The 282,534-nt window shown below is 42.4% G+C and overlaps 1 protein-coding gene and 1 pseudogene across 6 annotated transcripts; one reads left to right on the forward strand and one right to left on the reverse strand.

Annotated features, from left to right (window-relative positions):
• HIVEP1 (human immunodeficiency virus type I enhancer binding protein 1) lies at positions 105,116-241,569 on the forward strand. 6 transcript variants are annotated; one of them, XM_018039099.1, is made up of 9 exons: positions 105,116-105,397; positions 112,272-112,414; positions 182,222-182,275; positions 203,837-209,751; positions 213,012-213,145; positions 213,857-214,032; positions 218,572-218,673; positions 237,832-238,325; positions 239,880-241,569. In XM_018039099.1, the coding sequence occupies exons 2-9, from the start codon at positions 112,375-112,377 to the stop codon at positions 240,990-240,992; spliced, it is 8,028 nt and encodes a 2,675-aa protein (XP_017894588.1). In that variant the 5' UTR covers positions 105,116-105,397; positions 112,272-112,374; the 3' UTR covers positions 240,993-241,569. The 6 variants fall into 6 exon arrangements, with proteins under 6 accessions (XP_017894588.1, XP_017894587.1, XP_017894586.1 ...); XM_018039098.1 differs by lacking the exon at positions 105,116-105,397 and adding an exon at positions 108,459-108,603; XM_018039097.1 differs by lacking the exon at positions 105,116-105,397 and adding an exon at positions 109,033-109,182.
• On the reverse strand, positions 279,344-280,489 carry LOC102187177 (annotated as a pseudogene).

Consider the following 282,534-nt stretch of genomic DNA (forward strand, 5'->3'; position numbering starts at 1 on the left):
AAATAGCACTAAGGAAGCAACATGAAGGCATAGCAGAAAAGAATAGCCTTCTAGCTTTTTCAATGCTTCTTTTAATCCAACAAGGAATCTTTGCAGGGTGTTGGCTGAAAAATGTCAAGCCTCCATTCAATCTTACCTTTATACCTGTCACTACAGGTAACCTGTAATCCTATGAGTGCTCAGGATTTGGAAATCACTTACTCCAGCTTTCAGAAGATCAATATAGGTTGGTTTTGCAACAATAAGTACATATATGACAAGATGGGGTCTGATCTGGTGGCAGCATCTCTGGAATAAGAATCAGCAGATCTGTGCCCCAACCTCCACTCTGCTAAGAAGTAGAATCCATCTTCCCTCCAAGGAAAGAGAGTATGATTGACCACTCCCCATCCAAGTCCTCAAAAATATGGTCCAGTCATTTGCCCTGGATAGTCTAAGCTTCTGGGCTTCCCTGGCAGCTCAGCTGGTAAAGAATCTGCCTGCAATTTAGGAGACCCTGGTTTGACCCCTGGGTAGGGAAGATCCCCTGGAGAAGGGAGAAGCTACCCACTCCAGTATCACTGGGCTTCCCCAGTGGCTCAGACGGTAAAGAATCCACCTTCAGTGTGGAAGACCTGGGTCCGATGCTTGGGTTGGGAAGACCCCCTGGAAGAGAGCCCGGCAACCCACTCCAGTATTCTTGCCTGGAGAATCCCCCCATGGACAGAGGAGCCTGGTGGGCTGCAGTCCATGGGGTCGCAGAGTCAGACACGACTGAGTGGCAAGCACAATCTAAGCTTCTAACCATGCACTCCCAGGGCAAGAGCTGGCTCTGAAACATTCCTGAGAGAGAGGTTATTTGTAAGGTGCTTCTTCGTAAGGACATATATGGAAACTAGAGCAGAGTGGTGATTAATAGCCAAGAGACTCTCCAACCCCTCTCTGGGCAGCATAGAGGTTAGCGTAAGGCAGGCTGGTCTTGGCTGGTGTCCAGGAAGCTCATTCCCACGAATCCTGAGAAAGACCTTGTTACAATAAAGTTATGGTACAGCAGACCCACTATGAAGGGTGAATTCAAGCCTTCTTTTACAAGGAAAAGAGTTTTGAGAAATTTGCCAATCGTGAAATGCCTCAAAAAGGAGTGTGCCCAGCAAAATATTTTGCAGTTCTTGCATTTTAGAAATAATGGGATTCTCTAAGGCAGCCCATAATAGAATTCACTGAACAAGAGTTGCCCTGCTCCCTAGGGCTTAGCTGGACTGGACAGAACAATTTAACTCAGGAATTACACTTTGCAATTCAGCAGAAAAACATAGAAACACACATCCTAAGAAATAAAGGAAGGGCATGAGGAAACGCTCTGGTTCTCTCTTGTCTGTCTTCAATGGTTTAGATATTTGGAGGGTTTTAGCAATAGTTTAATTTCATAAACAGCAGCCTAGGCAGGTTTGCCCAACCGTTCAAGAAGACTACCTACTGTGTCTCTTTCCAGTTACGACGCATTTCACATTAAACGTTTGATTGGATTACTAATTGTAAAACTCACCACTTCAGAATCACCTAAAGCTTTCATTTCCTATCTAAAAGCCCTGAAAAAAAAAAAAGTCATAATTACCTCTGAACTGAGGCAGCAGGCTATGTCAGAGAATTTTGAAAGTGTTGGTTTTTTTTTTTCTCTGAACACAGGCAGCTCGGAAAGCAGAGCACCTGCAAACAGGTTAATGAAGCTCAGAACTGCTGGAGTTGTCAAGACCAACTGTTGCGAATTCCCATGGAGTTAAGTAGGGTATGAATCCGGCTCTGAGTAAATATCATTACCCATGCGTTCTGACTTCCTGCTCTCGGGTTTTGCAGCGCGCGTGGGTTTTTCCCCTTCAGTGCAACCGTTGGGTAGCAGTTGGGGTGGCTGGCAGTAATCTTTAAAATGGCTCTCGGGGTGGGCAGAGGCCCTGGTGTTTATTCCTGGAGCTTCCTGAGCCGTAGAAAATTCATTACATTTTATTCATGAATATGTACCGGTGAGGCTAGTGTTTTCAGAAAAACAAGTGTGGCTGGTCACTTTGAGTGTCTCGTTTTGGTGTTTAACACTTATGAGATATGGTAGAGAGGAAAAAGGGCAAGAACGATCCGTGTTCTAAAGGTAGGTCCTCTTAGATCCAAACGCTCAAGTACTAACACTTACTGTTCTGATGACCTGTATGAAGAAGATTTTTAGCAGATTTTTACTGTGGTTTAGTGTAAATGTCAGCCTCTGGTTGAAATGTATCATAGAAAGTGCACATAATCTAAGTGTACAGCTCAATGCATCTTCAGAGTGACCGCACCCGTGGAACCATAAATTCAGATCAAGAAACAGGATGTTCTCAACACCAGAAGCCCCTCATGCCCTCTCCCAGTCTAGACCCTAGGAGTAACCACTACTCTGAGCTCTAATACTGGGTTTGTTTGGGGGGATTTTTTGGTAGCTTTTTGTTGTTGTTGGGTTTTGTTTTGTTTTTTGCTTGTTTTCAACTCTGTACAACAGGAAACAGACAGTATATATTCTTTTATATCTGGCTTATTTCACATATGCAGAGATTTTACAAATATGTCATTGCAGCCTTTTACGCTGCCGTCCCATTGACAAGGAAGTCATCAATCTGCCTCAGTGCAACAGTTTGCTCTCCTCAAAATGTGTCAAGTGAAAATACTCACGTCGGAAATAAATGTATACATGGCTGTGTTATATGCTCTAGCCTGCCAATGAGCACATCCGGTTTCTAACAGATGGGGAAAGGAACATCCACTGGGCCTTTTTAAAGAAGGAGGATAATACGAGCTTGGCTATGAAGCTACAACAAAAAGTTGGAGGAGGGTGGGAGGTCAAGTTGGGGAATTCCGAGTTCTGAACTGAAGCATGAAGCTGGTGAAATGCACAAGAAAGTGAGACTTATTGGTTGAATGTTGATGTGCTGAGATGGAAAATGAGAGCTTGATGTATAATTGCAGAGAGTGCTGTTTCCTCCTGCTTTACCTTGGTGTGTTCCCAATAAACAGGCCCCTGCAGGTCATATTTTGCTTCCTGCCATTTGTAGTTTGCCTTACTAGGCAAGTGACTTCCGTAGCCTCCAGTCAAGGAGAGGATAATAATAGTAATAATAACAATAAAATCATTGCTCATGCCTGAGCTGAATTAAAACAGTACAACTTTGTCACTAATGATAATGCGAGGCAAAGGATTTAGAATAGAGTCATAATTGCAAGTTACAAAATAATTAAACGTTATTGCTGTGCAAAAATACTTAGGAGCCGACTTTACAGCTAGTGTTATGGGATTCTCGAGTCACACACACGTGAACCACATGTACGGTTGCAGACTTATTTGACCATGCGTCAAGGCTTCCAAGAAAATCATGCACTTGTTTGAAAAGTAATCAAATACGGATTATTTCAATAACAGCCAAAGAGTTTCTTCCTGAGATCCCTGCCAGTGAAAGGCAGGGGATTTATGCCACTAGTTTTTGAGCAAGCCATATTTGTCTAATATGGCTGATCCCTCCCAGTCTAAACATTTTCTTTGAAAACCTGAAACCCTGCAATTAAATATTTCTCCCTGAAACAGGAGAGTTCACTGAACTGAGAACCAAGTAAATCCCCCATAGAGAAGACTGTGATTGGAGGGAGGCAATGTTGTTTGGTGGGAAGACCCATTGATGGAATGAAAACAGGAAGATGCTGGAGCAGAGGAGGAGAAAAACAGGAAGATGTTGGAGGGGTGGAGTAGAGGATAAAACCATGTGCCCATTCTGAGGACCTTCTCTACTCAGACGTTAAGGCTGGTTGCACATGTACTTGTCCCTGAGCCATAGAGATACAGCTAATACTCAAAATATTTTTTTATGTTTTTTGGCAAAGATCACATTTAAATTAATCAAGCATTGCTACTGACAATGTTCCTTTGAATTATGTTTTGCCTTGTGAAGAAGGGGGGAAATCTTTAATAAGGGAAATAAAAGCTTTGGTGTCGAATGTTTTGCAGATGTGATTTTCCCTTCCCATGAATCTTATTTCCTTAGCATTTATCCATGGTGATGTTTCACACAGGGTCATTTCTGAGAGGGATGCAGAAATGCATTTCTTCCCATGACCACTGCGTCAGTAATTCCCTGGGAAGGATGCTTGGAAACAGGGTCTACTCAACAGCATGTAATAAGTCTCACATAGATTGTGTATTAAGGAGTGGAGGTTGAGGAGTTGGGAGTAGATACTTGTTTAGATCGCCTTCCCAAAGTACTCTTTCAGCACCTTAACACAAGTCCTTGGGACTTCCCAGGTGACCCTGGTGGTAAATATAAGAGATGCAGGGTTGATCCCTGGGCTTGGAAGATCCCCTGGAGAAGGGCATGGCAACCCACTCCAGCATTCTCGCCTGGAGAATCCCATGGACAAAGGAGGGGCTGGTGGACTACAGTCCATGGGGTCACAAAGAGCCAAACATGACTGAGTGATTTAGCATGCGTGCACACCAGCCGCATTATCCCACCCTCTTCTCCAGAATTTCCGTATCAGTGAAACTGGTAGTTGTCAAATTGTTCTGCACAACACAGACAGGCACTCATATACATACTTTTATCTATTATACAGTATTATGGATTATATATTTATAGAACATCTAGATCTAGATTATATAAAACACTTGATAATTGTATTAGCGTGGGTCCTCCGGAAAGTATGCATTAAGGTGAGGCTAGCTGTGCATGAGACTGCCTCTGAGGAAGAAAGGGCAGAACCAGAGTGGGCAGCTAAGCCTTCAGGCTGCAGGGCAGGTTTGGTGCCTGTAGAGGACGAAGGCAGGAAGGCAGGTGGAGTAGGAAGAGTCTTGGGATGAAGTAAATTTCCAAGAAAGATTCAGTTTAGACTGTTGAAGAGTCTTTGAATCAATGTCACCAATCAGAGGGCTCCCAAGGATCTCAGGGATGGGCCTGCATTAAATCCACCTTGTGCTCAGTCACTGGCTGGGAGTGGCCCACGGGAAGCATGAACTTGATGTGAACTGTGGTGGTGGATCTGGAGGACGGCAGCTGGAGCCATCCCCCGTTATGCTCCCCACGGCAAGAGACCTCAGCGGCACCCCATGCCGCCATGACTCTTTGCAACCCCATGGACTATACACTCCATGGAATTCTCCAGGCTAGAATACTGGAGTGGGTAGCCTTTCCCTTCTCCAAGGGATCTTCCCAACCCAGGGATCAAAGCCAGGTCTCCCGCATTGCAGGTGCATTCTTTACCAGCTGAGCCACCAGGGAAGCCCAAGAATACTGGAGTGGGTAGCCTATCCCTTCTCAAACAGATCTTCTGACCCAGGAATCAAACCAGGGTCTCCTGCATTGCGGGCAGATTCTTTACTAACTGAGCTATGAGGGAAGCCCATATTTTGTATATATAATACATAATAATATAAAATATGTTGAAAGCATATTTTGTAGTACACTATTTTTTAATTATGTGTTCAAGAATTAAAGACTTCTTACATGGGAGCCCAATGTTCATGAAAATCAAGGATTTCTTCTAATTAGGTAGTAGAATCAAAAGGACTTGATATGGACACTTCTACTCACAGGAAGATAGAGTAGACATATATTTCCCTATTCCTCCCACTAAGTACAACTAAAATCCCTGTACCTTATATGTGAAACAAACTTAAGAAGTATCTAAAAGGTGAGAGAAAAGGGCAGTCCAACTAGGAACCTCGCACTCAAGGATTGATGTTGCATTAAATTCCCTGCCTTCCCCCATATTTCCCAAACTGGGTGCTATAGAAATTAACAACCCAGAGATGTCAACAAACACAGATTTTTTTAAAAGCCCTTACAAAGGCCTAATCTCTTGAGCCAAAGGACCAGAAAAGGGACAATCTAGCAAGAAAAAACAAAAAACTAATAGAGACAAACATCACGAGGCAGAGAAAAATCTGTAGCCACATCCCACCCACACCAGCAAGGGCTAAGTTGAAAACCTAGATTTCCCTCCTTTTTACATGTGGTAATGTATATGTTTCCATGCGCCATATGTATACCTGTGGCTGATTTATGTTGATATATGGCAGAAACCAGAAAATATCTTTCAATAAAATTTTTTTAATGAATTTAAAAAGTTCCAGAAGAGAAATAATATTTACTGGGGCTTGCCTGCAGTTTGTTCTGTCCTATAAGTAACTTAACTGTTCTCCAGGATTAAGCTGGATCATCAGAAGGTTGAACTCTACTCTTGTTACTTTTCCCATTTAGCATCAGAGAACTTCTTTTAATAGATTGATTTTTGGGGATTATGGCATCAACCTGCTCGTATGTGCATTGTGAGAAACAAACCTGTGAAATTTGCTGTTGGGTGTGCTTTCTTGATCTTACTGAGGGCTCCAGTCACTGAATCATCACACAAAATCTCAGTGAAGACCCTTGGGAAGAAATCCTTTCAGGACACACTAGCAGGAAAAGTTGTGTCTTGATATTTTAAGTATTTTATAAAGTGGGTATGTAATCATACCTTCTCTCTTTCTGATGGCTACTGGAAAGTTCAGTTGTATCTATGGTCTTCTAAAAACTTTACCAGTCTTGAAAGTGAAAGTCACTCACTCGTGTCTAACTCTTTGTAACCCCATGGACCATACAGTCCATGGAATTCTCCAGGCCAGAATATTGGAATAGGTAGCCTTTCCCTTCTCCAGGGGATCTTCTCAAGCCAGAGATTGAACCCAGGTCTCCCACATTGCAGGTGGATTCTTTACCAGCTGAGCCACAGGGAAGCCCAAGAATCCTGGAGTGGGAGTGGCCACCCTACTGTAGACCGACCTCTCCTTTATTTGTTTTGCTTTCCTGATGCTTGCGTATTCCTATTTTACTAGATCACTCTCATTTATTTTTTTATCTTGCTGTATCTTAATGTATTAGTGAATATAAATAATGACATATTCTGTAAGTCTCTATAAATCATTTTTAGAACCAGTAATAACAGAATTCAACAAATAGCTGCTAACTGTAGAGGTTGTCAGCAAAAGGAAAATTTTAAAACCAACCAGAAGTAATTCAGACAAGATGAAGATAAAGGACCTGAAATGACAGCCAGGGTAGATGAAGAAATCCATAAAAATGTGATTTGAGCTGTAACCACTATTTAAAGTGATTCATTGAAAATAAATGAGGAAGATGCATTGTTTTGAATTGTCTTCTGGAGATACTTTGGAATTTGGGAGATTGAGGGAGCAGGAAACGTATGGGAATTCTGTAAACTGCTCTGACACAATAATCACTTCTCACTCTTCTGCGCACACGTCGTGCTTCAAAATGTCAACAGAAATGCCAGTTTATATTTTCTGGATTTTGAGAAACAGGAAACCTTTAGTTATTGTAAGTTCTATCTTTTGTTGAATTTAAATTAATCCCACATTTGCTCAGTGATAGACTGTCAGCCCATAGCCCTTTACTTCAGAACTCGCCCCTTATTGCGCAGGGAAAAACTTGTGGGAGTTCCTGTTCCTTAAGTTCTCAGAGATGGTTCGATGTGTTCTAAAGTACACCGACTGCCCTGTGGGAAATGACCTCCAGTGAACATTACGTCCAATGGACAGTCTAGGGTTTTGGTCACTGAGTAGACCACATACCTTGCCTTCTGTTTGCTAAACAAACTGTCATGTAGACAAATCACTCTCCTTCCCTGTAAGTTCATGTACTTCCAAATGGAATTGAGTCCTCTGCCAGCTCCAGCGATGGAATCTCACTGGCCTTTAGGCAAATAAGTAAATCCCATGGCTGGTCACTGATGGGTTCATAACCACAGCCAGTAGTACATTTAGAGGAGTCTACTGGGAAAGATAGAAAGCCAAACCCTTTTCCACTAGGTTTAATGACATGAAGATTTAATGCTTGTAGTTGTTTCAGCCATCTGGAGAAAGCCTGGGTCTGCTGAGAGCGGCACACACTGCCTGGGTTAGGACTAATTCAAAGATGAGAGCACCATGAAAGTGAAAGTGAAAGTCACTCAGAAGTGTCCGACTCTTTGCGACCCTTTGGACTACACAGTCCCTTCTCCAGGGGATCTTCCCAACCCAGGGATGGAACCCAGGTCTCCCACATTACAGTTAGATTCTTTATCAGCTGAGCCATCAGGTAAGCCCGTGGGAGGGAGCAAAGTAACATCCTTAAAGCCTGAAGCAGGTAATGCCCGAGGCAACGTTTGCCCATTAGGCTTTCTAATTGAGTCAATATACTTAGTTTTGCATAAGCCAGTTTCATCAATTTTGTGCTCCCTGAAACATCATGAACTGTATTTAATTTTACCTTCCTGGCTGCCATTGGTAAATAGAACAAAAATGTTTGTTTTCTTTTTTCTGTAACCCTTCTAATCAATTTACATGCCCCATATTTATTCGCACTATTTTCTTTGTTCTCATATTCTCTACCCTTCTAAGCTTTGTACTACCTCTGATTTTCTTCCCCATCTTTATGTGAACTTGAGCCAGACATCTTGGAATGTGAAGTCAAGTGGGTCTTAGGAAGCATCACTATGAACAAAGGTAGTGGAGGTGATGGAATTCCAGTTGAGCTGTTTCAAATCCTGAAAGATGATGCTGTGAAAGTGCTGCACTCAATATGCCAGCAAGTTTGGAAAACTCAGCAGTGGCCACAGGACTGGAAAAGGTCAGTTTTCATTCCAATTCCAAAGAAAGGCAATGCCAAAGAATGCTCAAACTACTGCACAATTGCACTCATCTCACATGCTAGTAAAGTAATGCTCAAAATTCTCCAAGCCAGACTTCAGCAATACATGAACCGTGAACTCCCTGATGTTCAAGCTGGTTTTAGAAAAGGCAGAGGAACCAGAGATCAAATTGCCAACATCCGCTGGATCATGGAAAAAGCAAGAGAGTTCCAGAAAAACATCTATCTCTGCTTTATTGACTATGCCAAAGCCTTTGACTGTGTGGATCACAATAAACTGTGGAAAATTCCGAAAGAGATGGGAATATCAGAACATGTCCTGCAACAGTTAGAACTGGACATGGAACAACAGACTGGTTCCAAATAGGAAAAGGTGTATGTCAAAACTGTATATTGTCACCCTGCTTATTTAACTTATATGCAGAGTACATCATGAGAAACGCTGGACTGGAAGAAACACAAGCTGGAATCAAGATTGCCGGGAGAAATATCAGTCACCTCAGATATGCAGATGACACCACCCTTATGGCAGAAAGTGAAGAGGAGAGTGAAAAAGTTGGCCTAAAGCTCAACATTCAGAAAACGAAGATCATGGCATCTGGCCCCATCGCTTCATGGGAAATAGGGAAACAGTGGAAACAGTGTCAGACTTTATTTTGGGGGGCTCCAAAATCACTGCAGATGGTGATTGCAGCCATGAAAATAAAAGACGCTTACTCCTTGGAAGAAAAGTTATGACCAACCTAGATAGCATATTCAAAAGCAGGGACATTACTTTGCCGACTAAGGTCCGTCTAGTCAAGGCTATGGTTTTTCCTGTGGTCATGTATGGATGTGAGAGTTGGACTGTGAAGAAGGCTGAGCACTGAAGAATTGATGCTTTTGAACTGGTGTTGGAGAAGACTCTTGAGAGTCCCTTGGACTGCAAGGAGATCCAACCAGTCCATTCTGAAGGAGATCAACCCTGGGATTTCTTTGGAAGGAATGATGCTAAAGCTGAAACTTCAGTACTTTGGCCACCTCATGCGAAGAGTTGACTCATTGGAAAAGACTCTGATGCTGGGAAGGATTGGGGGCAGGAGGAGAAGGGGACAACCCAGGATGAGATGGCTGGATGGCATCAGGGACTCAATGGACGTGAGTCTGGGTGAACTCTGGGAGTTGGTGATGGACAGGGAGGCCTGGCATGCTGCGATTCATGGGGTCGCAAAGAGTTGGACACGACTGAGCAACTGAAATGAACTGAACTGAACTGAGGCAGCTATCTGAAGGCTATTAAAAATAGGTGAGAATGTATATATAAGCTTGTTTGCTGGAAATGAAATGAAGTGAAATGAAGTCCTTTTCACATTTCCACATTTCTTATATTGCTCTCCCAAGTCTACAGGAAGTCTGCAAAATGGGGAACCATGATCCAGTTTGTAACAGGTCTTTTTCATTGTTGTTCAGTTGCCAAGTCATGTCCGACTCTTCGCAACTCAACGGACTGCAGCATGCCAGGCTTCCCTGTCCCTCACCTCATCATTCTTTACCAACTGAGCCACCTGAAAAGCCCCTATATGTTCATGTGCATATATGTGCATGCAAAGTCGCTTCAGTTGTGTCTGACTCTTTGTGACCCTATGGGCTGTAGCTCCTCTGCCTACGGGATTCTCCAGGCAAGAATACTGGAGTAGGTTGCCATGCCCTTCTTCACGGGATCTTCCCAACCCAGGGATCGAACCCAGGTCTCCTGCATTGCAGGCAGATTCTTTCCAAGGTGAGCCACATGGGAAGCCCTCATGTGCATATACACATATATTTAAATTCACCATACCCACTCTAGCAGGTCTAAACCCTACAATTTAGTGTTTGCAAAGTGTGGTTCAGGATCCTTTAAATTCAGAATTGCTAGGGTACAGACTACAAAAGCAGATTACTGGACTCCTTCTCAGCCTCAAATCCTAACTTTTAGGAACTTGATTTGGTAATCTCAGTTTTATCGATAATAAACTCCCCAGGTGATTCATATGCATATGACGTTTGAGAACTCATACCCTGGATTTGTCCTGTCAGCAGTTGCAACAGGAACTGCTGATATTAGTTATGGAATAGTTTCATATCACTGTAAGTTCTCGTCTCTTAATTTATGGGTAATGTTCAGTTCAGTTTAGTTCAGTTGCTCAGTCGTGTCCAACTCTTTGCGACCCCATGAATCGCAGCACACCAGGCCTCCCTGTCCATCACCAACTCCCGGAGTTCACTCAGACTCACGTCCATTGAGTCAGTGATGTCATCTAGCCATCTCATCCTCTGTCGTCCCCTTCTCCTCCTGCCCCCAATCCCTCCCAGCATCAGAGTCTTTTCCAATGAGTCAACTCTTCGCATGAGGTGGCCAAAGTACTGGACTTTCAGCTTTAGCATCATTCCTTCCAAAGAATACCCAGGGCTGATCTCCTTCAGAATGGACTGGTTGGATCTCCTTGCAGTCCAAAGGACTCTCAAGAGTCTTCTCCAACACCACAGTTCACCACAGTACATGGGTAATATAGCTGTTTTTAAACATAAAAAGTATGTAAGCAATGGGAGGATTTTTAACTGGTGGGACTGAATGAAATACAGACAAAAACTGAAGGAATTTCAAAAATAGTTTTCATCTAATCATTCATATTGAGTGTCTTTCTTCATCTAAATCAATTTTTCTTAATTTTAATGTTGTCGCCTTTTAAAAATGCTGCTACCTAGGCCTCACTCCAGAACAAGGAATTTAGAGTCTCTGAGGAAGGTACCCAGGTATAAGTACTGGCACTGTGAATGGTCCATAGGTATGAGTTGGCTAGACTAAGATCATAAAGATTATTTTCAAGGTTGTATAGGCAAAGCCAGTGTAAGAGGACACTGGATCTGACAAAAAAGGGAAGAAGAATCCATTGAATTGTGAGACCCTACACTGTGTCTTTTACTATAATCCCTACCATCATTTCTAAAAACATAGCTCTTTACTCCTTTTATCTGAGACTTTCATGGCAGATTTCATACCTGATTAACATATCCTAATTTTCTGAGGTCATTATTAATTAACACCAGAAAAAGATTTTTTTTTAATTTTCATGCATTACTATTACCCTCATTCAATTATATTTTTATCACAGAAATGTGTGTGTGTGTGTGTGTGTGTGTGTGTACTCAGTCACTTCAGTTATGTTCATCTCTTTGTGACCACATGGACTGTAGCCGACCAGTCTCCTCTGTCCCTGAATTCTCCAGGCAAGAATACTGGACTGGGTTTCCATACCCTGTTCCAGGGGATCTTCCTGACCCAGGAATCAAACTCACCTCTCCTGTGTTTCCTTACCCACTGCGGGTAAAGGCAGATTCTTTACCCACTGAGCCACCTGGGGAGCCGCTATATGTGTATCTGTGTATAGTGACTGCAGCCATGAAATTAAAAGACGCCTGCTCCTTGGAAGAAAAGCTATTACCAACCTAGACAGCACATTAAAAAGCAGAACATTACTTTGCCAACAAAGATCTGTCTAGTCAAAGCTATTGTTTTTCCAGTGGTCATATACGGATGTGAGAGTTGGACCATAAAGAAAACTGAGCGCTGAAGAATTGATGCTTTTGAACTGTGGTGTTGGAGAAGACTCTTGAGGGTCCCTTGGACTGCAAGGAGATACAACCAGTCCATACTAAAGGAGATCAGTCCTGAATATTCATTGGAGGGACTGATGCTGAAGCTGAATCTCCAATACTCTGGCCACCTGATGCAAAGAACTGACTCATTTGTAAAGGCCCTGATGCTGGGAAAGATTGAAGGCAGGAGGAGAAGGGGATGACAGAGGATCAGAAGGTTGAATGGCATCACTGACACGATGGACATGAATTTGGGTAAAGTCCAGGAGTTGGTGATGGACAGGGAAGCCTGGTGTGCAGCAGTCCATGGGGTTGCAAAGAGTCAGACACGACTGGGCGACTGAACTGAACACCCACTCTAGCAGATAAAAATCAAAGGAAAGAGCCAGCTTTTCCCAAATCCACCATGAGAGGCCAAGGGCGTTAGGTGGATGAGATTCCTGTCCAGGCCCTAGTGGCCTTAATGAGCTCAGCAGTGTAAGACCGCATGGTCCAAGGTGTGGCACAGAATATTCAAATAGTTCCCTTTTCCTGGTGATGGAACGTCATAGCATTAACAGCTGAGCTGTGACTCGATTAATTGATTCAGAACAAGTTCTGTTGAGCAATTGTCTTCTCTAAAGGAATGCCGGTGCAATCTGCGAGCATCTGTCACTTTCTATCAAGTATGAATTATGCTGAATAATGGGTTCAGGTGCTCACATAAATTGACTGTCATAAAATCCTTGTGTGTGACAATTCAGTGAAATCATTTCATTCAGAAGATGAAAACACAGAGCAGAAGAGTGACAAGAGAAGTGAAGGTGATCACCTCCACGCTGCTGACAAGACGAGCAATGTCTAAAGTCTGCTGCTAATTTCTTGTTCACTAAGCTCAGTAATCAGCAGCTCTCCCAAAATATTCTCAGGCATGGTGATATTACTAGAAAAGAGAAGGTAGAAAATGGTCACGAGCTGTGGATGTGAATTGATTAGAACCACTTGTCAATGAGAATCAAAATACGTATCAGGATTACTGGCTTATCAAGATACAGTAATTACTGGATTACTGTACACACTCTTTCTCCCCAGTAATTTTCATGTCTCAGAGTTTACCCCAAGGAGATATAGCACAAGCGCAGGAAGTTACACGCACAACATTCTTCACTATAGCATCATTGAGATTAGAAAAAAATTGCAAAATTATAGAAATTTACAATTGCAAAATTACAGCAAAAGGTTATATAGAGGACATGTGTATAAGGATCTATGAAAACATTAGAAATGATGACTATAACTGTATTGACATGGGAAGATGTTCAATACTGACTGCAAATACAATTTATAAAGAGTATGAATTATTATGCTCTGTTGATATGATATGCATACATATGTGTATGTAAAACAGAGAAATGTCTAAAAGAATATTTATTAAAAATCTTAATCACAGTTTCCTCTGAACGGTGGACTCCAGGGTGATTTTTACTTTCCTTGTATGTTTCCTGAAGGAGATCAGCCCTGGGATTTCTTTGGAAGGAATGATGCTAAAGCTGAAACTCCAGTACTTTGGCCACCTCATGAGAAGAGTTGACTCATTGGAAAAGACTCTGATGCTGGGAGGGATTGAGGGCAGGAGGAGAAGGGGACGACAGAGGATGAGATGGATGGATGGCATCACGGACTCAATGGACATGAGTCTGAGTGAACTCCGGGAACTGGTGATGGACAGGGAGGCCTGGCGTGCTGCGATTCATGGGGTCGCAAAGAGTTGGACACGACTGAGAGACTGAACTGAACTGAACTGTATGTTTCCATGTTGCTTTAATTTTAACAATGCACATTCAGCAGTTTTAAAAAAACAATAAAGCTTTTAAAAAGCAAAGAATACCATAAAATACAGTATGTGAGCACAAAAGAGGCTGAGGAATTTCAAAGGGTTCTTCTGATTACACCTCCATTCAGAGATGATGATAATGATGATGGGTGAGTTGCATAATAATCATTTGTGATAGCAAAAACATTAATTTACAATTTATTGAGAGTAGCAATATGCGTTCAGCGCCATAAGAAACAATAGTAATAAGTGAACTAGAAACTGAAATTAAATATACAAGCACAAAAACACCTGCGAGCAGATCGTAGTGGGGAGATGAAGGCCATTTGTGGGGAAAATAACATATGACATCTGAGAACTGTTAGAGGAATGAGCATGGTTTAACACAATTCAGGAGAGTTTATCTTGGCCTCAGAAAAGCTTTCGAGAGGAAATGGATCTGAGAGGTGAGTTTAAAAGTGTGAGTTAGACAGCTTGCAGGAGAGGAAGTCAAATAGGATATTTCATAGAGCCCAAAGGAAGGGAGAGGAATATTTTTGCCTCGGGATTTCCAAAGAATAAACGTGAAATGTCTCTCTAGCCCATGGATGCTGCCAAAGTCTGCAGCCAAGCTCTGTCAGGCAGGCACGCTTCCCTCAAGATGCCTTGGCAGGTTCATTGTATAGAAACTACTGCGGAGCGAGTTCACCCTCAGAAAAATCACGTCCTCAAATCCTCTGGGAAGCCTGTGTTGTCTCTTTTCAGACTGCAAAGATATTACTGAAGGCACAGCAGAAGCACTAAATGTTTCGTGTTACCACGTAAGCCTTACAGGTAGGCTTGAGTCCACATCGACTCGAAGGATGTTATTTCAAGGGTGTGAGACAGTTCTTTTCTTCCCAAAATAACCTCTGGCTGGTCCTCAGCTAGAGACTGAAATTCCTTTAAATATTTACTTCTTTTTGTGGATGTCGTTGCTTTTCTGGACAAGGGTCCACAAAATAGCTCTTCATCAGCTGGTAGTAACTTATCATAGTTTCCATCATCACAGTATAGGAGACCCAGGGACTGGGATGTAGTAAGGATATTTTGAGGAAGTTGAATGAAATATCCAATCTTTTGGGTGCTACCTGGCTAGGCCTCTCTGGGAAATATAATGGCACATAGGGAGGTACAGCCAGGACTTAAAAAAATATATATATAAATAAATAAATATATATATAATGCTTTAATAATAAAGCATAGTTTTAAATTTACGGTATATATATATATATATATATATATATATATATATATATATATACACATATATATAGTACAAGCTTACTCAAATTTTGAAACTAGGCAAATGACTTTTGCAACTCCTAACTAGGCACAATATTTATTGCAGTTCATAAGTATTTATTTGCATAGTTGTGATTATTCTTCCCTTCCCGTTTGTAAGTTCCACGGGGGTTCAGTTCAGTTCAGTCGCTTAGTCATGTCCAACTCTTTGTGACCCCATGAATTGCAGCATGCCAGGCCTCCCTGTCCATCACCAACTCCCGGAGTTTACTCAGACTCACGTCCATTGAGTCAGTGATGCCATCCAGCCATCTCATCCTCGGTCGTCCCCTTCTCCTCCTGCCCCCAATCCCTCCCAGCATCAAAGTCTTTTCCAATGAGTCAACTCTTCTCATGAGGTAGCCAAAGTATTGGAGCTTCAACTTTAGCATCATTCCTTCCAAAGAAATTCCAGGGTTGATCTCCTTCAGAATGGACTGGTTGGATCTCCTCGAAGTCCAAGGGACTCTCAAGAGTCTTCTCCAACACCACAGTTCAAAAGCATCAATTCTTCAGTGCTCAGCCTTCTTCACAGTCCAACTCTCACATACATACATGACTACTGGAAAAACCATAGCCTTGACTAGATGGACCTTAGTCGGCAAAGTAATGTCTCTGCTTTTGAATATGCTATCTAGGTTGGTCATAACTTTTCTTCCAAGGAGTAAGCGTCTTTTAATTTCATGGCTGCAATCACCATCTGCAGTGATTTTGGAGCCCCCCAAAATAAAGTCTGACACTGTTTCCACTGTTTCTCCATCTATTTCCCATGGAGTGATGGGACCGGATGCCATGATCTTCGTTTTCTGAACGTTGAGCTTTAGGCCAACTTTTTCACTCTCCTCTTTTGCTTTCATCAAGAAGCTTTTTAGTTCCTCTTCACTTTCTGCCATAAGGGTGGTGTCATCTGCATATCTGAGGTGATTGATATTTCTCCCGGCAATCTTGATTCCAGTTTGTGCTTCTTCCAGCCCAGTGTTTCTCATGATGTACTCTGCATATAAGTTAAATAAGCAGGGTGACAATATACAGCCTTGATGTACTCCTTTTCCTATTTGGAGCCAGTCTGTTTTTCCATGTCCGGTTCTAACTGTTGCTTCCTGGCCTGCATACAGATTTCTCAAAAGGCAGGTTAGGTGGTCTGGTATTCCCATCTCTTTCAGAATTTTCCACAGTTTATTGTGATCCACACAGTCAAAGGCTTTGGCATAGTCAATAAAGCAGAGATAGATGTTTTTCTGGAACTCTCTTGCTTTCTCCATGATCCAGCGGATGTTGGCAATTTGATCTCTGATTCCTCTGCCTTTTCTAAAACCAGCTTGAACATCAGGAAGTTCACGGTGCACATATTGCTGAAGCCTGGCTTGGAGAGGTTAGATCGCTTCTATTTGGCCCACCTCATACTCCCAGCAGCCCTTGGCCCACTGCCTGGCACATAGCAAGTGTTCAGTAGCATTTAATGAATCAGAATAGAATAAATGAACCCTCGACAAAGGCCAAATACTCAAGGAGTAAGAAGAGTCAAGAGAAAGCACTGGGTGAAAAGAAAGGCCTCAAATTGGAATAATCTACTTTGCAAACTGTCTTGGGTTTGAACGGGTTTTCTGTGCTCAGTCACTCAGTTGTGTCCGAGTCTTTGTGATCTCATGGCCTGTAGCCCTCTGTCCTTGGGATTTCCCAAGCAAGAATATTGGAGCAGGTTGCCATTTCCTACTTCAGATGCTCTTCCTGACCCAGGGATCGAACTCATGTCTCTTGCGTCTCCTGCAGGCAGATTCTTGACCACTGCGCCACCTGGGAAGCCCAAGCTTCTTGAGAGGAATATATATCATTGTGATTTTTTAAAGATCACTGTCACTTTTTCTTGCTGTATTACTTCTAGTTTTTCCTGTTATGCAACTTCAGCATAATTACCTTTCTCCTACCAAAAAAAAAAAAAAGAAGAAGAAGAATTAAGCTTACAGAGTGGAATTCTAAGTGATCAAGGGCAAAGAAATCATGAATCTGTTCCGCAGCGGTGGTTCTTAACTTTCCTTTTAGATTTGTGTTTGTCGTCGTTGTTCAGTCCCTAAGTCATGTCCAACTCTGCGACCCCATGGACTGCAACACACCAGGTTCCCCTGTCCTTCACCATCTCCAAGAGCTTGCTCAAACTCATGTCCATTGAGTTGGTGATGCCATGCAACCATCTCATCCTCTGCTGCCCTCTTCTCCTTTTCCTTTCAATTTTTCCCAGCATCAGAGTCTTTTCCAAAGTGTTAACTATGTATAATTTTTGTAAATATCCCTCTTCCTGTCTTTTCTAATTTTTACCTTCAAATTTTTGTATTAAATATTTAATAGTTTATTTCCTGTATCTCAATAACATAGATGTCAGTTTTTTCTATACTTCAAGTCATCCATCAATGCCAGAGACCAATTATTCCTATTTAGCATACTTGTATTCCCTGCTATATTATCTGGAAAATGATAAGGGGAGTGATAAGGAACTACAGAAGTGTTATCTGTGCCATGCGTCACCCCTCCCCAAAATACAGGGATTCTTTCATCTAACAAGTACTTACTGAGTGCCCACTACATCCTGGAACCTGGTTGGCAGCGCAGACAACACAGCTGGGGACTGAACAAAGTCCCTGAGAGCTAACATCCAAATTCACTCACAGCTACTTTTCTCAACATTGAGGTTCACGTCTTGTAAAAAAAAGTTCGTTCAAATATCGAAAAATGCACCAACTTCTTAAGCATAGTACAACCAGGTTTTATTTACATTTCCAAATTCATAGATTAACCACAATAAATGAAGCCCCTGTCAGAAGCATCACACATCTAAGTTGTTAGTCATCGTGCTCTGGACGGGAGACACCTTTTTGAACCCCACGATGGAGCAGGGCAGGGCTTGTAGTGAATCTACACAGCCTCTTAGAGTGACTCACGGAGCTATTTTCCAAGCCGGTTGTGGACAGGATGCTGCCAGAGTTCCAGGGCTCAGGGCACTGTCACAGGGAGACAAGGAGACAGTGGCTATGTTTCTTCTCTTAAATTCCTCCCCCTTATCCGCTGGGTTTATCCTGAGGGCTGTAAAACGGGGAAAGAGGACATTGTTCGAAGTTTCTCTTATCTGCCTCCCCTTCCAGCTCAGTTTCCAGTTCGAAATAGGAGTCCTTGGTGTTTATGCTTTTCCATCCCCAGTGCCTAGGTTTGAGTTTCCCCAGAAGCAGACAAGGCATTGCCTTTGAGCGGTGTATTTGGGAGGTGATCCCAGGAAACACAGGGAGGCGGTGTAAGTTCCCGCACTCCGGCTCAGCCTGTGGAATCCCCTGCCAGCGACCCAGCCTGGGGACCTGAGGCTCAGACCTCAGACCTGGGGAAGATGGCCTCCCAGGCCCGCGGGCCTCCCCTTCCCTCACAAGGAAAAGTGCCGTCTCTGTTTCCTTCCCCCAGATGGGCTGGCTGATGACTCACTCTTGAGTGAAAGGTGGTGGAAGTGAGGCTGGGCAAGCTCTGCGCCAGTAAGAGACCCAGAAACCTCAGTGCTCCTGGTCTCTGTGGAAGGCAGCTGCCATCCTGTGAAAAATCTACTAAATAACGAGATGTGTATGGAGAGAAAGAAGCCACTTAAGAAGTCTCTAAGTGCCAGACCCATGAAGGAGGCCTTGGCCTGGCAGCCCTCCGGCTGGGCCCTAAGGCCATTGAAATGTGAAGGCTGCCCAAAGGGGCTTCACCCCAGTTTCTCACCTACAGAGTCATGAGAAATAATAATAAATACTGTGGGTCTACAAAGTGGCCGGGGACAATTTTTAAGGAAGCTTGGCTACTTGGTACGTGCACCGACTCTGCTCGGTCACTGGCTGGGACTGGCTCTCGGGGGTGTTCATTTCTTGGCACTTCTGGCCTGTCTCATAGGTGGGCAAAGCAGGCTTCGCCTCCTTAGAGGTCATTTCACAAAAAGAGAGGCAAGTTCCCTTGGCCTGTGGATGTCGGGCCAGTGAGAGCTGTGGAGGCCAGGGCAGGGGCTGGGGGCGGGGCAGGGGCAGCCTGCCCCGGGGACGCCCACTCACCAGACATCTGAGGCCTTGTGACCAGCAGAGGCTTCCCCCTTTCCTCTGAAGGCAGAGCTCTCTACTGCTTCTGTGGTCAAAACTTAGCCCTTCCCTTCAACTGGCCAGCTGTGATCTCAGCTTTCCAAGCCAGATCCTTGCCTCCCTAGAGATTAAAACCTACACCTGATCTATGGAAGCTTCTAAGTTGTCTGTTTCTTTCCTGAAGCATTTGCAATTTCTATGTCAGTGGGTTCAAGGAAGAAGAAATCCTTATTCAGCACAGTGTATTAGGTAGTGTGGAATGTGAGTGTGTGTATGTGTGTGTATGTGTGTTTGTGTGTTGTGCGAGTTCGTGTTAGCAGAGCAAAGAATTCCAGGGAGGAGAATTTCATCTTTTCTCAAGTAGTTCAAAGTCTGAAAAGAGACAGGAGCCATTTAGGAAACAGTCTCCATCCGGCAACAGTATTTAAAAAAGTCATTCTCTAAATGTGCTGTCCTCCTGGATAAAAGTAATACTCCATCTAAGATGGAATGCCTGTTATGTTCCTTGTTTTTCCATTGGTGGCGATGAGGTCACCCAGAGGACCCAGTCTCTCCCCTCGTTGCCCTGGTAATCAAAAGCATGTAATTAGAAGCTGGCTGGTGACAGCGGAGAATGTGGTTCTGTGACCCAAGAACAGTTTTTTCCTAAGCAAAGCTCATTAGACCACATTAAACTCACAGTAGGTTTCAATTCACACAGTGTACACTGGAGTGATCATAAGCAAAGGGTTTTAACCAGCGAATTCCCCAAACGACAGAGGAGGATTAAAATTTGTGTGTGTTTTTTTTTTTTTAAATGTGAGCTGCTCCGTGTAGAGGTTGGGTTTTTCTGTTGCTTACACAAGGCAGGAATCCTTGCAGAGGACCCTGGTAGAGGAGGAGCAAATTACGTGAGGGAGTTGCCTGGGAGGAGAAAGATGAGAACTGGGTTAGCTCAGTGAGGTCGGATTGGAAGGGCCTTACTGCTGGATCACATTCTCGTCCACATCATCAAGCCAAGTCACAGTTTATTTAGAATTTTCTATCTCCTAAACAGCTGCCTTAGGTCACTGCTTCAAACGATGGGATATATGTGATTTTTGTTTAAGTCCTGAAATGTTAGGGCATGTTTGTTCATATCTGTCAGTGAAGCGGTCACCCACATCTCTCTCTCTCTCTCTTTTTTTTTTTTTTTAATTTAAAGAAAGTTATGGAGAAAAAGAAACTGTAAATTCCACATACCTTTTAAGAAGTAGACTCAAACTCTTCTGCTGTGACCAGGCTTTGGAGCATCTCCCTAAAGCTCCCCCCGGATGCTCTGAGAGCTAAGCTCTAAAGCAGCCTCTGGAGTTTCCCCCGTCGGACGTTTGCCGAGAGGACGTGAGTGGGCAGAGCAGACATGGCAGCCTGCTGTCCAAAAACCCAGTCAGCTGGAACCAAACCTCCGAGAATGACGGGCTGTGGCTTGTGGAAGCAGGCGCATGGTGAGAAGACTTCTATTCCCTCCCAAGAAACAGCCTGCTGGACTTTGAGCAAGTTGCTTAAACTCTCAGCCTCCACTGCCCCACGTGAATAAAGAAGATGACAGCAGCGCCTGCCTCGCAGAGGTGAGGGCAGAGTGCGTTGCCCTTGGCCTGTGGAGCGCGCACTGAATGCCTGTCATCCCCACTGTTAGCAGCTGCATTCAAGGGCGTTCCCAGCGTGATGTGCTTTTAGCCATACGGGGAAATTTCTCCATACGCAGAGATTCTTCCCAGTCAGCCCTTCTTGATGCCTGCAATTGCTCATTAGAGAGCTTCTCTGGTTTCTTAAGGATTGCCCCTTATTAAAAATGCAACTGGGCAACTCCAGAAGTGCCTTGTCGTGCTTCCCCACCCCTGAGAATGTGTTGTGTGCCAAGGCGTACCCCATCCTGGGGACACAAATACATCCCTGAGTTGGTAGGGCAGTGCCCTCCCTGTATATACAAGTGTCAGCACGGCATAATGCAAAGGGGCTTAACCTGTGTGTCCAAAACAGGCTTCAGAGGTGCTGATGCACCTGAAGTTAGCTGCAGAATTGTCTTGCTGCATTTGTGAGTTTGGGGCGGGAAAATCCAGAGCTTTCACTGGGTTCTCCAAGGGCTCTATAACTGAAGAGCTGCTGGAGTGGAAACAGCAGCCCGAACCAGCCCTCCACAGCTTCTTTCAAGCCTAGTGGATTTGCAGGGGCCTGGAGAGATCCCGGAGGGAGAGGGTGGATCATCAGACAGGGCCGGGAGCGCTCCGTGAGCAGTGAGGGTGCACAGGGCGAGAACCCACCCCACCCCTGTTGCCTCGGCTTGCTCTTGGAAGCTGCCTTGCAGGGAGCACACAGATAGAGGTGCCAGTAACCTTCTCAGCCTTGGAAGGGCTTGGCCAGGGGTGAGAATGAAGCCTCAAGGACTCCCAGCCTTGGTAGAACACTGGGCCTCAGGGATGCTGAGTTCCAGATGAAGGGATTACACTCGAGATTCCTTAAGGTTTCCTTCTTTTTAAATAAAACCATTCTAATGATTCCTTAGATTTTTCTCATTAAACATTTCTTCTTCACGGAATACTTTTCCCTGTGTGTGTGTGTGTGTGTGTGTCTGTATATGCTCAGTCATGTCCAACTCTTTGCGACCCCATGGACTGTAGCCCTCCAGGCTCCTCTGTCCCTGGGATTTCCTAGGCAAGAATACTGGAGTGGGTAGCCATTCCCTTCTCCAGGGTCCCTTCCTGACCTAGGGACCGAACTCGCATCTCCTGTATTGACAAGGCGGATTCTTTACCACTGTGCCACCTAAGAATTTCTCTCCCTATGGAAGCCTATGTAATTTGGATAGAGCTGCTGAAGTAAAACACAGGATTCCTAACCAAATGTGAATTTCAGAAAAATAATGAATAGTTTTATTTTATATGTCCCAAATACTGCATGGGACATACAAATACTAAAAAAACAAAAACCAAAAAAAACCATTCACTATTCACCTGAAATTCACATTTAAATGGGAGTCTTGTTTGCTGAATCTAGTGCTACGGCCTGAATTGTGTGCCCCTCCATGTAAATTCATATATTGAAGTCTTAACCCCTAGTACCTCAGATGTGACCTGAAGAGCTAATTAAGTTCCAATGAGGTCATTGGGATGGGCCCTGATCCAAATGACTGGTCCTTTAAGAAGAGGACATGTGGATGCAGCCAAGTGCAGAGGGAGGACCATGTGAAGACCCGGGAGAAGAGGGCCACGTACAAGCCAAGGAGAGCTAATGCTGGTCTTAGACTTCCGGCCTCCAGAGCTGTAAAGAAACAAATCTTCGCTGTTTAAGCCACCAGGTCTGTGGTATTTGTTATGGAATCTGTGGACAAAGCGTGTTGTCTGCCATTTCCGTAAACAGCGTTGCCCGCCATCAAGCCATCAACTGCTGCAGCCACCCGCTACATTTTGGCCTGCGGGGAATTGAGGATGGAGAAAACCAGGACACCGGCCCTAGGTAGTTAAGATTCGTATCAAAGGAATAATGTCCGTGAGCCCAGACTCTTGCATCTTCCCCTTCACAGGAAAGCACTAAAGTCATTAACTTGAGTCTGATTTTTGTGATTAGCAGTAATCTTTTTATGCTCGACTAAGTGTTGTTTTTATTTTTTTTATTTTTCCCCCCAGAAAAAACTCCTGTGTATCCTGGCTCCTCCTTTATCTCTTGGGAGCAGTTCCTTAGAGCCGTTTGAGAGGCTGTCTCCCCAGCTGCAGTCCTCAGTATGGTCCCGAAATGAAACTCAATTTTCAGGTTCTGTGATGTGTGATTTTTTTTTTTTTCTATATCTACAGTTCTCTAGCAGTCTAATACATCTAGCAACTGCATTTGGCAAGCACCACTAAGTAAAAGGACACAAAATTATGAGTACAGAATTAAGAAAAAATGCGAAGATTTACTAGAATCACAGATCACAGCAAGTTACTTGCTTGGAGACTTGACTCCCCTTTTCAGAGACCCATTTAGGCAATGGAAACACTGTGCAACTCTGGAACTCACAGAGATCCCAGCAAGTGGAGGCTCTCAAGCTTAAGCTTTATTAATACTGTAGTCAGTTGAAATCTGCTGGGATGTTAACATCTTTTTAAAGTTTTCTCTGTTTATTTTCCTGGTTTCACTTGATTTTCATGGCAGTCTCTCAAATTACACAATTGGGTATTTTTGGAACTCTGTCTCTTTATCTTTTAGGTTTTAGTCTTCTTTTCCTCTTCTAGGGGTCAGTTCTTTAGCTCTTCTATTTCATGTAAGAACAAATGTTAAAGTTTATAAAACAGTGTAAGTTTTTCAAATTAGAATTATTTTAGAAATATTATTTTAATGATATGCAACACTTTGATATCTTTTTATTTTGTACATTGTACAAAGTCTAAAAGAGAAACAAAGAATAACACAATTTTCTTCTATATAAGGAACTCTTACAGGTAACATTTTCTTTTGGTGATAGCCTGCAAATTTATAAAAATATGTACATATATAAATGCATATGTGTATATTTAATATATTTCTGATGCTACATGGAATTATTCCAAAGCACATCTAATTATGCCAATGTGATTGACCAGTGGGATGTTGGTTACATTAGACAAAATTGTCATAACCATATATAAAAATTCTCTGTGGATAAATATATGTATATTCAAATATCATACGTAAACAGTCCACAGAAGACATTTCTTTTTCATTTTGAATTTAAACCACTAGTTTCAACATTTTTAATTGAAGGAAGGTGTTTTTGAGCATTATTGCATAGATTTCACATTAGCATACCAGGAAATATTTTTGACCTTCAAAATACTAAATCTCTTCCTAATAGGGTTAGAAACGACTTAAATGTAGTATGATAGAAAATTGAAAGTATAGCATTATAAAAGTATAGTGATTATTTTTAAAAAATGATTTAAGACGGATGATACAAGCTGGAGAGAGGATGGAGTGGAGAGCAGGATAAGCAGATTGAAATGTGGATGAAATATCAAGAAATGAAACTTAATTACAATACTTGGAAAATCGTCTGAACTAAGTTGTACAATGTATTAATGGATACACAATGGAAAACGAATAAACTACCATTCTAGCTACTTCAGTCTTATAATGTCAGAATTTGTGCGACTATTTCCTTGCATTTTCCCTCCAAAATATTATAGCACATTGCTTTGTGTGTGTGTGTGCGCACAGGCTTGTGTGTAGCAATGTTGGTTTATTAGATTATGTATTTGCATATGTGTGAATTATGATGGCAGAGGGCTGGTGGTGAATAACACAGAAGTGCTGTAACTACTTCAGTATGTTCCTCTTGCTTTTTATTTATAAATTATACTTATAGTTAAGAATCACTAAGGCTTTCTCTCACTGAAATATTTAACAACGAATAGAATTACCTTACTGTTTAATCTTTAAATTCTGCCTTTCTTTTTGAAAAGGCAATTAATTAAATGCCCAGTAGGTCTTTTTACTACTTTAAGATTTTTACTTTTTCTTTTTGCTTTAAATCAGTTTATTTCCTGAGCAGATAATTATGCAGGTATCTTCCGCATGTACATTTAATGCTTGAGATTTTCCCCCCCAATTAAGCATGTAACTGCTGATAAACTGTTACTCACAAACACAACTTTAGCTTGGGGGAAGCGAACAGCAAATACTGCCTCAGCAAAGGTCCTTTTCCTTATTGTCTGACTTAAAGATATTTTTTTACAGCCCAAAGTTACCAAAAATAGCCCCCTCTTCTTTTAGGAATATTTACTTGGTATGCTGCTGATGTATTTATATCTGTTTTTACTCTCAATGTAGCTGCCTTAGGTTTTTTAAGTTATTGTTCAGTAGCCATTTTTTGTGCTTTGAGGTCATTATATTTTCAAATTTTTTCTTAGTTACAGTTATTCAACTTACTATAAAACAGATTCCTGAATATTTCATTGTTTTCCTACTTTGCACAATGTGGTGGTATTGGTTTAGTTGCTAAGTCATGTTCGACTCTTGTGACCCCATGGACTGTAACCCACCAGGCTCCCCCATCCATGAGATTTCCCAGGCAAGCATACTAGAGTGGGTTGCCATTTCCTAGGAGATCTTCCCAATCCAGGGATTGAATCCCAGTCTCCTGTACTGCAAATAGATTCTTTACTGCTGAGCCACCAGGGAAGCCCTCGCACAATATATCCTGGCTTTAGTTAGTTGCACTAAATGATGCCTCAAGAAAGACTCATACACATATTTAGCTGAAGGCAGGAGCTGCAGATTACATTTTCCCATATTTTGAAAGTATGCAAAGGCCTCATTGGAAGGTAGCTATTTGCACCCACAAAGACATATTATTTTCTGTAATTGGTCATAAAAAGAATGGATTGTATAGCAATTTGAACACTAAAATGAACACTGTATTTAGCAGTAAGAGAAAATATCAATCTTAAAAACATACTAGCCTGGAGTTTTTGTTATGTGTTTTGTTTTGTTTTTTTCTTCCAGATGTAAAAATCTTTTTTTGAAAGTATAAAAGCTGCTTAAAGGAGCAGGAAAGAATAGGTGAAAAATCTGTATGCTTTCCTGCCCATCAGACTGGTAAAATGTTCATAGTTGACCATCCTAAATGTAAGAGGACTCTCATACATTTCTGGTGGGAATATAACTAGGGCAACCATGTTAGAGATAATGTGATTATACTGAATCAGCTTGAGGGTGCTCTTATCCTGAGCTCAGCAATAATGCTTCTGGTATAACGCCCTAAAGAAATGATAGCCCACCTGTGCAAAGAAATGAAGCACAGTGCTCATTAAAGCTATTTACAATTTTGTAACATTTAAAATAGTAAAAATTGGAATGAGTACTGAAATTAGATGTCTAAAGACATTTTAGTATAGCCACATAATGGCATAGTGGAATATTATACAGCAGTAAACGTGACTAAGCTACACGGGTTAATACTGACCAACATCAGAAATATGTTTGAGAAGGAAAAGCAACTTGCTGAAGGGTAAGCCCAATGCCATAGGATTTATATAAAGCAAAAAAAAAAAAAAAAAAAGATTGTGCATACAAGGGCTTGCTGTTAAAGTAAAATATATAAGACAAACGAAACCATGAGCTTAAGGCTAGTGGTTATCTCAGGAAGAAAAAGGAGGGAAATGAGATTAGGTACATAGAGGATGTTACCTATTTGTATATAAATATACATATTAATATACAAGATATAATTTGGTTTTTTAAAAGAATACCTAAGCAAGACAGTGTTCAGAAAGAAAAAAATTAAGTAGTCACCTTACTGCAAATGAAAGAATAATAAAGAAAATTTTAAATAAATACAGATGAAAATAGATACCATTGATAGTGACACATAACAGCTCTCATATACTTAATACAACAGAGATGAGGATGAAGACTGCCAAACCTGCTAAAAATCTGATTCTTTATTCCCTAGATTTTAACCTTGACTGACTGCATTCTGCTGTGAAAGAGAAAAATAGAATAAGAATGATAGCTTGGAAATATATTATCAAGCACTGCATCTCAAAAGGAAGTAGTATTAAATATTTCTTTTAGAAATTTAATCCTCTGGGAATAAGGCTACCTTACTAACAGAGGAGCCTCTGGTTTGACTTTATCATATTTGATTTTCAGATCTCGTTTTTGGTAACCCTTATGTAAGGAATAAAAAGATTTATCACAAATTTTAGTAAATATACCAAAAAATAATCACACTCCCCTGTTTCTCTTCCCTTTTCCCTGCCTCATCCAGTCACATTATCACTATTCACCCGGGTGCACAAGCTAGAATCCCCAGCCCCCCAGCCCCTTCCTACCTGCCCTCCAGCCCCCTGTCACAGTCATCCTGCCCATCTTGCTCCCACCCCTCCACTCCGTCTACCACCTCCTACCTTAGGCACCATCAGCACTCACTTACCCGCAGTAAAAGCCCCAGCAGGCTGGCCACACCCTGGTTGACTGCACTGACGGTCCCTCGGTTTGGCCACCCTTCTTCCAGTTCTCCCCATTGGTCTGCCAGCCTAATCCAAGTTGAACCCTGGGCCTCCTTTACCTTCGGGCCTCCTGAGCCCTTCCCACTGCAGCCCTGTGCTGCCTGGGGCCCCTCCTCTCTACTGCGCCTGCACATCCTGAGGGCAAGAGGGATGTCTGATGCACCTTCAGCCCCCATGTCTAACGCACTACATGAGCCAGGTAGCGTGTACGCACTAAACTGAAAGGAAACGAATCACGACTGTTAACCCACTTTTAGTACAAACAGTTAAACTAAAAGTATATTGACCTATGCCATTGGCAAACAAGGACGATTTAAGCCTCCAGCTGGGTCCTCACCTCATCCTCACTTTCTGTTGTCGTTTTATCTCCTGGGATTCTCTCCCCCACCAACCACTCTCTCTCCTCCGGTCTCCCCTCTACACTCTTCTGCACTGAAGCCGTCATTTCCTTGGGCAGTTAACTCAGTGGATACAGAGATTTTTCACACAGTTAACTCATCGGGTGCACTTTGAGTATTGTGCTGGGTTTTCCAGAGCTGCATGTAGTGCTATTTCTAATCTGCAACTATACAAATCTATGGCGAGCTGGAATTTACGGAGGTTCATTATCCTGCAGTGTTTGCTCTATAAAGTGTTTATTGTAATTAAAAATATAACCTCCCCAGCTTGACAAAGACCACTGGACTCCCTTTATGTTGCTTTAGGATGATATCATCTGATTAATATATTCCCCCACTTTCAGTAAGGAAACCTGGAATTTAGGTTGTGTAATCCTTTCCGGACATTTATGGGTGACAGACGTAAATGTGAATGGAAGGCTGCTCGGAGATGTAACTTGTATGTCCCACTTGGGAAGGTCTTGTCTGTGAATATCTCATAGCACTGTGTACCATTGCATCACCACCCTTCAACACACACACACATGCACACACGTGTGTTCTCACACAATCTTTGTATTACTCACAAGGTCAATGACAGGCTTCTGTTACCTTTATATACTTTATCTTCAGTGCACACTCCGTAAGGGACATTCATCAATATCTGATCTTTACTTGACAAGCTAAATCCAGCTGCTCTTCCACAACACACCAGCCTCAATGACTCATCAAAACTGCTCATTTCCCAAATCGAATCATGTCCCCAGGAAGTCAACGTGTCACACATTCTGCTACCACCACGCTTACCAGTTTCTAGCTTCCTTTTCTTATTCCCACAGGGTGCAGGCTTTCTGAAATAAAATGCTGCCTTGAAAGAAGAAAACAAGACACTAACTTCAACTGATAAAGATTACTTTACCCATGAACTTTTGCAAAAGAAGACTATTCACATGCAGCTTCAACAACACATTTCCTTCAAAACATCCTCAAAAGCTGTATTAAGAACCACTCTGGTACATTTTGTTCACAAAGAATAATATTCCAGCATGCATGTTTTTCAGTCACTAAGTCAGGTCAGACCCTTTGTGAGCCCACGAACTGCAGCATGCCAGGCTCCTCTGTCCTTCACTGTCTCCCGGAGTTTGCTCAGATTCAAGTCCATTGAGTCAGTGATGCTATATAACCATCTCATCCTCTGCTGCCCATTCTTTTGCCTTGCATCTTTCCCAGCATCTGGTTCTTTTCCAGCGAGTCAGCACTTTGTATCAGGTGGCCAAATCCCAGTGTATCTCTACATAGAAACCCTGTCTGTGTGAGACCCAAGAATCAAGATGGAAAGAGAAGGACAGACTATCCAGTGGTTCTCAAAGTGTGTGCCAAGCATCCTTGCAAGCTTTCAAGGGGCCCACAGATGTTATTTACTTTTGTAAATTTCACTGTCCCGTGTGTGCGTGTGTGTGTGTGTGTGTGTGTGTGTGGTGATATTTCCCAAAGCCTATGTGACCCGCAATATCCCAGTCATCTCATTTGACTGAATGCAGAAGCAGATATGAGCATCCAGCTCTCTGCTCTTAGGCCAGACATGAAAGAGATTTGTGAAAACATAAAACATTGCTATTCTTCTCCCATGTTGTTTTGTTTTGGAAAATACAGTTATTTTCCATAAAATATATTATTTATATTGATGAAACGGTTTATTATTGTCTTAAATGAATTTACAAATATTGAAAAATTTTCTCCATTTTAATTTTTAATACAGGAAATATTGGTAGATACAACCTGCCCTGGATAAAGCTCTTTGAGGTCACCGGTCATTTTCAGGCCACTGAGCATAAAGTTTCTGAGACCAAAACGTTGGAGAAGGGCTGAGCTACACAAATAGGTGGGTACATTATTGTCAGCTTGGAAACATTTTTTTTCCCCTAAAATAAAAAACATTTTTCAAAACAATGTTTCAAAAAGATGTGTTCAGTGACTCAGAGAGGAGTTTTCCATGCAGAGGCCGCCTCTTGATTGGCTATCGGCAGGCTGCACGTGGGCTAGTTTCCACCTGACCTTATCTCTCCCACCCTCTAGAGCTCCCTTTAGATAAACAAAGCAGAAGGGGAATGGGGGCCTTCAGGCCCCACAGCAAGTTATTCCTGGAAGAGATTTGTTTGCCCCCAGGTCCTGGGCCTCCTGAAAGCTTTAGCTATTTAAGCAAATACCACCAGAGGGGTTTCACCTTCTCGGCTTGTCTAGCTAAACCCTATCCCGCTTGAGCTCTCCTGGGAGTACAAGCAGCCATATAAAATACATATTTGATTTCTGATCACATAAGAATGACTAGGACGCATTTTCAATGTAAAGGTTCCAGCCCCCTATCCAGAACCTAAGAAATCAAAAGCTCAGGGCTGAGAGGAGCGAGTCATTCTCTTTGATAAGCTCTCTCCAAGACCCTTGGTCTACAGTCTCCAGGAGGCCACTGTCGAGGTGCAGTCACCCAGGAGAGAAAGGAGAATCCCCGATGAGGGCATGTCCCTCCACACAGGGGCGCAAAGCAGGCATCATGGGCCTTGTTGTTACTGCTCAATTGCTCAGTCATGTCCAACTCTTTGAACTGCAGCATGCCAGGCTTCCCTGTCCATCACCATCTTCCTGAGTTTGCTCAGACTCATGTCCATTGAGTCAGTGATGCCATCCAACCATCTCTTTCCTCTGTCGTCCCCTTCTCCTCCTGCCCTCAGTCTTTCCCAGCACCAGTATCTTTTCTAATTAGTTAGCTCTACCCATCAGATGGCCAAAGTACTGGAGTTTCAGCTTCAGCATCAGTCCTTCTGAATATTCAGGGGACTGATTTCCTTTAGGATGGACTGAGATACAAAGAAGTCTCTAATGGGAGCAGATCCTAACTTCTGCCATGAAGTCAGGGCAGGGTAGGGTACCCAGGAACCAGGGGAGGCGTCAAGGAGAGGAAAGCTGGGTATCACAGGGCCTTGTGGGGGGTATTTGGGTTCCGAATGGTGACTGATGGAGGAGAGAAAGAAAGGGAAATCAAGAAGGGGAAATATCATGGCAAGAAAAGAGAGGTTCCAGAAATGAGGACCCAAGAGTGCCAAATTATCCTTTTCCACCTAAAATTTTGCTTAGAGCTCTGGTGTAGTCAAGAGCCAACACAGGCTTGATAAGTTCCCCAATGTCTGGCTCTGATGAAGACTCGGAAAATATAAACAGAGAATTTCAAAAGCCAGAAGGAATGATCACATAAATAAAACCTAAAAAAATCAGACCAATATGCACTACAGTGGGCGTGGAAAAACAATCAGATCTAAGAGAGAGCTTTTTCACCTACATAGGGTGTTTGAGGGCAGAAAGCCTGTGTCTGCATCTTCCTCCAGCCCCGGGGCTTAGGAAGCAGGAGACAGAGGAAGAAGAGGCTCGGCCTGGCTGTTTACCATTCCCTTTTGCTGGGTGCATTGTAAAAAACCCATTCAGAAACAACCCAAGAGAATTTATGGCTTTTATTTATCTTTTCTGGGCTGTTCTTTAGTGCCTCAGACTAGAGTCAGTGAAGCTTCAGAGCACAGTGGTCTGAGGTATAGCTAGGGGCTAAATCCTAACCCTCTGGATCTTTTCTATTGCTCCCAGTTCGAGTTCCTTTCAAAGAAGTGTTCAACACGGCATCTCTTTCCTTGGTTCTTTCCACCTCCATGCCTTATGAACACATTAGGCCATTCACATATTGATGGTTTTTAAAAGAAACTATTGCATTTCAGCAAAGGCCTACTGGGACTTCCCTGGTGGCTCAGAAGGTAAAGAATCTGCCTGCAGTACAGCTAGAGAAGACTGTTGAGAGTCCCTTGGACTGCAAGGAGATCAAACCAGTTAGTCCTGAAGGAAATCATTAGAAAGACTGATGCTGAAGCTCCAATACTCTGATCACCTGATGTGAAGAGCTAACTCATTGGAAAAGACCCTGATGCCGGGAAAGATGGAAGACAAAAGGAGAAGGGGGCCACAGAGGATGAGATGGTTAGATAGCATCACCAACTTAATGGATATGAATTTGAGCAAACTCCAGGCAATAGTGAAGGACAGAGAAGCTTGGTGTGCTACTGTCTATGGGGTAGCAAAGAGTTGGACATGACTTAATGATTGAACAGCAACAACAAAAGGCCTAAAGAATTTGGGAGAGAAAAAAAAAAATTTGGGAGAGATGGTGAACAGGGTAAAGTTGGGTTTATTGGGATGATTTTTGGTTGCCCAGATATTTTCAACCTTCACTTATTTTTATTGTGCAAACAAGATTAGATTGTTCTACCAAGTCTTACCCAAGTTTTACAACACATTCGCAAGTTGAAATCAGTGTGGCAAAGAGCACTCTTACCACTGGCAGCATTGATAACTAGCAGGGGTAGGAGGAGCTCAGTTTAGCCCACTCTGTAGTGCCTTTGAAAACCTCTTTGCTTTATTTGCCTCAACTTTCCCCATTCTCAAGATAAGATAGCCAAATAAAGAAAAAACTTTACCTCATACAGGTCTTTCAGAAGACCGACTGCAGGCTTATAGAATGCCTAATGAAAGGCACAGTTCCTTCTTCATTGGCTTGCTGCTGAGAAAGAACTCCCTTTCCAGGAGATAGGAGATGCTTTCAATGACATCAGTTCTGTTTAATAAATAGCCTCCTCTGTGCTTTCAGCAGTCAATGCTCTGAAAGTGTTCAGAGCATCCATAAACACTCTTCTTTTTCTTTCCAAATCAATTCTTAGCATGGCTTCACATATCTGGAAGACATCACCACTTTTGTAAAAGTATGCAACACTACTGATCCAGGTGGTCAGAACCATCAATGCCCACTTGAGGCTGAATTGCTTTTTATCTGTTCTTGTCTTTCCCCCCACCTACCCCATCTCAAAGGATCTTTCGTAGGGTAGGTCCTCATAGAATAGCAGATAAAGGATTGTGTACTGCCGGGAGCCAGTGTGAGGAATTCCACCCGTGACAAGGTCATGCGGCAGAGCTCTGATGGCAAGGCTAATCAGACCTCAGGTTTTCCCCCCGGAATTTCCTGAGCATCCACCCCCCAAAAAATAAGAATCTGCCTGCTTTTCCACTCTTCAGACATTCTCTGGAAAATGCCAATTCAGGGCTTTAGTCTTCTGCATTTGAAAGAGTGTTTCAATCCAAAAACCCCTCTGATGGCTTACTAGCCTGCCTGCAGGACTCGTACAGCTGTGCGTGTGATTGTTTGAGGCCTCCTGACTCAGGAGGCACAGGAAGCTTAAAACATCCTAGGAATGTAGGGGCTTCCGAGGAGTCAAAATCATTAGAATAGGACTGATTAAAAGTTTCATTTGTTGAGCCAATACTTGCTGCCAAATTTTCATACCCTTTATTTTTAGATATAGCTGGTATATAGAAAAACAAGTAGTAGACCTGGTATTAGCAACATTAGATCTTTGAGTTAAGTACCTTCTTTGTTATAACCCACTGCACCTTTGTTCTACAGAGATGTAAGTTTAATGCTTTAAGGAGATGCAGATTAAAGAAAAACACTTCAGGGGAAACTAAATTAACATTCATTAAGGAAGAGAGCCAAAAAGTGTTAACAAGCCTCTAGGCCAGAAGATAATGTAAATCACCTGAGACCTTTTGTATACAAAAAGATAAACAGAAAGAGTCTGGGCGGCAAACGCTACATAATTTTGTATTACCCATTGATCTCTATGTATAATCAAAAGTATAAAAGGCCTTGAAGGACAATAGAAGGAGAGCCAGTCACTGGACTGGTTTCCTCCGTGTCTCCTCTTTACTGTAATTTCAGGCTGAATTCCCATCTGGGGCGTGGAGGCTCACTATGTCTACTTACTTGACCCAGCTTTAAGATCCTCTCCGATATTCGAATGGGCGCCGGCGGCGTAGATGGTGCAAGCTCCTTGTCTGGAACTTTATTGGTTTTCCACATAACCCAAGTTAATCAGCCTCTTCTCTCCACTTAATTTTCCGACTACATTATTTCTTCCTAATCTAATCTTATATTAATAAATAAATAAGTCTTTCCTCGCCAACGCCGTCCCTGCTTCAAATTCCCTGGATCCACCGGGGCTGGACCCCGGCAGTGTACCAATGCCCTATGTTGTGTCCTAGTTGAATGTGACCTGAGAATGAGATCTTTGGGGTTTTTTAGAGAGTTCTCTCCAGATTTCACATTGCATGCTCAAGGTGAGTGAGGTCCACAGGGACCCTGGGCCATGTCTACTGCAGGGAGGTATGGAGGGATCCTGGGACACCATGAACTGATCTGCACCCCAAGGGTTCATTCACACAGACACAGTGGGGCAAGGAGCATGTGAGAACTCTATGTTCTGTCTCTTGAGATCACCCTTCCAATTAGCTACATCTTCTCCCAGATTTCAAACGTCTAACAGCTTTTCTCTGAAATTTTATTTTTATTTCTGTATATTTTATCATTTTTCTAGCTAAGCATTAACTTATTCACTCGCTCAGCAAATAAATATCTATTGAGTACATACCCTGTTAAGAGACAGGGAATCTGTTACTTGTTTCTTACAACTAGTGTGTATCTGACACATGCAGGATTCTGAACCTTATGTTTGTATTTATGCATGTGCTATTTGTGTGTATATTTACTTATTTGTCTGATTGTGAGTTGCATACTACATGTATAATTTTCTTGAGGGAAAAAGCTATGTTTTACTTATCTTTGTACCCACAGATCTCAACAGACAGTAAGTGCTCAATAAACATTGAAATAATGTTAAATCATATCACCTTCTATAATGGGATTGAGGCAAATTATAATTAAAGCATGTATCTCATCAACACAAAGCTCAAAATATCAGTAAAATCTTGTCGAAGAAATGGAGAAGAGCATTAACCTATAGCTGATGCAAATTACGCTATAAATTAGACTCTAAGCTTCGCGATGGGTCGTTTGTTGTTGTTCAGTTGCTAAGTCATGTCTGATTCTTTGCAACCCCACAGACTGTAGCCCTCCAGGCTGCTCTGTCCATGGGATTTTCCAGGCAAGAACACTGGAGTGGGGTGCCATTTCCTCCTCTGGGGGATCTTCCCAGACCAGGAATTGAAACCATGTCACCTGCATTGGCGGGCAGATTCTTGACTGCTGAGCCACCAGGGCAGCAAGCTTCTTGACAGCCAAGGTTAAAATTTTCCCAAGATACATCAAAAATAAGGATTATAGATTCAAAGATGTTGAGTTCTAGATTTTTATATATTTTAGATGCTAATAAACATTTTATTATTATTTTATTACATTTCTGAAAATTTCCAATTATAATTACACATTTATCTTGAGATAATACTGATTCCATAGAAAAATTACTTTTTGGTTTTTACGTATACAAGGTACTCGGAGAAGGCAATGGCACCCCACTCCAGCACTCTTGTCTGGAAAATCCCATGGATGGAGGAGCCTTGTAGGCTGCAGTCCATGGGGTCGCCAAGAGCCGGACATTACTGAGCGACTTCACTTTCACTTTTCACTTTCATGCATTGGAGAAGGAAATGGCAACCCACTCCAGTGTTCTTGCCTGGAGAATCCCAGGTATGGCAGAGCCTGGTGGGCTACCGTCTATGGGGTCGCACAGGGTCGGACATGACTGAAGCGACTTAGCAGCAGCCGCAGCAGCATACAAGATACTTGAAAAAATGGAAAACATCAAATAATCTTATGACATAATAAACGTTAATCTTTTCCAAAATGAAACTTCCATAGCCTTTTTCATTAGAAGTGAGCAGATGAGTTGCTTCACTATTTTTGAGACGATAAAGTTTATACATAAAATGTGCCCAAAGTACATCAAAAGCCTACCCTATTCTGTTCCAGTGAAACCAACCTAAGTCAAGATCAGGATACTTGGAGCAGTCAGGTGGACGAGTGCCTAAGAGTCAATTGGGCGTCAGGCAGGCGGCGGCGTCAGCAAGCAGTGCTGTAGAGTAATTCCTCTGTAGAGAGAGCCATTTATGAAGACTCTGATGGGGAAAATAACCTGAACATTTCGATGAACTGAGAACTCTGATTGCTAATTAAGAACAGACAGTCCTGTTGCTTTTCTTATTCTTTGAGCCTCTTGAGCTCTTAGAGTCAGAGACAAGCTCCAGGACCACCCACTTCCTGTGCCCCCAGGGGACCACTAACTCTGCGAAGCCTCAGTTTCTTATTCTGCAAAACGGGGATCATAATACCTCCCTCCTGGGACTATTGTAGGATCAGTGCAAACAGATGAGATTATGTGAACAGACTGCAAACTGTGTTGCTGTTGTTTAGTCGCTGCTGTGTCCAACTCTTTTGCGACCCCAAGGACAGCAGCCCACCAGGCTCCTCTGTGCATGGGATTTCCCAGGCGAGAATAGTGGAGTGGGTTGCCATTGCCTTCTCCAGGGGATCTTCCCAATCTAGGGATCGAACCCACATCTCTTGCATTATCAGGCAGATTCTTTACCGCTGAGCCACCAGGGAAGCTACAAACTGTAGAAATGAAATTTTGGTCCTATAGATTCCAAGACTGACGTGAGTTAATTTGTGAGTTGGGAAACGGTTGATTTCTTATAATGGTGCAAATGTGATTAGTCAGATTCCTGTAAGTGTAACTAATTTTATCCACTGCTGAAAATAGTTATTATTATTATTATTATTTGCTCCATAAATGTATGCAACTTTTTTTAAAAAGCTGTTGAGTTCAGTGGTTCAAATCTATATTGCAGTACTGATTACAGGATTTGATTTTATATTTTAAAAGCCCTCTGTAGCTATAGACTTAATACTTACTTATGTGGTATCATCACACAGGATCGTCCTACATGTGATGAAGTTCTGCTTCTTTTTTCCAGAACGTTTTTTTCTTGGCTTTATTTACATTTTGCCATGATAAGCACATTTAAATCATTTAATAATTCAAGTGATTCTACCATGTTTGTGAGGCCTTTATGAAAAAAATTGAAGTATCAACTTAAGTTTTAAGTGAATTGATTTGACTATCTTCAAAACAAGATGAAACAAAAACCCTGACTCTCACTAACGTTTTAAATAGCCCCATTGACTTCTCTAGAAGTAATCAATCAGCAACAATCACATTTCAGATAAACCTCAGGGCTAAGATGTCATCAAGGTGACTGGAAGAAAATAACCAGGCCCCAGTGGGTAAAAAACAAACCTGTTACCCGAAGGCAGAGATCACAAGGCAGTCCATCTGTCCCCCTGGGCTACACAGCAAAGGGATGTTGGTGAGGGTGGGAGAAATACGGCAGGAGGTACCTTGCTGTCTTTTCCAGATCTGCGGTGCAGGTTGGCCCTCGAGGAGAACGAGAGCGCAGTCCCAGCCTGGTAGAGGCACAGCCTGGGACAGGGCATGAAGGGCTGGGGTACCAGCCTGGGAGGGCCAAAGGATTCATCTAGTCCCTGGAACCCCTGGACAGACCCCGCCACCACAAGGCAACAAGCTCAGCATGCACAGTATCGGGACACCAAGGGCATCAACTCTGTTCAAGACCCTTCCCTTCCAAGCACCTGCTGCCGTCTTTTCTTGATGACTTTCTACGGGGCAAGGGGTAGAAGGATCAGCGCTCTCCTGACCCCTCATGTCACATCCTGATGCTGCTCCAGTGAGGGGGGAACAGCTGGGATTAGACAGATTTATCTTTTTGTGATGTTTTATTTTCTTTAATCAACTTGCTGGTGTCCCACAAAAACCCTACACACCCATATGGAAAAAAACTACACAACAGTGTAGCCCAGGTGTCCAGGCTGCATATACTCAGATGTCTATGTTTCTTCACTGAGTTGTTAATTTTAATGCACTGGAAATTGCACAAGGTATTTCTCTGACAAGAGCAAAAGAAAAAAATACACATTATTTATGATGTTTCATAAACTCTCAGTCCTACCATTTTGAAAGATCACAAGTTTATGAATGGTACCTAGTGATTCCTACGGAATTACCTTATTATAAGTAGAACTCATCTGTTAAGGAGAGAATATATTTAAGGAGAGAATACATTTTTGGTGCCGGGAGTCACTGAAGCGCTGATATTATGCAATTAATACACTATCAAAGCATTAGCATGATGGAGACAGGAGTGTGTATAAATATCCTATTTGTTCTACATTTCTAGTTAGACAGGGCCAGGTAATGAATGTGTTGCTTCTAGCCAGAGGCATGAAAAGATCTTGAGCAATTCTCCAGCCTCTCTAAATCTGCAGGGTTGGCTCAAGAGTATCAGGTGGTGAAAACTTGACACAGAAGTGGCCCGCACTGTGAATTGGGGCTTCCCTGGTGGCTCAGTTGGTAAGGAGACCGCTTGCAATGCAGGAGACCTGGGCTTGATCCCTGGGTCAGGAAGATCCCCTGGAGAAGGGAATAGCAACCCACTCCAGTATTCTTGCCTGGAGAATCCCATGGACAGAGGAGCCTGGTAGGCTTGTAGCACAAAGAGTCAGCAGCTAAATCACACACACTCTGAACTGCTGCGGTGAGCCATCTCCAAGACCCAAGTGGAAATTATTTGAATGAAAAATAAACCTTTACCATGTTAAAATGATGAGATTTGGGAGATGCTTGTTACTGCACACAGCATGCCCTGCCTAATATAGAGAATAAGAATGGATTTCAGTCTTGAGGGTTAAATAAAAATCTAGAGCTAGACTGTTACACATGTGCAGTCTTTTCATTGAAGACTTAGTAGGAAAAAGCAAGAACTGGCAAACGTTTTCTGTAAAGGACCAAGCAGTAAATATTTTAAGCTTTGAGAGAAAGTCTCTCTGCAGCTGCTCAGCTCTGCCTTTAGAGCACACAAGCAGCCGTGACCAAGTGTGATGTGCATTGCTGTGTGTTTCAATAATTCTTTATTTATAAAAACGGAAAAGGGACAGGATTTGGTGCATAGTTGATAGCACATCCCTTGACAATGATGCAAGTGAGTTTGAAATAAGTTTATACGTCTTGACTTTGCTCAGAGATACCAATTCATGAATTGTTTTGATAAGTTTGAAATTTCAGGTACCTAACAGAACAATTAAAAGGAAAACCATGCTCCTAACTAAAATAATAAATAGAATGTTGCAATGAACATTTATAATTCAGTACTTTTTTATAGGCACCTACCTTTTCCAAAATACCGATTGATGCTTAAGATGAGAAAATTAGATTCGATTTACATACTTTATTTCTTGAGACTGTTATTAAAGCAGAGGATTGATGAAATGATTATTCTTTAGAATCTGAATACAGACATCTGCAGGGAATTATTAAAGACAAAAACCACTATTTCCTTGGCAAGTTTTGGAGCCCTAAAATGCAAAAGAAGCAGCACACAGGTAATAATCAGGTATAAGTGCTTTAGAAGTCCACAGGCCGGGTTCAGAAGAAGGAGGGACCCTCAAGGCCTAGTAAGGGGATGCCCTCTGGAGAAGAGGGGTTTGCATCGACTGAATGGGGAGCACCTACTATGCACAAAGGCATAAAATTACATGGCTTACGAGGGAGGTTCAGCCTGACATGAGGCAGCAGGGACACATAGGGGAAATAACAACTGAATAACATATAGTTGTAACTGCAAAGATGTTATATCATGATGTTATATCATCAATACTGATGTAACAGACCCTGAATGTCAGCCTAAGGAGAGTTCAGAGTACATTCATGCGTAACAGGTCTCTGAGAACAATAGGTTTCTGAGCCAACAGTCAAAGCAGTGTGGTGTGGTCCACAAGATAAGGCCATGGGTCGATGAGGAGTTAGCTCGGCATTATCCAGGAGCATCCAGGCATTATGGAAAAGATGGCAAATACTGTGGCAGGGTCATCAAGAGTGGCATGTAAAAGTTTTGATGGACCTTGAAGACTAGAGTTCTGAGAGAAAACCACAAAGGAAGGGAAGATGAGTCAATGCAATCCCAAGAGCAAGGAAGGAAGAGAAAAAAACAGGAGGCAGCTGATGTAAACACAAGGAAGGAAAACAGGCCAAATTCTAGCTAAGTGCTATTGGAATGAAGGCCAATTCACTAGTTCTACTCAAATAAGTCAAGATAGACTAGGATATCCACAGTTACAATAAACCCTCATACTTCAGTAGTTTCCTTAGCACAATAGACGCATTTCCTGTTCATATTACACATCCAGGGCTAACTGAAAGGGAACCCTGTCTCACAGATTCATTCAGATGAAGAATAATGAGATGCTGCTGTCTCACCATGGAGCTGCATGAGTGAGAAAGAACCAGGACAGTTTCCACCACATTTAACTATCTTCAGTCCATTTGCTGGAACCAGTCACACAGCCCCAGCGCAATCGCAAGAGAGAGTGAAACAGCGGAGAAGCCCAGGGAAGCCCAATGTATGATAAGTATTACTCCTGGTGGCTCAGATGGTAAAGTGTCTGCCTACAATGTGGGAGACCCGGGTTCAATCCCTGGGTCGGGAAGATCCCCTGGAGAAGGGAATAGCAACCCACTCCAGTACTCTTGTCTGGAAAATCCCATGAACCAAGGAGCCTGGTAGGCTACAGTCCATGGGGTTGCAAAGAGTCAGACACGACTGACCAACTTCACTTCACTATCTCTACTATATTATCATTTTTCCTTCTATTTCAAAAATAAATTGTTGTCTATGAGTTTCTGTTCTGATTTTGCTTTTGGTGATTTGCCTGAAGTGAATCTATTTCTTTCCACATTTCCACTAGCTAACCACCAGGATATCTCATGTGTTCTCAACCAAAACCATAACAAAGGACTTCCCTTCACAATCATTCGGAGCTATATATTTATGGACAAAAGCAGAATGTTAAGATCTGCAAGCTGTTTCCCCCAACTCTTGAAAGAGAAGCACATGAAGAGCTCAGTTACCCTGGAGTTCGGTAGTTTGTGTGTGTGTCTGTGTATGTGCGTGTTTTGACACACACAAAAAGACACATTTTGCTCAGTTGTGTCTGATTTTGCGACCCCATGGACTGTAGCCTGTCAGGTTTCTCTGTCCATGTGATTTCCCGGCAAGAATACGGGGTGGGTTGCCATTTCCTTCTCCAGGGGATCTTCCTGACCCAGGGATCGAACCTGGGTCTCCCTCATTGGCAGGCGGATCTTTACCATCTGAGTTACAGGTAAGCCCAGAGTTTGGTAGAGTCAGAGAGTAACATTTGACTCTTCAGAGACTGACTTGGCTCATTCCCTAGAAAAGAGGCTGTGGCTAGAGGAGAGCACCGGGCTGTCAGGGTACAGAGGATGGCCACAGGAACGGCTGCTATTGAGAGAAAGCTGTCTGTGTGCCTTCCATAGACAGAAGTGGACCTACAGAGGGTCAAGCCATGGGTTATCTTTAAAAGGACTCTGCCTAAGAGCATGTCTTGCCACAGAAAAATCATCAGATCTGGGGGCCTGGGTGCAAGCGGTTAGAAAAACCATCTCCAGGCTGGCAACCTGGTGAGGGATCACGCTGTCTCTTTTTAGAAGCATGATGAGGGATCTTCAGACAGGTGGGGATTGGCAGGGAGGGAAGGAGAGGTCTCCAGCAAACCCCAGAGAACAATATGTAAGTGAAAAAGTCAGCGTTCAGGGTCTGTTCGACCTAGAAGTCACTAACGAAGATGACCAGAGTGCTAAGCCAGTACGACTTTTACGCCCCATCTCTCCTGGTGCTGACCTCGGAGGGACCTCAAACAGCTGCCAGGAGAGAGGCCAAAAGAAAATGAGAGGAACCTGGCAACACATTTACACGGCATATTGTAGGCAATCCTAGTCAATTCATCTTTGTGAATTGTTTCTGTTGACGATGCGTTTGACAGGGAATTATGTTTTTAGAAATTTAAAGCATGTGTGATCAGTAATCCATTAATTCAGAACTGCTTAATTAAGTTTCTATAACAACACCTTCAGAACCTTCAAGCTGCTGTAGACATTTGGAAGACCTTCATTGTACTTTTTCAAATCTTTTACATGCTAGTGAAAAGAGCAGAGAAAGAAGTAATCTTCAGACAACGTGATTAGTGCTGTAAAATAAGAGGAAAGACTGTAATATTACAGCCAAGACTAAGGGCATTTATCTATCTGAAAGAATCTAGAAAGCTTTCCGAGAAGGTGATACTTAATCGGATGTTTAATGTGTTTATTTAACCATTAACCAGAAGATTGAAAGAGTGGAAGTTATTCTTGGAGGCAAAAGAGACTAACACAAAGGCATGAATCAAGAGAACCTGACTTGCTCAGAGAACTGGAGATTTATCAGCAAAATTGTAGAACTAAGTACCATTGAATAGTGGTGGGTACCTCATGTGGAGGTTATTCAGAACCAGTGTGATGTGTTAACGAATTTGGAGATATCATTTAAGCCATTGAAAATTTCTTAAAAGATTTTGGTCTTGCTCTTATGTTTATATTTGTTCTTATTCAGTCACTAAGTTGTGTCCAACCCTTTGCGATCCCATGGACTGCAGCGCGCCAGGCTTCCCTGTCCTTCACTATCACCCGGAGTTTGCTCAAAGTCATATTCATTGAGTTGGTGATGCCGTCCAACCATTTCATCCTCTGTCACCCCCTTCTCCTCTTGCTCTAAATCTTTCCCAGCATCAGGGTCTTTTCCAATGATTCAACTCTTTGAATTAGGTGGCCAAAGTATTGCTTTGAAAAACAGACAGTGTTATATAAGACTTTTTAAAATTATCTATAATTTTGTTATCCAGAAAGGACTACTAACTATATTATGGAGTGTCTTCTTCTTTTATTTATTAATACATATTTAAATATTTTAATCCTATTTTAATTTCATAGCCTATAGTTTTTATTTACTATTACACCGTGATTATCTTCCAGGATCATTGAACAATTTTTGACAACATGATCTCTAATGAGTGACCAATATTACGAGAAATGAATCCATTGTTATTTATCTCACCATTCCTTTACTGTTACCAGTTGGGTTGTCTCAAACAATTTGCAATTAACATCCAGGCATATAAATATTTCAGTGCATTTTTTATGCTTTCCAGTACATTGAATTGCTAGATCAAAAAAGATAAAATCTTTTGAAGCTGTTTTTTGTACACATTTCTAGATTAATTTCCACAAAATTTTTGCTAATTTATACTCTCATCCCTTATTCAGTAGTGGTGTAAAATAATTTCTGCTTCTTTATAGGTTTGTCTTGGGACAAGTTATTTGCTTTTATAAACAATATTTGCTAGATTTTTTAATAAAATAAAATTTTAATAGACTGTTTATAAATGATTTTTGGTAACTAAACTTTGTTTGATTTTTTAAAAAATAAAAGTTCACTGAAGAAATGTTGGAAAGTATAGAAAAATGCAAAGAAGAAAGGTTATATAATTTAAATTCTATTTCTTATAATTGAAGACAGTAACATCTTGGTATATAGCCTTTCAGTTCCTTAAATTTTGTCTCCCTCTAAGTATATTTAATAAAATTGAGATCTTCATTATTTGGACTTATATTTTGTCTCTTTCACTGTATACTGTAGAGCAAGTGGTATAGAAGATCATTAATTAGGCTTGACTTGCAAGACCTGCATAATACTCCCTTATATGAATCAGTTCAGTTCAGTTCAGTCACTCAGTCGTGTCCGACTCCCATGAATCGCAGGATGCCAGGCCTTCCTGTCCATCACCAACTCCCGGAGTTCACTCAGATTCACGTCCATCCAGTCAGTGATGCCATCCAGCCATCTCATCCTCTGTCATCCCCTTCTCCTCCTGCCCCCAATCCCTCCCAGCATGAGTCTTTTCCAATGAGTCAACTCTTTGTATGAGGTGGCCAAAGTACTGGAGTTTCAGCTTTAGCATCATTCCTTCCAAAAAACACCCAGGACTGATCTCCTTTAGAATGGACTGGTTGGATCTCCTTGCAGTCCAAGGGACTCTCAAGAGTCTTCTCCAACACCACAGTTCAAAAGCATCAATTCTTCGGCACTCAGCTTTCTTCACAGTCCAACTCTCACATCCATACACAACCACAGGAAAAACCATAGCCTTGACTAGATGGACCTTTGTTGGCAAAGTAATGTCTCTGCTTTTCAATACGCTATCTAGGTTGGTCATAACTCTTCTTCCAAGGAGAAAGCGTCTTTTAATTTCATGGCTGCAGTCGCCATCTGCAGTGATTTTGGAGCCCAAAAAGATAAAGTCTGACAGTGTTTCCACTGTTTCCCCATCTATTTCCCATGAAGTGATGGGACCACATGCCATGATCTTCATTTTCTGAATGATGAGCTTTTTTTTTTCTTTTTGACTGTTGAGCTTTAAGCCAACTTTTTCACTCTCCTCTTTTACTTTCATCAAGAGGCTTTTTAGTTCTTCTTCACTTTCTGCCATAAGGGTGGTATTATCTGCATATCTGAGGTGATTGATATTTCTCTGCCAATCTTGATTCCAGCTTGTGCTTCTTCTAGGCCAGCATTTCTCATGATGTACTTTGCATAGAAGTTAAATAAGCAGGGTGACAATATACAGCCTTGATGTTCTCCTTTTCCTATTTGGAACCAGTCTGTTGTTCCATGTTCAGTTCTAACTATTGCTTCCTGACCTGCATATAGGTTTCTCAAGAGGCAGGTCAGATGGTCTGGTATTCCCATCTCTTTCAGAATTTTCTACAGTTTATTGTGATCCACACAGTCAAAGGCTTTGGCATAGTCAATAAAGCAGAAATAGATGTTTTTCTGGAACTCTCTTGCTTTTTCCATGATCCAGCGGATGCTGGCAACTTGATCTCTGGTTCCTCTGCGTTTTCTAAAACCAGCTTGAACATCTGGAAGTTCACAGTTCACATATTGCTGAAGCTTGTCTGGGAGAATTTTGAGCATCACTTTACTAGCGTGTGAGATGAGTGCAATTGTGTGGTAGTTTGAGCATTCTTTGGCATTGCCTTTCTTTGGGATTGGAATGAAAACTGACCTTTTCCAGTCCTGTGGCCACTGCTGAGTTTTCCAAATTTGCTGGCATATTGAGTGCAGCACTTTCACAGCATCATCTGGCCCTTATAAATCATCGTGCTTGTATTGGAAGTTAGGTCGGTTCTAATCTTTCCTCCCCCTATAGTATTCTTATATGTACATCTCTGTGCATACCTTGAATTATTTTATTGAGACCAATCGCTAAAAATGGAAATGTTGAGTAAAATGATTGGAACATTTTTAATGATTTTTAATTCATTTGGCAGTTTCTTTCAAAAAATGATATTCCCATCATAATGAATGAGAGGTCTTGCTTCACAATATTTGAGGGTTATCAACATTTTAATTGTTCCTATTTGACAAGTAAAGATTTTTTAATTTTAATTTGGCTTTCTTTGATTATTTACAGCATTAAATATCATTTTAGTCTTCATGGGAAATGTTTTTTTCTTATTTTGAGGATTTGATGCCATTCTTATGGATGTTCAAAGTCTTTTCCTGTACTTTTAAGAACATTAATCATTTATCTGCAGTGTCTTTTCATATAGTTCTCTTTTTTTGCCCTGTATTTCATATTGATGAGTCTGGGATTTTATTTGTAACTTTCTTGGCCGGAATGAATAGATTTGAGTAGATTTATCAGGACATTTACAGGGTTACTTTCTGAGCCTTTGCATAGCTAAAATATCCTTTCTGTTTCTATCACATGTGAGTGACATCTTGTCAGGATATAGAATTCTTGGGTCACAACTTTTTCCCTCACAAATCTAGTTACTGTATTCTCATGCGTAGCATAGTGGAGAAAAAGCATGAGGTTGGCCTTTGCGTATATGATGGTTAATTTTATATGTCAACTAAATTGGGCGGTGGAGCACCCAGATATCTGGACAAACATCATTCTGGGTGTTTTCATGAGGATACACTTAGGTTAGACTAACATTTAAATCAGTAGCCTGGGTAAAGCACCCTCATGTATGTGACCCCATCCTCATGCAGTTCTGAATAGAACAAAAAGGCAGACTTTTTCCTGAGTAAGAGAGGATTCTTCTGCCTGACTGCCTTAAAAGTGAAACATCAGCCATCACAGGGACTCGCCACCACCCTAATCATGTGAACCACTTCCTTAGAGTAAGTCTATCTCTTTCTCTCCGTATGCATATATATGCATCCTATTGGTTCAGCTTCTCTGAAGATTGCTAATTAACATGATATGTTACCTGGAATTTTTTCTTGTATTTTCATACTGATAACATCGGTCTGATTTTTTTTTCCTGTGAAATTTGAAAAATGTTATCATTATACAGCTCAGTGTGAGTCTTCTTCGGTCATTGTTTGGAACACGAAGTGATCCTAATAGACAAGAAGGTGAAAGTGAAAGTTGCTTAGTGGTGTCCACCAGGTTCCTCTGTCCATGGAATTCTCCAGGCAAGAATAGTGGAGTGGGTAGCTGTTCCCTTCTCCAGGGGATCTTCCCAACCCAGGGATTGAAGCTAGGTCTCCCACATTGCAGGCAGATTCTTTACTATCAGAGCCACCAAAAGGGTGAAGGTACTTCCGTGTAATAGTTGTTCTTTGTGGCATAGAGTACAAGGAAGGTCATCTGCTCAGAGAGAGGAGGCAGATGGTGAGGATGTTGAGTCCTGTGATTCAGTGTTGTGCCTGTAAGGCTCCCTTCCTGCTCTCAGTGCTGGTCAGGCCATCCATGCTGGCTGTTCTCTATTCTTCTAAGCTTAGTGTGAACCTTTCACTGCTGTGATTCAGATTCGACCTAGGTCCAGCTCTCCAATCTGAACCTCCAGCCCTTCACATATTATTATTTTTATGTATTTAAGTCTCTTTACCCAGATAAGCACAGGAATTATCTGAATATATGCACCTTTCATTTAACAGGCTTTTGATAATATTTATTTTCTGATTTAAATTGAGAAGACCAACAAATATCACACACACTGCAAAAATAGGCAGTTGAGTATTTCTAAAATCTCCACCCTTTTTAGACCACTGTTGACAATAGTCAAAATAAACTTCTGCTTTAGGCTGATCATCAAGCTTTGTCTTTTGAAAATGTATACGTACAAATACTCATACGGATTTATTATCAACAGGAAGAACACAAAAATACAAATCTTACTGCAAAGTGTATCTATTCTAATATAAATGTTTCCAAAGTGATTTTGTTAGGGATGTAAAAGAACATGTAATTAGTTCATTGATACTAAAATTCCTCTGTTGAAGATTTCTGCACGATTACCTACAACTTTAACAATAAGCAATTAGACTGATTCTGTGTCAGGCATTGTGATAAGTGAAATTTATCAACAGTTTTATTCCTATAGATTTTTTAATTTATGGCACAAAACTATGTTACTTATGTGATCCATAGTAAAAATCTCATATCCCTGAATTTAACTTAGTGTTCTATCAATTAAAAGAAAATTGCTAACTTACATTAATGATATTGCGCTTCAAGATTAGTAGATGTGTAAGTGACTGCCTCATGAGAAGAGCTGACTCATTGGAAAAGACTCTGATGCTGGGAGGGATTGGGGGCAGGAGGAGAAGGGGACGACAGAGGATGAGATGGCTGGATGGCATCACTAACTCGATGGATGCGAGTCTGAGTGAACTCCGGGAGTTGGACAGGGAGGCCTGGCGTGCTGTGATTCATGGGGTCACAAAGAGCTGGACATGACTGAGCGACTGAACTGAACTGAACTGAACTGAACTGAAGTGACTGCCATCAGTATAGTCTCTGAAACCTGAGGCTGGGACTAGAAAATAGATGAAACAGCAAATAACACCTCGACATTCCACTCATCCCTGTTAATAGGTTTTCAGTAAATCCAGGTGGACCAGACCCAAGATTACTCTTCTTGGGGTAGCAAAGGCAGAGCTGCTTATGAAAATAAGCACCGCTTCTTCCAACACCCCAGTATCACTGTAAATCCAGCCCATGGATTAATCCTAAGTCCTCCCTGTAAATAAGAGTGATATTTCAAGGATAACAAATAGTAAGGCGACCCAGCTTGTGGGAAAAAAAATCTTTTCCACCCACCGTTTCATTATCCTAATATTATTATATATTGGAAAAGCCTTTCATTATAAATTTGGAGTTAAGAGACTTAAAGAAAGCTCAGTGTTAGGAAGCTGCTTGTACTCAAGTGGAAATTGTTAGTAGCAGAGCCCTGCTTGTTTTCATGGGACGTGGGAATGAGACACAATGGAAGCATCTGTGAATTGCACATGGATGTGTAGAAGCTGAGGCTGAAGTATTTTAAATCTAGTACTAGACGCTTATTGCAAATGTGTTTGAAGAAGGTGTGTTACTCTGCTCAGCCTACAATACCAAAACTCCATAGAATAGCTGGCTTAAACAGCAGAGATGTATGTCTTACACCACTATAGGCTAGGAGTCCAAGATCAAGACCAACGTGGTTTCTGGTGAGAACTCCCTTCCTGGCTTGGAAATGGTCACCTGCCCCATGAGTCCTCACATGGCTGAGGGAGAGAGAAGAGACACGTTCCTTTTCCTTGAGACCACCAGTGCCATCCAATTAGGACCCCGCGTTATGTTCTCATTTAGCATTAACCACCTCCTTAAAGCCCCCTCTCCAAATCCTGTCACACTGGGGGGTAGATCTTCAACATAAGAATTTTAAGAGAAATTCAGTCCATAGCAGGTTGTATAATTCTTTTCCATAATTTTGTTTCTGTAACTACATTACTCTTAATTTTTTAAAAATAGCTTCTGTTTTGCAGGAGAATGAATGTGTGACTACTTAAATAGTACCTAGCAGTCAAAATAACACCAAGTGGTATAAGCTCCCAGCCACACAGATTTTACTGAGCAGCCACCCACTTACCCTAATTCATTGAAATCCTGAACCTAAAAATATGCCTTGTATCCTGAAGATCACAGGCAGTATATCAATAGATTTTATTGGTTTTTTTTTTTTAACTTCAAAAATGTTCTTTGATGAAGTTTTCGTTGCCATGATTGATGGATTCGAAACCATCACACTGGCTTTTTTTGTTTGCTTTACACTGTTGTATCGCTACGGGGACACAACAAACTCACAGCGGGGATGAGAGCGATTTTCCTGCCCTCATTCCATCAACCTTGCCCTGAATACGTGGGATAAAATGTAGCACACAGACTGATTGGTTTCCTGGACTGGGGCATCTGTTGAGACTCTCTAGGAAAACTCATATTTGAGGACGTGTGCACACTTGTGACCTGTGGTCCAGGGTTGAATAGTTTTTTGAACCAACATAAACTATGGGATGTCCATCCACATTAGGTGATAAAAGAAGACGCTGCTTGTCTCACTCCTGTGTTATCTCTTGGGTATATTTGGTGATTGATGGCCAAACATTGCATAGTCTGGGCTAAGAAACTTCAAATCTGATTTATTTAATAAGGACTTGTGATGTGACCTGCAGTACAGTCCCATTGCAAGAAACAAACTGCTATTCTATTACACAGGTGGGTGCTGAAGTTCAGCCTAACGTGAGACAAAAATGCTAGAAAACTAAATGAGATCAGGTTCAGTGGAGTCAAGCTGTCAGGCTGTCTAAACAAAGAAAGGAAAAAAGTCAGCAGTATACAAGCTCCCTTAAAAAAGAAACTCACATATTTCAGTATACACTAAGTCCTTTTCTAACATTATTTAAATATTTACAGTATATATTTAAGTATAAATATGTGGTGGCTTAGATGGTAAAGAATCTGTCTTCAGTGCGGGAGACGCAGGTTCAATCCGTGGGTTGAGAAGATCCCCTGGAGAAGGAACTCCAGTATTCTTGCCTGGAGAATCCCATGGACAGAGGAGCCTGGTAGGCTACAGGCCATGAGGTTACAAAAAGAGTCAGACACAACTGAGCGACTAAACAACTAACCAAAAATGTACATAAAAGTACATATAAGTCCCTAAGATATATTTTGAATCTATCTATAAAATTAGAAAACTGTAGTAATTAAGCACAAATGAAAAATACATACATGAAATTAAAATTGAAATACTTTTGCTAAGCTGCACATGCTGTTGTTAAATCACTGCTTTAACATGATTACTAACGGCTATAACATAAAATTGTTTTTTTTTCCCCTGATTTTGAAGGTTTTAATGGCTTTATATTTTATAATTGCATATTTATAAGTTTTTTATTGAATTTATATAATAAATATATGTATTTTGTAGATAATAAAATTATACATAAATATTTATATAGTATTATAAAAACTAAAGTACAATTTATATCATAAGATCTATATCTTACAACTAGTTTTTTAAAAAATTATAAATTACCACAGGATATAAAGCTAGTTAAAATTATCCAAACATCTAAAACTCAGAGACCAACCCTGTTTAGTGTATTTCTTTTTTCTCTTTCAATGCACAGTTCTGGAGGGAGGAAGTGGGAAAGCAGGTCAGTCTATATGGGAATTTTATGTAACACCCTATGCTTTCAGTTAGAGTGATCTGTCCCAGTTTGCCTGGAACTGAGAGGTTTCCTGGGATATAGGACTTTCAGCTCTAGAATCAAGAGAGTCCCAAGCACATGGGACAGCTGTTCTCTCTACTTTCAGCCTTATACCTTCCCTGTTCCTTACCTTCTTCACACCTCAATCTGCCTGTGTTTTAGATTGTAGCTTCTCTTGCCTTCCATCATCAGTCAACACTCTTCATACAATTTTTCAAATTTTGTTGAAACAACGTAGCTTCAGTGTTGCCCCTTTATTCTCTCCATTTTTGAATGTTGAGAACGGTGGTTTATCCAAACTCCAATACTTGCTATTCTAATAGGTTCTCAAGTGTGCTCTAATCACCATCTTGAACCAGAAGGTGCTAGATTCCTTTTGAGTTTTACAGCGTAGGTTTTTGACGACTCTGACTCAACCCACTTCTCAAGAAACCTTTCTGTGCACAACTTGGACTTCCCTTGCCCTGAATGCCTCGTCTATGACCTCTGTTCAGGTGCTCCTAACGATCAAAGCTGAACTACTTGGCGTTAATGTGGTCTTAAATATAAATAGAAATACGAGGTTAACATAGGATGTTCGGTTATTAAAAAGTCATCCAAATGTTATTGAATACTCACTTTTTTAGCCTCTCATTAAAATAAACACATATAAAAATGTAATATTCATAAAGAATCTCTGGAGCCACCGAAAATATTGTCCAGATTTGGGAGTGACTTCTTGTACATCATGTTAATACTGCATGTTTATTCATATTCACAGAGAGTACTATTTTAAAATATGGAAAAATTATGATAGTGAATTAGATTTTATTTTAAAATCCTAAAATCTTGGCAAACCCATTTTCATATAAATTAAGGTTCACTCACTTGGGTCTATTGAAAAGGAAATTTCTAAGAAATGTTCTAAACTAGTTCATATGATTAAAAAAAAAAAGAAATTGGATGGTCACGTGATTTCTCATCACCAGGATTTTAATTCTTAGGTCAAGTTTTGTTTTCTTTCCTTTCAGGTCTTAAAAAATTCTCTTCCTGAATATTTTCAATTAATTTTGGCCTATCAGCTCTGACTCTTCTAAGGATCTATACTCCATCCACAGATAAACTGTTTTTACAAATGCTTTTATTTAACTTAATTTCTCATTTCAAATGTGAAGTATCAAAAATGAGAAGATTAGTAATGCAGCAAAATGTATAGGGTCATTTCAGAATATCATTTAGACATACTCTGGGGACTCTTTTTACCATGAGGCCATTTGATGTTAGTTATGGAAACAATTTAAGTAGTCAGAATTCTTGTAAGTTTAAAAAGAAACATTCTCATTTTCATAGATATGAAAAGAGAAATTCTATCTGCAGGACCATTTTCAGTTCATTCCATTATTATTGCAGCTCTTCCTCACCCCCTACAATTCTTCTTGGTGAATTCCTACAAATAAAGTATCTGTATTTTGCTTTAAACTTATTTATTTTGTTATAAGTATTTTGACTTTGTTGGATTGAAAGTAAAGATGTCTTCTGAGAAATATTTTTGCCCTTGATAACTAAGAAAAAGAGTTCATCAAAATTTCAAACATGAAAAATTCATCCATTTTCTTAAAAGATTTTATGGGAATGTCTTCTGCAATGTGAAGATTCTCTTTGAGAAGGCCACTACTTCTTCTGTGTAAGAAATTTTGTCTCCTGACTATTTAAGCAATAACCCTGTCAATGTTTTATGAGATGACAATTTTTATAGATCTCTTTTTCAATCAAGCAATTCAGAAATAGTTTCTAGTCCCTTAAATCACTCAAGCACATACTTCCCAAGTCTCTTAATTTAATATCTATAAATACCTTGAGTCAAGGTAAAAGAACATGACTAATTCATGTCCCCAGAGTGTGTTACTTACAACCATTCTGTACACTAACCTCCATTTAAATATTTGATTATAAATGAAGACAAAATACATAGCAAGTACAAATGGAAGGAGAAAAAAATTTAGAAGGGCAAATAGAGACATCTGAAATAGGAGTGGTTGCTTTGAAGATAATTTGTGAGATTTACTGTAGACGCATGAAGATTTTTTTAACTTCACTTGGGTTCCTATGTTCTTCCCATCCGTGAAGAACCCTACTTACCAGCTTCACTTTGGTCCTCAAAGCCCAAGGCAGTGACTCAATCTGCCATTTCCTAGAGCTTGTTCTGTTTCTCAGAGGGCTCAGGGGTAAAGAATTTACCTGCAATGCAGGAGTTATGGGTTCGATCCCTGAGTTGGGAAGACTCCCTGGAGAAGGAAGTGACAACCCACTCCAATATTCTTGCCTGTAAACCCCATGGACAGAGAAGCCTGGCAGAGTATAGTCCGTGGGATCGCAAAGAGTTGGACATGACTTAGCGACTAAACAACAACAACAGCAACAACAACAACAACGACAACAAGGTTTGCTCTTGGCAAGGCAAGGATAAAACGTGTTCAGAGTCTGAATAAAGATTTAGGAACTATCAAATACAATTCTTAGCAATTATATCCTACTAAGGACACAAGAACTCAACAGAGTGTCACCAACCTGTGAGTTGAGTTCCAAGTTAATTTCTTGGAAATATTTGCCTACAGAAATAACATGTGGATTTAAGTTTAGTACATATGTTGTACTACTAACAAATCTGAGACCCTGACTGTCACACGTGACATTGTTTAACAGAAAAAGAAGCCCCATGCTTCAGTTCCCAAGGTGGCACGTCTTTCCCGTTGCCACCTTGACAACGAGGGCCAGCTCCTCTTCTCCAGTCTAGCACTGAGCTGCTCAAAGAAAAATGAAGATCCTGAGGCATCGTTAACACAGAGATCCCAAATCTCTGTAACAGAGAGGAGACAGAACACTGAAGGGGTTTGATGACTGGGTTCCAACATGTGGCGTGTAGCAGTCAATTTTCAGGCTTACAAATAAGTGGTTTTCCAGGAGGCTTACTAGTCTGCTCAACTCAACTTTAGAAATTTCAGCCTCTGTGATTGAAATATAGTCACAAAAGACAAGATGTTGATGATATTTGTGACAGAGAGAAGCAAAATTCTTCCTTTACATCAACTTCGTGTGATAAGATCTATAAATTTCAATAAGCTCTGAGGACATCAATGCATCCGTAATTATAGAAACTAGATATGGTGATGGATCACTCCATTCTTCCATTTTCTGGAGGCTGTCCTAACACCATGTGAGTATCGTGTCTTATTCTTCTGGCCTTTGGCCATTCTATATACACAAGCCACGCTGACCAAATGTCTCACTTTTTTAGCCAGAATGGATTTACTTGTATATCAATAGTGGGAGAAAAAGTGAATTAATGCTTCTTCTTAGCTGTTACCTGACATTACATTTCCTGTTCTTTCTAAACTCTCCTGTGAAATATACACAATATTAAAATTATAAATCCTAACATTTATAATTCTTTCCTTCTAGTAATTTGCTTCTTTCCTTTGGCAACTTAATCACCAGAGGCCTGGGTTTTCTCATCTGTAGAATGAAGGAATTATACCAAATAATATCCAAGAGTTTTTCTAACCGAGTAAGTCCATAGTACTACTTGTGTTTATACTAAGATTGAAAAAATACATAAATACATTGTGGATAATGAGAGCCAGGTTTTTCACTTTTGGAGAAAAAGTTTCAAATAAGGAAAGCAAAGAATAGAATAAACTCGGTAGTGTTGGATTGAACTGAAGGTTTTATTGTGGATTCCTGGTTAGACAAAGAAATACAGGTATGTTCATATGGACAGGCTGGTGTCCAGACATATTTCCCAGCTCTGTCTGCTGAGAGGGCCTAGGGGCAATGAGAACCCAGCAGCGATTAGCATACCTAGAGCCCAGATATTGGTCCAAATTCTGTTTTCTAAAAGGAACCATGTTGCTTTGGAGAAAGTATTGATTCCAGGCCTGTGGCAGGGAAGGTAGAAGACATGCCCAGAATATCTTGCCGTGCCAGGATAGTAAAGATGCATTTAAGAAATGATGGGGCCATGTCAAAGGAACACAGCAGTCAACCTGGAGGAGCTCCCAATGGCCAAAGCTGGAATGATTTGAGTGACAAAATAAATAATGATAGTATCAAATTATAACCGATAGACTAAAATATCCACAGGTGGATGGCTGATATTGACAGCAGGACGGTGGCCATGGGAGCTGGAATCCACTAAAGAGTGTATAACAACTCACCTGTCAAATCAACTAGTGGTGAAAATGGGTAGCGCTGGAGGGTCAGGCCCATATCCGGCCTCCTCAGGGGGCCCAGTCCTTCTGATCGAGGCCCAGCCTGTGGATGGTGTGAGGCTGGTAGTGGCTCCCTGGCATGCCAGGCCTGGGTCTTCCGGAGTCAGGTTGCTTGGGAAAGCAGCCCAAAGCAGGTGGTAAACTCCATCTAAGGCTGAATACCAGCATGATACCGAGAGTCAACAAGTACCATAAGAGGAAGTTGCAAAGAAATATCTGTAAGTCCGTACTTCTATCAACCAATCAATCAGTAAAGGAGAAGAGTCTACTCTTCTTTATAGTCATGGGGCACGCATATACTCAGTCATGTCTGACTCTTGCGACCCCATGGACTGTAGCCCACCAAGCTCTTCTGTCCATGGAATTTTGCAGGCAAGAATACTGGAGGAGGTTGCCATTTCCTCCTCCAGAGGATCTTCCCAACGCAGGGATGGAACCTGCATCTCCTCCAATGGCAGGCAGATTCTTTACCACTGGCACCATCAATTCCAATTAATCAGTATGAAATAAATGAGGTAGACAGAAAACAACCAACTTAGGCAAGTTTAAGAGCCATGGAAGAATGCTGAAATGAGTGGACAAAAGCATGATGAGACACTAAGATGAATATTTACACAGTCTTCAAGTATCTCCCAAGATATTTACTTTCACAAAATAGGCAAATATTTTTGAAGACTATTAATATCCAGTGTTGATGGGTACATAAATGTGAAGTTGAGAACTCAAATAGACTGTTAGTGGAATGAAATCCTCCTATCTTTTGACTCAACAATTTAATTTTTATGAATCTTATCAAAAATACATGTGTACACAAGAAACATGTATAGAAAAGAACATTTGAATTATTCATAACAGCAAAATATTGGAAATGATCTTAATATCCTTTAAAAGAAAGAAGGGTTAAAAATTATAGCACATGCAGACATCAAAATGTTTTCCAATTATTAAAAAGGAATGAGGCAACATTGATGTACAAACATGAAAAGATCTTCAAAACATTTTATGGGTAACAAGCAGGTTGCATAGCAGTTGATGAGTATAATAGAAAATGGATAGGTAGATAGATTAAAGAGAATTTACATATTTTACCGGTAACTGTCTCACATAATTCTCAATTTGAATTTCTACATTGGGAATATATTCATTTATGACATATGTAGCTAAAAATATACAGTAAAAATATAAGCTCCCATATGATTTAGAGCAGCTCTATGTAAATATAGTTATTTTGTCCAACTTTTAAGGTCAGGTTTAAAAGATAAAAAATGGGCCAAAAGTAAAATATTCAACCAAAAATGTGTATTCCTGAGATTAACTTAAGCAATAGATTTTCTTCGTAAAGGTTGGGAACATGAATGATTTCCTCCTCCACACAACTCACTGGGCTATAGGTTAGGTAGATTGTTGGAGGGAATATTTTTGCAATATTATTTCAGAGGATGGGCTAAGGAGGGAGATGTCAGGAATTACCCCAGCTCTAGTTAATAGCCTGGCTGTTCACACTATGTGTTCTGGCGACCTATACAGTTTCACTTGTAAACTTCACTAAATTAGAATGGTAACAGCAAAACAAGCTTACTCATTTAAATACATTTCTTGTACTAATGAAAATAAAAGTTAGGATGAACAAAACAAGAAAAAAAAGATATAAGATCTGCAAAGCCACATATTATACAAAGCCAGGTATTAAAAAGAAACTGTTGGGTAATATGAAAATTAGAGAGTAAGACTATAAAACCAAAACAAAGTTAGGGGAGATAAGAAGCCATGGGCGAATGATGAATTGAGTCACTCCATTTTAAAAGCGTTGTTTCAGTTCTGATGGTGTAAGTAAACCTCTGGAGGAAATATAGAAACAAAACTGCCCAGCCATCAGCCAGTTGTTCAAAGCAGACCCTAGAGATCATTTTTGATATTTCCCTTCTCTCACTGCCAAATCTAATTCATTGCTACAAGGAAAATAATTCCATCAATTCAATAACCAAAATAGCTTTCACATCTCCCCACTGTGTCCTACTTCAGGACCACCACCCTGGTGTTACCACTGCTCAGTCTTACCAGGACAACCTCAGTTACCTTTTAGCCCCTCTCTTAGCCTGCCCTCCTATCCTCCCAACCCATAGCAACTAGGATAATCCTTTAAAAACTTAAATAGTCCTGTCCCTTCTGCTTAAAACTGCTTACCTACCAGGGCTGCCCTGCTATGACCTTCAAGACAGCAGATACTTGCCAAGCTCCCCTCCCCTACCTGTCCATCTTCACTGTAAGCCTCCCTCCTCATTCTCCAAGCCAGCCTTGCTTCCTTTCTCTCCCTGTGTCCCTCCGCAGGACCATCATGCTCTTCTTCCCCCAAGTTTTGCCTGATTGATTCTTTCTCATCAGTCAAGTCTCAACCTAGATGATATTTACCAACGGATGTTTCCCTGACCACACAATCTAAAATAACCTTCACCTCCACCGTCTTGGCCTCTGATCTTTTTCTCCACGGTGCTTACAGAAGTGTGTAATTATATGTTCACGCAAACATATGCCTCTTTAGTGTATATCTCCCCCACCGTATAGATCCAAAGAGGGCAGGAGCTATGTCTACCTCATTCACTTCCGTATTCCCAATGCCTCATCTAGCACCTGGCATGCAGTAGGTATTCAATAAGTGAATACGTAAACAAGTTAGCATAATCAGGTCTAGAAATATTTTGAAGGGATGGCAGTGCCATGTAAGATGAAGATTGATAGTGTGTGTACATGGTCAGTCACTTTCGTCGAGTCTGACTCTGTGCGACCCCCTGGACTGCAGCCCTCCAGGCTCCCCTGTCCATGGGCCTCTCCAGGCAAGAATAGTGGAGTGGGTTGCTGTGCCCTCCTCCAGAGGGAAAGTGAAAAGTGAAGTCGCTCAGTCGTGTCCGACTCTTAGCGACCCCATGGACTACAGCCTACCAGGCTCCTCCATCCACGGGATTTTCCAGGCAAGAGTACTGGAGTGGGGTGCCATTGCCTTAGGGAAGCTTGGCAGAAATAACTATTATTCCTGTGATTTAAAGTTAGAAATGACATAGGAATAGACTCAGCGCCCTCTAGAGAATTCAAATGGCTGCCCAGACAAGTGCGTTAGGAATTCAGTGTAGCCGCCATGTCTGTTTCTCACTCATTGGGTTGAGAAATAATTTTTTCATTGCATCCACGGTGATTAACAAGTGACTCATACTGAATAAACTCATGTCAGATTTCTGTGTACATTACAAAGCCAACTCATTCATTTACAATAAAAAGTATAGCCATCAAGCTAACCTGAGTCTCCATCTTTGTTTAATTCCATCCATCACTCCCCATAGGAGAGAGCCAGGTGGCTAAATTATATCCAAATGATAACCGAAGCTCAGAAAAGATTCCTGGCCACAAATTACTTGTGCTGCAGAGGTACCATCACCATAGTCTTAGGCCTGAATTCCTACAATAGCCTCCTAACCATTCTCCGTATACCCGCCTCTCAAATCTATTAAGCACATAAATGTGTCATTAAAAACAGCCATCTGGTCACCTCACTGCTCTATTCAAAACCCTTCAGAGGTTCTCCATCACATTAGAAGAAAATCCAGCCCCTACTGGGGGTTTACCAGGCTCTGTGTGATCTGGATCCTGCCACCTCTCCAGTCTCATTAACAGCCCCTCTCTTACATTCTGGATGCCCCAGTGCACTCATGCTTGCAGACCGAGAGACCTAATGGTCTGCAAATGGTCAACAGCCAGACCGTGTATAAAAATAGAGCTCTGACCCGCAGCCTGCAATAACCAGCCCCGGAAGCCAGGCTGCTATCTAAGTCAGACTGGTGGGAAGTCAAACCACTCTCTCTAACAACTGATCCAGGAAAATAAACAGTAATCCTGCAGTAGTCAGACCCAGGCAACCAAGGCATGTGGATAACTGATAGCCTTTGAGCCTCTGCCAAAATGTAAGTGAGCATGGCTGACTTCCTTGCCAGGGCCAGCTCTGAATAAATGGTCTTTGCTTGTTGTCTTTTGGTTGGTCTTTGTTTATTTCCACAAGACCCTTCACTGTGACAAGCTGCTTCCTCCCTCGGATACTTTCTAATACCTCCTTCCTCTGCCTGGAATGCTTCCTCAATCCTTCATGTGGACAGTCCCTTCCTATTTTCTAGATCTCCAGTTATGTATTGAAGACACCCTCCCAAATCACTCTCGATACACACCCCTGTCCCAGACTCTCTTTTGATTCTGTAACTTGCTATCATTTTGCCTGTCTTTTCGGTTTCATTTCTACCTGTCACCTTCGTGAGGATGAAGCTCTATGAACACAGAGACTCTTTTTCTCCTGTTTTCTCTGCTCCTTGAGGACCTAGAATAAAATCCCCGAAACCCCAGATACTAAAGAAGATGTTGCATGGGTGAATAACTGATCGCACATCTAAAGTGAACGCAGGCCCATGGTATGGAACAACAGTGTGCTGCTGCTGCTGCTGCTGCTGTTTAGCCCACCAGGCTCCTCTGTCCATGGGATTTCCTAGACAAGAACACTGGAGTGGGTTGTCATTTCCTCCTCCAGAGGGTCTTCCTGACCCAGGAATCGAACCCGCATTTCCTGCTTAGCAGGCAGATTCTTTACCACTAAGATGGGGTCAGATGCGGGAAGCCCCAAACTATGCCTGCTGCTGCTGCTGCTAAGTCGCTTCAGTCATGTCCGACCACCCTCTAAAATAACTAGACATCACATGAGTCTGTGATGCTGCAAGTTTGCCAGTCTGTCTCATGGACCGTTTAGGGGGCTGGAAGTCGGTCTCTGTTAGACCTGCCTTGATATGGAATATCCCACTTCAGCACAGTGGCTGAAGGAGGGCCGTGGCCCAAGGGGGCACGGCTGTCTCACAAAGTCTATGAACCCTGAACATCCGAGTTACTTGCCTCTAGCCGTCAAATATTCAGTCCCCCAGGCCTTCCCAGAATCCTACCCACAGGGTCAGCTGCTTCTTGTCAAGTTGCTGGGACAAGGGGAATTTGGTGACTTAACAAACCACCAGCCTTGTCCTCAAAGGTGTCATCAGATTGAATAATCAGCCACAACTTCACTGTAGTCCTGCCTATTGAGGATTTATCAGAAAACTGGCTTCCCTGGTAGCTTAGTCAGTAAAGAATCGGCCAGCATTTCAGAAGACCAAGGTTCAATCCCTGGTTGGGAGGATCCCCTGGAGAAGGAAATGGCATACCACTCCAGTATTCTTGCCTGGAGAACTCTATGGACAGAGGAGCCTGGCGGGCTACAGTCCATGGGGTTACAAGAGTCAGACGCGACTTAGTGACTAAACCACCACCATCAGATAAACAGTAACCAACAGGGGAGATAAGGGTGGGGATAGGGACAAGGATTGGAGTGGGGATGAGGAGAGAGGTAGAGATGACAGAGACAGAAAGAGCAGAGACAGAGATGTAGAGATACAAAGACGTGTATGTAAAGCGGTTTAACTTCAGCAGATGCAGGGACTGGCCAGTCATAAATCCGCAGGAAGGCCTGCTGCTGTGCTCTGCTCAGTCATGTCTGACCCCACGGACTGTAGCCCACCAGGCTCCTTGTACATGTTAATCACATCTACAGAATATCTTCAGAGCAACATCCAGACCAGTGACTGGCCTGACCACTGGGCACCACAGCCTAGCCACAGAGACACAAATTGATCTGCACACCAAGGTTTCAACTTCAACTCCTCATTTTTAAAATAAGAGAATATCTTTCCTCAACTTAAAATTGCCCTAGGCTTGCTCCCACCCTCAGCTTAAATTCCCAGTCCTCTGCCGTGATGGACAGGCCCAGCTGAGTATGATTCAGGCCTGTCTCTCTGGCCTGGTCTCCTGCAGCCCTATCTGTCAATATTCTACAGTCACTCTGTTCTTTCAGCACCTCCGTCACACCAGCCTTTCTCCTGTCTCAGAGTCCTGTTCTTCCTTTACCTGCCCCCTCTGCGGCTCATTCATTCTAGAATTCAGGTCTCTTCTCAATGAAACCTTCTTTGACCACCCTACATATCATTTGGGCTTCCCTTATAGCTCAGTTGGAGAAGGCGATGGCACCCCACTCCAGTGCTCTTGCCTGGAAAATCCCATGGATGGAGGAGCCTGGTGGGCTACAGTCCATGGGGTCGCCAAGAGTCCGACACAACTGAGTGACTTCACTTTCACTTTTCACTTCCATGCAATGGAGAAGGAAATGGCAACCCACTCCAGTGTTCTTGTCTGGAGAATCTCAGGGACGGTGGAGCCTGGTGGGCTGCCGTCTATGGGATCGTGCAGAGTCGGACACAACTGAAGCGACTTAGCAGCAGCAGCAGCATAGCTCAATTGGTAAAGAATCTGCCTGCAATGCAGGAGATCCCAGATCCCTGGGTCAGGAAAATCCCCTGGAGAAGGGATCGACTACCGACTCCAGTATTCTTGGGCTTCCTTTGTGACTCAACTGGTAAAGAATCTGCCCACAGTGTGGGAGACCTGGGTCTGATCCCTGGGTTGGGAAGGTCCCCTGCAGAAGGGAAAGGCTGCCCACTCCAGTATTCTGGCCTGGAGAATTCAATGGACTATACAGTCCATGGGGTCACAAAGAGTCGGACACGGTTGAGCGACTTTCCCTTTCACTTTCGCCAACATATCGCTTGCTTATCTCCTTGATCACTATCTGTAATCACCCTTTGTATTCACTTGTCTGTACCTAAATCAGTGATTCTCCTCTGGGGCAAGTTTGCCCCAGGAGACACTTGAAGGTGGTGAGAGATGTTAAGAATCTGAATATCTTTTGCAAAGAGCCAAAAATATTTGCTGAACAATCAGATTTGCCAACAATTGGGCTTCCTTTGCGGCTCAGCTGGTGAAGAATCCGCCTGCAATGAGGGATTCCATCTGTGGGTTGGGAAGATCCCCTGGAGAAGGGAAAGGCTACCCACTCCACATGGAGAATTCCATGGACTGGATAGTTTATGGGGTCACGAAGAGTCGGACATGACTGAGTGACTTTCACTTTCACTTTCAAAAGCAATCAGCTGTAGGAAATGAAAGAAGAATGGAGTCTATTATCTGATAGGATGGGAAGACTTCGAGGGAACAGGTTTTGTGGTTAAAATCAGGAGTTCATGTTTGCGTATGCTAATTTTAAAATCTTTATTAGACATCCAAATAGTGACATCAAATAATCATTGTTGCATCACATCTCTGGAAATATGCTTGTGGGAGCCATCAGCATGTGGAAAGTGAAGCCACAACACTCGATGAGATCAACAAAAGTGTGACTAGGAATCAGAGGCAAAGCCTAAGCTCCGGGTCACCCGAACAGGAAGAGGTCTGGAGAAGAGGAGGAACCGGCAAAGGAGAAGACAGACAGACAGACCGATTAGGAGCATGGAAGGAATAAACAAGACAGTGTGAAGTCCTGGAAAGCAAGTGAGGAGCGCCTGTCAGGATGGAGTGATCTGCACTGTCAAATGCCGCTGAGACATCAAGTCGAAAGACGCCTGGGAACTGACCATCATATTTAGCAACGTGGAGGCCCCTGCTGACCTTGACAGGGGGAGTTCCAGTGGGGTTGTGGTGTAAAAGCCTGAGTGGATGGATAAGAAGGGAACTGGAGGAGAGGAATGGAAGATGGCAAGCAGCAGTAACTCAGGGTTTGGCTGCAAAAGGGAACAGATAGGACAGTAGATAAGAGAGGAGGTGAAGAGGGGACTTTGGTCAAGCAGGAGACGTTACAGCAGAGTAACCCAGCAGAAGGTGGGAATGATGACGGCGGCGAGAACAGAGGCTTGCTGGAGTAAAATCAAAGGGGATGGGGCTTAGCACAGGAGAAGACCAGGAGTCTCTGCAGAGGAGTTTGGCCAGATCCTCTATGGCGAAGGGCAGTAACGTAATGCAGAAACGTGCTGTCTGTGACATGATGCGATGCTGTAGAAAGCTGGCTGCCTTTACAGGACCAGAGTGGGCAGAAGTCAATGTCTTCATGGAATTTGTCCTCCTCTATTGATGTGTTCAGAGGTCTGGTCTATAGGTGACCTTTTCCCTCATGAGAAGGCAAAGGGCACATGTGTTTTCACCTTGAGTCTCCCAGACGGACAGACATCATGGGGTTATTTGAAGCAATCATCTAGTACCATCTCTGGGTTTGGTTTCTATCCTATTTCTATTCCATTTCATCCATTTCATCATTCCATTCATTTCCGTCTGTGGTCTTCATCTCAAATTTTGGTCTTTTTTTGACCCTGCAGAATTGGCACTTGGGTCCCAGTTTCCTGGTTGGATGTTGGTACCCCCTCTCACTTTGCATGGTCTCTTCTCCATGGCAACTAGCTGCCGAGAGTTGCAGGCCCAGCCCTGGACTCTGGCTTTATTGGCTAATGTACTGGCCTGGATCTCCTCCATCACCCTCAGAAGGAAACAGATACATTCAGTGATAGCTGGGATTTGGTGGTAAAATACAAATTCAGGATAGCCAACTACATTACCACCACTGATAAATCCAGAAATATAGCATAATATCAGTTCAGTTCAGTTCAGTCGCTCAGTCGCGTCCGACTCTTTGCGACCCCATGAATCGCAGTACGCCAGGCCTCCCTGTTCATCACCATCTCCTGGAGTTCACTCAGACTCACGTCCATTGAGTCCGTGATGCCATCCAGCCATCTCATCCTTGGTCGTCCCCCTCTCCTCCTGCCCCCAATCCCTCCCAGCATCAGAGTTTTTTTCCAATGAGTCAACTCTTCCCATGAGGTGGCCAAAGTACTGGAGTTTCAGCTTTAGCATCATTCCTTCCAAAGAAATCCCAGGGCTGATCTCCTTCAGAATGGACTGGTTGGATCTCCTTGCAGTCCAAGGGACTCTCAAGAGTCTTCTCCAACACCACAGTTCAAAAGCACCAATTCTTCGGCGCTCAGCCTTCTTCACAGTCCAACTCTCATATCCATACATGACCACAGGAAAAACCATAGCCTTGACTAGATGGACCTTAGTTGGCAAAGTAATGTCTCTGCTTTTGAATATGCTATCTAGGTTGGTCATAACTTTTCTTCCAAGGAGTAAGCGCCTTTTAATTTAATGGCTGCAGTCACCATCTGCAGTGATTCTGGAGCCCAAAAAATAAAGTCTGACACTGTTTCCACTGTTTCCCCATCTATTTCCCATGAAGTGATGGGACCGGATGCCATGATCTTCGTTTTAGCCCAGCTCATTAATCAATAACAGCTGAAAGCATCTTATTTCTGAAACAAACCACACAGGATGCTGTGGTAGGTGGAATTCCAAGATGCTGCTTCCCTCCTAGTGTAGGTGTCCCCTCGGAACCCCTGGAATGGTGACGATGATGGAATTGACTCCCATGATGAGGTCATGCTTTGTGGCACAGTTGACTTCACAAAGTGTGGCTATCAAGGTAGTACTGACCCTTTAAAAGCAGATGGTTTTTCCCAGTTGGTCTCAGAAGAGTCAGTGAATCAAAACACAAAGAAAGGTCTTTGGACAAGCTGTTGCTGACTCAAAGGTGGAGGGGTCCATGTCTCAGAACTGCAGGTGGCTACTCGGAGCTGTGTGTGACCCCACAGCTGGCAGCCAGCAAGGAAATGGAGACCTTGATGGTACAACCACAAGAAATGAATTCTGTCAGCACCAAGAATGAACCTGGAAGCTGATCGCTTCCCAGAGCTTCTGGGGTCTAGTGGGCAGTCACTATAGAGGAGCAACTAATGGTGAGCAAGGAATTTTCTGGGTTCTGTGAAGATGGTAGCAGCGATAAAGATACATCCCGTGTGCTGAAAGCCCACTGTGTTTCAGGCGCTGTGCTAACTACCAGAAATACTAAAGGCAGCAGAACAGTCCTCTTGGCTTATGACTTTGCTGAAGTTTCAACTGTCTTGCTCTGAGAGCCAGCCTTTACAAACTTGAGCACGGTCTTAAATGGTCTCAAAATCTTTAAGGGAGGTATCCTAAGGACTTGCTCCCCTCTAAAAGTGAAAGTAGTCCAACTGGCCTGAATGGGATCAGAGAAAATAAACCAAGCAGTTTCCAGTAAATATAACTAGAGAGTTTGGGCAATAAAAGATGATGAAAGTGTTAGACATGTGTAACTCTTTGCGACCTCAAGAAATGTAGCATACCAGGCTCCTCTGTCCATGGAATCCTCCAGGCAAGAATACTGGAGTGGGTTGCCATTCCCTTCTCCAGGGGATCTTCCTAACCCAGGGATTGAACCTGGGTCTCCTGCATTGCAGGCAGATTCTTTACCATCTGGACCACTAGGGAAGCCCTTGGGTAGTATCCAAGTTAAAAAAAACCAAAAACCTCTGTGAGAGTCATGTAAAGAAATCAGGGAAAGAAAATGATTGTAACTGAAAGCTGGAAATGTATCAATATATCCTGTTAGGGCAAAGGCATTAAAAGAGAAGATGGTCTGCCTAGAGCTTAACAACAGGACGTTATAATAGAGACCAATTTGTTCATGCTAATCCAATACAGCCAACTGAAGCAGAGATGCAAGTCATTTGCAGAGATATCAACCACTGAGAGATAAAGATGATTTTTTTCCTGGTCCATATGAAGTCTCTCTTGAAATGATTCTACTTTATAAATTTCTAATTCCATACACATCAGCAATGTTTGATTAATATTTTGACTTTGGTATCAGAAATTGGGGTCTGGATTCCAGACAATTGATTACATTGGAAGTCTCCTTTATATCTTTATCATTTATAAATTGAAGTAACACAAAAGTCAGTTTCAAGGAAGCTGAAAGACCAACTTGGGAAAAATCCTACAAGTTGGTAAAATCTAGGCATAGTCATATCTCAGGGTTCGATCTGAAATGGTAAATTAGATTTTGAAGCTAAGAACCAGACGCTGGGGAAAGGGGACAATGTCCAGTGTTACCATCTTTTGAGAGATTGTCCAGCCCCTCTCTCCAATATCACTGTGACTTTGCCAATTATAAAAAGCCCTAAGAGAACATTCTTTGAGAGTGGGCATGCTAGTAAATAGGCCATGACTGAAATTAACTTCTCTCTTAGCCACTCTAGCATTCTAGAGTATCATGAGGAAACTCTAGTATCGGCTTGGAAACTACAAAGAACACAACTCTTGGCCTTTCTGCAGGTTGAGTTTATCTGATATCTTCTTTTTTACAGTGGTCTTTTTTCTTGGAGAATTGGATTTCCCCATTCCTGAATTTGCAATCAGAAAATTGAATCTATCCCCATGGAACCAAAATCAGTTATCTGTGTTGATTGGCAAAGCCTCTGAATTATGTTTTTCTTCTGTCTTCCTGTGCATATTGGAAGCCTGCTGTTTAGAGGCAGTGTTTATACTAGAAACAACTGCACTTAGGTCTTCGTCAGGGAGTGAAGCTCTCTTACTGGCTGGGGTCTCTCCTTGGGTGTCCAAAATGAAGTAGCATTTTGAGGGACATGGTTTCTAGATAAGGGCTTCCCTGGGGGCTCAGATGGTAAAGAATCTGCCTGCAATGCAGAAGACCAGAGTTCAATCCCTGGTTGGGAAGATCTTCTGTAAAAGGAAATGACAATTCACTCCAGTATTCTTGCCTGGAGAATTCCATGGGCAGAGGAGCCTGGTGGGCTACAATCCACGGAGTCACAAAGAGCTGGACACGATTGAGTGACCAACATTATACACTATATAGATGAAGACACAGAACTGGAGAGGTAAGGCAACTGGCCCAGTGTCATACAGGGAGCAAGTGTTCAAGTCAGCATTCACAGCCAGGCAATCAGAGCTCTGAGCTTCATCCCTGGACCACACTTCTCCCCAAAGTCTGTAACTTGCAAGGTTATAGTGGTCTTCTCTGCCGAATCTCTGTCTTTTTCCTTCCAGACAGGGTGGACATTTCTTGTTAAACTAACGTCCAATTTTGCAATGACTTCTAAGCAGTCATCGTTAGCAGCAAGATTTTTACAAGGAAGGTAATCCTCCATGTATCTGAGCTCATGGGCTCCTGACAGCTTCTCTCAGCAGCTCTGCCTGAGACTTTCTCGTTGCCTGAACCATGCCAGCTTGTCCAGCCAGCATGCAAGGCAGCTGGGAGTATTGGGGATGTAACACCCCCAGGGGAAGCCCAGACAGTCAGGGCTGGGAGTAAGGGGGTAAATCACTCCTCCCCCTTCCTGACTACCATCCCTCCCTCTCACCTTGCCCTCATTTGTACCTTCTGGGATGACTCAGTAAATAACCCCCAACATCTTTATCTCATCTGTGCTGGGGAAACCAAGACACTTACCAAACATGAAAGTGGGGTTGCAAGCCAGCTGCTACCTAGTTAATGGTTTCTGCTGTTGTTGTTTTTAACCGGAGCGTTTCCTCCTACCAGATGTTTGTTGGAGTACCGAGGGAGGAACAGCCTTGACAATGGGTCATTGGGCAAATGCGACTCCGGGATAATTCACCAGAGTATGGACGTCCGGGAATCGAAAAGGAACTGGCCAGCCTCCTACCATAAGCCCTGCTAAACAGAACAGACACTACGAAATTTAAAACCACAGACAGCATAATTAAATTGGAACCAAAGTGAATGTGTCATTGTTGGCTCTTTACAGAATAAATGAAATGCAAGGTGAGCAAATCTAAAGGGCAACTCATTTCTTCCCTTTCCGAGGAAGCCACCGTGGGTTTCTGTTCACTGATACCAAGAGCACCATAAGTGGTTCCACAGTGCGTTTCCCATGTATACTACAACTGAGCTAGACCAAGCCCTGGAGGGGAAATCAAACAGTAAATGTATATTTTAAATGATTTTATTAAAGGAACATTCAGTTCATCAAACCACAATGAACCCATCAGAAAATCATGAAGACATTATTTTGTCGCAGCACTAAAAAGCTGGTTCTAGTCCAAATGATTAATTAGAAGTTAATCATAAACAATCAAGCAAATACCCTGTTGCACATTTATCTTTAACAAGCAATCATATGGAATCCACCCGACAGAAATGTGGTATCCAAAACTTAACACAGGATGAGAGGGACAATGCTTTCCTGTTTCATGAATCCTGTATATAATCCATGCTAAACACATGAAGTTTGGCTCAAGAAACTCACAAGCAACTCAGCTACTCAAACCAAATACAATAAAGGGATCCTAGAATGATATTTAGTGCTTTCATTTTCTCAGATAAGTTTGTTTCAAGGGGGAAATATGAGCAATGGAACAGACAATAAAAGTTAAAGTAGAGGATGGTTCCAAGTGACAATGAAAGTTACAAAGAAAAAAAAAGAGTCAAAATTAGATGGAAAATTACCACAGCCTCATTTGCACTGAGAAATTTCATTTCATCTCTTCCTGCCATGACAATTATGAAAGAAAAAGACTGACAGGAAGAATGATATGAAAGAAAAAAGAAAAACAAATGATTCTCTTTCCTTCCAAGGAAATAAACAACAAAAACAAAGCTTTGAGAGAGAAGAGAGTTAGGAGTTTCTTAATTTAGTTTGGAATGTTTCCATTGGAATAAAGTCAGAAATATTCATTTTGTTTGTCTACACTCTTACCTATCTCTAGATGTGTCCGTCTCATCTACTTTTAGAAGATTTTTGAGCACAAGGATTATAATGTACTTCTGTTATCAGAGAAATTTGTTGTGTAAATCTAGAAGCAATTCTCTTTGCACTAAACTAGAGTTATTGATTAACTTTTGCCCTTATACATAGCTCTGAGTAGTTATTGGAATAAATGTGTTTGAGAATGTTGATGGTCTGAGCAGATCTCAACTTGAGGGGACACCATCCGCAGGCTTGGATAACATTAGAGGGTGTTACCTGCCGTGAATATGGATATCTAACCTGTGGTGTAGCAGAGGAGGGCTCACAGAGCCCCCAAAACTCCTGCAGAACTTCACTCTGCGCTGCCGTTAGGGAACGATCTGTACACAGAGACCAGTTTTGTTGATCTTTGAGTGTTTACATTTTAAATCCTTGACCTTTATAAAAAACATAATGTGAAAGTGTTTGCATGCTTAAATATGTTATGTAGTACATAATGAACTCTTTTAAAGGTCTACAAATATTATTTCAGCTCACAAAATATTTTGTTTTGTGATTAAGGCAATGCATGAAGCATTGGACCTACAAAAATGAGTATTAGACTTTTTATTTCAGTGATCCTACAAGCCAATGGAGAAGATGCACCATCTGTTTTTTTTATGGAAGATAGTAGATAACTGTATATAGAAAACAAGTTAAAAATAGTCTGGACGTTAGCAGTACAAAGGAGAGAAAGATCCAGAATGACTCCTGGATTTCTAGTCTATTTTTGTGTAGATTGTGGAGCCATTTGCTGAGATGGGACTGGAAACACCCCACCAGGAACAAGGACTTAGGGGATGATAACGGGCTTATCTGTGAATTGCGGTTGATGAAAATAAAGATAGTGAGGGACATACGGCCCGAGAGTGGCCCTAAAATTGAAAAAGTCATGGATGTTAGCATGCATTTTTGGCATTTGGCTTTATTGTTATAAGATGAAATCATTCAGACACCACACACACACACACACACACACACACACATCCAAAAGACATTTTATCTGTAGTTCAGGGCAGGTTACTGTTTGGCCCCTGAGTATGAAGCAGCCCTTCTAGCTTCTGTCTTCATCAGAGGTTGTCATCTCCTCTATGGTCAGAGTCTATCTGCTCCTCCGACCACATTTAAGTTGCTGCCAGCGCTACAGTAACCACTTATCTCTTCAGCTCTCTACTGAGTCATTTTTTTCTTGGCCTGTTCCTTGCCAAACCTTTAATGTTGCTTGGCCTCCAAGCTAATGCGTGAGCCAACACAAATGGGTTTTCCTCAACATCACCATCAACCACGGTGCTGCAGGCGACCCCCGCAGCAATGGGGCTCTCCTCTGCACAGTGAGTTGTAGACTGTGAGTGCTCCATCACTGGCTTTTGCCTCCAGGGACAATGGGACAGGGATTCTGTCCTGACAGCTCCCAATTTCAGTCACTTCCAAAGTTTGAAGTTTTCAAGTGCCTCAACTTCTGAAAACTGTACTTTTGTTACATGTTATTTCTGAATTTGATGTTTTTTTTTTTTTTTTTTTTTTACTAAAGGCAAGCATGTTCAGATATAAAAGTTATTTTTTACCTTCGTTTCTGCCAAGCAGTTCTTTGAAATGATGATTTTCATGCCATAATAAATCTGGAAAAAATAGCAAATAGATACTATCCTAGCTTCACATCACAAAAGGACTTGCAAGCGGTGTTCAGGAGGCTGAATTGTACTCTGAAAGCAAAAGCCTAGGAGGTTTTGGATAGAAAACGACAGAGTCCTCCTCTTTCCCTTGTTCCTCTGGCCCCAAGATACATGTGTGTGCGCTCCGTTGCTCAGTCGTGTCTGACTCTTTGCGACCTCATGGACTATAGCCCGCCAGGCTCCCCTGTCCACGGGATTCTCCAGGCAAAAATACTGGAGTGGATTGCCATTCCTTTTTCCAGAAGATCAAACCTGTGTCTTCTGTGGCTCTTGCATTGTAGGCGGACTCTCTACCACTGAACCACTTGGAAAACCCCAAATATTCAAGAAGCAGATTTAAACAATTTCACCCTGAAAAGGAAATGCTGTTCTCTGGTCTCCACTGATTCTCTGAAAGTAGCTTCAGTGTGCCTTTGGTTTCTGTAAGAGTCAAGAGGACAACCACCCCAGATAACTGCAAGACTAGCTCACGTCGTTTCTCATTTCATCCACACCGGAACATTCCCTGGGAGCACTGTGATCACCCACTTACACTTTTCCACTTTCTGTGTGCCTTTCTCCCTCCTAGTAGGCTTGTGATACCTTGTTCTTTAGCCACTCAGCTCAACTATGGCCCTTTAGAAAGCATTCTCCCTTCCCTCATCGGAACTGTCAAATCATTAGCAAAATGTCTCCATTATAGTTCTTACTATACAGAATTGTGGTTATTGTGTTATTTGTGGTAATTGTGGTTATTGTCCATCACACGGACAGGGAGACCTGTTCTGTGTATCCCCCAAAACTAGCTCTGACACTTCATAGACTCAATACCATTTTGGAAGGGGATGGGACTAATTGAATTAAATAAGGATAACTTGGCTGGCATTTTTCTTTCTTCAAATATATCAGCCCCCTGTGGGGAAAAGTGCTAATACCAGCATGGTCAGACCAGTGATGGTGGACAATGAAATCAGAGAGGCATACTCCAGCTCCCTACATTTCATTAGTTGTGCTCCCTACAATACACCCAAGGATATACAGTAAAAAGGGAAAATGAAAGATAGGAATCAGTGATTTACCCAAAGCATATATCAGGAAAAGAAATAAGCATAGATGAAAGGAAAAAGAAACTAATTACTGCCTGCTACCATTACCCTGCGGGGCTTCCCTGATGGCTCAGCAGGGAAAGCATCTGCCTGCAATGCTGAAGACACAGGAGACTAGGGTTCAGTCCCTGGGTTGGGAAGATCCTCTGGAGGAGGAAATGGCAACCCGCCCCAGTATTCTTGCCTGGAGAATCCCATGGACAGGAGACTGGTGGGTTACAGTCCAAAGGGTAGCAAAGAGTCAGACACGACTGAGCGACTAAACGTGCACACACACACACACACACGCACACACACACACACCCCATTATCCCAACTCCAGTCCTGTCTTTTTCCAAAACTTACCCTGTAGTTTTTGTATGAGGACCTGTCTGATGCACATCACAGGGCATCTCTTGGTCAAGCCAGGCCCTCCCTTCATCAGACCCACCCCACTTGGCCGAGCCTGGACAGCACAGGACGAGCCTGGTTGGTGTACACCTGTTCTTTCTGCTTCAATTCTCTGTCTGTGATCATCGTTCTCTGCATGTTCCTGAATTGCACTTTCTGTCATCCACTCTCACTGACTTTGCCCATTTCCTCTTTAATTTTGATGTGTTGTGTTCCATATGATAATGGGCTTTCTTTATTGACTAATTGGACAACTCAGCATTTTCTGTACCCAATTTTGCTCATCAGCTGGGGAAAAATAACCTAAGTTAGTAAATTAATTTCTCAAGTAATTTAAAATTTTAATGAACTCATACCTTAGCACTTCTTTATTTTCTTAAGAAATAATCATAATCTATTATGATACAGCAAATGGATCCAACAAACTATTAAGATCTTTAAAATTTTTTGTTTGTCATTAGATAGTTACACAGATAGATGAATATAGATATGATCAAATGACCGAACTAGAGACACGTATGATACTTTGAGAAATCTCTATGAAATAGTCCATTTTTTTATTGATGTGTTTTTTCTGAATTAAATGATGTATATAGTCAATACTATGCTGCTGCTGCTGCTGCTGAGTCGCTTCAGTCGTGTCCGACTCTGTGCAACCCCATAGACGGCAGCCCACCAGGCTCCCCCGTCCCTGGCATTCTCCAGGCAAGAACACTGGAGTGGGCTGCCATTTCCTTCTCCAATGCATGAAAGTGAAAAGTGAAAGTGAAGTCTCTCAGTTGTGTCCAACCCTCAGCGACCCCATGGACTGCAGCCCACCAGGCTCCTCCGTCCATGGGATTTTCCAGGCAGGAGTACTGGAGTGGGATGCCATTGCCTTCTCCTAATATTATGCTATATATCTATATAGTCAATATTATGTTATGAATTATAACTTGTCATATAGGTAGCAAAAATTTTCCCCATCTGAAACTTACCTTATCACTATGAGAGGCAACCTGTGCTGTGCTTAGTTACTCAGTCATGTCCAATTCTTTGTAACCCCATGAACTGTAGCCTGTTAAGCTCCTCTGTCCATAGGATTCTCCAGGCAAGAATACTGGAGTCGGTTGCCATGTCCTCCTCCAGGGGATCTTCCCAACCCAGGTATCAAACCCAAGTCTCCTGCATTGCAGGCAGATTCTTTACTGTATGAGCCACCAGGGAAGCCCAAAAATACTGGAGTGGGTGTGAGAGGCATGCTTACTTATTTATAATGCTTGTGCTATTTAACTGACGAAAGTATTCTTTACTGGCTTGCCTTTATGTCATAGAGAAAGCTTTGCTGTGAAGCTTTAAGCTTCGGCTCCCCTCTTGTATATGGGTCCCTTTCAGAATTCTGGAAAGGTGCCTAATAATGTGTTGACATGATCATACACTTTTTCAAAAATCAAATGCTTTAATCATATTCTGTCTTTTTTCACTCTCCTTTCCTCTCCATACATACACTAAACTTCTTGTCAAAGGCAGTCAGAGAGAAGAGGTGCATTTAGGAATCCAACCAAGGACAGCTGAGTTCAGGATACAGTGAGTTCAGCTGGATGTGTTTATGTAGTTTGCTCTCATTTCTGAATATAGTTTCGTTATTGCTGCTGTGTCTCTGTAGGAATGGCTTCCAGGAATAGGTACAATATGTTTGAAATGTACAGAGCCAGGAACGAGTCTATGGAAAATCCTTCCGTGTAAAATGATAAGCACAGAGTTTGGTCTTCTGCAAGGCCTGTCATAACAAAATTTCTCCTGACAATGTGTATAAATAATTAAGAGGATGAAATAGTTGGATGACATCACCAGCTCAGTGGAGATGAGTTTGAGCAAACTCCTGGAGATAGTGAAGGACAGGGAAGCCTGGCGTGCCGCCGTCCACGGGGTCGCAAAGAGTTGGACATGACTGAGTGGCTGAACAACAAGTGTCCAGAAAATAAAATTATGTGGTATTTCTATGTGATATCAACAGAAATTATTCTGAGATTAAGAAGCAAATTGAAATTTTGAAAGCTCAGTAAATATTATGAACATAATTCACTATAAGAAATAGAAGTAGTAAACAACCCCAAGGATTATCTGATTTTCCAGCTAAGGAAGAGAAGTGAATAATATCAACAAATTGGAAAAAGGATGGTTTGGGGTGTTTTGTTTTGTTTTGCTGTTAAGAAATACTAACATTAAGAAAATAACAACCCAACACCACAATGCCAATAAGTACAACAGCTTAAATGAGCACAACCATTTCAAAATTGTTTTATACCCTACAGAAATAACCTGAGATATGCCAGTGTCTTTCAATTTATTTATGAAAGAAACTTGTGAAAGTTTTTTCCAAACTCAACAATAGTTAAAATTTACGTGCTATTATCCATTATGAGTTGTGAACCTTAAGAAATGTTTCTAATCTATCCATTTAAATTAATCATGATAGAAAAGACTAGATTATCTTTTTCTTCTTTAGAAAATGATATTTAAAAATTTACTGGCGTATGAAGAGGGAATATAGGCCCCCCAAAAAAATGTAAAAAGAAAAGTGTTACATAGTGAGTCAAGCAGTTAATAAAATTAATTACTTTTCCCAGATTTTGTCATGTTTATGATATTTATCAACTTTGTTTTCTTGTTCATAACAGATATTCAGTTTTGTTTCAAAAATGAATTTTGCATTCACATTTTTACATTATTTTGTTTAATGAAAACTCTGAAATTGATTAAACTTGAAGCCTCACGAAACTTGGATACAGCCTCTGTACCCTGTATCATGCTTGGAGAATTTCTCTTGACTATAAACATGGTTTTACATATTCAAAATCTTTAATCTGTCAGGAATTTATTTTTAATATGGTATGGGATATTTGTCTTTTTTTGAAATGATTAGCCAATTGTTTCTACATCATTTTAAAATAGTGTGTATTTCTTTCACTTTAGCATGTATTAAATTCTTAAGTATGCTTGAGATACTAGGATTCTTATTCTGTTCATTGTCCTTTCATTCCACTACCACTGTTTGAATTATTATATTTTGATAATTTGTTTTGAAAATATAAGAGAAAACCTCATCTCTTTCTTAGTTTTCAAAACTTTCTTGGTTGTTACAGTTTATTTTTCTAGTTGAGTTTTGAAATCAGTCATGTGTTGTAAAAGAAATTCATTAGGATTCTGATAAATTTGCAGTTAATTTGGCAAAAAAATCTTAATATTGAGTCTTCTTACCTGGGAGCAGTATTTTTTGTAGTTGCCCATGTCCCTTGAAAAATGTGGTAAGTGTTTTCCTATGGGTCATACGTATTTCTAATTGAGTATATGTCTAGATAATTTACTCTCATTTGTTGCTGAAGGGAAGGGCTCTCTGCTTGGTCATTGCTGGTTATAATTGGAAAACTGTTTTGTAATTGATGTGTCTGTGTGTGTGTGTGTGTGTGTTGCAAGTGGCCATTTTACTGAAAATTCTTTTATTTAAAGAATTTTCTAGCTACAAACGTTGGTATCAATGATGCTATTTTTCATCTGAATACTTTACAGTTTGCTTAGCTTTTCTATTATACTGGCTAATATTCCAATATCACAGAGTAGTAATTAACTGTTTTCATCAAGTATTTATGACATCTATAGGAATGCGTCTGAAACAAAGAAATATAGAGATTGAGAGAGACAGAGAAATAATCTGAGAATCTGTGTATTTGTGTGTATGTTTGTATATGAATATACAAATATATGATATGTTCAAGGAATGTTTTCTCTAGTTTCCTTAAATACTTTATCAAACATGGATGTTGAACTAAATTGAACACTTGCTATCTTTTGATATAATAATATTATTTTTATTATTTATACCTATTACATTAATACATTTCTTGCTAAACCATCTTAATTCCAAAAATAAACCCTACTATGGTAGTAATTTGTTGTTCTTTTAATACATCTGGATTGATGATATTTTATTTAGAATTTTTTCCCCTCTATAATTATAAGTGAAATTTAGCTGTAGTTTTCTTTCATTGTGATAATTTTATCAGGTTTGGGTATAAGGTTAAAATAAACTGGGAAGATTTCCATCTTTCTTTATTCTCTGGGATATTTTAAATTGCAAAAGAACTCTATAATTTCAGAGTCTAAAATAACATCTATAAAATCATCTGGTTTTGGCAAATTTGGGGGATAATTATCATCTTTTTCAATTTTATTCATGGTGAATCTCCTACACATTGAGCCAATTTTGGTTATTTTTACATTCCACGCTGACAATCTATTTCATCATGCTATTCTAACGCACTTGCATAGTTTCATGGAGAAGTGTTTTGTCCATGCCTGTGATCAATTAGAACAATTTTTACTAATTTTATGTGTTTATTTTTTGGCTGTGCTGGATCTTCACTGGTTTGCTTGGGAAGCCTCCAGTCGCGGCAAGCAGAGGGGGGCTACTCGTGGTTGCAGAGTGCAGACCCCCCCATCGCCTGGCTTCTCTAGCTGCGGAGAGCAGGCCTGAGGGTGCGTGGGCCTCAGCAGTTGTGGCACGTGGGCGTACTGGCTTGGCGGCAGAGGGAGCTGCGTGTGCGATCTCCCTGGATCAGGGATCAAACCTAAGTCCCCTGAGTTGGCAGGTGGATTCTTATCCACTGCGCCCCCAAGGAGGCTCCAAAAATGCTTGAGTAAGCACCACAATTCACTTGTTTAAGAATCTTATGTATTGACTACTTTACTTTGTAATGAAAGCATGGATTGCATTCATTATAAAACAAAGTTGATAACAGAAAATTTTAAGGATAAGATCAAGGTGAAATAAATTATTTTAATTTTCACTTTTTGGTGAAAATTAGCTCTGTATAGAATTTAAAAAGAAAAAAAATTTGCTCCTCTGAAGTAGTTTTTTCCCCCTGGTTTGCTGAGATATGATTGACAAGTAATATTGTGTAAGTTTAATGTGTACAATGTGTTGATTTGACACACATATATTGCAAAATGATTAGGTGGCGTCTCCATCCCATCACAGATAGATACCCATTTCTTGTTTGTGGTGAGAATATTTAAGATTTTCTCACTTAACAGCTTTCAAGTATGGGATGCTATACCCACAATGCTGTACATTAGATCCCTAGGACTTCCTCATCTTATGACTGGAAGTCTGTGTTCTTACACCAGCATCTCCCCATTTCCTCTCCCACCCCCAGCCCCCAGCAAAAAATAGGCTTAATATTTCAGTACAAGTTATGTCATGAAATTAGCCTTTAAACATTTTTTTGGTTTAACACTTTGTGAGATCAAACTTCTTTATTCTGAATTCAATTTATTTTGATATTTATTTTTTTTAAAGTTGCCCGAGCAGAAACCCTTGAGATACAGCTCAGAAACACATAGGTCTAAACTGGAAAATAGAAGTGCATCATTGCCAAGCTTACTAAGTCATTGAATTCATTATACTCAATTATATAGATAACAGCTAAAATATTAGGAAATGTTCACCTCTCTAGAAGCTAATCAGTTGTTTTTTAAAAATAGTGAGAAATTGTTAAATTTTTATATTTTTAACAAATGAATTTACAAAGCACTGGAACTATATATTTTGAATATTTTTAAAGCAGGTTAGGTCATTTTTTGTGTCCAGGTTATGAGACTATGCAGATGTAAGAAATATTAAAAGTGACAAATTCTCTTTTTAGCAACAGAATTACATAATGTACTCCACATCACTAATTACTGGAGAAATGCAAATCACACCAACAATGAAGTATCACCTCATACTGATCAGGACAGGCGTCATCAAAAACTACAAATAACAAAAGCTGGAGAGGGTGCGGAGAGAAGGGCACCCTCCTACAGGGTTGATGGCAATGGAAACTGGTGCAGCCACCATGGAAAACAGGATGGAGGTTCCTAAAAAAACTAAAAATAGAGCTACCATCTGACCCCCGATCCCATTCAGGACATATAATCATAAAAAAGGAATACCTAATTTGAAAAGTTGCATGCATCCCAGCGTTCATAGCAGCAGTATTTACAACAGCCAAAACATGGAAACAGCCCAGGGGCACATCGACAGATTGGTTTACTGGAATATTCTCAGCCATAAAAGAGAAAGAAATAGCACCACACGACAGCAACGTGGATGGACCCAGAGATCGTTGTGCAAAGTGAAGGGAGTCAGACAAAGAAAAATGGACACATGATACCACTTACATGTGGAATCTAAAAAACAATACAAATGAATCTATACACAAAACAGAAATGACTCATAGATGGAGAAAACAAAGGTCACCAAAGGGGAAAGGGAAGGGGGAGGGATAAATTAGGAGCACAGGGTTTACAAATACAAACTACTATACAGGAAATAGATGAGCAACAAGGGTTTCCTGTACAGCAGTAGGGAACTATATTCAATATCTTCTAACAAAGTATAATCGGAGAAGGCAATGGCAGCCCACTCCAGTACTCTTGCCTGGAAAATCCCATGGATGGAGGAGCCTGGTGGGCTGCAGTCCATGGGGTCACTAAGAGTCGGACACGACTGAGCGACTTCACTTTCACTTTTCACTTTCATGCATTGGAGAAGGAATGGCAACCCACTCCAGTGTTCTTGCCTGGAGAATCTCAAGGATGGTGAAGCCTGGTGGGCTGCCGTCTATGTGGTCGCACAGAATCGGACACGACTGAAGCAACTTAGCAGCAGCAGCAGCAAATATGTATAATGGAAAATATATATACACACAGACACCTGAATCACTTTGCTGTACACCTAAAAACTAATGCAGTATCATAAATCAACTATACTTCAATTAAAAAAAATATGAATCAGATCTTAACAATGAAAAATTGTTCTTCATCTTTTTCTCCCTGTATTTCCATTTTCCTTCTACTGCCTCCTCCCCCAGAGCATTTGTTTTAATATATGTTTATTTTTGAAACTATGTTAATCACCATTATTTTCTACAACAAAGAATATACATATAAATTGAATGCTTAATTTTGCAATTACCTGTGAACATAAGGTTCTGAGTGTTAATTGCCTCTTGGATGGAGCTATCATTACAATTGTTAGTAGTACATAATTGGTCAAAACAACTTACCTATATTACAAATTTCCATAAATAATCATTAGACAATTTTTTTAAATTATTGGGAAAACACTCTTAATGACATGAATAAGATTGGGTTATTTTTGTGTATCCATGGATAAATATTGGTCATGGCTTGAATGACAGGGCTCACATCAATTCTATTCACGTATTTCATGTATCTGGATGTGATCCCTGAAAGACCTTGTTCATATAAATGGACAGGAACGGAGGTTTTATTAGCGGCAGTGTTACTCAGTGTATTTAACCACATCTGGATCATATGTAAATTATTTTTAATAATCTATCTTTTGACGAAACTAATTTATTCTTCAATTTTGTTGAAAGCAAAGAATGGATATGCTACCCAGTCATTAGAATTCATTCACTTAAACTTTTCTGAGATCTACCAAATGATGATTATAGTAGCGGGCCTTTGCTGTGTAACCAACAAAGACTCAGAGGCATATATACCGAAAAGCAGTTATTTCTCTCCCTGGCAAGTACATAGTTCAGTAGGGACAACTCAGGTTTAAGCCGCGGGTCAATTCTGGTCCATTTTCTGTGTCTCCTTCTGGAATCCAGTATAAAGGCATAGTGGGCGTGTTCTCCTCAGTTTGTTTAGTCACTCAGTCGTGTCCGACTCTTTGCAACACCATGGACTGCAGCACGCCAGGCTTCCCTGTCTATCACCAACTCCCAGAGTTTACTCAAACTCATGTCCATTGAGTCAGTGATGCCATCCAACCATCTCATCCTCTGTCATCCCCTTCTCCTCCTGCCTTCAATCTTTCTCAGCATCAGGGTCTTTTCAACTGAGTCAGTTCTTCGCATCAGGTGGCCAAAGGATTGGAGTTTCAGCTTCAACATCAGTCCTTCCAATGAATATTTAGAACTGATTTCCTTTAGGATGGACTGGTTGTATCTCCTTGCAGTCCAGGGGACTCTCAAGAGTCTTCTCCAACACCACAGTTCAAAAGCATCAATTCTTCAGTGTTCAGCTTTCTTGATAGTCCAACTCTCACATCCATACACAACTACTGGAAAAACCATAGCCTTGACTAGATGGACCTTTGTTGGCAAAGTAATGTCTCTGCTTTTTAATATGCTCTCTAGGTTGGTCATAACTTTTCTTCCAAGGAGTAGGCGTCTTTTATATTCACGGCTGCAGTCACCATCTGCAATGATTTTGGAGTCCCCCAAAATAAAAGTCTGCCACTGTTTCCACACCTATTTTGCCATGAAGTGATGGGGCCGGATGCCATGACCTTAGTTTTCTGAATGTTGAGTTTTAAGCCAACTTTTTCATTCTCCTCTTTCACTTTCATCAAGAGGCTCTTTAGTTCTTCACTTTCTGCCTTAAGGGTGGTGTCATCTGCATATCTCAGGTTATTGATATTTCTCCCAGCAGTCTTGATTCCAGCTGGTGCTTCATCCAGCCCAGCGTTTCTCATGTCTCTCCTCAGGTCATGGTAAAAAGCATGTGGAGCATCTTAAACCCTAGGCTCAGATCTGGTGCACCACTGCTTTTGCCCACATTCCATTGGCTAAAGAAAGTCAGGTGCCCAAGAGTATTATTACCATGGATGCGAGGGGCCGAGGAGTGAATGCTTGCTAACCAATAATCCAACCTACCACCTCTGTTAGCTATTTCTTTATTGCTGTTTGTTTTTATTTCGGGTTTAACTTTTGATTTGTGGTAACTTGTTCGAAATACTACCTTAAAAAGCACTGGTAGATTAATAAGATAGCTGTGAGATGTTGGTAATGCTCTATTTTTTAAATAAGGTTGTAGATACACAGGTGACTTTGCTTAGTGATAATTCATTGAACTGTACATTTCTGATCTGTGGACATTTTCTGTAAGTATGTTGTGCTTCAGATAAAAGCTTATTTTTAAACAGAGTGTTAAGAAAAACACAGTCTTTTTCATTTTGAAATCTTTTGCAGTGCAAGATTTTTATTGCACTGAAAATTTATTTATTTAAAAGAATCATTTATTTTATGATTCTTTTAAAATTTACCACAAGCTTTAAATATGTATTTTATTAATGTCTGTAGAGCTGTGGATTTAGGACATTCAACTCATGGAAAATGTCTGCTATGAAATCTAATTAGGTTAAGCCATTTCTCATTTTCAAATCTATCAACTAAACCAGGGTTACCTTGCATCAGGAAAACACTGCATTTTTCAATTCAAAGCAATATATTAAAATTTATTTCAAGGAATGTTATTTACATTTTAGAGCGCATTTTGTAATAGAGTTTACTAAAAGTGATCACTGTTAAAATTGTACAGATTCAATATGATGATTTTATCATCAGTTAAAATATGTCTGTATGTATATGTGTATCTCCTGACTTGCTCAGGTTTTTATCAATTCTACTGGAGCATTTTGAAAGTGGTCTTTTGTATTGATCAGTTTTCTTTTTTGATTTATTTTTATACTTTGGCATTTATTTAATAATTATGTCTTCTCTTTTTCCTAAGTTTATTTTGCTGTGATATTAGCTTCTTGAGTTAAACACTTTTTTAGGGTTGTTTTTTTTTTTCTAGTTTAGTGATAAAAATGTATTTGGGACTTCAGTAATAAGATGAATGAGTTCTGACATTCTAACTGTTCTCTACACTTGAAATTTCCTGAGAGAGAAGACCTTACATGTTCTCACCACCCACATGAAAAAACATGGGCACTATGCTGGGTGATGGCAGTGTTAATAAGCATGATTGGGTAATCATTTCACAATGTATACACATATCACATCACCACATTGGAACCCTTAAATAAATAAAAATTTTATTGGTCAATTATACCCCAATAAATCCAAGGAGGAAATATTTAAGATGAGTATATTTTCCCTCAGAGTGCAGCTTTCAATGTATTGGTGTAATAAATGTTTTCCTTAAGGTCAATGTCTATGTATATTCATAATATTTAAATCTGTAATCACGTTTAATTTCTTTGTTGACTCAAATGTTATTTTCATAGGTGTTTTAATATTTTCAGTTAGTTGGACTTAGAGGAGGAAGGAGGATTTTGGCTTCTTTTTTCCATTTTAAATCTTTGGTTGCATTTATAGCACTATGATAAAAAAAAATACATTGTACCACTTCTGCTTTGGGAAGTTTTACTGTTTTCAGTTATGAACTTGGGGACTAGGTTGTGGTAGGTTTGATGAGAAAGGTCCTGAATTTTTTAATTTAATCTCTAGTCCTTTCTTACCAGGTCTAGCAAGGGCATAATTCTTAACCAAAAAAACTTTCCTGACCAATATCAATGAGCCTCACTATAATTTCTTGCGATCATCCTCAAAGAAAACTTCCATTCCTAAAGGAAACATGATCAGCAATGGTGAATGGGCTCTTCTGCTTCTTGGAACAGGACAGAACAACCTCTGATTTCCTTGGAATCGTCACTCTGGCAATTGGCCAAGAAAAGCAGCCGCATGGACATCCTCCCCGTGCTGGCCAGGCTGTTTCGTTTTACCTTGGAGCCCATGGCGGGAGGGATGGGGTGCAGAATTGATGACTGGTACCGCAGAACTGACTGCACGAGTTCAGCCTTCTCAGCCACCTGTGGACAGCACCCTCCTAGCTGTGACCAGCATCAGACTGGCCTGGCCTGGGAGGTAGTACAGCCTGCAAAGGACATGAATATTCTCAAAATCAGCTTCGATAAAGGAAACAAAATTGCAAACTCTCCCAAAACACCTGCTCAAAAATTTTATGAACTTACTATAAAAGAAGCCTTTATTTTTTTAATAGTGTTTTGTACTAGTAATAAGAAGGTAACGAAACCTTTATTTATTCTTTATTATTATTATTATTTTTCGGAGAAGGCAATGGCACCCCCTCTAGTACTCTTGCCTGGAAAATCCATGGACAGAGGAGCCATCCTTGTTTAACTAACATCCAACCTGAAGGGGGAGCCTGGTGGGCTGCCATCTATGGGGTCGCACAGAGTCGGACACGACTGAAGCGACTTAGCAGCAGCAGCAGCAACCTGAAGGAAAGAGCACTGACTTAGCAAATCCAAGGTTTCTCTCCAATCAGATCACCACGGGGACCTGATTCTCCATAACTGATGGGACAGTCCTGCCATTCTGCAGGCACTAGAAAGATAGGGACACTCTCTTTCTGAGGGATGGGTTTTATTTATATCCATTGAACCTTCATTACCAATGGTAGCACTAGTGGTAAAGAATCCGCTTGCCATTGCAAGAGATCCAAGAGACACAGCTTCCGTCCCTGGGTCCGGAAGGTCCCCTGGAGGAGGGCATGGCAACCTGCCCCAGTGTTCTTGCCTGGAGAATCCCATGGACAGAGGAGCCTGGCGGTCTACAATCCCTGGGGTCGCAAAGAGTCAGACACGACTGAAGTGACTTGGTACACACTAATCGTGTTCCTAGGTTCTTCATATTAATTCTTACATTATCGCCGACTTGATAGCATTGCTTTCCTCAACTCAAAGCCTGGGTTGAAAATTGTAATTACCGTAGTTAGAAAGCTCATTGCAAAAGCTAAAGAAGCGATCTTAGAAAATGTGACGTCTTTACTCCAGCCCCCTCCAATCCTATCCTCTTTAAGTATTAATTCTGTGTTAGAAATCTGGGGGGTGAGCTTTTCTACATTTCTCTTCTAACAAACACATACAAATGTTCAGGTTTCCGAAGTGAAATCATGCTGTAGATCTGATTTCCACAATTTTCTTTAAATTTTCCTAATATTCTCTACGCGTGTAATATGCAATGCTATTTAGCATATAAAAGTTTATGACTTTAGAAGTAAGTCAGACAGAGAAGGAGAAATACTGTATGGCACCCCTTATATGTGGAATCTAAAAAGAAGTAATACGCAAGAATTTACAAAACAGAAAGAGATTCACAGACTTGGAGAACAAACTCATAGTTTCTGTACACATGGCTATATTTAAAATGGATAACTAACAAGGACATACTGTACATGGAACTCTGCTCAATGTTATGTGGCAGCGTGGGTGAGAGGGGAGTTTGGAGGAGGATGGATTCATGTATGTGTATGGCTGAGTCCCTTCACTGTTTTCCTGAAACTATCACAACATTGTTAATCTACTATACCCCAATACAAAATAAGAAGTTTAAAACAAAGTTTATGACTTGAAAAGTTTTGTCATGTAAGTATAAAGTAATTTATTTGGATCTCACTTATCTTATCTTAAATTGATATTTTTGAATAATTTTATTGACATAATTATATATCATAAAATTCATAGTTTTAATATGTGATTTAATGAATTTTAGCATATTTACCAAGTTGCACAACCATCACTAAAATTTGACTTAAAGCATTCTCATCATCCTAAAAAGTAACCTCATGCCATCATTCCCCCTTCCTATCCCCAGCCTTGAGCAACAACTAATGTAGTTTCTGTCTCAAATTGTTTGCCTTTTTTTGGACATTTTATATGAACAGTCTCATACCATTGGCATGGCTTCTTTGACTGAACGTGATGTTTTTATTTTTATTTATTTTATTTTTTTAGTTAAGTTTAGTTTTTTATTTTTTAAATTTTAAAATCTTTAATTCTTACATGCATTCCCAAACATGAACCCCCCTCCCACCTCCCTCCCCATAACATCTCTCTGGGTCATCCCCATGCACCAGCCCCAAGCATGCTGTATCCTGCGTCAGACATAGACTGGCGATTCAATTCTTACATGATAGTATACATGATAGAATGCCATTCTCCCAAATCATCCCACCCTCTCCCTCTCCCTCTGAGTCCAAAAGTCCGTTATACACATCTGTGTCTTTTTTCCTGTCTTGCATACAGGGTGGTCATTGCGATCTTCCTAAATTCCATATATATGTGTTAGTATACTGTATTGGTGTTTTTCTTTCTGGCTTACTTCAGTCTGTATAATCGGCTCCAGTTTCATCCATCTCATCAGAACTGATTCAAATGAATTCTTTTTAACGGCTGAGTAATACTCCATTGTGTATATGTACCACAGCTTTCTTATCCATTCATCTGCTGATGGACATCTAGGTTGAACGTGATGTTTTTAAAGTTTATCCATATTGTAGTTTTTATCAGTACTTCATGCCTTTTTCATTGTCAAATAGTAGTACTTATACTGATCTTTGCCTAGCATACATTTCCCATTTTATTTTTACTCCCAGTAAAATCACCTCTAATAAAATCCTTCTGTTTTAGGTGTCTTGTAAATAGTAAGAGATTAGATTGTCTTTTTATCAAATTTGAGAATCTTCATTTTTTTTCTTTTTAACAAAGTAGTTGAATCCATTCACATTTTAATTTTGAAACTAATAGAATTTTGCTTGCTTTTGTCATCTTGTTTTATGTTTTCTGCTTTACATTTGATACCTTCCATATTTCTTTTTCCTGAATATTCTTAATAAACTTTTTCTTTTTAAAAGTTTTTGCTTTTTTTCCCCTGCCAAATATTTGGAAAATATATAACTTGCTTTATGTGTAGTTTCCTTAAAGATTAATTTATATTTTTCTATGTTCATGAGTGAGATCGGCCTATAATGGTTTGTTTATATCTGGGGGAGATTTTTTGGATCAAGGTTGTTTGGGTCTTATGAAATGAAGAATATTCTTTGTCTACTCTTTTTAAAAGTTTGGTAAAATGAATGTCATTTTCCCCCTAAATAACTGATAGGTTTCTTTTGGGGAAGGCTTTTAATTATGGATTCAATATCCTTAATAGAAAAAGGACTACAAAAATGTTCTATTTCTTCTTGTTACTTTATATTTTCTTTAGGGATTTGTCCACTTCATCTATGTCTTTAAAAGTATCTGAATAATGTTTTTTGTAATGTTTTCAGAATCAGTATCACTATTCAGGGTTAAAAAATTTTTTCTGTTATTTTTTTCTCTTGACGTTGTTATTTCTGTCTTCTTTCTATTATTCTTGTTCAAAGAACTAACTTTTGGATTTCTTGAGCTTCTTTCTAGTATGTGTTTTAAAGAATAAGTAGTACATTTAAAAAATTCAGTTATCCTGGAAATTCTGGGGAGAGGCTCTGGGGATGGAGTGAAAGAGTGGTGTTGACAAGGGAAGGACAGGCAGGGTCAAGAACGTCTTCGAGGGAACTGAGCGGCCCATGGAGCCAGGGATCATGCAGCAGGCTGCTTGCCGAGTGTCCTCCACTTTCTTCCCCCAGGCCCACCAGGCATCGGGCCTCTTTGGTGTGAACTCATTTCTTGAGTGCGTCTCCATTCCAAGAGGCTTGGGGAGGGCATCTTATTGAATGCTTTATTAGTTGTCCCATCTACTTTACGTTCCTTTTTCATCCTCCATTTTTAGCATCTTTTGGACTAATTATACTCATCTTTTGGTTTTCCCACTACTGGGCTTCCCCAGTGACTCAGAGGATAAAGAATCTGCCTACAATGCAGGAGACACAGGCGATGTGGGTTCAATCCCTGGGTTGGAAAAATCCCCTGGAGAAGGACATGGCAGCCCACTCCAGTATCCTTGCCTGGAGAATCCCATGGACAAAGGAGCCTGGCAGGCTATAGTCCATGGGGTCACAAAGAGTTGGACATGACTGAGTGACTGCGCACCACCAGCCCTGGATACCCACCCTCTGGGCTGCTGCAAACAGGGCTCACAGGGTTCAGTGTTTCCTGCTATTAGTTTGGAAGCAACACACTCATTGATTATTCTTTTAGGGATTGGCCTAGAGGTTACAGCAATCATTTTTTTGACTTATCAAAGTCTAATACTAATTTATAACTTTTATTCTTTTTTAGGAAAATGCAAGAAAATAACACTTTCATTTTAGTTGTCCTGTTCCCAGACTCTTCTCTTTTTATTACACTTGATCTTATTTTGATAGACGTGATGTACTCTCAGATCATGTGGAGAATATAGATCAGAGATATTCAAAATAGCCTTTTGTTTCTTGCAGTGAAACTTAAAAGTTGGTAAGGAGGAAAAGAGATTTTACTTCTCTCAAATTCCTCCCCTTTTCTTAGCCTCCAAATCTTTTATTTTCATATATCTGGTGATTTGTTGCTGTTTCTGTTTAGCTTTTCCTTATGGAGGAAGTATTTGTCCCGTATTGGTAGTCTCTATGGGTTTTATTGGCAGCCCTGAGGACTGCATTGGTAGATTGTATAATAACTGAAACCAACTACTTTTTTCACTGGGGACTTCCCCACTGGCTCAGCGGATAAAGAATCTGCCTACGATGCTGGAGACACAAGAGACCTGGGTTCGATCCCTGGGGTGGGAAGATCTCCTGGAGGAAGAAATGGCAACCCACTCCAGTATTCTTGCCTAAAAAAATCCCATGAACAGAGGAGCCTGGCAGGCTACCGTCCACTGGGTTACAAAGAGTCAAACACTAATGAAGCGCTTACTAACGCAATGAAGCATTTCTTTCACTGAATGCTCACCCTTTTGCTCTATGACATTGCAACTCCTCCCATTGAGATTTGGAGTCTGTTCCCCTTCTTCTTAGTTTGGGCTAGCCTTTGACTTGCTTTGATAAGCAGAATATGGCAGGGTCATGAACCAATTCCAACTCCAAGCCAAAGCTTCAAAAGGCTTTGTGCCTTTCGGTTTTTTCTCTTGAATGTGGCAGAACCACTAAGTAAAGATCCAGATAGTCTGCTGGAAGAGGAGAGACCACGAGAGGACCATGAGTCATCACAACTGAGACCTTCCTACATAAGCCAGCCTCCACCAGCCCAGCAGCTGTCCACACTCAGCCAAGAGCAGAATAGCCATGCAGAAATACCCACCAGACTCCAGCCTGCAGAACTATGGGCTAAATGAATATCTTGAGTTACTAAGTTTGGGGGTGGTTTGTTATGCAACAAAAGCTAACTGATACAAATCCCTATTCAAAGATTTTAGACTCAGAAGAAAGGAGAGGGAAAAGAGTTTGGATTTTCTTATGTTTTACTTTGGAGGCTTAGAAGTCTAGCAATCTGTCCGGTAGGGAGGTAGTTGTGCAGATGGGTGTTTTGATAAGACTGTGTGGTGCCTGGTGATCAAAAACTCATGGTGGGCCTTACACGTGAGGCCTTACGGTAAAACACAAACTTTGTGCATTGGTAACATGAGAAGGCAATGGCACCCCACTCCAATACTCTTGCCTGGAAAATCCCATGGATGGAGGAGCCTGATAGGCTGCGGTCCATGGGGTTGCTAGAGTCGGACAGGACTGAGCACTTCACTTTCACTTTTCACTTTCATGCATTGGAGAAGGAAATGGCAACCCACTCCAGTGTTTTTGCCTGGAGAATCCCAGGGACGGGGAAGCCTGGTGGGCTGCCGTCTCTGGGGTCACACAGAGTCAGACACGACTGAGCGACTTAGCAGTAGCAGCAGCAGCAACATGTACAATAGAAATTGGAAAATGTGCTAGGGGGAACTGAATTGTTAAATATATCTATAAAATGGGGTTTCCCTGATGGCTCAGCAGTAAAAGGATCTGCCTGCAATGCAGGAGATGCAGGTTTGATCCCTAGGCCAAGAAGATCCCCTGAAGGAGGAAACGGCAACCCACTCCAGTATTCCTGCCTGAAAAATCCCATGGACAGAGGAGCCTGATGGGCTACAGTCCATGGGGTCACAAAGAGTCAGACACGACTGAACAGCAGAGCACATATCTATAAAATAAGGATTAATGGCTCTAGGAAGAAAAAAAAAGATTAAAAATAAATAAAATGATACTTTAAGTCTAAAAATGAGGCTGATTATAGAAAGAGGAATTAGAGAAGGAAATGAAATTTTTGTTGAAATTTGATTGTGCTATAAAGGAAGCTTCAGAGCTTGTTAATCATCTGTAGTTTTGTCTGAATGAGAAGAAAAGGAAAAAGAAGCGAAACTCTTTAGTTACACTGATTAAGAACAAAAATACACTTGCATGCATAATGATTTAATGGTCTATAAAACCATTAAGTAGTAGTCTATAAAACTTTAAAAATAGATTCAAACCTTATTTTCAGTACATATAATTTTAAATCTTTTAAAAAGTATTTTGATGGTGTTTTGATACCTCTAAAGGTGTCATTTAAATCTCCCTTTACCTTCAAGCGCAAAACTTTAATGACTTAGCTAAAGTAGCCGTCATCATCCAGATTGTCTCTAGGGACCATCCTCAGGTATATAAAATGTTGCTGAGTCCACATGTGTATTAAAATAAAGTAGAACACAAGTTTATGTGTTCCTGAACTCCTTCTTGAACCCTGACCTGCTTTCAATAGACTTGTCAATCTGTGACTTAAAGCATCTCAAGTTAAAATTCTTGCCATTTCCCATTAAAAAGTAGGTTCTTGATTTTTCATCCTTCTTTTCTCATTGTCTCTGACCCATATCCTGTAAGAGCAGAAGAACTGTTCCCTCAGACAGAGGGTAAAGATAATAGAAAAACCTCTGTTTGGCAATTCCATGCTGAAAAAAGCAAATGGATCAACAAGTACTAGGCTAGAGGATCAAATTTCTAGACCGAATAACCTAGCATTTCATTCAGGCAGAAGTAAAACATTACACAAGGAGTTGGTCTTTTTTATTTTAAATCAGACGTATAGTTTTTCTGTTCTAAAGCATATTTGTGTCTGCTGGCAGACAAGCACAGGTGATTGCCTCCAGGTGTTCGCCTGCAGGAAGTCATTGAAATGCAGTGCGGGTAATGCCAGTTTCCTCAGCAGCGGAAACTAACCTGCAGGAAGCTCGTAGGCACAGGTATATTTTAGAATAGGAACGCCAGTCAGCTGAAAGGCTGCAGACCCAGAAGGCCCAGTTTAACAAGGAACAAATTAACTAAAACAAGAATCAGGACATAATTTTAAACCATTATCAAAAATTAAAGATTAAAAAAAAATACATTATTGGTTTTAAAAAAGGTTTTAAACTTGTTTATTTTTCCTAAAGTTTTACTCCTTTATGCTAACTGCATAGCAGTTCCCCTCTCTGCGTCACCAAAGGGAATTACAAGAACACGGATATGCATCAGAAGAATGAATGAAACTGTTGCCAAAACTGAAGCTCCAATACTTTGGCCACCTGATTGGAAGAGCCCTGATGATGGGAAAGATTGAGGGCAGGAGGAGACAGAGGATGGGATGGTTAGCATCACCGACTCGATGGATTTGAGTTTTAGCAAACTCCAGGAGATAGGAGAGCACAGAGGAGCCTCGCATGCTGCCGTCTATGGGGTCCCAAAGAGTCTGACATTACTTAACGACTGAGCAAAAATGATGCAATGTTTCTTTAAGTTCTGTTGGTATGAAAGCTCATGTTAAAAAGAATTCATTATTAAAATATAACCTGGATCTTTATTCCATTGTGAATAGATACCCTATGGCATTTTATTTTAATTCATCTATTTTTATTGCAGGATAGGTGATTTATAATATTACTTTAGTTTCGGGTGTACAATGTAGAGATTCAATATTTTTACAAATTATACTCCATCTAAAGTTATTGCAAAATAATTGCTATATTTCTCCATGCTATGCCGTATATCCTTATTGTTCATTTATTTTAAGCCTTGTAGATAATCCTATACCTTTCGCTCACCCCTCTCCCCAATTAATCATTAGCACTTAGCTCATTTGCTTCACTTAAATGACAATGACTTCTGTGTTTTATCTGAAAGATACAAACCTATGAAGGCAAAATAAACAAGACTGAAGACAACAGCAACAAAAATTTGGAAGCTGGGAGCAGATCTGAGAAAGCTAAATTCTAAGTCAGCTTCAGGAAAAGTTGAGAAGTAGCCTGATTCGCAGGGAAATTAAAAAAAAAAAGATCCAGGAATGGATCTATCATTAGGACTCCGGAAGTTCTGTTGGAAGTGAGGTTAAGAGGGACCTAGACCACCAGACCCCCTCACCTGTTCCATGCCACAGGTCAGCTGTCAACCCCAGCAGATGACTGGAGCAAATGATGTCGTGGAGACAGACAGGCAGAGGGGACAGTCTTAAAATACAAGAGGATTGAGCTTACATACTGAGTGCTAGGATGCCCAGCATTTCTTTTCTTTTTACAGGTTCTTTTTTAAAAGAATTATTAATTTTTTTGGCTGTGCTGGGTCTTCTTTGCTGCGAGGGTTTCTCTCTAGTTGTGGCGAGTGGAGGCTACTCTCTAGTTGTGGTGCGAGGACTTCTTGCCGTGGCTCCTCTTGCTGTGGCACTCAGGCTTCAGTAGCTATGGTTCCTGGACTCCAGAGCACAGACTCAGTAGTTGAGACGCTCGGGCTTAGTTGCTTGCTCCAGGACATGTGAGATCCATCTCCTGCATTGGCAGGTAGATTCTTTGGGGCTGAGCCACCAGAGAAGCCCTCCAGTATCTCTCGCCCTTTTCTGATCTGAAACACCAGTGGAGACACATGTGCACACACACGCGCACACATCCAGACGGGTGATTAAAGTCTTCTCTAGAGCGCCTAAGCAGCCTAAGAGAGACAATACAGAAATACACCCAGGGCTCTACCAGGAAGAGCAAAGCCAGGTCGCCAGTGAAGTCCCTGGTAAATAACCACTAGTCACCCACTCATCCAATGAGCTTTTCGTTTCCATTCCTGGAGAACATCCAGGCCAGGATCAGCAGGATCTGCCTCTCCTATGAGAAAGACTGAAACGAATAATCAGCCATGGGAGTAGACAGAGACCGGGGGGGGCAGAAATACAACTGAAAAATGATCGTTAATACATTCAGAGATAAGCTGTGCCTTGTATAAGACAAGGATTCTATTTTAGAAAAAGAATACTTAGGGGAGGGGTGAGTGGTGGTAAAGAGACAGTAGAAATTGTCTGAATGGTGGAAATAAAAAATTCAATAGAAGACGTAGAAGATAAATTAGAGGAGATCTTCCAGAAGTTAAACCAACATGGGAAATAGAGGATAGGAGTTTAAAACTAGAGGGCGTATCCAGGCAGCTGAGCACCTATCTGATAGGAGCTCCACAGAGACAAATGAGCAAATAGAGATGAGATGATCCCCAGTGAAATAACTCAGCGGGTCCCCAAACACAAGGACATGTGATTTTAGATCAAAATAAACCCAGCACCAGAGATAACATTAAACCTGCACTAAGATACGTCATGGTGAAATTTCAAAAGCCCTGGTGATAACAGCTATACCGAGAGCTTCTAGAAGGAAGCGATGTCTTAAGAAGAATCAAGATTCAGAATGGCAGGATATTTCTCAACAGTAATGCTCGAAGCTAGAAGACAAGGAATGAATGCCTTCAAAATTCTGAGGAAAAATCATTTCCATCCTAGAATTTTTATTCAGACAAATGAATTTGTATTCAGACTTATTCATCTCATTTTCAGATGTTCCAAGTCTCAAAAAGTTTTGTTTTCAGTTTTGCTTTCTATAAACCCTTTCTTAGGAAGGCCCTGGAGAGTGGGCACCACCCAAATAAGGGAGCAAGGCACAGGATCCAGGAGATGGTGCCCTCCTTGAGAAACCAGGGAAGACAATCTCTAGGATGGTTGGAGGGCATGGCCCATGAAAACAGTGGCATGGACGGCCTAGGGTTACTATTCCCAGGTCAAGAAGCTCCAGGACTGAACTAGCCACTAACACCAAATTAATACTATATTGAGTGAGTTTGAATGTATTAAGATGGCATTTGCCCATCTTAGATTGGATGACACAGCACATACACAGGTTAGGCACTTATTTTCACCAGGGAAATAAAGAAAAAGCACTGTAGTCCGTGGTATGGTTTAGCCGTCAATAGCGTTCATAATAACACACAAGGGTACAGCGATGATGTATCTGTAAACAGATGTATCTGATGTATCTGGCCTCTGCCAGGCCAAGCAAAATGGTCATCTCTGCAGGGCCCAGGGCAGGTGGGCATTGTAACGGAGGGAGGGTGATGGCAGAGATAAAGGTGGAGTCACTAAACAATTGTGGGGTAGCCGGGGCTCAGCGACTTCCCACTGTAATGGTCTTAACTTTCTCGACTGATCTAGTCAAGGCCTTCTGCAAGAAAGCAAGATAAATGGGTGGGTTAGATTAGGATTTAGGAGTTGGAGAGAATAGGCAAGTTTCCAGTCCTTAGAGGCAGGGTGTAGAGCCAGCTGTGGGAAGCCCTGTCAAGTATGATTTAACCAGGCTGGCTGAGACCAAAGCAGCACATTAATATTCAGGCATACCTCGTTGTGGGGGCTTCCCAGGTGGCGTTAGTGTAAAGAATCCACCTACCGATGCAGGAAACGTAAGAGACGCAGGTTTGATCCCTGGGTGGGGAAAATCCCCTGAAGAAGGGCATGACAACCCACTCCAGTGTTCTTGCCCAGAGAATCCCATGGACAGAAGAACCTGGTGGGCTCTGGTCCGTAGGGTCTCAAAGAGTGGGACGTGACTGAGCAACTTAGCACACAGGCGCATCCCTCATTTCACTGTGTTTCACAGACACTGAGTTTCTCACAAATGGAAGGTTTGTGGCGGGCCTGCGTGGATCACGTCCATCGGCGCTGCTTTCCCAACGGTATCCTCTCACTTGTGTCTCTGCGTCACATTTTCTTAATTCTCGCCTTATTTCAACCTTTTTCATTTTCATCATTTGTTATGGTGATCTGTAACCAGTGATCTTTGATGTTACTGTTATAATTGCTTTGGCACTTTTTAGCAATAAAATATTTTAAAATGAAGGTATGTACTTCTCTTTAGATAATGCTATTACTGCACATGGCAGAGTAAACATAGCTTTTTGATGTACAGGGAAACCAAAAATTCAAATTGCTGTGGTCTGCACCTCAACTCTCAGCTCTGAAGTATGAATGCATTGCAGTTATAGTTTATATAACATCTTATGCTTTTTGAACAGTTGCTTTATTTTTTTTTAATTGTATTATCTCACTAGGCTCCTCCATATGCTATCACTATATACAAAGAAGGAAAATTGAAGCTGAGAAAAAAACATAACTTGCCCAAGATGACATGCAAAGTAGGTTTTGTATCACATTCAAAGCATTTTAACAATCATATTTGGTCATTAGTGAGAAAAAAAATCATTCTATTTAAGTTATTAAATAGGTGTTCTTACTTGGATAATTTTTTGGTCAGCACAGAAGTTGAAAGCTTCACAAAGCTGAGATAAAGTCAAGATTCCCCCAAATGTTTGAGGGGTTGTTATTATACAATGTATGTGTTTGCAATGAATGAACACGAACTTCTAACAATTGGATAGAAGAAACAATTGTTTTGAAAGAGACCATACTAAAACCCATCGGGTACTAAATAGACTTAGGATGTCGTGTTTGCACAGAAATCTTACTGTCATCTTTCCTATATTGCAGTGCTCCCATGGTTAATCACATCTTGAGGACAGGAGATGTTGAAAACTGTGGTGGTTAGTGTTAAGTTACTCATAATTGAATCATAGTTAAATTGGAGGAAACAAAGGTGTGTTTAACACCCTGAGTTTAGGAAGATTTGCAAGTACTGAAGAAAGGGGCAAAATGTGCAGATGAATTTTGTTTTTAAATCTATATTTTACAGTGAATGCAAATTAGGCCTAGCATGTTTTCTCAGATTGAAAAGAGTCTAGAATGTGAAGTCTAAATGCTATAACTGAAGATTGCTGAAGGCTTGTCTGTATTGAACTACTATGTGGTTTCAACGATGACAGTTACCGTTTATCTATGTTTTACACACACACAGACACACACACACACACAGCATTAGAGGCAAAAAGTAATAGCTTATGGGTCTTATTTCCCTGCAAGGATGCTTTGGTTACATCCTTAATAACCAATCAGAGTTAGTTATTAATTAATTATAAGGAAGACTAAAAGGGGGGTTATATGAAATAATAAGAGCTGTCTATTCCAAGCAATTGAGACCAGAAGACAGAAAAAGTCACACAATGGCACTTAGCGTTGCAGACACGACTGCCTGCCTAATTGAGAGTACGTCAATTTTACACGAGTCTCACGGGAAGGGGACAGTTCATCCGGATGTTAGAGAATGGGTAGGGTTTTGATGAACCAAAGAGGAGGAAGGCAGGCATACCTTGTGGTGACGGTGATTAGAAACACGGAGGAAAGGACGCTTCAAACTTACTGCAGAAACAGCAAGTGGAACCATGTAGCTGAAATGAAGACTGTATCTAGGGAAGCGGCTGATGATGACACTGGAAATACACACTTGGGTCACACAGCGGTTTGAAAGCCGGCCTGGGAATATGGGCTTCATCTCGTAGTTGGGAGCCACTGGGTTTCTTCAGTTACATGATCAGAGTGTTATTTTTAGGAGATAATTAGTGGCTGATTAAGGGAAGCTCGGAATGTTTGGACTCTAGCCCTATCTTTCCCAAGTTGTTTTCACGATGGACAACTGTGTTCTCTCTCCAGACACCCTCCAATGTTAATATTGGCAACTCAGAGTACTGCTGAATTAAATCTACTATTGAGAAGCTTTTTATTAAATGTAGTGTATGCTGTTCTTGCTTTTCATCTTTAACAATCTTTTCAAGAAAAGAGGAAAAAACAAATTTTAATGTATCACAGTGGGCTTCTACATCTTAGGATGATAATAATTAAATCCCGAATCTTCTAAATATGGGGGAAAAAAGCAGGGAGCTGGTGTCGGGAAAACAGGCAGGAGGGTGTTGGTTAATAGAAAATTGAGGGAATTAGAAAATTCGGTTAGAAATCTCAGAATTGTGGGTTATGAGTGGTTGTAAAGAGGTAATTCTGATTTTAACTAGTCAGAGAATCTATATTCCAGAAGCCAGATGTCAGGCCAATACAAATTAGAAGGAAAACAGAGATTGTGTACAATCTCCATCTAAAGAATTCAATCAGCTTGTAAATATTATTAGAAGTAGTGATTCTAATTTAATTTAAGAGGGCAAATGTCCAACTCACAGACTTTATAGAACCAAAAAATAATATTGTCCTAGGTTTAAGAATAAGCCATTCACTTCAAATTCAGAAGCACAGACAAGAAACAAAATAGAGCGACAAAATGGTAAGTACTTACAAGATAGAGAGATAAAGGCTGACTTAAAAAGGAATCCAACCATGTATCAATACTATGTAAGTGGAGAAAGAAAGGAGGATATCATAGATACAGGGAAAACATAAAAGACATCACACACAGTGAAGGATAAAGAGGAGGAACTATAATGTTTAGTCATATACTTTTCTAGAAGTGGATACTTCCAGATGACTTAATAAGCACTCACTGGTCTTTCGTAAAGCATCCCTGGGATATAAGTTATGATTATCATCCCATTTTACAGATGAAAGAAAGAAAAAAAAAGTGAAGTCGCTCAGTCGTGTCCGACTCTTTGCGACCCCACGGACTGTAGCCTGCCAGGCTCCTCCATCCATGGGATTTTCCAGGCAAGAATGTTGGAGTGGGTTGCCATTTCCTTTTCGAGGGGATCTTCCCAACCCGTAGATTGAGCCCAGGTCTTCTGCACTTTGGGCAGACTCTTTACCATCTGAGTCACCAGGGAAGATGAGGACACTATAAAATGCCCCTTAAGAGTTTGCAATCCTAAAGGAAATCAATCCTGAATCTCCATTGGAAGGACTAATGCTGAAGCTAAAGTTCCAATCCTTTGGTCACCTGATGCGAAAGGCTGACTCATTAGAAAAGACCCTGATGCTGGGAAAGATTGAAGGCAGGAGGGGAAGGGGACGACAGAGAACGAAATGATTGGATGGCATCACTGACTCAATGGACATGAGTGTGAGCAAGCTTTGGGATTTGGTGCAGGACAGGGAAGCCTGGAGTGCTGCAGTCCATGGGGTCGCCAAGAATTGGACACAACTCAGTGACTGAACTGAACTGTAGTGCATTAATTTTTGGTTGCTAATTACTGATGTGTCTAAGTTGTAATTTGGCCATGATAAGAAACATTAATATTTCTTTCTTTTCTGGGATCTTTTTAACTTAGAAGAATGGTTCTTTTGATTTATTTGCTACACAACTGGTCAGAGTTTCATGATTACCTCTCAGTATGACCATATATTCGGAGAAGGCAATGGCACCCCACTCCAGTACTCTTGCCTGGAAAATCCCATGGATGGAGGAGCCTGGAAGGCTGCAGTCCATGGGGTCGCTGAGGGTCAGACACGACTGAGCGACTTCACTTTCACTTTTCACTTTCATGCATTGGAGAAGGAAATGGCAACCCACTTCAGTGTTCTTGCCTGGAGAATCCCAGGGACGGGGGAGCCTGGTGGGCTGCCGTCTACGGGGTCACACAGAGTCGGACATGACTGAAGTGACTTAGCAGCAGCATGGCCATATATTTTAGATTAGCAGAAAAATCAAGCAAGCTTCAAGGTTATCTTAGCAGCAAGAAATCCATACTCTTATGATTATCTGCTAATATTTCTGCAGCATCTCCAAATTTCTTTCATAAATACTGCCCAAATTTATTCTGGCTCTCTTTGAATTTGTATAAATGAACACAATAAAATATTTTCTTGTGACTTGTTGCAGGGTGGCAGCTTGGCCTTTTGAGACTATGAATCACAAACCACTGTCATAAAGTAACTTGTGTTTGGAAACTTTTCTGAGTAATAATTGCTTGGGACAAGACTTTTTTCTAAATAACGAAATGAAAACTTTCTCAATCTCATTAGACATTTGAGTGGAAAAACATGTGTGAATTGGCTTTAATGGAACCAAAACAGATATAAGATCGTCAGGCACTCAGGACAGGTACTTGTAAGGAATGATTATTGGAGCAGTAAAAACAAAAACAAAAAAAAAAAATTTAGAAAAAAATTCAGAAGCTACCACCTTCTTTCTCCCAAACACGCTTTAGGGTGCTTTTAGAAGAGCTGCTGATAGGGAAGTATCTGATTTACCTTTCCGTAAATCGTTTTATTTTGTCCCACAGGGGTGAACTATGGAACTTTCTGAGAGAACAGGCTTAGGAAACTGCTGCGTGCGCAGCGCTCAGAGGGGCGGAACTGTTTTGACTCCCTTGTTACTATGTGATGGGTGGAATTTTGCAGCCAGAAGGTTCCACAACAGTTGGGAGTGACAGTTGTAATAGTTGCAAGCAGAAGACAAGTGTGTGTCCTGTCACTCCTGCCCGGAGACTACATGCCATGACTGTGCCAAGATTTTCTGCTTGCATCAGTATTTTTTATAATTACTGAACCTCATGTGTGCATAATCCATCGGGAGCCAAAAATCTTAGAAACGATAACCCCACCTTCCTTAGGTAGACGCCTGACTGGCAGACCTTCATTCTGTACACACACACTCACACACACCCTTATATAGATGACTTACTATAATCCCTGTTCCATTTCCTACCTTCTACTACAGATTTAGTGCCAACTCCTCTTGCAGAATTAAAATAGCTGAAATTTAAAAAGTACTCAAAGCCTGTTAAAGTTTACCATGAGCTGTTCTTGTCCTCTTCTTAATAGCTAAGTCTTGTCTTTTATTTCCTTGTTGAGCACTTACTTGTGTATTGATATGATTTTTGCTTTTATACAGTCCATGCTGTCTATCACCCTTTTCTCTAACTTATCCCATTTTGGACTTTGACTCTCCGTGCCTGGGTTCTGCTGTTTATTGATACCCATAGATATTTTGGTACAATAGGAACTACTATGAAAAGAAGATATCAATAAACTCAAGATCATAGACTAAACCATAGTCGTATACAAACAAAATGAAATGAAATAATACAGAGTAGGACAGCATCGAGTTTGGGGAAGGGGGAAAAAAGAATAAGTTTGAGTTATTCACCAGAAGCATTTAAGTTGCAAAATTTCATCCAGTGAGCAGGCATCTGGAGACAACTTTTTAGAGCCCCCAAGCATGTAGAAAGCCAGAGGCTGGTGAGGTTGGGAGCTGGTAAGGTTTGGGGTGGCAGAGACGGTAGTGTTGGAAGTAGGCATACATGGGGTGTGCTTGGAGAAAGAGGGTACCTTAGAGCTGGTGGGGGTGGAGTCGTGGGGCTGGTGTTTTATTTACAGGAAGAAAAGTTTACTTATAACCCGTTATCAACAGGAAACTTGAAACGCTTTAATGTTGTGTTGAATCCCATAGCCTGCGCCATACACCTAGTGGGCCCCTAGGCTGAGGCTGAAATCCCGTAATTATAGACAGGCAAGCATGCTCAGTCACTCAGTCATGTCCGACTCTTTGAGACCCCGTGGACTGTACCTACCAGGCCCTTCTGTCCATGGGACTTTTCAGGCAAGAATACGGGAGAGGGTTGCCATTTCCCGTTCTAGGAGATCTTCCAGACCCAGGGATCAAACCTGCGCCTCTTAAGTCTCCCACATTGGCGGGCGAGTTCCTTACCTCTGCCCCACCTGGGAAGTCCAATTATAGATGCAACCCCCCGTTAAAATGAAAATATGCCAGGGATAACCTAATAACCTGGTGTATTTTGAACTTAAGATATATAAAATATTTTTAATCCTAAAATATATATATATAAATAAACCTGAAATCTGGTTCTACTAGAGAGGACATCATGGTGGGAATTCAATCTCAAAAAGGAGAAAGGGAACTTGAGAAAAAAAACATTATCTGCTGCAGAACTCTGTGCAGGCCGCACTGCTCTCCTAGCCTGGAAGGCTGCAGGGGTGGGGGGAGTGAAAAGGAGAACTCAGACCCCCTAGGAGACTGCAGGACCAGGGGTTCAGTGGCTGGGCTCCACTGCGACGGTGAGGGTCTCTGTAAGGCCAGATGTGATTGAATCTGGACATGTTACTTAACCTCTAAGCCTGAGTTCCCTCATCAGAAAGGCCGGGATAACAGCACTTTCTGTACCTATGAGTCATTATTTTTAAAGTCAGCTTTATATTTACAGAAAACTTATCAAGATCGCACAGAGAACTCCTGTATACCCTCATCCAGTTCCCCCACTGTTGACATTTTTATATCACATTTGATCAAAAACAAGAAGATGCCGTGAGTACATTACTATTGACTAAACTCCAGCCTTTATTTGGATGTGACCAAGTTTTTCCATTAATGTCCTCTCTATTTCAGGATCCTGTCCAGAGCACCACGTTCCATTTAGTTATCAGGCCTCCTCAGTCTCCAGAGACTCTCCTCTTAATTTAAAAGGTAATTAAGGTTAAAGTACACTTAGTGGAGAGCTGGACAAGCAATAAGGAATTGTTGTATATACATGACATATACATATATATAAGTATAAACTGCGGAAAATTCTGAAAGAGATGGGAATACCAGACCACCTGACCTGCCTCTTGAGAAACCTATATACAGGTCAGGAAGCAACAGTTAGAACTGGACATGGAACAACAGACTGGTTCCAAATAGGAAAAGGAGTACGTCAAGGCTGTATATTGTCACTCTGTTTATTTAACTTATATACAGAGTACATCATGAGAAATGCTGGGCTGGAAGAAGCACAAGCTGGAATCAAGATTGCTGGGAGAAATATCAATCACCTGAGATATGCAGATGACACCACTTTTATGGCAGAAAGTGAAGAGGAACTAAAAGCCTCTTGATGAAAGTGAAAGTGGAGAGTGAAAAAGTTGGCTTAAAGCTCAACATTCAGAAAATGAAGATCATGGCATCTGGTCCCATCACTTCATGGGAAATAGATGGGGAAACAGTGGAAACACTGTCAGACTTTATCTTTTTGGGCTCCAGAATCACTGCAGATGGCGACTGCAGCCATGAAATTAAAAGACGCTTACTCCTTGGAAGGAAAGTTATGACCAACCTAGATAGCACATTGAAAAGCAGAGACATTACTTTGCCAACAAAGGTCCGTCTAGTCAAGGCTATGGTTTTTCCAGTGGTCATGTATGGATGTGAGAGTTGGACTGTGAAGAAAGCTGAGCACCAAAGAATTAATGCTTTTGAACTGTGGTGTTGGAGAAGACTCTTGAGAGTCCCTTGGACTGCAAGGAGATCCAACCAGTCCATTCTGAAGGAGATTAGCCCTGGGATTTCTTTGGAAGGAATGATGCTAAAGCTGAAACTCCAGTACTTTGGCCACCTCATGAGAAGAGTTGACTCATTGGAAAAGACTCTGATGCTGGGAGGGATTGGGGGCAGGAGGAGAAGGGGACGACAGAGGATGAGATGGCTGGATGGCATCACCGACTCGATGGATGTGAGTCTGAGTGAACTCCGGGAGTTGGTGATGGACAAGGAGGCCTGGCGTGCTGCGATTCATGGGGTCGCAAAGAGTCGGACAAGACTGAGCAACTGAACCGAACCGAAGTATATATTTATAACTATAAGTTTAGAGGATATTTTAAACACTTTAGAAATACCACCTGATCCAATCCACATAATATATCTATGAAGACTTCAGTTATATCCACTTTACAAATGAGTAAACTGAGATTCGTGGCTTCCTAGGTGGTAAAGAATCTGCCTGTCAATGCAGGAGACATAAGAGACGTGGGTTTGATCCCTGGGTTGGGAAGACCCCCTGGAGGAGGGCATGGCAACCCTCTCCAGTATTCTTGCCTGGAGAATCCCATGAATTGTAGCCCACCAGGCTCCTCTGTCCACCGGACTGCAAAGAGTTGGACACAACTGTTGTGCCTTAACACATACAAGGTTAGTGGTATCAGTATTGGCATAAGTGTGAATTACATCATCGTTCTTAAACCTGGACATGTGTGTGTGTGTGCACTCAGTCATGTCCGACTGTGCACAACCCTATGGACTGTAGCCTGTCAAGTTTCTCTCTCCATGGAATTTTCCAGGCAAGAATACTGGAGTGGGTTGCCATTTCTTACTCCAAGGGATTTCCCTCTGACTCTGGGATTGAACCCACATCTCTTGTGTCTCTTGCATTGGCAGGTGGATTCTTTACCACTGTGCCACCTGGAAAACACGTAAACCTGGACATGTTATCTCCTCAGTCGCTCAATTGTGTCCAACTCTTTGTAGCCCATGGCCTTGCCAGGCTCCTCTGCCCATGGAATTTTCCAGGCAAGAATATTGCAGTGGGGTTGCATTTCCTACTTCAGGGTATCTTCTTCACCCAGGGATCGGGCTCACATCTTTTGTGTCTCCTGCATTGGCAGGCAGATTCTTTACCACCAGTGTAACCTGCTGCTGCTGCTGCTAAGTCGCTTCAGTCGTGTCCGACTCTGTGCGACCCCAGAGATGGCAGCCCACCAGTCTCCTCCGTCCATGGGATTTTCCAGGCAAGAATACTGGAGTGGGTTGCCATTGCCTTCTCCGAGTGCAACCTAGGAAGCCCCCAAACCTCAATACGGTTACATTTAAAATCGTTTTCTCTTCTATTCCTTAAGCATTGCACCATCCCAACTTAGCCATTTTCATCACACAATCTACCAAGTTCTCAAAACTTGAAACAATGGACCTTTTTGATACTCCTTTTTCTTCTTGTTTCACAGAGGTACAATGTTATAGAATTAATGTGATTCTTTTTCAGAAACTATAATCTGTGAACTTTAGCATCTTGTTTTCCTCTGGGTTCCAATCACAGATCTACCCCCCTTACTAGCTCTGATGCTGCAGGCGTATTATTTAACATTTCTAAGCCTCTGTTTCTTCATTTGTGGTATGGGTTTATGATGGAGAGTGAGTGAGTTTATACAGGAAAGCCTGGTGAGTTCTACACTCTCAGTAATTGTCAATTACCTGCACCACCACTGCGGCTATTATTTCTACTGCTGCTGATACAAACAGAACTAGATAACAACCAGATGACAACTTCCAGGACACGAACACTATCTACGTGCATCTGTGCTCAGTCGTTTCAGGCCTCTCTGACTCTGTGCGACCCTATAGCACATAGCCTGCCAGGCTCCTTAGTCCGTGGGGAATCTCCAGGCAAGAGTACTGGAGTGGGTGGCCGTGCCCTCCTCCAGGGGATCTTCTCAACCCAGGGACTGAACCTGCATCTCTTATGTCTTCTGCATTGGCAGGTTCTTTACCACTAGCACCATCTGGGAGACCCCACTATCTGCTGTAATGGCCCACACAAATACTACTCTAACTATTACTGCCCACACAAATGCTGCTGTTGCTGATGCTAAGTCGCTTCAGTCGTGTCCGACTCTGTGTGACCCCATAGACGGCAACCCACCAGGCTACCCCGTCCCTGGGATTCTCCAGGCAAGAACACTGGAGTGGGTTGCCATTTCCTTCTCCAATGCATGAAAGTGAAAAGTGAAAGTGAAGTCGCTCAGTCGTGTCCGACTCTTCGCGACCCCACGGACTGCAGCCTACCAGGCTCCTTTGTCCATGGAATTTTCCAGGCAAGAGTACTGGAGTGGGGTGCCATCGCCTTCTCTGATACAAATGCTACTAACACTGTTTTTTGGTGATACAGATACAGACTGTCCTGGACTTAGGATGGTTTGACTTACTTTTTTTAAAAAAACTATAAAATAGTGCAAAAGCAAGATTCAATCAGAATCATACTTTTTCAGTTTGATCTTTTCCCAGGTTAGCAATTCACACTACTATAGTGCTGGGCAGTGGCACAGCTCTCAGTCAGCGACATCATCAAGTGGGTAAAAAAGCAAATACATACAGCCACTCAGGTTTTCACTTTCAGTACAGTATTCAATAAGTTACGTGAGATATCCAAAACTTTATTATAAAATAGGCTTTGTGTTAGATGATTTTGCCCAATTGTAGGCTGATGTAAGTGTTCTGAGTACGTATAAAGTAGGCTAGGCTACACTCTAGGCTTTCTGGAGGCTCAGTAGTAAAGACTCACCTGTAATGCAGGAGATGTGGGTTCAGATTTGATCCCTGGGTTGGGAAGATCCTCTGGAGGAGGGATAGGCTACCCACTCCAGTTTTCTTGGGCTTGCCTGGTGGCTCAGATTGTAAAGAATCTGCCTGCAATGTGGGAGACCTGGCTTCGATCCCTGGGTTGGGAAGATCCTCTGAAGAAGGGAATGGCTATCCATCCACTCCAGTATTCTTGCCTGGGAAAATCCCATGGACAGAGGAGCCTGGTGGGCCACAGTCCATGGGGTTGCAAAGAGTTGGACACGACTGAGCACCCACACAAAGCTAACCTCTGATGTTCAGTAGATTAGGTGTATTAAATGCATTTTTGACTTATGATATTTTTAATTTACATGGGTTTACTGGGCACAACACTACTGTAAATCAAGGAAGATCTGTGCTACTACTATCTCTGTTGCTGCTGCTGCTGCTAAGTCGCTTCAGTCATGTCCTGCTCTGTGCGACCCCATAGACGGTAGCCCACCAGGCTCCCCCGTCCCTGGGACTCTGCAGGCAAGAACACTGGAGTGGGTTGCCATTTCCCTCTCCAATGTTGCTACTACTATTACCACTACTGTCATTAAAAATACTACCATGACAGATTCTAAATCCAGCAGTAACAATAATTTTCCTTTAAAAGATCATTCTCAGTCCAAAATGTCTCCAAAGAACATGCAGCATCATGACTTAATTCCTTCCTAAGGATGCCCAAGAAGGCTTTCCCCAGGGCATTCAGTCTTCCAAGTTCACATCTCAGTATGAGAGAACACATTCTTCCCATCTGGCTGGGAGTAACAGGCGAATGCCTCTCACTGGGGGCATTCATGGCCTCTTGCTCCCTCTCAAAAGCACCCTAGTTGGGAGGCTGCATTTATACAGCCACCCTTCTTTTTTCCACATTTACTTTGACCTGCAGCTCTAGCCAGAAAATCCATCACACGTGTTCACTTGCTCTCACCTTCAAGCTACTTCCCTTGTCTGGAATGCTATTCTCATCCTATTGCCAAAGCATGAACCTTCTCTCCTTCAAAATCCTACTCAGAACTCACCCTCAAGATGAAACTTTCTCTGATAATCCTGCCCTCCACCCAGTTCAGAAAGCTCTCAGCCATCATGTAAGTAACTGTATAGCTTTAATTGGCTCTGTTTATAAGCTTCTTCTTGTATCTTTTTTCCCCTCTAGGTATTTTTTCCATGTGTTTATTCTGTCTCCATTAATTTGTAAACTCCCAGAGGGCAAGGCCTGAACAAGGTCGGTGTTGGCATAAAGTGGATGAATAGTCAGTCAGCTGAATGGCAGACTGTGCAATATTTGATTGCTAATCTGTTTAAAAAAGAAAAAAAGCATCCTTTGTTAGTGCTCTGTTTGTGATGGTCCTGAGACTGCTAACCTAATGTAAAAATGCATTCAGTTTCTGCTAGTGTCCAGCAAAGATAAAATCAACCATTATAAGCTTTCCATAATGGGAGGGGGAGGGTGCTGGGAGACTCAACCTTTAAGAATGGTATACAAACAGCATGTTATTACCCAGTTTATATTCTTCAGAAGGCTCAGGGGTGAACAATCTGCCTGCAATGCAGGAGACTTGCAGGAGACACGAGTTCGATTCCTGGGTCAGGAAGATCCCCTGGTGAAGGAAAGGGCAAACCACTCGGGTATTCTTAGACTGGAGAATCCCATGGACCGAGGAGCCTGGAGGGCTATAGTCCATGAGGTCGCAAAGAAGTCAGACACGACTGAACGACTCAACAACAAATGTTCTTCAGAGGTAGCTTGTCTCTTCCAGGCTGCAGGTCTATCTTAGAAGGGAAATCATATTTACTTTCAAAACTGAGATCAGAAAACCAAACAAAGCCTGAGAAAACGTACACCACCACCTTGTTGTACGTTTGTGCTGAGTGGAGGGAAAATGAATCTAATTCAGAAGGCCTCATTTTTTTTTTTTTTTGGTGTGAAGTCTAACAGAAAAAAAATGCCACATGGCCCTTCTACCTGGGATTAACTAGATTGGCGGTTTGTTCATTTTAGTCCAGGTAACAAAAGGGAAGCTTGGGACGGACAGAAGCTCCTTTCTCAGGGCCGGGGCTGAGAAGTGAGAATCCTTCACCGTGACCACCTGCTTCCCTGCCTTCAAACCGGCATATAAAAGTGCCAAATATCTGTGTATCACTCTGGGCGCGGAGCCCACGGTCTGAACCCAGCGGAGGCGGTGCACCAGATAACATCAAAGCCCCAGGCAGGGGCCAGAAAAGGGGGGGTGCAAAAGCAGACGAGGGAACGAAGCGCCTCCCCCTAGCATTTCCTCTCACGCCCACTTCCAACCTAGGAGGCTTTTGGTTTCTGCTTTTGTTGTTTTTAAAAATTAAAAGTTAAACCCAGGAAGCTGTGGATCAGAGTTTTGTTTGGTTGTTTTGTTTTTTTGCGTGGCAGTCCGGGTAAGTTTTCTCTCGGTCCTTTTGTCCGGCTGGGGAAGGAGAGCCCGGGCTCCGGGGGGCGGGAGGTGGGCACGGTTGGCAGAGCGCGCGGGGCAGGTCTCGTCGCTGGGTCGCCCCAAGGAGGAGGTGGAGGAGGGGATTCGGCCGGTGGACGGGAAGAGCCCGGCGCGCGCCGAGGGCGGAGGGCGGAGGGGAGGGCCGGGCGGCGGCGTGACCCGGCGGCCGGCGGGGAGGAACCCCCGGGATCTCCGCGTGGCGCTGGCGCTGCCGGGCCGCGCGTTGGGCGGAGGGCCGGGGCCGCGGGGCCGCGCCAGGGGGGCGCCCGAGCCGGGCCGGGCCGCGCGGCCGCGTGGGAACCCGGGGCAGGGACCCGCGGGCGGAGGCGCTAGGCGCAGGGGGACCGTGGGGTCCCCGGACGGAGCCCCGGAGGCCGGGGGGTGGGGACTGGTGTTCTCCCCAAAGTCTGTGAAGGGAAACTGTGTTCCGAGCCTGCCAAGGCCACTGCCCTCACTTGAACCCCAGTCCCCGAGGGGGCTCCCTAAGAGCTCGCATGGCCCGGGGGTGGAGGGTGCAGGCAGAGAGAATTGGGACCCTAGGAGACCTCCCCCCCGCCCCGCCCTTTTCTTTTGAGTACGGTGTCCTACCCTAATGTTCCAGAATTTTTGACAGTTCAAAGTGCTTTTTACCATTCCCATTTCATCTTCTGGTTCAGGGGGGAAAAAAAGGACCCCCCCCCCTCACATTCCGTTTATAAGATATAATTTGAGAGACTGTATTTAATTTGTCACAAAATGATTAAAGGCGACTCTAGTTAACTTATGGTTTAGTTGGAGTCCCCTGCAGTCTGATGACTAGGAAGTTAGAATTGTAGAGAATTAGGAAAAGAAACTGCACCTAGAAAATTCGGAAATAGAAAATGGGGAAATGTGTCTGTTTCAGAAAAAAGATTACTATTGATTTGATCTCAAGAAAGGCAAATTGTGAATAGTCCATTGCAGATAAAACTTAACAAACTGAAACGACAAAATTAATCTATTACAACTCCAAATCGCATATTTAATTTGTTAAGAGTTCACTGCAATGCCAAATCCCATATAAACCTTGTGTGCACACTATGTATTTGTTATGGTCAGGGCCATTGGGTTAAAAATGTATTGTTAGTAATTTTGACTTAGCCAGTGACACAAAGTAGAGTCGATAATCATCAAGCTATCTTGATTTTTATCCTCTGACAGATTAAGTATACTTTCACATTTAAGTGGATGTTTTTTTTTCATTCAAGTTTCAAAGTTATATTTACATACGTTTTGTGATTGCAGTCCATTAGATGTCAATTAAATTTCATGACAGAGATGATTTTATCACATCGAAAATGAAAAAGATTGTATTATTTCATTGCAAGGTTGGAGGCATAGTGTGCTAAACATTATTTCAAATTTAGGTAGCTATTGGCTGATCTTTGCTTTTGTGACCAAAGCTAGTTTTTAATGGGCATATTTCTCCCTTTACATGACATTACTTTTGGTTACAAGCTCGCTATTATTGAGTATTCCATTTTTAGTCATTCACATTCTGGTGCATTAAGCTTTTCTAAGCTCAGCTGAGCTAGAGGTAGGATTTCCTCCCGGGAATTTTAGGGGTGAACCCTAGCAAGGAAAACCTAGATATCTTTATGGAAGCCCCAGGGAACAATTCAAGTTTGCACAGATGGCCAGCAGAGTGGGTGTACGGTCGTTCAGCATTTTTATTCCTTAAAAGGGGAAAGCACTTTGGTTTTTATATGAGAATTTTTTTCTGCATCAATTTTTTTTGTTTTACCTTATCCTTCCCAAGTTGAGCGTGGCTCCGTTAACCAGTCATTTGTGCCTGCTTCTTTAGGGATATATGTGGAATTTCTGAGCCTCAGACTTTAAACGATAAAGACCTAACGTTCTTTAGGTCTAACCCTGAAAACCTTCGTCATTACCCTGGTCCATCCTCTCCTGATAACTCGTCCAGAGTTCCAATCCTTGCTTCTTCTATTGCTTTTCCCCCCTCCTCTGTTGCTTTCTAGCACCCGAGGTCAAACTCTGGTTTATGGTAGTTACTCCTTCTTTCTCTCTTTCTTGCGACCCTGGGGCCAGATCGTCTGCTCAGCCCCGAAACCCCCTCTCCAAACCCCAAAGAGCCGTCTCCTCTCGGCCCCTAAACTGTCAAAGCGGAGCCCTAAGGGTTAAACTGCGCTCGCAGCTCGGGCTCTGGGAACCACCGGCGGGCATGGCCGTGGCCTCTGGAATAACCTTGGCTTTCCTCAATCTTTTAATAGAACATCCGCCACCAAAGCGTAGTTTCAGTTCAGGGTTAGTAATGTGTCCCCTTCCACCCTTCAACCCAACACCCCGCCCCCCCTCCCGGTTTTTTTTTTTATAAAGTTGTTTTTCAAAGTTAATGAGTTTCAAGTTTCACAATGACTTTCTCCTTCCCTCCACGCGCTGCTGAGGAAACCCCCTTGGGGTCCCCCCCCCGCCCCCGGGCCCGCCCTCTCCCCTCCCCTCCCCCTCCCGGCAGGGGCTGGGGGCGGGGCTGGGGGACCCCATGACGTCAGCGGGCCGGCCCACATCCTGCTTTAGGAAAGTAAAGAGCCGGTACCGAGCTGCCGCCGCCCCGCCCGTCCCCACCTCTCTCCCCGGCCCAACCGCTCCCCCGGCCGCGCGGCCCGGCCGGGCCTGCCCGGAGCCGCGTGACCGGCGGGCCCGCCCCTGCGCCCCAGCCGGGCGCCAGTCCCCGAGCCGGCGCGACCCCGGGCTCCCGCCCCTCGCGTCCCTAACTCCGCCCCGGGGCCCCCGCCTCCCGTCGCTGCGGAGGCCGGGCGGGGCGGAGCCGCGGCCCCGGGCTCGCCCGGCCGGGGAGACCCGGGACTCCGATCGGGCCCCGATCCGGGGTGCCCAGCCCGCCCCTAAACCAGGGCCGGGCCCCGCGGCCGAGCCGGTCCGGCCTGGCCGCCGCCCCCGAGGGTGACCCGGCCGGGGGACCCCCACCCCCTAGCCCCGCCCGCGCGTCGCAGCCCGCGGTCTCCCCGCCTCCCGCCCCCGGGGATCCCCTGCCGCCCCGCCCAGCCGCGGGAAAGCCTCCGACCTTCGCCCTCCCTCCCCCGCGCCGCCCCGGCCCGCGCTCCTCGCGTCGCCCCTAAAGACGCTAAACGTGCCCTACTCTGCCCCCGGGGAGAGGTAAAAAGCCCGCGCCCGCCCTCCTCGCCCCACTCCCTGGCCCCGGGGGCGCCCACCCGCCCGCCCCGGGGGTCCGCCCGCCCCGCCTCGCCGCGGTGCGCTCCCCCCCCAATCCCGGACACCCGCTCCCTGGCGGCGGTCATGCCGTGGCCCCGGGCGCCGGCGAGCGCGGCCGCCTCTCCCGCCCGGCGCCTGCGGCCCCCGCCCGCGCGCCCCGTGCTCCCCCCGCCGCCCCCGGCCGGCTCCCCTGTTTAATATTTCAGAGCTGGGCGGTGAGAGTGCCAGTCGCCGGCCTTTAGTGGTGGCAGCGGCTGCTGCTGCTGCTGCTGCTGCTGCTGCTGGGGCGGCGGCGGCGGCGGGGAGGGGGCCGGAGCCGGGGGGTGGGGGGGGGGCCCGGGAGCCGCCGCGGGAGGAGGTTCTGTTTGTGTTTGGGGTTGTCAAGTGAAGGAGGGCGCCCAGCCGCCGCCGCCGCCGCCGCGCGGTGGTCGCGGAGATTCCGAGCTGCGGCCGCCGCCATCAGCAGCGCAGCTCCGGGGCTGGCTGCAGCGGCGGCGGCCCCGCCGGGCGTCCTGGCAGCAGGTTCGGCGCGCGGGCTCCGCGGGCGGGGGGCGCTGCCGCTGGGAGGGGGGGCGGCGGCTTGGGGAGGGGGTGGGGGCAGGACCACGTCCCTCTCCGCGGGCGCGCGAGTGTGTGTGTGTGTGTGCGTGTGTGTGCAACCGCCGACCTTGCAGAGGGGATGGCTGCGCGTGCGGGAGACACTTGCCACTTCTGGGCGCCCTCGCGGCCCGTGCTGCGGTCCTGCGAGCAGAGCAGGTACGGAGGGACCCAGCCTCCCTAGCCGCGTTCCAGCCGCGGGCGCATTTTCCAAGAGGCTGGCGGTGGGGGTGGGGGTGGGGGTGGGGGTGGGGTGGGGGGTGAGGTGGGGGGTGAGGGAGACCAGGCCTCGGCTTCCCAACCTCCCGGCTTTGTGGCTTGCTTTTTTTTTTTTTTTTCCCTTTCGTTCTTTGCTCGAAGTGCCTGTTTACTCCCAGCCACCTGGGTAGTTTTCTTTCCGGGTTGGGAGTACGCGCCCGCAGCACAGTCGGGTGGGTTGGAGGCGCGGGTCGGCTCCCGATCGCCGGGGGGTCGGGCTGGCGGAGGAGTTGCTGCTGGAGAGGGGAGGGGACGGGAGGGGACGGGAGGGGAGGGGGCGGCGGCGGCGGCGGCGAGGAGGAGTCTCCGGGCTGCCGCGCTCGCCTCCTCTCGTCCTGTTCCTCGTCCTGCCGCTCTCCGCATTCGCTCTGGGCTCCTTCCTGAGCTGGCACTTCCATCTCTCCACCCCCCCCCCCCCCCGCTCCTGGCATGCGAAGCGCTTTGTTCAGTGCAGCGTTGCAGAGGGGTTTTCCCAGGCTCCGCCCTCCACATTCATTCATGTTTTTTCTCCTTGCAACTGTCTTTACGCTTTTTGATCGTGTCATGTTTTTGCTCCATGTAGTATTTATCTCTTTTGCTGTAAGGCAACCAGTTCAGCTCTCATCTTCGTTGCTACAATGCTGCTGTCTTTGGAAATAGTCCTCCTCCCCCACTTCCCCCCACCCCAAGGATTTACACTGGGTTGGATAGCTGGGCTCAGTGGGGAGGCAATGAATAAGGTAGCAGAAAGCTGTTACTGATTGGAAATTTGTGTGTGTAAATTGGAATATTTTCTGTGCAGGTTTTGGTGTCACGTGATTGAATTACAGTCGTAGTTCACGCTTTAAAAACTTCTAAATATCGTGACCATTTAAAAGCTTTAAGTTGGGAGTTGAGCATTCCTACTATTTATTCGGCCTTGACGTCTCTAAATTCTCTCTTGAATCAGCAGCTTCTTCAGCTGAACGGTGGATGCTTTTAATGCAGGGCGTTGTGGAGCCATATCTTTTATAGGTCGTGTAGCACAGCGCTGCTAGATGAAGTCCACAATATTGGACCGTCATATTTTATATCCTTTCCCATGCAGTTCAAAAATTGCAAACAATGTTTTTGTACAGTGCCCGCATACAGCCTTATCAAGGATAAAATACTGAAGTTAATTATAGCCTTCTTTCCTTCTATTCTCTGCTGTATTGAAACCATAAATTTCTAAAACCTTATACTGGTTATTAGATACAGTCTTTTCCACACAGGCATTCTTAAGAAGAATTAATATTTGATATTTTTGTGTGCCAACAGTAAGCAAAGCATCCACATGTTTCCTTCAACAACCCATTGAGGGGGAATACTATTTCCTGGTTTTACAGTTGGGAAATCTGATCCTCAGAGAGGTTAAGTACCTTAAACGAGGCCGCACAGCAAGCTTTGAGCCCAGTCTGATTTGACACTGAAATATTTATTAACAGTTGTGACTTGTGCGATAGAGCCTCTTGAGTAAACCCCCTGGAATAGGTCTTACCTGCAGCCAGGAAGTAAGCACTAAGGGTCCCTGAGTCAGGGGGTGCCGTGTTTCTTAGTTACTGACTATGGGCTCAGTTCTTTTACCTCTTTCTCTTTTAATTTTCATATCTATAAAATGGATAAATGATAGTTACCTAAGCAGTTACCATTAGGGTTAATTTAGGTAATGTGTAGGAAGTACATAGGCACACAGTAGAGTCTCAAAAAGTATTTGCTTTTTTTTTCCCCTACAGTATTGGATGTTATAAAAGTCTTAAAGCGTTTCTGTTCCATTCTTGTGTCATTGCTTAGCGATTAAACAGTTTCACATTGAGCATTGTCATCACAGGCTTTGCTTATCAGTTGTATTGCAGAAAGTTAAAACTAAGATTTTAGCTCAAGGATCCTCAAGTGTCTCCTGGGAATCTTTCTGGGAAAGAGATGATTTAGTTTTGGATTAGTGTTTTGGCATATTGTATTTGAAATTGCACTTTTTAAGATGTGTAAGTCAGGTCATGGTTATGCTGCAGTAACAAATAACTCCCAAACCTCAGTGCTTAAATGAGCAAAGATCTCTTTTATGTTTATGCACCATGATCGTGTTGCATTGGCAGGAGCTCATCTCCGTGTTGTCAGACGTGCTGTCTAGAACAGTGCCTGTCTTATGGCAGAGGAGGAAGAGAGCACTGGGGGATCTTACTTTGATAACTAAATGCAAAGCCTGAAAATGACGCCTGTCTCTCCACTCACAGGTTATTGGCCAGAGCTGGTCACACATTCTGGCTCAACACAGGGAAGCAGAAAGAACAGTCCTAACAGGAGCCTCGAATGGAAAACCACAATAGTGGGGGAACAGCCCCAGTGGCAACTGGACTTATTTACTGAATTAGCCCAGTAACACAAAATGAATGAAACATGGTCCTTGTCCCTAAGAAATTTATAAATGGGCAGGCATGTACTGTATACAGCAAAACCCTGTTATAACCTGGTGATGTTGCTTTAAAACAAAGTTCACTGAATTTTTTCACTTTTTTTTGTTAAAGGTACAGTGATCTTTTTTTTTTCCCCTGTGTTCTTAATGGGAAGCCCAGATAATGACAAAAGGACGTGTACTGTGTTTAATTAAAAGTAAGTCATCTTTTGCAGGGGCTTTCAGGTCGGTTACCTTTTGTTGAGTTTAGAGTAGTGCTGTATTATGCCATAACTTCTAAAGTGTCTTTTTCCTTTGAAAGTAGTGAAAAATAGTAAAACATGTCTTTTTTTTTTTTCTTTTTTAGCACATGGATTAATTGATGGACCTTGGGTTTATGGAGCTACCTTTTCATGACCTGCTCTTCCTACAGTTTCTAAGAAGAAAAGGGGGCCTCTGAATCAAAGAAGATGCCTCGAACTAAACAGATTCATCCCAGAAATCTAAGAGGTAGGGCTCTGCATTAGTGGGAAGGAGGGTTTGTAATAAGTCTTTAATCAAGTATCTCTTTGCTAGCAGCAAAGGCAGCTTGTGAGATGGTGATCATGCCCGATGGTGGGTCAGCTCCACCTGTTCTCTTTCTCTCGTTCCCTTCCTCTTGTGCTGCACAATTTCTGTCTCTCAGGAGATGCTTCAGAAATATTTGTTAAATGAATTAATTGGATTCGACAGAATTACAATGCCTTCCCAACCATTAGGGTGGTATTAAAGTCCGAGATTTACTGTCTCTCAAGAGGCACGTTTTTGGATTGAGGAATCGGAAATAAATGGTCAGCTCTTCTTTGCCCACTGGATCACCTTGAATTACTTTTCTTCACCCCGCCCGCACACTTGTGTTGAGATTTATTTTTGTATCAGTGTTATATTAGCTTGAGAAGTGGAGAGGCGTAGTTGACATTAACGCAGACCATTATGTGCAGAACTCAGGAAATAGGCACACCAATGTATTTCCATAGGGAAGCAGTCAAAAAACATATATATATGTGTATGTTTATTATATACACATTTCATATAAAAATGAGCATTTCCTTTTAACTGTGAAGAGGTACTTAAGTATTAAGAAAGCCAGCCTATTTTAGCTTATTGTTTTAAAAGATTTGTATTGTTCTAATGTGTTTTATCCACTGGGAGCAGTAATTATCTTTTATATTTAACTTAGGAGATAAAAGTATAGCAATGTTTTAAGCAAAGAACTGTTAAAGCAAATAATTCCAACCTGAGTAAAGTATCTTCTGAAATATTTACTATTACAGAAAAAAAAATTCTCAAGCACATGCAAGGTAAGAAATGACTTTAATTGGACAAATTAATCAAGAATGTTCCTTAGTGAAGTAATTCGGCTGGTACCTGTAAGGTGGTAGTTGAAAATGTGGCCAGTCATGTGGCCTCCTTGAGTCTGCAAGCAGTGCTTGCCTAAGTGGGCTAGAAGTCCCTGCTGGCTCAGGTGAACGCCTTGGCCCGAGTTCAAATTGATGATTCTAGCACCAGTGTTCAATGAGGTGAGGATTTAGAGGGAGTACAGTGAGTGTTGTATGTCAGAGTCGGATGTTAGGGTCACATAGAAAATGTTGCAGACTGACTGTGTATTTGTCTGTCTCTTGCACTAGAATCTGAGCGCCCCCAAAGTCAGGACTTGGTCTCATTTACTGCTATAGGCAGAGCCTCCATGCTCACAGCCAGCTGGGGCAGGCATTTGGAGTCCTGAGCCTAGCTTTTATAACTCATCTGTCCAGAGAGGGTGCCCTGTTCCTATTGATCCGTGTGCTCGAAGGCAACCTTGGGGCTGGCAGGGGCCCCAGCCCAGCACAGCTCTTTGCAGCTAAAAGGAGGCCACACATTTGTTGAAAGAATGAATGCGTGATTGATTTGAAAGTATCATTCATTAGGTCATCAGCACTAAGTGCTTGTTTTTCATATTTAAAATATATCCTTGTTTTTAAAAATTGGAGGATAATTGCTTTACAATGTTGTGTTAGTTCCTGCCCCACCACATCTTTGTGTCAGTCATAAGTAGGCTTAGATCGCCCCATCTTGAGCCTCCCGCCTGCCCCGCCCACATCCCACCCATCTCAGTCTCGCAGAGCACCAGACTGAGCTCCCCTGTTTCATAGCAGCTTCTCACTGGCTGTTGTATATACGTAGCGTATATATGCCAGTGTTACTCTCTCAGTTCATCCCACACTCTCCTTCCCCTGCTGGGTCCACAAGTCGGTTCTCTACGTCTGTGTCTCTATTCGTGCCATAAAATACCTCCTTTATTATATCCTAGATAACTTGGCTGTCTGGAGAAATGCAGATTTTTAGGCCATAGTCTTTTCCTTTTTGTATCAAGTGAACGTACAGCTCAGTAGGTGTTTGTTGAACGTCCTCCTGTGTCCCAGGCCACAGGGATGAAGACACAGGCCATGCTAGGGGATGTGGGGGGAGAGAGCAGCCTTTCGGAGATTCCCTCAGAGCGTGGACGTCATGTTACAGCCCAGTCTTGGGGGCTGGTTTGGAGAGGGGCAGGGTGGGAAGGAAAGGTAACCTCTGAACTGAGCTCTTAAGGCTGAGAGGTGACCCAAGAAGCTGTCAGGACAGCGGGAGTACGTTTCTTCCTGGGGTAAGAGCTGGCGAAGCCGCTTGGGATCCAGGCTCGTCTAAGTTACGTCCATGAGCGTGAGAAAAAGCAGGAGAGGGGAGGCTGGAGTAGAAGAACTGGGAGGAGTCAGATTATGAAGATCCATGAAATGTGTCTAAGTTCATAGAGGATGGAAAATGAAAAGTTTTAATAGGAAATCTTGCTTGTTCTCTGGAACTAAGATATTTTTAAAGTTCTCAACAAGAACTTGTGATAAATTGTGTTCGGGCCCGTGGGTGAGAGTCCAAAACGTTACGATCTCTCAGCCACTGAAGAAAAGATCAGAGTGGATTAGCACAGATGATGAAAGTGACTTTGCTAAAGCCATGTGGGTGGACTGGCAGGTTGGCCAGGCCCAGGGGAGGGGGGCTTCGTGGAAGGCATGATGCTTGAGGCAGCCAGCTCATTTACCTGAGGAGGAGGAGGGCCAGGCTGTTCCCATTGGGGAAGCCCAAGGAAGCATAGCGCAAAGGCAGGACCGCCTTTACAATTTCCACTTTCCTTCTAGAAATGTGTGTGAGGACTCTGTCCCCAGGCACAGTTTGGGGGTTAAAGTGAGCAAGTGAACAGTAGCTACTGAAATGAATTTTTCAGCATTTCTTGCTGACCCTTGCTTGAACAACAAGGTTTTGAACTGCATGGGTCCATGTGTGTGTGGATGTTTCTCCGCCGTGGGTTGGGTGAATCCTCAGATGTGGAATCTCTGGGTACAGAGGGCTGACTCTACTAGGCCATTTTATTTATGGGACTTGGGCATCCTCAGAGGGTGGTATTTCTAGGGGCCCAGACCCAGGACCCTGCAGATACCGAGGGATGACTGTGTTTCGTATCTCAGTTGTGGGGTACATCTGAAGTGCCACGCTTGCGTCCCTCTACCTGTACCCACTGCTTCAGCTTCCAGCAGCCCTGTCTCGTGAAGTTAGCTCTGCCGTGGGGAGAGACCAGCTCATCACTCACCCTCTGGGTGGTGTCCTCTCAGGGGTTTCCATGAAACACGTCGCCTCTTTTGAGGCTTCTTCAGAAAATAGCCTGGGAAGTACTTTTCTTGTGCCTGGTCATTAAGTCAGTAATTAAAACTTTATACTTAAATCTGAAATCATATATTAATTGTGCTTCCACGGCAGTTTTCAAATATAATTTTCCTTTGGTTTATCATTGGTCCTTCAGCTGGGGTTGGTATAGTCCCACAGACGTGCAGAGTCACAGGATAAATGTATGCAACTTTCTAGAATATGAAGTTTCCTTGGAACAAGCATGTATGTGTGTGTGTGGAAGAGTGTATTTGTGTATTGAGGTGTCACCCATGTATAAAGAAATGTGTACAGGGCTGTGTCATGGAGAAGCATAAACGATTTGCCTGGATTTGAATTATGCACAGGCTTTCCTGGTGGTGCTAGTGGTAAAGAACCCTCCTGCCAGTGCAGGAGACACAAGAGACAAGGGTTCGATCCCTGGGTGGGGAAGATCCCCTGGAGGAGAGCATGACAGCCCACTCCAGTGTTCTTGGAGAATCCCATGGACAGAGGAGCCTGGCGGTCTGCAGTTCATGGGGTCGCCCAGAGTCAGACACAACTTAGCGGCTTGGTGGACACGCAAGTCAGGCACAGGCTGTGCTCCCCTAAGGAGATGGTGTTTGCATCTCTCTGATGCTGGAGGTTTTTCGGTGTAAAGAGCAGGAGAAGAGCTGGTATGTTAAGGGTGGGACGTGAGTTTGGGGCGTAACGAAGTCAGAGTTCTCTATCTGATGGTGACCTGTCGAGTGTGAGAGTGGGGGTGGCTGAGTTCTGGTCTCTTCTCGGGCCATGTAAACCAGGCAGGACCTTTGTCTTTAATGCCTGCCTGCATGGTGTGTGTGTCGGGGGGTGGGGGGAACATAGAGCCTTAAAGGTGGGCTTGGTGTTTGGAAGAAAGGCTTTGTGCGTTGTCCCAGGCGAAGGGCTCCTGGCTGCCAAGTGGGAGACTCCAAGGCCAGCTCCCATCGGGTCCTGATGAACGTGACCGTGAACGTGCCTCCCTCCCCGGCACTCCTTGCCTACCAATCAACGCCTTCCTGGGTCTTTACTGGGACTCCTGGGTAACGTGGAATGGAGGAACTGGGGACTTGCAGGGGTTCCATCTGTCCTGTTTAGATAAAGAGCTGTTTTTGTGCTCTGCCAATCACCACTGTGAAAGTTTCAAAGCTTTGGGGGGAAAAAAAAAGAAAAAGAAAATAGGTGTTAACCTTTTTAGCTGTATTTGGGCCCAGGGTTTCAAAGGCTCATCGGCTTGAAGATTGGAAATCAGTGTGGAAAATACTAAGTATTAACCTTTGCAAAACATATTTTGAGAGTTTGGTGGGGCTGTTTTTCATTTTTATTGGTTGACTGCATTTGGCTCTGAACCCACTGCAGAAGACGAGGGCTTTTTTTTTTTCCTGCTCTGAGCTCCAGCTGTATCATAAGGTGAGAAGGAACACTTAGGAGGGTGATCAGAGCATGGCTGAGACCCACACGTGGGGTCTGTGGATGCCCATCGCCTTGGAAGATGAGGTCCAAAGCCCCGAACTTAGCTGGGACACACCCGCCTCGCCCTGGCCTTGTTCTCCTGTGTGTCTGACGGCCGGCTATTCGCCATCTCCGGAGCTCAGCACGTAAAGGGAGCATTTCCCAGCATTTCCATGTGGCCCATCTCTCTGGACAGTGTCCATCCCCTTCTGCTTCCACTGTTTCCTTACTCTGTGTGGGAGGTGTGTCCGCTGAAGAGTTCACTTTTTCAAGTTTCCTCTGCTTTTCCTCCTCTCCCCCTGCCACCCATATCCCCAGGATACAGTGGGTTACCATTGCTTGTGTCTACAGGTGCCTTGTTGGACTTTGTTATTCCATGCAGGGACTTCACTGGCAGTCCAGTGGTGAAGACTTTGCCTTCCAACGCAGGGGATGTGGGTTTGATCCCTGGTCAGGGAGCTAAGATTGAGTATGCTTCCCGGCAAAATCAAAACATAAACCGCAGAAGCAATATCGTACCAAACTCAGTAAAGATTTATTACTAGTAATTCTGTAGACCTGCCGTCTTAGCTGGGTGAATCATGTGTCAGAAGAGACTGGTTTAGTCTTCTGTGCTCAGCAAATCTCATTCATGTTAGCTTTTTAGCAAACTGCGGGTTTGTACTCATGAAATTTGTTTATGTTTTTGACCTTAAGTAGCAAATGCTTCTTATATTTGGTAGCCTCTGATTAAGAAACCTGCTCTAATATAAATTTTGAAGTGCTCCAAACAGATGAAGCAGGTAATTATTACTAACTTCTGTTTCATGTGAAATTTTGCCATAGGATTTCTAGCGTTCATCCCCTTAGTACTTTTAGTTAATGTAATGGTGAAGAATTTGGCTTTATGCTATCACGGACCAGCCGGGTGGCCTTGGGCAAGCTGGGAGTGTTGGTTTCCTCTGTCTGTAATACAGAGATAATGCAAGTGGAGATTCGGTGATGTGTAAGCATTTGGGACAATGCCTGACACTGGATAGGCACCCAGTCCAGAGACCTGTGTGTTACTTTCGGTGAAAACCTGGTTTCTGTCCGACTCTTGAGTTACACACAGAACACCAGGGGGTACCTGTGTGTAGGCTCTACCTGCATTTTGAATACTGCATAAAGGAGGCTGCATCTGTGCTCAGCTTGGATCACCCGTATGCCTCCTCCTCGTCCTGACTCCTCAGGGCTTGCGATCTGCAAGAGAGAGGTCAGTGCAGACAGTCATTCGGGGAGGAAAATTCTCAGCCGCTGTGCTGCCGCTGAACTCATTCAAACCTCAGCTCCTGTCTTGACAGCGCTGAGTGAAGTGAAACTGGTTATTGTTCTGTCTGCATGTAGTTCTCAGGCCACTGATTGTGAGGTCTTCTGTTTTATTGCACTGCTGTTAAAAATGACGTCGCCGTCACGTGGGAGAGCAGTGACATACTCTAGTTCTTCATGACCAGATCCATCTACCGAGTACATCTGGTAGACGTGGCCCCATCTCTCTGCTCCCTGGCTCCTCTTGTGGGAGAGCACAGAAGCCAGCTGGGACCCCAGGTGTAAGCTCATCAAGTGACTGTTTGCATTCCTATCAGTGTGTTGATAGGAGCCCACTCTAGTGATTGTTTTCTAAAATCTGTGAATAAAATCTTACGTTTTCTTGTTATGTGGGGATTATTTGATTGAGCTTTATCTATAGAATAGGCTGAATTTTGATGATTTTTCAGATGTAATTCCAGCTGCTTGTGTGTTTTTTTACATTTGAATGTTAGGTCAGCACTTCTGTGCCGACAGCCTCAAGATTTGAGAAGTTAGAAATTTTGTAGGGCAAACTGTCCCTTGGCTTGTAAAAATAAATTCTGTATGTGACTGTAGCTAGAAAGGAAATATATAACAAAATATAGTTTTGATGAGAAAGGTGAAAAAGCAGTTGCACTTATTAGGAACTTTCATGTAAGCAGCTGATATTATTTAGTTTGATGAGGATAAAAATAGAAGAGTAGACTGAATATAGCAAGCCACTTAGTTTTCTTTATTTCAGATAATTATTTTTCAGCTCATGTTGAGAGCTTATCTGATGCTTTTTGAATGCTTATTAACATTAAGCAAATGCTTTTCTCTTTTTAAAAGCAAATACGAAATGTAATAATGTGATTAATCAGAGTAATGACTTTATTTTAGAACATTGTTGCAGAAAATATGTTCTGATGAGGAATAATTTTATCTTACCATAGAACAGAAAAATACATAATACGCTTAAAACCCTTGGTCATATACATAGATGTTAAAGCCACACATTTTAGAATGCAGTGTAATTTAAGTGAGTCTGGGCTAAAGTTGATTCCTATGTGATCTGAAAAAAATATTTTATAAATAAATTAAGCACCTTATTTTTTCATTTATATATTTAGTTCTTTTAAAACATTCAAGCGGTATTTTTTGAATATTCAGTTCAGTTCAGTTGCTTAGTTGTGTCCGACTCTTTCCGACCCCATGGACTGCAGCACGCCAGGCTTCCCTGATCATCACCAACTCCTGGAGCTTGCTCAGACTCATGTCCATCGAGTTGGTGATGCCATCCAACGATCTCATCCTCTGTCGTCCCCTTTTCCTCCTGCCTTAAGTCTTTCGCAGCATCAGGGTCTTTTTCCAGTGAGTCAGTTCTTCTCATCAGGTGGCCAAAATATTGGAGTTTCAGCTTCAGCATCCTTCCAGTGAATATTCAGGATTAGTTTCCTTTAAGATGGACTGGTTGGATCTCCTTGCAGTCCAAGGGACTCTCAAGAGTCTTCTCCAACACCACAGTTCAAAAGCATCAATTCTTCGGCACTCACTTTTCTTTATAGTCCAGCTCTCACATCCATACATGACCACTGGAAAAACCATAGAATATCAATAATGTTCCAATGACAAATGATATGAAGCTCTTTTTATGAAACACTGGGTGTTTGTAATACTGTTAGCCATTGTTCACCATAGCACTGCAGCTTATCACCAAATGGAGTCCTTTCTTCCCAGTACTCAAATCATTATTTAAGAAGGAAGTTCTTTCTGACCATTAAGCTTAAAGTTTATACTTGGTGCAATATTATATTAACTTTGACCTTTTAAAAAAAATAACTTTAGAAGGAAGACTTTTCAGAAGGTTCTTAGATATTTTCTAGAACAACTTTTGTTCTAGAATATTCTAAGGCTGTGCTGCCTTGTAAAAGCATTTAGAAAGTATGTAATGATCACAAAATAGTTGGCTGCTGTGTAATTAACTGGAATAGCCATCACAGAATACAAGATGGAACTATAGTAGTCCAAGAGTTATACCTACTTAATTGATACAAAAGTTGATTTTTATGGTACTCAGGTGCCTATGTGATTAGAGTATGAGTTTGCTCAAGTGTATTTATTGTTTTATATTTTGAAATGTGCATATTTATATGTGTGCTTAGTTATATGTGCTTGTCTTCCAATTCTTTCAGATTCTCCAGTGAAGAAAAAGATATAATCAGCATATAGCCATTTAATATTCCCATATCCACATAGGAGATGATCAAACATACGGGGTAGTGTTTGATAGTTTAAAAATCAACAAAAATGATCTGAGCTGCTACACAGGGACTTGGAAGGTGGTTAAACAGTGTCAGGGAGCTCTCTTTCCCATCCCTCGTTTCTCATATGCCTTTCCAAGAGAATTCCTAAATTTTATAGCTTGGAGAGGACGAACCTTAGATACTTAGTTCATCTTCCTCATTTTACAGATGAGAAAGTTGGGCAGAGAAGTTTAAGTGAATTGATCTCCAGTAGCTATTTAATGTCTTGTTTGAGATGATGTTTGTGGAGTGGTCGTTAAATTTTTTTTCTTAATCATACTGATTCCCTTAGTTACAGTTCGTTGTGGGCCAGTAGCAAGAGGGAGGTTGTGTATCACTTTTATGATGAGAAGAGCTAGCCTGCCCACAGGTCTGTGTACTTGGCTCTAGTCAAAGTGATTTTTACATGTTTGCTCATTTAATCCTTATTATCGTGGGAGATGGCTGCTGTTACTACTCCCATTTTATGGATGTGGGAATGAGGTACAGAGAAGTTGTGGGTGGCCCAGGGTCCCATAGCCAGGAGTTTAATGTGCTCGTAACTGTCATCCATATAGGGCTTCCTAGGTGGCTTGGTGGGTAAAGAACCTGCTTGTCAGTGCAGGAAATGCAGGGGATGTGGGTTTGATCCCTGGGTCAGGAAGATACCCCAGAGGAGGGCATGGCAACCCACTCCAGTATTCTTGCCTGGAGAATCCCATGGACAGAGGAGCCTGGCGGGCTGCAGCCCATGGGGTTGCAAAAGAGTCAGACGCGAATTAGCGAGTAAGCACCCACGCGTGCATGTCACGCTTCTGCTTGTTCATGTTGATAGTAGAAAGGACTCCCCAGATTAGAGCAAGAGTTGGGAAATGCTGTTCACCCCGGTTACAAAATGAGGGGCTTCCCAGGTGGCTCGGTGGTAAAGAATCCATCTGCCAATGCAGGAGACACAAGAGAGGTGGGTTCAATCCCTGGAGGAGGAAATGGCAACCCACTCCACTATACGTGCCTGGAGAGCCTGCGGACGCCTGTCTGTGGAACCTCAAAGAGCTGGGCACGACTGAGTGCAACGGCACAATGGCCAGTTACAAAATAAACCTTGTCAAGCATAGCACATAAAACTGAGGTGACTCACAAGGTGAGAAAGACCTCTCCCCGCTTTAAGTCTTTAATTGTTGGAAATCCATTTCAGAGTTGTGTACGTAGATCACAGTCCAAGTTGGATTTGCTATTGCAAACAGTCGGGAATTTCCAAGCTCTTCAAGAGAGAAGGAACAGTTGTTCCATCAGAGATGTTTGCTTACGTGATTTGCTTAGTAAGATGTAGTTGGAAGTAAAGATATCTTGGTTAAGATGGAGAGTAGCAGTATTTAAGTGGGCGTCTCCACATAAAGGTTGAAATTTTGGACACAAAGGCTTAGAAGCTGTTTTGGGGAAAAGTAATGAAAATATTAAAATTCTAAGTAAAATAAAACCGTTTATAATTTTTCCTTAGGCAGTAGGTACAGAAGCATATAGAAGAAAATATACTATTCTAGATATATGTGGGCCTATATCCAGATTGCAGATGTAGGTAAAGGTCAAGTGAAGAACTACTTTTAGTGATAAGAGATCAGAGTTAGGAGATTTTATTAGTCTTTCATTTTAGCAGTGAACAACAAATCTCCTAAGAGTTTTTCATAAGACCCAAAACACATGAAAAAGCTCCCAGGGCAATGCAAAGCAACATGTATATAATTTCAGGTGAATATGGTACATGCAGTGTGGAATCCTCAGAGTGGGATAAAAATCGGAAAATACTTATTGGAGAAGTTTAACTTTGTTCTCCTTTAAAACCTGAAGGAGGTAGAGTTTTGAGATGCGTTTTAAAGAAAAGAAGGCTAGATCGGCAGAAAATAAGTTGTTTTGAGACTTCTGCAGAAGAAGAGATGGGGGAAATCATTACAGACGTGGTTGTTAATCTAGTTTGGTGGTTAGAGTGGATTTCTCAGTGAACTTGAAACTTTACTGAAGAAGAAGAAAGGAACCTGTTTAGATATGATACGTGTGTGTTTAGTCGCTCAGCCCGCCAGGGTCCTCTGTCCATGGGGATTCTCCAGGCAGGAATACTGGAGTTGATTGCTATGCCCTTGCGAGGGGATCTTCCCAACCCAGGAATCGAACCCAGGTCTCCCTTGTTGCAGGTGGATTCTTTACCATCTGAGCCACCAGGGAAACCCTGGTGATTTGATATATATAGTGCCTATTCATGATAGTTATAAAATTAACCAAGTTGCGTCCTCTTATACTAAGTTGAGTATTTACAGAAGAGATGTCAGAGGCTTTGGACTGTCTTATAACATTTTGAAATGAAATAACAGCCTCCCCACAGAGGCTCTTGAGAGCAGTGAAACTCTTGTGCATGATGCTGTAGTGATGGATACATGTCCAGACCCATGGCATGTGTGCCACGAGTGAGCCTTCAAGTAAACTGTGTGCTCTGGATGCTAATGATGTGTATTTCATTGTTTGTAACAGATGCACCTCTCCGGTGGACTGGGGCGATGGTGGGGGAGGCTGGGCTTGTGTGGAGGGAGGGGAGATCCATGCATATTCTGCTTCATTTTGCTGTGAACCTAAACCTGCTCCCAAAAAGTATATTAAAACCCAAAATACCACCTGAGTCCCATACGATTTGTTGATATCCAGGAAATAGGACAATGGGTTAAAAGGAGTGTCTGTCTCCCACTCTCCCTTCCTCTTCATCTCTCATTCTCTCTCTCTTTTACTTTAGAAAATTCTCTTCATGCATATGGACAAGCCAGCATAAGCTAGTATGTGACCTCGAGCAAATAACTTAAATTTCGTGTCTTCATTGAGAACACCACATAGGAGTAGGCAGGGGTTGGGGACAGGGCACTGTCAACCTGTAATTTCCTTTTTAGCTTTAAATAGCTGCAATTCTAGGCAGGGGTCAGCAGGCTGCAGTCCAGTGGTCCGATCCAGCCTTCCACCTGTTTTTGTGAACGTCCTGTCGCTGGAAACGAGCCACGTCCATTCATTCACTCGTCATCTGACTGCTTTACTTGCCACCGCAGCCGAAGCGAGGAGTCACAAGGTCTGGAACATTTGCCATCTAACGCTTTGTTTCTGTCTAGTCGCTCCGTCGCGTCTGACTCTGTGTCCCCATGGATTGTAGCCCACCAGTCGCCTCTGTCCATGGGATTCTCTAGGCAAGAATACTGGAGTGGGTTGCCATTTCCTTCTCCACGGGGTCTTCCTTGTCCAGGGATGGAACCCCTGTTCTACATGGCAGGAGGATTCTTGACTGCTGAGCCATCTGGGCAGCGTCTAACACTTAGAGGAAACGTTTGCCAACCCCCATGCAGGAAGCAGAGAAGTAGGTGATTTATCAGCCCACTTCTGTTTGGGAGTAAGTGGGAGTGCCCCTCTTTCTGTGGAGGATGGCCATAGGCGTGGGTCACGGGGACTCAGAGCTGCTGCCTAAACCTGTCAGGGGCTCCCCTTCAGGCTTTCTTGGGAGGGGCCCCTCTGCTTGTGGTTCTGAGCCCAAGGGACAGCCTTAGAGGTTGAGTTGGTCTTGCCGGGAAAATTCAGTTGTCTTTGATGTTCTGATGCCAGGATCTTGGGTCCCACCCAGAAGGCCCGGGTGGTCAGGGAGGAGTCAGCTGCTCATCAGGTAGAGCCCTGTTGTTTTCTGGGTTGGATTGTTCCCATTAGTCGCCTCTGTATTTAACTCACAGTAGGAGAAGATGCTGGAGGCGGTGATTTCCAGCGGTGTGCATTTTCTTTGCAGGATTGTTCTGCAGGGAAGCAGAGCCATCTCTGAGCAGAGGGCCTTCTGAAAAATGGGCTCCAAAAGGCAGTCCCGCTGCCTGTGAGTGGGCCTGGGGACGGGCAGGTCGTCTGAGTGAGGGTGGTACTCACGCGTGAGGTATTAACACTTTGTGCTTAGGTGTCTGTGACTGTGATTCAGTACCTGGTGTGCCTGAATTCGCAGTATTCCCTGCAACACTTCCTTTCATCTCTGAGCAGTTCTTTACTTCTGGTGGTTTGGGATAGTGGGATAAGAGTAGAGGAAATGATATTTCTGTGATCCGTTTTTATTTTGCTTTATTTTCCTTAAGTTTGTTTTACTTTTAAACTTTTTATTTTGTATTGAGGTGCTATGCTTAGGCGCTCAGTCATGTCCAGCTGTTTGCGACCCCGTGGACTATAGCCCGCCAGTCTTCTCTGTCTGTGGGATTTTCCAGGCAAGAATACTGGAGGGGGTTGCCATAGCCGATTAACAATGTTGTGATAGTTTCAGGAGAACAGGGAAGGGACTCAGTCCTACATCTATGTGTATCCATACTCCGCCAGACTCCCCTCCCATCCAAGCTGCCACATTGAGCAGAGTTCCCTTTGCTACACAGTAAGTCCTTGTTGGTTATCCATTTTAAATATTATTTTGCTTAAGATGAAATAGTCTGTCCTAAGGAGAGGCTCAATTGAGTTTATAATATCTGAGTGATTTAAGAATGCTTTTGAAAGCACCATCAATTCTCCACGGACACACTGGAATCTTAGCTGTTACTTCTGTACAGGTTGATGTTAGCACGTGACCCACAAATGGTCTGAGAATCAGAAACTGTTAACTTGCTGCCTCTCATGGTAAAGGGAGGAGCCTGTAGGGTCATGAACTGACCCAGAAGCCTCTGTTTGGAGTTCTGAAGGCCCTGCTATGATGTGTGGGACACACTGAGGAGTTCAACAGCGCTGCCGCTGTCTTCTAGGAAATTTATAGTTGAAGACGTTGAAAGACCATAATGGCTTACACATGCAAGTTCAGCCAGCTTGTGCAAACATCTGATGAGTGAACATGTAAGTGATAGTCAATTAATACGCATAAGCAGATGTGTGACTGTGTGACAAGGGTTAAAGGCATCATTTGGCCTCTTATATGTTGAGAGTTTAAGTTACTTTGCTGTGTTTTGATGAAATTAATGCCACATGAGTGATGAGTTACACACCTAGCATTCAACTAACATCTTGGACCAGCTGGAGTTTGCACTGAGTTTGTATGTGATGCCCTTTCATGGAAAGAGTGCCCTTGTCAGTCTCCAGACAGTAGTTTATATTGCTCTGTCAAACCACAGTACAATACGTAAGTTTACAGATTTGCAAAGATAAAATTTACGTGCAGAAAAACCCACCCCCTGTGCACTGTCTAGTCCAGTGGCATTCAGTGCTTCCGTAGAGTTCTGCAGCCTTGACCACAGTCCAGTTTCAGGACGTGTCCATCGCATCCTCCACACTTCCCTGAATTGTTTGTCAATCCTCGCTCCCATTCCTGGCCTCAGGCAGCCAGGCCCTGGTCTGCTTTCTGGCTCTTTATGTTTGCGTTTTCTGGACCTTTATTAATAATATGAGGATCACACAATTTATAGACTTTTATATCTAGCTTCTTTCAGTTAGCATATATTTGAAATTCATCTTCATGTAGCATGTATCAGCTTTTTTGTTACCTCTTATTGCCAAGTAATATTCTGTTGTGTGCCTAGATCCCATTTCATTTACCCATTCACCAGTTAGTAGACACGTTTGGATGGTTTTAAATTTTTGGCTGTTGTGGATAATGTTGCTGTGAGCAGTCATGCCTACACCTACAGTTAGCTGGAGTTTCTCTAAATGTCACTGAGGTCAAGTTGGTTGTTAACATGTCTTACCTGATACAATTATCTCCGGTTCCAGCTCTCCTAGGGTTGCTGTTTGCAAAGTATTATCTTTCTCCGTCTTTTTCCTTTGAAACTTTGGGTTTTTTGAACCTAAGATATGTCTCTTGTGGACAGCACCTTGTTGGAACTGTGTTTTTATCCAGTCTTGACAGTTTGTCTTCTGAGTGTGGTGTTTGTTCCGTTTGCATCAATGTAATTATTGTTATTGATGGACTTACATCTTCCATTTTGTTACTTGTTTTCCTGTTTGTCTCATAATCTTGCTTTTCTCTATGTCACAGTCTTTTGTGTTGAATATTTTTTGGCGTACAGTTTTTATTTCTCTGCTGCTTTTCTTGTTGTTACTGTCATTTTGAGTCATTTCTTTTAGTCATTTGGTTATTTTAGAGATTACAGTATGCATCCTAATGTATCATCATCTACTTAAGAATCAAGCTAACTGAACACTGGTGACCTTGTTTTGGCTTTTCTCTCTTTCCCTTTGTGCTCTCACTGTCATAAATGTGTGATCCTTGTATGTTACAAACACAGCTTTACAGTGTTAAATTATGGCTTTGTACAGTCTTCTGTATTTTTACGAATTTGAGGGAAGGGACGAGGAAAGATAGAGTTTAAGAAATAAGAAAAATATTAATGGAGTCTTACATTTACCCCTTCTGGCCATCTCCATTTCTTCTTGTGGATTTGAGTTATTGTCCATGTCATTTCCATTCAACCTGAAGGACTTCATACAGCATTTTTGTAAGGCAGATCTTCAAGCAATAACTTGTCTTTTCAAAAAGTCATGGGATGCCTTTTTTTTCTCCTGCAGTTTCAAAGGGTGGTTTTCTGGCTATAGAATTCTTGGCTGGTAAGTTCCCCTCCCCCAGCACTCTAGATATCCCATGGCGTTTGATCCTCCCTTGTTCATGATGAGAAATCAGGTGTTGATCGTGTTGGTTTTCTCTGCATGATGGGTTACTTTTTGCTTGCTGATTTCGAGTTTAGCTCTTTGTTTTTGGCTTTCAGCAGCTTGAGTACTGTGTGTTTAGGTGTGGGTTTCTTTGTCTTTACCCTATTTGAAGTTTTGTTAAACTTCTTGGATGTGAAGATTAGTGCTTTTTAAAACAATTTTTAATCAAATTTGGGAAGTTGTAGGACATTATTTCTTCAAATGTTTTTCCATCCTTTCTCTTCTCCCATTACAAATATGTTGGTAAGCTTAATGTTGTTTCACAGGCCTCTGAAGCTCTGTGTATTTTTCTTTGATCATTTTTTCTGTTTTCTTCAGACTAGTTAATGTCCTTTGAGCTGCCATCAACTGTACTGCTATTTTCTTGTGTCAGCTCAGATTTGTGGCTGAACCCCTCTAGTAAACTTTGCATTTCATTTATTGTACTTTTCAAAGTCAGAGTTTCCAGTTGACTCTTTCTTAAACCCTTTATATCTCTTTTTTGAGGTTCTCTGTTGACTTACCATATTTTAATTCTTTAAGCAGGGTTTCCTTCAGTTCTTTGAGTGTATGTGTGTGTGTATTAGTTGCTCAGTCATGTCCAACTCTTTGCAGCCCCATGGACTGTGGCCCGCCAGGCTCCTGTGTCCATGGGACTCTGCAGGCAAGAATACTGGAGTGGGTTGCCGTGCCCTTTTCCAGGGGATCTTCCTGACCCAGGCACTGAACCCAGGTCTCCTGCACTGCAGACAGATCTTTGTCGTCTGAGCCACCAGGGAAGCATGTTCATATGATAGCTAGCTACTCTGAAGCCTCGACTGTTGAAATCCAACATTTGGGGACACTGGAGATAGTTTTTAATGACTGCTTGATTCCCGCCCCCCGAGTATGGGTCTCGCTCTCTTGTTTCTTTTCATGTCTCCAAGCTTTTTGTTGAATATCTTACACTTCAAACAATGGGTTCTAGCAACACTCGACTCTGACTCTTGTCTGCTCAACCGTTATTTCTGTAGTTGTTTGTTTAGTAACTTGCCTGAAATCAATCTGTGAAGGCTGTCTCTCCCATATTGCGCAGCGGCTGGTGTCTCTTGTTCAGCTTGTTCTTTTGTTTCTTTTCTTGTTGTTGCTTTTAAGCCCAGCTTTTCCCAGAGGTCACCCTCGCGGCAGCATAGTTCTTTGTTCAGCCAAAGACTCCTCAGACGTTGATGGGGAGTTGGGAAAGCTTTTGCTCTCTGCTGATGGGCCCACACGTGGGCTGGGGAGCCCCTTCAGATTCCAGGCAGCTGTCCCGTGTTCCCTGGCTACTACTTCCAGCTGGACTCCCCAGCATCTCTGTGGGTGTCGGTGCCAGGAGGGGACGTGGGGCGGGGCGAGATGTGTCCATTCCGGCATCTGTGATGTGTGCGCAGGGTCACTAGTCAGCCGGAGATGCCGGTGGAGAGCCATCTCACTTCCCAGAGCTCCCTGTGAAATCCTGGCTAATCTGAGGGTCTCTTGCTTGACCCACCTTGACCTCAGCCGCAGGCTGGCAGAGCCTCAGGCCCTTGTGTTCTCTTGTCGATGGCATGGACCCCCTTCGCTGACGGTGCCCCGAATCTAGTGAGCCTGGCCTGGCCTGGCCTGGCAGTGAAGCTCGTGGTCTTCTCCGCTGACCCCCGTCCCCTGACCTGTTGCACTGAGCGGAGCTGAGGACAAGGGCATGGAGACAGCCCCGGAGCGAAGCAGCCGTGGGCTTGCGCCGTGCCCGTCCTACCTGAGGTTCAGCGCTTTTCACGGAGACGCATTTCTGGTTCTGTCCTGCTTTCATTGACTTGCGGAGGGCCGAGCTGGTTGTTCTGTCTCATTTAAAAGGTGTGTGTAGGGAGAGGATGTATCGACCTCCTAGTTTTGCCCTTGCTGCGTTTTCGTGGACTGTGCTCTAAGTACCCACCCACTCCCCCACCCCGCATCAGGCTCTGCCACGTGACTGTCAAGTCCCACAGTGTGTTTTAACCGGCTTCCACTTGACTGCTCGTCAAGACCCATCTGGTTGGCTGACAATCTGGCTACTCTTTTTAAAAAAATTATTTATTTATTTTAATTGGAAGATAATTACTTTACCATGTTATGATGGTTTTTGCCATACATTAAAAAATAGAAAAAAGGGAGATGATCATGTTTTTAGGATGCTATTGCAGCCATTATTCATACTTTAAATCTGTACTACTCATATAAATATTAGCCCACTGATAACTTTATATCGAAGCTTCTATCACTGAAGATGTGGTTTAGCTGGGGAAGAAAAGCAAGGGCTTTCGAGTTTGGGACTGTGAAATTGGATTGAATCCTGAGTCTGCAGCTTACAAGGTCCATGACTTACAGAATGTTATTTACTCTCTCTGAGCCTGTGTTTCCTCACCCTAAATTGTGGCCAGCAGTACCTACCTACCTGATGAGTTATTGTGAAGATTAAATATAACGCAGATAGAAGATCTGGTACGCAGCACGTGTGTGTGCTTAGTCCCTCAGCTGCATCCAACTCTTGTGGCCCCGTGGATTGTAGACCACTAGGCTCCTCTGCCCATGTGATTCTCTAGGCAAGAATAGTGGAGTGGGTTGCCATTTCCTCCTCCAGGGGATCTTCCTGACCCAGGGATCAAACTCCAGTCTCTTGTGTCTCTTGCCCTGGCAGGCAGATTCTTCATCACTGAGCCACCTGGGTATATACACATTGATATACCCAAGAGTTAGACATGACTTAGCAACTAGACAGCAACAGCAGGATACACACGTATAGCCTCAAGTGGTGTGGTACGTTAACAGGCATCCAGTATATGTTAGTGGTTGGGAATATAGTTTGGGTTAAGTTTTTCTTTATCAGTTTATCTGCTTCTTGTTTTACTTAGGTTTTGCCGCTTAAGTTTTCTTTTTATTGAATAGTTTTTGGTATTTATATGGTAATTGAAGTGTCTAACATTTTTTTTTCTCAGAGTGCCTTTTGGTTGAATGCTGTTTCCAGATATCCACATGTTCCCAGGTGTTTCATAGTGATTTCTTTCTAAAATCTAAATTTTATGTGAAACTTTTTACAGCCACTTTGTGATAAATGAGTTCATATATAAAATATATATATATATGAAAGTGAAAATGAAGTTGCTCAGTCGTGTCTGACTCTTTGCGACCATGTGGACTGGGATTTTCCAGGCAAGAATACTGGAGTGGGTTGCCATTTCCTTCTCCAGGGGATCTTCCTGACCCAGGAATTGAACCTGGCTCTCCTGCACTGTAGGCAGATGCTTTACCATCTGAGCCACCAGGGAAGGTATATATATATATCAGTTCAGTTCAGTTCAGTTGCTCAGTCGTGTCCGACTCTTTGCGACCCCATGAATCGCAGCACGCCAGGCCTCCCTGTCCATTACCAACTCCCGGAGTTCACTCAGACTCGTGTCCATTTAGTCAGTGATGCCATCCAGCCATCTCATCCTCGGTCGTCCCCTTCTTCTCCTGCCCCCAATCCCTCCCAGCATCAGGGTCTTTTCCAGTGAGTCAACTCTTCGTATGAGGTGGCCAAAGTACTGGAGTTTCAGCTTCAGCATCCTTCCCTCCAAAGAAACCCCAGGGTTGATCTCCTTCAGGATGGACTGGTTGGATCTCCTTGCAGTCCAAGGGACTCTCAAGAGTCTTCTCCAACACCACAGTTCAAAAGCATCAATTCTTTGGCGCTCAGCTTTCTTCACAGTTCAACTCTTACATCCATACATGACCACAGGAAAAACCATAGCCTTGACTAGACGGACCTTAGTCGGCAAAGTAATCTCTCTGCTTTTGAATATGCTGTCTAGGTTGGTCATAACTTTTCTTCCAAGGAGTAAGCGTCTTTTAATTTCATGGCTGCAGTCACCATCTGCAGTGACTTTGGAGCCCAGAAAAATAAAGTCTGACAGTGTTTCCACTGTTTCCCCATCTATTTCCCGTGAAGTGATGGGACCGGATGCCATGTTCTTCGTTTTCTGAATGTTGAGCTTTAAGCCAACTTTTTCACTCTCCTCTTTCACTTTCATCAAGAGGCTTTTTAGTTCCTCTTCACTTTCTGCCATAAGGGTGGTGTCATCTGCATATCTGAGGTTATTTTTCTCCCAGCAATCTTGATTCCAGCTTGTGCTTGTTCCAGTCCAGCGTTTCTCATGATGTACTCTGCATAGAAGTTAAATAAGCAGGGTGACAATATACAGCCTTGACGTACTCCTTATATATATAAAAGCTTGTCTTGTGGGGAGCTCCATAAAATGAAAGAAAGTAGATCACTATCTAGACACTCTCAGGCCGTGATGGGAAGGGGAGAAACCAGGTCTCTAGTAGAGAGTATGGAAGGCTGCTATCAGATCTTGTAGGCCCAGCACTCATTCAGTTCAACCCCAGAGGCCCTGCCCTATGGTGTTTCTGTTAATACAAAGGAAGTGGTGACTTTTGTGACATCACGTTTCAGTGTCACCTTTGGTTTTCGAGAGGGTTGATTAGACTATGGTGTATTCAGATCCTCATAACAGTGGCCATCCTTTCACATGATCCGTGGGATGGAAAAGTTAATGATTCCTCTTACTTAACATTTTACTTAACTCTGGCAGCGACCCTTATGCTAGAATATCTTATAATGCTTTTTGTTAAATTTTATTTTTTTAAATTAAGTTTCTAGATGTTCCCTCTTAAAATTCTTCTTTTTCTTCTAGAGAATGTGTTTGTCACAGAATATGTGTTATTAAGGGTAGTGCTTGACAACAAAAGGTCTACTGTATAGCCTAGGGAACTATAGTCAGTATCTTGTAATAACCTGTGACGGAAAATAATTTCAAAAATAATATATGTGTATTTGTTTAACTGAATCACCTGGTGTACACCTGAAACAGTGTACATCAACCAGATTTCACTAAAATACATACATTAAAAAAAAGAGTAATGCTTGACGTTGAAATCCTTGGATAAACCTGTAACTCTTGCAACACTGACATTGAAAAATTTAGAAGCAGGGAAAATCAGGGTTCAGAGCTCCTTCGCTCTGAAATGAGGTCAGGAAGTCAATGGTCTCAGGTGGACAGGGCCCGGCAGACACCGTGTAGGTAGGGCCCTCCCACTGACAGCTGCAGCTGTGTGCTGTCTAGAATGAGGCCTGATTTCACAACCCATACATGCCTGTGACGTGCTTGACACAGCCCAAGTTCCAGAGTTAAACCACAGATTTTGTAAACATCAAATGGTCCTCCAGCACCTGCATTTGCTGCAGGACTAAAGGACAGAGTTAACATTCATGTTGTTCCTATTAAACATGCATACAAACCTGTCTCTTGAGACAAGTCTGTAAAAATGATTACCTTTTTTTTCCCTTCGGGCTTTAAAAACCATATTTTTGGCAACATTTTTTCTATGATAAAAATCTTACAAGAGTTTTATTAAATGAACTAAAAGATGAGACTTTCTAGTCTGTGTAGATTGGATATTCTGTCCCATGTGCTCAGTGAACATTGGATGAGTAAGCGTGCAAGGTGCTGGCCCACTGAGCACCATGGAAGATTCCACAGGAACCCTGGCCGGCAGGACCCAGACCCCAGGGCCCCAGGTTCAAGGGGAGTGACAGGACAAGCCCCGAGCTGTGCAAACAAGTGCAAAGGGGTCAGTGCCGTGGGCCGCTGGAGCCTGAGAAGGGAGGCAGTGCTTTCTGGCTCAGTGGGGAAGCTGCCTCCAAACCCTAAGAATTCTATTTCCTGTGTCCATATTGAACTGATTCTTCAAATCTCTTCTAGTGATAAAACTGATCAACCTACCTATCTATCGATTTATCTATCTGTCTGTCTCTCTATATATTTTTAATTTTCTTTCATTGTGGGAGCCTGAAAGAGAGGAAAGAGGAATTCAGTGGTGAGAGACTTGGTTAAGAAGAGTAGCTTAGGAGCTTCTCTGGTGGCCCAGTGGTAAAGAAGCTGCCTGCCAAAGCAGGAGACACGGGTTTGAACGCTGGTCCGAGAAGATCGCACATGCCTCGGAGCAGCTAAGTCTGTGCACCACAGTTACTGAGCCTTTGCTCTAGATCTCAGGAGCCACAATTACTGAGCCCACATTGCTGCAAGTGCTGAAGCCCCCGCACGCCCAAGAGCCTGTGCTTCGCAACAAGAGAAACCACCGCAGTGAGAAGCCACGCTCGCTGCAACTAGAGAAATGCCCGAGCAGCAGTGAAGAGCCAGCGCAGCCCAAAGTAAAGAAATAAAATTATATATATATATTTAAAAGAAGAGAAAGAGAGAAAAGAGTAGCTTGGACTCTTGGTGTGGTTTCTCCACTCGATGGGCCAGGCTGCGTGTGGCATCTACCTGACACGTCACTGGAAAAGCCCAGTAAGTGCAGGGTCTCAACAGAAGTATCTGGGAAAAACAGCTTGAGTAAGCACAGGGGCTTGGACACATGTTAGATTCGGGAAAAATACCATTTGTGTGAATTAAGCACTTGGTACCAAATGTATGAAGAACTACTGACACCTCATGGATGTGGGTATTATTTTTTTCTGTTCCATAAAGGGTGTGCGTGTGTGGCTGAGTCTGTGTGTGTGTGAGTCCAGACACCTCTATAGCCCTGCTTGGATTGATCCATGAGTTTCATCAGTGACAGTGTAAACTCTTCAGTGTCTTCCCAAATTATTTTAAAAATAGATTGTCGTATATCTGTTAGTTTGGAGTCACAGCTTAATCTTTCCAAAAATACCAGATTTATTGTCTAGAATTCTGCCTATAGGATTTACTGTAAGTGGAGACGAAGTATATTTAAATAATGCCTTGTCCTTTTGAAATGTATGTGGATGATTGTTTTAGGAAAGAATTGTAATCATGCTTTTTTCTTTTTTAATTGAAATAAGAATAGTTCAGAGAAGTAGAGTGTCAGGACCTGTTTACAAGTAAATCTCGGTGAACATAATTTCAGTGAAAAATTACGTATGGCGCATTTCTGTTGTTGCTCAGTTGCTAAGGCGTGAACTCTGCGACCCCATGAACTGCAGCACACCAGGCTTCCCTGTTCTTCACTATCTCCCGGAATTTGCTCAAACTCAGGTCCATTGAGTCTGCGATGTCATGCAACCGTCGGATCCTCTTTCGCTCCCTTCTCCTCTTGCCCTCGATCTTTCCCAGCATCAGGGTCTTTTCCAGGGTCTCTTCACATCAGGTGGCCAAAGTATCGGAACTTCAGCTTCAGCATCATTCCTTCCAATGAATATTCAGGGTTGATTTCCTTTAGAATTGACTGGTTTGATCTTTCTATTTAAGGGGCTCTCAAGAATCTTCTCCAGCTCCACAGTTTGAAAGCATCGGTTCTTCAGTTCTCAGTCTTCTTTATAGTCCAACTCTCACATCCGTACCTGACTACTGGAAAAACCATAGCTTTGACTATATGGACCTTTGTACATTTTATGTATGGTACATTTTACTTTTCATGTACCCCTTGCTCTGTGAACTTGTGTGTGTGTCAACAAAGCTGATGTTAAAGTCTGTTTCTAAAGTGCATCTTGTTTTTTAGCGTTTACAATTTTGGAATTACTCTTATACACACACAAATGCATATACACTGGCAGGGAAGGATCATTTAAAAATGATGTTGGGTTTAATTGAGTAGGTACTTGGGAGGGAAGATACTGAAACTTCACCCCATAAGTGAACATAAATTTTAAAGAGTGGACATATAGAAAATCATATGTTTTCAAAAGTAGGGAATGTGGAAGAACATGTCAGACCTCTGGAGAGATTGTTTGGAGAGTTAGAATTCAAATAAAAAGCGTGACACGTAGAAACATATAAAGTATTTATCCCAGAGTCGTTAGACAGAGTCTGTTAAAGGTAACTTGTTCTAAATATGGGCTTCCCTGGTGACTCACTGGGAAAGAATTCCCTGGTAAAGAATCTGCCTGCCAACGCAGGAGACGTGGGTTTGATCCCTGGTTTGGAAAGATCCCCTGGAGAAGAAAATGGCAACCCACTCCAGTATTCTTGCCTGGGAAATCCCGTGGACAAAGGAGCCTGGCAAGCTACAGTTGATGAGGTTGCAAAGGTAGGCATGACTTACCGACTGAGCATGCATTCTAATATGTAAGAAAATATGACAGGTAAATGGACAAAGGAAACTAGAAATGATAAAGTAACGTGGAAAAGTTACTCTCAGTAATAAAAAGTGAAAATGGGATAGAGATAATTTTTGTTTACCAATACATTTGTTATTTAAAAAAAAAAAAAAAAAAACCACCCAGGTTTCCTGAGGTTGTGTGGAGGAGGTTGTGTAATCATTTGCTGTTGGTGACAAGGGCGGGCCTTTAAGGGGTGTAAACCTGAGTATAAACACATTGAAACAAACCCCCTTACCCAGGTTTTCTGTTTCTTGAAATTTATCCTGAAGAAATGATTCTTTCAGAGAGACATTCTTGCTTCTGAGCTGTGTTCATTTAGTGTTATCATTAATAGCAAAATAGTGGACGTGACTTGTATGCTGTTTAATGTAGTATAGTGAAGTGATTCTCTGTACTAGCAGGCTCTAAAAGCGATAGTTTTTGAGATCCCATGGAAATAAGAAAAATGCTTGTTGTTACATGCAAAAATATAATGTACAGTTACATGTATAATTACATGGTCTTCGTGGAAATGCTTTTGTTAGGGTAACAGCAGTATGAAAATTTTAGAATTTTTTCAGACATCAGTTAAGCATTTGCCATGAGACTCTTCAGTTTAATTCCTCGGTCTGTGTTCAGGGTACCGCTCTAGACCCCAGGGGTACAAAGCTCCCCAGGTCGTCCTATCTGGTCATGCCTGTGGGTACCTGACACAGCTCAGAATACAGTTGAGGAGAGTGACCTTCCAGAGAAGTCGATGCAAGAACTAGTCTTGGAGAATGGAGGAGTTGACCAGATGATCATCAGGGAGGAGGAAATCTGAGCAGAGGCAACGGTACAGATAAAGGTGTGATCTGCAAACCGGGAAGGATGGTACATTTGCAAAAGCCGTCTTTTCTTCAGACTGGATTTCACTTTGAGGAGCGGGGTGGAGGGCAGGGAGATGGTGCTGAGGATCAGACCGAGGAGGGTGTGAGGTCACGAGGCGTGGGAAGGACTGCCTCGTGGTTACCTCACAGCTCCTGCTTCTTTCTGAGCACAGTGGGAGCGGTCTGCCTTGTTAGTGGTGCCCCATTTTCCTGGTTGTTGAACTTCTGCTGGTCAGGCTGTTAGCTAAATACCTTTGCACTAGTGGTAAAGAACCTGCCTGCGAGTGCAGGAGACAAAAGAGCTTCAGCTTCGATCCCTGAGTTGGGAAGATCCCCTGGGAGAGGAAACGGTGACCCACTTCAGTATTCTGCCCTTTGTCCATGCTTCCAAATGGACAGAGGAGTCTGGCAGGCTACGGTCCTTAGGGTCGCAGAGAGTCCACCACGACGGAAGTGACTTAGCATGCACGCACACGAGTCACTCAGAATCAAAACATACTTGTCCATGTAAGTCGCTTTGTGTATTTCCTATTGTGGTCATTCCTACGTTGAGCATTGATGATTTTCTCGAGACTGTACATGAATCTGTGGCAAAAATTAGATTTTCTGACTCTTGATACATGAGATGGTATTCCCGTTAGCAGTTTATTGCTGAGTAATAGGTTACGGCTAAATAAAAACATATTTGTGGATAATGTGGTTTTATGTGGTTGGCAAACAACTGTTATTGGCTATTATAGGAAAGAATTTTGTCTGTGAAATAAATAGTAGCCGTAAGTATTTTCCTTTTTTAAAACATACTCTTCAACATTATAGAATCTAAATAATCAGCTCTGCCATTTATGATTCTTTTTCTTTTTTTAAAGTATCCTATATGGAAAAAATTAAGGAACGTGATATATCTCTTAGACATTTAATGTCGTGCACATCATTATATTGTAATGATTTGAGCTTTTGATGTCCTTTCTACCAAAGGCAAAAAGCAGTAGTTATTAAGTGTTTTGTTAGATCTTATATAATGTCTTCTTAAAGAAGCGTAGATAATATTTCTTAAATAGAATTTTTAATATTTGGCATAAATGATTTTGTTATTAGCCTATATGTTTTATGCATTTAAAAAACATTCTGAGAAGAAGTCTGTAGATTTTGCTAGACTGCAGAGGTGTACATAGCACACACATAAAGTTAAGAACTCCCAGCTCCCTAACCCCTCACACCTCAAAGTCAGGAAAGGAAGGGACCAGGATGAACTTAGAAACTGGCAAATAAGAGTTTTGAATCTGTTCTCTGCCTCTTAGGATCCTTCTGTTATGCGGATGAGGCCTTTAACTTTTGAGCTTCATTCTCTGCATTACAAAATGAGTATGATATATCCATCACAGGTATTGATGAGGATTAAAATAGATGCCATATGTAACACGGGCTTCCCAAGTGGCACTAGCGGTAAAGAACCTGCCTGCCGACGCAGGACACGTAAAGAGATGCAGGTTCGACCCCTGGGTCGGGAAGACCCCCTGGAGAAGGGCGTGGCAACCCACTCCGGCATTCTTGCCTGGAGAATTCCATGGACAGAGGAACCTGGTGAGCTACAGTCCATAGGGTTGCAAAGAGTCGGACATGACTGAAGCGACTTAGCACCCACACCTGTGTAATACAGTTGGCAAGGTAACTGGCACCTGGAATAAACATTTTTACCTTTGGTCCTAACTCTTCCTGGAAACTAGAGTTGTGTCTTTGGATAGATTACTTATCATTTCCGGGTCTTTGTTGTGCGTTTATCTAAACGAAATGGATTTAAACTTGTATATTTCTACTTCAACTGAAAACGTTCTGAGATTATTTTGAAATTCAGGGTTGCCTTTTTCAGATTGGAGTCATGTGTACGTTGTCATGTGACACCTGTAATGGGAAAAGGGCACAAATCTTTGCGTTGTTGATTTAAGACAGGTGGGCATTGATTTTTGTTTCTATACCACCTAGCTTTATTTTTTAAACCAGTTTTCTTTAATTAGATGCTTGCCAGTCATCTTTGATTGAAATTATGCCTGTTGCCTCAAATGCCAGCTAGAAGGATATGGCGTCTGCCCTGGTGAACAAACCTGTTTTGGGATGGATTTTAGGAATCTCGCTTCAGTTCCAGCCAGCATACTCTTGCATTTTGTGACTGGTCACTCTCTTATCTTCACTTCCAGTAGCTCTTCAGGCCTTATTTTTCCCGTTGGCTCCACGTTGATAAGAAGGCCATGGGACTGGTTGATTGTGGGGGTGGGGAAGGCGCTGGCTGAGGCTTATAATAAAGTAGGAGCAGACTTACAGTCAAGGTTCCTGACTGCAAAGAAGAGAAGCAGGCTCTCAGTCAGTGAAGGAATTCACTGGAAGGATATCGAATAGCTCACGTAATCCCTTCGCACAAGTGGATACCTGTGGTTAAAAGACAGGTTGGAAGCTGTGTGCGCAGGTCACAGCGAGGGGCAGCGTGATGAGGTGGCCATGCAGGGCACTCCTGGACCCAGGGCAGCGCCCTGGGGAGACCCTGTGTACAAGCGCCCTGGGGATGCAGCGTTCTGGAGCGCAGGGCTGCTGCCTGACCTCACCGTGCATCCGGGGTCGGGGAGGGCAGTGCCTGGCCCTGTGCAATGGTGGATTCCCTGGCCTGGGGTGAGGATCCAGATGCCCAGCAGCTAAGAGGAAGTACAAGCAAAAAGAAAGGTGGACGTTTCCTCCTGCCGGAAGCGGGGGATGTGTCGTGTGTTTGAATCTGCCCCCGCTGTGAGCAGGCGTGCACCTGCCTGCTTTCAGAGGGGAGAGGACCCCCATGGCTTTCATCGGAGTCCTGAAATTGGGGCCTTTGATCCAAGAGCACCGAAGAAACGCTCTGTAATAAAGAGATATAACATGTTTGAATCTTTGCTTTTCCACCAGGTGGTGCAAATCTTTTATGATGTTCACAGAAGTTAAATTCTCTTACAAGAAAAAATTTAAATCATTTTCTCTTAAGAGTCTAGCTCTACCATGTAACGAAGGCTCGTTGATCTGATTCTTGCCTTCTTTCTGTCTTTCATGAAGAAATAAATGTATTTATATAGCTTACCAAATGCTGGCCATGGCTTAAACTACCCATAGATTTTGGGGACTGTAACACGCGATTTTGTTTTTCCCGGGGCAGGGGGTGGGGGAACTAGGAAAACTGGGAAAAGGTAGTAATACATTCAGTATCCTCATTGTTTACTGCTCTTTATGTAGCTAGAAACACTCAATTTTATAACTGTTTGCTTGGCAGAAAGCTTATGTGGTTTAAATCTTTGAAGATTAATCTTAGCAGACACGTCACACTTTAACTGTCTTGTAATATGACTCAAGTGACAAGTAGGGTCGTAATCAGGACAAGAAGGAGGTGTACTGAGACCCCTGCATTTGATGTTTCATCTATGGGTAGAAAGAAGGCAGCAAGGAGGGTGGCTATATGCAAAGTGTAAATATTTCAGTGTCAGGGTAGACAAGTAAGACTGAATCTGCAGTTTGAATATGTTTAAGGTTGTCTTAGAAACCTGAAAAATGTTCAGTTTAGACATGTTTTGAATATTTTTGGGGAAAGTGTTTGAATATACCTACTAAATTTAAGTGTTACATAGGCATACTATTAACAGAGTAGCTGAAAATAAGCCTTGAGATTAACGTTGAATAGTTCAGAGATAGTTTAAGGTTTGATTTTGATAGTTTTTATTTAATAGTTTAGGTGTTTATACCAATGGCTAGCTAGTAACAGTTTTATTGATACCTCCCAACAGGGAAGAGAGACCAGACCAACTAGATGTGCCTCTCGAGTTTAGATGAGAACTTGTTCTTCTTGAGTTTAGATGAGAACTTGTTAAGTAAGATTTTTTGGTTTTCCTTGTAACTCTACTCTTGCCTGGAGAATCCCAGGGACGGGGGAGTCTGGTGGGCTGCCGTCTATGGGGTCGCACAGAGTCAGACACGACTGAAGCGACTTAGCAGCAGCTACTCTTTAGGCACTATCAGTGTTTTTCAAATTTTTTTCCCTCTCATTATCACCTTAAGTTTATGGACTCTTTTTATGAGCTGGTCAACACACCAACCAAGATGCATAATGTTTCTCCTAGGGAAAATAGATTTGAACTTCCGAACAAGAAGATTCTCAGTTGAACTTTGAAACTGTGGCATTTGAATGAGGGCCTTGGTTGGGGTGCCAAAGTGTATCTCTAGAAACTTGAGCCCCCCGCGAGCTAGCACCCCTCAGACCACATACCTTTGACTGCAGCCAGTGGAGATGGCAGTTTTCCTGTGCACACCCACGACCGCCCCCAAGCAGACCGGGCCCGCCGTGTACCTGTTCTGCAGCCCCTCCGGAGTCTCGGCTCTGATGCTTGCTGGCCACCGTCTGCAGAGCATTTGTTCTCTGGTCATAGGGCTTCTGCAGCGATTCAATCGAGTTGTCAGGAGCTAGGCTAGAGAGGTCACCAAGGTGACGAGACACAGTGTGGCTCTGGGCGCACGCATCTCAGGCCTCACCCTGGTCGTCCCCTGGGCGTGTGTGTGTGTGTGTGTGTGTGTGTGTGTGTGTGTGTGTGTGTGTGTATACACTCTTGGTTAGAAGTTGGATTGTGTGAATATGTTTGTGTGGACACAAATAGATCCGTCATCCATCTCAGACACGCAGCTTGGCCCCTGGAGGTCCCCTGAATTGCCCGGTAGAAGGAGCAGATTTACTCCACATTAGAATTGGCTCCTGACAGGTTCTGTTGATCTGGAAGGAAGGTGGGGCATGTTTGAATCGATTGACATGTCAAGGGGGATGTATGTGTGGCTTGTATACTTCCTTTAACATGTCATGAGTTGGGTGCATTTTTCAGGGTGCCGTCAGAGTGAAAAGGTGGCCTGGGGATACTGTGCTACCAACTACAAAAGTCAGCGGGGATGGCGCCCCCTGGGGTTGTACACCGGGCAGGGCGTGGGGCTAGCTCCTTGGCTTCTTCAGTAAATTCATGCTGAGTTAACGCTTGGAAAGGAAGTGTGCCCCATGGTCAGTGGAGGCTGACCCACTAAGAGCCTCAGAGGGTGTGTTCATAGCATGTAAGCAACCTTTTCATAACCTCTCAAACAACAATTAAACATTCATTATGATTTTTAAGGTACATGCCTATTAAATATTTTCCATAGTGTAGTGGCGCAGGAAGCATCCCTAATAAAATTTGATTGTAACGTTTACAGATATCAGGAAGCCATGCTTTACATTTTACCAGTTTGAAATCCAGTAATTAATTGTATTCTTGGGATCTTCCCTGGTGGCTCAGACGGTGAAGAATCTGCCTGCAAGGCAGGAGACCTCAGTTTTGATCCCTGCGTTGGGAAGATCCCCTGGAGAAGGGAATGGCAACCCACTAATGCTTTGTTTCTGTTCATAAATGAATATGATTTGCAAAAGAATGTTAAGCATCTTTTGTGAAACACTGACCCAAGAGATGAAATTAGATATAATTTAAATTACCCAGAATTCACTGGGAAAAAATTTAAAAAATAGTAATTTTAGCCGTATAGAAACTAGAGAAATTTTACCTTGTTTGTTCTGAATATCTGAACTACTTTTGTAGATTTTGTAAACTGGTAGATTGTGTTAAATTTTTTAAAATGTGCTTTCAGACTCTTAGATATTCTTAACTTGAGTAGTTAGAAAATTAGCTGTATGGTAATGATATTTTGCATACATAATATTATGGATGGTGGCCAACATTTATTGAGTTCTTACTGTATTTCTCAGCCTGTCCTAATCTCATTACCTCATTCAGTCCTCCGAAAAATTTGTGTAGCTAATTGTACTTGCTTGTCCCCATTTGAGAAAGAGGAAAACCAAGGCGCAAAGGAAGGAGAAACCAGAGGCTCGCAGAAATGGAGTGGCCGAGCCGAGACTGGAGGTAGCGTTGCAGTCTGTCTTCCCCGAGGCTCACCCCCATCTTACTGCTGCCACGTGTCTAAGTGCGTAAGACACTGTACTTTTTGCAGTGATGTGTAAATGCCATCGTAGTATAACTAACATAATTCTGAGTGCCTGTGAAATCTGTGTATGTCTGATACAGTTCAAGTTTGGGGATGTGCTCTGTACAGTATGCCCCTCACCCAGGGATGGACCCGGATGCCTGTGCAGTTTTAAATGATCGGAGGCACTTTGCCAAGATGGTTGTCAGAAGCGTCAGAGAGTTGCCATCGGGTAAAGCCTTGTTTGGGGAGGCCCCCTGGAGAGTCAGGAGGGTACCCTCTCCATGTGGGCACTTTGCTGGGCAGGGGTTGGCTCCTACAGCCCCGGGCGGTGGTGTAACCTGCCCCGGTCACTCCGGCTCTGGGTGGAATTGTCAGAGACCCAGGCCGTCTCCGCTGACCTCTTCTCCATCTGTCGCAAAGGCCGCGCTCCCCTCACTCTGCCTGGGGGGGCAGGTCTGAGGGCGGTGTTTGCGGCTGTCTCCATCTCTAAGTTCATGGCGCTTTAGGTCCACACTGGCCGCCGCCTCACTCCTGCAGATGCACCAAGGAGGCAGCATTTTAACTCGCTGCCCTGTTACCTGTTGTCTTGGTGAGCCAGCCGGGAAAGAGTTTCAGACCCTTGTTTGGGTTCGTTGCACTCTTATTGCTTTTTAGCATCTGGGGACTTGAGGTTCACGTAGTGGGGCGAGGCGGGAGGATTCGCAGAGATGCTGTGAATTTATCCCTGCACCCACTTACCTTCCCATTTAGCAGAAATGGCAGCCCCACTCCAGTACTCTTGCCTGGGAAATCCCATGGACAGGGGAGCCTGGTGGGCTTCAGTCCATGGGGTCGCACACGGTTGGACATTTAATGACTGAGCAACAACAGTATAGCCCTGGTTTTCTAACCAGCTGTTGTGCCCATGGATGTTTTATTAAGCCTTTCCCAGGCTCTCTGTTAAGCAGTCACCCCTTTTAGGGGGCAGTTATTTGTTCCCTTTCAAAAGTTGTGAATCCTGTGTGGCTCAACATCCAGAAGTGAGGCAGGTGGGCTGCAGAGCCTGTGACTGGCCGTGGAAGGCATGTCAACACCGTTCGTGAGAACAGCATGCTGCAGAGGCTCAAGAGTCCACGTCTTCCCACTCCTTTCCATGTGGGAATGAAAATGTGCTTGAAGACAGAATTATGATCGTATTTTTCTAAACTTTGTCAACCAGACATTGAATGACCATTTAGTACTTGGAAGAAGTGGCTTATATTTCCAGTACTTCCTCTTTCTACAAACAGCTCTTGGCCTCCTTCCAACCGGAAGAGTCTGCCACCCCTCCAAAAGTTCCTACCTTTTTTTCCCTTAGTCATCAAGATGTTCTTTGTGATTTACAGCATATTTCAAAACATGCGTGTGAATCTGTTGTTAATAGAACCTGGAGACACTCTTTGCTCAGAAAATCAATGTGCAGGGTGCGAAGTGAATGATTACTTTTCAAAATGTCTTTCTAGTTGAGTTGAAGAACTCTGGAAGTCAGAAACAGATTTTTCTCCTTGCTACGATTATTTGAACAGCAATTCTTTTCCCTTACAGGTTATTGCAAATTGTTGAGCATAGCTCCCTGCTTGGGGACATTTCTGTATTCTTTTCTCAGCCCTAGTCACTCTAAACCAGAATCAAGCCTCGAAGTATTTGTATGATGCCTCCTTTATGCTTACTACATGGTAACAGGAAAGTCAGTGAAAAGGATGATAGCCATCCGCTAAGTGTGGTAAGACTCTGAATTTGAGCGTACAGCTAAACTCCTGGTTGTCCAAAGGAGGGTGGGAGAAGTGAGATTATTAAGAAAAGGTGTGTGTAGGCTAAGGGGAGAGTGGTCTCTCAAAGCCATCTATAACCATAACATTCATTGTGGGGTTTAGATTAGCATGTAGTAGGAGCACCCTTGGAACAGGCATCTTTTCGGTGTATGGAAGTTGGGGGTTAATGCTATTCATTATGGCAGAATCCATGTGTATTTCAGGTGGAAGATGATTTTGACGCACACCCTTCGCCGTGAGCAGCCCTGCCCCCTCAGATTCTCCTGGTTGAGGGGTGGGGGTGGTCATCACCCTGGGGAAGAGGAGCCAGTGGTATTTAAGGTCCTGGGGCAGCTATGGGGTGACCATGCTCACTTTCTGTGTTGGGGGCAGGGTGTAAGGCTTCTCACAGACCAGTGTGCTGGTTGTTCGGCCTGAATTTCTTCTCTTTCCCTGACTGTAGATTACTAAAAATCCGAGTATATAAACTTCACCCGTTCTCTGTTAAAAAATCAACACACGTAGTCAAAGAAAATTTTCTGTCTGCTCCCTCTGGTAAGAAATACTATTTGTATGTAGGAAAGAAAAAAAAAATATATATATGATTTACAGATGGTTCAAAGGTTATTTAAAAACAAATTAAATTTGGGGTTATGTAATTAAAAAGTGTATGCTTGCCTGGCAAAGTATAGCGCAAAGTAGTTTTATTGAATAAACTGCCTTTGTCTAGCATGCCCTATTTGGGATTTGAACAATTTTTATTATGTAATGAGGGAACATTTCTTCCGTGAAACTTTTAACATGTAACTGTTCTAATGAGAAGGCTGGAATTGGACGACCTGGTTCATGCCCTTAAATGAGGATGTGAACTCAGGCCTTCTCAGGGGGGTGCTCATGAACAGTGTTGCTGGGTGTGGTGGGCTCCCGGGTGTTGGGTGTAGGTCAGGCCTGGGGACTCCTGGGAAACCTGATGCCTCCTGTCTCCCAGCTCTGCCAGGGTCTCTTGCCCCTAACCTATCCCAGCAGTGACCCCAGCGTCTGCCGTGAACCCAGGGCAGCTGGTCCCCCAGCCCAGGGAGCAGCCCTGTCTTCAGGAAACACTGTCAGGCTTAGAATCTCGTTTTCCTCGCTTCGTCTCCGTGAGGTAGATAAGCCTTAGCATCCTCGGATGAAGTGCTGTAACTCACCCAAGGAGCTGGCACAGCAAGCGGGGTAGGTACTGGTTGAATCTGAATCACCTCCTCCTTTCTTCCACTTTTCCCTTCTGGAGGAGCTGCTGGTCCTGGCCATCAGGGTGTGCCCGTCTGTCCCTCCCGCTCGCTCAGCCTTGCCGAGTGCCTGCCCCTCACATCCTCTAGCCAGGCTGGGCCATGTGCTTCGTCCAACAGGCTGTGTGCTCTTGGGCTGCAGCAGTCTTTGGGACCCATGGTCACAGCAGCAGCGTGAACGTGCCTGGCACCCGGACTGTGGAGATGCTCTGCTGGTGACGCCCAGATGCAGCGGGAGGTGGTGTCTCTGGGTGCTGGGAGCGTTCTCACTGCTGGCTTGGCCATCCATCCCAAATACAGAGGGACTGTATTTGTCCTTGGTAGATTCTCTGTGTGTGTGTACATGCGCAAATACATGAATACAGCTCAAGACAAACTTCAGGACTACAGGGTTTTGTCCTCTTTGACCTTATGTGTCTGCTTCCTCTCACAGGCACAAACCTAATTTTCAGTGACTCCTGCAGTGGAAGAATCACGCACTTGCTTTGTCCCACGATATACCAGGTTCAGTTCAGTTCAGTTTAGTCGCTGCGTTTTGCCCAACTCTTTGTAACCCCATGGACTGCAGCATGCCAGGCCTCCCAGTCCATCGCCAACTCCTAGAGTTGACTCAAACTCATGTCCATTGAGTCGGTGATGCCATCCAGCCATCTCATCCTCTGTTGTCCCCTTCTCCTCCTGCCTTCAGTCTTTCCCAGCATCAGGGTCTTTTCAAATGAGTCAGTTCTTCACATCAGGTGGCCAGAGTATTGGAGTTTCTGCTTCAGCATCAGTTCTTTCAATGAGTATTCAGGACTGATTTCCTTACTGGTTGGATCTCCTTGCAGTCCAAGGGACTCTCAAGAGTCTTCTCCAGCACCACAGTTCAGAAGCATCAATTCTTCATCACTCAGCTTTCTTTATAGTCCAACTCTCACATCCATACATGACTACCAGAAAAACCATAGCTTTGACTAGACAGACCTTTGTTGGCAAAGGAATGTCTCTGCTTTTTAATATGCTGTCCTCCGCCCGTGGGATTCTCCAGGCAAGAGTACTGGAGCGGGTTGCCGTTTCCTTCTCCAAGGTTGGTCATAGGAGAAGGCAATGGCAACCCGCTCCAGTACTCTTGCCTGGAAAATCCCATGGACAGAGGAGCCTGGTAGGCTGCGGTCCATGGGGTCGTGAAGAGTTGGACATGACTGGGCGACTTTGGTTTCACTTTTCACTTTCATGCATTGGAGAAGGAAATGGCAACCCCCTCCACTGTTCTTGCCTTGAGAATCCCAGGGATGACGGAGCCTGCTGGGCTATCGTCTGTGGGGTCGCACAGAGTCAGACATAACTGAAGCAACTTAGCAGCAGCAGCAGGTTAGTCATAACTTTTCTTCCAAGGAGCAAGAGTCTTTTAATTTCATGACTGCAGTCACCATCTGCAGTGATTTGGGAGCTTCCCAAAATAAAGTCAGCCACTCTTTCCGCTGTTTTCTCATCTATTTGCCATGAAGTTATGGGACCAGATGCCATGATCTTAGTTTTCTGAATGTTGAGCTTTAAGCCAACTTTTCCACTCTCCTCTTTCACTTTCATCAAGATGCTTTCTGCCATAACGGTGGTCTCATCCGCATATCTGAGGTTGTTAATATTTCTCCCGGCAATCTTGATTCCAGCTTGTGCTTCTTCCACCCCAGCATTTCTCATGATGTACTCTGCATATAAGTTAAGTAAGCAGGGTGAGAATATACAGCCTTGACATAGGTTTCAGATTAACGCCAACAGCACCATCAGCGCCTTGTGTTTTTTCTGCATTTTCATTTTTCCTTAGCGTGCAGATCACTAGGGTTATGTCATCAAAGTGTTGTGTTTTAGTGTCCCTTGTTCCCCTTTGGATGGTTAGGCCACAACTCAGTACATCCTGAAATTCATCTGTCACTTTGTTTTTGAATTTTAGAGATGGTTTTGTTTCAACTTTTTCTTTTGTAATTATGTAAAATATTTAAGTGGTTTGTCAGCATAATCTAGAAAGTAAGCGACTGTCAGAGAAGTCCAGCTCTCATGTGTGTCCTTCCTTCCCCTGCAGTGAGCGGCCATTCAAAAATATTACGGTTCTTCCATTTTTGTCTTTACGGTGTGCGTATGATATAATCTTTAGGTAAGATATAAAAGTGTAAGTATATGCATGTTCACACTGAGCCATGCTCTGTATCTCCAGAGGAAAGGAAACGAATCTAGTTACACTTTACACATGAACACACAAACTGTTACCATTTTTGTTTGTTTGCTTTCCCGGCAGGAAGGGAGGTGGTGGGCCAGGTGTGAGCCGGTGTTTCTGCAGTCAGCTCCTCAGAGGGTCGGGATTTGCGGTGGCTGTTTTCAGCCCTCCTCACCCTTCCTGAGCGCACGCACTCTCGCCATCATTACCCTCGCCCATAATTACGCTCTAGCTGCTCAGGAGAGAACCTCTGTGGCTCTCTGCAAACTGTCCTTTTCTAGAAACTCGCCCAGATGAGTCGTAGGAGGAACTGCCCCCTGCTTTCAGAATGAGTTTAGACGCCCAGTGGGGACTTTCCGCTGCGGGAGGCCGTGTGGTCAGCCTGCCCAGCCCTGGAGGCTGTCCAGCCACTCTGGCCTCTGGGCCTCGAGCGTGTTTGAAAGCTCTCCCTTCCAACTGTGCAGGCCTTAGATGCGTAAAGAGCTGTCTTCTGGTGGTAACAGAACCACAGCGTGTCCGTCCAGACTGTGAATGTGTTGAGTTATTCTTGGCCTTTAGGTTTTATTTCATGTGATGAGGACACTGGTGTGAGTAATGAAATGTGTGATCAGGAGCACACGTTAATTAAAGGGATGGCTGTGTATAGCATGATGTAGTCTATAAGGGCTTTTATGAATACATTTTAACTTCCTTACACGTCCTTTAAAATAGTTAATGTTCCACGTAGGGAGCTCAGCTCTGTGTTCTCCGGTGACCTAGATGGCTGGGATGGCGTAGGGGGTGGAAAGTAGGGCTAAGGTCGAGGGAATATATGTATACATTCCGTTGTACAAAATTATAAAGCAATTATGAAAAAGTGAAAGTGAAAGTTGCTTAGTTGTGTCCAGCTCTTTGCAATCCCATGGACTCTACAGTCTATGGAATTCTCCAGGCCAGAATACTGGAGTGGATAGCCTTTCCCCTCTCCAGGGGATCTTCCCAACCCAGGGACCAAACCCAGATCTCCCACATTGCAGGCGGATTCTTTACCAGCTGAGCCACAAGGGAAGCCCAAGAATACTGGAGTGGGTAGCCTATCCCTTCTCCATCAGATCTTCCTGACCCAGGAATTGAACTGGGGTCTCATTATACCCCAGTAAAAAAAGTAATGTTCTAAATATGCTGCCATGGTACATCAGCTAGTTTCAAGTTTGTCTGACCCTTATGCATGTAAGGTTATTTGATAGTTTAAAAAATGTGTATTTATGAAGAAAGGAACAGGACCTGACGTCCATTGACTCTTCCCCCTGGTATCTGGTATGTTACATCTGTTATCTCTTTTGGGAATTAAAACTCCTCTCTTGAGGCAGATGCTGCTGTTTAATTTTGGGTTTTTTGTTTCGTTTTGTCTTCGGTGGAAAAGGTGGGTGTGGGGCTTAGAGTGGCGTGGCTTGCCTGGTCTCAGGCAGCTGGTGGGTGGCCCAGCCCGAACGGAGCCTCCGTTTGTCTATAAACAAAACCCTTGCTGTTCCCAGGGCACGCTGATGCCTCAACTTCCTTTTCTTATCCTAAAATGAAACCTAGGGATCTTCTTTCACCAGATTAAGATTAGGTAACTACTTGTTAGCTAGAAATTTAGTTGACCCAACAGTTGTTAAAAACCATGCAAAATGATGAGGAAATGTTACATGAAGACTTGGAACAAATCCTTGAACAGTCATTCCTTGGAATAAGAGGTGGAGATTTTCACGTTAAATACAATATTTAAAAATAACGTATTTTCAAGTGTAGTGTGTCATTCAAGAGAGACCTTTGACTTAGCTGTTGAGAGCCTCAATAAAGTTAAAAGACTGAAAAACACAGAGGATGATTACAGCAGAATAAGAAATTAGTATCAAAATGAGAAATTAATATCTTTTGGTATCGATTTCTAACATAATTTCGCAGTGATAAGAGAAAAGACCCTGAAATCTTTGCACCTTGCTCTACGCCCCTGGATATGTCCCAGTGTCTCCTGGTTTCTAGACAAGGGAACTTGAATACAATTTGTATCCTGCTGCTGTGTGAACATTGTATAAATCTTAATTATGTTGATTTGGTTTATAGTACTTTTCAGGCCTACTGTATCCTTCTACTTTTCTGTCTATTCATTCCAGTAATTTTTGAGAGTTGGATATTGAAACTCCAACTAAAACAATCTTAATTTATCTACTTAAAAATAATGGTAATACATAGTGGAACCGTATGTAACTTTGTTCTGTATTTTCCAAGTCTCCTGTAAATATGTTAACCGTACTTTCATAATTAAAAAAAATTAAACAAAAAAGTACTATTTAAAATAATCTGATTTTCACTGTTGGAAGACATATACCCTCCCTGTAACCTGGGCCACGTGCCTGTAATACTTTACAGCTGTAATTTTTTCCTAGATCACAAGACTTTCTGTGCAACTGCTCTAATTCACATACCCATTTTGGGGAAATATCCTAAAAGGATATTTTTCTCAAGTATGTAGTGTTTCAGAGTACTGATTTGCCTAAGAAGAAATATGAAATTATTATAATCTTATACTTTCTGATGTGCCAGGTTATTTTTTGTGTGTGTGTTGGACTTTTCTCTGGCAGGCCTAGTCAAATTTTACTTGCTACCCTTTAAACATTGAGAGGTCCTGAGATCATTTTATGGTTTGTTTAAAAAGAAGAGAACTGGGATTTTTCTCCTGGTCAAATTAGAAGATAAAGTTTACTGAGAGAAAAATAAGAGAAATAGCATAGAAATGTGTTATAAGCTCTGGAAAAAAAGATTATTACAGGAAAACATTCATAATTATCGTCAGTTCAGTTCACTTGTTCATTCGAGTCCGACCCTATGCAACCCCATGGACTGCAGCATGCCAGGCCTCCCTGTCCATCACCAACTCCCGGCATTCACCCAAACTCGTGTCCATTGAGTCGGTAATGCCACCCAGCCATCTCATCCTCTGTCATCCCCTTTCCCTCCTGCCTTCAATCTTTCCCAGCATCAGGGTCTTTTCCAAGGAGTTAGTTCTTTGCATCAGGTGGCCGAAGGATTGAAGTTTCAGCTTCAACATCAGTCCTTCCAAAGAACACCCAGGGCTGATCTCCTTTAGGATGGACTGGTTGGATCTCCTTGCAGTCCAAGGGACTCTCAGGAGTCTTCTCCAATACCACAGTTCAAAAGTATCAATTCTTCGGCGCTCAGCTTTCTTCACAGTCCAAATCTCACATCCATACATGACCACTGGAAAAACCATAGCCTTGACTAGATGGACCTTTGTTGGCAAAGTAATGTCTCTGCTTTTTAATATGCTGTCTAGGTTGGTCATAACTTTTCTTCCAAGGAGCAAGCATCTTTGAATTTCATGGCTACAGTCACCATCGGCAGTGATTTTGGAGCCCCCCAAAAATAAAGTCTGTCACTGTTTCCCCATCTATTTCCCATGAAGTGATGGGACCGGATGCCACGATCTTCATTTTCTGAATGTTGAGCCTCAAGCCAACTTTTTCACTCTCCTCTTTTCACTTTCATCAAGAGGCTCTTTAGTTCTTCTTTACTTTCTACCATAAGGGTGGTATCATCTGCATATCTGAGGTTATTGATATTTCTCCGCCAGTCTTGATTCCAGCTTGTGCTTCTTCCAGCCCGGCGTTTCTCATGATGTACTGTGCATATAATTTAAATAAGCAGGGTGACAATATACAGCCTTGACGTACTCCTTTTCCTGTTTGGAACCAGTCTGTTGTTCCATGTCCAGTTCTAACTGTTGCTTCCTGACCTGCATATAGATTTCTCAAGAGGCAGGTCAGATGGTCTGGTGTTCCCATCTCTTTCAGAATTTCCGACAGTTTATATTGATCCACACAGTCAAAGGCTTTGGCATAGTCAATAAAGCAGAAATAGATATTTTTCTGGAACTCTCTTGCTTTTTCGGTGATCAAAATTCTCCAAGCCAGGCTTCAGCAATACGTGAACCATGAACTTCCAGATGTTCAAACTGGTTTTAGAAAAGGCAGAGGAATCAGAGATTAAATTGCCAACATCTGCTGGATCATTGGAAAAGCAAGAAATTTCCAGAAAAACATCTGTTTCTGCTTTATTGACTATGCCAAAGCCTTTGACTGTGTGGATCACAATAAACTGTGGAAAATTTTGAAAGAGATGGGAATACCAGACCACCTGACCTGCCTCTTGAGAAACCTATATGCAGGTCAGGAAGCAACAGTTGGAACTGGACATGGAACGACAGACTGGTTCCAAATAGGAAAAGGAGTACGTCAAGGCTATATATTGTCACCCTGCTTACTTAACTTACATGCACAGTACATCATGAGAAACGCTGGGCTGGAAGAAGCACAAGCTGGAATCAAGATTGGCAGAGAAATATCAATCACCTCAGATATGCAGATGACACCACCCTTATGGCAGAAAGTGAAGAAGTACTAAAAAGCCTCTTGATGAAAGTGAAAGAGGAGAGTGAAAAAGTTGGCTTAGAGCTCAACATTGAGTAAACTAAGATCATGGCATCTGGTCCCATCACTTCATGGGAAATAGATGGGGAAACAGTGGAAACAGTGTCAGACTTTATTTTTTTGGGCTCCAGAATCACTGCAGATGGTGATTGAGCCATGAAATTAAAAGACGCTTACTCCTTGGAAGGAAAGTTATGACCAACCTAGATAGCATATTGAAAAGCAGAGACATTACTTTGCCAACAAAGGTCCATCTAGTCAAGGCTGTGGTTTTTCCAGTAGTCATGTATGGATGTGAGAGTTGGACTGTGAAGAAGGCTGAACACCGAAGAATTGATGCTTTTGAACTGTGGTATTGGAGAATACTCTTGAGAGTCCCTTGGACTGCCAGGAGATCCAACCAGTCCATTCTGAAGGAGATCAGTCCTAGGTGTTCTTTGGAAGGACTGATGCTAAAGCTGAAACTTCAACACTTTGGCCACCTCATGTGAAGAGTTGACTCATTGGAAAAGACTCTGATGCTTGGAGGGATTGGGGGCAGAAGGAGAAGGGGACGACAGAGGATGAGACGGCTGGATGGCATCACCGAGTCGACAGACATGAGTTTGAATGAACCCGGGAAGTTGGTGATGGACAGGGAGGCCTGGCGTGCTGCGATTCATGGGGTCACAAAGAGTCGGACATGACTGAGCAACTGAAAACTGAACTGAGATGAGTGCAATTGTGCGGTAGTTTGAGCATTCTTTGACATTGCCTAACTTTGGGATTGGAATGAAAACTCACCTTTTCCAGTCCCGTGGCCACTGTTGGCTTTTCCAAATTTGCTGGCATATTGAGTGCAACACTTTCACGGCCTCATCTTTTAGGATTTGCAATAGCTCAACTGGAATTCCATTGCCTCCCCTAACTTTGTTCTTAGTGATGCTTCCTAAGGCCCATTTGACTTCACTTTCCAGGATATCTGTCTCTAGGTTGGTGATCACACCATCGTGATTATCTGGGTCGTGAAGATCTTTTTTGTACAGTTCTTCTGTGTATTCTTGCCACCTCTTCTTAATATCTTCTGCTTCTGTTAGGTCCCTACCATTTCTGTCCTTTATTGAGCCCATCTTTGCATGAAATGTTCCCTTGGTATGTCTAATTTTCTTGAAGAGATCTCTAGACTTTCCCATTCTATTGTTTTCCTGTATTTCTTTGCATTGATTGCCGAGGAAGGGTTTCTTATCTCGCCTTGCTTTTCTTTGGAACTCTGCATTCAAATTGGTATATTTTTCCTTTTTCCTTTGCCTTTCGCTTTTCTTCTATTTGCAGCTATTTGTAAGGCCCCCTCAGACAACCGTTTTGCCTTTTTGTATTTCTTTTCCTTGGGGACGGTCTTGATCCCTGCCTCCTGTTCAGTGTCACGAACTTCAGTCCATAGTTCTTCAGGCACTCTGTCTGTTAGATCTAATCCCTTGAGTCTGTTTGCCAGACTCCACTGTATAATCATAAGGGATTTGATTTAGGTCATACCTGAATGGTCTAGTGGTTTTCCCTACTTTCTTCAATTTAAGTCTGAATTTGGCAATAAGGAGTTCATGATCTGAGCCACAGTCAGCTCCTGGTCTTGTTTTTGCCGACTATATAGTACTTTTCCATCTTTGGCTGCAAAGAATATAATCAGTCTGATTTTGATGTTGACCATCTGGTGATGTCCATGTGTAGAATCTTGTCTTGTGTTGTTGGAAGAGTGTGTTTGTTCACTTGGCAAAACTCTGTTAGCCTTTGCCCTGCTTCATTCTGTACTCCAAGGCCAAATTTCCCTGTTACTCCAGGTATTTCTTGACTTCCTACTTTTGCATTCCAGTCCCCTATAATGAAAAGGACATCTTTTTTGGGTGTTAGTTCTAGTAGGTCTTGTTCTTAATTATAAACTAACCCAAGTGTTTGGATAAATCAGGAAAACATAAATAGATCCTGCGAGTCTTGTTGCAGAAGAGCAATAGAAAGGTTCTCAGGCCCTTGGGGGAAATTGTTGACCTGTAACAAAACCTGGCAAGAGCAGAATTGACTCCACGTCTGAACTGAAACGAGCCTGTTGGTACCAGGAGGACAGGTATGCGGGTTACATGCTGCTGGCGTCAGGGTGTGGTGGGAGAGAAAATAAAACGCCTCTCTTCCTTTCCCAGTTTTGTCAAACCCCAAACAAAACAAGAGATGACCTAAGACCCAAAGAATAAACATGCACAACTCTATTATGTGGTGATGTCTCATTCTTCTCTAAAATAAGTGCTACTGTGACAAATATTTGCATGGATCGTGATTATTTAAGGTAATTTTTTTATATAAAGACGCTTACAAGTAAGATAACAGAAGGAGAGAAAATGTATACATTTTCATCATTTGCCATTAAAAATAAGAGATATATCTTGTTAAAATCAGAGAAAAAAAAAGATATATCTTTTCCTTGCATTGCAGGAAGAGTCTACTATACTTGAAAGCTGTACTGTGCTTAATCTGACTCTTGGCGACCCCATGGAGTGTAGCCCACCAGGCTCCTCTGTTCATGGGGATTCTCCAGGCCAGAATACTGGAGTGGGTAGCCATTCCCTTCTCCAGGGAATCTTCCCAACCCAGGGATCGAACCCAGCTCTCCTGCATTGCAGGCAGATTTTTTACCAGCTGAGCTACCAGGGAAGCCCCTACCTGAAAGCTGCTGCTGCTAAGTCGCTTCATTCGTGAGCTAGTAGCTTTGAAATGCTAGCGCTCGGCTCTCAGCAGCAGGTATATAAAGTGTCTGCTCTACATTCAGGTAACTTTGATCTGAGCTCCTTCAGTCAGCTGTGATGCAGTGTGGGGCATGTTAGAGTATTATGTTCGGTTCACACATTTGCCTGATGACTGGGTCAGTAATTAGATTGAAACCTGTGTTTATGCTGTGGAAATTCAGGTCCATCTTTCTCTCTCCTTCTGTAGCAGATTTACCAAAAAAAAAAAAAAATTTTTTTTTGTTAGTATGTTTATTGCAGAAAATTTGAAAAATCCACAAAAATTAGAGTCACTCATCACTGTGTCATCCAGAAATAACTAGTGACAACCTGACACATTTCATATATGTATGTGTATACATGTGTGTAGACTATACATGTGTACCTTTGTACGTATCTGCATATGCACATATAATTACATATGTACACATTATAAAGCACAGTGGGGATCATACGGTACTTATCTCCTGGTGCTCCCCTTTAATAGTGTCTGTAATTTCTCAGTATCATTCGTGTTCCTCTTAGACTTTGTTTCGAATGACTGTATGACATTGCATCATACTACTTTGTCATAATTCACATGCTCTTGCTGCTGTATGCTTGGTTTATTTCCATTTAATCTAATCATTATCGTAGAACCTTTTTTTCACTTTTCAACTTAATGTGATTTGATGGCATAGCATATTATTTGATCAAAAATGTCTTGCTTCTTGTTCATTGAAAACTCCGAGCATGTGAGAAGCTGATTCAGGATTGTAATATTCATTTTTATATTTATCCTGTAATACTTTTAATAAAAGTACTTTGTATTTTAAATACCTGTTTTAGAAACTTAACTGTTGTTTGCTTCAGTTTGATCTCATGTCACCCACTCTTCCATGAAGATTGAATGTCTTCATGCCGAGGAGTCAGACTTCAGTGCAAAACTAGATGGGCAAGGTTCCTCTTCTTGTAGCGTTTTTTGCTTGGTGGAAAAGTATAATATGAAACAATTACCTAAATTATTATAGAATTAAAATTGTCGTTTATGTTGCAAACCAAAAGTCACAAGGGGCTATTAGAACTTATACTTGAGGAATCTATGGAAAGAAAACAATTCTTCAATTAAAATTATTCTTACTAATTTTTTAAACTAATTTATTATCTGACTGATTTTGTTATCTTTCATAGCTTATTTAAACTAGAAAACCTCTGTGCTTGATCCAAGGAGTTGCCACAAACCAGATGATACAATGCAGGCATTTTATGTCTTCCTCTCACCAAATACCCAGTCTAGGAGAGAAGAAATCATTCATTCTTCTGGTTGAGTGTTTGGCTTCTGAGCTAGAATATTTTCTGAGTTAGCAAATTGCAAGGTATGAGTTGAATTCTTTCAGCCAGCATTGTGGTTTTGACGCATGAGATTTCATCATTATGGTCAAAAAGCACCAACGTGCTCACTAAGTTAAGCCCAAAGCGAGCACAATGATATCGATAAACATGTACCCAAGACAGGGATCCAGTGAAGCCAGTGCTGTTTATAATGTCAATGCAGTGAGACGTGGAGGTCTCAGTACATCATTTAAGGGGACCGAGCTTCATGGAATACTCAAGACAAGGATGACGTAACATTTGGTTCTTCTGTTTTACATTTCATTGCTCAGCAATTTAGTTAACGGAGATGTGTATTGCGCTAGAAAGCCTCTGGGCCATTTTAGGGTCCAGAGTAGATTTAACCTCCATCGGGTACAAAAGTTGGAACAAAAGCAGCAATCTAGAGTGATGAGTTAATGAAGAGCCACAGTACAGAATACGGAGCAGAAAATAAGCTTAAATGCCCTCAGATTTATTTGGCGGTGAAACAGGATAAATAAACTGCCAGGAGGGTAACTGGGCAACAGGAGAAGATTTGAGGAGGAAGGACATATCTTGAATTTACTTCCCATGTTATATGGAGCCTTAGGCTAAAGGAACATGATAGTCTTAACTGATACTCGTGTTTCCTGCCCTTAAATTCACATAGTTAACATCTTGCCTCATTTACCTTATCTGTCCATATGTTCTGGTTTTGGTTTTGCTTGCAGTACATTTAAAAGTACAGTAAAACTATCTGCTTTTGTGAGTTGACTCTGTATATGGCTACTTTAGGGCTTCCCAGGTGGTGCGGTGGTAAAGAATCCACCTGCCAATGCAGGATTCACAAGAGACGCAGGTTCGATCTCTGGGTCGGGAAGATCCCCTGGAGTAGGAAGTGGTAACCCAATCCAGCATTCTTGCCTGGAGAGTCCCATGGACAGAGGAGCCTGGTGAGCTGTATACTCCATGGGGCCGCAGAGAGTCAGACCCGACTGACCACACACACACTTTACTGAATTCTTACTCATTCTTACGGTTCAGTTGATTTTCTTAGTTTTCCTCATTAGATTGTCATATCAGCTACAAATAAATGATTTTGTTTCTTCTTTTACAATTTTCATGCCTCTTTAAAATTTCCTTTCTTATTTTATCGAGTTGTCCAGGTTCTCTAGTTAAAGTATTAAATAGTACCACTGATTAAATTCTGACATTGATGGTAATGCTTTCGGTAGTCTGCAGTTAAATAGAGTAGTTGCAGTTAGCTTCTTGTGGATCTTATTTACATAGTTTCAGAAATTATCTTCTAATTATAACTTTCTGGGCATTTTGATGGGAATTGGTGTACAATTTTTATTACTTTGTTTTGACTTCTATAGTGATATTTTTCCATATGGAATTGTCGTGAGTTGTAGGAATAGATTTTTCTGACGTCACACTATCATTTTGTTACTGAGATAAAACTGACTTGGTGTGGTGATCTTCCAGTCATTTAATATGTTTCGGAGCTCCTTTATTTTACTTAGATCAGTGGTATAGATAGTATCGTGACTAGTGAAATACAGATCCACTTGAAAGTTGCTTTTATATACTTTTATCATCAATAAGATTCCTAAATCAATCAGGGAGTAAACCTATATCCATGATCCCTGGGAGGGCTTCAGAATTTTTTTTTAAACAGAGGTCCTCACCCTCAAAATGGTGAGGAGTCACTAGCCTCAGAACTTAAAAGCAAGTTCATGCTTACCTTTGTCCCCATTCTGGGAGTTTCACTTGTGAGTGTTGTCTAGAAGATGGTCTTGAGGTTAATGTGCACACCCTATAATCTCAGACATAACTGATTTTAAAACATCATCTCAGTTACCTTTTCTTAGTAGGTTAGAATGGTTAGTGTGAAATGTATTTTTGGAGGATGGGAGGGGAGTTGATATTTCTTCAAAATCCCTCCTAACAGTCGATAATCATCACACAACGGTTGTAAAACGTGAGGAATATTAGGGCGTGAGTTAATAAACCCCTGAGGCCTGAATGTTGGGTCATCACATCTTTCCAGGAGAGCTTCCTGACCCAGAAATTGAAGTGGGGTGTCCTGTATTTCAGGCAGATGCTTTACCAGCTGAGCTACCAAGAAAGCCCCTCTTTAGTGTGAGAAGGAAGAAATCCAGATGTTCAGATGTATTCTCACTGCTGTTACGTCTGTTTTTAAAATGCCTCCACATCTCTGAGATTTCTGGGTATGTTCTTTTACCCATTCTTTATACAATCTAGAAGCTGAATGTGTGGGTTTGAGAAAGAAGATCATTTAAAACCAAAATGCTGCTATAAAGTAGAGGGTTTTGATCTGGGAGCATTTGCTAGTTGTCAGTATTGCTGGTGATTTGGAAAACATATAAAATTTATGTTCCCTGTGTTTATAAAGTTCTTACAAGTAAGTCTGAAAACTTTAGTTTTTGGAAATAGCATTCTCCCAGTCCTGTGTTTAGTGACATGCAGATAGTCAAAAAAAAAAAGGTGGAAGGAAACAATTGGTGATGTAAATTACATTTTAGGCCAACTTTTGAGTTGGCTGGCTCTTTTGAAGTTGATTCCCAAATAAAATTCTAGAGTCATTGCTCTTAATAGCTGAAAAGAACCTGAAGATGCTTTGTTCAAAGTATTTTGGGGCATTTCTGATGGAGCAAATATTTTGTTAGATGTTAAGGTTATAAAAATGAACAAAATGTGGCTCTAGCCTATAAAATCTAGCGAATAAAGAGCTTCTGTGGGGATACTGTATTATGGAGTGGAACCTAGAGATCGGAGGTGGATCCCCCAGTTTTGTGGAGTGACTCCCCCCACTTGGGCAGGCATCCCAGGTTCATACAGCTCCTTAGAGGTGGTGGCCTTGCTGACAGATTGCTGGTCTCTTGACATAAGTCTGATGATCTGGTTCACACTGGGTTCACCTGTTCAAGGCTTTGAGAAAGATAGTTTCATTCAGCACCTCTCTTTCAGGTAGCTTATTCTCTGTGTGCTTAACGGCTATTTCACTGAGATTCTTAGTCATTCCTAATGTGCTTATCTCATAGGTTTTTTTTTTTTTTATTTTATTTTTCCTGGGGGAGGAATTCTCACTATAGATCCAAAAGCAATTTGAGGGATCACTTGAGTAATTTTTAATCTGTATCACACGTTTTCTGAAATCCTGTACTGTTACCATGTACCTTAGGATAAAGGCTCAGATCCTTTTTGTGGCTTTTATTCCTTCCTGACCTTGCCTACTTCTACAGCCACATCCTCCTCTTTTACACGTGAACTTCAGAAAGGCTGGATGCCTACCTGCCTGTGGTTCGACTGAGTTGATGTACTGTTTCCAGCTTCATGCTTTTCCTAGAACCTCTTGACTTCACTTCTGCTGTGGACTCATCCATCTTTCTGATTGCTTTGCCCCAGGGAATCCTCCAGAACCCTCAGTTCAGGTCAGTCGCATCCAGCTCTTTGCAACCCCATGGACTGCAGCACGCCAGGCTTCCCTGTACATCACCAGCTCCTGGAGCCTGCTCAAACTCATGTCCATCGAGCTGGTGATGCCATCCAACCTTCTCATCCTCTGTCATCCCCTTCTGTCTTCAGTCTTGCCCAGCATCAGGGTCTTTTCCAGTGAGTCAGCTCTTCCCATCAGGTGGCCAAAGTATTGGAGTTTCAGCTTCAGCATCAGTCCTTCCAAAGAATATTCAGGATTGATTTCCTTTAGGATGGACTGGTTGGATCTCCTTCCAGTTCAAGGAACTCTTAAGAGTCTTCTCCAACACCACAGTTTAAAAGCATCAATCCTTTGGTGCTCAGCTTTCATTATGGTCCAACTCTCACATCCCTGGGCTGGGCCAGTTGAGGGAGAGCAACTACCAGCCCAGAATGGTGTTTTGTGACAGTGCCTCATCTCATTGCTCCGTAACCATAGCGGATGCTCAGCTGTCGGACCTTCCGTCCTTGTTGCCCTTCATGTGCACTCAGATCACGTGTAATTTTTTATTTATCAATCTAGTAGCTACCTTGTACGAGCACCATGTGTCAGGCCTTACCCATGTGCTGGCCTGCAGCGGCTCCTCTGCCTCCGGGCCTTTGTTCGAGTTGTGTGTTCCCCTGGCTGTACCAGATGCAGTTCTTTCCACATCATTTAGGTTTTGTCTTAAATATCAGCGTCTCTTTTCTTCACATTTGTTTCCAAACTTAGGTTGCCCAGCACACTGGTAGGTGTTTGATAAATGCTGAGTAATTAATGAAACTTTTACAGCTGCATTTTTCATGAGATAGGAAGTGTGTCCACACACCTGGGTATATTTAAAATTTTTTGCTATTGTCTTTTAGGTAATGTAAGTGTTTTGGATTCTAATTTGCTTTCCCTTGGAAAATATATCTTTTAGAGGATATTAAGACAACCACATCCACAGTTATGTTGTTCATCAACCACCCGTGGGAGCTTGCTCCCTGCGAATTCAGTCAGAATTCTCATTAATAGATGGTCACGTGTCAAATGACAGTTTACAGAATTTGATGCTTTGTTGCATCTCATGGATTAAAACATATGTTTAAAGATAAAGGCATTTTAAAATTTATCCGGTGCTGTTAGTCAAGGTTCTGTGGACAAAAATTGCTTCTGTTCTCCAATCTGTAGCCATATGAAGTGTAAATTAGCCATTATATATTTTTTAAAAATATATTTATAAAAGGAAACTGTTCAATTGCAATATAAGCTGAACCTGATGACAGCTGAAGGATAATCTGTTCAACTTCTCCATTCTGTAGCATTATTAATAGATAATTGACTGGTCAAAAAAGTAAAAGCGAACCTTGCTTTTTCTAAAGAAGCGAACTTGCAGAGGAAACGGTGTGTGTTGAGTGCTGAGTGTTTCCTGGTAATCATGATGGATGGCCTCCCTGCTCCTCTTTCTCTGGCTCTCTCTAAGAAAGCCAAATTGCATGATGGTTAGTATCGTAAAGGATTCTTCTCTCAAACACTAGGGTGCCCAAATACAAAGGGGACGCAGTGAGATACTGCCTCGGTAAATGAACCTCAGCACATCATACCCCTTTGGATTCTCAGTTACGTTATGTAAGTGGTCATACAGATGGATTTTTTTTTTAACTCTGATTTTCCTAAACTACTCTCCCATCTATGGAATGGTGGAAGGTGTTCTGAAAATTCGGAATGAGAAGAATGCACCGCTGTTACTTTAAGAAGGAAATTAAGCAGGGAGGGAAGAGGTGGATGTTGTGACTGCTGACATTTGTGGCCTCTTTTTCATTTGCGTAAGAGGTGGACTGGCTTTTCTGTAGCTGCGTTGCCATGGAGAGGTAGTGGGGGAGGACTCCTAGGACCGCAGCCTGAGCGAGCAGTTCCTTCTCAGCGCTGCTCCTGAATGTGACGTGCGGGGCGGGGGGCCCAGGTGGCTCAGATCATGGGGCGGAGGGGGGGGGGGCCGGCTGACCTGTCATGCCTGGTAACGTGACTGTGCAGAGACCCCTGGGGGTGACAGACATGTTCGTGGAAGAGCCTGTGGATTCTCTATGTGAAGTGAATGGATTGTAATGTTGTATGTATTCCCACCCTTCCTGATTTCTTCCACTCGAGATTCGATGAAAAGAGTTGAAACAGATTAAACCAAATGTACGCCCTTGTTACAAGAAACCGACTCACTTCAGTCGGCATGTTTGCGTATAGATGCATGACAAAACAGCAAGTCAAATAAACGATGCTGGGAATAATACACTCAGAAAGATCTAACAGGGTAGGTGAGACTGGAGCCAGACATGAATGTGTCACTAACCTGGGGTCATGAGCATACGGGTGTTACAGAGCTGTGTAGCCGGAGCATACGAGAACATGGAACAATGAAAGTTGTAAGGATTTTCCTACGTAATAGGTAGAGGAAGATCAGCTGTGTGTTTTATAGATAAACCTGCTTGTGTCTTAGGTGAATGTCAGGAATCTTGTCATTGCTGTTAATAGGTTTTATTGGAAATAGTTTTATGTCAAACAGAAAATGCTTGTTAACGCGTTTGTAGTAGCATCATTTTGGGGGGTCTTGTTGGTTTGTTCTCTTGACGTCAGTGGTAGATTAAATATGATGACTATTTTGGTCTTTTGTTTTCTTGTGGCTATCATTGTGGATAACGCCTTTGTTTAACAACAAATGTGATTGGTAATTTTAACTGAAACTCTGAGCTGCTGTTTAAAATATTTCTACGTCGAAATATGTTTCTCTTGAGGAAGTCATATAAGATGTTAAACTTACCAAATATAAAGAAACTTATTTGACATCTCAGTCTTCTGATGAAATCTGAATGATTGTTTTATAGTAGTTGAGTCAGAAATGGTTTAGGTGCGTTGTATGGCTGTTACAGTCATTAACTGCTTATTACAGCTTATTTTTAAGGATAACTAATTGCCTAATTTAACCCATGAAAGAAATGCTAAACCAAGTCTTTTTTTTTTTTTTAATAAAGGTAATGTTAAGTAAAATCTAGACATGGTATCATACATAGTGGTACATAGTTCTACTGTAAAGATTTGTAAAATGTACAAATTTATTACTGAATTTACTTGGAAACTATGATCTCACATTAAGGCATTTTGGAAATTTTTCAATAAAAGTAGAGATTGTATATATATTTAAAACTTTCTTAAGTGATAACTTAATTTGGCTTACTAAAACCTACTTCTTTTGTATTTGAAACATTATATATTAAGAATAATTTCCTTACTTCTTAAGTAAAATATTTAAAGGCATAAAAGTTTATAAATTACTAGGTATAGATATTGATGGAGTTGATATTTTTCATTATTTTTCTTAGTTTTTAAATTAATTCCCAGGTATACCCATTCAACAGGAGACCAAAATCAGTTTTCTTGATTACTCATGCAAGTGAAAGGGTGATGAGGTGTGAAATATTTGCATATGGTTAGATAAAAACAGGTAATTCTTGGGCGTCCCATGTGACCCAAGAATCTGCCTGCAGTGCAGGAGACCTGGGTTCGATCCCTGGGTTGGGAAGGGTTTTTTTTTCCCTCCCTCCCTACGCCCCCATTTTATGGATGAGGAAACTGAGGTCTAGAGGGTGATTTAATGTCACAGAGATAAGATATGGACCAGGATTTGAACCCATGACAGGTTTTGGCCACCACTCTGTTTTGCATGTTAAGCTCTAGCCTGGCATAGTGTGAAAAGCTTTCCATCCAGGTTTCCTGGGATGGAATCCCAGCTTTTTTACGTCTTAGCCAAGTGATGGCAGAAGTTGCACCTCTTCTTGCCTCATTTTTTTTTCCCACATTTGACAACAGAATACATGTGAGTCCTTTAGTTCTAGTGCAGATGTGAAGGCTGGTTCCCTTCACACCCATGGGAATAGTTCTTGCTGTCATGTACTGCCATTCATTATGTTAAAATATAAGGTTGTGATCCAAATTATGTTTTATTGCTCCATTTGGAAATAATTACTAGGATAAAAGAGGAATAGAGAATATGATTAAAGTAATATTGAACCTTTTTCAGATGTCCATTCAAATATGGATCATTTTAAAGCAGAGTTTGGGGCTTCCCAGGTGGCTCAGTGCTAAAGAATCCGCCTGCAGTGCAGGAGACGTGGGTTCGATCCCTGGGTCAGGAAGACCCCTGGAGAAGGAAATGGTAGCCTACTCTAATATTCTTGCCTGGAGAATCCCATGGATGGAGGAACCTGGAGGGCTGCAGTCTGTGGGGTCACAAGAGTCAGACATGACTTAATGCCTAAAACAGCACAAACCCCACAAAGCAGAGTTTCTCAGTCTTGGCACTGTTGACGTTTTGGGCAGGTAACTCTTTGTTGGCAGGTCTGTCGTGTGTGTTGTGGGATGTTTAGCAGCATCCCTGGCCTACACCCAGTGGATGCCAAGCCCTCCCCTCCCCTGTAACAACCAGAAGTGTCTCCAGATATTGTCAGATACCCTTTGAAGAGCAGAATCACCCCGGCCAAAAATCACAGCTAGAGACATACAAACATGCATCAAACAAGTGGACGTCAGGTAGCTGCAGTGTGTTAAGGATGCCAGTAGATGCTGTAGGTGAGAATGAGGCGAGGGAGCAGGCTGGCTCCCATGGCGGGTGTGGCTGCGCGTGGGGTCCAGCAGGGAGGGGCTGAGAGCCGCGGAGGCCGGGGCGCAGGCCTGGGTGGGAGGTCTGGGTGGGAGAGGCAGGCCAGGGCCAGGAGCAGAGATTGGCGGTCTGGGCAGGTTTTCAGAGGGGAGAGCCGGGGGCTTAGGGTTTGCTGGAATCTTGCACTCTTGACTTAGAAGAGTGAAAGGACAGTGAAGGTCTGAGGAGTGGACGCAGGGCAGGCTGCCCACCAGCCCAGTGAACCTCAGGGCCTGCCTGGCCGTGCCTGGGACTCTGGCATGTTTCTCAGCAAAGTTAGGACTGACGGGCTGTCCTCAACCTTCGTGAGCATTGGGAACCATGAATCTGGGACCCAGAATGATTTGCCGTGCTTCACGGACAGGGTGCGCCCCTGCTTCTTCCTGGGCGCCTGTTCTCGCCCAGGTCTGTGTCCAAGCGCAGCCGCTTGCAGAGTCAATTCTTGGGACAGCAAGCGAGGATCTTGCTTTTCAGTCCCAAGTGGGAAGTTTACAGATTCTTTCAAGCAGTGCACCCCAAGAGTGGCTTTGGTATACACCCTAAATTGAACAAGCAGTAGGGATGGAGCATTCCAGGCCCTCTCTGTAGCAGAGCATTGAGGCACACCTGATGGAATTTCTCTCTTTCCACAGCAAGTAACTCCAGCAGGCTGTTTAATGATGCTATTCTACTAAGATCACCATGAGTGTAATTTACTGATCTTCTGTTAATAGTAGTGAGTGGAATTGCTGGCTTGTAGTTGCAGTGTACATGTGATATTACACGATTCTAATGCCCATGACCTCAGCTGTGATGATGAACCCTTTAACCCCCATGAAACGATGTTGCTGAAATTGGGTGTATCTAAGTGTGGAGAATGGAAATTCATCTTTGAGCCAGAGCCACGGCCTGTCGTTGTTGTGAAGCCTGGTGCCCAAAAGGAGACAAAGGGGTGAGAGGCTGCTCTCCCAAGAGCTTTGTGGGGCTTTGTTTCCGCACCCCCTCCCCTCCTCCACATCCCCACTCCAGTTCTGCTGATTGGTTAGATCAGTTCTTGACTGTTTCCTTATCTCTTGGGAAAAGACATTTTCAGCTCCATTTCCCACCCTGAGTCGCCGTGCCAAGTGGGCCTGAGTAAGGTCGTCGAGACGTTTTGTCTGCACTAGCTCTGACAGGTGCGAGTTCAGCCGCGTTTGGACACGTGCTGTGTTTCGAGGGTTGCACCTGTGCTGCAGGGTTTCTTTTCCTACCACTGGGGAAGATGGAAGAGAGATTCACCCATCAGGCAGCTTAAAATTCTCAGAGATGGAAAAGAAGCTCATGCAAAGTGGAGAACTGGAGAAATAAGTGAGGCGACAAGCGACAGTGGGCAAAGGGGATAAAGTTAAATACCCTTAAATAGATACTGCATTCCATCTAGTGGTTTGGATAGATGAAGTTCTGTGGGATGCCCAGAAAGGTAAGAAAAACAGCTTTTCTGGATTTATGTATGGAAGTTTTCCGAGAGTTGGGATTTAAGCTTGGTCACGAAAAATTGGGGAGGAATGGATAAATCGGGGCTTCCCTGGTGGCTCAGTAGTAAAGAATCCACCTGCCAATGCAGGAGAGGCAAGTTCAATCCCTGGGTCAGGAAGTGCCCTGGAGGAGGGCATGGCAACCCACTCCAGTATTCTAGCCTGGAGAATCCCAGGGACAGAGGAGCCTGGAGCGCTGTGGTCCATGGGGCTGCAAAGAGTCAGACACGACTGACTTAGCGACTGAACAGCAATGACAACACAGATGAATACTGTGGGCCAGGACGTCGGTGGCCAGGATAGATGTTCATGTGGCATTTATGATTTTAGCACGTGATCCAGGCCTGAAAGCAGTAACCTTCCACACACGTGCGTGCGTGCTCTCAATGCCAGAGGAGCCAGCGCGCGTGGGCACACACCGTGGCGGCCCCAGTGGGGATCAGGAAAGCCTTTGAGAGCACATGACACTTAAGCTCAAACACGAGAGAGGAGGAGTTGCCGGCTTGGGCGGAACAGCCTTTTAAATGATACGGAATAGTAATATAGCGTAGCATTAAGTTCACATTCGGGAGGCCACATGCCTGGGTTGAAACCTGGCAGACAGGTTTCTCCGTGTTAGCACTGCATTTGCTTCCAGGAGCCGTGGTTTGCTTCTCTGTTGAGTGGAGGTCATGGGCGGCTCCTCCCTCCTGGGTTTTGGGGGAGGGTTGAGTGAGTGGGTCCACATTGAGTCCTCAGGACGGTGTCCGCACAGGACAAGCACTTATGTTTTAGCTGTTACTGGTAGATTTCTCCTCAGTAGGGTCAGAAGGAGGGTGAGGGCATCCCAGCCAGGTGTGAGTGAAGCGGTTCTCAGAAGTATCCCCAAGAGTTTGAAGCCATGCTGGGGGTGGGCGAGCAGCAGGTGGGCAACCCCAAAGGCAGTGCCGCCCCTCCTCTTGGAGGAAGGTTTCCAGGAGGAGGGATTCTAATGATGGCTCCAGACAGGTAACTTGTGGTTCCTCCACCCAGTTTTTTAAAAATGCGTGCGTGTGTTTGTTCTATTTTGCTGGTTTGTTTAACATATATTTTAGGGAGTTTAAGAAATAGTTAATGGTATCCTGGGTACCCTCATGTGCTACAATATTATTGAAAAGAACTTTCAATCACACTGAAAGAGCGTGAATTTTTCTCAAGTTCAATTATATTCCAGTGTGCTTTCACTGTAATTTGCCTGACTTGGCCTGTATGACACAGCCTCTGAAACAAATGCCTACAGTTGATACACAGCCACAGCTATTTTTGGCTGGACTAGATCAGATCCATACATATGAGGTTACAAGCCTAATTACTGTTATTTTTGGCCAGAGTCCTTGACAGTGTGGGAGGTGGCCAAGTACTTCCTTTGCGGAAAAAAATGACATTTGCTCATTGTTTCAATTGTGATGATTGTTTAAAGTATATGGGGTCTTTTTTTTTTTTAATGATTGTTTTTAAAGATGCAGATGAGGAATTTTATATGTTGTAAAATTTATCATACATAAAAGTTTGTTCATAACCACTTAACTGTTCTAGGGTCCAATGCTATATCATTATTGCTCATGAACTGTTATTACTAGATAATGGTGAAGACAAATAAATAGAGGACATATTCATGTTTACGTCTAATGGTGTGGTGGTTACATTTCAAACAAATAGATACATGCACACTCTATATGGTACAAACAGACATTCATTATACACATGCTCTTGCACATGTATACAAAATTAAACGAACTGTTATTTGATTATTTAGGCTAATGGACTCAAACAGTAATGTGAATGGTTTCCAAAGAATTTATTTTCCTAAAATATAATTTAACATAATGTAATCAGAAGATTTAATGATGCCTTTTCTAAGTGTTAGTCGTTTTTGAAAGTCCTTTTAGGGACTTTGGCGCGTCCTTTGTAGCTCAAAAGGTAAAGAATCTGCCTGCAATGCAGGAGACCCCAGTTCAGTCTCTGGGTCAGGAAGATCCCCTGGAGAAGAGAATAGCTACTTACTCCACTTCCCGGTGGCTTAGATGGTAGAAAACCTGCCTGCAATGCAGGAGACCCCAGTTCAGTCTCTGGGTCAGGAAGATCCCCTGGAGAAGAGAATAGCTACTCACTCCACTTCCCTGGTGGCTTAGATGGTAGAAAACCCACCTGCAATGAAGGAGACCTAGGTTCGATCTCTCAGTCAGGAAGATCCCCTGGAGAAGAATGGAAACCCACTCAAGTATTCTTGCCTGGGAAATCCCATGGACAGAGGAGCCTGGTGGGCTACAGTCCATGGGGTTGCAAAGAGTAGTACATGACTGAGTGACTTAATACTTTCACTACACTTTTGCATGTCTTGGCCAGTGATAAGAAGCTATGGTTGACCATTAGTACTCTGGTCCACACCTGTGACCAGCTATACATTTCTGCACTTCTTTTCATTTTGTATTTGTAATGAACCAAATCACTAATCTTAGCATAGAATATTAGTAACTGGAAATGGTTATACGCTATATATTTTCTTCTACTGCTATTTTCCTCTGCAAAACTATGAAAAGTTTGGGAACTTTTCTTCTAGGCCATTTATTAACTTATAGAACAGAATGCCCGAGAAGGCAGTGGCACCCCACTCCAGTACTCTTGCCTGGAAAATCCCATGGACAAAGGAGCCTGGTAGCTGCAGTCCACGGGGTCGCTAAGAGTTGGACACGACTGAGCGACTTCACTTTCACTTTTCACTTTAATGCATTGGAGAAGGAAATGGCAACCCACTCCAGTGTTCTTGCCTGGAGAATGCCAGGGACGGGGGAGCCTGGTGGGCTGCCGTCTCTGGGGTCGCACAGAGTCGGACACGACTGAAGCGACTTAGCAGCAGCGGCAGCAGCAGAACAGAATGCATGATAAGGATTGTTTACAGATGTAGTTAATTTAAGCTTTGGGGTTTTTTTTTTTTTAGGTCTGTTTTTCTTGTTACCAAATTTTAATTCTTTCCTGATACTGTATAGAATGGTAGGACTTAACAGCATTTACCTGATAAAAGTGTCAAGACTATTTGCTGGGTGTCCAGCAGGGTGTGGGGACTCAGTGATTAGCACCTGCCTGGCCCCTGTCCTGGTGGGCCCCGCCGGGTGGTAAGGAACCAGACCTTACGCAAGAATTGCTCGCAGTAGAATGAGGTGCCTGCTGTGACAGGGACAGGGTCACGTGCCATTAGTACTTCGCAGTGGCCCCTGGGTCTTGATGAACAACAAAACGAGAGGGCGTTTTAGTTTATTTTGACTGTGATTCCCACCATGAAGATCACATCTGTGCTTGGTGACTAAACCTGTTAGACTTTGTTTTCACCTTACTTCATTCCCCTCCACCACCTACTTAGAATTTTTCATAGGTTTTTACCTCTGATTCTTGCTGGTTGGGGAATTACCCTTTGGGAGAGATGCAAATAGGACTGTTTTAGGTTGAAAAAACAGACTTCTTAACTGACCTGAATATTTTTGACTAACCCGTTGAATTAGATAAATTAAAAGGTGAAGAATGGTGATCTGGGACTTCCCTGGTAGTCTGGCGGCTAAGATGCCATGCTTCTGCTGCGTGGGACCTGGGTTCCATCCCTGGTCAGGGCACTAGGGTCCCGTAAGCTTTGCAGTATGGCCAAAAAAAAAAAAATCCAAAAGAATAGTGGATTGTAATATTTATAAGATATTATTGCTGCTGCTGATGTTCAGTTGTTCAGTTGTGTCTGACTCTTTACAAGCCCATGGACTGTAGCCCACCAGGCTCCTCTGTCCATGGAATTCTCCAGGCAAGAGTACTAGAGTGGGGTGCCATTTGCTTCTTCAAGGGATCTTCTTGACCCAGGGGTCTAACCTGCATGTTTTGAATCTCCTGCATTGGCAGGCGGATTCTTTACTGCTGCACCACCCGGAGTGATTAGTAAATGTTCAAATAACCCCAGTTTGGGAGGAAACAGGTATCAAATAGTTTGAAAGAATGGAGTAATACTGAGTTGAAGTGAGAATATTGAGAAAAAGAATCCACAAGTATGCCTATATATTCATATGTGTACGTTCAGATACGTGTGTATATATGTACACACATAAGTAGTATATGTAGTTTTTAAACATATAAGTACATATACTTTTAGAGAATTGAGGCGTTCAAGTTTTATTTTTGATTTGACTACCCATATTTGTGCATATATACATACATTTTTATACACAACATTTATATTTCAATGAATAATACATCTTCAATATAAGTAATAAACTGAATTTAAAAAGTTAAGTAAAAAAAAAAAAAAGTTAAGTAGCACAGAAACATATACAACTTAAAAAATGAGCATTTCCCCATGTTCCTGCCCTTGCTTTTTATCTCTTACTCAGAGGTAACCACCTATATTAATTTCCCATCACTTTTTTCACAAAAATTTATGCAGAAATTGCAGCATCATTTTAAAAATATGCACACATGTCCACAGAAAAATCGAATTCCATAATACCTACTGATCTGAACCACTAATCTTAAATTTAGGATTCTCATACTAACTCCATAAAGTCATTGCTCAAATCCCCAGGGTTATAAGTATGAATCGAAAGCAAAATCCATCCCAGTTGAAAACCATCTACTCATGAACTGATGAAGTTTGGCTCCACTCAAACCTCTTGTTTGATTTCTGGTTCCCATTTATTCCCACCCATCATATTACTGATTTTTCATTTTTCACTGATAATAGTTTTATTTATATAATTATTTACAGAATGCATTTGAAATAGTATGAGAACAAAATGCTTCCAGTGATCTCTTGTAACCAAACATGATAAAACACAAACCAGAATCTATTAAAATAAACAAGAAGTCTAGACTCTTGATTCTGAATCTGTGTGTCCAGCCTTGACTTGTCAGTCATGTTCTATTTGGCTGCTCTTGAAGCTGCTTTCCTGGAATAAGGCCCCGTCCCTTCGGTCTCATGTTACAAATTCATTATCATGTTTGCAGAAGGACTTCTCATCCCTCATAGGCCAGTTCAAGGTTCTCTGTTCATTTGTTCATATAGTAAGTGATTGAATGATCCCTGACTGTTCATAAAATGCTCACTCCGTCATATGTGTGTATTGTGCTAGGTGTGGATAGATAGTTGTGATAGCAGGCCATTTGCTTCTGGGTCACATAGACTGCTACCATCTTTGGTCCAGCCATCAAAACCGTAACTTCCCATGTTAGTTTAGACTCTTGATTCCTTACTCGATATGCTTGCTTTTTACCACCTTCTCCTCTCACTCTGCGTAATTGCCTTCTGCCATGTAACACCCGGGCGGCTCAGACCATAAAAATCTGCCTGCAATGCAAGAGACCCAGGTTTGATCCCTGGATGGGGAAGATCCCCGAAGAAGGGCATGGCTACCCACTCCAGTATTCTTGCCTGGAGAATCCCATGGACAGAGGAGCCTGGCGGGCTACAGTCCGTGGGGTCACAAAGAGTCAGACTGAGCGACTAACACGTGTAACTCCTGCTCCTGGCATCCCTGTATACTTCGTCCTACTTTACAATAGCTTTCCTCATCCTCTCTTCCCAGAGAAGCCTTTTCACTCCCCCTGGAACTTACATCAGCTCTCACATTTAGACAGTATTTAATAGACTGAACTAATTAGTAATTTATTTAAAAAGAACTTGAAGAAGAAAAAGTGCTTTCAGTTTTTCAAAAGATATTCAGAGCTGATAATTTGCTTGCTATTTGTAATGTGTACTAGAAAATAGATTGAGAGGAAAATCATCTATTTCAATTCTGTGTTTTTTAAAAAATACACACATCCATTTTTATATTTTGATACAAGTAGATGTATACTATATAGGTTGTTCTGCTCCTCGGGTTTCATATTTTTCTTTTTATTTTTTTAAACGTTGTGTTTTAGAAACTTTTACAGTCTTCAAGTTCTTACCCTCCCTTTGCCCAACTGAAAGGAATTAAGAACACTGGTGATCACATTTCTAGAAATGATGATTTATTTTTTTTTATTATCCTTTCCGGCTTTGGTGTGTACAAACCTGACTCCTAGTGGTAACTCAGAAGTTACTGAATTTCCTGTTGGCTGCAGTTAATTTCTGAGTCCGTGACCTCGATTGAGGGCTTACTGTGTGCTCAGCCTTTGGATACCTAGCTTCATTTATTTCCCACTTCCATATCATTTCTTGCCTATGATTATTATTTGAACCAATGATATGTGAGAAATACTTTGGTAATTCGTTTTTTTAAAATTTTATTTTCAGACTGAGTTCCTTCTTTTGTTTCTTTTTTATACTTTTGATGATGTGAGTTTAAAAATGATTACAGATAGAGTAGTGTAATAAACCTCTGTTTAGCTACCACCCAGCTTTAGAATTCACCCTGGACAGCCAGTCTGGTTTCCTTACCTCCTCTGGGCTCTTCCCCTCCTATGTGTGTTTTAGGACCTCAGATACATCATTTTGTTGATACGTTTTTGTTATATAAGCTCTTAAAAACAAAGAATTTTTTTTTTACATAATCACAGTACATTTATGAAGCCAAAGAAAAATAATTTCTTAATAGATCAATTATCCTATCAGTGTTTAAATTACCAGTTCTCTGCAGTGTCATAATTTTTTAAACATTGTGTTAGAATCAGGGAAAATAAGATCCATGCATTCTGTAGTTTGATACATCTTTCTTTTTTTTAATCTATAGGCACCATTCCCAATTCTGTCTCTCTCTCTTTGCAAATTGTTTACCAAAGAAACTAGGCTTTTTGTCCTGTAAAATTTTTTATTATTGGTTTGTTTTTAAAGGTTCAAATATATAAGTCAGTCAGTCAGTCAGTCAGTTCAGTCGCTCAGTCTTGTCCGACTCTGCGACCCCATGAATCGCAGCACGCCAGGCCTCCCTGTCCATCACCAACTCCCGGAGTTCACTCAGACTCATGTCCATCGAGTCAGTGATGCCATCCAGCCATCTCATCCTCTGTCGTCCCCTTCTCCTCCTGCCCCCAATCCCTCCCAGCATCAGAGTCTTTTCCAATGAGTCAACTCTTACTCTTCGCATGAGACGGCCAAAGTACTGGAGTTACAGCTTCAGCATCTTTCCTTCCAAAGAAATCCCAGGGCTGATCTCCTTCAGAATGGACTGGTTGGATCTCCTTGCAGTCCAAGGGATAAGTAGATTTCTTTAAAAATTGTTTTAACTGGTGCCTCTTAAGTTTCCAGATATTTTTACGTATCATCAGATTATATTTGAACATGCATTTGTTGGCCAGCATTACTCCATTTATAGCTTTCTTTATGGCTTTCAAATCTATATTTGTACATTTGAAATACAGAATGTCCTTTGAAATAAAAAGTCACAAGAAAAAATAAGACAGAATAGATAAAATTACTTTAAAGACAGCTATGGGTGGTGCCCATAACTGTGCATTAGACAACAAATGCACTGTGTCTGCTCCATTTGCAGTGGGGCTCAAGGGATAATGTGGATTTCTACATCCTTGGATCCCTAGTTGCGTTCATCAATGCTTTATTTGTCCTTAAAATTGATCAGTTCTTCCACTCCCATCAATAACTTTGTCTAACTTTTACCAGTCTCTAAGATCCCTTGAGACCTCTAAGCTTCCCTGGTGGCTCAGATGGTAAAGCATCTCCCTGCAATGCCGGAGACCGAGGTTCAGTCCCTGGGTTGGGAAGATCCCCTGGAGAAGGAAAATGGCAGCCCACTCCAGTACTCTTGCCTGGAAAATCCCATGGACGGAGGAGCCTGGTAGGACAGGACTCACTTTTAGTTTCACTTTCCAGAGGCTGTAACATAATCACTAAACTCCGTTTTCTTTCTAGGCAGCCAGATGTTATCTCAATACAGTTGTGAAGTTTGGATGTGAACTCCCTCCAACTTCCTTCTCATCAGCAGACTTTTCACCTGACCTACCCTTCTCCTGTCTTCCCTCTGACCTCAGAGCATCGCCCTGGGTGTTTCCCTATTCCAGATCAGCCCTCCACCTAGACTCCAGGCTGGCCTCCACTTTCCTCAGAGCCTTGCCCTCCACATCACAACTCTTGCCTGTATCTCTCCTCTCTTTTTATTGGTTCCGTCCCTTGGGTCTGTGGCAACCCACTCCAGTATTTTTGCTCGGAGATCCCAGGGACAGAGGTGCCTGGAGGGCTACTGTCCATGGGGTTGCAAAGAGTCAGATATGACTTAGAGTGTAAACAACAATAGCTTGAGTCTGTAAACACCCTTGAAAAACACATCAAACCAAACAACTTTCCTTTACACTGTGTTTCTCTCTGGACCTCAAGTTCACTGTCCTCTTCTTTGCCGAGTGCTTTGAAAGACAGTTCTGCCCTATTTTGTCCACCTCCTGTCCCATCACTTTCTCAGCCCTCTGCCAGCCAGCCTCTCTTTCCACTTCAAGGCTTCAGGAAGCGTTACTGGGACCTCTTAACTGCTCAATCCAGTGGAAGCTTTTTCCATCTTTCTCAGCTGCATCATCTTCTCATTTGTCAGTGAAATACTGTTCTCTTGACTTCTGAGGCCAAATTGTTTCTGATTCTCCTAATTTTTCCAGCTTTTTTGGGGGGGTCTTTTTCTTGGGTTTTTCTTCCTCTACCTCTCATCCCACTAGTGATTTTTGACTGGAGGGTAGGTGGCCCATTAAAACATTTGGCAAAGCTTTAAAAATTTACACAGCCTGGGACACCATTCCTATGGTTTCTGATTCAGTAAGTCTTCCTAGAAGCCTGTAATACAGTAGTTCTATGAATAGACTGTTGTACGAAGGTGCCACAGTTTACCAAACCATTTCTCAAGTATTCCACAGGTATTTATTGAGTATCCACTATATTCTAGGTGTCACTGATGATTTATGTTTTTTCCTTTGTGGAAATGACGGTGATACTTTGTTCCACTCCTTTCATTGTCTTAGTCTAGAATCAGTACTTGAATCAACATATTAAAATGCAGAGATTGGTCTCAAAAATCTGGATGCTTATGGCCAAATTACTTCATAGGATAGTTATATTTTTGCTTCCACCTACTCCGTGGTATGGTTTTAGCAACCAGTTACATAAGAAGGTGGCTCTCAAATCCCGTGTCTTTAGACTTGCTGTCTCCAGGTGTATGTTACAAACTGCGATGAGTTCCTGACTTCGTTTCCTGCGTCTTTGCCTCTGCAGCCTCCTTGTCCTCCCCTCTCTGAGCTCCCTCCTCCTCCAGACAGGAATTCTCATTTTCTTCTCTGCTTGTAACAGCATCCGTATTGCTTCTTCCACGAAGGTGCTTCAGGACCATTCTTCCTGTTTGCAAGACGGTTGCATTCACATGCTTCCGAGCTCCCCATGGACTTGGTCACACAGTCACCGCATAGAGAGGGGTTGCTTGTTTACTTCTCCAAGTTCCTTCATGCAGGGCTGTTCATCTTTGTGTGTCCTTAGTGCTAGCACACAGGAGCTAATAAATATATTCTGAACCAAACGAACCGTTCAGCATATTAATGTTTTTATGTTTTAGAAATTACCCCAGAGTCTTTCATATGATCTGGAAATTTGGAATTTAGGACCTATAGACAGATGACTTTTTTTATCTTTAAATAATTTAAATCACATTTTTAGGGGCTTCCCAGGTGGCACTAGTGGTAAAGAACCTGCCTGCCAACACAGGAGACATAAGCAACCTGGGTTCGATCCCTGGGTCGGGAAGATCTCCTGGAGGAGGGCATGGCAACCTATTCCAGTATTCTTGCTTGGAGAATCCCATGGACAGAAGAGCCTGGCAGGCTATGGTCCATGAAAGTGAAGTCACTTAGCCGTGTCCAACTCTTTGCTACCCCATGGACTGTAGCCTACCAGGCTCCTCCATCCATGGGATTTTCCAAGCAAGAATACTAGAGTGGGTTGTCATTTCTGGCTCCAGGGGATCTTCCAGACCTAAGGATTGAACCCATGTCTCCTGCATTGCAGGGAGACGCTTTACTGTCTGAGCCACCACGGAAGTAATGGTCCATAGGGTAGGGTCATGAAGAGTCAGACATGACTGAAGCAACTTAGTAGCATGCATACGTGTATTAGGATTTTTAGTTTTTACTAAATTTAGATAATATTTTATATTAAAATGTTTATATAGGTAATTTATTAATTGAAGAAAATAGAAATAACATTAAAACTATTACTGTACTACCCTCAGATAATCATTATATTTGAGCCTATTTACGGAAATTGTGTATGTGTGTATATACACACATACATCTGCGTGACACAGTGTTTTTACATAATATACTTTGAGCATTTTTTTCTTTCAATAAGTATTTCAAAAAGTATTTTAAATGGCTGCCCAACATTCCGTTGTATGGAAATATCATAGTTCTTTAACTAGTCCCTTATGGTTTTACATGTAAAACTGTCCCCAAGTAATTGTTAACATAAATGCTATAGTAAATACTGCAATAGTGATTCATTTATTGAACAAATATGTGTTGAGGGTCTACTGGTCTAAGCACCTATGTACTCTGTTGAATAAGAAATCGTTTTAATGAAAAAAGCAAGTGCGTACACAGGGTCTCAATATCCCATGGTGAACGATGCCTAGGGGATGAGAACTCTGTGCTGGGGGCACAGACCAGGACCTGAGGCAGTAGGTCAGGGAAGGCTTCTGAAAGGAAGTGATCACAGGTTATTGGCTAGTTTCTCTGTTTTGGGATGTGTATCAGAATACCACTTGGTTAATATGATGATGTGTAACCTGTTTTATTTATCATTGATGTTTTTTTTTTGTTTTGCTTTTTGTTTACACTAAAGATAGATATTTTAATCAAGTACATTTTGAACATTATTTAAATTACCTTCCCCCTCACACCCATCCTGTATCCTATTACAGATGATAATAGCATGTTTTCTAATATTGGAAAATGGGCTTCCCTGGTGGCTCAGCAGTAAAGAATCTACCTGCAATGCAGGAGACATGGGTTCGATTCCTGGGTAGGGAAGATCCCCGGGAGAGGGAAATGGCAACCCACTCCAATATTCTTGTCTGGGAAATCCCATGGATAGAGGAGTCTGCTGGGCTTTAGTCCAAGGGGTCTTAAGAGTCAGACATGACTTAGGGACTAAACCACCACCACCAATCCTGAAATATCTTTGCAGACTTACTTTACACCCTCATTGGGTATGGCTTTCTAGTCTTGGAATGTACCTCTGGGTGTGGATTGTTAAATCTATATTCCTTTGGGAGATTTTTAAGTAGTGTTGATTTTTCTGCCCGTTTGGTCACATTTTGATAGCAGGGTTGTAGCAGCTTTTAAAAATTATTTAGAACACCTTTTGTGTTAGCTTGTGCTCTGGGACAGTTTAGGAGAAATGTTTATTCTTCAGAATTGGTAAGAATCTGATGATAAGACCATCTTGGCCTTTAACCTTAAAAAAGTAATTCTGTGTTATTCCCTGGTTACTTTCTCAGTCTTCTCTAGTTAGTCTAGTTGTGTTTCTCTTTCTGGACAAGCTGAGTAATTTTACATTTTTCTAGAACTTGTTAATCACAGTCTTCAAATTCATTAGGAGAGAGTTGACTGTCTCGCTCTTTTTTTTTTTCTCCACTTATTTCAGACCGTATTGTTCAGGTTGAAATATTACTAGTCTAGACTATCATTTTTTGGCATATATTGCGGAGCTTAACTTCTTGAAAGACATAGATCTGGAAATATGAAAGATGTAATTTACAGGTTAAAATGTGTTACCTACAAAGGTAGGCTTACTTAGCTGACTTAGTAGTGAACACTAGGGCCGTCATTTAGAAGAGCACGTGTATGTGGTTATGGATGTTGGGTGCACTTTTCATATTACATCATGGCCATATATTTAGTCTTACTGAAATAGCTCTAGCAGTTACCAGTGAGAATAGGGAGCTGGTGCTGACGTGTGATGACGGGACGTGGGAGTTAGGCTTATTCAGTAGTAAAAATAGTGCAATCACATATGGTGATCTTTTTTCAATCAGATGGTCTCCCTCTCCGTAAACAGAGGTGCCTTTTACAGTTCCTTAGGATCTGCCTCATAAAAATCTACTATTAGTGTTTCCACTTGGCTGCGTGAAGGAGGAGACCCCCTGAGCGTCAGAGCAGAGGTTACGGATGCCTGTCAGAACAGCAGGCGAGGAGGAGGTGCTGCTGGAATTGGGGTGATCATTTAACTCCTCGCTAGGTCAGAAGGCGTGAGGAACAGCTGGTTCTCGTGCCCTTTCAGGGCACTGATGCGGTTCCTCCAATGCAGAAATCATCTTTAACCCTAAGGAAGATAAAGCGCCAGGTTCTTACGTGGAACCACCAAAGGCCAGTGCTCAGTTTGTGGGCCCCTGTTCCTTTTTCCCTTTTCCAGAATGCACCCGTGCTTCCCCGCGTCACTGGGCAGGTTGCTGTCAGCATTTCTACTGTGGGCGAATCACTCAGTCCCCCTCACTGTCGTAGCTGCTAACGCTCATGAGACAACAGAGCGGTGGAGAAACGGGTCCTCCCTGCAGCAGCGGTGGCTCTGCGGGGGGTGTTAAAGCAGGTTTTCCTCCAGGAGCCGACATCCTGAGGCGATGGGGTGGGGGCCGGCAGGTGGAAGAGTCTTGGGGACCCCAGGGCACCTACACAGAGGTGTGGCTGCGGCTGCAGATGAGGGGGTGGGTCCACGGAGAACTTTGCTGCACGGGGGAATCAGGCTTTATATTTACCATCAAGTTGGTATTAAAATGATTGTTGAAAGAGTATTGTAATGCAGAGCCGTTTTTTTTTACACTTTATATTTCTAGTTCTTCCTTGTGTACCTGCCACCAGGTAGACAGTCAGTGCAATAAAAACAGACAACTGTTGTTGAACCAAATCCTAGCAGTTTGGTGGGTTGGTCCCCAAAACTGACATCCTGGATCCTCGTGCTCTTGAGGGGTGCTGTGACTCTGAGACGGTGTAGGGGACCCCCTCCCTTTCATCGGAGTGTGAAAATGGTCAGAGAGTGGGCACTTACTTCAAATCTTTATTTGAGGATTGTTTTATTTTTATAAGTGATTTGTTTTTAATGATCCCATCTTCTTCCCAGAATCCCAAAAGAACGGTGGTTTCCTAAGGGCTCCAGGAATTTCCTTTTTTTTTTTTTTTTTGGCTCATTGGTTTCAGATTATGTTTCACAAATCGGTCTTTTTTTTTTTTTTTTTTTTTTTGCTTTATTTACAATTACTTACCTGTGGTGAAAATAAAATAGTTTTGCATTGTTTTCTTATACAAACAAAGGCTTTAAAATATACAAGGCATTAAACAAACTTGTTCATAGCCTGTATCATTAACAAATAGTTTCTCTGCTTTACCAGAGAAGAAAAACTGTCAAAAGGAGCACATTTTTTAAAGTTGCAAAACCAGACTTTAACCTACACTGTCAGTAGTCTTTCCCCAAGCCTGCCACTCTTTCAGCCATGGGTCCTTCTGGATCTTAGGGACAATTATGGATCCATTCGTGTGTGGCCAGGACCTTTTCCAGGTGACAACTCCAGGCATATTTAGTAAAAGTTGAATTAATTACAATTACATCTTAATTTAAATACAGTAAGAACTCATTACAGTAAGAATGTATTACTTATTTTAGATTTAACAACATGGTGTGAATGTCCATTTTGCACATATATCTGTTTTTATTTTGAAGCAGCTGAGAAACTACTATTTATTTCTGAATGTGTAGTTTTTATGAAATTATATGAGCTCGGATAACAGTGACCTTGGGGAGGGCATGATGGAAGATGTCTAAGAACTTGAGATATTGTTCTAAACAACACGTACCCCGCTGTGCATCAAGGCTTATGACGAGAGGTGTCCTGGCTGGGAGGCACAGCCCTTGGCTGAGAACTATTTTCTGTCTGTGGGTTCAAGCCGTGGGTTTGCTCTCCAGCATGGGGCTGTGAACTAATGCATCTGGGCAAGGCAGCATTTTTCATTTTTAATAGGAAAGGACAGAAATTAGTGTACAGGTAAGTTGGTTTCTGAATTATGTATACATGTAATATATATACACACACGTGTAATTAGGTGGAATATAAAAATACATTCCTTACTCTGGGTCATAGTGAAAAAAGTGATACATGTTGCTTTTAAATACTAGTAAATTGCCTTATCTGGACCAATTAAGAGCATATAATAAATGAGTACTTTCTCTGTAGCTTTGGAGAGTGTCTTTAAAACATCATATTTTACCAGGAGAATCATAAAACAGAGGTTAAATATAAACATGACTTTTTCTAAAAAGTGAGGCAAGAGCTTATAATGACTGTTATAAACTCTGTCATTGAAGACTGTAATTACCTATTGAATTAGAGTTCCAAGTAAAGGCATTTAAGTAAATGCCTATACCTAACACAGTAGATACCCCAAATCTACTGATGTAAATTGAAGTCATTTTTGCAAGAATTTGTCATGTTAAAGTACAAATAGAAGGTGGCCAAACTTCAATATATTAAACAGAAACTGTTCTTTAAATACATGTTGAGTCATGAGCTTTTGCTGCCTGGAGCCCCAGTTAATCCTATTAATAAAAAGTTATTTTATTATATAATACCAAATTATGTATGCACAAACTCTTACACATAGTCATTATTGCTATGAATATATATCAATACAATATATACATATATATTATTCATGGTTCTTAAGCTTAGGCAAACTGCTGGCATAGAAATAATAGTGCTTTTCATTTTTATGTTTCTCAAAGACTGTATATTTAATACTTATTTACATTTTAATATCTCCAATGTACTCCAATATACTCAGTATTATTTATTTTTGAAAAAGTGGGCCTTGTGCTTTTGTCATATATATTAATAGAAATTTCAGTCATACATTTGGAATTCTTTTGAAATAAAAGTACTGCTAAACACAGAATCTACTTTCTGCACTTATTAAGGGCTTTTTTTTTTTCCATTACTGTTTCGTTTTACTCATCATTTCATGAGAAATAACTAAAAGCTTGCAAATGAGAAAAAAAATGTATTATTTCTGAAGACTGTCTCTTCTCCCCTCAAATCTTACTCTGGATCTGATAATTAGCAGGGAGCAAATAGGACGTTGCTGTGGGGATGAAGATGTAGTTGTGATAAACCGTGGCGTGTTTCCTTCATTCTCATGCTCCCCGTCTGCCTTGATAAGGCAGGCTGGATGGATCAATATGCAGTTGAAAGAAGTTTGCTCAGTGAATGGAAGGTTCTTCGAGTTTCTGGCTTTTCCGGCAAGACTGGGGGAAGAGGCAGGTGGCACCGGAGATTGAAGGGCCTGTGGTGCGGAGGATGCCGTCTTCCGTGGCCGGTGATGATGTTCAGGATCAGTGACCGTCTGGGGAGCTGATAGTGGACACTGGGGGGGATGAATGGCTGACGTACCAATATTTTGGAAGCATTTAAACTGTACTCCAGTGGACTAGCTGAAATGTCACATCATTATGGTTACGGTATTCATTTCAGTACAGGAAGTACCTAGGAATTTTGTTGACTTTTGCCATTACAGTCAGTATTTAGACCACTGTATTAAACTTAGAATTGGTTTCTGTCAATCATCAAATATGTATATCCTTATAAAAATATAAATTACTTGTCACCAACGTAGAACATGTGCTTACTTACCAAACCCAGTTGTGCGCAAAGCTTGGATGGGAGAGCTGCAGCTCTGGGAGGCAGCCGCCGCAACTCTTTGTTAGTTATTGCTTCTTTCAGAACTGTGCCCATCTGAACATGATGATTGCAGAATATTTGCTGCTGTTTTTCAGTTGCTAAGTCATGTCTGACCCTTTTGTGACCCCCATGGACTGTAACCTGCCAGGCTCCTCTGTCCATGCGATTCTCTAGGCAAGATGACTAGAGGGGGTTGCCCTGCCCTGCTCCAGGGGATCTTCTCAACCCAGAGATCGAACCCGGTCTCCTGCATTGCAGGTGGATTCTTTCCTGTGGAGCCACAGGGGAGGCCCTTAGTTTTTATTTAGTACCTCTTCAATTCAGGATTCCACCCTCACACTTCATGGGTGGTTATTCTGTAACCAACTGTTGGCAAAAGTATCATGTTGTTGCTTTTCAGCCCATCATTTATTGTTCATCCTTTTATTTCTTCCATGTTTGACTTAGGTCTTAGGCCATCTATGAACTCAGCTTAGACTTATTTCTAAGCCAGTAGGCATTTGTTGAAACTCACCAGTGAAATTTGTATGTCATCATTTAAAAAAAAAAAAATTTATTTTTATGTACTTTGAATAGGCAGCTAAACATTTTAAAAATTATGATTCAGTATTTAAAACGTACCAATTATTTGCATTGTGGAAACAATTGGAAGTAGCCCTTGTGACTAAGACTTAATTAAAATTATAATTTTAAAAGGACTCTATTATTTAACAGCTTATACATATTTGTTTCATCAATAATTCATTCAACAAATATTTATTACTATGTGTCAGGTACCATTTATAAGTAATATATTTGTTTTGCTGTCTTCTTCTTTGTGTATGATGAATTAATTTATACTTTTTTTTGTTTTCCTTAGACAAAATTGAAGAAGCACAAAAAGAACTAAATGGGGCAGAAGTGTCAAAAAAAGGTAACTTAAAATCAACCCCAGTATAGGCTTTATTCTTGCAGAGATTCCTGTATAAATACCTTATTATTGTAAGCTTTGTAAATGAATCAATGTGAAACTGATAACTAAAAGTTGATGGGCTTTGCTTTATGGAATGTTTTAAGCGCATAGCATGTCCTGTGACTGTTTCCCAGGTGTTAACTGTTTTGCTGTGGGGAGTATGAGAGCTTGTTGCAGATCTTCTGAAAGTCCTATTTGAGAGACGATCACATAGCTATGAACAGGGCCAGGATAATGTGTACTGATGGCTGTGTTCACATATATGTGTGCTTATGTGTGCTCAAGTAGCGGATAATTTTTTTTTTTTTTAATGTGACAGAAGCCTAAGACAACCAAAATAACCCAAATGCCAGTCAGTGCAGGAATAGTTGCCTCAGTTGTAGTACCTTCTAATTTGGGGATGTTTGTAGCTTTTTAAAAAATGTTAATTATTTCAGTTGACTGTGATGATTCGTTGCAGTGGTGAGAGAAGGGGCAGAGGAAGTTGATTAACTTTTCTTTATCTGGATCTGTGTTCTTTACTTAGTTTTCATGGGTAAATTTTGTATAAGGAATAAAAAGCTCATAAGCAAAAAGTGGTTTTCATCACAGAAAGCGTACTGATTATTTTCTCAGCTAATTTGAAAAAAGACATTTGATGTTGAACAGTCTGTGGAATGGGACGAAGACAGGAAGGTGGATAGAGTTCCAACACACTCTAATGTTAATGGGTAAAATTGATTAAAAGGATGTAAGACTCTCTTTATGGCATTTAGATTTCATGATTTATTTTTGCTTTGTCCTTGTTATATCTTCTTATTACTGCAGGATATTTTGGCAGAAAAATTTAGCCACGTAGGATTCCAATGGAAAGTCTTTTTCTTTTTTTTTTAAATCTAAGTAGATTCCTAACTGGGCTTTCCCTGTGGCTCAGTGGTAAAGAATCTGTCTTCAATGCAGGACATGCAGGAGACATGGGTTTGATCCCTGGGTCGGGAAGATCCCCTGGAGAAGGGCATGGCAACCCACTCCAGTATTCTTGCCTGGAGAATCTCATGGACAGTACCCCTGACAGTCCATGGGGTCACAAAGAGTCGAGCATGACTGAGGCGACTCAGCAGCAGCAGCAGGTTCCTAAGTAGTTGCCTCTGGTAGAAATAATTTCAGGTTGTCCACGTTCTCCGTCCCTTGGCCCAGCCATTGCAGCCTCCAGGACTGTTTGGGGCTGGTCGAGTAGCTCTGCTGTGATTGCAGACATCTTAAAAGTATCTCCCCTCTTTGTCTGCCCCCCTCACCACTTTCCATGGGATTTCTGGAAAGCCCATATCAAACACGACCCTTCAGTGGCACTCTTGCCACAACACAATCTAAGAAGAGTTGAGAAGTCACCACAGCCAGGCCATCCCTTTGAAAAGCTGGCTGAAGATCCCTTCCGCACACTGCTGAAATCCTAAAGCACTTGAGACACTCAGGCTGTAAGAACCTAAGAGTTTAAACTCTGTCTTGTTCAATCTTTTCCATGTCTAGTAACGGTTTAGAGCTGCTTCAGTTAGCGATATAAATGTGTTCTTGTCTTACTTTTCCTTCTTTCCTACCCCTGTGGCAAAGAGCTTTAAAAACAGTGAACGAAGTGTCTGATAGGAAGGAGGAAATGGAACAGAGGTTCTAGAAAAAGAAACGGGATAATGAGGTTGAAGTAATCCAGTGGGCTGCATTTGGCAGGCTACGTTTATCTAAGACCCAGGATGAATACCAAGCAAGCATTGTTTTGTGCAGTTCACTGCCCAGTGTTCCTCCTCAGCTTTTGTTTTTACATATGCATTCTGGACAAATTAAAAATAAAGTAGTTTCGCTCCAAAATATAATTGAGGAATAATATCAGTTTGTCTTTAACAACACGAGATAAACTTTTTGAGTAACAAAGGTCTTCGAGATTTCTCAGATCTTTGTCTTGTTTGATGAAAGGAAATCCGTTTGTTGTTTTGTAGACTATACTTTAGAAATTTGGAGTTATTTATTGTTTTTATTGATTTATGGGTCATCTAGAATAGATCGTTTTTTCACTACTTTTTTCAGCTTTTGGTGATTTCCCCCGAAAGTTTAACTTTTTCTACATCTGCCTTTTTTCCTTTAATTGCTACTTTGTTCTAAGGCTTTGTGTCAGTTGAAGGTGCTATAGTCCTTAACCCTTTGGAGGTTCTTTCTCCCTCTTCTTTTTCTTACCCGTAGGACAAGTAACTAATTTATCTTCAGAAGCATTTAGCATACTGGTAGGCTCTTAAAGAAAACAAACCTTGCTTATTGGTATATTTTAAAAAGACATCTTTCCTGTTTTCTAACATTCTAAGGAAAGATTAATCTGTATAGTACAATATGATGACAGAGAAACTGGCTTTGTTCATTATATACCAATAGAATAAAGAAGTGCACTAAATTATGGTAGCTTAGTCCTTTTATTCTTTCTCTCTGCTTATGAATGAAAATCAGATGGCTTGAATTTTATTTATTTTGTTTTTATCCAATTTGGGGATAAATATAGAAGACAGCATTTATCAATTCTCTGTAATATCCTTATTTTCTTCCTTATAGTCCTATATACTTGGTTTTAATATCCATTGTGCTTGACACTATTTCTAAAATCATTGCATGAGATTTAAATAAAATAAATAGTGAATGTCACAGATGTAGTGATGAATATGCATAAAGGGAACTGGGAAGAAATAAATTTATCAGTTAATTAGGAGAGCTTTTATGTGCTGTTTCATGAATAAACTTTGATTTTAATACTTTGTTTTAAATTTTTATCACACAATATTTGACCCATAAAATAATCCATGTAAGTATATGTAATACATATTATATATATATGTAGTATCATATATTATTCTGTATATATTTTATATATGTGTGTAATATTGTGCATTATCACATATGTTTAATACATAGTACTTCTATTAGTATATGTAATATATATTATTATAACATCATGACAATAGCATGGTAATCTTTTATTCTAATAGCCAGTTGCTAATATGTACTATTGTATCAACCTATATACTAGACTCCATTTCATCCCAATATTTGCTTGGTAGAAAGTCTTAAGTTTGTGTCATCATCTGCATTTCTTCTTTGAAAAAATATCTGTTAACTTCTTTTGCCCCATTTTTTAATTAGGTTGTTTGGGGGTTTTTATTTGATGTTGAGTTATATGAGCTCATATATAGCTCATATGATGTCCAGTTATATGAGCTGTTTATATATGTTGGTTAGTTCCTCATAGGTCCCATCATTTGCGTATATTTTCTCCCATACAATAGGTTGTCTTTTCATTTTGCTAATGGTTTACTTTGCTGTGCAAAAGCTTTCAAGGTTAATTGGGTCCCATTTGCTTCTTTTTTCTTTTATTTCCTTTACTTTAGGAGATGGAGCCAAAAAAAAAAAAAATTACTGCTGTGATTTATGGAAAAACATATTTTGCTTCTTTTCCTCTAGGAATTTTGTAGTAACTAGTCTACATTTAGGTCTTTAATCCATCTGGAGTTCATTTTTGTGTATAGTATTAGGGAATGTTTTAATTTCACTGGTTCACATGTAGCTGTCAAGTTTTCTCAGCACCATGTATTGAAGAAACTTTTTCCCCCAGTGTATGTTCTTGCCCCCTTTGTCAGAGATTAATTGTCAATGTATTTAATAAAATTACTCCAACTTTCTTTTTTTCTCTTCAGTCCGGTATTTTTCTTATAATTTATCCATTTTATTAGACATTTACGTTTATTGGCAAAAAGTCATTCATAGCATTCTTTCTCTCATTGCTGCTGGATCCGTAGTTGTGTCTCCATTTTCTCACTGTTTACTTACGCCTTTTCTCTCTACACTGATGAGTCTTGCCAAAGGTTGGTCTGTTCCACTCCCCTTTTACTGTAACTTCTGAGTTTCTTGATATCATCTTGTATAATTCTTTCCTGTTTAATTACATTTTGCTCTGCGTTATCTTTTCTTCTTCTTTGGGCTTATTCTGTTGTCCAGTTTCTTAAGTTGGTAACTGGGCTTATTTTTAAGTCTTTATTCTTTTCTATTAAAATCACTCGGAGCTATTGATTTCCTTATAAGCATTGCTTTGGCTGTATTAAACGTAGTTTCATATTTGCTACTTCATTAATTTTTGTGCTGCTTTCTTCTTTGACTCCCTCAATAGAATTTTTTTCCCTTAGGGATGGTTGGGGATTTTATTTAATTTTTTGTTAGTGATTTCTGACTGAATTGCACTGTTAAATTAATTGCTTTTTGAAATCAATTTGTATTTCTAAAATAATTTTCTCTGTTTCTGAATACAGTGTAATCAAAAGTTTCAGGGACTGGTGTATAAAAATGCTCCTACATTTTATATTAGAAATTTAAGAATTCAGCATTTTACAGAAAAATTCATCATTTTACGAAGATGGGAAAGCTGAAGTTGAAAGCTGTTCAATAACTGTATCCCAGGGACTGTAACATAGGATGCGGAATTTCCAAGTTTGTGTTATTCTGCTGTTATTCTGCACTGTAACTAGATGAGAGCTGTGCTCTCGTGATAGTTAAATCTATAATACTTGTTCAGTTACTCAGTTTTGTCTGACTGTTTGTGACCCCCATGGACTGCAGCACGCCAGTCCTTCACCATCTTCCAGAGCTTGCTCAAACTAATGTCTGTTGAGCTGGTGATGCCATCCAACCATCCCATCCTCTGTTGTCCCTTTCTTCTCCTGCTTTCTATCTTTCCCAGCATCAGGGTCTTTTCTAATTCATTGGCTCTTCACATCAGGTGGCCAAAGTGTTGGAGCTTCAGTTTCAGCATCAGTCCTTCCAATGAATATTCAGGGTGGATTTCCTTTAGGACTGAAGTAGTTTGATCTTGCTGTCCAAGGGACTCTCAGGTCATCTCTAGTGCCACAATTCTGCTTAACAGGGTAGAATAACTCACGCGAGAAACATAACTGTGTTAGTCAATGGGTGGGAATATGTTATAGAATTTTAGGTCTCCAAGAAAGACAGAAAGAATGAGTTACTCTGTTTAAGACTGACAGCAGCAGCTCTCTATTTGTCCTACCCTCCAGTTCCAGTTCCAGTTCAGTCACTTGGTCATGTCCGACTCTGCGACCCCATGGATCACAGCACACCAGGCCTCCCTGTCCATCACCAACTCCCGGAGTTCATTCAAACTCATGTCCATCAAGTCAGTGATGCCATCCAGCCATCTTATCCTCTGTCGTCCCCTTCTCCTCCTGCCCCCAATCCCTCCTAGCATCAGAGTCTTTTCCAATGAGTCAACTCTTCGCATGAGGTGGCCAGAGTACTGGAGTTTCAGCTTTAGCATCATTTCTTCCAAAGAACACTCAGGACCGATCTCCTTTAGAACAGACTAGTTGGATTTCCTTGCAGTCCAAGGGACTCTGGAGAGTCTTCTCCAACACCACAGTTCAAAAGCATCAATTTCTTCGGCACTCAGCCTTCTTTGTGGTCCAGTTGTCACATCCAAGCATGACTATTGGAAATTCCATAGCTTTGACTGTGTGGACTTTTGTAGGCAAAGTAATTTCTCTGCTTTTTAATACACTGTCTAGGTTTGTCATAGCTTTTCTTCTAAGGAGCAAAGCACGTCTGTGCTATTCTACTGTTATTCTGCATTGTAACTGGACGAGAGCTGTGTTCTAATGATAGTTGAATCTATAGTAGTTACTCCTGTTATAAATTAATCGTTTGAGTGAAGAGATCACCTTTTCAAAAAAATATTTTAATGATTTAGGAAAAAGGAGGAGTCCAACAATGGGTATAGAAAAGGGTGGAGATTTTAGGTCAGCTTGCATTGAGATTTTTCATATTATTATGTCTCAAACAGCAAAATCCTAAAACCACCATAATATCTGTAGTTTCCTTTTAGTAGCTATCACTCTGAAATTATATACTCTAGTCACCAAAAAGTTTTTTATTTTACCATGTATACGAGAATAATGAGTCCTAAGCATATGGCTTAAGAAGTACAGTAAGCAACTTATCCTGCTGAAATAACCCTGTGATATTCAGACTTGCTCCAAGGAGTCACTTGACAAGCAGGATTTCTGTTAACATAGGCATAATATACTGCCTGGAATTACCCTCTTGTTATCTGGGGAAGCTTGAGGGAAGTTAGGTTCCTATGTAAAACTAGACTGGGTAATTCAGAAGTGAACGTGACACTCTAGTGAGCAGACACCTAGATTGTGAATTCTGATTAGCGGGTCAGTATGAAAGCTAGCATTTGCTCACCTACTTTCCTAATTGAAACTCCTTATAACATGAATAAGTTTTCAAGGACTGAAAAATAACTCCCATTATTTTTTTCTTTTTTAAATACTGAATGTGATATTGAAAAAAAAAAAAGAAATGAAGGTTGATTTGGAATAGTATTTTCTGTTAATAAGGTTATACCTTTACGCCAGTGATAATTCTCTTCCTTAAGAATTTTGCCAAGTATACTTAAGGAAATATGAGAGCATGTTCCCATAATTAGAGGTGATGAAGTCCTTCCTAAGTTAAGACTAAACTTTAGGTGGCATAATGGAAAAGTTGGACTGATTTTTCTTAAATTGAAATGAATAATGCTACTGCAAGATAAGATTAAAATGTTTTAAAACAGTCTGGGAGAAAATTTGTGCAATAAGACAAAACTTGGTTAGGTTGCTTACAATGTTATAAACTTGGAAAGGTATTAGCACTTTACAGAATGAAAGCTCACACTGATACAGCCAATGGGAAGGCTAGTGTAATATGTTAGTGAGATGTCTGAACTAGAGAATGTTTTTTAAAGGAATGCAGTTTAATTATTTCAGTATTATGGTAATACTAGCTAGTTTATAAATTAATTACCAGGAAATAATGTAATTAAATGAACATTAGTGGATGTTTATTTTTAATTGAAATGTTTATAAATTCTACTTTCTTAATATTAAATGCTCAAAAAAGTTTATCATATTTTTCTTACAAAGTTATTAATTCATTTTTTTCTTCAGCAATTTTTTATTAATGCATCACCCATTCTTTTTTGCCCTAGAAAGCAAGAAAAAAAAAAGAAAAAGTGTATACCTTAAAGGAACCTATGAGCTTTAACCCAGCTCTTGTGCAAATTATCATAAAATCTGAATTGGTGGAATCAAAATTCATGAGGTTTTATGTAGACTGGCAGCAGTGCCTAGCAAATTTCCCTTGGGAAAACAGCTACAGTTTTTCTATTTTTTAGAAAAGAAAGTCATCTCTTTTTTCTTTTAATATTATCTTACTTGGAATTTCAGATTTAAATATGCAGGTCTCCTGAAGTGTTCTTTTAGTGTCACAGACAATGCTAACGGCTCAGATTGCCAGAAAATTAGTATTATTTTAATTATTTGTGCCATGTATATGAGTTAAAAGTATCATGTGTCAATCCTGCCAATATCTTGAGATTTAAAAATACTAAATCCCAAGAGATCATTGCTTCACAACTAGACTACGCCAGTTTTATAAAAGATGATTTGCATAATGATAAACAAACCATCTTTTAGTAAAATAAGTAAATATTCTGTTCATGGTGTTGAAATGCAAGAAACTTGTTTCCTGCAAATTATGAGAGGCAAAACTCTCAATATATTTCTTAACAGTGTTATTGATTACTCTCTATTGAGTAATCATTTATTAAATTGGAAGCTAAAATAGCTAACAAGATGTTACTTTTATAGATTCATTGAAAGGCTTGCATTCTTTCACACTTTTATAGCCTTTCCATTGACTTCAAAATGTTATGGATTATAAGGGACACAGTGATCTCATGTACCATTTAGGAAGGGAAAAATTGACTGACAGATAAAGGAGGACAGGGTGCTTTTATAAGTGATTAGAAGCTGCACCAGGATTTCAGAGAGATTAAAATGTTCAAAACACATTTGTTTAAGATTCCGTGAAGTGTGTGTTTAGGTCCGCTGCTTCGTTTTTTGACAAGAGAGATATAAAACAGCTCAGATTATGAGATGTGGATGTAGCTGCTTTGAAGACAGCATCCCCGAGGATGGTGCCAAACAAAGGAATGGGTCTCATTCTGTTGGTTCACTTGGGGATTCATTTAAGAATGATAAGGGGGGGCAGATTATGTTTAATTTACCATCTTTGCTTTTGGGATAATTGACCTCATGCATATGCCTCTTCAATATTACTTTTTTTATATGAGTTGTGTTGTAGGGTGACTTAAAGGGATAACATGTGCTGCCATTGGTTGATTTGTTTAAGCTTTTCCCCAGCCTTGCTTCTGTGACCCATGTGTGGGGCAAAAGAAAAAAAAAGAGAGAGGCAGGAAGGCAGCACGTGTGCCACATGGAAGTGAAGGATACAATTCTGGGGAAGAAGGAGCAGAAAATAAATGCAAGGGGCAGGCAGAATCAATTGGAAATAGGTGAACAGCTGCGAGGAATTCTAGAAAAAAAATTTTTGAAAAATTGAAAGCAAACAGTAGAGGACCATTTCACTGAAACAGAGCCTTCTTTTACTCCTGTTTCACTATTCAGATGTGTTTTGTTGGGCTGTGTTATATGTACGAAGAATATCAATTTTTAAGGATGATGATTTAGAATTCTGAACCAACCACCAAGCTCGGGATACTGTAGTAGCTATTTCATTCAAGAAGAGATTTGGAAAAAGAAAATGAGACTCTGTGGGTGAGTGAGAAAAGGCAGGAAGAGGACTGAACAAAATTTAAATGAGAGCAAACGTATAGAGTAATGTATGCGCCTAGTTGGATGTTTAGTGAGTGAGGGCATGCCTTGGCAGATGGCGTTGGAAGTGCGGCTCTGCACCAGAACGCCGAGGCCGCTCTGCGGGCTCCTTTCCGGAAGCCCACCACACAGCACCGAGTGACCCACTTGGTAACTGGTAACAGAACCCTTCCATGGCTACCTGTGTCTCTTCAGCGTGAAGACAGAGCTCCTAAGAGCCGACGAGATCTCAGCCCGTTAGGCTCTTTGCCTCACCCCTGCCACGCGTGGGGATGAGTGCCCTGGTTCCCTTTGGCCCAGGATCATATACTGGCACCTCCTGCTGTTCCTGGTGCATACAGTAGGCACTAGGCAAATATTTATTTGGCTGTTCTGAGCACCCAGACTGGCCTGTAATATTAAATCTGTTTTGTGACTTAATTGGTACTGTTTCCTTATATTTAATATGAAACGTTACTATATGAAAGTTGAGTGTTAGTGAGGGAAGAAGAGCATGTCTATGTCTTCAGTAGATGTACTGTTATTTTCTTTGCTAATTAGAGACCTGTTCAAGTTTGTGCCCTCTTGGGTTGATTGTATTTATAACTTCTTATATTCTGTATGTTACACAAGTATCCAAATATTTTAAGATCGAGTATAACCTTCTCTCATAAGTTTAAATAATTTTTACTGTTGCTGTATCCTTCTCTTTCTCATTTCTGAGAACATTTATTATTGATTAGGTTGATTTTTTATTTAATTAAAATTTTCAAACAGAATTGTCACTTATTCTGCTTTAAAAATTTTCAGTTTGATATATCTCTGGTTTTACTATTTCTACAATCAAAATTATTTCTCTGAAATTATACTGACTGCTAAAAAATTTTCCTTTTATATATAAAAAAGTTCCGCAGTATTTATTTGCCTTTGTATGATTACTGACATAAATATTTTGAGTATTTATTTCATCTCTACCTGCTAGATTTTGATCTATATTTTAAGTTATTGCTAAATAAGCAGGTATTTGTTAGGTTCTTAATTTGCTAACTTCCTGCTTTGGGGTTGAATTACATGTTAGTTGTATGTGAGTAATACATGTGCGTGATGAATTTTAAAATATGGAACTCCAGTGACGGGTAAAAATTTGCCAGCTCTGTACTCCAATCCCATCATGTTTTAATTTTTTTAAACTTTAAGAATTTTTAAATTTTATCCAAGATTTTGTAATACATAAAATTTAGTATGTGTTTATTGTATTACATTTTCCTTTTCTGTTAAAATCTGTATTCTTTTTCTATTTCCTGCCTTTTTTTTCTGTATCATAGCCTGTTAATGGTGAATTCAGATTCCCTTCCTCACCCTATAATTATTTTTCTATTTCTCTAGAACAGTTTTCTGAAAATGTATTCCATTGCCTACTTGTTATACGATAAAAGTTAATGCTGTGTCCTGCACTGTTTAAACCCTTACCTAAATGATTCTTGGTCTTATTTGGAGGAACTGACTTCAGATTCCACTTACATCCCATTCCTGCTTTTCTTTTCAGGGCTCAGGGCCTGTTGAGAATTGCTGCTCTGTTCTGAGTGATTTGCAGTGTATATCCCCCTTTAGGAACATTGTCAAGGCCTCTGAATCCACTTTTTGTTAGGAAACTAAACTTATTCTTCGCTGATACCACACAAGCCACTCTGCTCTTCCTCAACGTGCCTTTAATGAGGCAGGGTGGTGCCCAGAGGCGGCGGCTGTGTTAGATACCGACTCTCAGCTTTCGCAGCTCTGCATTCCTAGCATTTGTACCTTCCTCTCTTTTGAGTGTGTTCATTTACCCTGCTTTTGACTTACATGCTATTATTACCATGTATTTGGGTCCACATATATTCTTTACTATTTGTATACAGCTGCTACTCATCTTTCTTTTTACATGTATTAATCAACTTGGGACTTATTTTGGCTTACATCTCTAGCTTCCCATGAGGAATTATTTTATTTTACATGAAGAATCATCATTTTTCATTAATGCAGGTCTGTTGTGACAAATTATTTCAAGTGTCATTTATTAGAAATGTCTATTTCTTTTGCATTCTTGAAAAAACATGTTTAATCCAAGTACAGAAGCATAACATTCGAGTTTGGCCGTTTATTTCCTTGAGTACATTGTTACTGTCGAGATGTCTGCTTGTGAGTCTGATTATTATTCGTTTGAAGGCAGTCCTTTGGGGCCTTGTCTCGGAATCCTGCAGTTTCACAGTGATGTGCATAGGTGTGGTTTCTGTGTATTTATCTTGCTTGTGATTTATAGCATTCTAGAATCTGTAGATTCATGTGTTTCATTAGTTTGTGGAAACTTTTGGACCTTATTTTCTCAAATTTATTACTTCTGTCCGATTATTTTGAAATATGCCACATTTTCATATACTAAATGCATTTATAGCCCTTCTACAGATTCACAAGTTTAACCATTAATCTGATTTTGAGAAAATACTATTTAATCTCTGTCCATGTAGGTATCTTTACATAATTCTTTTTCAGAATTTTATTGTCTAATTTAGAATATTATTTTCCTAAGTGAGGAGTAGTCATATCATATTTTTAAAAAGCAAGTTTTAAACAGTTTGAAATTGTATAAAGTTTATAAATTTGAAAAGAATTGATATCTTCAAAATATTGATTATTTCCAGAAACATGTGTGTGTCTTCATTTTGTAAGCACCTTCATATCAGAAAACTTTTAAATTTTCTGTAGGTTTTGAATATTTTGTGCAAAATGTATTTCTAGGCATTTTTCTATTTTTATTGCTGTTATACATAGAATATTTTTTTCATTACATTTTCTAACTATTTTTGGTATGGGTGAAAATACATGTATGTTTTGGGTAGACAGCTGACCTACTGAAACTCTTATTAGATGCAGTAGTTTGTTATTTCTCCTAGGTACTTCTAGGAAACCACTGTTATCTGCAAATAATACTGTTTTCTTCCTTACCATCATTTGGATCTCATTTAAAAAAATTCTGTTATAGTATTGGCTAGATCTGGAGAAATGATTAAAAATCATAGTGATTACAAGAATCTTTTTGTTGACCCCACCTTTAGAGGTTTCTCTAGTGTTTGATTTGAGTGTTGTATATCACTGGCGTGGTAAATATTCCTTATCATCTTTTCCTAGTGCTCTGAAGGTCTGTTTCAGTTCAGTTCAGTACAATTTAGTCGCTCAGTCATGTCAGACTCTGCTACCCCATGAATCACAGCACGCCAGGCCTCCCTGTCCATCACCATCTCCCGGAGTTCACTCAAACTCGCGTCCATCGAGTTGGTGATGCCATCTAGCCATCTCATCCTCTGTCGTCCCCTCTTCCTCCTGCCCCCAATCCCTCCCAGCATCAGGGTCTTTTCCAGTGAGTCAACTCTTCGCATGAGGTGGCCAAAGTACTGGAGTTTCAGCTTTAGCATCATTCCTTCCAAAGAAATCCCAGGGCTGATCTCCTTTAGAATGGACTGGTTGGATCTCCTTGCAGTCCAAGGGACTCTCAAGAGTCTTCTCCAACACCACAGTAAAAAGCATCAATTCCTTGGTGCTGAGCTTTCTTCACAGTCCAACTCTCGCATCCATACATGACCACTGGAAAAACCATAGCCTTGACTAGATGGACCTTTGTTGGCAAAGTAATGTCTCTGCTTTTCAATATGCTATCTAGGTTGGTCATAACTTTCCTTCCAAGGAGTAAGCATCTTTTAATTTCATGGCTGCAGTCACCATTTGCAGTGATTCTGGAGCCCAAAAAAATAAAGTCTGACAGTGTTTCCACTGTTTCCCCATCTATTTCCCATGAAGTGATGGGACCAGATGCCATGATCTTTGTTTTCTGAATGTTGAGCTTTAAGCCAGCTTTTTCACTCTCCTCTTTCACTTTCATCAAGAGGCTTTTTAGTTCCTCTTCACTTTCTGCCATAAGGGTGGTGTCATCTGCATATCTGAGGTTATTGATATTTCTCTGCCAATCTTGATTCCAGCTTGTGTTTCTTCCAGCCCAGCGTTTCTCATGATGTACTCTGCATATAAGTTAAAAAAGCAGGGTGACAGTACACAGCCGTGACATACTCCTTTTCCTATTTGGAACCAGTCTGTTTCATGTCCAGTTCTAACTGTTGCTTCCTGACCTACATACAGGTTTCTCAAGAGTCAGGTCAGGTGGTCTGGTATTCCCATCTCTTTCAGAATTTTCCACAGTTTTTTTGTGATCCACACAGTCAGAGGCTTTGGCATAGTCAATAAAGCAGAAATAGATGTTTTTCTGGAACTCTCTTGCTTTTCTGATGATCCAGTGGATGTTGGCAATTTGATCTCTGGTTCCTCTGCCTTTTCTAAAGCCAGCTTGAACATCTGGAAGTTCATGGTTCACATATTGCTGAAGCCTGGCTTGGAGAATTTTGAGCATTACTTTACTAGCGTGTGAGATGAATGCAATTGTGCGGTAGTTTGAGCATTCTTTGGCATGCCTTTCTTTGGGATTGGAATGAACACTGACCTTTTCCAGTACTGTGACCGCTGCTGAGTTTTCCAAATTTGCTGACATATTGAGTGCAGCACTTTCACAGCATCAACTTTCAGGATTTGAAAAAGCTCAACTGGAATTCCATCACCTCCACTTGCTTTGTTCCTAGTGATGGTTTCTAAGGCACACTTGACTTCACATTCTAGGATGTCTGGGTCTAGGTGAGGAATCATACTATTGTGATTATCTTGGTCATGAAGGTTTTTTTTGTACAGTTCTTCTGTGTATTCTTGCCACCTCTTCTTAATATCTTCTGCTTCTGTAAGGTCCATACCATTTCTGTCCTTTATCGAGCCCATCTTTGCATGAAATGTTCCCTTGGTATCTAATTTTCTTGAGGAGATCTCTAGTCTTTCTCATTCTTATTTGGGAATGTTTTCCTCTATTTCTTTGCGTTGATCACTGAGGAAGACTTTCTTATCTCTTCTTGCTGTTCTTTGGAACTCTGCATTAGATGTTTATATCTTTCCTTTTGTCCTTTGCTTTTCGCTTCTCTTCTTTTCACAGCTATTTGTAAGGGTCCCCAGACAGCCATTTTGCTTCGTTGCATTTCTTTTCCATGGGGATGGTCTTGATCCCTGTCTCCTGTACAGTGTCACAAACCTCAGTCCATAATCAGGCAGTCTGTCTATCAGATCTAGTCTGTTAAATCTATTTCTCACTTCCACTGTATAATCATAAGGGATTTGATTTAGGTCATACCTGAATGGTCTAGTGGTTTTCCCTACTTTCTTCAATTTAAGTCTTAATTTGGCAATAATGAGCTCACGATCTGAGCCATAGTCAGCTCCCAATCTTGTTTTTGCTGGCTATATAGAGCTTCTCCATCTTTGGCTGCAAAGAATATAATCAGTCTGATTTTGGTGTTGACCATCTGGTGATGTCTATGTGTAGAGTCTTCTCTTGTATTGTTGGAAGAGGGTGTTTGCTATGACCAGTGTGTTCTCTTGGCAAAACTCTATTAGCCTTTGCCCTGCTTCATTCCATATTCCAAGGCCAAATTTGCCTGTTACTCCAGGTGTTTCTATACTTCCTACTTTTGCATTCCAGTCCCCAAAATGAAAAGGACATCTTTTTTGTGTTAATTCTAAAAGGTCTTGAAGGTCTTCATAGAACCATTCAACTTCAGCTTCTTCAGTGTTACTGGTTGGGGCATAGACTTGGATTACTCTGATATTGAATGGTTTGCCTTGGAGACAAACAGAGATCATTCTGTCATTTTTGAGATTGCATCCAAGTACTGCATTTCAGACTCTTTTGTTGACCATGATGGCTACTCCATTTCTTCTAAGGGATTCCTGCCCACAGTAGTAGATACAATGGTCATCTGAGTTAAATTCACCCATTCCAGTCCATTTTAGTTCACTGATTCCTAGAATGTCACAGTCACTCTTGCCATCTGTTTGACCACTTCCAATTTGCCTTGATTCATGGACCTAACATTCAGGTTCCTATGCAATATTGCTCTTTATAGCATTGGACCTTGCGTCTATCACCAGTCACATCCACAACTGGGTATTGTTTTTGCTTTGGCTCCATCCCTTCATTCTTTCTGGAGTTATTTCTCCACTGATCTCCAGTAGCCTATTGGGCACCTACCGACCTAGGGAGTTTCTCTTTCAATATCCTATCATTTTGCCTTTTCATACTGTTCATGGGGTTCTCAAGGCAAGAATACTGAAGTGGTTTTCCATTCCCTTCTCCAGTGGACCACATTCTGTCAGACCTCTCCACCATGACCTGCCTGTCTTGGGTTGCCCCGCGGGCATGGCTTCGTTTCATTGAGTTAGACAAGGCTGTGGTCCGTGTGATCAGATTGACTAGTTTTCTGTGATTATGGTTTCAGTGTCTGCCCTCTGATGCCCTCTCGCAACACCTACCGTCTTACTTGGGTTTCTCTTACCTTGGATGCGGGGCATGTCTTCACGGCTGCTCCAACTAAGCACAGCTGCTGCTCCTTATCTTGGATGAAGGGTATCTCACTGCTGCCCCTCCTGATCTTGAACATGGAGTAGCTCCTCTAGAGCCTCCTGCGCCCGCGCAGCCACCTCTCCTTCACGTGGGGTAGCTCCTCCCAGCCACTGCCCCTGGCCTCGGGCATGGGGTTTGTTTGGATTTTTCTAATTCCCCTATGACTTCCTCTTTAACCCCTAGGCTATTTAGAAATATGTTATTCAATTTCCAAATATTTGGGGATTTTCCAGATATCTTTCTGCTGTTTATTTCTCATTTAAGTTTGTTGTGGTCAGAGAACATACAAACTCCTTTTCTGAGCAACAGACTATTTTAAGTTTAAATAGTCATATGTGCCCAGTCGCTACCTGTGTTTGTTTTTTATTGCTGTCTAATAAATTACAGTTCAAGAAATACTTTAGGTCAGAAGCCCCACATGGTCTCACCAGCTTCAGTCAAGGTGTCAGCAAAGCCCTGTTTCTTTCTAAAGTCTCTAAGAGAGAATCTGTTTCCTTGCCCACTCAGGTTATTGACAAAATGAAATCCCAGTGACCCCTACACCTAGCAGATTCATGTCTCATCCTGTTTATCTGAATGTGATACTTAACACTGTTGCTCACATCTTTCTCCTTCAGTTCAGTTCAGTTCAGTCACTCAGTCATCTCTGACTCTGCTACCCCGTGAATCGCAGCACACCAGGCCTCCCTGTCCATCACCAACTCCCGAGTTCACTCAAACTCACGTCCATTGAGTCGGTGATGCCATCCAACCATCTCATCCTCTGTCGTCCCCTTCTCCTCCTGCCCCCAATCCCTACCATCATCAGAGTCTTTTCCAATGAGTCAATTATTCACATGAGGTGGCCAAAGGACTGGAGTTTCAGCTTCAGCATCAGTCCTTCCAAAGAACACCCAGGGCTGATCTCCTTTAGAATGGACTGGTTGGATCTCCTTGCAGTCCAAGGGACTCTCAAGAGTCTTCTCCAACACCACAGTTCAAGAGCATCAATTCTAATGCGCTCAGCTTTCTTCACTGTCCAACTCTCGCATCCATACATGACCACTGGAAAAACCTTAGTCTTGACTAGACGGACCTTTGTTGGCAAAGTAATGTCTCTGCTTTTGAATATGCTATCTAGATTGGTTATCACTTTTCTTCCAAGGAGTAAGCATCTTTTAATTTCATGGCTGCAATCACCATCTGCAGTGATTTTGGAGCCTAAATAGTAAAGTCTGACACTGTTTCCACTGTTTCCCCATCTATTTCCCATGAAGTGATGAGATCGGATGCTGTGATCTTTGTTTTCTGAATGTTGAGCTTTAAGCCAACTTTTTCACTTTCCTCTTTCACTTTCCTCAAGAGGCTTTTTAGTTCCTCTTCACTTTCTGCCATAAGGGTAGTGTTATCTGCATATCTGAGGTGATTGATATTTCTCCCGGCAATCTTGATTCCAGCTTGTGCTTCTTTCAACCCAGCGTTTCTCATGATGTACTCTGCATATAAGTTATTGTGGCTTCCTGAGCCCTCCACTGTCCCGTGTTTTGTATTTTGTCTCATCTTTTTTTTTTTTTTCTCATTCGCTGTCATTTTTGTCGTCATTATCATTCTTGTCGTTTCTAGCTCGCCCTTAAATGCAGGGATTACCCAAACTTCTGATGGGAGACCTCTCTACCATATATTCCCTCTGGCTTCTCATTTCTGTACTTTGATGAAAAACAGCACTCACTGCATACTCCCAAATCTGTGTCTCTAGCCCATACTCTCTCTAGGGAAAGAAAAGAGTATGTGCACGTCTATTTAATACATCGTTTTCATACTGCTGTGTAAGCTTCGTAATGACTTGAAGTGGATGTCTAATTTTATGTTAAGTGGCTCTGCCATTATTAGCCTTACCATTTCCCTGCTGAACACGTCTCGTCCTGGGTCTGCAGCTGTAATTTATAATTCTACATGTGGATATTGAGCTTGAGATTTGGTGGGATGGAAAGTGAGTTGATTTCCACCCCAGCCACATCCCTCCCCCACCCCCCGCCCTGCAAACAAGCTTAGTCTTGGTCCTTCCAGAGAGACAGCGAGCCTCAGCAGAGCCTTGGGCTTACCTTTCTCAGGTTTTCTTGCTTTGAATTAGCTCAGGGGTCCACTGTCACTGCCTGAGTTCAGGGTAGCATTTTAACCCTTTCCTGAACTGCTGAAAGGCCTTCTAAATGGTGCCCCCTCCCTCTGATCTCTTTGACTGCTGACACCAGTGTGACCTCAGTTGTTAGAAAATAGGTGGCCCCCAGGTTCCCAAAACCAGGAGAGATCTGAAGTTGTTCACACTTTGGTGTTTTTTTTAGTCAATCAGTAAAAGAGACTCACCTTCAATCAAGGCAGGGTTTTGAACACACTGTTAGGTTGTAATTCACCATACGTGACCCTATCCAATATCCTTTGTCATACTTTAGCTCCTGTTTCCTTAACTTTATTCCTTGAACAAGGAGAATGGTAAAGGAGATCCAACAAAATCTTAGAAGCGTGAACACAGCTCAGAAAGACACTGTTGGGACCATATTCTCCATTGAACACTACCCACGGTGATTCCCCATGATCTCAGGTAATAGAAAAGCAGAGAGAGTGTGAAAAGAAGGACCAAAAGTTCAGCCTTAAAGAAATTATTACCTCAGAAACAGAAGCGTTTTTTAAGCATCTTTAAACTTAGTAAGATAATAAACTTATTTAAAGCCACAGTGGGCTTCCCTGGTGGCTCAGACAGTAAAGAATCCGCCTGCAATGCAGGAGACTTGGGGTTCGATCCCTGGGTCAGGAAAACCCCTTCAAGGAGGAAATAGCAACCCACTCCAGTATTCTTGCCTGGGAAATCTCATGGACAGAGGAGCCTGGCAGGCTACAGTCCATGGGGTCACAAATAGTTGGAGCAACTGAGCGATTAGCTCATGTGTGCGCACACACACTGTCATACATAATATGAGGCAATAAAATGAGATTACATGGGAAATATGCAACTTAGGGGACAAAACAATGTTGGTCCGAAACTAATAAAATTGAAACAGCAAGGAACTTAATGGCCTAAAAATCAAATTATTGATGTAAGGGGGAAAGCTTTAGATAATTCTAGAAAAAGCAAAGGAGAGAAACACAAAGATGGACGCAGTTTAAATCATCGTAAGGGTGGTCCTCCTGTTCAAAGATAATTGGTTGTCAGTAATGTAAAAGAGCCCACCCCAAAGAAAAAAACTTGGCCAGAAAATGTATTTGAATAAATAATAAAACTTTTCTGAAATAAACTAAATGTATCTCCTCTTAGAGGTTCATTGTGTTCCAGGAGGAAAAAAGAAAAAACAATGGAAAGTTGTACAGTGGTCAGTTCTGAGCTGACTACTAGTTTTGCTATTAGACTTTGAAAAGAAATGTTCTTGCAGACAGGAAGGCAGAAAAAAGGCAAGTAAGTCACCTCGAGGAGAAGAAACTACTTGTTACGTGGTCAGCAGGCTTCTCTTCATAAGCTTTACCTCCAGAAAGCAGAGAGCTGTACAGGCTTTTTAAGAGAAGAAATGGTGTACTAGCACCAGGTATTAAAATTCAGAGAACAAAGAGTAAACCACTATGCAAATAGAGTGTAAATGTTCTAAACTTTCATCAGAGAGAGATGAGTGGGTCTTCATTTAAAACTGAAACGTGGTTCATAAAATCTGTTTAAAATGTGTTTTTTTTTTTTCACATTTAGAAGAATGATCTCTATAAAGAAATAGGGATTTTAAGTCATTCCTTCCCCTTCATCTCAACTTCATTTTCTTAAAATACAAAGTTGAATTGTTGAATTGTCTTTTTTTTAATATATACATAGAATGTCCCCTTTAAAACTTCCTATGGTATTTCTTGGTAATTTGCCTGTGAGTTGAATTTTTTCATTTTTTTTTTTTCCTTTAGAGTGTAAGCCATCGTTTAACTTTTTTTTTTTTTTTTTTTGTGGACAAACAGCTTTACGTAAAAATAAAGTCTTATTCCAGAAAGTATGCAAAATATAAAGTAAACATGTTCACCCCAGTCAAGGCTCAGGTCACACTGGGCTGTAGATGGGCTTGGCGTGGGCAGGTTTTTTTTTCAAATCTCTTGTTTTTTTGCTGACAGTCGCCTGAGTTGGGAACTGCCGCTCCTCCAAGTGGCTGCTCTGCTCTGTTTTTGTGTCTGTTTTAACAGCCTAGTGGCTGTCTTGTTTCAGCCCACCTCCAGATTCTTGGGAAGTGAGTGGGGTAACTTCTCACCCAAGATGCTGATCATTTTCATTTTGCCCTTTTGCTTGTGTAGTTAATGAGAGGCATCAAGTACATCACTGACTTTACTGCATTTGTCCTGAAGAGGGAAAACCAGTGGGGAAATACCATTTTATAACTGAGTGGGTTGAAGAATCAAAAAGATGTGCTCAACGTCATTTTGTAGAGGTTATCAGCAATACTGCTTCCCTGGTGGTTCAGGTGGTAAAGCATCTGCCTGCAATGTGGGAGACATTGGTTTGATCTCTGGGTTGGGAAGATCCCCCGGAGAAGGAAATGGCAACCTACTTCAGCACTCTTGCCTGGAAAATTCCATGAAGGGAGGAACCTGGTAGGCTACAATCCACCAGGCTGCAAAGAGTCGGACACGACTGAGTAACTTCACTTCTATCAACAATACTGATACTTTTTTTTTTTCTAGCTTTCTTTAGCACAAGTATTTTCATCATGAGACCTTCCCTCCTTTTATTTGCCTCTCTGATTGTAGTGGTTAAATGTATCTTTAGTGGATTAGTATGGTTTTTTTTTTCCATTAAATTAAAACATGAGCGCACATAAACTGATGTCACAAGATGACTAGAAATTTTTATTTTATGTAAATTCTTCAGTTAATGCAAAGTAGTTATTTTGGTGTAGACATTTGGGTCTAATATGAATTTCAAATAGGTGCATTGTAACAGCTGTTTGAAAATAATTAGAAATTACAGTATTTGGCTTCCCTATAAGTAGGTAATATAAGCTTGAATAATTTTTGTTGATGTGCCTGAACATCCAACAAATCGAAAGAAACTAAATTATGGCAAGCAATTATTGCTCAAAAATACAATAGTTGACAGTGATTATGGGTGGTTGATGCCATTTGAATGGTGATTTATTTCAACACAGGGAGAAATGGAGGTGGTTTCATCTCTTCTCTCCTGTAATAAGCTCTATCTAGCTACCTGCTCCGGAGAAGGCAATGGCAACGCACTCTAGTACTCTTCCCTGGAAAATCCCATGGATGGAGGAGCCTGGTAGGCTGCAGTCCATGGGGTTGCAAAGTCAGACACACTGAGCGACTTCACTTTCACTTTTCACTTTCATGCATTGGAGAAGGAAATGGCAACTCACTCCAGTGTTCTTGCCTGGAGAATGCCAGGGACTGGGGAGCCTGGTGGGCTGCCATCTATGGAGTCGCACAGAGTCGGACACGCCTGAAGTGACTTAGTAGCAGCAGCAGCAGCAGCTACCTACTCGGCTATCATTAACAGCAAAGAAATGTAGCCATTGAATATTTTGTGCAATTAAAATGGCGATTTTTTTTTTTTTTTTTACTAAAGGCCATTACATCATTCTGACTTTAAAATTCTGTTGTTAAAGAGTCACTAATAAGTGTATTATTTTACTTTCATGTTTTTGTTTATGGATATAATTGCTATATTTGCAATTCATCACAGTTCTACTAGTGAATATCCCATGATCATCTGAGTTAACGTTTGCTCTAAAAATCATTATATGGAATCAAACTGGGGTCTCTTACATTGCAGGCATATTCTTTACCAGCTGAGCTACCAGGGAAGCCCATAAGGACATCAATATTGCCTATTTTGGAGCAATGCTATTATTTTAGAAATTTGCTGATAAGTTTGCTTTAAAAGATACTAACTGTGAAAAGACAAATACCCAGCATGAAAAAGCTGGATTTTCTTCTTTGTGGGCCAGCTTTCTCAAACTGTCATTCTAGGGTCCTCAGCTGCAAGGGTGAAGGTGGAAGATAACTTTGTTTTGAAACAAAACACCCAGGACCTTGGTGAGATGGAGGTCAAGAGAGGAACACAGTGTTCTAGAAATGTATATAGTAAGGTCAACAGATTTCTGATGGCCAGCATATCACCAGAATGCTAGAATGCAGTTTTATCCAAAACGGACTTTCTTTAAACTGCCTTCTTCAGTTGTCATAACACCCTCATGATTGTAATGTTAATTAAAAAAAAATTCATAATTGGTGTTCGTACCACTTTACCGATTGGTTCTCTTTTTTCCTTTTTTTGAACAGAACTCTTAGAGGCTGGCATCAAAGGAACTTCCGAATCGCTTAAAGGTGTGAAACGGAAAAAGATTGTAGCAGAGAATCACCTGAAAAAAATACCAAAATCCCCTCTGAGAAATCCTCTTCAGGCCAAACACAGACAAAATACCGAAGAGTCCCCTTTCCCCGTGCTCGTGGGCACGGCAGAGCCCCACAAGAAGCAGAGCCACAGTCCGGCGAAGGCCGGGGGGAGGCCGCTGACCAAACACAACGGGGAGACCCCAGGGCTGACCGCCGGGACCCCCAAGTCCGAAGCCCCCGTCTGCCCCCGGAAGCCCCCATTTCTGCCGCAGCCATCAGAGCCGCGCCGATGGCGGTCGGAGGGCCCCGACCCCGCCAAGGCTGGCGTCCACGAGGGAAAGCGTGACCCCGGTTCCCCACCCAGCAAAGGCAAAGCTGAGCGCTGCGAGGGTCCAGCCTCCCCCGGCCACAGCTCCCCGCCCACCTCCTTTGCAAACACCGCCTTTGACGTCTTGCTGAAGGCCATGGAGCCAGAGCTGAGCACCCTGTCGCAGAAGGGCTCACCCTGTGCCGCAAGGATCGAAAACCTGAGACCAAATAAAACCGCACGCTCCCCTGCTCACCTCCACGGCGGCCCGCGGGAGGCCCCCGACCCGCGCCCGCCGGATGCGGCCGCCCCCTCGCAGCCGCTGCCGCCTCCTCGGACCTCGTACCCCTCCGGGCCAGTGTCCGCCGCTCAGAGGAAGGACCCAGCAGCAGTCCGGGCCGCCTCTCCCGCCTATCACATACACGAACTCCCCATGCCTAAACCCGGCCCACAAAGTCAGCAGCTTCCCGCATGTTCGGGTTTCGCCCCATCTCTCACGAGCCTGCAGAGCCAGGAGAATGCCCAGCTTGAACACGTCTACACCGCCGCGGCCACGTCACCCCCCGGCCGCACTCAGGTCACCCCTCCCAACCAGCAAGTGGACGCTGCCGCCCCGGTGCCGGTGAGCCCCGCGCCTTCCACACAGTCACCCCCACGCCCGGTCTACAACTCGAGCCCTGTCGCTGCTGTGGTTAACCACAGCGTGGAGCAAATGTGCAGTCTTCTCCTGAAAGATCAGAAGCCAAAAAAGCAAGGAAAATACATCTGTGAGTATTGCAACCGAGCCTGTGCAAAGCCCAGCGTGCTTCTAAAGCACATCCGCTCCCACACTGGGGAGCGCCCCTACCCCTGCGTGACCTGTGGGTTTTCATTTAAGACTAAAAGCAACCTGTACAAGCACAAAAAGTCCCACGCACACACTATCAAACTGGGCCTCGTCCTGCAGCCAGATGCCGGCGGCTTGTTCATGTCACACGAGTCCCCCAAAGCACTTAGCATCCATTCGGATGTGGAAGACAGTGGAGACAGTGACGAGGATGGCGCTGGCGATGAAAGGCCGAACGACCCAGGCTCCATGGACCTGCAGCCAGCGCAGATGATAAGAATGCTGTCCAGCTCGGAAGCTTTACCAAAATCAGGTTCCATTCCAAGCAACCCCAAGCACGTGGTCGGTGACTTTGCACCACAGGACAGGTCTTCAGAATCACAGGCCGCGGCAGAGTTACCAAAGGTTGTGGTCCACCCCATCAGCATGTCCCCTTTAAGAGTTGATAGCCCGAAGGTTACGGAGTCCAAGCCTGAGCTCCCTGGTGCACAGAAAGATCTTCAGGGAACCCGGGTCCTGTCCCACCCGGCTTGGGCGTCCTCCGGGGAGGCAGATGAGAAGGCCCATCAGAAAGGCGACCCAAGTCAGCCCGATGGAAAGCCAGAGTCCCCTGTGGGCACAGCGCATGCCCAGCTGCAGAGGCAGCAGGCCACCGATTACTGCCAAGAGCAGCAAGGAAAACTGCTGAGTCCTCGCAGCCTGGGAAGCACGGATTCGGGCTACTTTTCCCGATCTGAGAGCGCCGACCAAACCGTGAGTCCACCCACCCCCTTTGCCAGGACGCTACCTGCCCCAGAGCAGGACTCTGCAAAGAACAGCGGGCCCTCGACCCCTCGGGTCAGCACACCAGCAGCCTCTGCTGTTCCAGCAGGTGAAAAAGCACCCCTCCTCCCAGGTCAGATGAGACTTCCACTGGAACCGAAAACACTGGAGGAGCGGATCTCGAAGCTCATCTCCGACAACGAAGCCCTGGTGGATGACAAGCAGCTGGACAGCGTGAAGCCCCGGAGGACCTCCCTCTCCCGCCGGGGAAGCATCGATTCCCCCAAGTCGTACATCTTTAAGGACTCTTTCCAGTTTGACTTGAAACCAATGGGACGGAGAACAAGTTCAAGCTCTGATATACCAAAGTCCCCTTTCACCCCGACAGAGAAATCAAAGCAAGTGTTTCTTCTGTCTGTACCTTCCCTCGACTGCCTGCCCATCACCAGGAGTAATTCCATGCCCACCACTGGGTACTCCGCAGTACCTGCCAGCATCATCCCTGCCCCTCATCCACTGAGAGGAAGTCAGTCTTTTGATGACAAAATTGGCGCTTTCTACGATGATGTCTTCGTACCAGGACCTAACCCTTCTGTGACCCAGAGTGGACATCCCCGCACGCTGGTGAGACAGGCAGCGGTGGAAGACTCCTCAGCGAGCGAAAACCACATTCTTGGGGCCGGACTGCCCTGGGACGAGAGCCATCCCGGAGGCAGCCCCGCCGGGGAGACCGCAGCCTCGAGGAGCAAGCCCCTGGCCCCAGGCTCACACTTGGAAAAGAAGAAGTCTCACCAAGGGCGAGGGACCATGTTTGAGTGCGAGACCTGTAGAAACAGGTATCGGAAACTGGAAAATTTTGAAAACCATAAGAAATTTTACTGTTCAGAGTTGCATGGACCAAAAACCAAGGTCGCTGTGCGGGACCCGGAGCACAGCCCAGTGCCCGGCGGGGCACAGCCTCCCATCCTGCACTACAGGGTCGCCGGGGCCACCAGGGTCTGGGAACAGACGACCCAGATCCGGAAAAGGAGGAAAATGAAAAGCGTCGGAGATGATGACGAACTTCAGCAGAACGAGAGTGGAGCACCTCCGAAAAGCTCTGAGGGCTCCCAGTCTCAGAGTGCGCTGGGCCTGGCTCCCTTGTCTCAGCAGAACCTTGCCATACCCAGCGAGCTGCAGCCTCGAAACCAGCGGCAGACCACGCAGATTCAGCTTGGGGCCAGAGGTCCCGACCAGCCCCGGGACCCAAAGCCGTCGTCCGTCCTGGAAGAGCTGATGAGCTCGGCTGCCCAGGACAGGGTGGAGCCCAAGAGACACGGGGCCGGCATCTCGGTCATCCAGCATACAAACTCGCTCAGCAGGCCCGGGGCCTTTGACAAGCTGGATACTGGCGAAGGCGGGTCCCCCATGCCTTTCCAGGAGCTGAGAACGGGCAAGCCGGGGTCTCTGAGCATCAGAGTTGTTTCCCAAGAGGAAGGACGCCCTTCCCGGCACACCTCTCAGCCCACACTGTCCGATGCTCTGAGGGGGGATCTTCAGGACGGTTCCAGAAAGATCTCAGGTGAGCGGCACGTGCTCGGACAGCCCTCCAGACTCGTTCGGCAGCACAGCATCCAAGTCCCAGAAATCCTGGTCACCGAAGAGCCAGATCAGGACCTGGAAGGCCAAGGCCACGATGCAGAGAAATCAGAGAAGTTCAGTTGGCCTCAGCGGAGCGAAACCTTGTCCAAGCTGCCGACGGAGAAACTGCCACCCAAGAAGAAGAGGCTGCGCTTGGCCGAGATGGAGCATTCTTCCGCCGAGTCGAGTTTCGACTCCACGCTCTCCCGGAGTCTCAGCAGGGACAGTAGTTTATCGCACACTTCGAGTTTCTCCGCGTCTTTAGACGTGGAGGAAGTTTCTAAGACCGAGGCCTCCCCCAAAATCGACTTTCTGCACAAAGCGGACTTCCTCCTGATTCCCGCTGGCTCTAACACGCTGAGTGTTCCGGCAGGTCACCGTGAGATGAGGCGGGCCGCGTCGGAACAGATTCACTGCCTGCAGACATCTATGGAGGTGTCCGATTTCAGAAGCAAGTCATTCGACTGTGGAAGCATCGCCCCATCTAAGAAGGTGCCCCCGGCCGAATCGCATCCTCCGACATCTGCTTCCGGCGTGGGGGTCGCGGGGCACGTGCCCCTCTTGGAAAGACGGAGGGGCCCACTGATACGGCAGATCTCTTTAAACATCGCTCCGGAGAATCAGCTGGCTTCCGGGAACCCATTATCTTTCCAGACCATCGCCCGTCCCGCTGTGAACACAGTGCCATGGCAGGGGCCTCAGCTCACTCACACAGTTTCAGCCGAGTTCCCTGCAAGTACTTTGTACTCCCAGACTCCAGGGAAGGATGTGCGAGCAGAAACGGCAAGTTCCCACTCTCCAAACCTCTTTCCCGTTCAACAGCTTCTAGGTATACACTCGTTGAATCAAATCCCCGTGCCCCTTAGCCACCCAGATACACAGATGTCCCTGCAGGTGTCTTCTACGCAGAGTGTCAAACCAGATGCAAGCCCTGGTGGCCGTCTACCTTCCAAAAGTGAGAATTGCTTTGCTCCCAAGTACCAGCTGCAGTGTCCGATGGTCCCCTCCAGCCAATCTTGCACTTCTAATCCTGTGCAACCTCTGCCAAAGCAAGTTCTTTCAGATGCAGCCGGGGCCACCCCTGGTGTGACCTCACTGACCTTACCAGCCAACTTAGCAGAAGCCACATCTAACTCGTGTCCTCCGCCACCCCTGAAGGTTGGGGCACTCGGTGGTCAGGTGCCAAAGGTGCCCACGTCCTTGACGCTGTCCGCGCACCTGCAGACTCAGGTCCCCACGTACTGTTTCGCCACAGTCACAGCTCTGCCACAAATCCTAGTGACCCAGGATCTCTCCAATCAGCCGATTTGCCAGGCTAATCGTAGTACGGTGCCAATCAGCGAAGAACAAAATTCCGTACCAAAACTGCAAAACGATCCCCGGAATGCTTTGCCAAACCCAGAGGGAGAGCTCGTCCGCCAGCCTGTCTTTTCAGAGATGGGCCAAAACCCATCTCCGTCAGAATCCTCGCCCACAACACCGAAGATGTCTGTCGGGAGACTTTCCCCACAGCAAGAATCTTCAGCTTCCAGTAAAAGGATGCTCTCCCCAGCAAATAGTTTAGACATTGCCATGGAAAAGCACCAGAAGCGAGCCAAGGATGAAAACGGAGCTGTCTGTGCGACAGATACGAGACCGCTGGAAGCAGCGGGTTCAAGAGCTCCTGATGGTAGCAAACAGAAGAAGCCTGTGCTGGTGAGGCAGGTGTGTACCACAGAGCCCCTTGAGGCTGTGACGTTGGAGCAGGATGTTGTTCCTCACCCCGAAGTCAGTACCGAGGCCCTTCACTTGGCTGATGTGCCACCAGCCGATAGAGAACCCATGAAAGAACTGCAGGAATTTGAAAGTATCCAGTCAGCTGCATTGCTAACGCCCACAGTTCGAAACCCAGCTGCACCTGCAGAGAAAACTCATATTTCTCCTTTGGAATCCATAGACAACCACCAAGAAAGGAAGTCTCCAGGGATTAAAAATCCAGGCGACAAAGCAGATGTCCAGGAACAGAGTCAGCATGCGGCCACGACTTCTTCCACGTGTGAGGCTGGCGACACACAGCCGTCCACATCCTTCCCCAGCCTGAAGACGGCCACCAGCTTCACATGGTGCTACCTGATGAGACAGAAGGCCCTGCACCTGCCGCAGAAGGACCAGAAAACTTCAGCCTACACCGACTGGACCGTGAGTGCCAGTGATCCGAACCCACTCGGCCTGCCAACCAAAGTGGCTCTTTCTCTCTTGAACTCCAAGCAGAAGACTGGAAAATCTCTGTACTGTCAAGCAATAACCACCCATTTCAAGTCAGACTTACTGGTCTATTCAAGCAAGTGGAAAAGCAACTTAAGCAAGGTACTTAAAATATCCTTTATCTTCAGAAAGAGTCTGTGCAAGTTAGTTTCCACCTGTCTGGATGCCTGCAAACATTTCAGTTGGAGGTTGTATTTTAATTTTGAATGACAAACTGTGCTAAGCGTAGAGTTATTTGAAAGAAAGGGATAAGTTTACCCAGGGAGCTTTATTGATCAAGATTGCCCAGAGTCCCTTCAGTGATTCTGTCTTCAAGCATTTTGAAAATGATAACCTGCCTTGAGCACTTTTTTTCTACTAGCGGAAATTTAAGTCTTAATGGTACATATAATCATATTTTTACTTTCATCTTTCTCTTATACTAAGGATTTGTTTTTCTTGTTAGGTCACAGAAGACTACATTTATGCCTTGTCCCTGCTAATGAAGGGGAACAGAGCTGTGAATATTGGAGATTGTTCTGTTTCATTTTGAAATAGAAGCAGAGAGCCATTCATCCTTGCTTTATGCAAATCTGACCACCTTCCATTGACCATACTGATCCCATATCTTGTCCTGTGTAGCTATAAGAATCATCTTACTACTAGAGAAAAGATTCACAAAATAACTATACACTTGGTAATTAAGTTGATTTGGTCAAGATTTGTACAGAAAAGTCATAAAAGTATTAAGTTTGGGTTATTTGTGAAATAAATCTTACTAGAGTTGTTGGCTTTATAAAATGAGGAAATCATTTAAATGATTAAGAATAAATACATAAATAAGGGTATTAGGTTGGACTCTAGACATTCAGAAGTTTAGACTAAGTTCTTGATCTGTACAGGTTATACAGGTTTATAAATGTTTATTTATCAATAAGATAATAATCACAGTACCAGTATTATAATAGAAGCGTATACAACTTTAAAAGAAGGAAGTCTAACACTACCAGGTCACTCAAGGAGTATAAGGAAGATATTCCAAGAGTGGTGATACTTCAGCTGAATCTTTAAGGAAGGAAAAAAAGTAGAGATTTTTTTTTTTTCAAGCAAACAGAAATGAGAAATTTTAATAGTCTGCCAAATGATGTGGAAGTGAAAAAGAGCGTGGTTCATTTATAGAACCCCAAGGAGTCCAGCATGGCTAGCAGGTGTTAGAAGCTTGAGACACTGACCTAGTTTGAAGTTGGAAATGTAAATAAAGACCAAAGGAATGCAGATGGTGGCAGAGAGCCTTTGTTACTTTCTCAGTGGAGGAGGGTGCATCTAGACCACTCAGAATTTAATTTTCAGATGCTCAGCCTCTACATCTACTAAATCAGATGGAAAATGAGACTTGAGCATGAGAATTTAAACACAGCTTCATGTGTCTATGTTCCTGAAGCACCTATGAAAACTAGCTCTCCTTCAGTGCCGAGTGCTTGGTAGAAATGCCTTGGGAAGTGCCCACCCGGATTTGGAGCTGGGAAGAGAGTTCCCAGGTGGAAGGTGTAGAGATCCTTCAGTGCATAGATGCAATTAATGAGGTCCCGCAGGAAGAGTGTGAAGAAAAGAGAGGGGCCTGGGATGGATCCCAAGATCCCTACTATTTAAAAGGTTGACTGAATGAAGAAAGTCTCCATTGGAACTGAAAGAGAATCTCAAAAGGAGGGGAACTAGGAGAAAGTGGTATCACACAAGGCGAGGAAGAAGATATTTTAAGAATTTTTCGAGCCAAGAGGTCAGACAAAGAAGTCTAGCATGGTGTCAGGACTGAACGGTCTGATACCTCTGAGACTTGAGCTATATGGACTGGTGACCATGGGGGACTGGCTACTGGCTTGAAGGTTGACTCACACCCAAATGTGGATGTATTTATAATTCAAAATGGAAAAGAATAGACAGATGCCAAAAGAAACGAGGTGTCAACAACAGATAAGGGATAGAGTAATTAAGCATATAGACTGAGAAAACAGTAAAGCTTTGGCATGTTACTCAGTGGTGAACAGAAATGAGATTTGATAGCAAGAATGTGAGCAAAAGATAAGTGAGAATTTGGTATTGAGAAGAAGATAAGCAATAGGATTGCTGCTGTTAAAGGTACAAAGTCAAGGAAAGGTGTGAGTATGTAGATTCCAGATTGCAGGGAAACCGGATGTGTTTGGCAGAAAAGGAGGAGACAGTTGCCTTTGTACTTGTCAGGGTCCGTTACGTCTTCACACCCCCTTTTTGAGACAGGCCAGCTGCTCTTCTTTGCCCCTGGCTTTGTAAGGCCTTCCCAAAGGAGTTCTTGGTGAGGCCGCACTGGCCCTCTGTTCGTGGTACACACACCCTCTCATCACTTACCTGTTACTGTGCCATCACAGTACAGTAGCTGTCTACTTGGCATGTCGGGGAGGCTGGAATCAAGAGGCCCTTGATCAGAAAAGTTGGGCCTTACTTTGGATTTGGCCAGAGGACTGGGGTTGGTGCTCTTGCCGTTAACACTTGACCTTGGACAAGGGTCCTTCCTCACTGGGATGTGATCCACTAGTGCTCCCCACCTCCCAGGGGCCTTCGAGGGCAGAGTGGACTGGGGAGTGAGATAAGTGGTTGGGAATAGTGCAGCTGTATAAAATCATGAGTTGGTGTCACTACAGCGTTTCGGTGGGGAAAGTAGACACTGTTCATTATTCTCATGTTCAGTGCTTTTTTTCTAGAGATTTAAGTAGTATGAGGCCAAGACCTAACTTTTGACCTGTGATGTATAATTCACAGTCATCACTATTCAGGAACTTTGCAGAGGATATAGAGAAGAAATCTAATTATGATTTAAAATGATGGGGAAGAGGAGGCTAAAATATTGGGAAACAGGGCTACTGCTTTAACTTCACAGCACATTGATACTGGTGGGGAGTTACTCGTCTTTTTCAGGGTGTGAGACATTCTGCCAGAGGGGCAGCTAGCTCTTTTCCATCTTTAAAGAGTAAACTCTTTAACAAGCATGCTTAGGCTTTAATATGAGTGGTTAGTTAGCTCTAAGAACAGTATTTAGTTTATTTTTAAAATTCGTATTAAGTTCATTGAATACCAGGGTGGGGGGTTGTAGAGTCTTTATTTGGGGGTGTCACTGGAATGTGGTGGAATTTTAAAGTCCAGTAAGATTTATCAGTTCACTGTGATTCCGACAGATAAAGGAAGAGAGAAAGCAATGAACTTTAAAGCTGTTATATCCTTGTAATGACTTCCATTAAGCTAACCTTATGCACTGTACTCTGCCGTGTTTTAATTTCCCAGTGAAACATCAGCGTGTTTGTGTTTTCAGCTATATTAAATTAGTGTCTCTCTCTTTTTTTTTTCCCTTTCAGAGAGCATTAGGTAATCAAAAGTCCACAGTAGTTGAATTCAGCAGTAAAGATGCCTCTGAAATTAACAGTGAGCAAGATAAAGAAAATTCCTTAATCAAAAGTGAACCAAGAAGAATTAAAATATTTGATGGAGGGCAAGTACAAATTTTACTTCTTAAATGTACATTTAAACTTACTTTTTAAATGTACATTTGCTTTCATGTGAATGAAGACTTACTAGTGCCAATTTTATATAAATGTTGCAGTTTCTCGGCTTATTAACAGAATCTTCATGGCAAAATATATGTTAGGTATTATGTTAAATAACTCCATTTTGATCAAGAAAATGATAACTATTTAGGAAACATTGTAGGTTCTAGGAGGCAGCTGAACACTAAATTTTCAGAGTGAACCCTGGGTTTCACATTGATTCATAATAAGGAATGGCCTGGAAAAAAATCTGCTAAGAGAGATGAATTAATTGCCTATTTGATATCTTTTGTGAATTTGGTTGTGAGAAAAATCATAACAGCCAATTGTAGTTAAAATGAAGTTCAGAAATATTTCAGTACTGATAGTTGTAACTGAATTTAACAATAACGAAACTTTTAGACAAGTGACTTAGAGGAACTATTTTAAAATTAAACCTGGTATTGAATAAAGTTGCTTGAATTGAATCAGCTATTCCAATATTGTGTTGCTTTGAAAAGCTGGAATATTCTGTTACTTGTACGTGCATAACATTTTTATTGATTGAGTGTAAATATTGTGCCTTGTTTTATTTTTTAGGTTGAATTTTAATCATCAATATTTTCTCCAAGACATAGTATCCAGTTGCTTTATTCATTGTTTTTTCTTTAAATTAGATATAAATCAAATGAAGAGTATGTATATGTCCGAGGCAGGGGAAGAGGAAAGTACATTTGTGAAGAATGTGGAATCCGTTGTAAGAAACCTAGTATGTTAAAGAAACACATACGAACCCATACAGATGTCCGCCCCTACCACTGCGCTTACTGTAACTTCTCCTTTAAGACTAAAGGTATGAGATGACATTGCTTCATAGTCCTTTATTATATGCATTAAGTCAGTAGAGCCAAGACCCAGCTGTACAGATTATTTGACCAACGCTGTAGTAGTTTAAATAGACTAAACTATACCTTGTTAGCATCATGTTTTTATTTCTTTATGTATTTCTAGACCACAGATTTTAATTACATACTTTTAGAATATATGTAATAAATATGACATTCTAAAAGGAGCAAGTGCCCTTTTTTCTTTTACTCCCCAAATTACAGTTGTATAACATGATGACTAATAACATTTTCAAAATTACTTATTTTGGGGCCAAAGAAGAAAAAGAAATTTTTGTGATCACAATTAAATGCATTTCAGTGCTAAAAGATTAAAGACAAAAATTAATAAGTACAGTAAAACTATACTGATTACATTCATGTTTTATTATCTAATTTTAGTCATGCATAGCCATTTCTTTTGTTTTCCATGAAACATTTATTTTACCCAAATTCTGTTGAATTTTAGTTTCAAAGTTTTATACTCTTTAATTATTATAGAACTCAGAACTAGTAGTTAAGGTTAGAGTTAGTACCATTTCTGTATTCTTTATATGTTTTTATTTAACTTGTAAGCCTTTATTATAGTTAAGGTAATTTTACCTTCTGCAAATTTCCTGTTGCATATAATGAATGCGCTATTGTAAAATGTTTGCTTTCTCCATTAGGTTCCTTGTTTATGGATTATTGTATAAAAATTAGTTGCTTGAGGCTTCAATTTCGTATACCACCCTTTACAAAATAAGACTGTCCCAAATACAAGGCAATGTGATCATAAAATTATTTGTCTGAAAGGACAAAATCTATGAAAAATATTTAATCAGTAACTTTTTCACAGAACTACTTTATTTTTATCCCTTTTAGTTAACATTTGCTTTTTTCTTATTGTACTGGTTGACTTTGAGGTTTCTGCTTTAAAGATTGATAAATTCTTCAGCAAAGTTTATTACCTCTTTTGGCCACTGTTTATTGGCATTTAAGGAGAGTTATAGTGTATAGCAACTAAGTAGCTTCTACTTAGCTCTCCTTAAATGCCAGTAATACCTGAAACAGGAGTGATGGGGGAAAACAAAACTGTGATCCAGATAGCCTTGAATATTTCTAAAGTTTCAAGAAATCATGAGTTGGGAGCAACCGTGATTCTGTCTTTCTTGGTGTATAGAGGAGTTCCTTCTAGAAATGGAGGGTGCATTTCAGGATGATTTTCCTGATCTTGTGGGAAGACTTGATAGGATTAGGTGGTTTGATCTTTTAACCCAGTTCATGGCTTTTACACTGGTTTTGATCCTAATGATTATGAAACACCTGTCTGTTAAATAATTTCCAATGTGAGACCAGGAGATCAGCAGTAGCCCAGTATTTACAAATGAAAGATGACCAGGTACAAAGTGATGTTACCAGATAAAAGAGGATCAAGGTATAATGTGAAATGGGCATTTCTCAGTAGGAGGGAAAGGAGTCAGGATATTTTAAAGGTATATTTATAAGGACAAGAAAGGAAGGAAAATGTAGATGTGGAAAACCAGTGGAACGCAGAGATTTCTTGGCAAAGAAAACTTTCATGAATCGTCAAGTATGAATCCTAGTGAGATAACTCAAACCAGCATCAGGTAGAATTTTAGATACATGTCTATTAAATGGTGGATGGGGCATTGTGGTCCGTGAAGAGGGAGCAGTGCATGTTAGCAGTCTTCCTGTCTGTCATTTCTCAAACATGCCACACATGTGAGTTTACATTAAACTTTCTGTTTTGTCAGATTGTTCATTGGAATTATGTGATAAATAAATACTTATTTAAAGAAAGCTACCCACGCTCAGGAGACTGGTGAAGAAAATGTCAGAAATTCACCATTTCCCTGTTCTCCTCAGGGCAATTCTCTTTGCTGTGGTCAGCTTCCTTGTAGAAGGCTACCTTTTGTGGATGCATGTGAAACAGATTCCATAGAACCTTTTAAAGGCAGCTAACTAATAAAAGTCTTGTTTTTTGATGAGACTGTAGATTTTGCCCTACCCTGATTGATTTGGTTTTCCCAAGCAGCTCACCTCTACTTCTTATTGGATGTGTCTGATTATTAACAGAAAGTAACAGTGATGTGACGGCATGCCCTATAACTAGGAGTATGCAAAGATAGCATTGCTCTGTCCTCCTAGACTTTGATGCTTCTGGTGGTCATGCTTGTAAATCTATGCTTCATCATTTGTCCTCTCAGTTTATTTTATGAATGCGTTTTCAAACCAGTTTTAATTGATTTGTCTTCATTATTCTACTTTAAAGGTCAGTCAGCAGAAAATATACATTGAGCTTGCATCTCTTTAGGATTTAGGCCCATTTATATCACAGAAAGTTGGGCTGTCTCTATATATAGCTATAGGAACCCAGAAACAAAAGCTTCCTGCTTTCCAGAGGATTTAGATTAATGTTTATTAAATCTGTTGAAAAATGTATTGTGTTAAATTAATGCACCAAGTTTACAGCATTGCTAGGGGATATTTGCATTTTAATATGCATGTTCTGCATATGAAATGCAAATTGTATTTTAAATTATTTACAAAGTTGGTTAATAATAAGTAATAGCTCAAGCTATGAGAAAATATGCTTATTAAAAACTTACATTCCCAAATTTGCCTCCTTACAATTCTACATCTATCTCTTAGAAAATAAATGACCTCTATGACTATCTATGTAAGGAACAAAAGCATTTTGAAAGAACTATTAGTGGACCTTGTAATTTGGTTTGTAATATTGTTATCATACTAGAAAGTGTTTTGACTTGTAAATGGAAATTTCAGCCACGATAAGAAGGGAAAACTAGTCATAACTTTTAATATGAAAATTTTGAAGCATACAGAAAAGTAGATATTTGTATAATGAGCACCAGTATACCCATCATCTGTTAATAGTTGTTAACATGTTGCCAAATTTGCTTCATGCTTTATTTTAAAATAAATGTCAGACATGGCCAAGTCATTTAAGCTGGACATTATCTCTAGAATCACAGAGGTCAGGGTTTGCTGGATCCTAGTATCTAGTCCGGGCCCCCTCTTTCACTTGAACCTGTTAAGCCCCAAGCTCTGGGATGTTGTGCATACTAACTAGTGCAAGAAGTGGCCTAAGCAGGTGTGACCAGATCCACCGGCTTAGTGAATTTTTAGTGGAATTGAAGTTCTATAAATATTGCAGTTTCACTGGTCTTCTAGCTACCGCAAGATTTGGCTCCAAGTCTGGACCAGTGATTCAGATGTGTTTAGCTCTTCTAAAGGTTTATTCTCAAATACTAATATGCCCCTGCTCACCAAACCCAGCATTTAGATTTTGTTTCTTTTCAAAAGAGGTGATTTTCCCTTCTTGGCAATTTTGGGTGTGTGTGGCATTATCCACTCAAGCTGCTTGTTATCCTCTGGAGAATCTGAGTTCTCTCCCTGTATTAATGATCACTTTGGGCCAGCGTGCCCAGTGGTTCCCAGTGTAACCCGGTGATGCTTACAGGGGTCAATATACCAGCTGCCAGAGAAAACACCCCTTTAGGGTTATTGTTAGGAGACTTTTAGTCAGAAGGGTGAAGTGAAATTAATGCAGAAAATTGTTTCTCTTGTTCCAAACACACAGAAATACTATTTGTAATACAACAACTAACCATAGTTTTGAATCGATAGCCAGGCTTGAAATTTAGAAAGACAGATTCTCAGATAACAGAAATAAAAAAGAAACTCCAAACTAGCCTGGTAAACAGATATGGAAAAAAAAAATGTCCGTAAGGGCATCAAGCCAGATATATGCCCGCGGACTTGGGGATTCATACTGGTCCTAGAATGGAGTCTAAGGCCTCTGAAAGAACCCTGGCTCACCTGTCCAGTGTCTTTGGATCATGTAGGGAAAAGCCCCCTGCTGAAAACAAATCCCTATACCTATGCCATGCCAAAAAGATCCCCAGATTCATCCAGAATCAGTGGAATGAAGCTTTTCAAGTCTCAGGCAGAAGCACCTGGAAAACCGACATATAGCGATGTCTACAGCCCAGGGTACTTACAGCTTCATGCAGAACCATCTTGCTCAAGATAAGTTTACAATAAAAACTAAGAAGTGTACAAGGAAATAAAATACTATGAGGGAAAGCCAGCAAACACAGCCTGGGGAGAATTCAGAAACCACAGGTCACAGGGCAATCTGAAAGGGACTTTAAGTGTGTATAAAATGTTCTATGAAATAAATAAGGACTAGAGAATAGGAACCATAAGGAAATGGTAGACATGATCAAAGTAGAGGAGATTATTACTTAATAGTAATTAAGTAATAACCTGAATAATAAATCTCTCTTTATTATTACTTAATAACAGGGTTATTACAACATACAGATGCCAGTATTTTCTTTTGAACGAATTTCAGTCATTGGAATTGTGTAACCACAGTCTGTACTTTCACTTGAAATAGGAATGGAATTTGCCAGTATTGACAAATGCAATAGCAAAATAATACTATGTAAGCTTAGTAAACATTCTTTTCCCTTAAGGAAATCTGACAAAACACATGAAGTCCAAGACACATAGCAAGAAATGTGTGGATTTAGGCGTCTCAGTAGGTTTAATAGATGAACAAGATACAGAAGAATCAGGTAAGGCTTTATTCCATATTTTTCATAAATGCTATTTACAGTGTACTCTTTTTTTTTTTTTTTGCATCCATACTCTTCTTTCCATTCCCACTGACTTTGCTCAGTTCCTATTTTCATTGCCTCTTATTTATCCTATGTGATAGACTCCTGATCAGTTTCCCATCTTTACTCTGTCTTCCTTCCTTTAACATCTATCCCTACTGACGTTAAGTTAATCTTCTGCAGCATGTGTCTGACCATACTATCCCTCCGCTCCGAGTCTTCCATTGGTTTCCATTTGCCTACCAAGAACAGTATGAGCCACTTGACCACCAAGTAATTCCTCAAAATCCTTTCTAGTCTGATGCCCACCCGCTTCTCCACCTGTATCCCTCATCTTTCTCTCTTTTCACCTGCCCCACCGCTTGAGTCTCCTGCTTCCGTGACGCTGATCTGGCTCTCTGCCTGTACCCCTCTCCCTGAAGGCCCTGCCCTCAGTCTCCGCAGAAACGCGGCTCCCCGTCTGCACCTGGTCTAAATCTTATTTTCCTCCAAGATCCAGCTCAAATCCACCGCTGCCACGAAGCCTTCTCTGATTTTTCCCCTTGCCACAGCACTTGTGGAAAGCAATTGTTCTTTCCTCGACACCTGTAATATTCTAGAGTTTGCTCCGTGAAAGTAATGAATCCCTTTCTGCTATGTTTTTATTATGATTTACACGCTTCCTCTCTCACCTCCTCACTGAGATTCTCAAGCATGTCATGAGTAGAATTCATGCCTGAGTATAACTCACGGCCACCCACAGTCCTCAGCGCGGCGCCTTGCTCAGGGCAGCTGCTCTGGAAATATTTGTGGCATAAAGTATTCATTTGCTTCCCGGAATTGTTTATTATCTTGAAAAGGTTAACTGGTTGTTTTCTTAACAATGTTAGCTCAACAACTAGAAGTATTTATCTCTAACCGATTTTGAGGAGAAATAAACCTGTTCATCTGTTCTGACTAATCAGACAGTAGAATTGTATTCTTGTAAGGCATTTTGTTTTAACCCAAGAATTTAGCAACAAAAGAGATACATTTTTTTTAAGTTGTCCTATTGCTTTTTTGAAAAATACCCTAAATTAAACATTTGCCTGCTTGCTATGTTTTAGTTAGTATGTACTAGTTTGATGTAGAAAAAATTTCCAAAGAGAAAATGGTGAAAACATCTTTGAAAACATAGGTTAAAAAAAGCAAATGCTTTTCATTACACCTGACAACAATTAGCGCACTAGATGAACCAGCCTGAATTTGTTTCTAAATATTCAAGAGAAGTGACTCATATTGTAAGTGCTACAGTTGATATGATTTAGTATTTTAAGCATAAGGAAAGGATTGCCTTAAATGTTAATTACTGGCAATAAATGGATGTGTTCTTAAGGAAAAGATAATTATAACAAACTTAGGACAAAAAGGAGGTTCTTAGTGTTTTATAGACACTTTGATACATATTGGGAATGGCAATATCAGGATTTAAAAGTAATATGTCAAATTAACATATGTGTAACTTTTTTGTCCTAGGAACAAAAGTATTAAAACTGATTTTCGAATGGCTAGGAATTGAATTCTGTGTTGGTGTCTTTGTTTAAAGACACACATTTAATAAAATTAATATACCTATAATTTACTTCTAATATAAATAGTCTTTTGATTTATTTTCTGCTCTTTTAAATCCTGCAGTAAATTAACTACCATAAGTATTTAAGTGAAAAAAAATCTCTCATTATTTATTTGCTTTATTGCTGTTACACTGAGCAATTCAGAATTAAAAGGCTAGGAAAAATGAGTAAGGGTTTCAGTGAGTATATTTATCACCCACAGACTAGGAAAAGCTCAAAGTAAGGGCTGTAACATGTAACACTAATTTCTGAAAAAGGTATAAATGTTAAAAGCATTATTATTACAATATATACTCTTAAGTGTTTTACTTTTTCAAGAAGATGAGTCTTACAAAAGTAAGTAAATATCTGTAGAAATCTACTGAATTGTCAAGGGAAGCTTGTGTTTATATCCCAGATTTCCTTAGGCGAATTAAGCGCAGTATTCATGAATTATCAGCATCATTCCGATTGGCTGACTGACGATGATCTTACATTATCTCCCATTCATTTTTGCCATTTCTCACCCCATTCCAGAAGTGCTGGAAGCAGGTTTTAGGTTACAACTCAAACTTAATGGCCCTAATTCCCAATTCAGTTGAGATCCTCTGATAAAACTCTAGGTAGCTTTACCTGTTTTTCTGTGTGTGTGTGGTTTTTTTTTTTTAATTACTGTATTTATTGGTAATACTCTCAGGTTTTTTTCATGGTTTTTATTCAGTAGTAAATAACAGCACTTCGGTGGATTTTGCCAACTGCTATCTTATACCAGAGACCTCATGTTTCTTTATAAAATGCCAACAAAACATATTCCTCCACTTTTGCTTTATTATAGGCTTGCAGTGAAGGCAATAAATGGTCAGTATTTATTGTTTGAAACAAATGGTCTTGCTTTGCCTTTATTGTTGTCTTCTGTTCTTCTAAAAAATATTTTGAGGTTTTTTTTTTTTAATACAGTTGAGATTACAAAGAGTTTTATTATATGCACTCATGTATTCACACCAGAGTCGGTGATTATATTTTCTTTCATTTGCTTTAAGCCTTTCTCTTAAATTCAGTGTATTTGGGGTAGAGGGGGGAAGCAAGCTAAATAAAGATCACGCATTAGGTGCAATGTCCCTTACGTACCCTTGCATGTCACTCTCCCCAGAGGCAAACAGTAACCACACTTAGGGATTTTCTTTCAGTTCATTCACCATACATGTGCATATCCACGCATAACACGTGGGTTTTTAAGTTTGTATTCCAAAGTTGCATAGACACTATCACCTTATATGTTGATACCTAGAAAATTAATTTTGCTTTATAAGTTTAAATTGTTCTGTAGAACAGTTTGTTTTTCTGCACATCCTTAACTATACCGGATAACTGTATGAATTTTAATTTGGGACCAGTTTGATGGATGATGGCTTGCTGCTTTATTTATGTGTTCTTGATTACTATCCTAAGGTTGGATCTTTGGGATGTAGTTTCATGCCGTTAAACTGATGACAGTGAGAGGTGGGATCTTGCTGAGCAGCTCTTCAGATGTCTGTGTTTTTAGAGAGGGAAGCCCGGAAGCCGGCAATGGATGCCGTGTGTCTGCAGGGTAGACTTGTTTTCTAGTCCAACACCAGCCTAGAACATAGTAGGTGTTCTTTTTCACTCTGCTTTGCTCATTCCTCCTCATCTTCCCAGTCTCTATACGTGGTGCCCGGGGCCATGATTTCTAAGCTCTCATCTTTTCTGTCTATGTCCCTCCTCCGGCAGTCTCATCCAGTCCTCTGACTTTTTAAATACCATCTGTATGCTGATGATTCCATGTTTACTCCAGACCTGCACGTCCATCTGCCTACTCACGGTCTCCTCTTGGATGTTCTAATGGACACCTAGAACCTGATGTGCCCCAAACTCCTGATTGACCCCTTTCCTCTTAAGACGCATGTTTCCCTGTGGTTTTTTCCCCCCATCCTTTCAGCTGTTACACTGAAATCTTGAAGTCTTGTCTGATGTCCTTTGCCTCCAGTCCATCAGTAAAACTGTCGCCTCCTCCTTCAAATGCATTCAGAAAAGCACTTTGGGCCACCTGTGGCAGCCAGCTCTGGTCAAAGCCACCATCCTGTCTTCTGAGTTGCTTGCAGTAGCCTCTGATGGTCTCTGGAGTTCAACCCCTGTCTCTTCACAGGCTGCTTCTGACACAGCAGCCAAAGTGGCTTTTAAAAACGATGTTACTCTGCTTAAAACCCTCCATCAGCCTCCTGGCTTGTTCAGAGCTGTGGTCTGTACCACCCCCACCCCCGCGAGCTCTCTGCCCCCACCCCCCCCCCCGCCCACTTCCTCACCGGGGGCTGGAAGGCATGCCATCATCTCTCAGCGCTCTGCTCAGATGTCACCTCATCAGGGAGGCCTTCCTGAACCGCCAGAGAAGAAAGGAAACCCCTGCCCCTCTCACCGCCAGCCTTACTCACACCCCCAACCTGCTTATTTTTCTGTATGGCACTTAATCACCACGAGATATGTGTGTATTATCTGTTCCTTTCAACTAGAAAATAGAACTTAAGGACAGGCATCTCCTCGTGCTCGCCGCTCTGTGACTTGCTGGGACTGTTAACTAGCAAGTCATAGGTGGTAAATAGTTGTAGACTGAATGAAGGACTGGGAAATGTGACCTTTTTCTGTTAGGAAATAACTCAATATTATTGTTTTTCAAGTATTTATTCATCTTCCATTAAATTCCTTCACTGTGATGAAATGGTAGCCATAATACAATACTTAACGCCTTTACTTCTGAATAGCCTTTACATGATGTGGCCGCGGTATTATAGGTGTTTGACACAGGTATTATCAAAGACGTGATGCCCATTCGTTTGTTTCTTGGTTATTTATGGGTTATCAGAGCAGAAGACTAGTGGATATTTTAAGCTACCCTGACCATTCTATTTCTTCATCCCCAGTAACGATCTGCCCAGACTGATAAGTATCTGTGGCCGTTTTTCAGGTTCCAGAGAAGTTTGTTCTCTTTCTGCTGGATTCCTTTTCTGGATTTAGTGCCACAGCCGCTGTCCAGTTATGTGCAAAGTCACTGCCCTCAGGAGCTCCTTGCCTGAGGCTGTGATGCTGGAATGTTGAGTGAGCCCAGCCTGGCCAGGGTCCACTCCCCAAGGCTGGGATCTGGGGAGGACAGAGATACCTGGTCAGGAACAGAGGGATGACTGGGGGTATCCCAGGAGAAAGGAAAGGAAGGGAATATAGAAAAAAATGTATTTATCCATATGTCACTTTGTTCGAAAAAATATTGATGAGAGGGGGTGGGGTAAAGGATTCTGGACCCAGGGAGTTGTTAGGCAAAACCCCGGAGGTTGGGAGAGGGGTGGAGCGTGTTAAGAGTGTAAATGAGGCAGATGAGAGGAGAGCACTGGGCAAGCTGCGGGGGTCAGGGTCCTGCTGTACAGGAGAGTTTCAGCATGGTCCTTTAAGAAAGTCGGAGGGATTGGGGGTGTTTTTTTTTAAATCATCTAAAATAATTTAAAGTCACTGCCATTTTAGTCCCATATATATATGAAAAAGCTAGCTTAAAACCCAACATTCAAAAAACGAAGATCATGGCATCTAGTCCCATCACTTCATGGCAAATAGATGGTTAAACAATGGAAACAGTGACAGACTTTATTTTCTTGGGCTCCAAAATCACTGCAGATGGTGACTGCAGCCATGAAATTAAAAGACACTTGCTCCTTGGAAGAAAAGCTATGACCAACCTAAACAGCATATTAAAAAGCAGAGACATTGCTTTGCTGACAAAGGTCCATGTAATCAAAGCTATGGTTTTTCCAGTAGTCATGTATGGATGTGAGAGTTGAACCATAAAGAAGGCTGAGCGTCAAAGAATTGATGCTTTTGAACTGTGCTGGAGAAGACTCTTGAGAGTCCCTTGGACTGCAAGGAGATCAAACCAGTCCATCCTAAAGGAGATCAACCCTGAGTATTCACTGGAAGGACTGATGCTGAAACTGAAGCTCCAGTACTTTGGCCACCTGATGCGAAGAGCTGACTCATTAGAAAAGACCCTGATGCTGGGGAAAGATTGAAGGCAGAAGAAGAAGGGGACAACAGAGGATGAGATGGTTGGATGGCATCGCTGACTCAATGCATGTGAGTTTGAGCAAGCTCCAGGAGTTGGTGAAGGACAGGGAGGCCTGGTGTGCTGCATTCCATAGGGTTGTAAAGAGTCGGACACTACTGAGCGACTGAACAACTATGTATCTGACTTTTGCTTCCCAGGTGGCTCAGAGGTAAAGAATCCGCCCGCCAGTGCAGGAGACATGGATTCAGTCCCTGGGTTGGGAAGATCTGGAGGAGAAAATTATCCAGTATTCATGCCTGGAAAATCCCATGGACAGAGGAGCCTGGCGGGCTACAGTCCAGGGGATCACAAAGCGTCAGACACAGCTGAGCAACTAAGCACACGCCCATACACATCTGACTTTTAATCTGGATTATTTTCTCAAATATTCTTGAAACAAGGAAGCACAAGTAGTAGAGTTTTTAATCCATGCCCCCTTGGAATTTTCATTGCCGAGCTTTTGTTTTCTTTCTGCCCCTGCTATTTCGTTTTGTGGTGGGAATTTAGACAGTAATGGCTGAAAGACACATGATTTCTTTAGGTGGATAGTCCCATTTGGCAACCACAGTAATAATACCATGGAGCAAAAATCTTTTTCTGGAAGGGTGTTTTTATACACAGAGCACCTGAAGGTGTCAGCATCCCTCCTTCTCCACCAGGTGGAGTTTACAGGTTTGGGTGGATCGTTAGTAAGACTTTGTCCTCATCCATCCAGTTTTATATGTATAAATGTATAATGACTCACTCAGAAGCCTTGCTGTTCATTTATTAAATCAGGGAGCTTTATTTCTCTTGGGGTTCATTTCTGCTCTGACTCAGCAGCACCACAAGGTAGATTTCCCTGCAGAATAGACCATCTAAAAGCCGAGGACTTGATTTGTTCCTGCCTTCACATTTCTGCGTGTGTTTAAAACCTTGCCTTTATCAATTCCATAAGGATGTTGTAAGGAAGAGTGGTGTATGTTATGAAGTGTTTCATTTCAGGATCAATTTTATTTTCCAAGGAAAAATATAAGTTATCAGCCATACTAATGTAGCAGAAGTAGTGGCTGACTTAAAATAGGAGGGAGAATAGCATTTTCAGCTCTCCCAGTTTTAATCTAATTGAAATGTACATCTGCTGCTGGAAAGCTCAGGTCCAGAAGCTGCTCCGGGCAGAGTGGTCTCAAGTGCTGGCTTCTCTCTCCCACTGCTTCCTTGCCTCCCGTAGGAGTGTCCCAGGCCCCTCACCATGCCGGGAAACCGCCCCCCCTTCTCAGGAGCAGGCTCACGGCCGCCGTTCCTTCTGAGACTTCAGCTGCCATCACCATATTCCTGCCTGATCGTGTATTCCTTGTTTTCTGGAAAACAAGTGGTGAAACTGCCCTGTGTAATGTAGGTAGGGTCTTTCCACATATTAGCTTGCTGTCTCTTTCCCTTTAACCATGCACAGTCTTACTAAGCACTTTTGTGGTGTCCTGATATCATTTCTTGTCCTTTTCATCTAACTCTGGTATTAAGCCCAGTGCACTTCTAGAAACTGCACTAGGACTTCCATCTGCTGCATGCCTACAGAAACATTCAGGAAAATGCCAAGGTTTGGCTACCAGTTAGAAGTTTCTTACCTGTGTCCCTAAAGGTAGTGATTCCAGGGGCTCTTCCGATGCCTTCCATTTGGCCCTCGGAGGTGCGTTTATCCAGGGACATTACTGATCAACTGGATGAAAAGTACACGTTTAAAATTACTGAGTAAACTCCTATCAGCGGAATCTCCTTTGTCACCTAGGTTTTCCTAAACAAGTGGAGATTTCTCAGTTATGCAGCTAGATTACAGATGCCACCAGATAGCGCAGTGATTAAAGACAAGTAGGCAGGTTCAGGAGCAACTGGTACCCTAACACCTCATCTTGATCAATGCGAAGATTTGTGATGTTAACTCTTCTCTAGATGCTGAATAAAATTTCCCATGGACAGCAGGGACGTGCTGTCAGAAGTGGGGTCCTAGAGCACTTTAGGAAGGACTGTTAGAGTCAGTACACTTGATGAAAGTCACGTAAGCCTTAACAGCCAGTGCTAACAGGAGACGTGAGAACTTGCTCCAGATATTTAAGCCTTGATTAATCTCAGACATCTGGGAAATGGGCATAAACTTTTTAAAGGGAAAAACCCACAAGGATGTTATTTGGGAGAACCTGATTCTGAATGCCAGAGTTTGCTGAATAGCAACCAGAAACCTAAGGATTGTGTTTTTAGGTTTATTGGAAAAATTAGGGGAGGAGCAGGGGGCACTTGGTCTTAAATTTAATTGATCTTTTCTGTAGCACACATAATCATCAAGAAATATCATCTCTGAGCTTTCACTTATTCAGCAAAATTAAAGGCTCTCTAAAGGCCAGTGTTGCTACAGAGTAGCCCACCATAATATTTATTTGAAAAATCATAACTGTTTGGTAATGTCTTGGTCAGCTTCTGGCTTTTCTGGGAAGAGTCCAGGCTTTTTTATTCCATGTTCATATTTAATTATTCCTTTATATTTGCCTTATTTTCATCAGAGATTTACTCTAGGTTTATTTCTACTTATCTACAGTATTTCTTCTCCTGCTATCATCTCCAACCTTGTTCTTTTTTTTTTGGAATGTCCTAAACCTGTTTTCTCATCTACCAGCTCTTTACCCCAAATGTCATACACCAGCCTAATGTGTGTGTTTCCTGGCTGATGGAGCACTTACTATAAGTCACTGTGGAGGTGTTGTGATGAAGGACCAAATACTCCTGAGCTGTTGACTCTTTACTCCCCTTAGCAACGTGGGCTGTATGGCTGCCCATCTTATCCTTCAGCAGATAAAATTCTTGTTCTCACTTTTCAAATGGAGTGAATTTAGAGATGTTGGGAAGCATTTATTCTGAATTAAGCAGAGGGGACTGTAATCTTATCTAAGGCAGCCATTAAACATTGGACATCTGCCGTCTCAAGTTTCCACTTAGTTTAAACCTAGCACCTCAAGCTGTAATCATAGTAGGTGCTTATGAAAAGTCTTACCCTCCAGCCAGCTGCATGCCTGCCTGTAATCTTGCAAAATTATATAGTCTCAGGAATTTTGTCCCTGTGTTCTTGGGATCTTAGTAAATACTTCTTTTGTATTCACCTTTTGTGTCAAAAAGTCACACCGCTGGCTGTTTGCTTTTTATGCTCTGATCCAAAGAATGTTTTCGTCAACAGACTGCTGGGCTTCAGTGCTACAAATGTTAATGTGTGCCCTTCACTGCCAGGCTGGGAGAACCATTCAGAGTGGCAAAGCGCAACTGGAAACACTGTTGGTGATGAAGTTCTTAGGATGGTGTATGTAAGAAGAAGCGGTTAGATCCCAGGACTTAAAACCTGTATCACATTTACCCTTAAAATTAGTGAAGAACTAAATGAAATTCTTTCAAAACGAAATGACCTGTAGGATATGTTTTTGTCACTGGGATGTCGGCAGAAGATATTTTTACTCCTTTTAAGAAAAACCTCCACACACAATATGAAACCATGATAGGTCTTGGAGTCTGTAGTTAAAATAAAGAAGTGTTCATGTCACTAGTGAGCAACACAGATAGGATTGCCTTTTGGTTTACTTCCTCAACTTAGCAAACGTTAAACTCTGGCCCATTATATAGTTAAGGTGAAAACATAGTTTAACAAAACCCCATTATTGCTGTAGTCGCATGCTTTAGAAGACTTTCCCCCATGTTGCCCTTGTTTGGATTTCAGAGAAATTATGAGGGAAAAAGGGAGAGAGAGAAATTGCAGCAACAGGACGTTGATGGAGGAGGCCCCACCGACCTCCCAGGGGAGCCAGTCTGAGGGAGGCCCCTGACTCAGCCAGCAGGGGTCGCTATTGTGCAGCAGTGAGAGGGCAAGCCTGCAGCACATCTAACTGAATGAAATGGGATTTGGAAATAATCCATCTTCAGGGAAGTGGTTTGATGAGTTAATTTTGAAAAGCACTATGGCTGCACTGCTTACCTTCTTTATCCCTCATAAATTTAAATTTACAGAAAATAGAATTCACATTACAAATATGTAGACTCGTACTGAGTACTGGAAATTTTCCTTTATAATGAGTTGAGAGTGTGTCCAGGAGGAGGGAAATTAAATAGAACTTTTAGAAGCCATTTATCTATGAATTTATTAAGTAAGTATGGGTTCCTTACTTCTGTTCTTGGGTCCCTGGGAGTTGCAGAGGGGTAGCCTACAGCTTTCACCCCGCTGGAGTTCCAAATAGGAAAAGGAGTACATCAGGGCTGTATATTGTCACCCTGCTTATTTAACTTCTGTGCAGAGTACATCATGAGAAATGCTGGGCTGGAAGAAGCACAAGCTGGAATCAAGATTGCCAGGAAAAGTATCAATAACCTCAGATATGCAGATGACACCACCCTTATGGCAGAAAGTGAAGAGGAACTAAAAAGCCTCTTGATGAAAGTGAAAGAGGGGAGTGAAAAAGTTGGCTTAAAGCTCAACATTCAGAAAACAAAGATCATGGCATCTGGTCCCATCACTTCATGGGAAACAGATGGGGAAACAGTGGAAACAGTGTCAGACTTTATTTTGGGGGGCTCCAAAATCACTGCAGATGGTGATTGCAGCCATGAAATTAAAAGATGCTTACTCCTTGGAAGGAAAGTTATGACCAACCTAGATAGCATATTGAAAAGCAGAGACATTACTTTCCCAACAAAGGTCCGTCTAGTCAAGGCTATGGTTTTTCCAGTGGTCATGTATGGATGTGAGAGTTGGACTGTGAAGAAAGCTGAGTGCCGAAGAATTGATGCTTTTGAACTGTTGTGGTGGAGAAGACTCTTGAGAGTCCCTTGGACTGCAAGGAGATCCAACCAGTCCATTCTAAAGGAGATCAGCCCTGGGTGTTCTTTGGAAGGAATGATGCTAAAGCTGAAACTCCAGTACTTTGGCCACCTCATACAAAGAGTTGACTCATTGGAAAAGACTCTGATGCTGGGAGAGATTGGGGGCAGGAGGAGAAAGGGACGACAGAGGATGAGATGGCTGGATGGACATGAGTCTGAGTGAACTCCGGGAGATGGTGATGGACAGGGAGGCCTGGCGTGCTGCGATTCATGGGGTCCCAAAGAGTCGGACACAACTGAGCTACTGCACTGAACTTAACTGAGCATTCCCTGTAGCTCAGATGGTAAAGAGTCTGCCTGTAATACACGAGACCCGGGTTTGAACCCTGGGGTCAAAAAGATCCCCTGGAGAAGGGAATGGCTACCCACTCCAGTTTTCTTGCCTGCAGAATTCCATGGACAGAGGAGCCTGGCAGGCCACAGCCCATGGAGTTGCAAAGAGTCAGACATGCCTGAGGAACTAACACTGTACATACCAAGGAAGGAAGAGTTGTCAGAGTATATCTGATTGGAATAATGATGTGGCTCTTAAAAAAAAAAAGAAAAACCCTGTTTCCAAGTTCTGGCTTCCCGCTGTATTTAAGTCGCTTAACTTGCTTGTGTAAGATGAATTTGGTGTCTGGTCTGCCACAGTGGCTGTCAGGTTTAAACATGACAGTCCATTAAGATATTGGCAAGCTGCTTCTGTAAAAGACCTGATAATAAATATTTTAGGCTTTATGGGCCGCACAGTCTCTGTCATGACGATGAAACTCAGTGAGTGTGGCGCAAAAGTTGCCATAGACAGTATGTCAACAGTGGGGCCTGGCTGTGTTCCCATAAAACTTTATGTAAAAGAACAGGGGGAGCCACGTGGGGTTTGGCAGCCCCTGATATATACTAGGAAGTCAGTGTCGTGTGCCATCGTAGTTACTGAGCTTAGCAACAGCCTGTAGCAAAATGCACAGTGTCACAAAGTCAGAAATGGTAGTTTCTGGGGTAGTTAGCACATCTGTGTCCTTGACCTTGCTGACTTGTGGTCGTGGGCAGGTCACTCTCCCAGTCTTCTATCAGCACAGGTTCTGAGTAGATAGGAATAGTCTTCTCTGGAGGTTAAGGGGACAACACAGTAATATGAAAGGGCTTTTTTTTTTTTTTTTAAGCACAAATGCAGAGGGCAGAGGTCTGGGCTTTGTTTTGGTGCTCTGGGTATTTAGAAGGATGCCTTTGTCTCAGGCTTCTTTAAGGTATCTATTGTATCTTCTTTCTGCCACTCTGGAATATCTACCCTGTTTAATAAGTATGGAATGACCGGAAACTCATTTTCAAGTTTCCAGATTTTGACAGTGGTCTTCCTCCTTCAGAAGCTTCACGACCCAGTGCACACAGGGATATAAACACTGTTCAGTCCTTATCTTGGGACAGAAAACTGCAGGAAGGAACCTCAGCTCTTCTGAAGTTCTCTGTGGGCTGCAGGCACGTGGCTGTGTGCAGGGAGAAGGCCAGGTCTACAGACACCAGAGTTTTCCCACCCCTAATACTGCGAACCTTGATCCTGAGGTGTGTCATCCGGGCAAAGACAGATTAAAATGGAGCCAAGTATTTTTACCTCCTTCCCCATTCAAAAGCATATGGTTTTCTTTATATACCCTTTCATGTAAATTGCATACACTGAAATTTAATATCTATATGTACAATTAAAAATTTAAAGATTTGTAGTATAACTGATTCTTAAACTTCCATACTCACTGTAAAATACAGTGTATTTGTTGTGATATTTCAAAGGCTATCAGTTTGCTTTCTCCTTCGGGCTTGTATTTTACACATTCTACTGTTCGTAATAAAATAATTACTTGAAGCTTTTAATGTCTGTGTAAACATTCAACTCCCTCATGCATATTTAGAAGCTAGGTTATTGACTATAATTCATTGATGACCTTCTTTCAGATCATTCTTTAGTTGGGTTTTTATAATATGACATTGGAACATGGAGTGTTTAGCACAGACTCAGGAGCCAGACCGGCCTGGGTTTGAATCTTGGTTCTGATACTTCTGAGCTGTGGGCTCCACCCTGTAAAATAATTCAGTGCTTTTTAAATTTTTTAAAAATCATTGTCTGAGAAAAAAAAAATCAGGTCCTTAATTAGTTTTTATCTGCAATCAGATAGCAGTGCTCTGTGTATAGAGTCTACCCGGGTTCTCCTGCAGTCTCGCTGGCTAGAACCAGGGTAGAGAGAACTGCAAGATGGGTACAAGATTTAAGAGTGTGTGTATGTTTGGGTGGGGGAGAGACAGGGGCATTAGGGTGTATTTTGGAGAAATTTCCTGAGCTTTTAAATTAAACGAGAGCCATGTTGGAATTTATCTCAATTAATAGTTTCCTATGAAACAACAGACGGAGAGAAAAAAAAAAAGCATGTCAGAAAGAGAAGTCTGAATGAGCATGATAAGGACAACAGGGAGATGGGGGGCGTGTACGCTTTTCTGAATGAGACAGAATCTTGGTGTCAGCAGAGTAAAATGAAGATCCCGGAGCATTGGTAAATAGATTGATGTCATTTTGTTTGTTTGTTTAAGATTATTTTGGTCTCATAGACAAGTTGAAAAGCTAGTGGAGCGTATACTCTATCCGGCCTCCCCTATTCGAGCATCTTACATGACCATACAACACTCGTCGATACTAAGAACCCAACCCCAGCTCAGGACTGCCAGCTGGAGAGCAGGACTTGCTGGTTTTCCCTCTGATGGCCTTTCCCATCCCAGGCTGTCCTTCAGGAGCCCACATCGCATCCAGCTATCATAGCCCCCCCAGCCTTCCCTGTCTCTCATGACCTCAACATTGATAGAGTCCATGTCAGTTATTTCTAGAATTTTCTCAGCTTGAGGTTTTCTGTTACATGCTCCTGGCTGGACTGAGGTTATACATTCTTGGGGAGGCGCCATAGGGAGACTGTGACCTTCTTGGGGCATCACATCAGGTACCGTATGTCACTACGTTTCATGGGTCACGTGAGCCTCCATTCCTTGGCCAAGGTGATGTCTGCCAGGATTCGCTACTGTAAACTTAACTCTTGTTCCCTTTATACATATTAAACATGGGTGGAGATACCTTCAAACTATGTAGATATTCTGTTTATGCATTGATGGACCTTGCCTGTGGTATTACTGTGGTGTTCTAATGTATTAATCAGAGTTTTTCTGCACCGAAAAGTTACCATTTCTCCATTTGTTCATCCATCCATCCATTTATTCATGACTTCCATATGGACTTAAGGCTGTGGACTTAATTCTTTGGGTTGCAGGCCCAGTACTGTTATTTATCATGTAGCTCAAGTTCTCAGTGGCCATTGAGAGCTCTTTGAGGTCTTTCCTATGCCCTTTCAATATGCTGCTGCTTTTTTATTACTATTATTTTTCTTTAAGCTATTCTTTACTCTTTGACACCTCAAGATGTTCCAGGCCTGGAACTGACCATTTCTCCAGGGACCCCTGGTTCCTTTTATTGGAGAATGGTGTTTAGGAACCAAGATCTAGCCACTAGGTGACGCATTTCTGGCTGCTAACCTGTCAGTGCTTCTAACCCCTCTTGTTGGATAGAGCTGGGAAATAACCATATGTATACTAAATCATATGTACACACATCTGTATTTATTTCTGTGTACACACATAGACACACACACACACACACACACACACACACACACACAAATGAGAACAGGAGTCCATACTGCTAATTCTAGTTCCAGTCCAGCCCCGCAGAGTTTATTCTGTCTAGCTTGTTCCATTTCCTTTTTTCCTTTCTCCTACAGTGAGAAACCTGGTTCTCATCTACAGGATGTCCACCCATTTGTCCCACTCTAGTATACCAATAAACTAGTTCCAGAAATGCTGGCCCGCCTGTGAAAACGGATTTATAATCACAGCACAGTGTCTCTGGGCAGGTCTTTTTGTCTTTTGCCATATTATCTCCCTCGTAGCTCAGCTGGTAAAGAATCCGCCTGCAATGCAGGAGATCTCACTTCGATTCCTGAGTCAGGAAGATCCACTGGAGGAGGGATAGGCGGCCCACTCCAGTATTCTTGGGCTTCCCTTGTGGCTCAGCTGGTAAAGAATCTGCCTGCCACGTGGGAGACCTGGGTTCAATCCCAGGGTTGGAAAGATCCCCTGGAGAAGAGAATGGCAACACATTCTGGTATTCTGGCCTGAAGAATTCCTTGGACAGAGGAGCCTGGCAGGCTACAGTCCATGGGGTCTCAAAGAGTTGGACACAACTGAATGACTTTCACTTTTTCATATTATCTGGTCAGAACCCTTTCTGCCAAGGTTCCCTAGGTCATGGTTGTGGGATTTATTTATGCTCAAGTCATCAGTCTGACCTTGCATTTCATCTTGAATTTTTCCCATGTCCTGGTTAATTATGCTTTTATTTACATACCATAAAATTCACTTTATGGTGTACAGTTCTATGGTTTTTGACAAATGTGTAGAATTATATATGTTGTTGTTCAAGTACTAAGTGTGTCCAACTCTTTGCAACCCATGGACTACAGCACACCAGGCTTCCCTGTCCATCACCAACTCCCAGAACTTGCTCAAACTCATTTCCATCGAGTCAGTGATGCCATCCAACCATCTCATCCTCTGTGGCCCCCTCTTCCTCCCACATTCAATCTCCCAGCATCAGGGTCTTTTCCAAGTGAGTCCGCTCTTGGCATCAGGTGGCCAAAGTATTGGAGCTTCAGCTTCAGCATCAGTCCTTTCAATGATGTTCAGGGTTGATTTCCTTTAGGATTGTATATCCACCCCACAATTCCATGTAGAATAGTCCTATCACCCTGAAAGTCTCCTGTGCCACTTATATACAGATAACTGCTCCTCCCCCACCCCCGTAAGAGCCCCTAGGAACTACTGATCTCTTTTCCTCCCTGTATTTCTCTGTTTTCCTGAGTCTCATATGAAAGGAGTCAGAATAAGTAGCTTTTGGGGTCTGGCTTCTTTCACTTAGCAAAATACATGTGAGATTTATCCATGTTTTTGTGGGAGTCAATTCCTTTATATTGCTGAGTAGTATTCTATTGTCTTAATGTGTCATAGCTTCTTATCCACTGACTACTTGAATGATAATCTGAGTTTCTTCCAGTATTTGGCAGTCATAAATACCATTGCTATAAAACATTCATATATAGGTTTTTATGTGAATGAAGTTTCCATTTCTGCAGGGTTTGATACTAGAAGTAGAATTGCTGGGTCGTTAGCTTGGTGTATATTTGGCTTTGGCAGAAACTATCAAACTGTTTTTCAAAGTGTCTAGACCATTTATTCTAACAGGTGTGTAGTGGCATTTCATTGTGGGTTTAATTTGCATTTCCCTGGAGATTGATGACATGGAGCATGCTTCTGTGTGCTGCTTGCTTTCCAGTTGTCTTTGGTGAAGTGTCTTCAAAGGTTTTGCCCATTTTTTTAAGTGGGTTGTTTGCTTTCTTATTGTTGAATTGGGTAGTTTTCAATATATTCTGAATATAATCCGTTTGTCAGAAATGTGATTTTCAGATGTTTTCTTCCAGTCTGTGGCTTATCTTACTCTCTTTTACAGTGTCTATCTCAGAGCAAAGTTTTCTTAATATTGATGAAGCCTAGTTTATCCATTTTTGTAAACTAATTATGCTTTTAGTGTCATTTGTGAGTTTTTGTTTTTTAAGAAAGTTTTCATCATTGAAAATTCCTTTCAGTGGGCATAGAATTCTGTTTTGTTTTCCTATGATTATTACTGTGTCTTTCATCAGTAGCATTTCATTTTTTTTTTTTTTCCCATAGTTTCTTCTCACAGCTGAAATTCCCACTTGGTATTCTATGTTGCTCACCATTCTCATCAGAGCTTTTAACATACTATATTGATCAATTATTTTAAATTCTCTGAAAGCTCTAACATCTGCACCATATCTGACTGGTTCTGATTGCTTTTCCTCTTCTGAGTACTTTTTTCTTGCCTTTTTGTATGGCTTGTAATTTTTATTGAGAGCTAGACATCTTGCATAAGACAATCAAGACCAATGTAAATAGCGTTTATGCCTGGCAAGTCCCTTCAAGTGAGAGTTGAAGCCTTGCTATTTCCGGTCAGGAGCTGGACTGGGTTGGAGAGCTCTGTTGCTGTTAAGATTACTACCATCAGAGCACAAAAGGCTTCAGATTCCTAAAGAGGCATTTCTTGTTTGGGGTGCGGGTTGGATTGTAAGAGAAATGCTTGTTCGATTCCCGTTTTAGGTCTTCCCTTGGCGCTGTGCATCAGAGAGGGTGCTGGACACGTTCTGTTCTTCTCCTGGTGCCCTTCCTGCAGTATTTTGCTGTTAGCTCTCACTTGAGGTGCCTTAGCCTGGCATTGGGGGGTGAGGAGGAGGATGGGGTGGCACTGTTCTGGCCCTGCCCCAGCCTCCTGCAGGCACCCTGTCCTCGGGTCCCTGGGCTCTGGCCCTCTTGTTCTCCTGCCCCAGCTCAGCTGTTGTGGTGGACTCAGCTGGCAACCCTGTCCCTCCTTAGGGAGTAGAGTTGTGTTTTTCCTCTTACTCACTCCATTTCCTCACCGCAGTGAATTCTCTCCAGCGTCCCAGGGTGGCGATGCTTCAGCGCCCCTCTTCACAGGACGGAGTGTTTGTTCCCTATGGAGAGAAGGGAGGGGGTGCGGGGGGTTCCCTGCCCCTCCTCAATGCTGCTTCTCTCCCCTGGATCCCGACCACCGTGGATGCTTAGTCCACTTTTCTGTGGGGTTGAACGGTGATCATCATCTACAGCCGGAAAGAAGAGGCAGCCTCAGAGGGTCCACCCAGCCCCCCCGCCCGCGCTCGGCCCTGACCAGTCTGTCCACCGTTTAGCCGGCCTCTGACCATGTCCTGCTGCATCTGCCCCGGATGACTCAAGCTCGTCTCCCTTCTCTTATACAGACGCTCCCTGGAGCTTGAGCTGTTTGATGGGACTTCAGCCTTACAATGGATTTGGGAAGAGTTATAAATTTAAAGTTAGGCCTGTTCTTAAAAAAAAAAGAAAACAGTAGTAGGTTTTGAGCAAGTCTCACTGTAGTTGGTCTTGGCGGCAGGACTGGCCTCTGATCCTTCGCCTCAGTTTCTTCTCTTTTCTTTTCTACTTTCTCTTATGAAAGAATTTTTTTCTCTTATTAAAATCCTAAAAATATATCTGATTTGGCATTCATGTGGCAAATTCAAAACATATGAGGGGTGATGGTCTAAGTTTAGAATTTCAAACATCAGACAGGGTATCACAGAGGGGGCAGAGTACCTACCCAGACCGTGCCCACCCCACGTCCAGTGTGGGCACCTGGTGGAATTCAATAGATGGTGCTATTTTATCTGTTATTTTGTAACAAAATGGTAGAACCCATAAAACAGAAGGCATGAAATCACATATTAGGAGCCTACATGTATGTTTTGTGTGTGAATGTTTTAAGCACAAAAGTAACATGTGATTGAGATTTTTTTTTTTTTAAGTTCTAATCTGTTCTGTCTCCTAGAAATAATCATCCATAAATGTGTTGGTGTTGATCCTTCAAGATTCTTTTCTAAGAACTTATCTTTGTAATGTAGAAAAGAGTAATAAGGTAAATTAATACACAGACCATTTGGGAAACCCAGGAAAGATACCTGTTAGTTATTTCTCTGTTCACATTTTTTCTCTTCAAAAAGTACATGTAAATGCAGACTGCATTGCAGCAAAGCTGAATGTCGTATAGCTCAGCGACAGTGAATGGGGTGGAGATTTTACATTGCTCTTCCGTTTAACTGTTTAAACTCTATTAGCTTTCTAAGGGAAAGTGCCTCTGATTTTGCAAGTTTTGAATAGACAAGGTTTTAAATCCAGTCTTGCATGTGCTTATAAGAATTTTAAAACTATTCCCTGGGCTATCTTGACTATTCCTTGTTAAACATGGTCTCATGTGACATTATATGGCTGATATTAATGACTTTTAACTAATATTCCATCTCCTATGAGAAATGGGCGAAGTCATCATGGAAAAAAAAATTACAGAATATTACTACTCAGAGAACAGCAGAAACATGCCTAAAATGCTGTGTAAATATCATGGAAAATTATTGTTTGCAAATATGAAATGCCACCAGTATTTTGGTTTCATTTTAATTTGTTCAACAAAAGGGCGGGTACAAGCAAGTAGAGAAGCGCTCAGAGAATGCGTTGCAGTGAACTCTTGGTTCACGTTCTCTGTAGAGTTCAGGCTTGCTTTGGAGGTATAAAATTTGAGGCTTCTGTTTCTGGTCTGCACTATGTATCATCCTCTGCCCGTCTGCTCTGGCGAGGTTCGTCCACCGTCCGCGTCCTCCAGGAAGCCCTCCTGGCCACTCCCCTCCTCTGCCGGCGCATCCCTCTGATCCCCGCTGTCCTGACTGTCTTCCTCCCCGTGTCATCCTCCCCGACTAAACTGGGGGCTCTGTGTAGGCAGCGTCCTGGCCTTGAATATTCCTCGCAGCATTGCCAAACTTATAAAAAAGAAGATGCCCTCCATTAAACTTGCACAAGCATCTATAACATCCCCTCTCGGTTGTTTTTCCTCAGACGAGAAACAGAGGTTCAGTTTCGAGAGGTCTGGATACGACCCGGAGGAATCCGATGGCGCCGAGGACGACGACATCGAGAACGAGGAGGAGGACGAAGACAGCCAGGCCGAGTCGGTGCTGTCGGCCGCGCCCTCGGCCGCCGCCAGCCCGCAGCACCTGCCGGCCAGGGGCGGCTCTGGAGACCCCACGGGTGCGGACGAGGACGCCGGCGCCCCCCAGGGCTCTCCCGGGGGCCCCGCGGACGCGATGGATGTGCTGCCGAGGGCTCTGCCCACCAAGATGACGGTGCTGAGCGCGCTGCAGTCGGACCGCGGCGGGAGCCCGGGGTCCCCCAGCAGCGCCGGGCCGCGGCCCGCGGGCGATGCAGAGGCGGCCGCCCGCCCACCCGAGGGGGCGCCCAGGTCCCCGTGTCTCCAGATGTCTGTGGACTACCCCGACCCGGAGGAGGTGCTGAGCGGCTCTGCGGCAGGACAGGCTGTGGCTTTAACGCAGGTAATGGATCCGTAGCCGTTTTCCTTTTGACTTCAGGAGTTACTGTATGAAATGGCTCATTAGTAGCTACATCAGTTTTGTTTTGTTTTTTTTTAACCTTATTTTCTTTTGTTGGATTTAAGGCTAAGGGACGTTTATGCCCTTTGGATTCGTGTTATGTATCTTAGTCAAAGTTCATCTATTGATGAATCTGTAAAAGAACCAAGTAATCTTTGCAGTATGCTCATTTACTACTATTTGGTTTTTTATAAATACCTTGGAATAAAAAATATTTGTGTGCCAGTGGAGAATATGAGTCTCGGGACCTCCATTTTCCATGGCTTCCTCTGAGATGATCTTCCACTGGCATTGATATGATGGATTTGCACTTATTATCCAAACAGTTTGTATGCTACCCTTATTGACAAGGCAGCTACCAGTTTGACACCCCCACCCCCCCCCCACCCAAAAGAAAAAAAAATACTAAAAAGTTCACTTTGCTTGAATCATCAACTTGCTGTCACCACTTAGGAAAGCTTCCTGCCCAAGAACTAGCTCAGAACCAGACTCAGGACTCAGGAAAGTCACCCTCCATGTGAGCAGTGAATGACTTCCTGCTTTTACACCGCTGGCAGGCTCCTGAGAAACCTGTTTTCTCTCATGGACAGTTCTCTCACCTCTGGGATGAACGGAGGATCACCATAGGATTTATTTCTAAATGTGGCAGATTTTAGTTTGCTGGGTAACACTAGAGAAAACTCGGAAGACTAAGCTTGAATTCACTAGAGCCTATCCTACGTTAATATTATTTAATTAAATTACATTCATATTTAAGTAGCATTAATATTTAAATTAGTATATACATTAATGGAGTTCTGTAATGAGGACAAGTGAATATTTAGATGATAATCCTGGGTGGGAAAATTGGCAGGATTTACTCCTCCACTAACATTTCATTCCTTTCCTATTAGTCACCTGTGCTCTAAGCTTCTGTCCCTAAATCTCTCGCACACCTATGGGTGTCTGGAGATCAGTTTTCAGTAGACATTTCATCCACTTAAAATATATGAACAAATGAAAACTGCAGACCTCTTCGTTAATGGAAGCTCTTTATTTCATAAATGAGTAGTCCTCCAGTTAATTTTTCCCCCTTGAGTCGATACTCATGGCCAACTAAGATCTCAGAATTTCTCAGTAATCCCCAATCTCTAAACTAGGGTGGAGCTAGAGGTGCCAGCAATAATAATAGCAGTGGAAGAAGAAGATAATTATGGCGGCCTCTCAGGGTTAATTTTGATATAAATGAGATGATATCCAGGAAATCTGTTTGAAAATTAAGTACTATACAGAATCTGTGGTGGTTACTTATTCTAGAAAATAAAGAGCTTAAATGGTGTAATAGGAATTTTGCTTTTAAAATCAACATACCAACATTTAGCAAGCTTATTTTTATGAAATCCTTGTTACACACTTTTATCTCAGGACAGAAGAGACTTTTTACAAGAGCTAAAACTTTTTCACGGTGACTAATAAAGAAGCTGAGCCATCAAGAGGTGATTCCATCTTGTCTTTCAGGGCCCTCCATGCCTGAGCCTTCCTCCTACCCCGGCATCTGAGCGCAGCCCTCAGCCAGGAGGGGCTCCTCCGTCCACCTCGCCTCGGCCCGGCCCTCAAGAGCAGAAGCCGCAAGCTGCCCTGCCTCCACCCGCAGGCCTGCCTTCTCCTCAGACGCACCTGTTCAGCCACCTGCCTCTGCATTCCCAGCAGCAGTCAAGGACACCCTATAACATGGTTCCGGTCGGGGGCATCCAGGTGGTCCCCGCTGGCCTCACCTACTCCACCTTCGTCCCCATCCAGGCCGGGCCAGTGCAGCTCACCATCCCGGCTGTCAACGTCATCCACAGACCACTGGGCACCCCCGGGGACTTGAGCGCGGACGTGCCAGGCGCTGCCAGCCCCGCGGGCGTGACCGAACTGAGCAGCGTGGTGCCCTGTATCCCCATCGGCCAGATCCGCGTGCCGACGCTGCAGCCCCTGCCGGCCCTGAGCATGGAGACCGTCAACATCGTGGGCCTGGCCAGCGCCAGCCTCGGCCCGCCCGTGCGCCCGCCGGGGCTGGCCCTCAATGCCGTGGGGCTGCAGGTGGTGGCCGCCAACCCCGCCTCCCAGAGCAGCCCCGCGCCCCCCACGCCCATCCCGGGCCTCCAAATTCTAAACATCGCCCTGCCCACGCTCATCCCCTCCGTGAGCCAGGTCCCTGTGGACGCCCAGGGCGCCCCCGAGATGCCCGCTCCGCAAAACAGGGCTCCCCGGGAGGCGCCACCCACGCAGCCTTCTGCCGGGGCGCATCCCGGCGGTGGGACCCCATCCCCGCAGGGCTCACCCAGAGTCCAGCGGGAAAGCGCACAGAAGGGTCTAGATCCGCCTGCCCCGGCCAGAGACCAGGCAAGGCGGGACAGCTCCAGTCCTAAGGACACGGGGAAGGGGGCCTCGGCGAATCACCCGAAGCCCCGGCACGACACCTCTGGCGCGCCCTGCAAACCAGCCTCGGCGCCCCCGCCCCCGCCGGGCCGGCCGAGGCTCCTCCTGGACCCGGAGGGACCCCGGCCCCCGCCCCGGAGGCCGGTCACTCAGTTCAGCGACGTGAGTAGCGACGAGGATGAGGACAGGCTCGTGATCGCCACCTAGGGGCTGTTTATTCAGGGGGGGGTGGTTTGGTTTGGGGTTTTTTTGTTGTTGTTTTTTGTTTTTTTGGTTTTTTTATATAAACACTTACAGGTTTCTTTGAAAACCCTCCTTTCCTTAAAGCACATTTTTCTGACATAAACTCATGACTAATCTTTGTGCAATCATGAACTTTTGACCAATAATTATTTTGTGTCAGCTCCAGCCATTTTTGTACATGTTGTATAGACAATTGTGCCTTTTAGGAGTTTTATGTTTAGAAACTGTACAGATTGTTGAATATCTATATACATAAAGTATATATTATATATGTACATGAAAGCCAGGTAGTTATTTGTGTTTAGCAAGAAAAACCTGTCAAATCCAATGATTAAATTATATGTTGCACTGTTAAATATTAAATTTTTATGGCTGTGGGGCAGAGTTTCTGTGTATAAATTAGTATGTAAACTCCATATTTATTGTATTCATATTAGTCTTTGAAAATGGGTCTGTCCTCCTTGTGTAAGACAGTAAAATTACACTTCAGACAGATTTTCTGTGTTATGAAATGTTTCAGTAAAGTTGTTTACTGACTTTACCATTGCTTTAGCGGTGGTTTCTTTATGTCATGTAGTGACCAGCATCCTGCATTCGAAAAAGAGCCTGAGGTTAACATTCCTTCCACACTCACCCCCACCCCCTGTCTTTTTGAGAAATCAGGGCTTTATAGTTACTGCCAAGGGAAATAGCCAAGAGACCAATTTTTCCAGCTTAGGAGGAATAATTTTGTAGCTATTTTGAGAAGATTCAGTACTTAAGAACACTACAGGTAAGTATATTTAGCATAAGGACAGAAAAGGGCAAAGTTCGTAAAGGTGGGTATGACAGCTTCTGAGAAGCATATCATGTTACAAGTCAGTCCTGAGAGCTTGGCTTGGGCGAAGCCCTTGAGCCCCGGAGGCCTCAGCCCAGGTTTGTGTGTGAACCGGCCTCTGTGTCCCCTGGGCCCTGCTCCTTACAGAGACCTCCGCCCGGGACCAAACCGCGGGAGGTCTGGGCTTCACAGGAGAACCAAATTCAGACTTGAACGTACTTAAGTTGACTCTTTGGAAATGATTGCTTCCTGTCCTGAGAGGCTTGCCTTATTTAGAAAAATGGGGAGGGGACCCACAGTTGCACCTGTGATGATGTGCAGTATTACCTGAGGCTACAGATGCTTCATTTGTGAAAAAAGGTCTTAATGTTGGAATTTAAAGCACTGCGTTCATGTTTTTCAAGGCCTGCTCGGTGACGATCTGGGAGCCATGAGGTCGGTAGGACAGCGGTGCGTGAGGAAGATAGTCTAAGGAGTTCGGGAGCCTGCTGTTACCCAGCCCCGGCTCCAAACCTGGGGCTTGGTGAAAGCCTGTCATCTGGGCCTGTGAGCCCCAATCTAAATTATGACCTTTAGAATATGCCTCTGTCCCAGCAGGCTCTGCTTCAGTGTACATTTATTCTTGCCTGCAGATTAAGTAACAGATATTGCAACAACAATAAAACTATGTTTTATACCCCAAGATGTATTTGAAAAGAGTTCTGGAAACTCATCATAGGAATTGTATTGGTCTAACAAAATGGTTGTTGAAAATGAGGGCCATTGTCTGTCAGATTTCTCAAAATAAGTTTTAACTTTGTTTCACACCTCTTACAATTATGTTGCCTAAAATTTTAAAGCAGTATAATAAACATTCTTGCTTCCTAGGCACATTTTAAATACATATGATGAAGCTAAATTCAAAAGCAGTGCTAAGAATTTTGGCATTGAGGTGGGTTTGTTTGTTTTTATAGTTTATATAAATAGAATTTTCTTAATTTGAAGAATTCCTACATTTTCAGTTCAGTTGCTCAGTCGTGTCTGACTCTTGGCAACCCCATGGACTGCAGCACTCCAGGCCTCCCTGTCTATCACCAACTCGCAGAGTTTTCTCAAACTCATGTCCATTAAATTGGTGAAGCCATCCAAACATCTCCTCCCACCTTCAATTTTTGCCAGCATCAGGGTCTTTTCAAATGAGTCAGTTCTTCGCATCAGGTGGCCAAAGTATTGGAGTTTCAGCTTCAACATAAGTCTTTCCAATGAATATTCAGGACTGATTTCCTTTAGGATGGACTGGTTGGATCTCCTTGCAGTCCAAGGGACTCTCAAGAGTCTTCTCCATCACCACAGTTCAAAAGCATCAATTCTTTGGTGCTCAGCTTGCTTTATAGTCCAACTCTCACATCCATGTATGACTACCGGAAAAACCATAGCCTTGACTTGGCAAAGTAATGTCTCTGCTTTTTAATATGCTGTCTAGGTTAGTCAAACTTTACTTCCAAGGAGTGTCTTTAAATTTCTGGCTGCAGTCACCATCTGCAGTGATTTTGGAGCCACCAAAAATAAAGTCAGCCACTGTTTCCACTGTTTCCCCATCTATTTCCCATGAAGTGATGGGACCAGATGCCATTATCTTCGTTTTCTGAATGTCGAGCCTCAAGCCAACTTTTTCATGTTCCTCTTTAGCTTTCATCAAGAGGCTCTTTAGTTCTTCACTTTCTGCCATAAGGGTGGTGTCATCTGCATATCTGAGGTGATTGATACTTCTGGCAATCTTGATTCCAGCTTGTGTTTCTTCCAGCCCAATGTTTCTCATGATGTACTCTGCACATAAGTTAAATAAGCAGGGTGACAATATACAGCCTTGACGTATTCCTTTCCCTCTTTGGAACCAGTCTGTTGTTCCATGTGCAGTTCTAACTGTTGCTCCTGACGTGCATACAGATTTCTCAAGAGGCAAGTCAGGTGGTCTGTTATCCTCATCTCTTGAAGAACTTTCCACAGTTTGTTGTGGTCCACACAACCAAAAGCTTTGGCATAGTCAATAAAGCAGAAGTAGATATTTTTCTGGAACTCAGTCTTGCTTTTTTGGTGATCCAGCAGATGTTAGCAATTTGATCTCTGTTTCCTCTGCCTTTTCTAAATCCAGCTTGAACATCTGGAAGTTCACGGTTCATGTACTGCTGAAGCCTGGCTTGGAGAATTTTGAGCATTACTTTACTCGCGTGTGAGAAGAGTGCAATTGTGCAGCAATTTGAGCATTCTTTGGCATTGCCTTTCTTGGGGATTGGAATGAAAACTGACCTTTTCCAGTCCTGTGGCCACTGCTGAGTTTTCCAAATTTGCTGGCATATTGAGTGCACAAGTAAAGCTAGTGGAGGTGATGGAATTCCAGTTGAGCTCTTTCAAATCCTAAAAGATGATGCTGTGAAAGTGCTGCACTCAATTCCCACCTTTAACCAAAAACTAAATGTTATGGTATGCTTGGACATTCCCTTGAAAATTTCATAATGCCATAACATACCTTAGGCTTATTTTGTACTTTTGACTTTTCAAAATTCATTATATTGTACATATACCTTTAATATTACTGACTATAATGCTTTCATGTAGCTTTCAAATATTTTGCTAGTGTTTGAAATATGTAGCTAAATCAGAAACATGTCAAAGTTTGTGTCATTATTTTTTGAAATAGTCCCATGACTAAAATATAAGGGAGTAATTTTGAACTGTTTCTCCAAAGTTGTCTTGTCCTAAGAAGCAAGTCATTCTCAGATTATCAATGACTTGCAAATAATGACTTGAATAAATTATTTACAAGTAATCCAGAGAGCTGGGAAACTATGTTTGTATGCTTCATGAAAGATCCAGGTTAGCAAAGACATAGAATGCAAGGATATAACAAATTTCTTTTAATTATTAGCAAAACAGGTGAAAAACATAATGTGAAGCAACTTTAGCATATTGTATGAATCCACTGACACCATCAGAAGTGTTGGAAATAGCAAAAGCATCAAAATTCATTTGTCTAGTTTTCAAAGATTAATCCATCTGTTTTACGAGTATCTGTTATGAGTTAACAGAAATCAATTGCCTTAAAGTAGCTCCTTATTCCCCAAACTTTAGGCTACAAGAGTAATTATTTCAGAATGAGACGATCAACTGATAACATTTAATATAGAGACTTTGTTTCTCATTTTTTTCAAAATATAGTCATGATTTTCCTTTCACAGAAATGGTATAAATAACACTTTTCTTATTAATCTCTGACCTGAATTTTAAATGGTGGGGATTAACAAGGACTAGGGGTCATTCTTTTCATTGGAAGACTGTTGAGAAGGGTAATGTTTCTTTCATGATGCATGCTCAGGGCAAAATAAGTGCTCTTCTTAACTTCTCTGTTTTTTAATGTTACATTTTAGGATGAAGTTTGAGATCAACTAGAGATCAAGCAACACCAGAAAGGTGACTTTCATTAGAGTAATTTTGTTTCAAAACCATCTATTAATTCAAAACATGGAATATTAAATGTCCCTAAAGCAATAATCTTTTCCCAAACCGACTCCCTATGACTTTGGAGAATTATATATTTAATATTCAGTAAAGGTTATTGTGTGTATTATATATACATACTTGTATAAAAGTTTAGTTCAATCCAAATAAATGAGGATCAACATCCAAGAAGATTGGACTAACTGGAGAAGTGATGTGAACAGATGCTCTGGCACTTGTGTTGAAAAACTATCTTAAAATGTAGCCATTTATACAAAAAGTCTATTTGTACCATCTGCACCCCACCTCCCCAAAGCATCATTTTGGAGATATTAGAAATACAGTATTCAGACCCAGCTAAAAGATATCCACACTCTAAACGCTCATGAACAGGGCATCATGGGAGGATCCTTCCTCACTGGGATTTCTGGACTCCAAGCTTGAACAAAATAGAGACAAATGAGCGTATTTCCAGACCACCAGGCCCTGGAGGCAGAGAAACCCAGATGGTTCAACGTCACAGCCAAGAAGTCACGTTGAGAGAGTTCCAGCAGTGGAAATATAAAGACTACTAGTAGTAAATAGTAAAGTTGTCTTTTGATTCAGTAAAGGAGAGAGTTTTTCCCTAATAGTCCAACTCTTAAGGAAATCCCATGTCTCCATTAATTTTTGTGTAAAACCAGGACTTTTTGTGTGTGAAACAAAGTTTTGTGTTTTGTGTAAAACAGCCAGGGCTCACAAACTAAAACTCAAGTGCATAAAAATCAGGCAGAAATATTAGGAACATATTTACCTTGAAGAAAGACTGCAAAATTAAAAATCCCAGTATTCCTCACGCCAGTATTTGAAGATAGATCAGCCGAGGAGGAAATATGTAGCTCCACTTTATTCTGAAGCAAGTTCTGGGCGAGCATGACTTCCAAGGGCCCGGATGCTGGGTCCCAGACCTACTCTGGCAAAGCAAAGAGGCAGCTGAGCAGAGCCCAAGACTCTGATCAGTGATCCACCCACATTCGAACATCAGCGAGGAGGACCAAGCCGATGTTTCTCTCTAAGTCATGGACTGAGTTTGGCTTATAGTGCAGTTTGGGGATCTTTTCTAAATTAAAAAGTCCACCTGAAATGTTGTATTTTTCTTACATGTAAGTTTTCTTATTGCTTCGCTTTTGTTGTCTGAGAAGTTAGGCCTTTCTTATTCCATAATGTCTGAGGGTTACATTAGAAATTAAGGATTTGTTTCAGGACACTGAAGAATTTCTCTTTTGAGGCACTCAGTTGCAGTAGAAGTGGGGACTGCATGTTGGGGAAATGACGTAAGAATGGAAGTTAAAGATCTAGGAAGTTCTAGATTTTATTTGCTCCCGCACACTCAAGTCATTCACCTAATTCTGAAAAGACGTAAGTAATTCGGGTAAGTACAATGAAACTTCAAAGGAAATGTAAAAATCTCCTGGCTTAACAGGATATGGTAAATTAGTTTTCAAAATCTAATAAGTAGGTATTTTTAGGTATTCATATAGCTCTCAGTTTTGAAGCTATACACAGTCATGCCCCATTGACACGATAATAGTATTTTATGAGTAAGTTGCAGGCTTCCCTTGTGGCTCAGATGGCAAAGAATCTGCCTGCAAGGTGGGAGACCTGGGTTTGATCCCTGAGTTGGGAAGATCCCCTGGAGAAGGGAACGGCTACCCACTCCAGTATTCTGGCCTGGAGAATCCCATGGACTGTATAGTCCATGGGGTGGCAAAGAGTCGGATACGACTGAGTGACTTTCACTTTCATGAGTAAGCCACATTATGTATAACACAGTATTTCTAATTTTAACAGTTCCTACAAATACCATCTGATGTTATCTCCATGTTATGTTCTAGAAAATGTCTCGGGGTTACAAACCTAGTTAAGTAGTGATGCTGTAATTGAAAACTAGGTCTGTTCTTTCCCACTATACCATGCTTCTTTCAGTAATGCTTTACAGTAACTGGGTGGAATGGTATTCATTTCTAGGTGAAAGTCACCTTTAGTATTCATTAGTCATTTCATTTAAATTTCTTACAGAAATGAATATGTCCAGTGCCAGGTATATTTGTTTAGATAATGTAGTTTATAAACTTTCTCCATACCCTTTTTCATAATTGATATAATAGGAGCTAGAAGAACACTTAGTGAGGCAATATTTAATTTAAATAGAGGGAGACAAAATGGCAATCTAAAATGAAAATTACAATCAAGCATAAGACGTGTAAAGCTCCAAAGTGTATTAGGTTTCAGTTATCAGTCGTTACTGAGAAAACTGTCTTTGTTACATATCGCATGATGATAAAAGTTAGAGTGGAAGGAGGAGGGTCAAGTGCGGATTCACACTGTTCAGGGTATAGACAAGGTCTGAGCACAGCATAGCATAATATTATCAAGTCTCTGAATTTGATCTTTTCAGAAATATTTCCAGAAAGAAATAGAACAATTTCCCATTACTTCTGATAGAGAAGAAAATTATTTAAACATACTTCTCCCCAAAGAGGAGGCATCCAATTGTACTATTTTTTCCAAAGGATAGATTTAAAAATAATGTAAAGAAAGCAAAGCTAGGAATTTAGAAGGCAATGAAAACATTTATAAATTCTTTTTTGCAAAAGCAGTAAGAGAGGAAAAGAAATAATTGATCTATTTAGCAAATGGTTCCATACCTCAGGATAAACCAATAGATGTTAAGTATAGAAAATTTAACATTTTTTCCTTCTAATTCTTAATTTTGGTGTCTGTGATATAGAAGTGAATAATTAGATACCTTTTATGATGTTCAGCTATTCCTGGCTTTTATAAAGATATAAAAACCAATAGACATTTGTTGGAAGTTGATTTCGAGACATCTTTCATTCACTGTTTTCAGTTAAGTGAAAGAAAGTGTGTTTAGTTATTTACCTATGGGTTGCCGAATGTGACCTAAGGAGATCATGTAGGTGAAAGACAAGGAGCCTTCACATTCCTGAAGGTCAGTCATGGAAAGAAAAGCCAGCTTTGGGATCAGTCAATTAGCCAGGCATGCCTAGTTTTCTTTGCTAATAACAAGGTTTATTTTTGCCCCTTAGGGTCAAATGTTAAGACTGGGTTTGATTCAACAGTTGTATCCATTGATTCATTTGATTTTTTAAACTTAGGAACAGCTTTATACCTCTTACAGTGAGACATTTTCTGGTACTTTGACACTCAGATTCCCTAAAAGTAGTTCCCTAGAAGTAGCTTAAGATTTCATGCAAAGAGTCTTCTTTTATAACCAACCTTGTACAATTGTGATCCTCATTGACTGAAAGATCCAGTCTTCACTAAGAGTACATGAACTATTCTGATGAAATATCTGCTATCACTTCATAATCTGAAAGGGTCTCTGACCTTCTGAATTCATCATTTTGGTGACTGAATTTTAAAAACAAATCCATGAGGAGAAAAATATAATAATTTTTAAACTTACTTTTTTAAAGGTAAATATCAGATCCAAATAATTAATGATTTTTGTTGTTGTTGTTAACGGCCTTGAAGTTAAATGCTAATTAGAATATATTCGTCTTTGTCTTGGGCTCTGCTGGAAATAGTTGTAAGATGTTCAGTACAGGGTACATCAATCCTCTTTGATGCTTAAGCAGTCCTGAATACCTTCAGGTCAGTGCTCAGAAGGTCCTTTAAATGGAGATAAAGATCAGAACTGACACAGGGACCCCAGGGGCCTATCCTGGAAAATGTTTTGTTTGTTTTGTTTTGTCCCTAAACAAATTCCTATGAACTCTTTGTTGTCATTTTTCTAAATCCTTCAAAAAAAAAGAAAAAAAGAGGGATTTGGAAGACAAAACAGATTCAGGTGTCAAAACATTTAAAGTTTCTGCTATAGGTAGACAGAGACATGGATTCTTTAGGATTTCAGCTGACACAGATTAACTATTTCATAACAGATTTTCATTACTGTTTCTCAGAGGCAAATCCGTGGTCTTTCCCTGCTTTTGCTTTTTATGTTATTTAACTGTCTCTGCAGCAGCTAAAATGCACGCTGAAAATATTCGTGAATGAGTTGAAAATAAATTATTTGTAAAACATGCACATCTCATTAATTCAGTCCAGGGTTCAGGAACACTTGGATATGTTGACTGAAGTGTGATTAAATTTTGGTTCAATTTCTTTTCAAGGTATATTTCGGTGGCCATAAGATTGTATCCCTACTATTGCAAATCATCTCATAAATTTGTGATTATGTAGGGTATGGACAAGAGGGAAGGGATTTGCAAAAAAAAAAAAAAAAAAAGGTTCATATTCTACACATTGCAACAGTGTTATTAGCACAGACCATACTGAAGCTCCATAGTTAATCTGTTAGTCAAATCAAAACATAAGCTTAATTTTCAGTTATTTTTAAATATTAGATATGCAAACAAGTAACATATTGCATATGGGAACAATCTTAAGAACAGATTGCCTAAAATGAAATTCCAGGTCATTGACTTACCAGCTAATTGTCAAATTATTTATTTTCCGTGCCTCAAGGTTCTCATCTGCCATCTAGGGCAAAAGCAAATAGCCACCTCACAGGGTTTGGGGGAAGATTAAAGCAGATAGTATGTAAAGCAGTTAATTCCTTATAACAATATCTGAATAAATGCTAACTCTGAATTTTGGAGTTTTACAGTAATTTTGAATGATTTACGTTAGGAGAGACACTGACAGTCACGCAACAAATACTTAAGAAGCACTCACCATATGCAAGACCCGTACGTTCTTATCTGTGATTGTCAAAAACCACTGACACACTTTTTAAAATGCTGTGTTATGCTTAAAATGTTTTCTAACATTTTGCTTTGCAGGAAAACCAGACAACGCTGAAGTCTAATGAATAAACCCAATAGGTGATTTCTAACAGCTTACATGAACTCTTCTGGCTAAAAAGTTAAAAACGGTGAAGTTATTCCTGTTCATTTTCAAGGAGAAGAGGGGGCTGTCAGCTGGCCAAAAAGAAAGTGTGTGTGATATTTGCAGGTGCTGGAGCACAGTCCCAAGGGAAGGTACGAATTTCCCTGGGCTTCCCTGTGGTTGCCTTTATTCTTGGTTGGTTCTAGCAGCAAGTGTGGGCTCAGTGCTTAGTTGCTTCAGTTGTAACCGACTCTTTGAGACCCTATGGACCAAAGCCCGCCAGGCTTCTTTGTTCACAGATGTAAAAAGCAAACTCAAGCTAACTTCTTCAGGCTCCTCATTTAGTAAATGAGGAAAATAATGTCCAAAGAGGGGAAATACATCCTTTAAGAAAAATACAAACTGGCTGTCAGCATGGGCTCTGGAGGCAATGCGTGAGATTATATTCTTGCTCCTTCACCTTCCAGCTTTCTAAACTTGAGAAGGTCACTGAATCTTCTTGTATCTCAGTATTCTAATCTGTAAAATGGGTATAATAACACCAACCTCAAAAGTCAGTGTGGGGATTAAATGAGATCCCATGTAAGATGTTTGGTAAAGACCCTACCTAGCCTGAACAAGCATTCAATCAGTTACCTCTTTTTATTATTACTATTACACCTATTTGTATTATTAGGGGGTGGGGATTAGAAAGAAACCAGAAGACAGTGACTGACAATCAAACATTCCTTCATGCTTTGAAATTTTTACCCTAAACCTCTAATGCGTTAGCTACATAATGAGAAGAATCTTTATGCTTAGGGTTATTTGGCTTTGTTACTAATTTGTATATCTCCCAAGTCAGTATTCAAAGTTCTTGAGAGAATTCGATACATAAAAGTGATGTTTGTAACATTAAATATTTAAAATAATTTGATTATTTAGAATCAATGTTTGAAAGAATTTAATGTGTTGGGTTTTGTGATTTTAACTTGAAAAGCTCAAGGTAACATTTCAAAGCGTAATATAAAAAGGAAAGTTATAAATTTACAGGAAAAAATATAGGACACTATGTTTATGACATTGAGATAGTACAAGGCTTTTAGGTAACAAAAACCAAAAAGCAAAAAATCATGAAGTTTCATAAATTCAGACTCATCAAAATGCAAAACTTTGGCTACACATAAGAATATGAAAATGCTTAAAAGATAACCGATTGGAAAAAGGAATTTACATTATATAATGTGTGCTGCGATTCATAGGGTCGCAAAGAGTCGGACATGACTGAGAGACTGAACTGAACTGAACAAAGCAAAGATTCTCATCCAAAACTATATTTAAACTATTTTAGAAATCAGTAAGAGAGATTCAAATGATTCAGTAGAAAAATGTTCAAAAGATAAGAATAAGAATTGCCAAGTCGAAAAAACACAAATGGCCAAAAAATATACTAAAAAAAACATACACTGTCGATAGAAATGAGGAAAATGAAAATTAAAATGAGATTTTTTTTTAAAATTGTGGAAGGACAGTTTAGTAACTAAAAATGCAACCTACATCCTAGCAACTCCTACTTCTCCATATCAACCTGGAGGAACGCTTGCCAAGGGGACATGAACTAAAAATTTGTGTGTTTTTATTTTGTTTTTGGTAATGTTGAAAAACTGTAAACAACCCGAAGTCCTTCAGTAAGGTAATGTCTAAATAAATCATATTCCTTTTCTGGAATACTAAGCTTGAATACAAAGAAAAGCATAAGATACACGGATAGCTCTCCAAGACATATCTTGAAATAAAATAACGAGTTGTGGAAAAATTCATTAACAGATATGATTTATGTTAAAATGCACATAGAGAGACATAAACAAGTGAAGTATAGATTTTTGAAGTCATATCTCTTTAAGTAAAAGCACAGAAAAAGGCTGGAATGAGACTGGTTATAACTGAAGAGGAACTGAGAACTTCAGGCTGGGTGGGGGGGATATTCAGGGAGTAGCTGGGTTTTATGGGGCCGGAAAAGAATACACGTGTTTTCAACTATAGAAGACTAACATTGGGTTGGTGAAAAGGCTCGTTCATCTTTCTCCATTGGATGACTCTGCTGCTGCTGCTGCTGCTGCTAAGTTGCTGTTCTATTGTCTGCTGTCTGTAACTTCATTCAAAACAATTTTGTTAGATTGTATTGTGACAGCTGTCATATCAGCATGCATTAAAAATTTTTATCAAAATTGATGAATTTTTGTGTAGCTCTTTTAATATTGAAGATAGAAGGAAAAAAGCAAATTTTCATCATATTGTGCTTTATTATTTCAAGAGAGGTAAAGGGGAAAAAAAAGCTACTGAAAGGCAAAAAAAGATTTGTGCAGTACATGGAGAAGTTTGTCTGTGATTGATTGAATGTGTCAAAAGTGGTTTGTGAAGTTTCATGCTGGAGATGTCTCAATGAGTGATGCTCCCTGGTTGGGTAGACTAGTTGAAGTTGATAGCGATCATATAGAGATATCAACTGAGAACAATCAATTTTATATCATGCAGGAGAGAGCCGACATACTCAAAATATTCAAATCAAGCATTGGAACTCATTCACACCATCTTTGATTAATCACTTTGATGTTTGGATTCCACATAAGTGAAAAAAACCTCCTTGACCGTATTTCTGCATGCGATTCTCTACTGAAACATAATGAAGACATTCCACTTTTAAAACAAATTGTGACAGGTGATGAAAAGTGGATACTGTACAATAATGTGGGATGGAACAGATCATGGGGCAAGCAAAATGAGCCACCACCAAACTCACTAAAGGCTGGTCTTCATCCAAAGAAGGTGATGTGTGTATGGTGAGATTGGAAGGGAGTCCTCTATTATGAGCTCCTTCTGGAAAGTCAAATGATCAATTCCAACAAGTACTGCTCCCAATTAGACCAACTGAAAGTAGCACTTGATGAAAAGCATCTGGAATTAGTTAACAGAAAACACATAATTTTCCACAAGGCTAAGGCAAGACCTCATGTTTCTTTGATGACCAGGCAAAAACTGTTAGAGCTTTGCTGAGAAGTTCTGATTCATCTGCCATACTCACCAGACATTGAAAGTGAAAAGTTAAAGTGTCAGTCATTCAGTCATGTCTGACTCTGTGCAACCCCATGGACTATAGCCTGCCAGGGCCTTCTGTCAATAGAATTCTCCAGGCAAGAATATTGGCATGGGTAGCAATTCCCTTCTTCAGGGTATCTTTCCAACCCAGGGATTGGACCTGGGTCTCCTGCGTTGCAGGCTGATTCTTTATCATCTGAGCCACCACATCGTATCTTCAGATTTCCATTTAGGTTGGCCTTTACAAAATTCTTTTAATGGAAAAAATTCCAGTTCCCTGGAAGATCGTAAAAAGCACCCGAAACTGTTCTTTGCTCAAAAAGATAAAAAGTTTGGGTAAGATGAAATTATGAAGTTGCCTGAAAAATGGCAGAAGGTAGAGGAGCAAAATGATGAATATATTGTTTAAAAAATTCCTAGTGAAAATGAAAAATGTGTCATTTATTTTTACTTAAAACCTGAAAGAATATGTTGGCCAATCCAGCACAATGGATTTTAAGCTTTACTCCTAACAGTAGTCACTTATGAGTAATGCTTTAATGCTTTCAAAATGGAAAATGCATTCATGTAATAAAAGGAAAATCAAGATAGAAAACAGGATGGGAGGCTAACCAACTATGACATGAATTTTCTTTGAGAAGACTAGAAATTATTTCCATTAAATTTAACATGTAGAAATTTGGTCAACTTTACATCAACATCAATCTACATTCAAAATATTGAACATTTGTGAAGTAATAAAAAAACAATAATTATTAAAATATATGAACACTGACTATGTGCCAGGTATTCTGTTATGCACTTTACATTGTTTGTTTATTTAATACTTTAATTAGCACCATGAGGTCAACACTACTCTCCAATTAAGGAAACTGAGGCTTGGGATGGATAAGTATTTGCTTAAGGCCCCAGAAAAGGTGAGCCTGTTCAACCATGTATTTATGTTACCTGTTCTTCACCCACATTTTCTTTCAGCTCCCAGGCCATCATCGAGTAAGCTAAAAATATGCATATTAAATTTAAATAAATTCATTTGTTTTCTTGTATACTTTTGCAATGATTCACAAACTTGCATCTTCATCTACTGAGGGAAAAAAGAGTCATTAATTCTTATAAATGATAATTATGAGCATTCAATATTTTAAGAGGGAAAAATGTGTCTGTTTTCACGAGGTATTTAATAATCACCTACAGATTGGTCTAATTGTCAGCTTTTCCAAAATGACTATTGTTTTCTAAATTTCTTAACAAGTAATTATAAACAGGTGTTTTGGCATGAAAAGTGAGAGAGATATTCAGTATTTCCTGTATTTCATCAACACCACATAATTTGCATTCATCACAATTTCCATATTTTGATATGGTCTAGTGCTGGGCCTGGAGAAGGCAATGGCACCCCACTCCAGTGCTCTTACCTGGTGAATCCCATGGATGGAGGAGCCTGGTGGGCTGCAGTCCGTGGGGTCGCAAAGAGTTGGGCACGACTGAGAGACTTCACTTTCACTTTTCACTTTCATGCATTGGAGAAGGAAATGGCAACCCACTCCAGTGTTCTTGCCTGGAGAATCCCAGGGATGGGGGAGCCTGGTGGGCTGCCGTCTATGGGGTCACACAGAGTCGGACACAACTGAACTTAGCAACAGCAGCAGTGCTGGGCCACAGGACTTCCCTGGCGGCTCAGATGGTAAAGAATCTGCCTACAATGTGGGAGACCTGGGTTCGATCCCTGGGTCAGGAAGATCCCCTGGAGGAGGGCATGGCAACCTACTCCAATATTCTTGCCTGGAGAATCCCATGGACAGAGGAGCCTGGAAGGCTACAGACCATGGGGTTGCAAAGAGTCAGACACAGCTGACTAAGCACAGCACAGGGTTTGGCCACACTGGGGTGTCTCCAGTCCAACCAGGAAGCCCTGGCAGATTATTTTTCTTCTGGATTATTTCATCTTCTCTACAGTGTCAGAAATGTACTCAAATTTATATTCAAATACATGAACATATCTTCGTTTTCATTTGTAGCAAAGGATTTTTTTTTTTTTTGGTTCAGTTCAGTTCAGTTGCTCAGTCATGTCCGACTCTTTGCAACCCCATGAATTGCAGCATGCCAGGCCTCCCTGTCCATCACCAACTTCCTGAGTTCACTCAGACTCATGTCCATTGAGTCCGTGATGCCATCCAGCCATCACATCCTCTGTCGTCCCCTTCTCCTCCTGTCCCCAATCCCTCCCAGCATCAGGGTCTTTTCCAGTAAGTCAACTCTTCGCATGAGGTAGCCAAAGTACTGGAGTTTCAGCTTCAGCATCATTCCTTCCAAAGAACACCCAGGACTGATTTCCTTTTGAATGGACTGGTTGGATCTCCTTGCAGTCCAAGGGACTCTCAAGAGTCTTCTCCAACAACACAGTTCAAAAGCATCAATTCTTCGGCGCTCAGCTTTCTTTACAGTCCAACTCTCACATCCATATAAATGCTATTTAATATTGAACAGGCTTGAAAGGCTATATCAAGTACAGGTGTGTGTTAGTCCCTTAGTCGTGTCCGACTGTTTGTGATACCATGGACTGTAGCCCGCCAGGCTCCTCTGTCCATGGGATTCTCTAGCCAAGAATACTGGAGTGGATTGCCATTTCCTTCTCCAGGGGACCTTCTTGACCCAGGGATCTAACCCGGGTCTCTGGCATCTCCCACATTGGCAGGTGAATTCTTTATCACTGACCCACCTGGAAAACCCAAAATGTTTATTGCTCAGTCCGTCCCACTTGGGTCCCCATTGACTGTATCTCTTTTGTCCATGGGATTTCCCAGACAAGATTACTGGAGTGGGTAGCCATTTCCTTTTCCAGGGAATCAAGTACAGGTATAAACAACATACGATTTCCTCAAAATATATCAATACATTGCTTTATAGCAATGAGAGCATCTGGGTCAGACTCAACGTCAGAACTGATACTCTGAAGGTGTGGACAGTTACTTATAACTCTGTATGTATGTTTAGCTTGGCTTGCATATTTGACCCAAGCTGTTATTGCAGAGCACTGAGGTAATGCAAAGGAAAAATATTTGTAGACTTCCAGTAGCTTCTTGAGCCAACAGAAATACACCAAGATACCGAAGCCCTGACTTCCTCGCTAAAGTCAACACATGAAAATGTGAGCACTATCTGGAATGCCAATGTGCTAACGCAAGTGTACAAAGGTGAGAGCCTACACTTGTCAGTGCAGATTTGATCCTTTCTGTATCATAAAACGAGCAAGCTAACATCTTGATGACTCACCTTAACATCCTCTCTTCCCTCTCTTTTGATAATAATAATGTATTTTGCAGTCCAGATAAGAAAAGCTACTTTTTTAATTTGCATAAACAGACTGAGATTATGACAAGCCAAGATACAGAAACCTCACATTTCTTCTCCCAACCCTTGATTCTCTAGATATCTGAATCCAATAATTCTGCAGTTTATTCACAGCGCCTACGATTTGAGGGATTAAACAGCCCCGACACGGGGACCAAAGCTCAAGCACTTTCTGTGTTAACAATAGGGAGCAAAGTATCACTCTAAAGCAATTTAAGGTGCTGGTTAAAGTATGTATTTAGAAATTTGTTGTAGGAACCTGTCATGCAGAGAAGCCAGAGGGAAAATAATTCACAGGTAACATAAGTACTTCTCTTTTTTTTTCCGTTTTGTTCTTATATTTCCCCTTTTATATAAAGAGAAGGAAAACAAGACCAAAGAAAAGGTATATGGAGAAAATAATACCCAAAGAAAAGGTATATGAAGAATCACACTAAGAAATTACCTCCTCATCCCAAGCTGCAGGATGTGAGACAAAAATATAAGAGTCCTCAATGCATCGATCATGAAGCTGGCCAATTACTGGCATGTCTAAGAGATCTATTGTTCTTCTTTTCAATGAAGAGTGAAAGTTCTTTTTTAAAGAATAATTTTATTTATGTCTTTATTTTTGCCCATGCTGGGTCTTCATTGCTGAGTGAGCTTTTTCTCTAGCTGCGGCAAGCGAGGGCTACTCTCTAGTAGCAGTGTGTGCGTACTTCCCTTTGCAGTGGTCCCCTTGTGGAGCACGGGCTTCCGTAGTTGCAGCTCCCAGGCTCTAGAGCACACGCTCAGTAGTCGTGGAACTCGGCTTAGTTGCTCCGCAGCATGTGGGATCTTTCTGGACTAGGGATCGAACCTGAGTCTCCTGCATTGGCTGGTGGACTCTCCATCAGTGAGTCACCAGGACCTAGAGCAAAAGTTCTGAACAGGTGTGAATTTAATACAAAACCAAGAATTTTCATCAGTATCAGTTCAGTTGATCAGTCATGTCCAACTCTTTCAGACCCCATGGACTGCAGTATGCCAGGCTTCCCTGTCCTTCACCAACTCCCAGAGACTGCTCAAACTCATGTCCATCAAGTCGGTGATGCCATCCAACCATCTCATCCTCTGTTGTCGCCTTCTCCTCCTGCCTTCGTTTTTTCCCAGCATCGGGGGCTTTTCCAATGAATTAGTTCTTCGCATCAGGTGCCCAAAGTATTGGAGTTTCAACCTCAGCATTACTCCTTCCAATAAATATTCAGGACTGATTTCCTTTAGGATTAACTGGTTTGATCTCCTTGCAGTCCAAGGGACACTCAAGAGTCTTCTCCAACACCACAGTTCAAAAGCATCAGTTCTTCAGCACTCGGCTTTCTTTATGGTCCAACTCTCACATCCATGTATGACTACTGGAAAAACCATAGCTTTGACTAGACAGACCTTTGTCAGCAAAGTAATGTCTCTGCTTTTAAATATGCTGTCTAGGTTGGTCATAGCTTTTCTTCCAAGGAGCAAGTGTCCTTTAATTTCACGGCTGCAGTCACCATCTGTTGTGATTTTGGAGCCCAGGAAAATAAAGTCTGTCACTGTTTCCATTGTTTGCCCATCTATTTCCCATGAAGTGATGGGACCAGATGCCATGATCCTAGTTTTTTGCGTGTTGGGTTTTAAGCCAGCTTTTTCACTCTCTTCTTTCACTTTCTTCAAGAGGCTCTTTAGTTTCTCTTTGCTTTCTGCCATAAGAGTGGTATCACCTGCACATCTGAGGTTATTAATATTTCTCCTGGCAATCTTGATTCCAGCTTGTGCTTCATCCAGCCCAGCACTTCGCTTGGTGTACTTCGCATATAAGTTAAATAAGCAGGGTGACAATATTCAGCCTTGATGTACTTCTTTCCCAATTTGGAACCAATCCATTGTTCCATGTCTTGTTCTAACTGTCGCTTTTTGACTTGCATACAGATGTCTCAGGAGGCAGGTCGGGTGGTTTGGTATTCCCATCTCTTTAAGAATTTTCCACAGTTTGTTGTGATCTACACAGTCAAAGACTTTGGTGTAGTCGATAAAGCAGAAATAGATGTTTTACTGGAACTCTCTTGCTTTCCCGATGATTCAGCAGATGTTGGCAATTTGATCTCTGGTTCCTCTGCCTTTTCTAAATGCAGCTTGAACATCTGGAAGTTCTCAGTTCATGTGTTGTTGAAGCTTGGCTTGGAGAATTTTGAGCGTTACTTTACTAACGTGTGAGATGAGTGCAATTGTGCAGTTGTTTGAATATTCTTTGGCATTGCCTTTCTTTGGGATTGGCATGAAAACTGACCTTTTCCAGTCCTGTGGCCACTGCTGAGTTTTCCAAATTTGCTGGCATATTGAGTGCAGCACTTTCACAGCATCGTCTTTTAGGATTTGAATGAGCTCAACAGGAATTCCATCACCTCTATCACCTTGTTTGCAGTGATGCTTTCTAAGGCCCACTTGACTTCACATTCCAGGATGTCTGGCTCTAGGTGAGTGATCACACAATGGTGGTTATCTGGGTCATTAAGATCTTGTTTTGTATAGTTCTTCTGTGTATTCTTGCCACCTCTTCTTAATATCTTCTGCTTCTGTTAGGTCCATACCATTTCTGTCCTTTATTGAGCCCATCTTTGCATGAAATGTTCCTCTTCCAACAACACAAGATCTCACATGACGTCCCTCTTCCAACACAAGAGACAACTCTATACATGGACGTCACCAGATAGTCAATACTGAAATCAGATTGATTGTATTCTTTGCAGCCAAAGATGGAGAAGCTCTATACAATTAGCAAAAACAAGACTGTGAGCTGACAGTGGTTCAGATCATGAACTGCTTATTGCCAAATTCAGACTTAAACTGAAGAAAGTAGGGAAAACCACTAGACCATTCAGATATGACCTAAATCAAATCCCTTATGATGATACAGTGGAAGTGACAAACAGATTCAAGGGATTAGAGCTGATAGCGTGCCTGAAGAACTATGGATGGAGGTTCGTGACATTGTACTGGAGGCAGTGATCAAGACCATCCCCAAGAAAAAGAAATGCAAAAAGGCAAAATGGTTGTCTGAGTAGGCCTGAAATATAGCTGGAGAAAAGAAGAAAAGCTAAAGGCAAAGGAGAAAAGGAAAGATACACCCATCTGAATGCAGAGTTCCAAAGAATAGCAAGGGGAGGTAAGAAAGCCTTCCTTAGTGATCACTGCAAAGAAATAGAAGCAAACAATAGAACGGGAAAGATTAGAATTTTCATAGAAATGTCAAGATTTTTCACTTTAATTCAGGAAAATTAAAGGAAATTAATTTTTAATTTAATTTTTTAATTCCTCTATTTCTTCAGAGAGGAAGTTTGGCTTAGTGGACTGGGCCTTCGACTAGGGGCTGGAGAACACAGGTTTCCCCCCCGCCAGCTCTGGGGCTATCTTTAATCTTTCACGTCTTCCTTCTTTTTTAAAAAATATATTTGTTCATTTGGCTGCACCAGGTCTTAGGTGTGGCATACAGGATCTTTAGTTATGGCAAGAGAGATCTAGGACCTTGCCCGGGGATTGAACCTGGGACCCCAGCATTGGAAGCAATGAGTCTTAGCCACTGGACCACCAGGGAAGTCCCCATTTCTTCCTTCTTAAAGAAAACACTTGGCCATTCCTGCCTCCAAAGAGCCTTGCGAGGAAGAGTCAATGAAGTGCTATATTAGAATCACCTAATAAACAGTACAAGTGGAAGATACCATCACTAATATCACAATTTACTTGTGATAACTAATGACAGTGGGGCCCTGTCCTCACTGCAGGGGTGAGGTGTCAGTTCAGAGAGCTGCCCTCTCGAGTGACTCAGAGAAGCGTGGACAGGTCAGGGCGGAAGGATGGCAAATTTTTTTAAGTCAGGAAGCAAGAGAAACACCAGGGGTTAAACTGCAGTACAATATTATCTATGGGGGAGACTGTGTTGCAGGATATTTTAAAAGAGAAAATTGACATATTTAAAAAGATGATGTACTTTCCAGTAGAACCTGTGAGATAATTCTTTTTTTTTTTTTTAATTTTAAGAAAGTGTGAAGCCAAAGGAAAATGAAATGCTGGGAGCATATCAACTCTAGTTTGAATCATTTTGAGAAGCAAGAATACTTGAGAGCCGATGAATTCATAAACGTGGAACAACAGAGCTGCTGTTGCTACTTGTCTGAATGTCCTCTGCAGTGTTAATCACAGATATGGTATACTCAGCAGGCAAGCTAAGAGAGAGAAGGAAGGGCACATTTAAAGGGTATGACTCTGCCATGGGGCAGACTCTAGCTCCAGCCCCTCTTGCATTGATTCAATACTCTGTGCAAATGTCTTGCTTGCAAAGCTACGTAATGGAGTTCTTAGAGATATGTGCTCTGCAAAGATCTTTTTAGATGAGAAGAATACTGAGATAACTAAATTTTAATCAGCTAATTTAATCTTGTCCTTCTTGGGCTGGAATTCAGATTTCCTGATTCCTAATCTTTGGGCCAACTTTGATCATTTTTCACAGTTACAAGATATGATCTTTATTTATTGGACAGTGACTTCAGCTCATTTCTGGACCCTGTGTGACCACCGCCACTCAAAATTATATTATGGCACACACAGCTTATATACAGATATGAATACAATTGAAGTGTAATCTTAATAATTTTGTTATAGCCCTTGAAATTAGAAATATAAACACTTGGGGTAGAATCTATGCTCATATTTTTTCATGTGAAGTGAGTAAGGTTTGAGATACAAATTGCTAGCAAAAACAAATTTTAAAGAATTTCAGATGACTAAGCTCAGTATGGTTTTAGGAGACTCACATTATTGATGTGAATTCATTGATAGATAATCTTTTGGGGATGTGTGAGCTATCTCTCATAATTTAGAAGGGGACTGTTGGAATCCTTCTCTCAGATACTCGCACTTGAGAAGCAGTTACATATTTAATGTGATTGCCTTTCTTTTTTGCCTGTGAGAGACTACAGGCAGAGTCTTTTCAGCAAAGATCCTACTTTAGGGTTTCTCAAAACCTTTGTGTTGATAAGGCCGCTAATCCATTTGTGGGCCGATCTGGAATTTTCTAGAATGTTAGCTACATTGTTAACACACATGCTCTGTGGTGGCCTGAATGGGAAGACGATACAAAAGTGCAGCGGATTCACTTTGCTGTGCAGCAGAAACTGATGCAACATTGTCAAGCAGATACATGCTAATAAACATTTAAAAAAAAACCTTAGCTACACAAAGTGATAGAGATACGCACCCTCGTAACAACATTTGGTATAAATATACAAGTTATCTTTTCTTTATCACCTCCTTCAATCACAGTATCATCACAGCAAACACAGACTCAGAGGAACATCTCTTCATTCCACTCCTGCAGAGGTGCCCATGAAATCTACTTTGATCCGTATTCATGGCCCTCTGCTAATGTGGTGTCCACTAACAGTGCCGTTTTGGTAGACCATATTTACATTTTAATTTCATTATGACCAGAATAATGAGGCTATTCATGTTCCCATTTTCTCTTTGAACGGCCTCTTCAATTTGAACTGTGGCCCTTTGATGCATCAGACTATTGTCATAGATGGAATATTTTAACATACATTTTCTGTTTCTATGAGGCAGTTAGAATAGGGGAAAAGAAATCTCTTCATGCTCATTACATTCCGCCAATAAAAACCAAAACTTTTATAAAAGATTATTTAATTGTTCCACATAGTAAATGATTCAGCTGAAAGCAGATATGTATTATTAGTTATTGCATTAAACTAACTAAAAGTTAAAAATCTAAGGACTTCCCTGGTGGTCTGGTAGTTAAGACTCTGAACTTTCACTGCAGGGGCCAAGAGTTCAATCCCTGGTTGAGGAACTAAGATCCTGCATGCCATCGGGTATGGCTAAAAAATAAGTAAATAAAAATCTTTCTAGAAAAAGAAAGTATTATTTATTAAAAAACGAAAAGCAGGGGAGGTATTTAAAATACATTTGCAAAATTTCAGTCTAAAGGTTAATGTATGTGGAGATAGAGATATATACATAAATATGCTCTATGAATACATACTTTTAAAGTATGGGATAAACCTACACCTTTTAGTGTTTAAAAAGAAGGAAGTTCTGTCTCTGGATATGACTAAGTAACAGCTATTGGATTTAGCTACCTGAAGTAATCAACTATCAACCTGGACAGAATATATGAAACGGTTGCTCACAGACGTTGGGCAATTTAGCACCCAGGTCTGCTCTTCTTCTTCTTGTCATCACTGTTCAGCCACTAAGTCATGTCGAACTTTCTGTGACCCCATGGACTTCAGAACGCCAGGCTCCTCTGTGCTCCACTGTCTCCCACAGTTTGCTGAAATTCACGTCCATCGAGTTGGTGATGCCATCCGATCATCTCTTCATCCTCTGCTGCCCCCTTCTCCTCTGCCTTCAGTCTTTCCTAGCATCAGGGTCTTTTCCAATGAGATAGCTCTTTGCATCCGGTGGCCAAAGTATTGGAGCTTCAGCTTCAGCATCAGTCCTTCCAGTGAATATTCAGTGTTGTTGATTTCCTTTAGGATCGACTAATTTGACCTCCTTGCAGTCCAAGGGACTCTCTTTGCTTTTCCTAGGAGAAAAACATATATCTTATATTCGCCTTATCTTTCTGCCTGGTGCACTTTCCAAACTGTAGTACGCTGGAGTTAACCCAGGTTGAGAGCAGAGGTGGAGGAAACAGATACCAGAGTTGAGGGCTGCTGAGTCATTTGTAACTCATGCAGAAAGGATATCCAGAGGGGAAAGCGCTGCTCGGAAAAGTGGCTTTAGAAATCTGCATGGAGATTTCTGAGAGATTTGTGAGATTTATGTCTCTTGCCGGACACTAAGTTGGGGATGCTCAGAGCAATGTTCTGTGATTACCATCAGAGAACACCCACCGAAAAAACTAAAAGGTGCAGCGGTGGAATCCTGGAACAGTGCAATTTTAGTAACTACTAAATGTACTAAAAACTCTAGTAGCAAGTCTTAAAAACTCTCAGGAAGCATAATTCTCAACTAAGTTTTCTTATAACAGTAAACTAAGTAAGCGGTTATATTGGGGTCATTTAATCACTAAGTCATGTCCGACTCTTCTATGACCATGGACTGTAGTTCGCCAGGCTCCTTTGTCCATGGGATTTTCCAGGCAAAAATACTGGAGTGGGTTGCCATTCCCTTCTCCAGGGGATCTTCCCAATTCAGAGATCGAAACCAGCATCTCCTGTATTGGCAGGCAAATTCTTTACCACTGAGCCACCTGGGAAGCCCCAGATAAGAGGTAAAATATAGAGGAAGCACGCTTGTGAAGGGGGCCTGCTATTTTATCTACATCAGTGTGTTGAAATATCTTCCACTGTAGCGCAATCCATAAAGGAAATAATACATTTTGTAGGCAAGTTGACATTTAATACCGTTTGATTATTTTTGCCAAAGTTCACACACAGTGTATCTACAGAGCTGGGATTTTAGTAGTACCAATATCTATGGTACTGGGATATGACGATTCTCATGCAGCCATGAAATTAAAAGATGCTCCTTGGAAGAAAAGCTATGACCAGCCTAGATAGCATATTAAAAAGCAGAGATATTACTTTGCCAACAAAGTTCTGTGTAGTCAAAGCTATGGTTTTTCCAGTAGTCATGTATGGATATGAGAGTTGGACTATAAAGAAAGCTGAGCACCAAAGAATTGATGCTTTTGAATTGTGGTGTTGGAGAAAACTCTTGAGAGTCCCTTGGAAAGCAAAGAGATCAAACCAGTCAATCCTAAAGGAAACCAGTCCTGAATATTAATTGGAAGGACTGATGCTGAAGCTGAAACTCCAATACTTTGGCCACCTGATGCGAAGAACTGACTCGTTTGAAAAGACTGTGATGCTGGGAAAGATTGAAGGTGGGAGAAGGGGATGACAGAGGATGAAGTGGTTGGATGGCATCATCGACTCAATGGACATGAGTTTGATCAAGCTCTGGGAGTTGGTGATGGACAGGGAAGCCTGGGGTGCTGCAGCCCATGGGGTTGCAAAGTGTCGGACATGACTGAGCGACTGAACTGAACTGATAAATAGTATCTCATTATAAAAACACAATAGAGATCATTTTGGCCCTTACTTTTATAAAATCATACAGTTTTAGACCAGGAAAATTTACAATGTCAATGTCATGCTCCTTGTTTTATAGATAAGAAAGATGAGGCCAGGTGTGTTCTTATCTTACAGATAAGAAAGCCTTAGAGAGGCATGTTCCAGTCTCATAGCTCGTTAAGATCAGGATCCAGGTCCTTGGGCAACTGAAAACTGACTGAATATGCTCCTGCAACACTTAAACATCCTACAAATGACACTGAGAATAGACAAATCTATCTATTTAAATAAATTGCACACTTTTCTTTTAAAACCCAGAACACAGTACAATAAAACATATCATCTATATCCTATTACCCAAATAGAACCATTGGTTTCATTTGGGGATATTATTTTCTAGTATCTGTCCTTTACAGAAAGGTATTAATATCAATCATATTATATAATAATGTTAGATATAGTATGTTAAAATACATATTGTAAAATATATATTAAAAGGCATATAAAATTTCATTTTGTGTTTTTTGCATGACATTTTATGCTTTCATTTTTATTGCTGACAGCTTCATCATCATAGGCCGCCTAATGAACATAGTGTAATTTACTCATCCCATTTCCTATTTTGTAGACCGAGATTGTTTTCACATTTTGCTTTTATAAATAACTCTGAAGTAAACATTCCATGTGAATACCATCGTCAATTATCTCTGACAATTTCTATAGGACAGATTTCTGAAGGATGATTACAGGATCAAATAAAATGAATTTTTTTTAAAGTCATTGACTCACACTGTCAAAAGGTTTTCCTTCAAAGGGTGTGACAATAACACCAATCCTGTGTGAGAAACATTTCACTCAGTTTTATTCTCACTGGGTGTTGTCATTGAAAAATGAATTTCTAATTTAATAGGCAAATATCTTACAACTGTTCTTTTATTTTTCATTTATTTGTTTGTTATTGAGATAAACATTTTCCCATTTCTTTACCTGATAACTTGTAAGGCTAGATTAATCTAATTTTTTTTAATGACAAGCTATGGCACTGAAGATGAAAAGGAATAAAGGGCCGAGATGAGGAGAACAGAGGCAGGAATGATAAGTGAGCCCCTACTAAGGTGAGGGTTATCTCAGAGGATGTTGTCAGGTACAGCAATAGGTTATGAGAAAAAGTGGAAGCAGTAGTCAGAAAACGAGCTCACAACAGAAGAACTACTTTACATTGGCTCAGTTTTAGGTCTTAAGGGACCTTAATCCTTTGTTAAAGTTTTTACAAACTAAATGCATTCAGTTCAGTTCAGTTCAGTCACTCAGTCGTGTCCAACTCTTTGTGACCCTACGAATTGCAACACGTCGGGCCTCCCTGTCCATCACCAACTCCCAGAGTTCACTCAGACTCACGTCCATCAAGTCCATGATGCCATCCAGCCATCTCATCCTCGGTAGTCCCCTTCTCCTCCTGTCCCCAATCCCTCCCAGCATCAGAGTCTTTTCCAATGAGTCAACTCTTCCCATGAGGTGGCCAAAGTACTGGAGTTTCAGCTTTAGCATCATTCCTTCCAAAGAAATCCCAGGACTGATCTCCTTTAGAATGGACTGGTTGGATCTCCTTGCAGTCCAAGGGACTCTCAAGAGTCTTCTCCAACACCACAGTTCAAAAGCATCAATTCTTCGGCTTTCTTCATAGTCCAAATGCATTAGTTTAAGGAAATTAATCTAATATTAAAAGGAGATAATAAATAGCATACTTAGTAGAACAGCATGAATAGCCTAACAGTCTGCATGATGGATCTATAGCTAAGTTGGGCAATATGGTAGCCAGTGAAAGTGAAAGTCGCTCAGTCATGTCTGACTCTTTGTGACCCCATGGACTATATAGTCCATGGAATTCTCCAGGTCCGAATACTGGAGTGGGTAGCCTTTCCCTTCTCCAGGGGATCTTCCCAACCCAGGGATCAGACCCAGGTCTCCCACATTGCAGGCAGATTCTTTACCAGCTGAGCCACAAGGGAAGCCCATGGTAGCCAGTAGGTCATGTGGTTACTGAACTTTTACAACAAGGCTGGTCTGAATCAAAATATGCTATAACATATATTTTTATGGCTTTGTACCACCAAAAAGGAATGGAAAATACTGCAACAGTTTTAATGGATTACATGTTGACTGCTAATATTGAGAATATATTAAGTTTTTATATATTTTAAATATATTATATAATAATATAAATATATTATATTAATAAAACATGATATTAACATTAATTTCACCTGTTTCATTTTGCTGTTTTAAATGTGACCTCCAGAAAATTTATTATTGCTTTTATGGCTAACATTGACCAGTACAGGTCTAAAGAATCATTATGATCTTAGATATTAGGACAACCATTATTAAGTTGCAGTGCCTCGGCCAGAGATCTAATAGGATATATGAGGAGAGAGAGACAGACACATGTACAGAGACAGAGACAGAGAGAGAGAGACAGGCCCCATCATATAATTAAAAGCAGTAAAGACAGTGGCATTGCAGACACCAGTATGGCCATCCAGGAGGGCTCTCAGGAGCTTAGGTATTTGTTCATATATTCAGCTTTTAAAGGACCCACTACAAGAGACAAACAGGAGGATAATCACGATTGTCAGGACTGTTACATAGAATGAGCTAGAAGAAGGCAAAGGGCTAGCTTGCACTGCCTAGGTAAGCTAGGAAAATACCACATGGGAGAGGGAGAAGATAGAATTATGCAGCTCCTACTTGGCTTCTGGGCTTCCCCGGTGGCTCAGCAGTGAAGAATCTGCCTGAAATTCAGGAGGCACAGGAGATGTATGTTCAATTCTTGGGTGGGGAAGATCCCCTGGAGGAGGAAATGGCAACCCACTCCAGTATTCTTGCCTGGGAAATCCCATGGGCAGAAGAGCATGGTGGGCTACAGTCCATAGCATCGCAAAGAGTCTGAAGTGACTGAGCAGGCATGCGTTTGACTTCTAACTTTTTTATCAAATTGCTAAATTCACTGATGCCATAGGTAACTGGTTTGTATGCTATTCTTTTTAAGCAGTGAAACCTTATCCCAAATCTGAATATATAAAGAAGTTCCTAGTGGAATCCCCTAGGATCTTCCCTCATAGCTCAGTGGGTAAAGAATCTGCCTGAAAGGCAGGAGACCTGGGTTCAATTCCTGGGTTGGAAGATCCCCTAGAAAAGGAAATGACATCCCACTCCAGTATTCTTGCCTAGAGAATCCCATGGACAGAGGAGCCTGGCAGGCTACAGTCCATGGGGTCGCAAGGATCAGACACAACTTAGTGACTAAACCACCACCACCAGTGGAATTCTGGGTGACCCGGAGGTTCAGAGCACTGTCTAAATAACCATGCGCATTTGCCCTTACACAATGGTATACTTCACTGCCACAAAAAACAAGCAATCAGACTTCAGCTGGGCATTTGATAAGGTCACTTATAATAGTCTTGCAACTAAGGCTGGATTATGACATTCAGACCAATCAGTAGTGTGTGAAACCACAGATCCCAGTGGTGTGAATTAATGAGATGATGTGAAATGAACAGAAAGTCATGTGGAATAGAGCTCTGTTCCTGATCTTTTTTTGTGTTAAAAAATGTCAACGACTTTGAGGAAATAATACCATTCCCATGCGGTCACATGATTCTATATTAATTCCTACACTTGAACGAGTAGCCTATATCCTCACATTTACACTTCTGCTTTTTCTACTTCTTCCTCCCGTAGAACAAGTGATCTCAATGTGCTATATTTTGGCACTTAATCCATGTATGTTTATGCCCACATTAAATGAAAACTTTCACTCTTTTGCCCTCAAGAAAGAATCAGGACAATCGTAATCTCTGCATTTGCATCATTACCGCAAAAAAGGACTCTTGAGGGTCAATCAGGTTCTGCATGGGAAGGACTCCCGCTCTCTGCAGCCACTGGCCCTGTTCTCGGTATCACAGCGCGTTGGAACATTGTGTGTGCTTAGTCGATCCGTCATGTTTGACTCTCTGTGACCCCTTGGACTATAGCCCACCAGGCTCCTCTGTCCAGAGGATTCTCCAGGCAAGAGTACTGGAACGGGTAGCCATTCCCTTCTTCAGGGAATCTTCCTGACCCAGGGGTCGAACCCAGGTCTCCTGCACTGCAGGCAGATCCTTTACCGTCTGAACTACCATAGAAGCCCCGTCTTCGCTGCTCTGTTATTCTTCCTGCTGATGGGAACTGACATGAGACTGACCTTGGGGTGAGTTGCTTTCACATCAACACAACTCCCTGCTCCAAATCATTCCTTCATCTCCTCCTTCTCCTTCACTAACTCGCTACCCCCATCACAGTTCTGAATGGCTGTTTCAGTTTCTGAAGCATTACCCTGGTGGAGATAGGGAACCAGTGGTGGAAACTGCTTCCCAGGCTCCTGGTGAAAGTATCTCCGTCTTTTACTTAACTTCAAACTGCTCTGAGTGTCACAATCCACTTATTTCATTTAATTAAGATTTATTTAACTTAATGCTGTGCTGGGAATTGACAAGAAAAGCAATTATTTCATTTCAATAAGATTTATTAAGCTCTTATTTTATGCCAGGAATAGAGCTAAGGACGAGGGATAAAAATATATAAAGACACATTCCTTGTCCTCAAAAAATGCTAAGTTTGGGGAGATGGAGCTAGTGAGTAAATCAATTTCAATTCAGGGTCGGAGATGCTAGATGCTAGTAGAAGCACATAGGTGATGCTGTGAGTGCTCAAAGAAAGAAGAGCTAAACCATCTAGACACGAGAGTTACGCACAGTAAGTGTTTAGAATAAGCACCAGTGGGCTGTGTGAGTAAAAGGGAGATGGGTGTTCCAGGCAGAAGTGTCCGTGTGCATGAAGGCAAGAAGGTCTGAGGAAGTGAAGCTTTGGCAACCGCTTTCTGTTTGGTGCTTAGAGGGTACAGAGAAGAAGGGACGTGTAGAAAAGTGGGTGAGAAAGGTAGGTTGACTTGAGGTCCTAGAAGGCTTTAACCTCTACTTCATAAAGCTGTGGGGAGTCAAGGGAGAGTTTTAGGCTAGGGTACTACAGGATCTGATTTGCGTATTGAAGGGACCACTCCTGGCAGCCATGGGGGGTTAAGACAGCAGGGAAAAGGCAAAAGGAAAGAAGGACTGTTATGGGGTGGGAAGTAAGGTCAACAAAAGGGGTGGGCTCTGAATGGGACGCTGCAAGAGAGGGTGGATTGGAGAGTGACGTAGGAGGTGAAAGAACTTCACGGAATATGTCTGCAGGGATGAAGAAGAGGGAAGAGGCATAAGTGCATCTTAATTTCTGGCTGGGCCAAGTTGTTTGGACAAGTTTATCATATACAGAGAATACACGAGAAGGGTAGGTTCTGGGGAACGATAATAGCTTTGGTAAAGGAAGGAAATGAAAGAGCCGGCATAAAACTACATATTAAAGAAACTAAACTCATGGCATCCAGCCGCATTACTTCATGAGAAATCAAAGGGGAAAAGGTGGAAGCAGTGACAGATTTCCTCATCTTGGGCTCTGAAATCACTGCGGATGGTGACTGCAGTCATGAAATCAGAAGACAGTTGCTACTTGACAGGAAAGCGATGACAAACCTAGATGGTGTGTCGAAAAAGCAGAGACGTTACTCGGCCAACAAAGGTCCATATAGTCAAGGCTATGCTCTTCCCAGAGGTGACGTACGGTAGTGAGAGCTGGACTGTAAAGAAGGCAGAATGCCAAGGAATTGATGCCTTTGAACTGTGGTGCTAGAGAAGACTCCTGAAAGTCCCTTGGACAGCAAGGAGATCAAACCAATCAATCTTAAGAGAAATCAAGCCTGAATACGTATTGAGAGGGCTGATGCTGAAACTGAAGCTCATTGGAAAAGTCCCTGATGCTGGGAAAGATTGAGGGCAGGAGGAGAAGAAGGCATCAGAGGATGGCATGGCTGGATGGCATCACCAAAGCAATGGGCATGAGCTTGGGCAAACTTTGGGAGAGGGTGAGGGACAGGGAGGCCTGGTGTGCTGCAGTCCATGGGGTCACAAAGAGTCAGACACGACTGGGTGACTAAACAGCAACAATGGCTTTGGTGTTGGAAACATTGAGTTTGAACCATTGGTGAAACATGGGGAGTGGTGCTGGGAAGCATATTGGACAGTTGTCTTAAAGGATCTGCTGCTCCAGAAGACTGGCCTAGGCTGGAGAGCGTGCTGTAAACCGACACGGCCTGTGTGTACATCATGGCTGGAACCCTGGGTGTGATGACATCACCCAGGTAGGGAGTGGTCAGGATAGACGCTCTCTGAGGATGGACCCGACGGAGAGATTTGTGGGTGGTCTCTATTGTGTAGTGTATTGTGTAGGGATTCCCCTCCAGTACTCTTGCCTGGCAAATCCCATGGGAGGAGGAGCCTGGGGGGCTGCAGTCCATGGGGTCGCTAAGAGTCGGACACGACTGAGCGACTTCACTTTCACTTTTCACTTTCATGCATTGGAGAGGGAAATGGCAACCCACTCCAGTGTTCTTGCCTGGAGAATCCCAGGGACGGGGGAGCCTGGTGGGCTGCAGTCTCTGGGGTTGCACAGAGTCGGACACGACTGAAGCGACTTAGCAGCAGCAGATAGTAGAGAATCTGCCTGCAATGCAGGATACTTGGGTTCGATCCTTGGTCGGGAATATCCCCTGGAGAAGGAAATGACTACCCACTCCAGTGTTCTTGCCTGGAAAAATCCCATGGACAGAGGAGCTTGGCCAGCTACAGTCCATGGGTTTGCAAAGAGTCAGAAACGACGGAGTAACTAGCACTTTCACTTTCTATTCTCTTGTTCAGTTTTATTAAAATGGACCCTCTGGAAGATGTCTTTTTAATACTGAGAGGAAAGGACCAAAGGAGAAAGTTTGAAGATGCAAAATTATTGACAGTTCTAGGTATTGTCCATTTTTAATTCTACCCCCTCTCATAATTGATTTAGGATATTTCTGGATCATTTCTCCCCTTCCTAAATTTTCTGTTTCTTTCCAAACATTTTATGTCAGCAGAGTATGTGGCAGATAAATGCTGGTTGAATATAAAAGAGGTGGTGCCTATATGGAATATGCAGATTCATTGAATTATTAAGTTTAAAAACACATTCCAAAGAAGGTGAGTGTGTTCCACCACCACTTTTATCAAATATAGCAGATGCCAATCTCTCTGTCTCCCACGATCCATCATCTACACTATGAACCTTGAGTTAAATGTCAAACAAGTTATAGTTACTAGGAAAGTACCTGAAAATCAGAGCTCTCTCCTCCTTTAATTTTCTGAAAATGAAGTAATCACAGGTGCACCCCTTCTAATCTATAATGAATGTAAGTACAGACCGCACAGTTGTGAAGTATGGTTCCCCTAAAGATTTGACTTTGTGGATTCCAAAACAGGGCATATGAGTTTGCATGTCAAATTTACATTGATGTCAGACATCTCTGATTGCAGCACATTTCTGCATTTTGCTGTCCAGCTCCCAAACAATCTCATCCAAGAAGTCACCCCCTCTTGCCCTTGATTTTCGGGGAGGATGGTGACACATGAAGCTTTGGCACTGAAGGCACCACTTCGGCAGCTTGAAAGGACCTTATATAGTAGCATCGCTTCACACGCCCTGCGTTGGAAAGATCGGTTTGGAATGTGGTGACTTCGAAGGCTGATAAGGACATTCCACCGAAGGAGGGATGCTGGGGTCAGCTTGAGGAAGGAGGCTGCAGCACCATCACCCATCAGACGTGGTCCTTGTTTCAGGCCAGTGAAGAGTAGCAGCAGGCTGAGTTTTCACTCATCATGGACTAGGACCTGGGCTGTGCTTATTGTTCTTTGAGACCTTTGGAATTACAGCCAACATGTACCCCATGGAGTTGAGCGAGCCTCTGCTAGCCTTTCAGTGTGGCCATTTATTATCATAGGGCTGACACAGGCACACAGAGTCACTAGCGAGCTATTGCTTCCTTTGCTGAGAACAGCAGGAGGAGGCAAAAAAAGCCCTTTGGAAAATAATTTATCTGGACATCTGCAAGCCAATGAGCAAATGAACTGACGTGGGGCTGAGCGATGTGTCCTGAGGACAGAACACGCGTCTGAAGGTGACCTCTTGTCTAGAAGCTTCATTTGCGCATCACTGGGCAAGTGATGTTCAGGGGTTCAGAGAAAATCCTCTCTCTTCGTAAATGAGAACGAAGAACAGAGGTACCGAGAGAGCTCGTCCCACCAGAAAGCAGGGTGGCTTTGCCATTTTGTACCGTCGGGGACAAGGCCGCATCCCCGGCTGTTAGACGTCGGGTTTCTCTCGGGCGCCCCTGGTTTCCGTCTTTGTTGCCACTGCTCACTGCACTGCTCTGCTCAGGGTGGGTGTCCACACTTGCTCCCTTCCCTTTCTTCCTCCTCTGCGGTCCTTGCCTCCCTCCCCACCCTATTCTGTCCTTTCTCCCGCCTCCCCGCTCCTTTCCTTCTCTCCCAGGTACTGTGACCAAGAAAAGTTTGCAGAGCCTCATGCTGGGTGGATTTCAGCAACAGTGTGTCCGATTCTCTGCAGCTTCATGGCCTATAACCCTCCAGGTTTCTGTCCATGGGATTCTCCAGGCAAGAATACTAAAATGGGTGGCCATGCCCTTCTCCAGGGGATCTTCCTGAGCCAAGAATTCAACTTGTGTCTCTTATGTCTGGGTTTTCTACCTCTAGCACACCACATGGAAAGCCCTTCAGCAATAGACATCCTCCTAATTTTAAGGGGAAAAAAAAAAGCCCCCTGGCCAAATGAATTTATTTTGAGCCCCCTTCTATGCCATTTTGAATACATTTAGTTTCTGCACTTTAAACATGGCAATGATTGTTTATTCAGCATGATCAGGCCCAGTCGTAGCCACCTAATCCATTGCTTCATTTCTCCATTCACAAATATTTACCGTGCCCCTGTTACCCACTAAACTCTGGGATTACAGCAATAGATAAACACCAAAGATTGTCCTCATCAAGCTCTGGGGGTGGGAAAGAGAAGCGATATACAAACGATGGGTCAGTAAACATCTATCACATATCACATAATGAATGGCAGGAAGAAAAACGCAGTGTAAGGTACATAGAGAGTGGCCGGTGGAGACATGGTTGCCTTTGGAACAGACCGGAGCAAGTCTTGCGGAAGCCAAGGGGAAAGGTGTTCTAGGAACTTTGTTGACAGCCAGGTTGATTCTGCCTCTTCAATGCTGACCACATAGACTACAGGTGTCCAGTGATGCTAAATAAGTAAAAGAGAGAAGAGTCGCCTTTGAAATTATGGTTCAGTTCCTCTCTAAAATTTCTCTAAAATTGTAGAAAGAGGAATTCTCCAAGACTTGGAGGATTAAATTAGACCCTTGTGCTCATATTCCCAACGCTGCAAGTCCCTGGAGCTAATGCTTATCACACTGAAGGTTGTAACCCACTAGTGGGGCCAGAAGTCTGTTCACGGGTTGTGGCCAGCACCTTTGTACGCTACTGTCTTCATTGAGGGATAATTTGCATGCATTCACATGCATAAAAGTCAAGGGAAGGGCAAAGGCAAAGATGAGTCAGAGAGTGGTTGGGGGTTGAGAATGGCCGTTTAGCCTGAGCAGAGAGGTTGAGAGGGTGATGGGAAATGAGGTCACAAGGAAGGCAGGAGTGAGCCCTCCTGAAGTCTGGGAGTTCTTGATGAGGACCTAGACTTTCCCTCTGACTCAAATGGAAAGCCAGAAAAAGTTTTTTAGCAAAGGCAAGTAGGATGTGACCTCCTGCATCATACAGTGGTGAAGTCCTTAGGTCTGAGGCCAGGCTGCCCATGTTGAGTTGTCCCTCTTGCTAGTTGTGTGATAGAGGGTGAGTTACTTTTGTGTGCCTTCTGAGTGATAAATTTACTGACCCCTTAGGGTTGTTACGAGGATTCTATAAATTAGTATTTGTAAACTACCAATTTATTAAATATATTTATTAAATATAATATTACATAATAAATATAATATATATTAAATAATATAATTAAACCATTTAAAAGAACTCTTTAAAATATTTTGCACGGCAGTTTTGACCTACTGCCTTGGTCAGTTAGGTCAGGGGCTCGCAAAGCGTCAGACTTGGCTGAAGCGACACAGCGTGTATGTTGCTAATATATTGCATTACATTGTTGCTGTTGCCTAGTTTCTTGTGAAGTCATGTCCAGCTCTTCTGTGACCCCAGGTACTGTAGCCCTCCATGCTCCTTTGTCCATAGAATTTTCCAGGCAAGAGTACTGGAATGGGTTGCCACTTCCTTCTCCAGGGAATCTTTCCCACCCAGGGATCAAAACCGTGTCTCCTGTGTCTCCTGCGTTGGCAGGCGGATTCTTCACCACCGCACTGCCTGGGAAGCCCCTGCATCCAGCTTCACTGCTGTCCAAACCCTTTGCCCAGCAGCTGACTGAGAAGCTGTAGCAAATCACTGGCGATTTAAGGTGACTGCATGTTGACGTGCTCACCTGGGTCTCTGATTTGCACTCATTTCTTCCCGTAATTAACCCAGCAACACCACCTGTTAATAAACCTAGGGGGTCGCCATCAGTGATCAAATAAAACCTGAGGAAATTGGATTCTGTGGAAAAAATGTCACATCAAATTTTCAGAAGCATTTAAAAAAGTCTGTTCTGATTCAGCTGACTTTTTAAGTACAACAAATCATCCTTGATGAGTAGAGATTGCCAAGCACCTGGATGGATCGCCTGTGTGTTGCCTCATTTTAATTGCTGGTTGTGTGGTTTCATTTTAGCCTGAGGTCTTAATTCCCACTAACGATTTCCGTAGCATGCACACTGGGACATAGTGCGCCTGCTGAAGACGGATTTCACCACACCAGAGTGTTAGTCACTAAGTTGTGTCCGACTCTATACGACCCTATGGACTGCAGCCAACCAGACTCCTTTGTCCATGGGATTCTCTAGGTGAGAATACCGGAGTGGGTTGCTGTGCCCTCCTCCAAGGGGATCTTCCTGACCCAGGGATCGAACCAGAGTCTCCTGCATTTCGGGCAGATTCTTTACTGCTGAGTCACCAGAGAAGACCCTGAAGCCATTACTTCCCCCCAATAATAATAATAATAATAAAGAGTATAGTTTCTTTTGGCTTCTGAAGAAGCTGTCGATTCCCTATAAGAAGGAAAGTCCATAATGATTAAATCAATGCTTCATTAATATTAATATTTCAATAGAAGAAACAAGACAGTAGCAATTAATTTTTTCTAGTTCTTGATTTACTCATTCCATTAACTCAGTTGAGTGCTTTGAATCACCTAATGTCTCCCAATCTTTTGAGCAATTTTCCAGAAAAAGATGATAATGATAATAATGACAACTAACATTTATATCATGCTTGCCAGGGGCTAGCTATTTATCTAAGCACCTATACATATATATTTTCTCTCTTAATCCTCCTAAATCATCATAAGAAGTAGGCCTATCTCCTTTCTTCAGATGAGTAAACTGAGGCATGGAGAAGTTAAGTAATTCACTCAAGGTCACATACAGCTGCTACTGCTGCTGCTGCTGCTAAGTGGCTTCAGTCATGTCCAAATCTGTGCGACCCCATAGATGGCAGCCCACCAGGCTCCCCTGTCCCTGGGATTCTCCAGGCAAGAACACTGGAGTGGGTTGCCATTTCCTCCTCCCATGCATGAAAGTGAAAAGTGAAAGTGAAGTCGCTCAGTAGTGTCTGACTCCTAGCGACCCCATGGACTGCAGTCTAGCAGGCTCCTCTGTCCATGGGATTTTCCAGGCAAGAGTACGGGAGTGGGGTGCCATTGCCTTCTCCACACACACAGCTAATAAGCGGCAAAACCCCAGAACCCAGGAGAGGAGATATTGTGAACCCATTGGCCTCCATTTTCTTTCATCATTTTTCATTATTCTTTTAAAATAGACCATGGAAACTTCTCGTTTATACAAAAATACAGCAATGTCATCAAGTTCTCACCAGTGAACCTGCCAGGACATAAAGCAGAGCAGAAAGGGACATAGGAAAAAATCACCTACCAGGGAGCACAGGCTTCCCAGGAGGCTCAGTGGTAAGGAACCCACCTGCCGATGTAGGAGACGCAAGAGATGCAGGTTCAATCCCTGGGTCGAGAAGATCCCCTGGAGTAGGAAGTGGCTACCCACTTCAGGATTCCTACCTGGGAAATCCCATGGACAGAGGAGCCTGGCAGGCTGCAGTCCATGGGGACGTGAAGGGGTCGGACATGGCTTAGCGACCAAACAACAAAACCTAAGTGTGTACATTGTATTTGAAAGTCAAAGGGCATTTTGAATTGTTTCATGAAAATATTTATATTCTTGCTTTCTTAAGTTGCCTCTAGGAATTACTCCTAGGTAAACTATCGAAGGAGATACAATTTTCGTTGCACTGATATTTATAACCAAAAAATAAAGAAATAGCTTAAATTCTTGGAGTAATAGTTGAGCTAAATAAGCTGTGACATATTCACGTGATGGAACAGTCACGGTTTATGGGTACCGTGCCTCCATCATCCCCTTATCCCCTTTGTACCTTCACCATCCTCATTTCTGCTTGAGAGACTATATTTCTGTAATGCAACAATGTATCAGGATTTGGATGTCAAAAACAAACTCTACATATATTATATTTATAAGCTTTCTGTATGTATACAAATAAATATGCATTATCTATTATATGATAATATTGAACGTTTATAAATACTATGCATATATGTATATGACATGAAGGAAATGTGCATCTGAGCTCAGTCGCTCAGTCATGTCCAAAAGTTTGCACTCTGGAGTGGGCTGCCATTTCCTTCTCCAATGCATGAAAGTAAAAAGTGAAAGTGAAGTCGCTCAGTCATGTCCGACCCTTTGCAACCCCATGGATTGCAGCCTACCAGGCTCCTGCGTCCATGGGATTTTCTAGGCAAGAGTACTGGAGTGGGGTGCTCATTGACTATATTCTTTGATTAAAGTCCTTTGATTTTCCCTTCTGTATTCATCTCTCTTCCAGTTTCTCTTTTGCTTTTTCCTACCCCTGTTTCACCATTCACATCAGCCTCCAGAATTACAGAGGCAGGATGGTGGTGGGGCTGGGGCGTATGGGGGGCGGGGGCAGGCAGAAGAGGGGGGCATAGGTTTAAGTTTTGAGCATTAAAGCTCCAAATCTCAGTGCAGCAACCAGAAAGCAAGCAGGAGAGCTATCACTTACTTTACAACATTAAAAACGTAGCATGATATTCTCATAAATTGATCCCTTATTTATTTATTTATTTTATTTTTTGGATATAGTTATGCATTTTCATGTATAACTAGCACATCAACATATGCCTGTGTGGATATATTGCTTAGTTAGCATAAGACTAGATCAGTAAGTGAGTAAAAAGAAAAAGGATGTTCAGTTAAAATATTAAGGAAGTGAGAGAACAGGAGGTCCTCATATGATAAAAATTGTGGAGGTTATGGGAAAGCCTAGAGTTCGGGACTCCATGCCCTAAGCTTTGGGCAAGAAGCTCTGCTCTGGTCTGAAGCCCTTAAGGGGCCCTACACAGAAACCCTCCAGGCACTTGGAGCTCCGAGAATCCTCCTAAGAGCACGTGGTACATTGAGAGGACCCCAGGGAGGAAAGCACCTTTTGGTTCCTGTGTTCATGCCCTACAAGATGTCTTAAAAGTTACAAAGCAACAAGTGATGTTTTCTTAAAAGGGAAAAGAATCTTAGAGGTGTGGCCTTGAGTGGGCAGTGGTCACAGGGCAGCCTGGGCTGAAGGGCCCAAGCAGGGGTTGGGGGACACCCCTGTTACTATCCTCAAGGAGTGTGTGTGTGTGTGTGTGTGTGTGTGTGTGTGTGTGTGTGAGCACAGTCCCCATCAAGGCTGCAGGAGGAACACCCAAGGGCTCCTGTGCTCTGCTCCCCGGCAAACAGCAGGCACTTAATCTGTGTCTGCAGAATCACTGCTGCACACCGGAGGTGCCACCAGAAGGCAAGTGGAGGAGTTGCTGACGTTGTCCTTGGGTGTCAGCATGTCACCCTTTGCTCCTGCCGCTGCTGTGCCCTGAGCCCCATGTCAACATGGCCCCAAGGTGGGAAGTCCGTGCCACCAGGAGGGTCACTGTCTTGTACATTTATGCACAATGGAAGGTATTTCCCCACCTTTCCCCCAAATCCAAAGTATGTTTCTCATCATTTAACCTTCAAATGTTAAAAGTAGTGCTTTTGAAAGGACTCTGGGGTTGTACTCTAATAGCTGAGCCCCTCAGAGCTCATGGATCATTGCTATGGACACAGGGTGCCCGCTGGAGACTCACCCAACTGACCCTTGGAAATGGAGGTCAAGGCCAGTGCTCGAGAGGAACCAGAGTGGTAGAGGTGGGACCCCCGGGCATGACGTTCACAGTACGAAAGCCTTCTGGTGCCCAGAGGAGAGAAGGAACCTCTGAGAGTCTGAAGGGTGCTCTGAGCTGGGAGGAGGCCAGGGCTCAGCGGCCGAAGTGATGGGCCCTGGAGCTGCAAGCTGGTCCCTGCGTGCGGCTTGGAAGGAAAGCATGCCAGAACAGGTCAGGAAGGGACACAAGCTAGGAAAGGGGCCCCGACAAGCAGGGCTAGTGTGCAGCTGCACCCCCTGGCCCAGCGGTGCGCTCAGCAGCACCCCGCTTCACGTGGCACGGCTTGCAGAAGAGACCGGTGTTCAGCGGGTAGCACCCCTGGCCCGTGGGCTCCACAGACGGAAGGACCCTGCAGTCCTCACACCGGGAGCAACTCTACGGAAGTTTCCTCCCACGTACTCGATTTTGAAGGCATCCTTCCCGTCTTGGGGGATGCTGGGATTCTCACAGCTGCTGCACAGCGGGGCGAACTTCCTCCAGAAGTCGTCCAGGCGGTACACCTCATTCTGGCTGTCCAGGGCAAAGCTCTCTTCCCCAGTGCACTGGGGGCAGGGCACACACAGGAGGGGTGGAAGGCCTGGCCTAGGGCCCGGATGATGTGTTCCCGGACAACCTCGCCACCCTTGCCACACTTCTGCAGGGTGTCCTGGTAGCAGGGTTCACAGAGGGGCTGCCCATCCTTCTGGTAGAAGCTCTGCCCGGCCAGCTGGCGGCCGCAGACACGTCTGTGAAGCACTGGGTGGGTTCTGCCTCTTCATGGCCTCTACGGCCAGCTCTCGGGGGGGACACAGTCCTGTGGCAGAAGGCACAGATGTCTGCGGAGGCCTCTCTCCCAGGGAAGCCGACAGGCTCTTCGGGGCGGGGGCGGCAGCTCCTCCTCTGCAGGCTTGACATGACTGGGCTGAGGCTGCAGTGGAGGCCCCTCCACCAGGGCCTGTGGGGGGGGGCGTGGGGGAGGGGTGGGTGCAACTGCTCTAGTCTGAAATGAGTGATGCCCCCATCACAGAGGGGGGCTCTTCGTCAGAAGGGGGCAGGTCCGATGGAGGGGGCGGAGGCAGAGGTGGGAGGATGTCCAGGTCTGGAAGTGCATCGTCAGCATCCAGGGGTGAGGAGGAAGCGAACACCCTCCATTGGAGAGCTGAGGTGGGACAGCCGGCCCTGGGGCTGCAGCCCTGCCAGGGGGCATCCAGGAACGGAGCTTTCCCACCAAGCCCCCCCGGGTGGGGCCAGGAGATTCCCAGGGGCGGCCAGGCCGGGCCTCACAAGCTGCTCGCCTCACCTCCTCAACCACAGCCTCATCTCGATGTGGGGGCACCAGGGTGATGAAGACCAGGCAACCCTCTTCTCAGGCTTGGAGGCCATTGGTGGGGCTGGGATCAGGATTTTCCTAGGAAGGCCGAGGTCCCCAACGTTGAGGCCGGCTCCACTGAGCCGCCCGCTCTGGTCGGTCACCTATCTCTTATTTAGCTGAAGGGCTTTGTAGAAATTCTCCTCTCTGCTCATCAGTCCCTCTGCCTCTTGCCTTTTCTCTACATGTTCCACTGGACATTTCGCAAACAAATCTCGGGGGTGGAGTCTATTCTACTTAACAACAAGCCCCTCTTGCAATTGGGGTCACAAAACCGCAGTCAGAGCGCGGAGATGTCTGTAAACCTTGCTTTCCCAGATGGAGAGCAGCCCAAACAGGGATTTGGTCAAGGACGTTGGGAATACAATAGGCGAAGTCTGTAATGAGAACAAAAGAGGCAGATGACTAGTCCCCACTCCATCTTAGTGGGCAAGAGTGTAGCCTTCCAGATTTGTCATTGCCTTGGAGTCTGACAGTCATTAACATATTTCCAATAAGCAGGAGAAAGAAACAGAACAGAGTGTCTATCAGAGGGTGTGCCTGTCTGCCTTTCTCTCATGCAAACGACCACAGGAAACTATGACTTTGCTCCCTCCCCTATGGGGGAGGGAGAAATAGGGAACTGAGATGTTGGAAAGAATGGGGGTTCTGAGATGATGAAAGAATGGGGCTAGATGAGGAGGTTAAAAGGCTGTTCCTGGTTTGAGAAAGGGAATACCCATTTTTCATAAGACCAACTGCAAAATGTACAATCGTCCAGGTAGGATCCTTCCACCGTGGCGTCCTGGCAGGTAGAGGGGGAAGGACGTCCAGCACCCAAGTGGTCAGACAGCGGTGCAGTAGACTGAGGGGCGTCGTCTGCACACCCCCAGGCAGACACCGAGTGCTAGTCAGGCTGGCCTTGCCCCACCCTAAGGCTCCTGCCCAGAAGAGTGTATTGCAAATACCGCATCACTGATTTGCATCACCTACCAATATGTTTATGGATACATTTATTTACTTTTAATGCCACTGTTCTTTAAAAATTATTTATTTCTTTATTTTTGGTTGTACTGGGTCTTCTTTGCTGCGTGAGGGCTTTCTCTAGTTGCAGTAGGTGGGGGCGACTCTCTAGTTGTGGGTTCAGGCTTCTCGTGGTGGTTTCTCTTGTGGTGGAGCATGGGCTCTATCTGGGGCAAGCGGGCTTCGGTAGTCGTGGCTTGCAGGCTCAGTAGCTGCGGCACTCAGGCTTAATGAATTGCTCTGCGGCATGTGGAATCTTTCCAGACTGAAAGATTGAACCCATGCCCCCTGCATTGCCAGGCAGATTTTCATCCACTGGGCCACCTGGGAAGTCCTATGGATACATTTATGAACAAAGTTTCCAAGTAGCACAATTACACAAGAAACTAAAATGACTGATTTATACAAGTGTGGATTTATTTTAACCATTCCATTTCATGTCCTTCTCCAGCTAGGTGAGAAGCTTCCTTGGTGGCGCAGCGGTAATGCATCCTCCTGCAATGCAGGAGGTGTGAGAGACACAGGTTTGATCCATGGGTTGGAAGATGACCCTGGGGAAGGAAATGTCAACCCACTCCTGTATTTTTGCCTGGAAAACCCTATGGACAGAGGAGCCTGGTGGGCTACAGCCCATGGGGGTCAAAGAGTCAGACCCAATTGAGCACACAGACACACACACACCCACCCCTAGGTGAGTCTAGGCTACCACCACTTTTTCTTGGTCATCCCTAACCTTGAGATGTTCATCCCCTGTGGGTGACATGGGCGTGTATGGAGAGTACTATTGTAATAGGAATCCAGCTCTGGCACTCGCTCCAGCTCCCCACCAAAACCACTCCATCCTTCCCCTTTCTTGGCAGAGGTTTCCTCCCACCGTAGAATCTGACCATGGCAGAGAGCCATTTTCCCGGTATCTTTTGCAGCTCAGCCGGTCAATGGCACCTGATTGTGCCCAAAGGAACTTGAATGTTTCAGGAAGATACCTTTCTTCTCTTAATTTCCGAAGAGAGATTTCTGCTTGTCTTTTTTTTTTTCTTTTCCATGGGGAAGGCATATG

Source organism: Capra hircus, chromosome 23 (assembly GCF_001704415.2).
Source record: "Capra hircus breed San Clemente chromosome 23, ASM170441v1, whole genome shotgun sequence".
Classification (NCBI taxonomy): domain Eukaryota; kingdom Metazoa; phylum Chordata; class Mammalia; order Artiodactyla; family Bovidae; genus Capra; species Capra hircus.

Bases quoted from the DNA above. Each gene is read 5' to 3' on its own strand.
- HIVEP1 (XM_018039099.1), top strand. From the start codon at position 112,375: ATGCCTCGAACTAAACAGATTCATCCCAGAAATCTAAGAG. The intron at 209,752-213,011 runs GTACTTAAAATA...TTTCCCTTTCAG, and splicing joins GGAAAAGCAACTTAAGCAAG to AGAGCATTAGGTAATCAAAA. The intron at 238,326-239,879 runs GTAATGGATCCG...CTTGTCTTTCAG, and splicing joins AGGCTGTGGCTTTAACGCAG to GGCCCTCCATGCCTGAGCCT.